Source organism: Cervus elaphus, chromosome 5, assembly GCF_910594005.1.
Source record: "Cervus elaphus chromosome 5, mCerEla1.1, whole genome shotgun sequence".
NCBI lineage: Eukaryota > Metazoa > Chordata > Mammalia > Artiodactyla > Cervidae > Cervus > Cervus elaphus.
Window position 1 is genome coordinate 112499938 of NC_057819.1, and position 278230 is coordinate 112778167.

At 48.9% G+C, this 278230-nt stretch overlaps 10 protein-coding genes, 1 long non-coding RNA gene, 2 other non-coding genes and 1 pseudogene across 28 annotated transcripts in view; 8 read left to right on the forward strand and 6 right to left on the reverse strand.

Annotated features, from left to right (window-relative positions):
- Positions 1-3784: 3784 nt before the first annotated feature.
- On the forward strand, positions 3785-27371 carry THRA (thyroid hormone receptor alpha). The gene is made up of 9 exons (XM_043904459.1): positions 3785-4062; positions 14910-15262; positions 17655-17722; positions 18265-18365; positions 20360-20507; positions 21129-21334; positions 22332-22478; positions 23052-23310; positions 23905-27371. Exons 2-9 carry the CDS (start codon positions 15210-15212, stop codon positions 24153-24155), a joined length of 1233 nt encoding a protein of 410 aa, XP_043760394.1. The 5' UTR covers positions 3785-4062; positions 14910-15209; the 3' UTR covers positions 24156-27371.
- On the reverse strand, positions 17892-20852 carry LOC122694999. The gene is made up of 4 exons (XR_006341294.1): positions 20723-20852; positions 19602-19738; positions 18484-18596; positions 17892-18021 (listed from the first exon to the last, which is right to left on the reverse strand). It is a non-coding gene; the product is annotated as an uncharacterized LOC122694999 (long non-coding RNA).
- Positions 27372-27548: 177 nt separating the features above from the next.
- On the reverse strand, positions 27549-40926 carry NR1D1 (nuclear receptor subfamily 1 group D member 1). 2 transcript variants are annotated; one of them, XM_043904458.1, is made up of 9 exons: positions 40773-40926; positions 34695-34897; positions 31506-31850; positions 31137-31225; positions 30890-31034; positions 29891-30534; positions 29414-29599; positions 28708-28918; positions 27549-28043 (listed from the first exon to the last, which is right to left on the reverse strand). In XM_043904458.1, exons 2-9 carry the CDS (start codon positions 34723-34725, stop codon positions 27844-27846), a joined length of 1851 nt encoding a protein of 616 aa, XP_043760393.1. In that variant the 5' UTR covers positions 34726-34897; positions 40773-40926; the 3' UTR covers positions 27549-27843. The 2 variants fall into 2 exon arrangements, with proteins under 2 accessions (XP_043760393.1, XP_043760392.1); XM_043904457.1 differs by lacking the exon at positions 40773-40926 and having other exon boundaries at positions 34695-35360.
- A 13385-nt stretch (positions 40927-54311) lies between these two features.
- On the forward strand, positions 54312-66836 carry MSL1 (MSL complex subunit 1). 3 transcript variants are annotated; one of them, XM_043904466.1, is made up of 10 exons: positions 55034-55154; positions 55679-55774; positions 58292-58515; positions 59564-59946; positions 61856-61903; positions 62356-62420; positions 63065-63132; positions 63535-63659; positions 63826-63898; positions 64295-66836. In XM_043904466.1, the coding sequence occupies exons 3-10, from the start codon at positions 58313-58315 to the stop codon at positions 64383-64385; spliced, it is 1056 nt and encodes a 351-aa protein (XP_043760401.1). In that variant the 5' UTR covers positions 55034-55154; positions 55679-55774; positions 58292-58312; the 3' UTR covers positions 64386-66836. The 3 variants fall into 3 exon arrangements, with proteins under 3 accessions (XP_043760399.1, XP_043760400.1, XP_043760401.1); XM_043904464.1 differs by having other exon boundaries at positions 54312-55774; XM_043904465.1 differs by lacking the exon at positions 61856-61903 and having other exon boundaries at positions 54312-55774.
- A 1827-nt stretch (positions 66837-68663) lies between these two features.
- CASC3 (CASC3 exon junction complex subunit) lies at positions 68664-90461 on the forward strand. Of its 3 annotated transcripts, none has more exons than XM_043904461.1 (14): positions 68664-69229; positions 69599-69626; positions 70114-70151; positions 82080-82238; positions 82332-82483; positions 83033-83209; positions 83387-84072; positions 85416-85480; positions 86173-86287; positions 86523-86621; positions 86878-87092; positions 87714-87836; positions 88024-88087; positions 88732-90461. In XM_043904461.1, the coding sequence occupies exons 1-13, from the start codon at positions 68693-68695 to the stop codon at positions 88045-88047; spliced, it is 2418 nt and encodes an 805-aa protein (XP_043760396.1). In that variant the 5' UTR covers positions 68664-68692; the 3' UTR covers positions 88048-88087; positions 88732-90461. The 3 variants fall into 3 exon arrangements, with proteins under 3 accessions (XP_043760396.1, XP_043760395.1, XP_043760398.1); XM_043904460.1 differs by having other exon boundaries at positions 88736-90461; XM_043904463.1 differs by having other exon boundaries at positions 68949-69229; positions 70114-70181; positions 88736-90461.
- A 3415-nt stretch (positions 90462-93876) lies between these two features.
- Positions 93877-107802, forward strand: RAPGEFL1 (Rap guanine nucleotide exchange factor like 1). 3 transcript variants are annotated; one of them, XM_043904467.1, is made up of 15 exons: positions 93879-94791; positions 97608-97686; positions 98608-98743; positions 98969-99066; positions 100670-100782; positions 100999-101166; positions 101878-101987; positions 102088-102210; positions 102746-102924; positions 103067-103157; positions 103728-103778; positions 104126-104213; positions 105079-105143; positions 105467-105521; positions 105769-107802. In XM_043904467.1, exons 1-15 carry the CDS (start codon positions 94272-94274, stop codon positions 105891-105893), a joined length of 2001 nt encoding a protein of 666 aa, XP_043760402.1. In that variant the 5' UTR covers positions 93879-94271; the 3' UTR covers positions 105894-107802. The 3 variants fall into 3 exon arrangements, with proteins under 3 accessions (XP_043760404.1, XP_043760402.1, XP_043760403.1); XM_043904468.1 differs by having other exon boundaries at positions 93881-94791; positions 101890-101987; XM_043904469.1 differs by lacking the exon at positions 105467-105521 and having other exon boundaries at positions 93877-94791.
- Positions 107803-113602: 5800 nt separating this feature from the next.
- LOC122695781 lies at positions 113603-113709 on the reverse strand. Its single transcript, XR_006341535.1, has one exon. It is a non-coding gene; the product is annotated as a U6 spliceosomal RNA (small nuclear RNA).
- A 12470-nt stretch (positions 113710-126179) lies between these two features.
- WIPF2 (WAS/WASL interacting protein family member 2) lies at positions 126180-165851 on the forward strand. Of its 3 annotated transcripts, none has more exons than XM_043904473.1 (8): positions 126180-126346; positions 147279-147410; positions 151042-151174; positions 151863-151979; positions 152320-152976; positions 160007-160213; positions 161412-161513; positions 161752-165851. In XM_043904473.1, the coding sequence occupies exons 2-8, from the start codon at positions 147348-147350 to the stop codon at positions 161790-161792; spliced, it is 1320 nt and encodes a 439-aa protein (XP_043760408.1). In that variant the 5' UTR covers positions 126180-126346; positions 147279-147347; the 3' UTR covers positions 161793-165851. The 3 variants fall into 3 exon arrangements, with proteins under 3 accessions (XP_043760408.1, XP_043760409.1, XP_043760407.1); XM_043904474.1 differs by lacking the exon at positions 126180-126346 and adding an exon at positions 126529-126679; XM_043904472.1 differs by lacking the exon at positions 126180-126346 and adding an exon at positions 135267-135390.
- Positions 165852-165855: 4 nt separating this feature from the next.
- Positions 165856-165962, forward strand: LOC122695773. Its single transcript, XR_006341527.1, has one exon. It is a non-coding gene; the product is annotated as a U6 spliceosomal RNA (small nuclear RNA).
- A 4177-nt stretch (positions 165963-170139) lies between these two features.
- On the forward strand, positions 170140-181191 carry CDC6 (cell division cycle 6). 2 transcript variants are annotated; one of them, XM_043904470.1, is made up of 12 exons: positions 170140-170296; positions 171233-171423; positions 172204-172485; positions 172610-172809; positions 173063-173238; positions 173601-173707; positions 174649-174788; positions 175884-175984; positions 177167-177231; positions 179402-179604; positions 180046-180186; positions 180499-181191. In XM_043904470.1, the coding sequence occupies exons 2-12, from the start codon at positions 171246-171248 to the stop codon at positions 180586-180588; spliced, it is 1683 nt and encodes a 560-aa protein (XP_043760405.1). In that variant the 5' UTR covers positions 170140-170296; positions 171233-171245; the 3' UTR covers positions 180589-181191. The 2 variants fall into 2 exon arrangements, with proteins under 2 accessions (XP_043760405.1, XP_043760406.1); XM_043904471.1 differs by having other exon boundaries at positions 180082-180186.
- A 5088-nt stretch (positions 181192-186279) lies between these two features.
- On the forward strand, positions 186280-229971 carry RARA (retinoic acid receptor alpha). Of its 5 annotated transcripts, none has more exons than XM_043904477.1 (9): positions 186280-186421; positions 207039-207566; positions 221387-221535; positions 222840-222981; positions 224871-225031; positions 225325-225501; positions 226703-226907; positions 227671-227829; positions 228405-229971. In XM_043904477.1, the coding sequence occupies exons 2-9, from the start codon at positions 207389-207391 to the stop codon at positions 228620-228622; spliced, it is 1389 nt and encodes a 462-aa protein (XP_043760412.1). In that variant the 5' UTR covers positions 186280-186421; positions 207039-207388; the 3' UTR covers positions 228623-229971. The 5 variants fall into 5 exon arrangements, with proteins under 5 accessions (XP_043760412.1, XP_043760414.1, XP_043760410.1 ...); XM_043904479.1 differs by lacking the exon at positions 186280-186421 and adding an exon at positions 186653-186677; XM_043904475.1 differs by lacking the exon at positions 186280-186421 and adding an exon at positions 195183-195394.
- A 5915-nt stretch (positions 229972-235886) lies between these two features.
- On the reverse strand, positions 235887-238273 carry GJD3 (gap junction protein delta 3). 2 transcript variants are annotated; one of them, XM_043904481.1, is made up of 2 exons: positions 238171-238273; positions 235887-237411 (listed from the first exon to the last, which is right to left on the reverse strand). In XM_043904481.1, exon 2 carries the CDS (start codon positions 237405-237407, stop codon positions 236553-236555), a length of 855 nt encoding a protein of 284 aa, XP_043760416.1. In that variant the 5' UTR covers positions 237408-237411; positions 238171-238273; the 3' UTR covers positions 235887-236552. The 2 variants fall into 2 exon arrangements, with proteins under 2 accessions (XP_043760416.1, XP_043760417.1); XM_043904482.1 differs by having other exon boundaries at positions 238157-238236.
- An 11006-nt stretch (positions 238274-249279) lies between these two features.
- LOC122693237 lies at positions 249280-249873 on the reverse strand (annotated as a pseudogene).
- Positions 249874-252557: 2684 nt separating this feature from the next.
- The window catches only part of TOP2A (DNA topoisomerase II alpha), a 26475-nt gene continuing 802 nt past the window's right edge, over positions 252558-278230 (reverse strand). Inside the window, exons 2-35 of the mRNA XM_043904483.1 lie at positions 277868-278023; positions 277569-277659; positions 277240-277303; positions 276006-276151; positions 275721-275818; positions 274873-275085; positions 274372-274545; positions 274071-274172; positions 273826-273963; positions 272652-272790; positions 271490-271647; positions 271065-271190; positions 270696-270806; positions 270446-270551; positions 270245-270354; positions 269677-269769; positions 269158-269272; positions 268946-269067; positions 266551-266699; positions 264301-264532; positions 263977-264111; positions 263660-263860; positions 263287-263482; positions 261635-261726; positions 261367-261531; positions 261157-261240; positions 259983-260165; positions 259578-259668; positions 255618-255770; positions 255258-255378; positions 255094-255137; positions 254553-254693; positions 253913-254112; positions 252558-253578 (exon numbers count right to left, since the gene is read on the reverse strand). Of these exons, the coding sequence (XP_043760418.1) occupies positions 253450-253578; positions 253913-254112; positions 254553-254693; positions 255094-255137; positions 255258-255378; positions 255618-255770; positions 259578-259668; positions 259983-260165; positions 261157-261240; positions 261367-261531; positions 261635-261726; positions 263287-263482; positions 263660-263860; positions 263977-264111; positions 264301-264532; positions 266551-266699; positions 268946-269067; positions 269158-269272; positions 269677-269769; positions 270245-270354; positions 270446-270551; positions 270696-270806; positions 271065-271190; positions 271490-271647; positions 272652-272790; positions 273826-273963; positions 274071-274172; positions 274372-274545; positions 274873-275085; positions 275721-275818; positions 276006-276151; positions 277240-277303; positions 277569-277659; positions 277868-278023 (4578 nt within the window). The 3' untranslated portion in view covers positions 252558-253449. The remainder of the gene's footprint in view (positions 253579-253912; positions 254113-254552; positions 254694-255093; positions 255138-255257; positions 255379-255617; positions 255771-259577; positions 259669-259982; positions 260166-261156; positions 261241-261366; positions 261532-261634; positions 261727-263286; positions 263483-263659; positions 263861-263976; positions 264112-264300; positions 264533-266550; positions 266700-268945; positions 269068-269157; positions 269273-269676; positions 269770-270244; positions 270355-270445; positions 270552-270695; positions 270807-271064; positions 271191-271489; positions 271648-272651; positions 272791-273825; positions 273964-274070; positions 274173-274371; positions 274546-274872; positions 275086-275720; positions 275819-276005; positions 276152-277239; positions 277304-277568; positions 277660-277867; positions 278024-278230) is intronic.

Here is a 278230-nt window from a genome sequence, read left to right on the forward strand (position 1 = left end):
GTTCCGCCTCTATCTTCCCACTGCCCCCCAGGAGAGGTCCAGAAAGAGGCCAGCCAGGACAGTGAAAGGCAGAATCTGAACCTTTGAATCACTGAACCACTCTCAGAGTGGTTTCCTCTCTAACACCTGAAGGATGCCTTCTCTCTCCACACCCTCCAGCAAGGAGGAGAAGAGAGTGCTGTGATCCTGGACCCTGGATCCTCCCTTCTGGCTCTGAGAGCCACTCTGTCCTCTTGGCCTCCACAGCGGCCTGTGCCATCTCTCCTCTAACTAGAGGGGGAGGGCTGTGGTGTGGCAGGTAAAGGAGACTGCCTCCCCCACCTCTTCTCCTGGCAAAGCAGGATGAAGGGGTTCCAGGTGGGAACCTTCTGAGACCAGAAGCTGGAAACGTTTAGGGGATCCGATACCTGAGATGTATTAAATTGTTCAAAAAGAAGGTGTCAAATGAATGGACAAAAGTAGAAGAAGCTCTGAAAGACAACCTGGAGAAGGTGTCAGCTGCTTCTTTTTCTACTTTTACTCTCAGATACCAAAAGCAAGGCTCAGCCAGGCCTGAGTTCCCTCCCTGATTCTCTTTTTTTGTGACCCATAAGCGGGGCATCTGATGGGACAAAGGTGATTGATAGGGAGCAATAAGTGGTCACTTTACTCTTAGTTGGGCAACTGTTTGCTAATTTCTCAGTCTCTCATCTCTGCCAGCTACTGATTCCCAAATTGCATAAACTGAGCTCCTTTTGTCTCCTCCTTTCCCACTATCTTTTCTTGATTAAAAAATCGGTAAAAGAGAGAAATACCTGGGTTTTATGTTCTCTTAGTTGGTGATACCTCAGTTTCTTCTTTCCAGAGTCTTTCCAGAACTCCCCAGTAAGTGGGGCTGTGTCTGCAGAGCCAGGGGGTGTCTGTTGGACACCCCATCACTTGCTGACATCACCCAGGGCCCAGGAGGTCAAAGGGAGATGGGAAGGGGAATTAGAGATTACTGAGGCCCAGGCCACTGAGGGGCTCGTTCATTCCAGGGCAGGCTAATGGAGGCCTTGTCCCCATTCCCCCAGACTGTTTGTGGATTCTTGGTAGGGGTGGAGAATGTTGGGTGGGGTCTTGGCTTCCAGGATTTGGGAGAAGTTCTTCAGAAAGCTATCTGGATCCCCAGGTTTCTAGGGGTGAGACCCTTGATCAGTCCTGGGGTGCTTCCTAGCAACAGTCTGGGAGGGAGAGAAGGAATAGAAGAAAGAGAGGGAGAGGCCTGGGCATAGCTGTTCCAATGGGAGCCCAGAGAACAGGCTGTTCTTGCTGCCTCCTTGGCAACCAAAGTCTAAGAGGGAGGGGGCTGTCAGACATATCCCTGTAGGGTCTCTATCCATCCTCACTTGAGCCCCACCCTCTGCTCTCCCCTTGGACTCAGCCCTGAAGAGGTGGCAGGGATGGGAGGAGCAGCCTGGATAAGGGTCTTGTGGCAAGGAAGGAACACAAGCTGGGGAGAAAACGACCCTGAGATGAGCTAGAAGCTTTGAGAAATGGGAGTAGGCAGGGTGAGTGGGGTGGGAAGGGGAACGACGCAACCCAGGGCCAGGGGCTGTAAGCCTAGACCAGGGCTGGATCCTGGCATCTGGCAAGATGCCTGCTTTGGAGGCAGTGTGCCCTTCACTTTGCCCTTGTCCAGGTCTGTTACCAGCCCATGTCGGGAGTGAAGGAAAGTGAGAGAGGTAAGGAGAAGGTAGGACGGCTGAACTTTCCTCTTTGAGTTCAAAGTGCCTACTCAGACCCTGGGGAAAAACAGATAGATCAGGAAGCACTTCATTATCTATGGCTCTGGGTCTAAGATTTCATAAAGTCTCCCTTGTCCAATAACTTTAGTGCCTTTCATTAGAGAGATGTGGTGGGGAAGCCAGAATGGAGGGGAGAGAAAAACCATAGTGCTTTCACCTTCCCGCTCTGGACTCCATCACCCTGCCCTAATCCTGACTGTCGTTAGACCTCTCCACCACCTCCTGGTTCTGGCTGATGGAGGCAGAAGATACAGTAGCTCATTTCATAAATGTGCCTTATACACTGAGATTATCTCCCAGCTCCCTGGGCAACCCAGTCCCAAAGGACTGTTTCCACACATGGCACAGCCCTGCCCCCTGCCCCAGGATATCAGCCAAATCCCATCACTGAGGAGGTGGCATCGATTGGCAGACAGCCACCCTCAGTGCTCCTCCCACTGCACGCTGCCTTGACCCTGCACGATCAGCTTCCTGCCCCACACTGCAGCTGTTGTGTGTCCACCAAGAGCCCCGGCAGAACCCACAGGCTCACTGACTGCATGCTGGCTCTGCAGGCTGCAACTCTAACTCCCCGCTGCCATCTCCCTTCCGCCATCTGCAAACCCCTCATCACCAGCACTCCACTCTGCATCCCAAGGGTTTCTCCCTAACTGCCCTTCTTGTCCCTGTGATTCCAGGGAGGTCCCAAGAGAATTATCCTCCCCTCATCCATGCATTGCAAATGGCAGGACCCCCTGTAAAGGAAGTGGTTGCAACAGAGCTAGGAGGCAGGTGGCTGAGACTAAGGAAAGCAAGGCAGTCCAACTCCCATAGGCTGTTGGTCAGAACCCCACATTTGGCAAGTGATTCTGCCTAGTACAAACTGGGCTATTGGTAGAATAGCTCTCCTTCACACACACACACACACACCAGCTCTCCACACACACACACACACACACACACACACACACACCCCTTTCCAAGAGCAGACGGTGGAGACAGGGCCCCGCCCTGGGAGCCGTGGGAAGGCTAGGGCCCCCGCTGGTAAAACTGGGCTAATGACAGTGGGGGAACCGGCGGGGCCAGAGGGGGTGCTGGGGTAATTAGAGTCCTGTCTGCCTCTGGGAGATCTCGAGATGAAAGGGGCTCTGGCGTCACAGGGTTGGTTTTATGTCCACGAATGCAGGTGTGTGTGCGTGCGCGTGCATGAGAGGTGGGGCTGGCAGGATGGAGACCTCTCCTTTGGGGAAGGGGATCTATTTTTTCGCAGCCCACCCTTCTCTCTGGACTGGCCCTGTACATTTGGATGGGGAGGGGCAAACGTGGCAGGAAAACCCACTGTCCTGAAGCTGAGAGTTAAGGGGGGTAGGGCAAGCCTCGCCCCCTCCCCAGCTCAGAAAGAGCACCAGATTGTCGAGGAAATGACTGGTGGCAGTGAATAGAAAAAGCCTACATTGGAGGAGGGTGACATTTGAAAGGGGAGGCAGTGGATCAGGCAGGTAATGATGTTAGAAATGAGCGTGCTAGGGAGGTAACGGGGAAGCATACCCCCTAAAGGATTAAAAACACAGGATGACTTAATTTAAGAGGACCCCAGGGGTCACGGGCTCAATCCTCGAATTGTAAGGTTGAGGAAGCTTGTCACCTAGAGAGGTGGCGATTTGCTCAAGGTCAAACAGTGAGTTACTGGCAGAAAAGGGACCCGAACTCAAAACAAACTCTAAACCGCCTGCGGTTTGGTGTTTAGACTTTCTCCCGAACTTCTAAAGTGCAGGCGGCTCGGCTCGCCGAGGTGCCCTTCTCCATCCCCGTGGTGCCACCACCAACCCCCCAATTCTTGCAGCAAGCGAAGGCTATGTTTTAAATGACATCTCTTCCAAAATATGTCACCAAGCACCACTCCTGCCGAAGTCGCCTGGAGTGGGGCGGGCGAGTGCGGGTCGGGCCGGGGGCAGAGGCGGCCGAGGGGCGGCCGGGCGGCTGGCCGGGGTCCCGGGGCGCGGCGGGGGGCGGGGGCGGGGGGCCGGCGGCGGCGAGGCGGCCTGCAGGGAGCAGCCGCGAGCCGGCTGGGCGCGCCGAGCCCGAGCCCCTGCCAGAGCGGGGCGGGGGAGGGAGGAGCCAAGAGCGGCCGCCGCCTCTGCCGGAGGAGCCGCGGGGCCGCCACACTCGCCCCCCGCCCCCCCGCGCTCACTCGCACTCACACCCGGGCGCAGGAGGCGGGCGGCCCGGGCCCCACCGGCCCCCCATGGACGCCCCCGGCACGGGGCGCTGAGACCCCCGCGTCGCTGCCCAGCCCGGTTCTGCGCGCCACGCCGAGGTAAGGGGGAGGGAGCGAGGGGGCATTAATATGCAAATGCCTCGCGATTGATTATGCAAAGCCGCGGGGCTCTCTGGCCAGCTCCCAGGCGGGCTGGGGGCGTCCGGGGGGTACCCACGGCCAGCCTCAGCCTTCCCGGGCGCCCCGGTGACCCTGTCACTGGCCGGGAGCTTGCAGCTTCAACGCCCTGGGGAAGGGAGGCGTTGCTGGGAGGTCGGTGGGCCCCGGGGTTCGCCGGCGGAGATGGCGTCCGGGCCTCCCCCTCGAGGGCCCGCCCGGCCTCTGTCCGGCCCGTCCGCTGCGCATTCCCGGGCCCGGCCCCGCTGCCGGCCGCCGGAGCTCCCCCGCCCGCCGCGCCGCGGTTTGTTTACGGTGCGCCGGAGGCCTGCCCCCCCAGCTCCCACCCCCAGCCTCCCAGGCCGAGGCCGAGTGGCCTTTGCAAGGCTGCCTCCAGCAGCGGAGGGCGGTAGGAGTGGGGTGGGAGGTGGGCTTGCATGGGCCCCAGGAGAAGGAAGTCTCCCCCCCCCCCATTTCACTCGCCTCCCCAATTGAACATGGCTCTCTGGTTGCAACACAACTAATTACAAAAACGCGGCTGGGTGTGTGTGTGTGTTGGGGGGGCTATCTGAGGGTCCCTGGATAATTAGGGGAGTTGCAAGCTAGGGTGGCTGGGGAAGAGAGGGAGGAATGGGCCCGTGTTGTGTGCCACCCGCTTCCCTCCCCTTGCAACGTGTCTCTGGTGCCCCTTCTCTGCCCGGGCCCCCCCCTTGTCCAGTATGAAGGTAAAGCCTGCGGGGTGGGGGTTACAGGGGCAATGGAGAGAGCCTCCCATTTTCCAGGGGAGGGGGGCTTGGAGGGGGGTGGAGGTCTGGAGATCGCAGAAGGAAAGCCAGTGGGATGGTAGCCCACCCCTCAATGCTGGCTCAGGCCCCAGGAAGGGGAGGGGCATAGGGGGCTGTGGTCCAAGATGAGGGGGAAGCAAATGTGCCATGCAGACACAGAGATATGTGCCACATGCACACCCAGGGACACCCAGGCAGACTCAAGGACAGGAACTGCTGGACACACCCACATGGGGACAAGGGAAGAGGCACGCTGCCATGCACAGGGGAGCTCAGAAGGGTGGGACACACCCACGGGAGACCAACCCATGCACATACCCACGCATAGGGTCATGGGGAGATGCTCTCATACACAACAAGGAGGAGTCGCTGTCACCCACACAGAAAAAGTCACTATCGCCTGCATGCATGAACGCAGAGCAATTGCACACAGCCACACATTACAAAAGACCCTGTCACTCACAGGCACACACGTGCTCGCATGAGCCCAGTCACACAGGCATCATCGCCTTGCCGTGACAGTCACTGTCACTCGGTCAAACGCAGACGCAGTTACACATCAACACACGTATACGCAACTCAGCAACAAGTATTTTCCTGGACTCTTACTGTGGCTTTCTGAGGTGCTGTGTACCACACACAAAAAAATCCTGCTCCCATAATGGTGGAAGGCACGCAGTCACTCTAGCTAACATTCTCTGTCTCTTTCCCTTGTCATCCCACCCCCTAGATGGTGAGCTCCTTGAGACCCAGGAGAATCACTGGAATTGCTCTGGATCCCACCCAGAGCTGAGCATAGGAAGTGCTCCGTAATCCTTTTTAATTGATTGACTCGGGAACTCTGGCCACAGGTGCACGCATCTGCACACAGTCCCCGGGGCTCAGGTGCAGGAGGCACTCAGAAGGTTCAGGACCACACAGTCGCCGGTCTGCAACCCCGGATGCACACACTGTAGCCGTGCGGTCAGGCGCACCCCTGGATGCACACGCAGTCGTAGACTTTTCCCCTCAAGCTTCCTCCTGCCTTCTTTTTCCAGGCTCTTTTTTTTTTTTTTTTTTTTTTGAGGGACAGAAAAATCAGAGCCAGGTGGGGAGGGGGTTCCAGAGGGCCGAGTCACACACGTGAAGCAGTGTTCGGTGATTTCGGGAGCTGGGATGACCCTGGCTGCCAGAGCGGGTGGGGGGGGAAGAAGGGAGTCTTGGGGAGACCTGCCTCCTAGGGAGCAGCCCCCATCCCCACCCCAAAATCAGATAACCTCAGTTTCCCTGCTGAGCTCGTTGGCCTGGGCCGTTACTGGGGATGCTCACCAGCCTCCCCCCCAGCCCCCACCGAGTTCCTGCCTCCCACCGGGAGTCTGGCCCCTTTTTTCAGCTCTGCCCTCCTGTCTAAACTTGGAAGCCTCCCATAGGAGGCCGTAAGCTGGTGAGCGTCTGGGTGAGTGCTGTGTATTTTTGACTTGGAATTCTGCTCCACCGTGGTCTCCGTTGCTCTGTCTCGGGGTTGGGTCTCTTCTCCCTCCCCTTGTTTCTCTGCCAGTCTCACCCTGTCCCCTTCGCCCGCCTCGTTGACCCCTGTTCTGGTGTCCGTTTCTGCCACAGCCTCCATGCTCCGAGCTGGGAACCGGCGGCGGTGTTCTCCATTCTTCTCCAGTTGCTAGTACTCAGACCCCGCCCCTCGGCCTGCCCGCCCTGCCTCAGGGGTCAGCGAGAGGTTGGGGTGGGGGGCGGGGGGCTCAGCTGGCTGCTCCAGGACATCCTGCACTTCCTCAGCGCTGCAGCTGCGGCCAGCAAGTTTGGGGGGCTGCGCATAGTGGGAGAAGAGAAGGGGTCAACCACTGCCCACGCTGACTTCTCGGGCCGGTGGGCTCTGCCTGGGTGGAAGGCCTGGGTGGGCAAGCCACGCCTGGTTAGCCGAGGCTTCCTCCACACTGACCCACTGGAAAAGAATCGCCCCCCCCCCAGGGGCAATGGCGGGAGTTGGCAGGACTCAGCTGAGCAGGACTCACAATGGCCTTTCTCCACATCCCTGGCAGCTGAGACCCACCTCAGAGATGCCCAACAGCTGTGTCCGCTTTGCCCAGCCTCTGAGCCTGGTTCTGAGGGTACAGCTGCCCAGACTTTGTGTGGGGCTGTGTGAGGCCCTCTCCCATGGGCTGGCCCTCCAATTTGGACTAGCAGGGCGGGCAGTTCTTCCAGAGAGGAAATCTGAGCAGGGGGCACTTACCATTTCTGGCCATGCTCCCCTCTAACTGTGGTCTGGACGATGGATGAGGAGGTACTGGCACGGATTCCACCCTAGAGAATCCATGGCTGCTACAGAAAGGGAAACTGAGGCTGGGTCACAGGGAACACATAGGTAGATGAAAGAACAAGATATTGTTCCTCTAGCAGGTGATGTGCTGTAATGGTTAAAAACAGGGATATATACGTGTGTGTATATATATATGTTTATCTATACACACACGTGTGTATATATATAGGAGCTGGAGTGCCTGGGTTTGAATCCCAGCCACTGGCAGTTGCATAATCCTAGGCAAGCAGTTCAACCTCTCCTTTGGCTTGTCTGTAAATTGAGGATGGTAAGACCAACCTCATTCAGTTTTTTGAGGATTACAGCAGTCAGAATATATAAAATGCTTTTAAAAAGTGCCTGGTGCACAACAAGCACTGTATGTGTCAGCTGTTACAGCAAGGAAATCTGTGGGTCTGGGGTCTCCTGGATTTCTTGGAGAAGCTTGGTGGAGAATTGGATCTCCTGGACATCACAGGCATGAGGTGGGGGTGGTAGGGATAGTGGTTCCCTAATCTCCAGCCTCCCTGTCACCTCTCCCACCAGGGGTCTGGGCAGCCTGGAGCCCCTCTGCTGCTTCTGTGCCCTCCTCCAACCCTCACCTTATTTAGCTGCTTCTTAAAGGAGCCCTTGGTATCTCAGCCTGGGACACACCTCCCCAGAAGGGGACAAATGCACGAATGTTTGGGCATCACTGCATCTCTGTTGGGACAAGTCTGAGCACTGGGAGTGTAGGAGAGGAAAAACAAGGAAAGCAGGCTCCTCTCCACAACCCCTCTCACTTCTTATGTGTGGAGTAAGTCACCCTTCCTCTCTCCTGGGGATCCAAAATCTCAGCTACCTACCATGGATCTATCACTCAGGACCCACCCTTGGCTGACAGATTCCCCACCCCTGCATGGAGGGGACATTAGTGTGGAGGGTGGAGGCAGTGAATAAGGAGGGTGTTGCGTGCAGCACCTGCTGGTCCGGGGTCTATCCTGGGTTGCCTCTTATCCTCTATGAGTCTGGTGATAACACTCTTCTCTCCGCCCTCCATCCCTTTAATGCAGCTCCCTCAGGACAGTGGGAGGGATATGCCCTGCGATGGGCCACTGGGGAACCTCTGGATTGGGGGTGCTAATCTCAACCCTAGTTCTCATGGCTGCAAAGGTGGGGGACTTTTTGCCTCGGGGAAGGGAGGCACGCTTGACCGTGGTGGGAAGACCACTGCCTGGGAGTTGGAGGCTGGGTTTTTGCCACTTGCCAGTTGCTGACTTTGGGTTTATGTTTTCAAAACCTGGAGACGGATGCCCACCTCCCACCTCGTGCAGAGTGAGGGCAAATAGCATAACATGAGATGACACCTGTAGTCAGCCCCTTGTTGCTAGCTGTCACGGCCAACAAGGCCTGTGGATTCTCTTCTCTTCCCAGGGTCTGGAACGCTGCAGGGTGGGTGGGGACATGCAGGCCACTTGGAACCAGAGACGGTTCCCAGGCTCTCACAGAGGCGGCTGGGGCTGGTGGAGAGAGGAGACTGTGTGGTTCTCAGGCATGTGGCGTTGCTTGCCTTCCTCCCTGGCAGGCCACGGCCGGGGCACCAAAGGGGGACCAGCCTGTGGCATGCCAGGCTGTGAGGTGGTCCAGAGGGAGGCGTCAGACAGGGGGAGCAAGATGGAACTCACCGGTGCCCAGAAAATGCTATCTTTGCTCCCCTGCTTTGGAGGTGGGCACCCAGTCTGGGCATGGAACTGGGGTTAAAGGTTAGGGCCAAGAGCACGCCTCTGGCAGTGGCCCAGAGCAGCGGGACTGGACCCAGCCCCCACGCCTCTTCTTCCTCCTGGCTTCCTCTTGTAAGGAGGAGATGAGCTCTTGGCTCCCAGAGCCGCCCGTTTCATTTTCTCTTTTACTCAGGCGCACGGGGCGTGGGCGCGGGAAGGGGAGCGCGCGGACCCCAGGCTTTGGTGGCCCTCGGGTGTCTTGGCACACATCAGTGAGTGGGTGTGTTGTGCGCGCACCCATGTGCGCGCATTTTGTGCATGTGTGGGCCGGGGAGGGCTCTGACTGTCTGCTGGAATGGGGTACCGGAGCCCGCAGCTCTGCGCATGCGGGGTGAGTGTGTGTGTCTGCACGTGTCCGTGTGTGTGCGGGCAGACTCGGCTGCATTTACTTGCTCGCTCTCGCCTGCGCTCTCTCTGTCTCCCTCCCCTCTCTCCCTCTCCCCCTCTCTCCCCGTCTCCCCCTCTCTCCCCCCTCCCTCCCTCTCTCGCGCTCTCTGGAGCGCTCTCTCTCTCTCTCTCTCTCTCTCTCTCTCTCTCTCACACACACACACACACAATTTTCAATCTCTCCTCCCTTTCCTCATTCCCTCCCTCCGTCTCCCAGATCCTCTCTCCCCGCTTCCCTCTCAGTACCTCCTCCCTCCCCAACCCTGCCTGTGCCTGTTCGGCTTGGCTGGGGGCTATCTCTGCCTCTCTGGGGGTGCCTGGGAGAACATCCCCGCTTTTCCTTTCGACCATTCCCTTCCCTCCTGGGCGGAGCTCCCCAGGGCTTGCAGACTCCTCTGTGCCACCTCCTCCCTGGAAGAGGGGAGTGGGGAAAGGAGGACCCCAGCCCTATGCCCATGATGCCATCTGCAGTGAGCGCCTTGGCCCCGTGACATTCATGCCTCCAGCCTTCAGCTGCCCCAGCTCCCAGCTCCGATTACCCACTGGCTGCTGGAGGGTGGGGGGGCAGGGAGAATGTGCTCAGCCTGGGGGTGCTTCTAACTCTGCCTTGGCTATTTGGATCTCCCCCTCCATTCCTTGTGGGGAGTAGAGGGGGTATGAAGATCTGTGGGTGGGCAGGGAAGGGGCTGAGCTCTTGAGCAGGGGCGGTGGGCACCACCATCACCGGTAGGCGTGGAGGGGGGTGTGGAGGTGAGCCCCACACCTGGGCGCCAACCTTGCTGCCTGACCAGAGCTGGCCTGGGGTGGGATGAGGGGCAGGAGAGCAGCAGGTGGGTGAGGTTATGGTGGGGGTGGGCGGGAAGCCCAACAGTCTTTGATGTTCCTACTGGGCATCTGGCCCAAGTCAAGGCTACTGTTTATGTCTTTCTGTCTCTGACCTGCAGGGGGGAATTTCCTGTTATATTCTTTGGGGGGAGAGGATCCTTTTGTTTAAGTAACCAATCTCCCCCTTATACCCCCACCCCCATCTCCCATTAGCCTCCAAGGCCCCAGAGTGGCTTGGAGATCAGACGTCAGGGGTCACTGCCCTTGAGCTCCAGAATCCCTTCTTATGGGGGCCCTGTGAGGGCCCACCGAAGGTTGCTGCCTTCCCCCGGCTCCTCCCGCTTGCCAAGCTGGTGCCTGTGTCTGTATACTCCTCTGCCATCACACACCTGCCAAAGAGGACCTCCCTTCCCGCCTTCACCCCTCCTCTCCCTCCTGGCACTGGGATAACAGGGAGTTGGGTGGGGCAGCCCCCACCCAGTCCATACCTGAGAGTAGCAGGGAGTGGGGGGGTGGGGAATCTGGGAAAGGAGGTAAAGGTCGCAGCCCTGAGAGGCACCTAGCCCTCAACCTGGGGGCCTGTGTGGCTGCTGCAACCTCCACCGTCGCCAGAACCCCTGGGGGCTGTGGGTGTCTGTGGCTGCCCATGGGAGCCCACGTTGGCACAGGCGGTCATGTCTGCACACAGATGCCTGTGTTTGCCTGTGCATGCCCGTGCGCGTGTGTGTGGTGTGTGTGTGTTTGTGGGTGGGCTGCAGTGGCCACCTGGGCCTCTTAGCATCACCCTTGTTGGCCCCCATGGTGTGCAGTCAGGGCATCAGTGCCAGATAGTTGGGAGTGGGGGTGAAGTATCTCCCCCCACCCTAGCAGCAGGCAAAGGGGAAGGGGAGAGGGAGGTGCGAACCTCCCCACAGCACTATTAATAGCCCACATGCCAGGCCACCAAGAACCAGCTGTCACCGTGGAAACCATTTCTGCTCTCCCCTCCCCCCAGCCTCCGTGAGGTGGGACTTGGGCGGGGCCCTGCGCACCCCCCACCCATCTTCCTTTGTTACCTTTCTCTCTTTGTGTCTCCTCCCCTCCTCTGTCCCTCTGTCTCCCCCACCCTCCCCTCCCCAGCCCCACCTCCAAGCCGCCTTTCTTCCTCTTCATCTCCTTCATTGTCATCCCTGCCTCTGCCCCAGTCGTGGCCCATCTCTTTGTTCTTGCCCCTCCTCATCTTTCCCCCATCTCCCCCTTCGTTGCGCGTCCTTCCCTCTGCTTGGCAAGGAGGAGGGCTGGGCTTCCCTTAGCGCATTAAGGACAAGGTTCAGGGGCCCTGACCGGTGGGGCCAGAGCCAAGAGTAGACACAGGAGATGGGTGTGGAGACCTGGGGGCTCGATCCGGGGGCAGAGAGTCCCCCCTCTGGCAGCCCTAGGCATCCTTCCAGGGAGTCCCTTGGGTCCATAGGACTGCAGAGAGGGACAGTCCCGGCAGCGGGGACCTGGCCTGGTGCCTGTGGATGCTGCATTGGCCTCTTGTCTCTGTCCCCCCATCCCAGAAGCACTTAAGCTTAATGAAATGCTTCCCCCTCCACGGGCGCCTTGCCCACACTGCCACCAGGCAGCTCTTATCTGACAAAGAGGGAGTGGGTGGCCAGGCCCGCCGACAGGTGGACCTTGCCTTCCGGCTGTCCAGCCCCTTCTCGCAGAGCAGCATGGCTCCAGCCCCTCCACTTCCAGGGGGCTGAGCCTCTTTCTCTGCGGGTCTGTGCCCCCAGCAGGCACTTGGGGAACGGAGAGGATTGCAGGAGGAGGGGCGAGAGACTGCCCTTCAGGGTGGGTGTCCCCGCCCCGCTTCCCCGTGGACTTTTATCTGCCCACGGCCGACACAGGCCTGGCCCACGTGCTCCTGTGGCCCATGTGCCTCCCTGCATGCTGGGCTGTCTGCCCGCTCTGTCGCCTCAGAGGCCCAGGTATGTCCCCAGAGAGAGAAAAAGGAGCCCTCAGGGGTTCCAGCCTCTTGCTAAGTGCCAGGCGAGGGTGCCCTGAGCCGCGAGGGCAGGACCTTGCTCCTGCCTGCTGCCAGGGGCTCCGGGGAGCCTGGGTGGTGCCCACAGGCAGCAGGCACCGGTCTGCTCAACGCCCCTCCCAGCAGGCACGTGCAAGCCCTTGGCAGTGCCCAGACACATTTGGAGTTAAGACTGGACCTGGGAGGGGGAAGGGAAGGTAAACATGGTGGCGGAGGTTGGCGCTGCCCCAGGGGTGGCCTGTCGGGGCAGCGGCAGGAGTGAGCGGGGAGGGGGTTCCTCCAGCTCCACGGCCTGCGAGGGAGCTGCCCACGCCAGGCGCTGCCGCCGGGATTCCCCGCCTGGCCCGGCTCACAGCTGTCGGTACCCATGCCTGCACACCCTGGCGGCCTTCACCTGCCCCAGGGCCTGATCCCCGGGGCTGCCCCTGTCTCCCAGTGCCCACCCCTGTGCCTGCCTCCTCCCCTCCCCGGGGGCGCCCGGCCCTCAGGCTGGCGAGTGGATTTTTCCAGCTTCTGTAAACAAGTGGTGGCAGCATGCCAGGTGAGCAGGAGACAGGCGGGGGCAGCACCGCAGCCAGGGTGTGCCAAGCACCGAGGCACAGTCTTGGGGGGAGGGGGAGACCGGGAGACACCCAGCCCCGGGGAGAGAGAGAGAGGAGAGAGAGACATTCAGATGCAGACAGACAGACCAGAGGAAGCTTCACTGGGCACAGAGAGGAGTGGAAACAGAAAATAGCCCTCTATTGTCAACCCCACCCCCACGGCTGCCCTGGCCCCCCTGCCCCTCGGCGCTCTGGCTGGGAGCGGCAGGCCCCTGTGCCCAGGCCCTGGGCAACCCCACCCACTCCTTTTCTCCCCCACCTCCACCCCTTAGGGCTGGCTACGCCATTATAAATTTATAACAGGAATTTCTCCCCAAGCCAAGAAAAACTTGACCTACTTTCTTGACGGCTCCCTGGGCTAAGGCTCCCCGCTCGCACCCGCCCCCCTCCCCCAGTGTCTCCTGTCCAGCCCCCAGTCCTGGTCTGTGGGGGTATCAGAGGCAGAACGGGCCACCCTTCTGTCCTGTCCTGCTCCCCAGGATGGGGACTTACCCCCGTGCCCTGTCCCGTGGCCCGGCCCTGCCCTGCCCAATGGCCTGACTTATCTCTCCCTTGCCCTCCCACCCTGACTCCTTATCAGTTCCTGGAGGTGGGGCCGAGGGGCGAAGCCTCTGGTGCAACAGCCCCACGATGGAGGGATGAAGGGGTGTGTGCAGGGAGCCGTGCCTTTTGTCCCCTCTCATGTGCCCACACCTGCCTGTGTGGGCAGATACGGAGCCTCAGGTCTGCAGCCTGGGCTCAGCAGTGTGGCGTGGAGGGAATGCTTGGCCCAGGTCGGCACTGCCCTGGACCCCAGGCAGCAGAACCAGGCCAGCGTTGGAGGCATGCTGCTGACTAGCTGCGCCCACTTGAGTGAACGGTCAAGCTTTCTGAGGCTTCCGTTTACTCACCTGCAAAGTTCTGATACCGGGGGGCACGTATTCTCTGTGCCATTAACAGGGGTTATTTTCCATTCCCTGTCCCCTTGCCTTCCTGGTGGGTGGCTGCTCAGCTAAACCAATGGGGAAGGGGAAGCCTGGTCCTCAGACTGGGAAGTGTGATGTGGGACCTTGTATGGGAATCTCCTTGTGGGGCCAGAGTTGGGCCAGCAGCTGGGGGAGGGGGCAGCCCCCTACTATTTTCAGCGTCCCTCTTCACTGAGGCACTCAGGTGGGTGTTCAGGATTCCTGCATGCCACCTCTACAAACCACACTTCCTTCCCCAATACCCGCCCCGCCCCCCACCACCCTGTGCCTGGGCTCAAAGCTGCCCATCTCTGGTGGCCTCTTGCCCTACCATGCTGATGAGTTTTAGGAAAACTTGGCGAGGGGGTTGGAAATAGCAGCTGATGTTTAATAGATCCATATGAAGGGCCAGGAACTTCCCAGGTGGCGCTAGTGGTAAAGAACTCGAGTGCCAATGCAGGAGACACAAGAGAGGTGGGTTCGATCCCTGGGTCAGGAAGTTTCTCCTGGAGAAGGAAATGGCAACCCACTCTGGTATTCTTGCCGGGAGAATCTCATGGAGAGAGTAGCCTGGAGGGCTACAGTCCATGGGGTCGCAAAGGGTCAGACACGGCTGAAGCGACTTAACACACACACAAGGGCCTCATTTGACTGTGAGGATTGAGACAAGGTACATGGTTGACCTCATTCTTTCCCTCCATCCTTTTTCATGTCTGGAGATCAGGCTGTGGATCTCCAGGCTTGCCTGCTGTGTGGTGGTTATCATTATTATTATTTTTTTTGCCTGTTCTCTGTTGATTTGAATGATTATCCTGGTCCTCTCCCTGTGCCCGCCCTCTGTGACTACCACTATCTCATTATTTTCATTTTCAAAGTATTTATTTATTTATTTGGCGTGCTCCAGGTCTTAGTGGTGACACATTGGATCTCAGGTCTTCCTTGCGGCATGTAGGAACTTCAGTTGTGGCTTGCGAACTCTTAGTTGCAGCCTGTGGGGTCCAGCTCCCTGACCAGGTATTGAACCTGGGCCCCCTGAATTGGGGGCATGGAGTCTTAGCCACTGGAGCACCAGGGAAGTCCCCCCACCATCTCATTATGAGCCCCAAAATGTTGGTACCAAAGGAATCCTATTCGCCTAGCCCCACCATGGCACCGCCTTATCCCTGCCTCTCTCCTCTCTCTGCAGGGACCTCTGGACAGGACAAGATTCTGAAGTTACTCTTCCCACCTAGGACCCCTTTACAGACCCGGCTTGCTCCTCCACCCAGCCCTACCACCTGCCATTCCCTGGCCCCTTTCACCGCCCGCCCCCCTTGGGGCTCAGGGCATGGTGTGAAAGGCCAAGTGCTGAGGCGGGCACCATGGGTGCTGTGCCCTAGGGCCTGGGTGGCAGGGGGTGGGTGGCCTGTGGGTGTGCCGGGGGGGCCAGTGTGCCCACCCCAGTCTCTCGGCGTGCTGGAGGGCATCCTGGATGGAATTGAAGTGAATGGAACAGAAGCCAAGCAAGGTGGAGTGTGGGTCAGACCCAGAGGAGAGCAGGTAATGCGTTCGGCAGCTACGTCGTGCCAGCTCCTAGGTAGCAAGCAGGGTCACCTGGCTGGGCCCAAGAGCGCTGAGCTTGGGCCTTTTAAGTACCTCGTGGCGGGGACTGGGGCGGGGGCATGAGGCCAGCCAGCCTGCTGCCTACCTTTGCCCAGGAGATGAGGTCATGTTCCCATGTGGCAGGGAATTAGGCACCTGGATGGAGAGATGCCCATTCTAAAAGGGGGAGGTGATGTAGAGTAATTACAGGCGGCAGGCACGTGGCCCCTCCCTGGATGGTGCTGGGCATCTCAAATCCTGCCCCACCCCCCATGGTGTCCCCTCAGCCACCCACACCTACGTCTGTGGAATCCAAACAGCCTTTCCCTACCAGCTCATTCACTTCTGACTGCCAGTGTGCGGTCCAGAAGCCATGGTGCCTGTTACATGACATTTCAGGGCACATGGTCCAATAGCTGTTGGTCGCAGCTCACACTTATATTTGGAACCCATTGGGAGCCTCACAAGCTCTTCCTTGTTCATGGGCAAGGGCGGGCACTGCCATGGGGCTCCTCCCAGGAAGTGGAAGTGAATACCAGCTATGAAGATTTTGCTCCCACGTGGAGCAGACATCAGCCTTGCACACACAGCTAGGGATGGCTTACCTACCATCTGCAGTGCCTTTCCGGAGCCCAGAGGGTCTCTGCCTCTCCCATCGGCTCCAAGTAGCACAGAGCTCGGTCTCTGTTGGCGTGGTGCCCTGGGAGCTGGGTACAGCCTGTGCCTATGGCCAGGGAGAGGGTGGGGGATGGGTGCTCTGGGGAGCAGTGTGGCCGTTGCCTAGGAGACCAGATCCTGAGCCAGGAGGCTGGAGTCCTGGCCCAGCAAAGCCCTGGGGCCCAAGACTGGGTCCCTGGAAGGGTGGAGGAAGTGGATGGGGCTGGTGGTTGGGTAAGGGCAGTGGGGTATCCCCTTACCCAGTCCCCACCCCAGGGAACTCTGAAAAAGATTTAGCCTGTCATTGCATAGCTTTCACTTACAGCCTCTGTAACTCCCTGCCCAGACTTCTTCTGTGGGTCTGGGAGAGTCTGCTCCTAATGCAGAGAAAGGCGGGAATGCCAGTTCCTGGTCCCCCAGGACTGCAGCCCCTCCCCTGACAGCCTCCCCTCCCCCATGTCCATGCGCCACCTTGTGGCTAGCCCTGGTACTGCACCCAGAGGCTGTAAGTCTGATTAATTGCTGAAGACCGCCAGCTCAGCTGGGGCCTCCGTAGCAAGGCGGTCCCCCACACCCACCCCTCCGGAGACAGGAGGCAGATCTGACCCTCAAACCGTTCTAGAAATTAGACAGGGGTAATCCCCAGGGTGTGTGGAACACAGAGCTATCTGTGACTGTGACCCTGGCCAAGGTCACTGTGTCAGTGTGTTGGTAGTTGCATCGGGCTCTGGAGGGAGGCTCTGCAACATGCCACACACAGGGTGGGTGTGAGAGGTTATACAATCCGTGCATGCATGTAGAAGGCTTATGTAACCTGTGTGTGCCGAGATTATGTAACACGTATGTGGAGAGGCTGGCCACATACGTGTGCAGTGGCTGAGGGCTGCTATAATACCTTATGTGGAGGGGCCCTGGGTCTTTGTTCTGGCTCTGACCCCGGCCCACCGTGTCAGCTGGCACAGGTGGGGCCTCAGTTTGCTCTTCTGTTAAATGGGGGCCGTAGACAGGGTGGCTTTGGGAGTCCCATCCTTTTCTCATGTTCTTGAGTCTAGGATCTGGAGGTCCACTGCGGTTATCTAGCATGTGTGCATGAGCTGAAAATCAAGTGACATGCTCATTGCAGGGAGGGGCATGGTATTATTAGGTGCCTGTCTAGAGGGTTGTGAAACACGTGGGCATATCCTCGAGGTCGTATAACATTTGAGAAAGCCCTGAAAGTCACATCCACATAGATAATAGAGACTGCGGCTTACGTACCATGCTTGGGTTTATACTGAAGGCAGCATAGTTGTTCATATGTTCATATGTGCTGGTTTTATGCTGCCTATATTTGTGTGTATTCTAAAGCTTATATAGTTTTAAGCATGTCCTAAAGATTCATGTCCTAAGATTCTTTCTGCATATGTGTCAAGCACTGAAGGCTTAAATATGTGGGTGTTTTATAGATGATGGATGTTTAAGGTTCTCTAATGTGTGTGTGAGTGTGTGTTGGAACCCTTGAACATGCTTGTGCCCCAGCCAAGCCCCTTATCTCTTGCTCAGATAACTGGACCCTTCTAGGTTTTGTCAGCTGACCTGAAGGTGGGAGGTAGATGGAGGGAGTCAGGCCTGAGGCATGACCTCAGCCTATTGGATACAAAGGGGGGCTGCCCAAGGTCTGCTCTCTGATTCTACCCACGTTGCCCCTCTCCAGTACCAGGTCACCAGATGGAAAGCGAAAAAGAAAGAACGGCCAATGTTCCCTGAAAACCAGCATGTCAGGTGAGCCTGGCTGCGCATGCCCTTCCTGCCCACCCTCAACCCCACCGAACCAGCAAAGGGCTCTTCTGGGGCCTGGGCTTGTACCAGCAGTTCCTGTGTCCCGTGGGAAGAGCCTCCTGGAGAGCTTGGGATGGACTTGTCTGGGTGAGAGGTGTGACGTGGAGCATGCCCTAGCCATTGAGGATGGAGTAGGTCAGGAAGCGCCTCTTCCCTTCTCTTCTCCCATCACGCCCTTGCCTGAGGTCCCCGAGATGAGCTGCTAAGGAGATTTGCTTTTCCTTCTCCTGTGTCCCCTGCCCCTGGGATGCAGCAAGAGAGAAAAGCCCGGAAGGGGCAGTCAGAAGAAATGGATTCTCCATATTCTTAGGGAAGGGGATGAGCAAGATGACCTCGATATGTCTTCAGGACTCTGCCTGGAGACAGAGAACCCTTCAGGGAGGCTGGGCAAGGAAGGAAAAGCGGGGGGATGGAGAGAGTATAGAAGCCTCTCTGCTGGGGCCCCAAGCCATGCCTGCCTGCCTGCCTCCCTTCCTCCCTCCCAGGGTATATCCCTAGTTACCTGGACAAAGACGAGCAGTGTGTCGTGTGTGGGGACAAGGCAACCGGTTATCACTACCGCTGCATCACTTGTGAGGGCTGCAAGGTATGGACCAGCCAGCTCCTGCCCCTCCCCCACCACCTGAGCCCCCATCTCATTCCCTTTAAGTCCCTCAGCACCTGGCCCAACAGACAGCTCTATAAACGTGTAACCTAAAGCTCACCTGTTACATCGTCATTTCCCTTATTCATTCATTCGTTCGTTCGTTCATTCATAATCACTGCTCTGCCATTCACAGGCAAGATGTCTCATCTCTCTGAGCCTCAGTTTTTTCATCTATAAAATGGGTTAGGATAATGATAATACCTACCACATAACATTGTTGGGAGAATTAAATGAGATAATGCACATCGAGTATTTAAAACAGAGCCAAACAGAAAAGAAGCACTCAACCCATGTCTGCTTCCATCCATCCACTCAGTGAATTAAGTGTCAGATGTGTGGTATCTGCCTTGACCTCAAGCTGCTCCCAGCCTACCAGAGAAAGACTGATGGCAGCTGAAAGCAATATCAGTGTTTTTTAAATGTAGTTCCTGGACCGCCTATAGTACTTGTTAAGTGCAGATCCCCAGGCCTCATCCCAGCCCTGCTCAATCAGAACATTTTGTGATGGCTGCCAGGCATCTGCCTTGGAACAGGCTCCCCAGTTGCTTCCACTGCCCCTGAAAGGTCGAGAACCATTGCTCGGGAGGGGCATGGTGGAGCCCAGAGGAGAGGATGGCAGAGTCTCCCTGGGCAGAGGGGCCAAGGTCACAGACTTGGGGAGACTTAATTAGATCTCACTTTGGGCATTTCAGCCTACATGGTTTTTCTAGAGTCATCACTTCCTAAAAATGTGAGAGCTTTCAAGAAGCAGAAAGATTAAGAATACGTCAAGGCTTCAAGATCCTCTTTTCTTGGTGTCAGTCGAGCCAAGACCACCAGGAATGGAGAGTCCCCTGACAGCGTTCCTGGAAGCATCACCAGCAGTGTAGCACAGAACAGGGAGACCCACCCTCAAGGCCCTCTGAGTCCCAGTGGGTCATCCCAAAAGGACAGAGATGTCTCCCCACTCCTAGAGAGTACGATGGTATAGGTTTAGAGTGAGGCCCAGGAATCTGTATTTTTGATCGGTACCCTAGGTGGATTTTAATTGCACCCCAGAATCTGAGAGCTCAGACCTTGCGTCTCATACCTCAGGTCCAGTTCTGGCTGTTTAGCCATATGACTTTGGGCAAATGGCTTAATCTTTCCAAGCTTCAGTTTCTTAGTCGGCAACATGGAGATAGTAACAGTTCCTACCTCATGGGGTTGACACCAGCGTTAAAGGTGATGACACATGAAAGAAAAGGTTTAGAAGCTCCTGGCTTATTGTAAGTATGCAGCAGACATTAGTCCTTCATATTATTACTGCCATCTTGAGTCTTGAGGCTTTTTTCCTTTAAAACAAAGATTAAACTCCATATATAAAATTGAAAATTTTCTTTTCAAGCTATTGCGAGTCCACACCCAATGCCTTTTCTTGATTTTTTTGACATTCTCCCCGCCCCCTACCATTTCAGGAATTCCACCTGCTTAGGCAACAGGCAGCAGGTATGAGAATGGTTTGGGGCCAGTGTTGTTTTTAGAGTCGTTTAGCAAGATGGAAAATCAGGTATTAGCTGGATGTCCAAAGTGGCTGTTCCTTCAGGCCTCGTCATATTTCACACCCTCCCAGGCTCAAATCTCCCCATGGTCACCATCCTGACCTCTGCCACCACCACTGCCCAGGTGCCGTGCAGGCAGTTGGGGGCTGAAGATGTGTGTTTCTAAGTCCTGGCAGAGCCCAGATGATGCTGGGCTTGCTCTGTCCAGAGGATGCCAGGTCCCCTCACTAATTGCCCTAGCCCCCCGCCCCCTGCCAGAGAGCTGCATGGTTGTTTCAGGAAGAGAAGACCGTGATCACACCATCTCTGTCTCCCCGCCCCCCTCGCCCCCTGCCAGAGAGCTGCATGGTTGGTTCAGGAAGAGAAGACCGTGATCACACCATCTCTGTCTCCCTTTCCCCACCCCCACTCCAGGGCTTCTTCCGCCGCACAATCCAGAAGAACCTCCATCCCACCTACTCGTGCAAATATGACAGCTGCTGTGTCATTGACAAGATCACCCGCAACCAGTGCCAGTTGTGCCGTTTCAAGAAGTGCATCGCTGTGGGCATGGCCATGGACTGTAAGGGGACGGGTGGGCGGAGCCCGGCCAGGCAGCTGTGGGCGGGGGTGTGTTCAGATGTGGCAACTCCCTTCCAGGGTACCCACAGGGCGGAGTGACCATCTGGGTCGGGCTGGTGATGGAATGAGTATTCTTGGTCCCTGCTGCCCTCATTTCAGAAGAAAAGGAAACAGAGGATCCCTCTATTGGCCCTGAGCACGGGCCCTGGTGCCTACCTGCCTTTCACCAGCCAAGGGCCTTTTTAGAGAGAGTTGTTCGGTAGAAATAAGTCCTGAGTACCCCACCGTAATGCAATATCTCTGACTACCAGGGAAGGTACTCCACTTCTCTGTGGGGTGAGAGAGGGCATCTTTCATTAGCTAGGGACTGGATGGCTCAGTCTTGCGGTAATCACTGTCCCCTTTAGACCAGCACATGGTATCCTCTGGGTCAGCCCAAATCGGAGTTGTTGTGGTCCCAGTGATTATCATGATCTAGGTTGTGCCACCCGACTACTAGGGAAGTCATTTAGCCTCTCTTGGCCCTTCCCCTCAGTTTCTCCAGCCTGAATACTGGGAAGAGTAGTTTCTGAGCAGGTTACAGAGTATGCCATGCAAAGGGCATTGTGTCTGTTGTTGACAGTGGTTCTAGATGATTCGAAGCGGGTGGCCAAGCGCAAGCTGATTGAGCAGAACCGAGAGCGGCGACGGAAGGAGGAGATGATCCGATCCCTGCAGCAGCGACCAGAGCCCACTCCTGAAGAGTGGGACCTGATCCATGTTGCCACAGAGGCCCATCGCAGCACGAATGCCCAGGGCAGCCATTGGAAGCAGAGGCGGAAATTCCTGGTAAGGAGAGAGGGGGCATGAGTGAAGTGGCAGCCTGGTGGCCAGGAGAGGAGAGCGAATTCAGAGTCTTGCTTCCTCCAGGAAGCCTTCTTAGATTAGTCCACCCCAAAGCTCTAGTCTGCACAACTTGGCATTTCTGATTTGTACACCTGTGTATGTGTCACTGCCTTTTCCATCTGATTGGGAGTTCCATGAGGGCAGGGCCTTGCCTCATCAAATTTCCAGTGAAGGGGGGCGGATCTCTCCTCTTTTTCTTGTCCCCAGTGACTGGGAGGCAGGGGCAAGGACACAGTCATGGAACAGTATTTTAGGGGGCCTCCTGGGTGCCACACGTTGTTTTGGGCCCTGGCAAAACTGAATGCCAAGGAAATGGTCAGTGTGGGAGGAGATGAACAGTTGGTTGTGTGTGGTGGGGGAAGGCAGAGAACTTCTGATGGAGAGTGTCAGCGGGTGAAACAGTACACTGTAAGGAGCACCAGCTCTGAAACCAGGCACGTGTATGTGTGTGTGTGTGTGTGTGTGTGTATGAAACAGGGATCAAACTGCCTGGGTTCAAATCCTATTTCCACCACTTACTAGTCCCTCGACCTTGGGCTTATTACTTAGCTACACTCTGTCTCAGTTTCCTCATCTGTGAAATGGTGATAACATCAACTAATGGTGATAAGTCATGGTGACGATTAAAGGAGATAATACGTGTAAAACACAGGGCCCAATTCCTAGCTACGTATTAGTCAAATATAGCTTCTGTTGTTTTGACATTACCGCTACTGGTGTCATGATCCTTGTTATTATTAGCCAACTTGGAGCTCTGGGCTAGCCTGTTCTCTGTTGCGAGGAGGGAGAAGCCCTAGGCCTGGGATGCAGAGTCCCTAGCTGCGTTGGCCCCCTCCCCGCTTCCCCAAGCTGCCTTGGAGCTCCCCCTGGTGGGCAGGGAGCCTCAGTGAGTGGGTGAAAGGGGTCTGCAGCCCCAACTGACCCCCGTCTCTCCCCCTAGCCGGATGACATCGGCCAGTCACCCATCGTCTCCATGCCAGACGGAGACAAGGTGGACCTTGAGGCCTTCAGCGAGTTTACCAAGATCATCACCCCGGCCATCACCCGCGTGGTGGACTTTGCCAAAAAACTGCCCATGTTCTCCGAGGTGAGTGATGGAGGGGAGGAGAGACCTGGTGTCACACTGGAGGGAAACCTTGGGCTGCTCCCCGGGTCACCCAGTCCCAGCTCGTCCTTATCTGAAGCTCTCTGGACAGGAAGCAATTCCTATAGGTCAACACACCCAACACACACACACATGCACGCACAGGGCGAGCTGATTCCTAAAGAACTGACAGGCTCTATGGGCCCAGCCCTGCAGCCTCAGCCTCTCCCTGCCCATCTCCCCGCAAGTCTATGTGACCATCCTGACTCCGGAGCTTCTTATTTTAAAGAGCACATACTCTGTGGACAGGCTGCCTGCTGGCTTGTGACCTTGGCCATGTGGCCTAACTCCCCATACCTCCCTTTGCTCATCTGCAGTGGGCGTGGAGGTAATGACAGGACCTAACTCGGAGACCTAGCTCTGAGGCTTAGTGAAGCAGGGCCCATCTGCCACCCAGTACAAGGGTAGCTGTCCAAAGCATGCGTTCCCAGTCGGTGGTGGCCTCGAAGTTCCCAGGGGCACCTTCAGGGGACGCCCATGGGGAGGGGCATGCTGAGTGTTCCTGTGGCTCTGCAGCTGCCTTGCGAAGACCAGATCATCCTCCTGAAGGGGTGCTGCATGGAGATCATGTCCCTGCGGGCGGCTGTCCGCTATGACCCCGAGAGCGACACCCTGACGCTGAGCGGGGAGATGGCTGTCAAGCGGGAGCAGCTCAAGAATGGCGGCCTGGGTGTCGTCTCTGACGCCATCTTTGAACTGGGCAAGTCACTCTCTGCCTTTAACCTGGATGACACGGAAGTGGCTCTGCTGCAGGCTGTGCTGCTAATGTCAACAGGTACCTAGCCTGGGCGGGTGGGCTCCGGAGCTTCCCGGGGCCGAGAGCTTGGCTGGGCCCCAGGCTGGTCCTTCTTTAACCCCTCAGTCTCTCTGCTCCCCAAGCCCACCTCTCTGACCCCCACGCTTATCCCTGTCCCCAGGCCCATCCTCTGTCCACTGTCCCCTGCTGTCACCCATCCCCCTCTGTTCTCTCCAGGCCCATCTCTCGCTTCCCACGTCCTCTTCTCCTATCCTGGCTTCATTTTTCACCTCTGCCCCACATCTTCTCTCTGTCTCTTATAGTTCCCTTTGTTCCCCACCCCGACTCTGTTCCCGTCCCCCTTCTCCCCCTCCCTCCTCTCTTCTCAGTCCCCCATCCCTGGTCCCTGCCCCCAACCTCCTCCTACTTCTCTGCCCCCACCACCTCTCCACCCCCAGGTCTGCCTGGTCTCCTCGTCCCCTCTCTTCCCAGGCCCACCTCTGACTCCTCTGTCTGCTTCACCTGCCCCTCCACGCGCTTTGCCCTGCGGTTGCCCCCTACTTGCCCCCTGGCCCCCCAGCCTCTGCGCCCGCCCCTCCCCCCTCTCAGCCCCATGCCCCTACTTCCCTGCAGACCGCTCGGGCCTGCTGTGTGTGGACAAGATTGAGAAGAGTCAGGAGGCGTACCTGCTGGCGTTCGAGCACTACGTCAACCACCGCAAACACAACATTCCGCACTTCTGGCCCAAGCTGCTGATGAAGGTGACTGACCTCCGCATGATCGGGGCCTGCCACGCCAGCCGCTTCCTCCACATGAAAGTCGAGTGCCCCACCGAACTCTTCCCCCCACTCTTCCTCGAGGTCTTTGAGGATCAGGAAGTCTAAAGCCTCAGGCGGCCAGAGGGTGTGCGGAGCTGGTGGGGAGGAGCCTGGAGAGAAGGGGCAGAGCTGGGGGCTGAGGGAGAACCCCCACACCTCTTCTCTCCTCCCTCTCGTCCTTGGATAGATTCAGCTCCCCACACACACCCCCACACTGCCCTGTCCCTCCTCAGAACCTCCAGCCCTGGGACAGGGCAAACAAATGAACTTGCTATGAAAAGGACAGTGTGGGAGGCTGGGGGGTGGGGGACGGTGTCCTGCAGTTCCCAGGACCTTGTCCTCTGAGAAGGTAGGAGAAGGGAGGGAGAATTAAGAGCGGATAAGCCATCTTGACCGTAGGGGATAGAGGAATGTGGGGTGGGGGCAAAGGCCCTCACTCACCCCCTACACACACACAAGAGAGAGCCCCCTCGCCCAGTCTCTTGGCCTAGGTCCCCCCTCCAGGCTGAGGGCCTCTCTGCTTCCCCAGATGCCTGGTGCAAAGAAAGGCTTGGCTTGGCTCCTCCCCTGGAGGTTAAAAATTACAGTCATTCTAACTGCACTTTGGAAACCAGGCAAGGGGAGAAGATAAATGAAGAAATACTAGACAGAGGAAAAAAGAGCGAGCGACTGATAGAGAGATGATATTAAGTTATTAACTGAGGCTGGCCAGAGGGGAGGACCCCCCTCCCACCCCCGAGCACTTTGAGAGCTGCCCCCTCCTCCCCCCAAATCAGAGAGAACTGCCCCCGCCCCACGTCAGGTCCCCAAGGGTAGGGCTGCCATCAGAGCTGTGAGTTAACACAACAGGGTCCTGGCCACGCCCCCTTGCCGTGCCCCTCCCTCCGTGCCCTTTGGCACCCCCCCCCCCCCGCCCCCCGCCCCAGCACTCCCTCTGCTCTCTGCCACTCGTGCCCGCTGAGTTCCATCTACCTCTCACTCTGGATGCCAGCTGGCCCCTCACCAGCCTGCCCTGCTGCCCGCACAGCTCCCCTTTCAAGTGCCCAGCCCCGGGGGCCTCTCCCCGTCACCCCCTCCTCCTCTGCACCTTGGCACCCACACAGGAAAAACTGTGGCTCAAGCTCCCGCCCTCCTCACATCCTGCAGTATTAGCTCCGATCCAGATGCTGCTGCCCCGGGGCGGGGGTTGGGGGGGCGGCGTAGGGGGAGGCGAAGGGGATGTGCGTGAGCTTCTCCCGGAGCCTGCCCCCCCGCGGGCCCCTGTTCCCATCCGTCTGCTGGGCTCTCTCTAACCCCTGCCCTCCTTTCCCACTCCCACTGCACTACCCCAGACTCTGGGCCGGCGGGCCCCGGAATGGGGGTGCTTAGATCAGTGGCACTTAGTCAAGGCCCTGGTGGGGAGGGCGGTTGGTGCTCCGCCTTTTTCCTTTGAAGCTCTTTAGGCCAGCCGCCCCTGTGCCCCTGGGACCCCCTCCCCCTCTTCTTTTCTCTAATTCAGGGACTTTGGCTTGAGCCACCTCCCACCCTCCTGGTGAGGAGTGCTCTGTTGGTCTGCACTTGGGTGAGCTGCCCTCCTCCTCCCTTCTTTGTCAGCGCCCACTCCGCAGGGAAGAGAGGGAGGGAGGAGGTAGCCCTCTGAGGGTGGGGGCGGGGAGGGCGGGAAGGGACAGAGCAGACCGGAGGGCCCTGGGCTCAGGGCTGCATGTCGGCAGGGATGGATGGGTGGACATAGATGCCCCCGGAAGCCATGGGGAATGGGGCGGGGGGCGGGGGGCGGGGTGCCAGGGCTTCCTGCGCTTTGCACTATTGGGGCAAAATGTCTTAAGCAGTGGGGAACCTGCCACCCCACCCTGACCCTCAGCCTGCCACAGCCCCCTATACACATGCACACACACGCGTGGAAACACACACACAGACACACACACACACACACACACACGGGAAGGCAATGCTATGCTGCCCATCAGGGCATGTCCTTTCCCCACTGTTCAGGTGTTCCGACGGGGGTGGAGGGCCTGGAAGAGCAGCCCTGTCACCTGTGCATGTGCCTGCCCCGCCCCCTTGGGCTCTTGGGCTGCCCGTGCTGTCTTTCTGTCTCAATCCCCATCTCTCTCCTGGGGTACTGATTCCTATATTACTCCAGTCCCATGGATAAGCCCTCTCATACCCCCCTCCCACCCCTGGGGGCCCAGTGGAATTCCTGACCTGTCTGCTGTCTCCCCGTCCCTCCATCCCCACCACCACGTCTCCATTCCCATTCTCAGCCATGCACATGGTGGAGAAAAGGCCTCCAAGAGGCTTGGCCTCTTACAGGCACTTGGGAAACCCTCCCTACCCGCCCCCCCCAGTCATATGAGCTGTGATCCCCCACTCCTTCCCATAACCCCTGACCCTTCCCCCCACTCTCAGTGAGGTGGGGTGTGTGTGTGTGTGTGTGTGTGTGTGTGTGTGAATGTGTGAGCAAGTACATATGGTGGGGGAGGAGCTGGGGGACTCAGGAGTGCCACGCACCTGCTCTAGAGGGGCAGCCCGCCGTCCCAGTCCCTGCTTTGGAAGTGGGGGACAGGGCCCTCTCCTGGGGGCCATTGGTGCTAATGAGGGGGATGGCCTTGACGTGGGTGCTTCGCCTGCCTTCCCCAGTATTGGCCCGGGGCACTAGGGCAGGCAGAGTGGGGGCAGCAGGTGCAGTATTGGTGGGAGGAGGGGGCCAGGCCAGGCCAAGGGGGTGCCAGAGCCATGACCACTACCCCGCCCCCACCACCCGCCTCTCCATCTCAGTATTCCCCCTCCCATCACTCATAACACACATACCTCATCCAGCCTCCTCCCTGCTCAGACCTGGGGAGGGTGGGGGTGGAGGAGCCCCTGCCCCTTCCCCTGGTGGCGGGTCTACAGGGCTGGGAGAGGGCGGGGCGTGTGGCAGAGACACCGTCCAGAAGGGGGACAGTAATTCCTGCCCTGGGAGCTCCTGGGTGGGAGGAGGGGACAGTTCCCTGCAGGCGCTACTGAATGTATGAGAAGCTGGTGCTGGGGTGGGGGGAGGGGGGCTGTGGCCAGAAACAGGGAAGGCAGTAGGTCCCTTCCCCGGGGAGGGGTTGGGGCCAGGAGGGGTGACCTGGGGGCTCCTACTCCTGCCCCACGCTGACAATCAGTATGTCTGTTATGTGCGATTTTTCACCCCGTTGTGTTTTGGGTCAGGATTTTAAAGAAAGATATTTTTATGGTAATTGTTGCTCGTCTATTTTACTATATATTTATGTAATAAATATATGATGAAAATAACCCCCTTGGGCACCCCCCCCCCTTAGACTTGCGTGCTGTTTCCCTGTATCCTCCCATCTGCTGGCAGAGTACCCACCCCCAAACTGACCAGATGGAGAGGTGTGCCCCCAGCCCTGGCCATACTCCCACCACCCCCTCCCCCTCCCCCCAGAACGAGCACACACCACAGAAGCCAGCTCAGCTGTGAACTATTGGATTTGAGACAGGAATAGAACAGATCGGGGGGCTAGAGAGAAAGAGCGGGGTGGGGGGGAGAGTGGTTTAAATAGGGGAGGCTGGGGCGGTGCAGTGATGGGGGAGGGAGGCAGGTATTTACAAGAAGGCTCGGGGGGGCCAGAGGCTCATCTTGGAATATTTTATAACAATATAAATAAGATTCTGGTTTGCTTTTCCTTTTCGTCTCGTAAAGGAGAGAGAAGTGCAGAGTTCGATTCTGTACAAGGGGGCAGCGGCGGAAGGCCGGCCGGGCGGGTCACTGGGCGTCCACCCGGAAGGACAGCAGCTTCTCGGAGTGCATGTTGTTCAGGGTCCGCAGGTCCGGCAGCTTGAGCAGCAGCTTGGTGAAGCGGGAAGTCTCCGAGGGCCGGTTCTTCAGCACCAGAGCCCGAAGAGCCCGCAGCAGCGTCTCCTGGAGCTGCTCCACCGAAGCGGAATTCTCCATTCCCGAGCGGTCTGTGGGGAAGACGACAGCAGTGAGGCAGACTCCCTGAGCACCTCCGACTCTGACGAGGAGGAGGAGGACGCGGAGGTCTGCGAGGACGCAGCGGTGGCCACGCAGCCTCTCCCTGAAGCCCCTCAGAGGGCCGACGGGGAAGGAGCGGGAGGGGGAACATAATGCCCTCCCCCAGGCCCTGACCCGAGAGCAGGGGATGCCTGCAAACTGGGAGCCCAGGCTCAGCAGGGCCGGCCCCCTCCCGCCCCACCAGGCCACTCTCCTTCCCTAAACAGGCCCAACAGGGCCCTGGCTCCCCCGCTGCTCCGTGCTCTGTGGTTCCCTCTGCCTGGGACGCCCTTCCCCCTCCTCTGCCTGGCAGTATCTCTACTTGTCCTTTGAGGCCCCACTCGAGTGTCACCTCCTTCCCCAGCTCCCCAGGCAGAAATAGTTGTGTGTGCTCCCAAAGCCCTTGGTTCATGCTTCTACTGTGACACTTATCTCACTGTTTTATAATTAGTCGGGCATGAGTCTGTCTCCTGAGCTAGACTGTGTCTGAATCATGTCTGTATCCCCAGTGCCCGGTGCAGGGCCTGGCCTAGAGTAGGTACTCCATAAAAGGTGTGTTGAATCGAACTGCGTCCGCCTCCTCCCCGGTTAGGCTCAGGCGAGAGCCTGACCTACCTGCAGAGACGAGCACCACCGCGGTGAAGAGGCCCAGCTCCTCCTCGGTAAGCGCCAGGGAGTTGAGCTTCTCGCTGAAATCGAACATGGCGTTGAGCAGGTCCCCCATGCCCATGGCGCCGAGCTCCTGCAGGCTGTAGGTGGTGCGGCTCAGGAACATCACTGTCTGGTCCTTCACGTTGAACAGCGACGCAAAGCGCACCATCAACACCTGAAGCGGGGACAGGCGTCCTGGGTGGGGCGGAGGACTTGCCAAATCGCCCCTGCCGCTTTCTGAAGGGGTTACCGGTGCTGCCTTGGATTTCTTAGCTTAGACTGGGCTAGTTGCTGAGTGGTCAGTGAGGCGGGGCGGGTGGAAGGATGGGGAACATCGCACTGGCTTTGGAATCCAGCGGGCCTGAATCTGAGTCTCAGCCTTGTCACTCCCTGTGACCCTGGGCAAGGCCCTTCGCCAAAGTGAATCTGCTCATGCCTAGCACAGGGGGGCGGGGGATAGCGCTGTACTCTGAAGTGTTATTTTACGGTAACAGGATGTGATTAGACCCCATTTGAGATGACAGAAGTTCCGGCCGTCCACAGGCAGGACTGGGTGGGATTCTGCCCCTTCCTAATCACTCAAGAGTTAGGTGGCCCCTGCCCACCCCAGACCCCCATTCTGCTGGATCCTTCCCAAGGTCGAGAGCAGGGAGCACAAACGGTCACTCACCTCAAAGGTGCCAGCCTTAAGCAGGGTGACCTGGTCGTGCTGAGAAAGATCACGGAAGCCGGGGATGTGCTTGGCAAACTCTACCACCTCCCGCACAGCGGGCGTGAAGCTCATGGAGAAGTCCTCCCAGATCTCCTGCACAGTTCGCCCGCTGCGTCCATGCGGGTACATGTTCATGGGACATGCCTGGAAAAGGGAAGGATTTGAGGAAGGGAGCATGAGCCAGGCCAGCTCAGATGGGCTTCCCTAGCGGGGCTGGGCCCCAGATTCTGCCTGGGTTAGAGTTGTGGCCTTGGAGGATGGGTCTTTCAGGTAAAGCAGCAATCAAGTGCCAGGTGGAGATCAGGGTTTCCCAGGCAGAGCGCCTCCTGCAGGACTGAACATCCTCTCTGCACTTAGCCTCCACGCACACTCAGGGACCCCGTGCTCAATCTGTTCTCCCCAGCCCCCTGCCCACCTCACCCCCAGTGCCCTCACCAGCAGAACGTTCTTGGAGTTGCCCTGCCGTGGACTGTTGACAGGGGCTTCGCCTTCTGGGGCTGGGTACACGTGGGTGGGGCACAGGCGGTGCCCATTGCTGTTGGGCTGGTGGCAGCTGTGGTGGGCAGCGCCGGGGGGCCAGGGGGGAGGGTAGGAGGAGGAAGCCTGGCGTAAACTGTTCAGGGCCTCGTTGTGACGCTGGGCGGCCATGACGTTGTTGTCATTGGGGGCAGGCGGGCAGCCCTGACTTTCCCAGCGATGTGGGGTGGTGGCCGGGCGGTTGCCCGAGGCATGGTTGGCATTGAAGTTGCCAGGTGAGGTGCCCAGCTTGTCATGGGCGTAGGTGAAGATCTCTCGGTGGGCCCGGGCTACCTGGGATATCACATCCTCCACTGTGGGCTCGGGACTTGGGGATCGAGGGGGCGTCAGCTGCTGTGGGAACTGGGAGAAGCCCACCAGGGGTGAGGGGGCAGGGGCTGGGGGCGGTGAGGGGCCCACGGGGCCCGGGGTGGGGTGCTGGGTGGGTGGGTTCTCCAGCGGGCACTGGCCACTCAGCTGGTTGTTGGCCAGGTTCATGGCACTCTGCATCTCGGCCAGCATCCGCTGCTTCTCCCGTTTGGGGATGCGCCCAAAACGCACAGCTGTGAGAGGATGAGAGCAGTGTCAGGAAGTTCTCACGCACACTCACATGTTTCTCTTCCTTCCTCCTGAAAGGGCAAGCCCCCGAGGACTTGGGGTTCCATATCAAAACTAAAACCCGGAAGACCACACCCATGGAGGGGGTTTTCCAAGTAGGGCTTGTGGTAGGAGGGGACCAGAGGGACCAAATGGGAAAGAAGTGTGTGTTTACCCAAGCCCTGATGAAGTGTGGCCACCGCCTCTGCAAACGAGACACACAGTCTTGGGACTTTTTAAGGGAGGGACTAATTCAGAAACCTCGCGTGGAAGAAAGGGGGAGGGTGCGGGGAAGCTGGCGGGGCCCTGGTGCTGCCTCACCATCTCGAGACATGCCCACGGAGAGACACTTCTTGAAGCGGCATTGCTGGCAGCGGTTACGATTGATGCGGATGATGGAGCAGTTCTCATTTTTCAGACACCTTTTGTACTGGATGTTCTGCTGGATGCTCCGACGGAAAAAGCCCTGTGGAGCAGGGCAGCGAGTGAGCATCCCGGTCCAGGCCAGGCCTATGTGTCCTGTGGGAGAGGGTCACCTGCCCCCGCCCTCCCCTCCTCCCTGCCTCACCTTGCAACCCTCGCAGGCGTGCACGCCGTAGTGGAAGCCCGAGGCCACGTCCCCACACACCTTACACAGCAGCACCATGCCATTCAGCTCTGCGGGAAGAGAGGGGAGGCAGGTAGACGAGGGCTTCTTAGTGGCCAGAGAGCTGGAGGTGTTCTGGGCTGGAGACTGGGTGAGGGGGAAGAGCTAAGGAGGAACTTCAGTATCTAGGGGGCACTTGGATGACCAGATGGGGCCAACAGCAGCTGGTGCAACTCTAGGAGAAATCCCTGAGGCCTGAGTAGGCCCTGGAATAACTGTCACATGAAGATCAACTCCCCGCCTAGACCGGGACACCTTCCCTTCCCCCAAATCAGCTGGAAACTGACTCACTGGTGATGTTGCTGGTGCTTTTGCTGGGAGACACTCGGTTACTGTCTTCCAGGGCCACCTGTAGACCCCCTGGGGGGCTCCCATTATAGAAGGAAGAGGACGACGATGACGACGAGGAAGATGAAGAAGAAGAAGGAGAACCATCATCACCCAAGCTAGGCGGAATGCTCCCAAAAGAGCGAGCTGGGTCCTGGGTGAGGGAGCCAGTGGGTGATGGCGGGAAGTAGGTGGGGCAACCTTGGGTCAGGGACTGGAAGCTGCCATTCGAGCTGTCACTGTAGAGGGATTCAGGGCTGGTGCGGTTTGGGGAGGAGCCACTGGAGCCAATGTAGGTGATGACGCCACCTGGCAGAACACAAGGGGAAGGGGTGTCAACTGTTGGGCACTCACAAGTTAACCATGTGGCACCCCAACTCTTGGAGTCCCCAGAAGAGCCACAATAAGCAATTCCCCAGCATAAACCAGACATGGCCATCCAACCCCTGCAACTCTTGGCAGGTACATTCCGCGTCTGCCTTGCGTGTAAGGTACCTCCCTAGAGGCATGACCTCTGTGATGCTCTGTGGCTATCTCACATATGTACTGCTCCCCCCACCCCCGCCCTGGATGACTTCCTTTCCAGTATCAAACGCAGCTAATGACTTAATTGTCAGCAGCTGACCTGGGGATGGGAGAGCAGCTGAAAACCATTCATAATGCACAAGCTTCAAGAAAAACAGCCCAGCTGCCGATTTTAATACCAAGACCATTCCAGGGATGAGACCATGGAGGGGCAGCTAGCCAACAGTGAGGAGAACAGAGGTCTTAAAAGAATAAAACAATTACATTCTGTCAAAACTGAGAGACATCATCTCCAAAGGTACTGTTCCCCTGGCCTCCAAAATCAAGAGTCAGAGTAGACTCTATCTCTGAATCCAGGAAGGGCTTAACCGTGTGAGCTGCAGGGGGTGGAAGTGAAGAACAAACTGTCCAGCCTAAAGCTTTGGAATTCCCCCTTCTAGATCTCTCCGCCTGGTGACAATGACCTTGGCTCTCTAACCATACAGGGACTTTGGCCCTCTAGTTATATTGTCAACCAGATGGCTGAATTCCCATTGCATTAGCAGAATAAAAAAGCGACCTGTCTGCCACACCTTTGCCAAGTACCTCGCTTGGCCTGCCATCGGTGGGGTGGGAAAAGGGAGGATCCCAGGACACGTGTGAGCAGACACAGGCCAGGCCACCCTGTCTACAGAGGCATGTCTTGCTCACCCACTGACACAAACTAAGCTGGGCAGGGCCACCCTAAAATAGCTCAAGGTTGGTCAGGGTGAACCCAGTTCCCCGTGAGACAGTTGCACAACAGACCAGCTCCTACAGTTTCAGGGTTGAGGTGGGGGGATGGGGTATTTATGTGGTGGTAAATGAACCTGACCTAGTTCAGCCATCCCCAAAAGGAAGTAAGACTTTCATCCAAAGAGACTTCCAACCTGGAAGTGAGGGGCGCATTCAAAAGAGTCTGGTTTTAGATCTGGATCTACCACCAACAACTTGATTTGTGATCTAGAGGAAATCAACTCCCTTCTCAGAGCTCCAGTTTTACTTTCAGTGGGGAAGAAAAAAGAAAAGAAAGATGAAAAGAGACTTTATATCCTTTCAGCTATGTTTCTGAGATCTAGTTGTTTTGGTGGTGGTGGTTTATTCCCTAAGTCGCATCCGACTCTTGTGACCCCATGGACTGAAGCCCGCCAGGCTCCTCTCTCCATGGGACTTCCCAAGCAAGAATACTGGAGTAGTTGCCATTTCCTTCTCCAGGGTATCTTCACCACCCAGGGATTGAACCCTGGTCTCCTGCATTGCAGGCAGACTTTTTACCGACTGGGGAAGTCCTTAGGAGGCAAGCTGTTTCTTGTTTGGTGGGGGAAGGCGTAAGAGTGTTGGCAGGACTAAGAAAAGAGATGCTGGGGAACAGAAGGAATTTGTATTGTGGAGAAGCTGACTCTAAAGGCGGGTACGGTGAAGTAGGTGCAAAGACAATAAATTGAAAAGGAGTGAGGAGAAAGCTAGATGTGAGGTCTCTTTGAGGAGTGTAAACATGAGGCCACGAGAGGTCAGGGATGACTCCGTCTTACTCTGCATCGGTTATGGCGAGGGGGAGCCCCCCCCTCCGACAAGCGGACAGGAAAAGGAGGCAGGCGGGGGCGGTGAGTCAGCCGAGCTTCACCCAGATCTCGGCGGGGCGGGGCGGGAGCCGGGCCCTCAGCCGGCCTCACGTCCCAGCTCCACGTGTGACTCTTGCACGTGGCTCCCCAACGAGGAACCCCAGTACCCGAGGCTCCGCCCTCTCCACTTCCGTCAGTCGGGAGCAGTAGCCCCGCCCCCGTCCCGCCCCTCCTCGGAGTCCCGGGTCGGGGTCTTGGGCTGAGCTCCTAACACCAGCTGGGTCGGGACTACAAGGGGAGGAGAAAAGGGATCACGCGTTGCCGGGGCAACCGGGGGGCGGAGCTCATTATGTAACGGGGCCGGGAGGCAACCACCAATGGGGTGGCGGCCACGGCTTCTGCTGAATGAAAACAAACGCAGCACGTGGGCCTGACTCTGCAGCCATGTGAGCGCTCCGGGCTGCCTGGGCGCTCTGGGTGTCCTCCCTGGGGCAGAGCACCACTCTTGGGGCTCCTCAAGTGCCACTCCCTACTGTCACTGAGGGTTCCCCAGTGAGATCCGACCCATTTCCCCAGTCCCTCCTGCCTGGAACCCGGGTCGCCCCTCTGCTTCTCAAGTTCCTGCGGACTCTGGGGGAAGAGGGAGATTGGAAGGAGAGGGTCCTCCTTCCGAAAAGTCCAGGCATGCCACAGCTGCAGCGGGAGGATAGATGGGGGCGTTTCAGGGCACTGCTCCAAAACTCCCAGTTTCTCTAAACTGCTCATCTCACCACACGTACCCACTCTCTCCATTCCCTCCTTCCCCGCGATCTGAGTCCTTCTAGCTAAAGGGAGCTTTGGGAGTCTGAAGGGTGACGGTGGGGCGCCCCTGGGCGCATTCCCAGGCCGAACAACCCGCTGTGGAAATCCCAGCCCCATGTCGATCACACTAGCAAATCCCCTGACCAAGGGAGTCCCCAGTTCCTTTCAAAGTTCCTCTTGTTCTAAGACGTAGAGGAGAGGAGACAGTGACAGAGGAAGAATGATGGTAGCAAAGGAATCTTAGTACCTGTGTTGTTGTTAGAGTCCAGGGTCGTCATGTCTTCACTGGCTGACAGCGGTCATTCAAACTGGACCTTGACACAACTGGAGGTTACAGTTGCAGCTGTCGCCCCCTGGGCACTGGCCGAGGGCGGGGAGTGGACCCCCGCGGCTCACGATCAAGATCCGAGGCACTCTGCAGCAAGGTCTTGGCGGGGCCGGACTGCAGCCCTGCAGAAGGGTAGGACGCTGAGGCACCGAGGTCTGCTTTGCATGGGAAGAGCAGAGAGAGTGTGGGGGAAGGGGGCGGAGGGAATCAGCCTGCAGTACTTCTGGCTAGAAGGTAGCAAGGAGGGTCGGGTCTCTGCAGTGCACGGGGTGCCACTGCCTGACGACTCCGCAGCGCTGCAGGGTATCGAATCTGGAGCTCCTTGTGCAAAAGTCCCACAGGGAGAGAGGCTGCAGTCAGGAAGTAAGTAGGTGATGGGGAGAAACAGGGCACCCAGGCGCAAAGAAGCGAGACGTGTGCCCTGCTACGTTCCCTCGGCAGCAATATTTCACTCTGCCAATCTCAGCCGCCTTTTGCCCCAGCCTTTTTCCCTGGGACAGAGGGCTCTGCGCAGGCGCCAGCAACCCAGGGTTCCCGGGCCGCACGCGGCACTGGAGCAGGTACCATGTGATCCCAGGGAGCGCCTCGTGCCCCAGTGACACACTTTTCCAGCAGCAGGCACGTTGAGCTCGGTGCGCCTGCGTAAAGCCGAGGCTGTCGGGATATGTAGTCCGTTGGCAAAGTGGGCGGACTGCGTTTATTTCCCCATTTCTGCCTTGCACAAGCTCTTGCTGGAAACCGGGGAGGAGCTGCGAGCCTTGTGGGGTGGAGTGCGTTGAAGAGTCAGTGTGGCGTGTTTGGAAAGCTTGTATGGCAGAGGCATGTGAATTCCTGGGGAGGGACTGACAAGCTTGGCGGCTCCCTGGGAGATCAAAGCTAACAGCCCCTTTCTGCAAATCTTGCAAACGTGAGGGCTTCACGTGATTGTGAGACTGACCCTGCCTTGAGGTTAGTGATGACACGAGAGAGATGATAGAGGAGGGAGATAGCCCAACCGTCAGGAGCTTAAGCTCCTGCAGAGCCAAGTCCTGAGAGGGAAAGGAAATGTGACCCCTTTTGCGTTCTACTCCCCTTTGGGAAAGGAGTTGCCATGGGGTTGAGGATGTCCCTGGGGACTCCCTGTTTGCTTATATGACACCACCCCACCCACTCAAGGTGACTTTGGGGTGAGTCATTTCCCTTTGTCTAGGAAATAAAAAGGACAAGGGAAGGAAACTGTGGTGAAAGTGTTTTGAGTTCCTAAAATAAAAGGACCAGAGGTAAGGCAGGGCTTGGGGGCAGAGTGACACCCCCCAGCTCCATCCACCCCCAGTGCTTCAGGGTAGTATGGGTTTCACATGGGAAGACAGACATCATCTTAACCCCCTATCCTTTACTGATGAGAATGAGGCTTAGAAGGAATGACTGGCCCAAGGTCAGACATCCATTGCTAGTTTCATTTACCTACCATCAGGCAGTGAGCTGACATGAAAGTGAAACATTGAACAGGGGTTAAAAACAGCCAGCATCTCCCTTCAGAGGAGCAACTCTACCCCACTGGTGAAAATGGGTCTCCAGTGGAGGTCTATCATGTTTTTTTGGTTTTGGGGTTTTTTTGGCCTTACCATGCAGCTTGTGGGATCCCTGACCAGGGATTGAACCCGGATCCCTGGCAGTGAGAGCTCAGAGTCCTAACCACTGGACTGCCAGGGAATTCCCCAAGTCTATCCTGTTTGAGGACTTAGGTGTGGGGAGAGCTGAGAGCTTCTTCTTGAAGCAGCCCAGTGAACCCGCGCCACCTGCTGCTTCCTGCTAATCCCTCCTCAGTCCCACTGCTCCTAGGGAGGGTTTTGTTTGTTTGTTTTTTGCACACAGGAAGCCCTTCCCCACTTGTTCACAGACCACTCCTGGGACAGCACTGATGGATGCCTGGACACAGCCATCAAAGAGGTAGAGAAAAGGAGGCGTGTGGACCCCGGGGAAGGAGTAAGCTGGGTGGTGAGGAAGTGAGTAAGCAGAGAGGACTGTGATGGTGACTGAAGGGGAGGCAGCTGGGCAGCTGGCCTGACCACTCGCTGACCCTCTGCCTCCCTGGGGAAGACAGATGGACTCCCTACAACAGCCTGGGATTTAGCTGTGTTCCCTTGCCCCCGAGAACAGTGGGAGAGAGAAGGCAGTGGGCTCTTCCCTGGGCTGCCCGAGCCCCTTGGCCCAGAGCTGGGAAGCTCTAGCAGAGCGTGGGAGGGCCTGGGAGGGGCTAGGACAAACAAGGAAAGAGGCTTTTCAGGAAAACTTGGTTCTGAACTTGGCCTCCACCCCCTCTCTCTCCTCCCTCAGGGCTCTGGAAGGAAAGTTGGGGGGTGAGCTGCCTCGTGGGGCACTGCATGCTCTGTGTGCCCTTCCTGAGTTTCCATCAGAGCCAGGACCCAAGCCCAGGGACCTGCCACCGCTGGATTCAAAATCAGGGACCTTGGCATGACCTCTAGCTCCCCACCAGCCTCAGCACTCCCATAGGCACACTCCCTTTAGTTGCCCTGTTTAGCACCTACAGCTGTTTGCTGCTGTGGTGACCCTGCCCACCCCTTGTTCTGCTTGCTGGGGTTTATTCCCATGGGGGGAGGGCCAGGGGTCAAGACTCCCTCCCTGAGTTTACAGCCAGTGAGAGGGAGGAGGAGGCAGAGACAGCATGAGCTGAAATGCAGTCAGCCTAACTCTTGGCAAGAAGCTGGGTTGTTTTGCAGTCTGTGTGAGGTATGAAAGCGGAGGCTGGGAGGGAGGAGGCAAAGAAGGGGGGTTCCTTCTGGGTCCTCCTTCCTCTGAACTTCTTACAGGGCCCCTCCTTTTCTCCCTGACAAGTAACTTTGGGATCTTCCTTCTAAAACTGGAGAGAAGGATACAGAATATTGAAGAGGCAGGATTCTCCCTTTGTTCCAGAAGCTTCTATCTATCCACCCTGCTCCTCTCTCTGTCAACAGCTGCTGGGAGAAGGACAGAGACTATGGGACTCCGAGCCACCAAAGGGAGGGAGAAAAGGCTGGGTTGTCTGGCCTTTGGGGACCTGTAATAGAATCTAGCTTTGGCCTCTCTTTCACTTCAGCCTTGACCTAAGACAACAGGTGTATATCAACATGGCCTCCCACCCCCTCCTGCCAGCTGGACATTCCAGTTCTCTTCTACACACACACAGACACACACATACATGTGTGCACTCATGCACCATATCTCCCATAGCCAAATTCAGCCCAAGAATTTGGACCCTTAATAAATAGTGCTCAGAAAGAATCCAAGACCTGGCACAGCAAAGCACATCTGGCTCCATATTGCCCACACTTCTGCACAGATTCCTCAGACTGAGATTCCAGACTGACCTCACCATTTAGGGACAGGGTGGGATCCCCTGTGTGTGTGTGTCTGTTTCCAACTATGTCTTAAATTCTTTTGGATTTCTTTGATTTGGGGAAGACAGCAGAGATAGGGTATAGGAAAGGAAAAGAGTGAGAGCTCTAAGCTCTGGTCTGAGTGTGTGTGTATGTGATTGTAGAGACTGCATGTCTGAGTGTATAAGCGTGAATGGCAGGAGTTGTGTATGGATGTGTGTGTTTGATCCAAGACCTTTTCTCCTCATCAGTAGGACACTGGGTAACAGGACAACACCCTGTGCAAATCCTGGGTGGCCTAAATCTTGGGCCTGCTTCTTGACTGAATGAATGACTGATTGACTGAGGAGGGTGGGTCCTTGCTGGAAACCAGGTCAGGCTTCAGTGGGTGTCTTCCTCCCCCGCCCCTTTCTCACCGAGAGAACCACTGCCCCTGGGAAATAACCTACCTGCCCAAGACAGAAACCCTGGGAATGCCCCACACCCAGGCAGCAAGCCCTGCACTGGGAGAGACTCATTCCCAGCCCTCCTAGGTCTTTTTTCCTGTTCTCTGAAAGGCCAGCCAGCTTTCCCTAACCCACCCAGAGCTTTGATGTCTTGTGGAGAATTTCAAGAGAATGAAGTAGGAGGGTTAAAGTCTGAGTTAATTTGTTCTTTGAGGGAGATGGAAAAAGGGAGGGTGAGGTATGATCCAGAGCTGGGTTCATGGATGTGTTTTGCCTCAGATTCTATCTTTACCTCAGTACTCCTTTTTCCAAGGAAAGGGAATAATAAATAGGTACTGAGTACTAACTGTAGGCTTCCCCAGTGGCACTAGTAGTAAAGAACCCACCTGCCAATGCAGAAGACATGGGTTCGATCCCTGGGTCGGGAAGATCCCCTGAAGGAGGGCATGGCAACCCACTCCAATATTCTTGCCTGGAGAATCCCATGGACAGAGGAGCCTGGTGGGCTACAGTTCATGGAGTTGCAAAGAGTCAGACACAACTGAAGTGACTTAGCATGCACACCAGCTATATGCCAGGCACTGGGCTAAGTGCATTACACACATTATTTCATTGAATATCCACAACTACCATATGCTGTAGGTCTCATTCTGAGTTTAGAGATGGGGAGTCTGAGACCTAGAGACACTTACTCATTTGCCCGGGATGCTTCAGAGACTAGGCGATTTGCCTTGAAGCTGTATTTGAAGTGTGCAAAACTGAGATGTCACATTAAATAATGGTGGGAAAAAATAATAGTGGAGTTAATGGAGGTTTTGGAGGTGCTAAAACACCCCCAGCTGTCTCTTGGAACTACCAAGACACAATGAAAATGGGGATGTTGGAAATTCAACCCTGAGCCTGTGGATCAAACTCTTTCCGCTAGGAAGACTGCCCTTCCTGGGGAGAAAGATTATATCGAGTGGAATGTCTGAGCTGCAAGCTCATTCTGGTGCTACAAGTGAGCTGTGTCACCACGAAGGGGAAGCCTGAAGCGCCCCTTGCTCCTGACCCCACAAGCACCTTAGCCATCCAACCACTTTTCTTCTTCCCTTAAACTCCCTTCCTCCCTCCTCCAGCCCCCTCTTCTGGTGAGGTAGAAGGGGGCCAGAAGAAGGTGCAAACAAACATACAATAAGATGAACTGACTCCCCTGTGCTACAGCTAAAGATCAACTAAGATATGGTGCAGCCAAATAAATAAGAGTTCCATGTTATCTGCTACAGAAGTGATAACTGAAGCAGGCATTGAGCTTTTTTAGCTGATGATGAGGGGAGAGGGACACTGACATGTAGGTCTGGGCCCCTTAAAGGGCCATGGCACTTCCTTCCAAACTGTTACTCACTCAGTCGTGTCCAACTCTTTGGGACCCCATGGACTGTAGCCTGCCAGCCTCGTCTGTCCATGGGATTCTCCAGGCAAGAATACTGGAGTGGAAAAAAAAAAAAAAGAATACTGGAGTGGGTTGCCATGCCCTTCTCCAGGGGATCTTCCTGACTCAGGGATTGAACCTGGGTCTCCTGCATTGCAGGCAGATTCTTTACCATCTGAGCCACCAAGGAAACCTACTTCCTTCTAAGGGGTATATCAAGAATGGATTGGTTAGGGGGGGAATGGGAATCCCCTGGTGGTCCAGTGGTTAGGACTAGGCGCTTTCACTGCCGGGTCCCTGGTCAGGGAATTAAGATCCGGCCAGCCAGGTAGTATGCGCCCCCTACCCCGCCCCCAAAAAGGATTTTTTTGGTTGCATGACCTCCATCTTGCTGGCAGGCACCCTCAGCAGGGGCTACATGAATGAAGACTGCATGGATGACCCCCTCCCTTAGGAGCCTTGTACACATAGACCCTTTTGTGGTAACCATATCTACATGTAGGAACCATATCTACATGGTTCCTAGCTCTTGGTAGGAACCAATCAATATGGATCTATTGCCAGAAATGACTTGTTACATATTTGGTTACCTTTATAATTCACTGAGTTGATTGACTTTTCCAGTGAAACAATGTTCTCTTTCCTTGCTAACACTTCAAATATAAGCTTCAGTTAAAAAAAAAAAAAAAGAACGGATTGGTTAAAGGAGTATGGGAGGCCACCAAGGACAGACAGAAGTTGTATAAAATGCCATAAGGAAACGACAACTTGCTCCCCCATTTACCTGCTTGAGAGACGAGTACTTCTAAAAACAGTCCTCTGAAAGCCACTCACCATCCTGGGTCAATGCTTCTTCAGCAGATGATTTGGGGAACTCAAAGGAGGATTCCCCTCTCTGAACCCAGGATCCCACCAAAACCACAGGATCAAGGAGGTGACATGGACCGCCTTTGGCAGTAGAGAACTAAGCCCCTGAATGCCCTCCTTCTGGCATGGAGTTCCCCCTGCCAGGCTGAAGGGTGGCGGCATCCAGCACAGGCTATGCCAAGGCCATCCTGTCTGACCTTTGTATGCTCTGCTGGAGCCCAGGGGTGGTGTCATCTTCCAGGTTCCTGCACCTGCCCATTGGCTGTCCTTGAGCCTCTGTAGGACGGACACGCAGGGGAATGTGCAGGGGGAGTGGTGGGGGCGGGGATGCCTGTGCGCCTGCCCCCATTTCCAACGTTTACCCCGAGCTCTGTCTCAAACCTCCGTGTCCAGCATCTTTCCTCATTCCTTGGGTCTCTGCAGATCTCCTCAGAGCTGCCTGGGGGAGGCCAGAGACTCATGACAGTCCTCGTGAGCAGGATGGACCTTGGAGGAGCTGCAGCCTGGGCAGGAATTAGGGGCCGTGTGTAGCTTCTGGGAGGCTTACATAAACACTGGCTGGGATGGGGAGGGAAAGAGGGATGCAATGGGCAGCCCAGGGAAAAAAAGCAACCCCGGACAGCCAGCTCAATCTGAGTGGAAACAAGGAACAAGGCTGGTTTTCCCTCCTCCCATCTCTCTCCCCTGGTTTGCAGCTGTTAGTTGGTCTGGAAAGACTGCATTATCTTGGGGGAGGGGGCAGGCGAAGGAGAGGGGGAGGATGCGACTTCACAAATTTGGGATCCCTCCCCTTTTTCTAAATCGGGGCTGGGGGTGGGAAGAAGCAATTTGCCAAAGAGATTTTTCAATGCCACAGGAAGGAGCTTTGGCTCATTAGAATGCGCAGTTTGCACCCTGAAAAAAAAAAAAAAATCTGTGCTGGTTGCAAAAATGCAGACGTGTGTAGGGGCCCAGCAGAGAATTAAAAAAAAAAAAAAAAAAAGCGCTAGCTCTGCAATGCAGGATCTGCGAAGTTTTGATGCGGTGAGGAAATGTGGGTCGTGCTCAGTTCGTTTGCTTGTTCCTGCTAACCTACTGTCCGCCTGACTCCAGCATCATCTCACATCCCAGCAAGAGGCACTGCAGTTCAGAAACAGGGTCACGGGCGGGGGCCAGAGCCCAGGGCTGGGAGCAGGGGTCTGGGGTTAGAGTGCTGAGACAGGACGCTATGGGGCTGGGAGGACTGGGCAGAAGGGAGGCCGGAGGGATGGAGGGATGGATGGAGGAACTTGTCTCTCGAATCACAAGGAAGAGTTCTCCAGCTGGAGGGGGTTAGTGTTCCTCCAGATCTCACCCCCACCCCGATCCCATCCCTCAGCTCCTCCCGATCCCCAGTTGGCAGAGGGATTTTCCCTTTCCTGTCTGCTCACCCTGCAGATAGATCACTGCTGCAGAAAGAATCCTTGCTTCCAATCCCCAGCCCCACAAATTCCCGACCTCTCCTGGTTCTAATCCTGGACAGGGCACTCACCGTATCTCTGGATGGCATCCTCCTGCCTAGAAATAGGGGACCCTGGAGCTTGACTGGGGGAGCCCAGACTGCAGGGAAACCAAGTCTTGGCTCTGGGAGTCCATTAGCACATCAGTTGGAGGGCTGAAGCTGGCATTCTGTGTTCTTGGCTTGGGGAGGCTTTTTGTTCGTTTGGGGCCTAGGGCTCTAGGTTGTGTAAATGCCAAGGGGCTGCCTTGGGGGAGAACCTGCCCCAGGGGAAACCATATTCCTTTCCTGGTGTTTTCTCCCCTGGTGGCTCGCGAGAGGCAGAAAGAGACGCAAGCAGGGTAAAGAGCCAGGAGACGGGGGACGGGAGCCCTTTCACTTCGTCCCCATCTTTCCTCCTGCTTCTCCGGTCGGTGGAGGACCGGGCCGAGGCTCACGCGGGCTGCCGGGGTCACATGGCCCGGGCATGTGCAGCCTGCTCCATTTCTACCACAACAACTCGCTCATAAACAGCCCGGCTGCCGCGGCGGTGGCGGCGCAGACATGTGCGAGCGAGGGGGTGGGGCACGTGGCCCTGCCCGAGCCAAGGGAAGGCGCTCGCTCAGCACGGCCTCTCCCCTCCCCGCGCTGGCGCTGCCTCGCCACAGGAAATTCCTAGTGCTCTGCTGCCGCTGCAAAACATGTTTTTGGGAAGTGACTTTCAATAAGGATGGAGTCGATGGACTATTTAAATAGAGAGAGAGAACGGATAATCAGTCGGAAGACCCACTTCTGCCCGCCCTTGCCCTCTCTCTGCGGTCCCTGTATGCCCTTGGGGTGGAGGGCTGAGCAGGAGTCACGTGTTCCTAATTCTCACCTGTTCCTTCCTACTAAACCGTATGAAATTAGAACCAACCAGATCCCCGTGGTGAGTGAGCACTGGGATGAGGGGCTGTGTTTGCCTAAGCCAGGGATGCTCAGGATCCACTGGTGGTCCCAGGGTTAGTGGTGGGGTCAGCATAACCTGGGCACCTGTTAGAAGGAATGCAGGTTCTCATGTCCCATCCATCCCAGGCCCACTGAATCAGAAACTCTGGTGGTGGAGCCCAGGAATCTGAGTTTCACCCAGCCCTAGGAGGCGAGTCTGATGCTGGAGAACCATGGCTCTGGGTCTCTGTTCTCTAGCAAACAGTCCTGTAGGAGAGTCTATCCCAGGATCTGGGGAAGGTCTTCCTTCTCCCTTTGTGCTTCTTTATCTTAAAGTTTAGCCAGACAGCGTAACTTGATTCAGTTTGAATCAGTGTGAAAAGCATTTATTGAGTGCCTACTGTGTGCAAGGAATCTGGAAACGAGAGCAAATGAGTAGTAAGAGGATAAGTAGCTGAGACACGATAGGGTAAGGTTTGGGGGGAAGAATGAGGGAAACAGAAGGCCAAGACTGTGACTATCCTTTCTCCATCTTCCCTACATTTCTTCCTGGGGCTCCTATAGAACAATCGATGATTGTGGTTTAAACTGTTTTGAGTCTAGAGGTAGAAACTGGTCCCTTGTCTATTTTTAATGGCCTTGGGGACCCCAGACTTGTTACAGCCATAGGTCCTTTGACTCCCCATGCAAAACCAAGAGTACGAGCACCATCAGTTCAGTTGCTCAGTCGTGTCTGACTCTTTGGGACCCCAGGGAGGCGCCAAGGAGGCACACAAAGACACACATTCCTTGGGGCCGGGTGGGGGTGGGGTGGCAGGGGTAGGGAGAGCCAAGAAAAGGAATGAGGTCCCAAAGGGTTGGAAGTACCCTCAGGCAAAATGAGTTTAACAGATAAAAAGCAGGAAGAGCCTTTCAATGGGGGAGGGTGGAGACAACCATGGCCTACTCTAGCTTCCTGAGACCCAAAAACTGTGACCAGAGGAAGCAGCAGGTCTCTGAGGCAAGTCACAAAGGCTTCTGAGAATGAAACCTGAGCCTTGAAAGCAAGGTGACTGGAGAATGGGGGATGGACACAAGAAGGGTTCCCTTACACAGGCAAGCAGAGAAAGAATGGAGCATGGGAGGGAAAGCCAGGGATGGGGCCTTGCTCAGCCTCTCCTCTCTCCCCTTCCCTCCTCCCTCACATGTGGCCTCTCAGGAGCAGAGCTCCCATCACCTGTCTCAGATGTGACCAGCTGATTTATGGCCTCTTCATGCTTAATTTTTTGAGGAATATGCTTTCCTCTGATTCTCACAGAGCCCTTTCTCTTACTTCTCTGCAAGGTTTCCTCTCTGTGTCTGAAAGGCACTGGGCTCAAGGAGCAGACAGCCCTGCAGGCTCCGCTGCAATGACCTACATCGGCTATCCCCTAGGCCCTGGGTGTGGGGGGTGCTGAGGTTTCAAGACAGGAACTTGGGAATCTAGCACAGATCTGCAGATGATGACTTCAGGGAGACAGGCTGCAAAATCTGCACTGGTAGACTGTGAGGCAGGGTTGAGTTCTCACTTTGTCATTTGTGGACAATATCAGAAGACTCTCCTACCCACCCCCCACCCCCCCACCCCCCAACGCAAAAACATTTCTGAGCAGTGACCCATAGGATAGAAGCCAGAGGTCTCTGACAGGCCTGGTCTCTGTATTCATTAGATCTGGGAGTAGTTTTTGCCCGTTACCCATTTTCACTGAACCCATTCCAGTCAGCTGGAAAGATCTTGGCCCTGAGGTAGACCAACAAGTTCAGATTTCAGCTGATTTATTTCAGGAACATGGAGGCTTGGTAGAATTAGTCAGATATGCAGAAATTCACTCCCAAGCTTTATTATTAAGAGACTACTTCCTTAGACCCAGGACCCTGGCAGCTGAACCTCTGCTTCCAGCTATAGGCCTTCTGGAACAGGCAAGGCAGGTTCTAAAATAGTTTCCCCCCACCCCCACCTCTCACTGTGAACCAGTGTTTAGGATGCCCACCACCTCCAGATTGTGGATGTTTTGCTCTGGCAAGGAAATCCTATTATGGGGATAGGAAATTAGGTGATGGTGACAGAGAATGATAGATGAGCCTTTTGCTTAGCAGAGAGAGAGAGAGAGAGAGAGAGCGCGAGCAGGCTATACAGGATTGGGTGGCTCTCCTGTCCAAAGGGCTTCCCCTTGGCCAAGCCCCACCCCAAAGCCCAGGAAGTCCAGAGCTTGGCACCCACCCAGGGTGAGAGCATTCCTCAGGACTCTGACAGGCTGTGGGGGATGGTGGTAGTGCTCCTACCGCGAGGATGGGGGAGGGGAAGGAAACGCGCAGGGGAGGAAATGACTTCGGAGGGTAAGAGGTGGGGAACTATTATAATTCTTGGTCCCACGAGTCCCTTTTAGAAAGAAAGGCTGAAGTTGAATGTCTTCCCAGCAGCCATGTGAAGGGTCTGCAGCTTCAGAGCAAATGACCCCTAAGTCACCTCTCTGCTCAGGGTCACCACTGACGTCCCAAGCAGTCCTCTGGAGGTTCTGTCTCCCCGTCCCTAACTCTGGGGCTGTGGTTGAGCTCGGGAGACGCCGAGTGGCGAAAATCTGGAACTGCAGCTGGGCTCGGGGAGGAGTCCATCGGATCTCCCTCAGCCTCTCCACCAGGGCCCCTCCCTTTTCCTGCACTAGGCCCAGAACTCTGGAAATAGCACCTGGAAACGCGAGCGCTGACAGATGCTGAGTTATAGGAGAGCAAGTGTGCTTTACGTTCTAGCTCGATTGCCTTGGAGCTGTTTCCCTTGAAAATAAGTGCCTCAGGACTCCTCCCATTCCCTTCCACACATCTCTCATTAGTATGCCCCTGGGCAGTGTACCTCTTGGCTACAATGGAAGTACCCCTGTTTGTGTCCCACGAGCCTTTTAGCCTTTGGGTTATCTACTATTCATGACCTCTATGACTTTGGAGGGACAAATGGCATCCGACTATTCTGATTTTAAATTTACCCTTCCTTTTCTGAGCACTGCTTAATGTACAACCCTTTCTCCTAATCAGCCTTCAGTCACATACCTTCCATCACCCCAATTCCTACCCAAACCCTCAGTCTCACATCTCACCTGGGGAAAAGGAATGGAGAGGAAAATGGACAAAGTCTTGATGAGAATTTTTCCCAAGGAAAACGGTTCCCTCTGTTTAGCTTCACTTGAAAAATTGATGCTTTTGAACTGTGGTATTGGAGAAGACTCTTGAGAGTCTCTCGGACTGCAAGGAGATCAAACCAGTCAATCCTAAAGGAAATCAGTCCTGAATATTCATTGGAGGGACTAATGCTGAAGCTGAAGCTCCAGTACTTTGGCCACCTGATGCGAAGAACTAACTCATTGGAAAAGACCCTGATGCTGGGAAAGACTGAAGGCAGAAGGAGAAGGGAACGACACAGGATAAGATGGTTGGATGGCATCACCGACTTGATGGACATGAGCAAGCTCCGGGAGTTGGTGATGGACAGGGAAGCCTGGCGTGCTGCAGTCCAAGGAGTTGCAAAGAGTCGGACATGCCTGAGCGACTGAACTGACTAGCTTTTCCTGGTTAGTCCCCTTGCTCTGCATCAAATCTTCCCACTGGACTGATTTTTGCTGTCCTGCCCTCCCCTTTCAACACGATCTTCCAGAGCTCTTCCCATCCCGGGCAAATGTTCTCAACGCCGGGAGAGGAGTCTCCATTCTGGAAATAATTTGCAGCTTGAGGAAACAGCCCTTAGAGGAAGAACTGTTTCCAGTGTTGTTGGGGAAAGGGAGGTGATGGAGGAGGCAACAAACAGAACGCTCACTCTTAGGAGAGGTCGCGTTCCCCTTATCCAGCACATAATTAAAGAACTCAGCTGGTATTCGGGGATCTCCAAGAGCTCTGCCAACATCTTGAAGAACTCTAGGGGAAATGAAGTACAGGTAATCAAGTTTGCAGCTAGGGATTAAAACTCTACCCAACTCCTCCTCCAAAACAATTTCCTTTCATGATATCCCTCCTCTTGAATTTGCCTCATCTTTTATTTGTATGATCCTTAAAGCTATCAGCCAGGGAGTTACGTGGGTTTGAAATAATCTTAAGCAGAGGCAGCAACGGCCCCCTTCTGCACTCCAGCCCTCAATCAGCTTTCCTCTTCTCCCCATGCTGCTGCTCCACATTCATCCTGAAGGGGGCACTTTTGTTCAGTCGTTAGTTGGTGCCAGCGAAAAAGAAGCCGAAGAAGGAAATGTAACAATTGGTCACGTGTTGGGGGTGGGGTCCTCGCAGAGGTTTCTGGGAAGGGAAGGGAGGTCCACGTGGAGTGGGCGGGGCTCGCTGAAAGTTTTGGCGGGGCTGGTGGAGAGAGAGAAATACTCGAAATACCCGAATTTGAGTTGTGATTTTATTTGGGAAAAAAAAAAAAAAAGGGCAGCAGAGATGGTGGAGGGTGTGTCCTGCGGAGAGGCCCCCGCGGAGGGGAGAAGGGGAGCGGCACGCAAGCATCCTGCTCGCGGAAGCCTGGAGCGCAGGGCAGGGTTTTTGCCAGAAAGAGCTCTGGGCCGGTGCCGAGCTTCAGAGCCGGAAACTTCTGTGGCTCCATGCTGGTTCCCCATCCCCCAATCCTCCAGAAGGGAAAGGTAGCGTCTCCACCCGTGGTCTTATTTCGGTGCCCTGTGGAGCTGGGCTATTGCCAGCTGCGCAGCCCCAGTCTTTATTTACCTTTCCGAGAGCCTCAGGAAGCTGCAGAGATGAATCCTCTCTTTCTGGGAAGAAGCCAAAGCAAGTCTCTTTTTACTACTTAGTTCTATCCCACTGTTAGTAGGGACATGCAACTTCATGCAGTCTTAAAGGTGATCTATTTCAGTTTTCTTTTTGGTCTGGGGAAACCAGGACCCAGACTGGTAAAAGGGCTTGCTACATGATCTTTCCACACTATAGGCTTTCCATTCAAAGAATGTAGGTCATGGAAATGGGAGTCTGTCATTCCAAAAGTCTTAAGAGGAATGGTAGAAGTGTTGGCTTTATCTCCATCCATACACTTAGCCAGAGGGCAAATGGAAATGGTCACTATCCCATTAGGGATGAAATAGGCAGAGAACTGTTTAGGGACTTGATTTTACGGGTCCTTTTGTTTTCCTAAGGCTCCCTCTCAAGTCAGCAGGTCCACTTTCTCCCACTTGGTCTTTACTCTTTGGTATCTTATGTCCTTATGTGTCCTAGTTTAGGGATTATCACAGTTTAAAAAGCCCTAATGATAGGGCTTCCCAGGTGGTTCAGTGATAAAGAATCCGCATGCCAATGCAGAAGACACAGGATCCATTCCTGATCTGGGAAGATCCCACGTGCCTCAGAACAACTAAGTTGATGGGCCACATTTGTTGAGCCTTGCCACAATCGGAGTCACAACTACTGAAGCCCAGGAGCCTTAGAGCCTGTGCGCAGTAACAAGAGAAGCTTGCATAATGAGAAACCCCTGCACTGCGACTAGAGTAGCCCCCCTTCTCCAACTAAAGACCCAGTACAGCCAAAATAAATAAATACGATTAGTTAAAAACAAAAAACTAATGGTTTCGAAGCAAAAATTCTCTTCCTTTTTAGAGAGTTTCTCTTCCAAAGTTTCAGTTTTCTGGTAGTTTATTCACCTCATCCTATGAATTGAGATCAACTTCAGACATCAAATTCAAAATTCCAGCCTTTGTGGGGAGAAAAACATGTTTACTCAGTCTTAAAGCAGTGAAATCCTAGATTTTGGATTTCAGTGCTGTAAAGTTTTCAGGAAAAAAAAAATGTAGGGAACTGATGTGGGATTGCCAGCTTTTTATTTTGCCAAGTAAGGACATTAAAAAACTACCACTACCAATAGCTGTTTACTATCACCATCATTTTAGAGAGGTACATTTCAACATTTGCAAAATAAGAAATACGTGATCTCTGAGTAAGTGACAGTATTACGCCACCCTGCCTTAAATTTTGGTTTCGCTAGTGGCTCAGACAGTAAAGAATCAGCCTGCAATGTGGGAGACCTGGGTTTGATCCCTGGGTTGGGAAGATCCCCTGGAGGAGGGCATGGCAACCCACTCGAGTGTTCTTTCCTGGAGAATCCTCATGGAGAGAGGAGCCTGGCATTAAATTTACATGGGTGCATTTGTTATTTGTAGACGTATTTATTTATCTTTGCTTGCACTGGGTCTTCATTGCTGTGTACAGGCTTTCTCTAGTTGTGACGAGTGGGGGCTACTCTTTCTTGAGACACTCGGGCTTGTTATTGCAGTGGCTTCTCTTGTGGTGCACACCCTCAGTTGCTTTGAGGCATGTGGAATTTCCCTGGACCAGGGATCGAACCTGAGTCTCCTGCATTGGCAGGTGGTTTCTCATCCACTGTACCACCAGGGAAGTCCTATTTGTAGACTTTTAAATAATGGCCATCCTGACTGGTTTGAGGTGGTACTACATTATAATTTGATTTGCATTTCTCTAATAATTCAGCTAAGTATTTTTGAATATTGAAAATCTAAAGTAGTATTTCACATAACATGAAAATGTATGAAATTCGAACTTCAGTGTCCATAAATAAAATTTTGTAACATGGTAGGAATGTGATCACTGCTTGCAGTATTCACACCAGAGCCTTTGCTTTCAAACAGTGAATCTGTAATCTGTCATTCCCTCTAAATCCCCATACCACTGGTACCTTAACCACTCACCATGAGCCACCACTTGTTCATTTACACTGTCTTTTGTGCTGCAACAGCAGAGTTGAGTAGTGCAAGAAACTCCACAGCTGTCAAAGCCTAAAATATTTACTATCTGGCTCTTGAATAATAGGTCCTGATATAGACGCCAATGTAGTGTTTTTCAGACTTAAGGTGCAACAAAATCATCTGGTGGACTTGTTAAAACACATACTGCTTAATCCCATCCGGAGTTTCTGATTCACTAGGTCTAGAGTGGGATCCAAGATTTTGCATTTTGAACAAGTTCCCAGGTGATGCCAGTCCAGGAGATTTGGTCTTGTTGTTCAGTCACTCAGTTGTGTCACTCTTTGCAACCCCATGGACTGCAGCAGGCCAGGCTTCCCTGTCCTTCCCTGTCTTTCTGTTTGCTCGAACTCACATCCATTGAGTCAATGATGCCATCCAACCATCTCATCCTCTGTCATCCCCTTCTCCTCCTGCCCCCCATCTTTCCCAGCATCAGGGTCATTTCCAATGAGTCAGTTCTTCAAATCAGGTGGCCAGTGTATTGGATCTTCAGCATCAGTCCTTCCAGTGAATAGTCAAGGTTGATTTCCTTTAGGATTGACTGGTTTGATCCTCTTGCTGTCAAAGGAACCCTCAAGAGTCTTCTCCAGCACCACAGTTCAAAAGCATCAATTGTTTGCTGCTCAGCCTTCTTTACGGCCCACCTCTCACATCTGTACATGACTACTGGGAAAAGCATAGCTTTGACTAATAACGGAACTTTGTTGGAGAATCCCATGGACAGAGGAGCCTAGTGAGCTGCAGTCCGTTGGTCACAAAGAGTTGGACGTGACTGAGCGACTAACATTTGGTCTAGTGAGGAAGAAAACAGGGAATTTGTTCACGGAACAAATCCTGGTCTTAGAAATCGGCCACAAAGTCCTCCTCCTCCCTCATGCCCTCCTCATGGTTTCTGTTGATTACAAAGAAAGTGAAAGTTTAGTCACTCAGTCATGTCTGACTCTTTGTGACCCCACGGACTGTAGCCCACCAGGCTCCTCCATCCACGGGATTTTCCAGGCAAGAGTACTGGAGTGGGTTGCCATTTCCTTCTCCAATTGATTACAAAGTTCTGTAAATTAATAATGTGAAAACTAGATTCTCAAGCCTTAGATTAACCATTTATCATCTCTCACTTGAACTAATAGCCTGAACGTTGGTCTCTTGCCTTCAGTACAAACATATATTAGCTTTCAAAAACACAAATCTGATTATTCCACACTTTGCTGGACGTCTTTCAGTGTTTCACCTTGGCTGATAAATCAGTTGTCTCAAGTCCCTCAAAGAGGGATTGGTTCCAAAATCCTGCTTAGAATACCAAAATCCTCAAATGCTCAAGTCTCTTCTTTAAAATGGTGTATATCTGCATATAGCCTATGCATATCCTCTAAGTCATCTCTAATTACTTACAATACCTAACACAATGCAAATGCCATGTAAATCATTGTTGGGCTTGTAGCAAATTCAAGTTTTGCTTCTTGGAACTTTCTGGAATTTTTGTTCCTGAATATTTTCAATTTGCAGTTGGTTGAACCCGCAGATGTGGAACCTGTGCATATGGAGGGTCGACTGTATCCATTTCTTAACTGGGCCTTCAGACCTCAATAATCTGGTCTCAATACACCTCGCCTGTTTTATCCCCTGTACTTCCCACTATCCAAGCTAAAGTCCAGGCGACTTCTCCACTTACTCCAATACATCCTTTTATCCCAGGTATCTGCAAAGTTCTCAACTCTGTCTGAAATGTCCTCCTATGGCCTCAACCTTTAAGACCCACTTCAGTTGTCACTTCCTCAGTTCCCTCCAGATAGTATGTTCTATCTTCTCTGTGCTTCCAGACAACTTTTTTCTTCCCTAGGTTTCACTATTTACACCCTATTAATAAGGCTGTCACTCTCAACCAAGCTAAAGGTCAAGGGTACATGCTTTCTCTTAATATATCTAAACACCTCATTTACTCACTCAGTGAATATTTATTAACTGCCTACTTTAGGCCAGATATAGTTCTATGGGCTAAGGAGACAACAGAGAAAGAAAACATAAAGCTCACATTCTAGTGGTAGAGGGAAATAAACATAATAAACTACATGTTAGATAGTAATAAGTAATATGAAAAAACTAAAGCAGGAAAGGCCTGGGAAGGAATTTAGAAGAGGTTGTGGGCTTACATAAGATAGCTAGAAAAGAAGCCTTGATGAAAAGATATTTAGTAAAGAACTGAAGCAATGAATAGGAAGGTATGTGAATATCTGAAGAAACAGTGACACAGGTGGAGAGAATAGCAAGTGAAAGGGCCTGAGCAGACCCATGCTGGGTGTGTTTGAAGGACAGCAAAGAGGTGAGTGTGGCAGGAGGGGACTGAATAAGGGGGAGAGTAGTAGGAGTCAAAGTCATCTGTACTGGGGGCCAAATTCTAAAAACCAAAAGGACAATTTTGTTTTTACTCCAAGTAAGATGGGAAGTCATGAGAAAGAACAGGTTCTCATATCGGGTTCACTGTGGTTGCTGTGTTGAGAACAGACCTCAGTGGGGGAAGGCAAAGGTTGAAACTGAGGGGCTAATTACAAGGTTACTGCAATAAAAAAAAGGTGAGATACGATTATGGCTCAGATTATGGCTCAAGATGAAAGTTGTGGAAATGTTGCAAAGGTGTATGTTTCTGGATATACATATTGAAGGGCAATGGCATTGAAGACTGACTGGATATGAAGTGAGAGAGAGAGGAAGGCTATAGAAGAAGCAGGATTTAGGTGAGGCAAATTCAGGAGTGTGATTTTAGACCCAAGTTTGAAATGCCTATTAGACGTCCAAATGGATATGTTTCCTAGGCATCTGAATATATGATTTTGGAGTGAGGGAATGAGCCTAGGAAGGAGATCTAAATTTAGGAGTTGCCAGTATAGAGACTCGGGTTTGATCCCTGGGTCGGGAAGATCCCCTGAAGTAGGAAATGGCAACCCACTCCAGTATTCTTGCCTTAAAAATGGACAGAGGGGCCTAGCAGGCTATAGTTCTTGGGGTCGCAGAGTCGGACATGACTGAGCACGTAAGCAGTGTAGAGACGGTATTGAAGGTCTTGACACTGAAAAAGATCACCATATTCTCTATGCCTCCTGCCACACATGGCCCCCACTTCACTAGTATCCCTAACTCCAAATACTCCCTTTGCAGATCTGAGGCCATATAGTCTGGTAGAAGAGGGCAGTGGCTTCCTTGGCTTCTTAGCACATTCCCATCCATTTGTTTCAAGTTTGCAGTGCTTCATCCTCTGAGCTCACAGGGCAGAGACAGTTTCAATTAGAGGTTTTCACATGAGGCCAAATGTTAGTCATCTCCATATAGACTGGAAAAAAAAAAAAATCCCACCTTAACAGAAAAGAAAAATCAATAAAAACTATTTAAAAGTTTTTTCCAGGAGAAATTCTGTGAGGACTTGTTGGCTAAAGCTGCCTGAAAGTTCAGACAGACAGGCACAAAATGAACACAGAGAGGACAAAGTGCTCAGCATAGGTTAATACCCTAAAGTATTTCTATTCTCCGTAAAGGTAAAGATCCCTTCTGAGACTTCCTTTGCCTCAGTCCTTCATGAACACCCCCAGAAGACGCTAGAAGTGACTTAAGAGGTCTGGGGAGATGGCCGTTGGGAAAGAACTGTTGGTAGTTGGCAACACTTCATTCCAGGGAGGTGGTGGCAACAACTCCCTAGGCAGCAGACATCATGGATTTTCCTCCCTCGGGGTACCAGAGGTCCCCTCCGTTTCTGGTCTGGGTCCCTTAGAGACAAAGAACTTCATTCTCTCCCATACCAGTGTGGGGTTGCTGGGGAGCGCAGGGGTGGAGGGGTTAGAATTCTACGCCCAGGAAACACCCACAGGCTCAAACAGGAGCCTGCATCCTAACTCTGGTCCAGGCGGCGCGCGGGGCCGTGGGGCCCCTCCGGTGAGAGCCAGGCCTGTTGCCAACGTGCCCGGGAAAGGGTTCGCCCAGCGCAGGCCGGGTACATGGAGCGCTCGATACACTTCCACGGAGGGTGTATCTGCCTCCCGAAGCCCCCTTCCTTCCTCGCAACTCCATTCTCTCGCGCTTCTCTCTCTCCGGGAGCCTCAGCATTCGCCTGCAGCCCGTCGCCGCCCTCGCCCTTTCTTCCCTCCTCCGGACCCTCCCCCGGCTCGCCCCTCCTCCGGCAGCCCACCTTCACCCCGCCGCTCCGCGGGTTCCTCGGTCCTCGCCCCTTATCCCCGGCCTCCCCTCGCCGGCCCCCCGCGCCGGGGGCCCCCGCGGCCCCCTGCCCGCCCTCCTCCAGGCGACAGCGGCCCCTTTCACAATAGCGCGGCCCGCCTCCCTCCTCTCGGCTCCCGGTTCACTCCCGCCCGCTTCTCTCCCGGCGCATGCGCCCTCCGGTCGGCGGCGGCAGCTGCGGCTGTGGCGGCTCCGAGCGGCTCCGTTTTTTTAAAGGGAAACGCTGAGGCGTCGGGGGTGACTGTGGGGGAGGGGGACCCCGAGTCCGGAGACCCCCGGGTGAGGCGACAGACTCTCTCCCGTAGTAGGAGGGCTTTGGGCGTACCCATCCCTCCCACCCCCTCCTGAGGAGGAGGGGGGGGAAAATGGAGGCTCGGGGCGGCTGAGGCGAGCTCCGGGGCGGGGGGCCGGGGCGGGGAAGGGGGGTGTGGGGTGGGGAGACGAGGCGGGCCCGGCCGGGCCAGGGGGGGCCGAAGCGAGCTCCGGGGATGAGCTCGGGGGCGGCTGGGTGCGAGCTTCTGCCTCTGAGGCGAAGGCGGCGGCGGCGGCAGCAGAGGCGGCGGCGAGGCCCCCATGGGCCGGCGGCGGGCCTCAGCCGCGGCCTCCACTTCTCCGCACGCCGGCGGGATGGCGCCCGGGCCCCGGAGGAGCCGCGCTAGCCGAGGCCTGCTGCCGCGCTGCTGAGGCGAGCCCGCCAAACTCCCCTCCCCCTCCTCCGTCCTCGACCCCCCGCACCTCACCCCTTCCCCACCCCCTCTTTCGTCTCGGTCCCCGACGCTGCTCCGGACCACTATGACCATGAGATCCGCAGTGTTCAAGGCGGCCGCGGCCCCTGCCGGCGGCAACCCTGAGCAGCGACTGGACTACGAGCGGGCTGCGGCGCTGGGCGGGCCCGAGGACGAACCTGGGGCGGCCGAAGCCCACTTCCTCCCCCGGCACCGTAAGCTCAAGGAGCCGGGGCCCCCACTGGCCTCCTCCCAGGGCGGGAGCCCCGCGCCCTCACCCGCCGGCTGCGGCGGCAAGGGCCGGGGCTTGTTACTCCCGGCCGGGGCGGCCCCCGGGCAGCAGGAAGAGAGCTGGGGCGGCTCGGTGCCCTTGCCCTGTCCACCCCCGGCCACCAAACAAGCTGGCATTGGGGGGGAGCCAGCGGCAGCGGGAGCCGGCTGCAGTCCCCGACCCAAGTATCAGGCGGTGCTGCCCATTCAGACGGGCTCTCTCGTGGCGGCGGCCAAAGAGCCTACGCCCTGGGCTGGGGACAAGGGTGGGGCGGCTCCCCCAGCTGCCACCGCCTCGGACCCGGCGGGACCCCCACCACTACCTCTGCCCGGGCCGCCACCCCTCGCGCCCACCGCCGCCGCCGGGACCCTGGCGGCCAGCGAGGGCCGATGGAAGAGTATGAGGAAGAGCCCTCTCGGGGGTGGCGGCGGCTCTGGAGCTTCCAGTCAGGCCGCCTGCCTCAAACAGATCCTTCTGCTGCAATTGGACCTCATCGAACAGCAGCAGCAGCAGCTGCAGGCCAAGGAAAAGGAGATCGAGGAGCTGAAGTCAGAGAGAGACACGGTACGGGAAGGGTTAATCTGCGTTCGGGACGAGGAGCGAGTTATGCGCATGCTCGGGGGAAGGGGGCTGTAGGAGGTTAAGGTATCCCTGAGTTAGGGGTAAGGAGGTCGGCCACCAGCAAAGGAGTCTTCTCAGTTGCTGGGTCCTTGGGAGCCAGGCTCACAGACACGTTGGGTTAGAGGGAAGGGTTAAAGGGCAACCTCCCAGGGGGAGGGGGAGGGGAGGTTTCAGGTGCCAAAGGGTTAATTTAAAATGACAGCCCCAGACTTGTGGGAAAGACGTTGAGTGGGAAAAGACCTGATTTGTGAGGGGTTGGAAAATGAAAAGGTGGGATGCATATGTGGTTGCTTTATGGAAGGGGTTAAATTAAAGAGCTTTGCGTTAGAAATGCATTCTGGAGGAGAGGGCCATAGCAGCTGTTGCTCTAAGCACTGCTGTAGCATCTTTATCTAGATAGAGTAGTAGGCCTTTTCATTGGCAGAAGGGTTGAGGTGACTCACAGTGGAATCCTGTTTTAGCTTTTAAAAATGATATTAGGAGAATCATCACCTTTGATTTCAGACAGTTTTTTTGTTTTAATAGGAATCTGAGTTATAAAACATGACCTACTGACCAGCTCCCTTGTATGATAAGCATAGTGTTTAGAAACTGGAAGGCTTTTAAAGGCATCAGGGGAAATTAAGCTTATTAAATGTATTAAGTAGACCAAAATTTTTTCCCCTATATTAGAATCTTAAGGTGTAGGGAAGTCATTTATTATTTCTTTGTACTTCTGAGGAGCATGACTATATAGGCTTGTTTTATTTTATTTTATTACCCTTGAAGCAGTAGTTAAGGGCACCTGATGTGTTAAAACATACTCCAGATATCAGGAAAGCTGTGGTGGTGGGATATTATAGTGCTAGCATACCTTACAGCTGCCTAAAAATAAACATGGTTTCTACAATTGTTGTGTTCAGGCTGCAGCAGTCTCTGTCTCTCTCTCCTCTCTCTCCCTCCCTCTCTCTCTCTGGCGTTGTGTGCGCCAAGGGCTGAGCAAGGGAGCAGAGGGCTATTCATTTTGTTTGCTTTCCAAATGAATCTCTTCAGGCAGCAACTGTTTTATTAGAGAATGCATTCTGCAAGGTGGAATGGGAGCTGGGGCCGGTCTCATTAAAATATTTCGTGGTGTTGATTTGTGGAAGTTACTCAATATGGAGGTGGCACTGCTCAGCTACTGTACTGCAGTCTAGGGGTGTGATGGTACTGTAATTACAACACATCATGTCCTGACTTGGGGGGGGGGGCGAAGTCGGGAAGAGGACGACCAGTGAAGGAGAAGAAATCAAGGAAGTGTCATCCACAAACAAATGTGTTTAAGTAATGTTAAGGCTCTGAATCAAAACAGAAGGAGATGAAATGAGAGTGTGGCTGACAGGGGGCTCTCTGCTGATTGTGGTTTCTGCTCAGTTCCTGAGGTAATAGCCCTTTTGCAGATTTTCCTAGGCAGGAAAAGTGGGGTGAGTTAAGGATAGAGTGTCAGTCTGAACTTGGCATTCACTGCCTCTCTTGTGTATTGCAGTCTTAGTGTTGCTTAAGCTTGTTTCTCTTATTCCAGTTGTTATTTGGCCTCTCATGAAATCTGTGCAGCTAAGTGGATGTAATGAAGTCAACATTAATATCACTGTCTAACCCAAATAAACTTGTTATAGAGTATAAGTAACACAGTTGGCATCTTTTCTCAGAACATTTTAATGTGAAATTTTCAATGATAATAGACTTCCATTTTGTGTTTGATCATGTGGTCCTCCCTTTAATTATTAGAATCAAAAGACTTTTCAATATTTAAATAAATAGGTACAAGTTTTTCTGTTATCTCAAATGCAAAGCAGTATGCATATTTGATGATTGATGGGACTTATGGGTACTGGTTCTTTTTATAAGTCTTCCAAATTGAGTGTTCACAGTTTAGGTGGCATCTCCCCACCCCACCGTACCCCCTTTCAAATAACATTGCAATTCCTAGTGGCACTGTGATTGTGTGAGCTTTTAATTCTGTCTCAATGTACTGTCTGGACTTTGCCCTCGTGTGTAGCGTTTTTGAGTGGAAGTAGAGATGATGGTGTTTGGAGAACTTCAGGGCCTCCTAAAAGAACATTAAGGTTAATTCTGGAAACTCCCAAACTGACTTGGAGCCACATGTTAGCAGTAGCAGAGACCGTGCCATTTAAAAGGCATGTTGTGGCCTCTCCCAGTGAAGAGGATCTTTTTTTTTTTTTTTTTCCCCAGAAGAATGAACTACAAATTCCCCCATGTCCCTCCCCAGCTACGTTAGCTCCTAAAATTAACCAGTGCACCTTGTCTTCTCTATTGTGATTAAGAAAATCTATTCAGATTATGTCTGCCTGTTAAAAATAAGTTAAATTGCTGTGGTTCATGGAAAGAGACAGAAGACCAGACTGATTCCAGACTGGGGATAAGTACCTGTGTTTAATTTTTCTGTTTTATAAGTCTGCATTTTGCCACTGTCTTTTTTAGCTCCTTGCTCGGATTGAACGTATGGAAAGGCGGATGCAGCTGGTAAAGAAGGATAACGAGAAAGAAAGGCACAAGCTGTTTCAGGGCTATGAAACTGAAGAAAGAGAGGAAACGGAGCTATCGGAGAAAATTAAACTGGAGTGCCAACCGGAGCTTTCTGAGACAACCCAGACTCTGCCTCCCAAGCCTTTCTCCTGTGGGCGGAGTGGAAAGGGACACAAAAGGTGTGCTGATAACTTTGTTACACTGTCTGGACTTGAGGTCACTTGTTTGCAGTGACTGAGAGTAAGGGATGAGGACTCATGAATTAGTTTTAATACAACTGTATCTTGAATCACGAGGTCTTCTGTACTGAGAAACTGAAACATCCTTGTGTGGGCTATAAAAGTCTGTTAGGAACATTTTGGTCACAGTAGTAATTACAGAATGCAGTATACATCATAAAGAGAATGGGCAGCAAATGTGACAGCTGAATTTCTTAAAACTATAGCCCTTCACTTCAAGTTAGGAAGTGTTAAATTCCTTCATTGCCTTAAGGCACTGGTAGATGTTAAAAATGTAAGCTCTAAAAAAAAAAAAGTAAGCTCTAACTGCCCTTGGACTCGAAAAGATTAGTCTAGCTATAAGGATAGCATAAATTTTGAAAACTCAAAATTAAACTGCAATAAAATATGCAGATGGACAACAGTGATACAGACTATTCAGAGATTAATTATTGTGCTTTAAGGATAGTGAAAGTTTAAGGAGGAAATGGATCTTGAAAAAGTATAGAACTTAGGTTGGTAAAAAGGAAAGGAGATGACATTCTAGAAGTGTGCGTTTGTGTGTGTGTAGACTGGTGGGAGAAAGAAAATCAGAAGATAGCAAGAAAAAATGATTGTAATTAACATGGTATAGGAATAGGCGGGTGGGATAAGACTGGCGTCTGGTTGGCAGGAATGAAATAGACCACAGAGTAGAGGCATCTGATGTTAGTGAAAGGATCTTGAATAAAATAGGAACCTTTTTAGATTTAATAATCAGTAGAATAGTAGTAGAGGTTCTTAAGCATGGAAACTCACTTGTTCAACAAACGTTTACTAAGGGCTTATTATACATATTGTTAAGCATGAGGCTGTTCCTGCTCATGACAGCCAAGTGAACCCAGATATTTAGATACTTGAATACTGGTCATTTTGGAGCAAGCTAGTTCTCTTGCCTGAAAATGTAATCAAATCAGATTTTATCCAAGGGTCAATAAAATTCTATAATGTTTTCTTCCCTATCTAATAGGAAATCCCCATTTGGAAGTACAGAAAGAAAGATTCCTGTTAAAAAGCTGGCTCCTGAATTTTCAAAAGTCAAAACAAAAACTCCTAAGCACTCTCCTGTTAAAGAGGAACCCTGTGGTTCCTTATCTGAAACTGTTTGTAAACGTGAATTGAGGAGCCAAGAAACTCCAGAAAAGCCCCGGTCTTCAGTGGACACCCCGCCAAGACTCTCAACTCCCCAGAAGGGACCCAGCACCCATCCCAAGGAGAAAGCCTTCTCAAGTGAGATAGAAGATTTGCCGTACCTTTCCACCACAGAAATGTATTTGTGTCGTTGGCACCAGCCTCCCCCATCACCGTTACCATTACGGGAATCCTCTCCAAAGAAGGAGGAGACTGTAGCAAGTAAGGCATAGAGAACACTTGCTCTTATACCCTAGTGGTGGCGGTCAAGCTAACAAGTGTGAAAATGCCTTTGGCATTTTTAAAAAAGTGCAATCAATAAAGCAGAGTTCTGTCAAGAATGAGTAAGTTAACAGCCAGAGACAGACACTGTGCAGGCATTGCAAATAGATGGAATTACAGCAAAATGTGCTCAATGTATTTGCCTGCTTACAACACTGGGAGATGTGTTTGCCAGTAAGTTGCTCATCACAAGAGCACCAGACTTGGGGGTGTAATCTCCGGCAACTTGCATGCCCTCTGAAAGAAGGGTTTTCTGTGCTGTGAAATGCATAGAACTTATACTTTGCCATGCACGACTGTTCCTGCAATTGATACTGTGTGAAACCTGGGAGGGTGGTCTTTGGGTGTTCTCAGGGGCCAATGGTAATTTTTGGGTTGGGGAGCCAGCTTGGGGTGGGGAATTTCACCTGGGCCTCCGCTCTTTAACTATATAAACATTTATCTGTATCTCTGTGTCCCGGTCTGGGGGGCAGGAGGAATCTGCCAAAGACCAACAGTCTTACTATATCTCACTATACTTCACAAAGGTTCTAAATGTGAAGAGTTTACTTGGATTGCAGTAGCCCATTGGTTGTTCATATATTTAAATAAAATGGTCTACAAACTATTTTTCAAACAATAAGGACTATCTTGGGATATCTGAGCTGCTTGGGATGGGTGTGGGGTATGGGACCTTGATCTTCATTCCCTTTTTGTTCTTCATGGCTTCCGTACAGAGATGCTCCCCTATCTCCTACATCAACCAGTAACTGGAATGTGCCTTCGATCGTGTAATGTTAGTCTATGACAGTCACTGTGGGTGCTCCGGGGTGATGGTGGGGAAGCCTTCTTGGATAGAGTCACGGTCCTGAGTTTCTACTGATGTGTCTTGCCCTCGTAGGGCTGGGTATGGGAATCCATTCCAATAAGACAAGAGCATTCTCCAGGCTTTTGTTTGGCTGTTCTGGTGACAAAATTAAGTGGGGAAGATAGATTACTCTTCTTCATTATCTAAAATTCATTAGGCCTTACATTTGAGTACATAGATAGACCAGGACCCTGATCTAGGTTCGGGTTTTTTGTTGGTTCAGTCAGTTGAACAGGTTCATCCTTAATGGTTAACCTTCTTGCTGCCATGGCAATGCTGTGTAACAAGAGAAACCGTGAAGCAATTTCCCATCCGGGATTGAGAAATGGCTTGGTCCGGAGCTGTTCTGTGTGACTGGCTGTTTTTGAAAACCCTTTCTGCCGTAGTACAGAAAATTCCAAACACCTCTGATATTGTGGGTCTAGCAGTACAGAAAGAGTCTGATTGGGGGGATCCCAGTCCTTTGAGGAGCCTGAGTTGTGAATAAATGTGTGAATCCTTATTCTGGACGCCCCTATTTCAAGAGGAAGTCTCAATGGCTTGTTCTAAGGAAGCCAAAGTCTTTGTGCATGTTGTTCAGGCTGGACCAGCAAGGTAGTTTGTTTGGAGGGAGGAGGGAGCTGTTTAAGAAGACTACATGTGTAAGTTTTGAGAACACTGATCTTTTATTTGAAAAATAGGGTCAACTTTTACTCACCTGCCATGTTCTGAGTTTAAGGTTTGATATCCTTGGCCATCAACTGTTGCAGGGAAACCACCCTAAATAATGAAGAAAAGAAGTCGTCTCAGTGTAAAAAAAAAAAAAGTGGTGGGCTTATTTTCTTTTCTTTTGTCTGTTGTTCCCTCTTCCCCTCCCCCAGAGAGAAATTCTCAAAAGAGCAACTCAAAAAAAAACAAAATGGCTTCCTAGTGAGAACATCAGTGATGATCCTTTCCTCCATTTTGGGTATGGGCTTTTTTTCTTTTTACACTGAGATGATTCTTCTTTCCTGCATTATTTAGGGTGTCTGATGCCATCAAGTGTTGCAGGAGAAACTTCAGTCTTGGCTGGTGAGTAGAATAGGAATTATATTGACTGGGCCTGGGGTGGGGGCTGGTGGGATGGTGGATGGTTGGGAGTTGCATCCCCCATCAGTTGGATGGGGGAGAGTGAGATTCCTTGGTATGTGATTATACTGTAGACTTCAAAATGACTACAAATTTCAGTTGTTTTTCAGGAACTGCAATAGCATCCATTATATGAATTGTCAGGTATTGGTTTAGGGTTTTTTGTGATCCTGTGTTTGGCAGACTACAATGGCATTTTAGGTTCTTTCAATACCATAGCAAGGACACTGAATATGGCTTCAGGTGAGGCCATAGAATGGATTCCTATCACTTGGTAACTTTGTCTTATCTGGGGAGAGGCTTCTTGTCCTAGTGAATAGTAGGTTGTGTGACCTTGGATTTAAGGGTGGTTCCACCCCTCCTCCCTTTCTTTTTCTTTTTTTTTTTCTTTCCAGTTCCTTCTTGGAGGGACCACTCAGTAGAGCCTCTAAGGGACCCAAATCCTTCAGACCTTTTGGAGGTAGGTACCCAAGACCTGTCAGTAGAAGGGAGTGAGAGAGAGATAGAAATGGGGTATAACTTGAATATGTCATAACTGTGTGGATGGGTTAAATAGAATTCTGAAGCCAGAAGGTAACTTGAGAGATTATCAAGTCCAACTCCTTTGTTGTATAGATGAAAAAACTGAGATTTAAAATGGCTAAGTGATTTATTAAAAAATAAGTAGCTAGTGAATATTCAAAACAGAGCTAGGTTTCATGCTAAGTAGAAAAGTTAGGCATGTACCACTCAGAAACAGAATTACATATTCCAAACTCAGTTGCCTTTTGAAAATTTGATACTTTCTTTAAACTCATACCCTTGTAAAAGTATAGTGGTAGGGAGGGTTTGTGGCAGTCTGAAAGGTTGTTTCAATTTTATGTGACTTTCACTTTGGAAAGTTATAGAAATGATTTTGAAATATGGAGATTCTACAAGGGTAGGAGTGGGGATAGGAGTATGTGTTTTGTTGATTTTTGTTACCAGGAGTTTCCCATGATACCCATAGAACTCACAGACTTAGGTGGGACCTGAAGGTGAAAGAATTTTTATTCCTGGAAGCTGGAAATGAGTATACATGTCACACAGTGATAAATAGCTTATCAGCTGCTATTCTTTACACAGAACCTGGATGACAGTGTGTTTTCGAAGAGGCATGCAAAACTGGAGCTGGATGAGAAGAGAAGGAAAAGGTGAGGCTAGAGATGTTCACTGTGGGAACTGTTGAGCCTATAGGACTGTGATGTCTCTCATCCATGCTGAGGGGAGCCCAGTAGCTCTTAATACTTTTAAATTACTGACTTTCCTAGTTGAGTATCACAGTTTTGAAGTGGTTATTGTTATAGTTAAAGATGTTTGGCCTCTTTTTCTTGTGGGGAACACTAACACATGATCCAGACTGCTAGACCTAAACAGCTCTTCCTTAATCAAGCAGACAGTTCTCTTTACCCCCTACTTCCCCGCCCCCCATCCCCTCATCTAGAAGTCTCAGCCAGGATCTCCCTAGCATCTGGATTATATGAGTTGCCTTTATAGAGCAGGTTTGCAGTAATATTGGGTTTGTTTGTTTTCTTTGTCTGGTTTGTTTTTCCCAGATGGGATATTCAGAGGATCAGGGAACAAAGAATTTTACAGCGACTGCAGCTCAGAATGTATAAAAAGAAAGGAATTCAGGAATCTGAGCCCGAGGTTACCTCATTTTTCCCTGAGCCAGATGATGGTAAGTTTTGTTTATCTAAGAGAGTAAGTTTCTCAGAGAAGAAAAAGGGTACAAGGCTCCAGGATACAACTTGCTCTGAATGAATGTGGTATTTTGAAAGAGGTATAGTTGCTAGATATTTTCCATCTATGTCACTAACAAGGTCCCATCTGGCTTTCTTCCATAGTTGAAAGTTTGATGATTACCCCCTTCTTGCCTGTTGTAGCATTCGGACGACCATTACCAAAACTAACTCCACAGTAAGTATAAAGTTTTTTCCCTCTTCTCAGGTGGTGTGCACTTCACTTCCCTTTCAGACTTCATGAAAGCTTCAATATAAGGTGGAATAGTTGGCTTAGGGACGGCCATGGCTCTTTGACAGAAGTGAGGCTACCTGGGCCACTAGCTTTTACAATGACAAGATTCCCAAGCCAGGAATTAGGAGGATTGCTTTTTGATTTAGAAATAGATTTTCAGTCACTTTAATAGCACACCGTTGCTCTGACTTTGAGGCAAGAAAGACACTCCAAACTTGGGACTTGGGAGTCAGGGCTATGAGTAGTGAAGGGTATACTGTCTCTCTTTGACTTAGTCTCATGTCCATACTGAATTTCTTCTAGTCTTGCAGGTTGATTTCCTTGTTCTTTTTTTGCCAGGAATTTTGAGCTGCCCTGGTTGGATGAGCGTAGCCGATGCAGGTTGGAGATCCAGAAGAAGCAAACACCTCATCGGACGTGTAGGAAATAGCTATGCTGGCAAGAACCTTCTGTCTTCAGATAGTTGTAGCATGCCATTCCCAGAGAGTGGCAGAGACCTGTATGTGTGACCTATGTCCTTATGTATGTTACCATTCGCTGAAAATGCCCTTCCATACTCCCCTGATCTTGGTTTTGTTTTCATCACTCTGATTTCACAAAAACTCCTTCATTGGGCTACTTGTGAATTGTGGAGGGTGATTGGGATTTCTTTTCCCTTTTTGGGGAAATGAGTTCTCAACTTAAATCTATAGGATGGCAGACTTGGAAGCTTCAGGGGTCTGCTTCTTTACATTTGCCTATGTAAAAGGGGTAAAAGGGCTCTCTTCATTAGACTTGTGGAAGATGAAGCAACCCCTGCCTTTAGAGTTGTGCCTGCATGGCACTCTTCTCGCCCCGTATACCCTTCCTTATAGTATGAGTATAGTGGTTTTTACCCTAAAACAAAACAAAATTTCACCAGGAGCTTAAGGACCAGATGAGGAATAACAAGTGACGTGATGAAGCAAGTCATCTTCACAGGGTAGAAAAGATAATGGAGAGTTGGTTGATAAATATCTAAAAACACAGTTGTTTTCTTAAAACTGTTCTGTGATACAGCCATGTGGGAAGGGATGTTTGGCTGTGATTATTTTCTTAAGTTAATGGGCAACTGAATTTCTTTCCCCACCCCTCAAGAATATAATCTTCTGAAGAGAGACTGAAGATGGTTAGTTTGGGGCCAGTTATGGCTCTAAACAAAAGCAGTTGGTGTTTGGGAATGGCATGCCAGATCCTGTACAGATGTCTTTGTGTCACATCACCTCTTGAGTATTCCTTAGTTGGGTTTTATCCTTTTAGCTGAGCTCTTGGTGGTGGGTTAGAGATTTAGGGAGGGTGGGGATGTATGTGGAAATATGGGCTTCCTCTGGCTGGCAAATGTCTACATCTTGAAACAAACAGATGTACCTAATGAGCTTCTCCAGTTCATTTTGTAAAAATAGATTTGTATGTGTACCATCTTGGTTCCCCCCTCCCAACCCTCACCTCCCCCATTTTGTTAAAAAATTTCAGGACAGCACTCCAGGCCACTTTGGTCTCAGTGTAAGATCCCTGTAACTATCTGGAAGGAAAATAGAGCCAAGACCTCTGGTCTTAAATATATAGGAATTGCCTTTCTTTAGTCTTCAGGACTATTGTATGAAAACAAGTAGGGGTCTAATCTCCTAGAAGGTAGGGGCTTTTATCCTTGAAGAGAATATGTCCCCAGATTATTAGCACTTTTAGAGGAGAAGCCAAGGTATGTAGGGTGTGTGGCCGGCCCATCAGTGGAGCATGAGAGAATGGGATACCATTGTGGGAAGGGAAGAAAAAAGTTCCTCAGGGGCCTCCCACTGCTAAAGCTTTTCGTGAGATGTTGGTCTGTGCTCCCTGAGTTTGACTTTTAAAGGAATTACTCGGGCAGCACATGTAGTATTCTTGGATGATCTTGCTGCTCTTATTTCTCCTTTGTGTGTGTGTGTGGCTATGGGTTTTCATTTGTAACTCCATCTGCTTAGGAGAGTGGGCTCTCCACAAGGGAACCTGCTGTGAACTTCTTTGCAGCAAGAATGTAGAGAGAAATAGGACTTATTCCACTAGGGGCTCTCATCTCACACCTTAAGGACAGGAAGGAGATTTCTAGAAAAACTAGGCCAGATTTTCTTTGTTCTCCATCATTTTAATATGGCAAACTGTTTGGCTTTCCTACTCTGACCTATGTTATGTTCCTTTAAAATGTGCCCAAGAAGAAAAAAGACCAGTCAGTGTCTCTTTATTTTATTCCTTGATTCCTCTCAGTTTCTTAATTTTCAGCATTTGTTGGGTTCCTTTGGATATGGGTTAGCAGATTTCACCTTTGTTTGTTCCTACCCAAGGGACTTCCCAGATTCTGAACTCAAGTTAGACTAAGAGGAATCCATGAGGTGCTATTTGGCCAGATTTATGTGGATTCTATTTCCTTGGTTTTCCCTCCACCTAGTATCTTTTTATTTTATTGCCCCCTCTTCTAGATTACTTCTCCTTTGATTTGGATATGTTGAAGTTTTGTTGAGAAGGAGGTTGGAGAGTAGATGAGCAAAGTTCCAAGAGCAAAAAGACAGTGTGTCAGAGTGTGGGGGGAAATTAGTCTTATTTTTTCCCTACATGGGATACAACACTGTGAAATTCAATCTTCAAGTGAAGGCCCTGCCGTTCTCCTAAAACATAGTTCTTTGTTTCTTTCTTTAACAAAGTTTAAGCTAGTGTTAATAAATTAAAAAGAGAAATTGCTTGTCTGTCCACTTCAGCTTTGTTTTATGCCCATTTCATATTGTTGTCTGTGTTGTAATTCATACTTTTGATACCATTTCTGATGTGTAAAATTGGTTGTCTTGTAAATATCTTATAAAGAGTTCAATTGTAAATAAACTATTGTGGCTGTTAATTTTTGAACTTCTGCTTCAATTTATTACATTTATTGGGAAGCATTAAACAATTTTGCTTGGATATTTTAAAGGACTAGAAAAAGAAATCCACTTTCACAAAATAGAAAAACACCATTTTCCCTTTTATATGAGATACTAACTTTTTATATGAGATACTAACTTCCATTTGTGTATGAACACAATGTATGTTCCATCTCTATTTGTCCTGGGTTCTTCCTTACAGATAACGGGCAATTAAAAAAAAATAAGAGATGATAGGATGCCTGCTGCCTGGTGTCTAAATTAATAAAACCTCAGTTGGAAGGACCTTATAGGTCATGTAGTCTGACCCAAGTACATGATTTCCCTCTGACAACATTCCAGACAAATGAAATCCAGCTTCTCCGACACTTTTGTTTTCTCCTGTCCAGTTTTTCCTAAATGTTAAGAGAATTCTTCCTCGTTGACAAAATCTAACTTCTTGTAACTTGAGCCCACTGGTTCTTGCTTTGCTTTCCAAGGTGACCAAAAAAAAAAAAAAAAATCAATTCCTCCTTTCCTCATAGTCCCTCAAATACCTTGCTGTGGCAGTCCCAATCTTCTTGGTTCACATTCAGAGCTCTTAACAATTGTTCCTCAAAAGAATCTTGAATGTTTCAGTTCTCTGAATGAGTGAACAATTTGCTCATGGCCATTTAAAAATTGAATGCAGACCAAACAACTGAAACGCAAAGTGGCAGACTATCACTTTACTTATTTAGACACTAAATTTGGCAGTCTTACTATATCAATTTACTTTGTGATTGATAGGATCCTCTAGGTTTTTTTTTTTTTAACACTTTTAAAATCATATATCCTTCATTTTGAGCCCAAGCAGTTGGTTTTTTGGACCTGTATTTACAAGCTGTCACATTTCACCACTTGTTTAACCAGTTGAGCTCTGTTTGGATCCTGACTATCTCTGAAGGCATTCATAATACCGTCTAGTTTCATAATGTCTATAAATTTGATAAGCATCAGTAGCCTTGACCATATTATTTGTAAAAGCATTGCACGGGACAGAGTCCTGTGCTATGATAGTGACGTTCCTCGGGTGTATATTATTGTGTACTCCTTTAGGTGAACAGTTAGCTTACGCTTCTTGTATGTTTTTTTATTATGGTACAGAGAAAATACACCGATTTTTTTCATTGCTGAAAAATGTGTTGCTAAAATCACAGCATTCCGTCATCTACCCATTTGGCAAGGAAATCATTTCGGGATATTAAACCAATGCCTGTTCCTATGATTATCTGTAAGTCGGTTCTAATATTTTGGTAAGATTACCATCTGGCTCAGGCGGTAAAGAATCCGCCTGCAATGTGGGAGACCTAGGTTCGATTCCTGGGTTGGGAAGATCCCCTGGAGGAGGGCATGGCAACCCGTTCGCGTCTTCTTGCTTGGAGAATCCCCATGGACAGAGGAGCCTTGGTGGGCTGCAGTCCATGGGGCCGCATAGAGTAGACACGACTGAGCGACTAAGCACATCGTATTAGCCTGCACTTTGAGGCAGGTGATGGCTGGGGTGGGAAGACACATACAGGGGGAAGAAATGAGAATACAGGGGAAACACTGTAGTGCTGCAACACTAAATCCTCGGGCTTCCCTACAGACAACTGGTTTCTCTTCCGCCCTTTAGCTTAAAATGGACTGATAAAAAATCTGAAGCAGCACAACGGCTTCGGAGGTTTCCCTTGATTCGTGATTTTTACTAAGCAAACGAATGCAGTCAAACGATCTGCTTCAAACGTAGGTAGAAATGAGAGATGGAAAAAGAAAATCATGAAACAACTCTTAATGTCGCAGTGAAGCTGTGACAGGTCAACGCTATCCGCTCATGCCCAAGATGGCCGGGCAAGGACCGGAACAGATTGCCCGCCCAAGAGCAACTCTCCTCGCCCGGGGCCCAACCGCGGGGAAGTCAGGGGCCTCACCACACCCCCTCACGTCACCAATTACGCAATCCCGCGCACCCGCAAACGTGCCGCAGCGCGCCAGCTCCGCCCCCAGCCCCTCCCCCGGAAAAGCCGGGCGACCAGTGCCGCAAGTGAAGCATGCTGGGACCAGCTCTCAAGCTTCCCGGCAGCCCCTGCGACGGGCGTGGTACGTCAGGGTCTGGCCAGCGGCGGCCGTTCTCCGTAAGATGGCGGACCGGCGGCGGCAGCGCGCTTCGCAGGACACCGAGGACGAAGAATCTGGTGCCTCCGGCTCAGACAGTGGCGGTTCCCCGGCGCGGGGCGGCGGGAGCTGCAGCGGTAGCGCTGGAGGCGGCGGCAGCGGCTCTCTGCCTTCCCAGCGCGGAGGCCGAACTGGGGCCCTTCATCTGCGGCGGGTGGAGAGCGGGGGCGCTAAGAGCCCTGAGGAGTCGGAGTGTGTGAGTGCGCGCGGGCGGGGCGGACCGGGGGCGGGGTGTAGGTGGTGATGGGAGGCTGGGAGTTGACGGTAGATGTAGAGGCGTAGTGTGTTGGAAAAGAGGAGAGCGATCCTGGTGCGGTTTGCATCCGGAGCTCCAAGGGAAGAGAAGGGATTGAGGGTTTGTTGGGGGACAGGCAGAGCTGCTGCGGATGGAAAGCGGGTATTTAGTCAGAAATTGGGACTGGAGGTGAATAGACGGGACCTCCCTCAGATCCTGCCTGTTAAAGATACACCTTTCCTTGTCTCCCTTTTCAACCATTTTGTGTTCAGTCTTCGTTTCTTCACCCCCTGGAAATCATAGAACTAACCCATGTCTTCTTTCCTTCAGGAAAGTGAAGATGGCATCGAGGGCGATGGTGAGTAGCATCATGATAGAGATCTTTGCCCCCAAACTCAGGTCACCTGTCTGCAGCAGTTGACATCCTCTCAGACTGTTAAGTGGAGAAGGAAATGGCAACCCACTCCAGTATTCTTGCCTGGAGAATCCCAAGGACGGAGGAGCCTAGTGGGCTGCCGTCTATGGAGTCGCACGGAGTCGGACACGACTGAAGAGGCTTAGCAGCTGCAGACTGTTAAGGGTTTTGGGGAGGGTGCCACAAAGGGGCTGTTTGTAGTATAATGTTTAAGAGTGTAAGTTTTAGCTGTATGATCTTGGGAAAGTCAAAGTCACTCTTTGAACCTGTTTGCTATCTGTATATGGGGACTATAATTTTATCTACCTCATAGGTTGATGTCAGGATTAAATGAGAGTTTTAGCTTGACCCACAACAAGCACTGGAAGATGTAATTATAAAATTTCTGTTGCTTTTTTTTTCCCCTTTATATGTTTCTGTTTTCTTTCAGCTGTTCTCTCGGATTATGAAAGTGCAGAAGACTCAGAAGTGAGTGTGATAGGTTCTTTTTCCTATGATGTAGGTTGAAAAATGTGTTGTAAAAATTGTACCCACCTGTGGTTTGAAAGCACCTGACCTGTTTGTTACTCCTTGTGCATTCTTCATTTATGCTTCTGAAAAACTATTATGAAAAGTATTGTTCAGTTATAGAGAGGGAAACTTTGTATAAACCTCTTCAGGCCACTTGTGTTAGGCTGTGAGTAGCTCACCTTTCACCCTATCTAAAGAAAATAAGATTCTAAATAAGAGAATGAGAACATTCTTTGGCCCTTCACAGGTTGTTTGACACTCCATTTTATGATGCCTAGGTGGTGAAACCAGCCAGTTGGGTATTTTTTGAGTATATCTGAAGACCTCAGACGGGTAGGATTCTGAGTGGTTTGTGTCAGAAACATTTCTCAGTTTATGGATGAGGTTTTCTATCTTCAGCAGAGTTTCCATAAGCCAGATGTTTGTGAACTTAGTTTGCTTTGATTGGATAAACTACTAGAGATGTTATCAGAATGGCTACTTGTTTCCTGGAATTGTTGAATAGAGCTCTGATTTATACAGAAAGAATTGGATTGTGGATCAAAGGTTCATTCTGTAAATTTTGTAGAACTGTTACTACATATTAGATTTACCATTAAGCTCTGGAGATGCAAAAGTGAACATTATAACAAAGTTCCTATCGTTAGGAATCTTACAGCTTGGTAAGGAAGTCAGACAAACATTGAGAAAATCATAGGACTTGGTGACAGCTGCTGGGGGATAGGGTTAAATAGGATGTTAATGACTGGGTACTGATTGCATATTAGGCAGTCAGAGAAGAATAAATTAGAGTTAGCCAGGCAAATCATGCTCTAGGCAGAGGGAACAACAGCTGCAAAAGCTCGGAGATAGGAGGGAAGACTGACTATCTGGAAACTTGTAAGTAGTTTGGTGTGGCTGGAACATTGTTGGAACAGGATGGATACCAGAAATAAAGGCAGATTATAGAGCAGGGGTCAGATCATGCAGGGATTACTTCTTTCTCTTTATTAAATGCCTTCTCAGTGCCAGGAGCTGTGCTAGGCCCTGGAATAAAAGATACGTGGTTCTGCCCTCATGGAATTTACATTCAAGGTCAGAGAGGGAAAGTATAGACAGTTAAGTAATTACAATAACCGTTTGTTAAATGCCATGGTATTGGAAGCACAGGGTGCTTTGGGAGCACATGGCAGGGGCAACTGAGTGTAGGGTGTTTGGAAGTATTTACAGGAGGGACTCTTCAAGTGGAAACTTGAATGAGTAGGAGTTAGCTAGCTAGAATTTTCTTAGCAGAGGAAATAGTCTGAGAAGAACGTCCAGAAGGGATGGGATTGGAGGACAGTGAGTTGGAGGACATGGAAGATTTAGTATAACTGGTGGTAAGGATGACTCTCAGTCCAAATCTTAAAGTACTTTATAAGCCTGATTGAAAAAGTATTTGGATTTTATTCTAAGGACGTAAAGTGTAACAGGATTTTAAACAAGAGTATGATATGGAGTATGGATTAGACTTAAATTTTAAAGCAGTGTTTGTCAGATCCAAGGAACGTCTACATGAAAGAAAATCCTATTGAAACAGACTCTTGCAGAGGGAGGGAAGACTCAGATGTTTATATGTTAACAAAATCCCAGGTTGATTCACAGTAATATTTTAGAATTACTATCTTTAACAATTGTTTTGTGTGCAGTGGGGAGAGTTACCTGAAGGGAGCAAGATTAGAGGCAGAAAAACTAGTTAAGAAAGCTACTGTGGAAGACTAGGAGAGCAGAGAATGTGGCATGGAGTGGAGTGGTGGCAGTGAAAAAAGAAGTGGGCAGCACTGGCAGTTATTTAGGCTATGGAAATGACAGAATGTGGTGATCGGTAGGATGACTTATTCTCTGTGAAGTCAGTGGTAAAGTTATCCACAAAGAATTAAAGGAAGATGAGAGGTTTTGGAGTGAGTAATGTTTGCAGTAGTCATTAAAGAATGGAAACATCTGAAAGACTGCCAGGCAATGTGGAGTATTCAGTGAGGTTTGGTGATTGTGACTTTATAGCAGTTTACCATTATGTGTATAATGAGTTTGGATGTTACTCTAACAGCAAAGAAAGAAAGGCTGTTGGAGGCTTAAATGGAGGAGGATCTGAGGATGAGGCAAGACTGAAGACAGAGCTGTTAAGAGAATAGTCCAAGGAGCGTGATAGTGCCCTAAAGAAGGGACAATGGCAGTGGCATTGCATGACATAGATTTGAGAGATATTTAGGTATTATTATTAATAACAATTTCTTGATTGAATGTGGAGCCTGAATTAAGGAGGAGTCAGAGAGAATTCTGCTGAAACTCAAAAGACAGCTGCTTTGGTTCCTGTAAGCTTTAGATGCCCAGCAGTGTTTGACCTCTCCTGACGGGAAGATGTTGATCCAGGTGAGGGCTGGGACCTGGCCAGATGCCGGCAATAGAGCCAGAAAGTTCACTGACGAGGACAGTGACAGCGTGGTGAGGGAAGGGACTGGGATGGGGGAGCTTGGGGATCTGGGTTTCTCTAGCTTCATTCCAGAGCCCTAGAGTGATGCTGAGTGTTCTGACTCTTGTTCGTGAGTGTCCTCTGTTGTTTTGTCTCAAGACTCACCTCTGCCTCAGATGACCTGTCTGCAGTCCAGCCTTCAGACTTTAATATCCATTCCCTTCAGCTCTGAGCAGAATGCAAGCTCCTGGAGGGCTGAGACTGTCTTTGTCACTGTTCTGTCCTGGGAGCTTAGAAGAATATCTGTAATAGACCCTCAATAAACTTTTCTTGGATTAGTAAATAGAACTGCAAGGACTTTTCTTCTAAATACACTTTATTTTGGAATAATTCCGCATTTACAAAAAAAGTCACAGAGAATACAGATGTCCCATAGACTTTTCATCCAGTTCTTCTAATGTTAGCATCTAGAATGACTTACTTAAATTAATTTTGTTCTTTTGACACACATTCCTGTGTTAACACCACAATTCTACTTTATCCTTTACATTTGCGCAGTTACCATTTGGAGAAACCTTTTTTCATAAGTAAAGTATCATAATACAATTTTGTTATGTGTGAGATACAGCTCCTGTTGTAAAAACTAGTAATTATAAGGGGAAAAAAAGTGTTGTTACCTTAAGAAAAAAGATTGTGCTAATAATGTTGAAGTTCAATACATTTGTAATATGAAAAAAAGAAAAAGGAGTCCAAGTAATGCCCAGGTTGGAGAATGGTGTTGGTCACTGAGAAAGGGACCACAGGAGGAAGAGATTCCGGGAAGGACAGTGTTGGGTTAAGTTTTGGATGTTTTGAGATTGAGGAACATGTGCAGCTTTGATGTGGCAATATCTAGTATGTATTGCCTAAAATTTAAGAGAGGGGTGTAGTTCTGCCGTGTCAAATAGGATAGTCACCAGCCAAATGTGGCTATTTGAGTTAATAAAAAAGTTCAACTCCTCATGTGCATAGGTAAAAACATTTCCCTCATTCCAGCGAGTTTTATTGGATAGCACTGATCTAGATTAAAGAATTTGACTTGATATCTTGCCTTACATAATTATCTGTTACTTGATTGCATTTCTTCTTAGTTACTAACTTCGTATACCTAGATGCTATACTTAGTTTTGCCTGCTATACTTAGTTTTGATCTGTCTCTTAGTCTGACAGGTTAGTTTTTCATCCTTTTTTTTAATAGTGTATCTGTTAAAAAGATTTTGATGGCCACTCACTCATTGTACAACTCACCATGCTGTCTCTGTCCATTGTATTTCTTGCAAATTGTCTTTCCATGGTAACCATGGAAAATGGCAGTATGACCCAAAGCTTTTTTTTTTTTTTTTTCGACCCAAAGCTTTTATCTTGCATAGAACTGGCTGATCACCTAATTTTCTTTCCCTTATAAGTCACTTGCTCTTTTTGTCTGGATAGTCCCAGTATATTTTCCTTTAAGGTCCAGTAGTTATATTAAAATTTGTCTTAGAGTTGGTTATTCTGGATCAATATTCATAGATATGAGATGTGCTGTACAGTATGTCATGGAACTTCCATGCAAATACTCTTTTCCTGTCTTCAGTATTTGACCCTTTCTCGTTAATCCTTTGTAGTGTCTCTATTTTCTTTTGATTACTGTGTTTATTCACTCTTGTTTGTGTTCCTTCTAGTTCTAGACTTTGTGTTTTAAATGATTTTTTAAATTTCTAATATCTTCTTGAGTTCATTTCTGGATTTTTAAAGTTCTGATTGATGTTCTTTCATGCCTTATATAATATTTTTAATGTCTTTTTTTGCTCATTTTAAAATAGAAGTTGCAATTTTGTTATGATATGCATATGTCTTTCTGGCATGCTTTCATTGTAGGAGTGCTGTTCTACATATTTTTTTTCTTTTAGTTTCTGTGGGATTTGATCTCTATATTTTTCTTTATTTGATTTTTATTTAGTCTTCCTGATCTTTTCAAAGGAAGTATGGCTCAAAGTAGTTTTTTCTAACTTCGTAGAACTCTCTCCTCAGTTGTTTTCCCGTAGTGTTAAAACACACACACACATATATATATATGGCTTTCTGAGATTTACTGGTTTTGTTCCCTTCTCTAATTTACTTTGGACCATCTTCCTTCCTTCATTCCTTTTGTCCCTCTTCTGCTGAACTGATTCTCTTCTCAACAATTTTATCTTCAGTGTGGTACTCTATCCTCGAGGGAACCCCTGGCAGCCAGGTTGATTTTAAGATTTCACAAGGCTTGGACTGCTCTAGCCCTTTCAGACCTTCTTACTGCAAGATCCTTAAACTCACATTCTATTAGAGGCAGCAAAACCCCTTCTAGTTGCAGTTGTTGTTTTCAGTTTGACTTTCTGTTGACTAGTTCAGGGTTCTCCTGTTTTCAGGTCCATTTACTGCTCTCTGCTTTTTTCCAGCCCTCATACCAATCTGATGCAGTTCTTGTGGCAGTTGTTGGTTTGCTTATGTGCTTGTATTTTGAGGTGTGGGGGATACCTTGTAACCTCGTTTTGTTGTAAATGTTGTCCAGAGGGTTTTGATTTTGCTGTCAGAAGCCCCAATTTGTGTGGAGATTTGAAGAGATCAAAAACTGTGCTGCTGCCATTTTTTCCAGAATCCTCTGAGGAAATATTTTTAAAGAAATTAGACTGAAGGGGAGGCTAGAGAGATGGTAGCTGGAAAGAAGGCTCTAAGGTCAAGAGAGGGTTTGGTGTTATTTGAGTTGGAGAATCAAGTATGCCTAAAGGTTGAAGAAATGATTAAAAAGGGAAAGAAAAGGGAGAGGATAGGTAATAAGTGTGTGATGTCCTTGATTGAGTATATGAGAAGAAATAGGAACCAGATGAGAAAAACATCTTCCACTGTAATTATAGAGAGGTGGGAAGGAAAGGTGTGTGGGAAGGAAGCTGGTGTTCCTTTGTTTTGTTTTCTTTGTGAAATATAATAGAAGGAAAAACATAAAAGAATGGTTGTTGATGGAGGGACAGTAGGACAGTATAGGAATTTTTGAGATAAAGGAAGTTTGAATAGTTGAGGTTGGAGGTGGCACTGATATGTAAACTTGTATGATTTTTTTTTTTAATTCCCCCTAGTGATGGTCAGTAGTCTAGTTGTAAGCTTAGAAAAAGCAGACAGTTTGGTTGATCCAGTCCTGAGCACATGGGAATAGGGGATTTGAGGGAGTTACCAATAGTGCTGAAATGACTGGGTCACAGAGTCTAGAGAGAGAAGAAAGTGAATGTGGGAAAGGACTGATAGGTAGAGAAAAGGTGGAAATGTCAGTGGAGTGGATGTCTTAAGAAACGAGAGATGGGAGGCTAAAGGAATAACTGGGGATGGGCAGGAGTAACAGGCAGGATTTGGGGGAAAAACAGCTTTATTGAGATATAATTTATGTGCCATTCAACTTACTGGTTTAAAATGTCCAGTTCTGAATAGTTTTTAGTATATACAAGTATGTGCAACCATTACCATAGTCAGTTTCAAAACATTTTCATTAACTTCAAAAAGAAATTTTGTACCCTTTAACTGTCACTCACCCCCCACAGCTCCTCCCGTTCTCATTCCCCCCAGCCCTATGCAACCACATACTTCCTTTCTGTGTCTAGAGATTTCCTTATTCTGGCCTTCTTTATGAACAGAATCATATATGATAACATATGACTGGATTCTTTCACTTAGCATATTATTTCCGAAGTTTTCACCCAAGTTGTAGCATGTATCAGTACTTCATTCCTTTTTATGGCTGAATAATATTCCTTTGTGGGATTTCCGTGGCTCAGACAGTAAAGAATCCACGTGGAGATTCTGGAGAATCCCATGGACAAAGAAACCTGGCGGGCTGCAGTCCATGGGGGTCACAGAGGCAGACATGACTGAGTTACTAAGCACACAATATTCCATTGTATGGGTATACTATATTTTATTTATCCATTCATCCACTGATGGATACTTGGGTTTCTATTTTTTTATGAATAATACTGCTAAAAATATCCATGTTCAGGTTTTTGTGTGGATGTGTGTTTTCATTTCTCTTGGGTATGTACCTAGGAATGGAGTTGCTAAGTCATATGGTAACTGTTTGGTTGTTTGAGGAATTGTCAAGACTGTTTTCCAAAGCAGCTGCACCATTTTACATTCTCAGCAGCAATGTGTGGGGATTACAGTTTCTCCACATACTCAGTGGCACTTGTTATTGTCTTGATTTTTTGATTCTGGTCATCCTAGTAGGTGTAAAATGGTATCTTGATATGTATTCACCTGATGTTGAGCATTTTGTCTTGTGCTTATTGGCCATGTGTGTATCTTCCTAGGAGAAGTGGCTATTCAGATACCTTGTCCATTGTAAAATTTTTTATTTATTTATTTTTGGCTGTGCCAGGTCTTGTTTCAGTCTTTCTCTTGTTGCAGCAAGCAGGGGCTGCTCTTCAGTTGCAGTGGCACAGACTTCTTGTGGTGGTGGTTTCTCATTGCAGAGCATGGGCACTAGGGTGCACAGGCCTCAGTAGTTGTTGCTCATGGGCTCTAGAGCACAGGCTTAGTAGGGCTGAGTGGTTGTGGTACACGGGCTTAGTTACCCTGTGGCACGTGGAATTCCTGGACCAGGGATCGAACCTGTGTCCCCTACATTGACAGGTGGATTCTTAACCACTGGACCACCAGGGAAGTCCCACTTTGTCGGTTTTTTTTTGTTCTGTATATGTTCTAGATTTGTTTCTTATCATCTATATGATTTGCAAGTGTTTTTTCCCATTCTTTGGGTTGTCTTTATACTTCCTTAATAGTGTTAACTTTTCAGTTTTGATGAAGTCCAGTATATTTGTTTTTTCTTTTGTTGCCTGTGTCTGTTGGTGTTGCGCATGCCAAAGAAGCTTTTGCTGAATCTGTGCCAAATCCAAAGGCGTGTTTTAAGAGTTTTATAGCTTTAGCTCTTAGTTTTAGGTCTTTGATCCATTTTGAGTTAATCTTTGTATGAGGAGTGAGGTAAGAATGTAACTTCATTCTTTTTTATGTGGCAGTGCTGATGAAAACCTGGGGTATTTAAATTTAAGATTTTTAAAAGATCAGATTTACTTAAAATGTATAGCAGTTCCAGGTAAGACTGGTCTGACGTGTGTACATGAAAGTGGATGACTGAAGTGGAGATGAAAAGTATGAGCTTATTTCCATAGTTTTCAGATCAGTGACAGGGTAGACCCAGGCAAAAGACAGAGGTGGAGGTTTTCCCGTTGATCTTATAGAGCGTCCCTGTGAAACCTTTCGTAAATTGAAATGACTTAAGGCAAAGAAGCAATTACCTTAGGACGCTTCTTGGCAAGTGATGCGCAAAATAAATTGAGGTAAAGCACCGATGCTCACAGATACAGTCCAAAGCTGTGGCAGCTGGATGCTAAGAGGCTGACTGTAGTTCCCAGGGCAGGAGTTTGGTGGTTTCACTCCTTCGGCTTAGGGTATAGAGCTGCTTGTATGACAACTCACTGCAAAGCAAACACTGAGTGCAGTTTTTACTTTTGCCTTTTTTTAAAAAGATCTTTTTCAAATTTCTTTCAGTTTGTGAAAACAAACACTATTATAGGCCTTTTATCAAAGGAAAAAAAGCAAAATGGTGTAATCTGAACTTTTGAGAAGCAAGATATAGCTAGATGATAAAAGCCTCAGAGAAGTAGGAATTTAAAATGAGGTGGACTTGGGATTAGCAGATGGAAACTGGTATATATAGAATGAATAAGCAACAAAGTCCTACTGTATAGCATAAGGAACTATATTCAATATACTATGATAAACTATAATGGAAAAGAATATGAAAATGTATAGCGACTGCTCTGATCCAGGAAGACTTTGTGCCTGTAATGCAGGCGGTGCAGTTTCGATCCCTGTTTGGGGAACTAAGATCACACATGCCATGTGGCGAGGCCAAAAAAAAGTGTGTGTGTGTGTATATACACACACATACATACAAACACCCCCACACACACATATATATAAAACTATATATAGTTATATTCCATGTATATACCATATATGTGTATATAACTATGCCACTTTGCTATACAGCAATTAACATTATTATAATTCAACTATACTTCAATAAAAGATAAAAGGTGACAGATCTGGAAGAGACATTGGGAATGAGAAAGATAGACTCTCCTTTTACTCTGAAATATGTGGGGAATGGAAAAATGAGCTAAAACATCTGCATGAGAATTCTGCCAGGGAAGCAGTTGCTTAAGTAGAGGGCTAGGCTTTAGAGTTGGGAGGGTGTTCACTGAATGGGAAAGTCAGCAGTAGGGAAAATGGTTTTGATGTCAGCCTGTAGGCAAAGATGGTAAAGAATCTGCCTGCAGTCCAATCCCTCGATCGGGAAGATCCCCTGAAGAAGGGCATGGCAGCCCGCTCCAGTATTCTTGCCTGGAGAATTCCACGGACAGAGGAGCCTGGCAGTCCATTGGGTTGCAAAGAGTTGCAAATGACTGAGTCACTAACACTTCCACTTTTGTAGCCAAAGAAGCTTGACCCTAGGGTAACACCTTGGCTTCAGTTACACCAGATTTTGATGCTAATTTGGAGTCTTCTCAGCACTATACTATTTGTATCTTCTGTCCTGCCTGGAAACAAAATTAGTTTCTCCTTTGGAATAAAAGAGTTGCCTCATTTGACATTCCACCACAGACTAAGAAGGGATAGAGCATGAAACAAAGTTCTCTCATTAATCATGCTGATACTATTTTAAGATGTTTGATTTCAGTCAGTGTGTGTTTGTTGGGGGCCCGGGGAGGGGGGGGCGCAGGGGGGCAGGTTTGGAGTTGAAGGGGGGAGAAGTAGTGAATTAAGGTCACATACACACCAAGCAAGATTCTTGCAGATTCTTGCAACACAACATGCAAGGAATCTAGGACCAAGGAAAGAACCGAATGATTACCACCCACCCATTCCCAACTAAAGAGGAGAGAAAATTTCTTGTGATTGAGGGAAAATGGGAAGAATCTAGGGTACCTGGTTGTTAAAAAGCTGTAAATAAAGGCTTGGTTCTCATAGTGTGGGTGTGGTCTATGAGCTTCATAACGGTATCATCTTTCTGGGAATCCTAACTCAGAACACTCAGGGGCTGAAATACTTACGCTGGACAGGGAATAAAGGGGAAGGGTAATTAATTGGCTTATCTGGGCCAGTCTGGCAGTCTAGGTCCTGTTTGAAAAAAGGTCAGAAACTTAAGAGATTGAGAGCTGCTTATTTCATCAGGAATCTCAGTGAGTATCTTTGATCAGATTCCTAGGCCATCCTGGGCCTGGAATTAGTCAGTTACAGATAGAGTGTCAGGTCCAGTAGAAGAATAAGAGAACAGTGTACATTTCTGCCAGGGGGCAGAGGTGTTTTGGCACCCTGACTTGTTAGCCCAGCAGTGGGGACTAGACCACCTTCCTTTGAACCCATTTCTTCGCATCCTTTTAGGTCTCTAGACCTACCTCCCTTAGCCTTTACCTCTACTTCCCTAGGTCCAAATCTTGGAAGGACCAGAATATGAGAGAGTAACTTTTAGTCTGAAGCCAGCCCCCTTAGCATGAATCTTAGCTGCTTTTTCCCCTAGCTGAAACAAGCCACACCTCTCTTGCTTAACCCTTTCTAGTTGCCCCTGTTTAAAGGATGGCCTCAGGACCCTTTGTATGGATAGATTTTCTAGGTCACAAGCAAGATTATTCAGTTTTTTAAAAAATTGAAGTGTAATTGATTGGATTATTCAGTCTTGCTGTGCCAAGAGAAGGAAAGGGTAGAGAGCACTTGGACATTAATTTTTTTTTCCTTCATTTTTAAGATGCAGTGGTTATACAAGTTCTAAAGTTTTACAAGTCAAAATTTTATAATTATATCATTCTAGACAGTTATTGGCTAAGGAGCTCTCATGTTGCAGAAAATTTAGTATTCATATCATAGACATAAAAAATGTAAGCCACTATTTCCCAACTTGAGAGTAATAGTGCCTTGGGAAAGTATGGAGTTATGATAAGAGATTGCGAATTCACTAACTCTGTTTTCATTATCTGTAGACCAGATCAACATCTCCTGTCTTTATGTACTACTATTTTTAATACATATAAATTAATAAAAATTATTAATGTATTTTAAAGTATTATTGAACATACAGCAGTTGTTCATCATTATGTGTTTTCTCAGTCCATGCGTACTATACTGTGCTGTTTCTCATGGGATTCCATGAAAATTTTAGGTCCTAAAAGGGGATTCACCTAATCTAAAAGGTTGGGAATCTCTGTTGTAAGACATTTTGAGGTGAGAGAATTAACAGCTTGAGTTAGAGTGTAGTTATTAGGCACTGCATGTTTAAGAGACAGTTCATTGAGAGAGAGAAATAATCAAAAAGAAAGTTCCTCTGTATGCTTTAGACACTAAAAGCCTCTGATCCATAGGCCCTGGGCAGCTTCCCCAGAGGCTGCAGCTATTTGTTTTGTTGGTTTTTTTTCCTTTCAGTTTTATTGAGGTAAAATTGTACTGTATAAGTTTAAGGTGTAACAACAGCATAATCGTTTGACTTACATCGTGAAATGATTATCACAATAAGCTTAGTGAAAGAGGCTGCTGCTCCTGACAGTTCCATGCATATCTTACTGGAAAACTTAACAGAGATCTATATAAGCTTGTTTATGTGTGCGTATATATATTGTTTAGTCGCTAAGTTGTTTCCGGCTCTTTTGTTACCCCATGGACTGTAGCCCACCTCCATCCATGGGATTTCCCAGGCAAGAATACTGGAGTGGGTTGCCATTTCCTTCTCTAGGGAATCTTCCTGTCCCAGGGATTAAACCCACATTTCTTGCGTTGGCAGATTCTTTATCACTGAGCCACCTGGGAAGCCGTGTATGTATATAGAAACATATACATGTATGTATGTGTGTTTTGGCTGAGCGTGGCGCTTGTGGCTGGATCTTCGTTCCTCTACCAGGAGTTGAACCTGGGCCCTTGGCAGTGAAGGCGTAGAGTTCTAAGCACTGGACTGCTAGGGAATTCCCTGTATAGGTTTTTTTAATGTGCTTTTACTTTTTTTTTTTTTAACAATGCTTCTATTCAGTAGAAATTTTAATAAAAATATTGAAGTGTTTGCTTTTAACTCTTGCATTATAGTAAAATTTGTTAGAAAATGTTTTCCTAAAGAATGGGAAATTTTTAAATGCACTATTTAGATCTTATTTCCATAGCTAACAAGGAAACTTAAAAGGCAAATTATTTATTTATTTGCACCAAGTCTTAGTTGAGGCATGTGGGATCTCTAGTTGGGCATGCAAACTCTTTAGTTGCCAATACGTGGGATCTGGTTCCCTGACCCAGGGGTTGAACCTGGGATTCCTGCATTGGGAGCACAGAGTCTTATCCATGGGACCAGCAAGGAAGTACCAGGAAACTTTTTTCAGGGTGATGACGGGGAGTACAGTGAAGAGGAAAACTCCAAAGTGGAGCTGAAATCAGAAGCCAATGATGCTGCTAATTCTTCAGCAAAAGATGAGAAGGGAGAAGAGAAGCCTGACACCAAAGGCGCTGTGACTGGAGAGAGGCAGAGCGGGGATGGACAGGTTAGTGCCCCCAAGGCCTCCATTTCCACTCGAGTTCTGGAACAGGGGCTCTTCAGCTTGGAGTGAGTAAAGAGCTCTTTATCTGTCCGACAGGAAAGCACAGAGCCTGTGGAGAACAAAGTCGGTAAAAAGGGCCCTAAGCATTTGGATGATGATGAAGATCGGAAGAACCCAGCATACATACCCCGGAAAGGGCTCTTTTTTGAGCATGATCTTCGAGGGCAGACTCAGGAGGAAGAAGTCAGGTAACAGCCCCTTGCTACTGCTCTGTGGTATGTTAGTATTATATGTATTACATGCTTACTATATGCTAGGCACTTTACTAAGTGTTTTACCTGTATTATCTTATTTACTGTTCACAACATTTTAAGGTAAGTATTATGATTATCCCCTTTGTACAAATGAGGAAAGTAAGACTTAGAATATTTAGTAACTCTTGGTGGAGGAGCTGGGATCCAGACCTGTATGTCCACTGCCTTCCTTAATCTGAGGTTCAACGCCTCTAAATACTTGCATAGGTGGCCTTACAGGAGAGAGATGTTTCCAGAGTGCTGAGTAGTTTGAAGTGAAGGCTTTCCTTATTTTTATTCCTGTTACGTTCACGCCCAGCAGGCCCTGAGGTGCTGTGATGATTCACCCTTGCTTTTGGAAGGCCTGTTTTGTATAACCTGTCTGGGAAGATGGAGAGATTACCTGAGTTCCTAATGTTTCTCTGCCCAGCCCTGTTTATTTCATGAACATCTTTACCTGGCAGAGTCTGCCAACTTAACATACGTTTCCCTGGTTCCAACCAGACCCAAGGGACGTCAGCGAAAGCTGTGGAAGGATGAGGGTCGCTGGGAGCATGACAAGTTTCGGGAAGATGAACAGGCTCCAAAGTCCCGACAGGAGCTCATTGCTCTTTATGGCTATGACATCCGCTCAGCTCACAATCCTGATGATATCAAACCCCGAAGAATCCGGAAACCTAGGTGAGGACATTTTGGAGCCTATATTATTGATATTTGCAAGAAAAAATAAAAAACTCTGCTTTTCAAAATGCCATTCTGGCCTGTAATTGAATGGGTGAGGAATATGGGAAGTCTGCCTGACCCACAGTTTATATCTCTAGTGGCCCCTTTTGTTATTTCTCTGTTTCCTTTGTTCAGGTTTGGGAGTCCTCCCCAAAGAGATCCAAACTGGATTGGTGAGCGGCCAAGTAAGTCTCATCGCCACCAGGGTCTTGGGGGCACCTTACCGCCCAGGACATTTATCAACAGGAATGCTGCAGGTACTGGCCGCATGTCGGCTCCCAGGAATTACTCTCGATCTGGAGGCTTCAGGGAAGGTCGTACTGGTTTTCGGCCCGTGGAAGCTGGTGGACAGCATGCTGGCCGATCTGGTGAGACTGTTAAACATGAGACTAGTTACCGGTCTCGGCACTTGGAGCAGACTCCTGTAAGGGATCCATCTCCAGAAGCAGATGTTCAAGTGCTTGGCAGTCCTGAGAAGGAAGAGGTAGCCCCCGAGATACCAAATCCTGCTCCTGATACTGCACCACCAGCTCCTGACAGGCCTGTTGAAAAGAAATCCTATTCCCGGGCAAGAAGAACCAGAATCAAAGCTGGAGATGCAGGCAAGGTTGCAGAGGAGGTACCCCCTCCACCCGAAGGGCAGACCCCAGCACCTCCAGTCCCAGAAGCTACATCTCCTACGCCTGCTAAGACTGGAAACTGGGAGGCTCCAGTGGATTCTACTACAGGGGGTCTTGAACAAGATGTGGCACAACTAAATATAACAGAACAGAATTGGAGTCCAGGGCAGCCTTCCTTCCTGCAATCACGGGACCTTCGGGGTAGGTACCTAGGGTTAATGACTAGCTTTTATCCCTTTGCATCATTGGACTTAGGGGCATGGAACTAATGTCTCTTAGAGATGTGGTATCTGACAATATCTTCATTTTCATTAATTGCAAGAAACAAATGGATCCATAGGCATATTCATCCAAAGAGCTCAGAGCAGCTTTATCTGTTACATAATACTAGCCTACTGCTTTGCTTACTGTTTACTATTAACTGATCAGTCACCACCATTGAGCTCCTGAGTGCAAAATCCTTTACCACTCTCTAGAAAAAGTGGAAGAAGGCAGTGTTCTTTATTATTTGAGCTAATGGTTAAATGTTTTAAGGCAGAAATTGCCTTTGAATTTGGATGAGCATCTCCTAATCTCTTTGAAAAGAAAGCCTCTCTAGTTTCCTTAGTCTTCTAGAGCCAGGCTGCCTAGTAGAACTTTCTGTAATGATGGTGCTTTTAAATACTTGTAATGTGGCCAGAGTGACTGAAAAACTGAACTTTTCATTTTTAATTAATTGAAATTTAAGTAACCATATGTGGCTAGTGGATATCATGTTGGTACAGCATAGTTCTCATGACTACCTACCACCCCTCTGACCCATCCTTTTTTTCCTTCCTCCAGTCAGATAGATCAGAGGATCTTTTCCATTGTTTCTGAAATCTAATTCAAACTTAGATTGGAAAGCCTCACTTGGACTGGCAGTTTTAGCATCCTTCTCTGGTGTGCGTAACTCTGGAATGCCAAAAACTAGGGTAGCCTAAACGACCTGGAGTTGATCTTTGGATAGAGAAGAACACTCTCTCCTGCCAGTGCCTTATTACTATTGGAAGACAGTCTCTAGAACATTCCTTTTTTGTCCTGAGTCATCTTCAACCAGAGGAGAATCTCTTCCTATACTTTTAGCCTAGACCTCTGTGGCCAGAAATAATCAGAGATAGATTTAGAACATCCTTCTCTGCCTAGTTGTTGCTCAGAAACATTGGGGTTGAGATTTTCCAATATGTTTGATAATGTAATATGCTAATTATGACCTCCCAGGGATTCTGTATGGTAAATATTTGATGCGAAAATTTTGAACTTGCATTTTCTGAGTTGCATTACTGAAGTAATTTTTTTTCATGTTCAAAGGCTTTACTGCTATATTAAGGTGGCAGGCAGTGGGGGCAAATTTCCAAATGCTGGTGTTGACAGGAAGCAGAGATAGTTTAAAAGGAATTTTGTTAATTTAAAAGATGAGAGCCTTTCCCCATGTTGGATTCTTCACCCTGTCATTTCCTTCAGGTATCTTTAGTTCTGTTCACATCTGTCTGCTCTGTAGCAGTGACTTTTTTGGTGTTTTACAGGTATGCCCAACCACATACACATGGGAGCAGGACCTCCACCTCAGTTCAACCGGATGGAAGAAATGGTACAGAGGAGGAAAGGGGCGCATGTAGAGGGTTGCATGTCACAGTTTGGTCACTGTTTAAGCCAAGTCAGTTTTCCCATGTTTCCCTTTAATTCGGGTCTCTGGAAATGTATGGTTTAGGTTTGAGTTTAGAGCTTAATGCTTTTCATCAGTTTTTCAGTTCATTTTGAAAAATGTTTTTTGGCATGTACATACTGCTGTATTTATTTGGTTGTGCTGGTCTTCATTGGTACAACGGGTTTTCTCTAGTTGTGGAGAGTGGGGGCTACTCTCTACTTGCAGTGCACAGTCTTCTCATTGTGGTGGCGTCTCTTGTTTCGGAGCACAGGCTCTAGGCACATGGGCTTCAGTAACTGTAGGATATAGGCTCAGTTGTTGTGACTTCCTGGCTGTATGGCACACAGGCTTCAGTAATTGTAGTTCCCGGGCTCTAGAGCGTGAGGACTTCCATTGGTGGCACATGGGCTTAGTTGCTCCGAGGCATGTGAAATCTTCCCAGACTAGGGAACCCATGTCCCCTGCATTAGCAAGCGGATTCTTATCAACTATGCCACCAGAGAAGTCCTGCAAATACTTCTTTAACACTGCCATGTACCCAGTAAATGTTTTGCAGTATCTATAGGATGTTAGGACTTAATAGGAGAGTCAGGCTTTTGGAGGTCTTCTTGCTCAAACCTCTTTCTTTCTTTCAGGGTGTCCAGGGTGGGCGAGCCAAACGCTATTCATCACAACGGCAAAGACCTGTGCCGGAGCCCCCTGCCCCTCCTGTGCATATCAGTATCATGGAGGGACATTACTATGATCCACGTGAGTTTATTTTTATAGCTGGGATATCTTTCTTGGCAGGATGAAGTGAACTAAAAGACCAGCCTTCTGGACTTCCCTTGTGACCTCTCATGGTGGTTAACAAACTTTCTCTGGTTGCTGTTTTCTTCATATGGAAAATTGAGAACATCTTCTCAGGGGTTTGGGGGACAAGGAAACTTGTCCGTTTGATGGGAAGAGTGAGGATTTATGAGAGCCCCAATGTGATATCTTACAGTGCAGTTCCAGGGACCAATCTATACCCATGGTGACAGCCCTGCCCCACTGCCTCCTCAGGGCATGATTGTACAGCCAGAAATGCACCTTCCCCACCCAGGTAAGCTGTGAACCTCTGCTTGTATGCTTCCAGTACATAAGGATGTGTGTTGGGGGCATCACAAACCCCAACCTTTTCAGCTCTATGCTGCTTGCTTATGAGGCTGGCCACTTTGGCTACATGGGCAACCAACTCCTCTTGGGTCCATCCTGAGGACTTGAAATCTAAGCCTGTTTGTGGTGAGCAGTCCAGCCAGGCCATCCCGTGGAAAAGGTATTACCTTTTGTTTCAATTGTTGTTTTTTCTCCTTGTCCAGGTTTACATCCCCACCAGACACCAGCGCCTCTGCCCAATCCAGGCCTCTATCCCCCACCAGTATCCATGTCTCCAGGGCAGCCACCACCTCAGCAGTTGCTTGCTCCTACTTACTTTTCTGCTCCAGGCGTCATGAACTTTGGTAATCCCAGTTACCCTTATGCTCCAGGGGCATTGCCTCCCCCACCACCTCCTCATCTGTATCCTAACACACAGGTGAGATGGCTAATGAGATTTTCCTAAGTATACATCCTTTAAATCAGACAGGAATATAGGATGAGAATACTCAAGGAATTCTAGAGAGCATTTCAGTGCCACTAATTTGCATGTGGTGGTAGGAGCTGGAAATGCTACTTAGGTGATACCTATCATATGTGTATTCTCTTCCATTTTTTTAATGGTGTTTCATTGAAGTGTTTTAGTATGTCTTAGGTGGGCGTGTCTGCAATTTATCTAACTGCATAATAAAGCCATATTCTACCTACCAGCCCTCCCCTCCCCTGTACTGTTTAACTCCCAACAGGTTAACACCGTCTGGTGTCTGGAGTGTTACCACTGAGCTCAGTGCCTTGCGTTTGTCAGCTGATGGTAGGAATTAGAGAAAGCTGGGCAGTACTTTGAAGAAGTAGGAACTATATTAGGACATACTAAGGCAGAAAAGAATAATTGTTTTAAAGGGGGGCAGCTTAGAAATTCCCCTGTACACTTACAGATTCCCCTTATAAATTATAAAAAATTCTGCTATACTCTTATTTTTGTGCCTGAATAATATTTCCTGTTTACCATAGTTTGGATGAATTAATTCCTTTTTCTTTTCCTTGCTTATTGGGCTCCCAGGCCCCATCGCAGGTATATGGAGGAGTGACCTACTATAACCCCGCCCAGCAGCAGGTGCAGCCAAAGCCCTCCCCACCCCGGAGGACTCCCCAGCCAGTCACCATCAAGCCCCCACCGCCTGAGGTAATGAGAGCGCCTAGGAAAGGAGCTCTAAATAAAGGATGTTAGGGCACATCTGACATCAGTGGACTTTCCTTTTCTTCAGATTTTCCTCCTTTTCTTGTTGTATTTCTATGGAAAATGGTCTTTTTTCTTTTTCCTTTTTTTAAAAATAATGACCTGATAACAAATTCCAACTTTATGATTTCAGGTGGTAAGCAGGGGTTCCAGCTAATACGAATTTCTGAATATTTTAAATCTAACATCAAATAAAAGTAAGTGTAAAACTTACTGTGACTCAGAATGTTCTTAAAATTAATGTTCATGCTTACTTGCTCAACAATTACCTAATTAATGCTCTAAGTTGTAATCATGGGATATCTCAAGGGGAGGCTTAGAGGAGTCCCAAAATTTGCCGGTTTCTTGTTTTATGAATGCATTGAGTAGGGTTGAGTGGAAACCATTGTCAGTATGGCAGCATTTTATTTGAGAAGATGGAAGGAAAAACTGGAAGAGGGCATTCTTTATTAAAGGAAAGGGGAAATCTGAATTTGAGGTGTTACAGCAGAGCCAATTCTAAAGGTTGTGGAGGAGGGACTTCCCTGGTGGTCCAGTGGTTAAGACTTTGAGCTGCCAGTGCAGAGGGTATGGGTCCGGTCCCTGGTCAGGAAACTAAAATCCTATATGCCATGCAGCATGGCCAAAAGAATTTAAAAAACAGTAATAATGAATAAATTTTTAAAACCACTCTTTAAAAAACAAAGGCTGTGGAGGACAGAAACCAGGAGGTTTTGTTGTATTGTTTTAGGGATATTTCTTTAGTGTACATTATTTAGAAATGTGGCTTTTTGAAAATAGCTTGTAAATGCCTAAAAGGTCCAGTAACATTTTGATGGTTCTTCCCTTTTTCTCACTCTTGTCAGGACAGCAGAAGTGAAAACCTAGGAGAGAAGAGAAAACAACTGGCTGTCTGCTACCTGGAGAGCTCTGAAGATCCAAGGTGGCTCCTACCAGCAAGCAGCTGAATGAAGAGGACCCCTGCCTTCCTCTGAGGATAGGCTCTGTTGGATAAAGGGAGAAACAAGTGGACTTCCTCCCATTTTCAGTTTGTGTTTGTGTCAACTGTGCTCAGAGGAGCAGAGATCTAGACAGCCCAGGCTTCTGAGTCTAGGAGCCCACGTCTTTTGCTCTTCTTTGCTTTCTGCTGGGAAATTCGTGTCTTCTCCTCCCAGGGAAGCTTGGAAGCTCCTTCCTGTTTGTTTTGTTTTCTATGATGTTCATTTTTAAAGCCTGGCTTGTTATTCTTAAATTAATATTCTTTGAGTCCATCACCCCACCCCCATCTCCTGCTCCCCTCCCCCCTTTTCACTCTCTCTGCCTTTAAATTAAACAAGTTCATTCTTTGGTTTGCTAGCTCCTCTGGGTTCCCTTTTGGCTTTTCCCTACATCCCAGATAATTGAGAACTTAGCAGCCAGTCTGCCCCAACCAAGTCTACAGAGAGCTGACCTTTCATTTTTTTCTTGGCCTTTTTTATTGTGTACTTGGAGTTTGTTAAGTCTTCTAATACTGTGGAAGCATTGCTGTCTGCACAGAATGTCCCATTGTGGGGAAAATCTCAGTGTGGTAGGAGCCCCTTTTTTTGACTTGGGTTTTTAGAATTTTGAGCCTCCATCAGTCTCTGTACTCTGATAATCTTTAGTTCTCTACTGAAGGCAGAGTGTCAACAGTGGGGAGAGATGGCAAACCAGATGCTTTAGTGAGACAGGGAGGGTAGAGTGAGAACCTTTGCGCCGTAGGGGTGTGTATTCACACAGTCCTCAGGGCTCAGTCTTTGAGGTGAGTGGAATTAGAGGGCTTTGCTCTTTTTTCCATCCTTTCTACCACACCCTTTTCCAGTTGCTATGGACCAATGCGTCTCTAGAGGTAAATATTACCTAGCCAGCGGTCATCCCTGTCCATTGCAGTTGCCCTTCTCCTCGTCTTTCCTGCTATAAGTGTTTGAGGTATTGCTACCTTGTTTTCCCAAGGACAGTTTTACTCCTGTCCTTGCAAACAGAATACCACACCTGGGCCTAAAAGCAGTCACTTTTCAGGACAAGGGCTCCTCCCTCCTTTCCTCCCTATCTATGGCACTGAACCACTCCCCTGCTGCCTCTGCAGAAGAGATTCCTGCTACTATGGCACTTGCATCTGCCAGGGGTCACTTGGCCACTGTCCCTGTCCTACAGAACCTGAGGGAGAAGGTGGCAGCTGTGTCTCTCCCCAAGTAATGTCACTAATTCTGTCCCTTCTCTTCAGCAGTTGGCTTAACCACTTTGAGTCACAGGTGTGGGGTGGGAGGGGAGAGAGGCACTCAAGCTATAACCCCCAAGGAGGAAATAACTAAGAGATTCTTCCAAGGGTAGCGCATGGTTGTGCCTTTTGTAGGCTGTTCCCTTTGCCTTAAACCCGAAGATGTCTCCTCAAGCCAGTGGGCCGCATGCCCAGATTCCCAGACCTTAAGACACTGTGACAGTTGTCTCTGTTCGTCCACTGTTTTGTTGCAAGAATTTCTCCATGTGTATTGTTGTTTGTAACTGTTTTAAAGAGCGCACATATGTGATTGGCATTGTGACTTGAAGATAATAAAATTTAGACATGTAAACCTAGCTCCTTTGCCAGTGTTTTGCGTGAGTCTTGATTTGGGAGGGAGGGAAGAGGACTCCCTGACTCCATAGAGTCACAGTCACAACTCTGGCCAGCTCAGACTTGAGAAATGGAAGCCCAAAGAGGTGAGAAGCCCCAGTGGGGCCACAAGTGACTCCCCATCGATTAACTTTCTTAACCACGTTGCCGCATAGACACCAGGAATATGCAGTCCCTTAGACTGGAAGTGCAGGGGCCAGAAAAACGAATAGATGCTGTGTACCCACATGAACATCTAGTATCCCTCATGCCTGCCTTTGTGTTTGGCAAGCAAGTTTCCCAGGGCGGTGCCCCGCATGTTAATATAACTGTACCAGGTCCTGGATAAGGGGGAGGTGCGGAGAAGTAGCTGTCCTCTTGAAGTGTGCACTGGCACTGAAATATCAAGGACCACAGTCTAAGAGGCTTGTATCAGTCTTAGTGCAATTAAAAAAGAGGGGACACTCCAGTATTCTTGCCTGAGAAATGTCATGGACAGAGGAGTCTGGTGGGCTACAGTCCATGGCATCACAGAGTTGGACACAACTTAGAACAACACAATCCCACAGATTGTGATTTGGGGAAATAGTTCTTGATGGAAATGTGGCATAAGATGAAGAGTGACCTAGCAATATGGAATACACAGTTTTGTAAGAAATTAAAATTCATGTATAGAATAATTAATAGTTGCATATATTCAAAGTCTGGCTAAAGGAAAAAAGGAAGAGGAGAGATCGAAAGACCAGCTCTGGCTTATGCTGCCAGTTAGCTAGGCCACTGGGAAGCTAGCTTTGAGTTGACTTATTTTCTCCTCCAGATCCTGGGTGGTGTGGAAGTTTACTACAAAGGCTGTCCCTGGTGTGGGGCAGCAATTGAATTCAGTGTGGAGCTGGCAGCATCTGTCCTTGAGTCCCACAAGTCTTTGTGGTACATCTTCAAATGACAGTTGGGACTCCCTCCTATGCCCCTTGCTGCTGCTGCCAACAGCCAGAGAACCATTGACTCTTCTGAACCTCACCCCTGATTTCTCTTTGAATCATGTCAGTTAACTTTCCTTCTCCTCCCCTGCAGAGTGATGGGTAACTATGGGCCTGATCTCTTGGGGTCATATAAAGAATGCCAGCCAGCCTTGGGGGTGGGTCGCTAGCAGGAGGAATAAGCATGTTTAGATACTTCCCCCTCACCCCTGCCTCTTGATTCTCCAGTCCTGCAGTTAGATCCCATTGCTCTCTCTGTTGCCCTGGTAACCAGCTCAGCAAGAAGAAACTCAAGCTCAGCAAAGCCCCCAGGTTCTCTGCCCTCCCAGCCTGCCTCTCAGTGGGCAGAAAGAAGACAGCTGTTAGGGGCAGACAGATCAGCCTTAGGTAGCCCTTCTCTATCCCCTTTCAGAAGCCCATGGACTGGGTGCTTAAAGTTTTTGGCCCCCTTCTCACAGGTGTTAATCACACCACCCTCTCTTCCTCTGTTTCTTCCATCATAGAGTGTAGATGCCTTGACAACCATCCTCCCCATGAGGTCAGCATGTGGGCCTTATGGGAGACTCAGGACAGCAAAGGATTTAGAATCCCAAAGTTGTCTCCCAGCATCAGTAGCCCACTTAGGTTGGGTTGTCCCTCTAGGGCAGTGATTCTCAATCCTGGCTACACAAATCACTTGGGGATACTTTAAAAAAAATACCATAAACCTTGGCCCTACCTCAGAGGTCTGATTAATTAATTTGAGGTGTGGCCAGGGAAACAGTATTTTTGAAAAGTTCCTTGGATTACAATGTGCAATTGGGGCAAGAACCACTGCTGTTCTAGGAGCACCATAACTTGATGCTGGTTTTCCTCTCTGATTCAAGGTCTTGAACTTAGTCTATGCCTGATATCCTTGAGTAGTTGGAGGGTGCTGGGGTCCTGTTCCCCAATTCCAATTTCCAGGAGTCTCTTTGACCCTTGTATTTGAAGCCCCCCCACACTCCACACTCCCCAATTCTTCCCCCTTCCTAAATGACAATCCCAAATCCTGCCCAGAGAGGACGTTACCAAGGCAACCAGCTTAATCTGGCAACTGTGGCATGTGCTGGGAGTGGAGCCCTCCTCTCCTTACTCAGTTCATAAAATGCCTGGGGAGCTCCAAGCCACTCCAGCCAGTTTCCCCTCTTGACCCCAGGGATATCAGGGTATCCAATGAAGAGAGTATCAGGAAACTGATATTTGGATCTCTATTCTAGCTTCTTAGCCAAAATTGTTCTCTCTCCTTTTTTACTGTTCCTTTTTGCAAATCCACAAACAGATGGGTGTGCAAAGCTTTAATTCTGTGAACACATGCTCTTGTACACATCAGACCAGATAAGCACACACGGTGACACGTGTAGTACACACCCTGTTCAGTTTTACCACCACTCCCAGGCTTTCACATTCCTGTCTCTGCCTGGCCCATGCACAGTAAACAGAGGTGGGGCATTGTCCAAGGAGCCTCAACCCATATGTTGCCTGGTGCCACGCCCCCACCTTGGTACTTTAACCTTGACGTGCTTACACGGAGCGTGTCTCCATACCCGCCTCTACCTGGGACAGTCTATCCTTAGCGACAGAATGCTTTGGGCATAGGCATCAGAAATAAGGATCATCTGGAGTGCATGTTCCGTACCACTTTCCCCACTCCATGGCTATGCCACCTCTAGAGTGTCTCTCTATGCCTGATGGTGTTGGTTGGCAGTTCTAGAGCTTGTCACCCATCTCCAGGGCTCTGCTTCCTCCTGCTGCCAGTAGGTGAGAGTGCCCTTGTGCTCCTGGTCTCGCTCTCCCTCTGCCTACCATCTCTTCTCCTCACCCTAATTAGACCTGCCACAACCTGCTGCTCTCTGCTTGGCTCCTACCTGCCTGCCAGTACCTGCCTCTCACAGGCCAGGCCCTCACCATCTATTGTGCTCTACCAGAAAGGGCAGATGGGTAGTGCCCCCCTGCCCCCTCCCCCATTCCAATGCCAGTTCACTCGAGGCCTACCCAGCCCTTTTTACAGAAAGAAGATAAAGACCACATACTCCACTGAGTATGGCAACAGAGCGCACAATCGAGATCGAGAGTGATGGACACTCAATCAGCAATATTTGTAGGCCTCACTTGAATGAGGTCCATCAAGGTGTGCAGCCTGATTTTTTGCAGTGATACCAAGAGTCCCCCTAAGCCTCGAGCCAGGAAGCTCCCTCTCCACTGGTAAATGACTCCCTCGCCCTTGCCTTTAATGTCTGCGTTTACTCGGAACCCAATCCCATTCAGCCCCTTACAGTTTCCCTCACGGTCAGCCCCAGCGCCCAAGTTCAAGCCTCGCGCGGTCCAGGTGGGCGGGCCCATGGAGGGTAGGGGCGGGGACTGGGCGGGGACTGGAGGAGGGGGCGCGGTCTCAGTTCTGCCACCTTCCCCCCGGCCAGGAGCGCAGCCGCCGCCGCCGCCGCGTCCTCTCAGCCTTGCGCTCCGCCCGCTGCCTCTGCCGCCGCAGCCCGGCCCAGGAGCGCAGAGCCTTTGGGCACCAGCCCCGCAGGCTGCCCACCCTTCGGGCCGCGTGCGCTGCAGCCGGCATGGGGGGCCACTGAGAGCCGGTACTCCTTCCCTCTGGCACCTCCCCCGGTCACTGGCCACTGGACTCCGGCCAGCGAGCCTCGGGCACCTCTGGCCCCCAGTCCGGAGCCTGGCACGGCCCTCAGCTCTGTCCCTCCGGCTCTGAGCATCGTGTCCCTGCCCCCCCCCCGCCCGTGCCTGGGACACCTGGGTCCCCCGGCGGCCCCGAGGAAAGGGGCGGGGGGGGGGGGTATGAAGCCGCTGGAGAAATTTCTGAAGAAGCAGACGTCGCAGCTGGCGGGGCGAACGGTGGCGGGAGGTCCCGGCGGGGGTCCGGGGAGCTGCGGCGGGCCTGGAGGGGGTGGGGGACCTGGCGGGGGCGGCGGTCCAGCCGGGGGACCGCGGCCGCTGCAGCGGCGTCAGAGCGTGTCTCGCCTGCTGCTCCCAGCTTTCCTCCGGGAGCCCCCCGCCGAGCCGGGGCTGGAGCCGCCCCCAGAGGAGGACGGGGGAGAGCCGGCGGGGGTCGCGGAAGAGCTCGGCAGCGGGGGGCCCTGTTGGCTGCAGCTGGAGGAGGTGCCGGGGCCCGGGCCGCTCGGGGGAGGGGGACCCCTGCGCTCCCCTTCCTCGTACTCCTCAGACGAGCTGTCCCCCGGCGAGCCTCTGACTCCTCCACCCTGGGCCCCTCTGGGCGCCCCCGAGCGGCCGGAGCATCTTCTGAACTGGGTTCTGGAGCGGCTGGCCGGAGGGGCCACGAGGGACAGCGCCGCTTCAGGTAAGGAGTGGGCTGGCTCATCCATCCCGAGTAGGGTTTGCCCCCTCCCCCGCCCGGGTCCTCTTGCTTGCCCTTGGACGGTGAGGGTGGCGCCGTGCGGGAGCCTCGGTGCGGGGTTGAGTGGTCAGCTGAAGTGGAGTAGGGGCCTACGGGAGGGACAGAGCTGTCTGCAGCAGAGAAGTGGCAGTGCCACCTTCCTCCGCGTAGCAGCCTCACCCAGGCCTGGAGAAGAAGCTGAACCCCTTTCCCTCATTAAGCCTCCCTTCCTCTCCCCTGGATATTTCATCCAGACCCTATGGGTCCCCGGTGTTGACTACCTCCTTCTGTGGCTGAGAATTCGAGCTTGACCCACTAAGATGGAAGCTGCCCAGACCGGTCAGTGCAGCCCTCTAGAGGTGGCCAAGCCCCGAAAGACCTTCGAGGAGTCCCCGGTTCTCTTTAGAAGGCCCAGAGCAGAGGGCTGGCCCACTTGGCGGGGCAGGGCCAGACAGGCACATGGCGGCCCAAGCTGCCTTTAGGCTCTGGCAAAGGGATGCATTGTCCCTAGCAGCTTGGGGGGTGGGGGTTGTGTGGAGGGAGGCATTCTAGTTGGGGGTGGATTCAGAAGGTGTCTGGTGGCTGGACAGACCTCAGGCCCTGCAGCATCCAGGGGGGTCTGAACCTCTCTAGCTCCCGCCCTTCCGGTGGCAGGCCTCAGCACAGGGCCTCTTTAAAAATAACCACACCCTGAGAGGCTTATTCCCTAAATGATGAAGCTATTTTGCCACTCCCCACAAGCACCCCTGCTAAGGAGATCTTGAGGAAACTGAGGCCCCAGATTGCTGGTTAGCAGCTCTGAAGTAAAAGATCCAAGGGTCTTCAGGGCTGGTTGTCAGCATTTCACTAACACCCAGTGGGGTCTGAGGATTGGGAGCCCAGGCTGAGGGCCTACGGATGGGGGTTTCACACTTTGCTCCCAGACCTTTGCAGGGAGCCCTAACCCAGGTGTGTGGAATGGGGCTCCACTCCCCTAGATTTTTCTCAAGACCCAGGTACTCTCCTTGGCTCAGGTTACAGTTGCCCTGGGGAGCTGACACCTTTTGGATTTAATTAGAAAAATATCAGACACACACAGCTCTCTTAACCATAACTTTCCGCCTACACCACACACACTGTGTCTCTATGACACATTCCCTGGGGAGGCTGTGCATTGGACCAGAGCCTGCCTAGGAAGAGACAGACACCAAGCTGTAGCCCCTATGGCAGCATCTCCCCCACTCTGCCCCATGGGCCTCTTCCTTTGGTGGCTCTGTTTAGCTTTCCTGTGAGATAAAGAATGGAGGGAAGGTTTGGGGGCATCCCTAGTCCTCGTCCCCATCCCTGGGGCTGAGGATCAGGGCTGGGGGGCTCTCTGACTCACTTTAAAGACTGGGCAGAGAGAAGAAGGGAGAAACTGTCTTTCCGCTTTTGCCAGGGCCTAGTGCCACAGATGCTGCTCATTGTCCCCTGGGAAAGGACTCTTGAACTGACTGTCACTGTATTACCTGGACTGGCACGCTGGATCTCCAGAGTAACTGGTCCGGGGAAACCCCAAAGCAGTCCCAGAATAGATGAAAATCAAGCTTAACCTGCCACTCTGATATTCTCCAATATAACCAATATTAAGCCATCTCAGTTCCCTCCCAGGGCATGTGGGCGGAGGAGACTTACAAAAGCTACCCCAAACAAGCCAAAGCAGCCCCCCGCTGCCCACTGTACTTCACTCTGACACTCTGCTTGCCTCAAGCACAGTGAGAAAAGAACAGAATCTCAGGAGTCAGGGTTCTAACTCCAGCTCCAAGCAAGCTCCTCTCAGCTCTGGGTCTTGGTTTCTCATTTGTGAAATGAAATCATTGAAGTTGAGGATCTCATGTTGATTCACCCGCTTCACTTTCGTGGCTAGAATTGGAGGCCAGGGGATGGTGACCCAAGGGCCATCAGAAGCCTTGGGGCAGTGCCTGGGGCCCTGGCCCTAACCTGTTCTGGTGAGGACACCTGGCTCCCTCCCGGGGCCCTGCCTGCCTGTGTGTGCCAGGCTGCCCTGCCCCACCCCAGGGCTGGCTGCAAGTCAGGGCGACCTTGTACCTGGCTGACTGGCTGAGCCAGGCCCAGATGGAGGTGTGGAGGGGGAAAGGGTGGTGTGAGGAGCCACTCCCCTGCACCCTTGCATCATTAACTCTTCCATCCCTGGGCAGCTGGAGGACACAAGCTTTCTATTTAAAGGCTTTGGGATCAAAGAGATGGCAGTCGTCCCTTTCCCTTTTAATGGGGCTGGTTCTCACCTGCCTAGTTGGAACTCAAAACTCTTAGGTAGGGAGTGGGGAGGAAAGGAGGAACACACACACACACACACACACACACACACACACATGCCGCTGACCCTACCTCTGTGCTTAGAGGTTCTCTTGGCCTAGAGACACTTCTAGGGGCTACCTCTCTTTTTCCCCCGGACAGATCTCAAGCTTGGCGTATTAAGTGACCCGCTACCCACGCACACTGGAGAGAAGTGGGCGTGGCCATCGGAGGGCGCCCCCTCCTTCCCTCCAGCTGCCGAGGCAGCTGCCAACCCCACCCCCGCAGCGGCTGCCCAGAACCTTCACGTTTGTGTGTGTGTGTGTGTGTGTGTGTGTGTGTGTATGTATGTATGGTGGGGCATGTGCAGAGCATGACTGGGCAGGTGGCTGAGGCTCCAGCCCGGCTAAAGAGAATTTGCCCTGGAGGCAAGAGAGGGGGAGTGGTGAGCCTCCAACCAGGTCCTGGAAGTGCCCTCCTGACATCAGCGGTGACTGCTCTTACAGATACCCTGCTGGATGACATCGTCCTCACTCATTCGCTCTTCCTTCCCACGGAGAAATTTCTTCAGGAGCTGCACCAGTAATATCCTTTTGTGGAGCTTGCGAAAGGGGAGGTCAGGAGGGAGCCACTCCCTGCATCCCACATGCCATGGGATGTGAGGGGCTAAGCTCTTCCCAAGAAAACACACCTGAGGTTTCAATCCCAGGTTCTTCACTCACCAACTGTGTGACCCCTGGCAGATCACCTGACCTCCTGGGGCCTCAGTTTCCCCTACTGTAAAATGGGGCTAAACAGTACCTGCTCCTGGGGCTGCTGTGTAGACCATTCTGGGAGCAGAGGTAGGACTGCTTGGAGACTGCAGAGCCCTGTATAGATGTAAGGTGTTATTATTCTATTAAGAGTGCCTCTCTCCCCACTGAATTATTGCTCTAAACATCCGGTTGCCCAGAGAGTTATTACAGGGTCTGATGTAAACATCATGTCACAGCGGTGCTTTCATAGGGTCACTAGAGACAAGTCACTGACTGGGCTATTCATAGGGCCTCTCAAGGAGTTATTCTAGGACCTAATTGTAAATGGCAGGCCAGTGAGTAGAATATCATAGGTTCCCTTTGAAACACCAGGCCTTACACGGAGAGATGGTCAGGTTTGTGGTTAGCACCATCGGCCTTTAGCAGCCTGCTGTGAGCTCAGCACTGTGGGCTGATCAGGGGTTGGGTGGGTCCAGGCAGAGTAGCTTCTAGTGAATTTCTTCAAGTGAAATTCAAACAAGCAAGAGCTGCATGTGGTTGAGTGGGTGCCATCCCTACCTACTCTGGCAAAAACCTGGGCTGGGGCATGGGTCTTGGTTCCAGGGAACTTCAGAGCCCCTTTCTCTCTGGCCCCAAACCTAGGGAATTTTTAGGGGTGGCCTTGCCTCCCATTGCAAAGCCTTGCCTCCCATACCCCTTCCCAGTGTCCTCAAGTCTGCCTGCCAGGGCTTTTTCTTAACTTAGGGGTCAGCTTTGTTTGGGCAGGAGGCATGGAAGGCCCCGAGGGGGTGGGCCGGAAGCAGGCCTGTCTAGCCATGCTCCTTCATTTCTTGGACACCTACCAGGGGCTCCTGCAGGAGGAAGAGGGGGCTGGCCGCATCATCAAGGTGGGCCTGGGATGAGAAGGTGGGTGACAAGGCTGTTTGCTCTGGAAGGGGCCCTTTTGAAGGAGCCATACTTCTCAAGCTGGGTACCTGGAAAAAAGAGGCCAGCAAGTCCTAGCTTATAGGGTTCTTCTGTGCTTGAAGGCATGGAGGCCCTGCCCTGCCCTTGCAGAGAGTGATGCTGGGATGAGACCCCTGCCCTCACCTTCTTTCTCCTTGTCTCTGCAGGACCTGTACCTGCTGATTATGAAGGATGAGTCCCTTTACCAGGACCTCCGAGAGGACACACTGAGGCTGCACCAGCTTGTGGAAACAGTGGAGCTAAAGTGAGGGGAATGGGCTCGGGGAGGGGCCAGGAAAGAAGTCCCCCTTCTTCCTCAATTAGAGGAAGGGTGGGTGCCTCTGGCCTTTGGACTCCAAGATGCCTTGATTTCAGTCTTTTCTCTTACTAGAGAGGAGCACAGAGCATTGTCTCCAGTCATCTTGGGGGTCCATTCTCCCCTCCACTTATTTGTCAGTCCAGGGGTGTACTGATAAATATTGAACAGCCAGCACTTCAGGAAGAAGAGCCCTGACTTGTAGCTTTTGTTGATTCCCATGGTGTAAATTCTCTCACCATGGTTGATTTCAAGCTCCCAACATGATGTCATTGAATGTGAAGTTGGGAAGAGATGTGCAGTAGCAGGTCATTGTGTAGTATCGTCACAACCTAAACAGCACAGAGAAGAATGTAGTGAAACAATTAGGAAGTGACTTTTTTTTTGTATTATAATAATTTGGCTATAAGTTTATAAAACATATATCTATTTATATACAATTATCTATTATAATTAATTTTTTTTTATAATTAATTTTTTAATGGCTGTGTTTAAAACCAGTTGACAAAATTCTCCAATATTTAACAGTCTGCCTTCATGAGCCATTGTGAGCTGACTTCAAGACACCACAGTGTCCATCTGTCCATCTTTCCAGCTCTTTCAGTTTCTCCATCCCACTGTCATAACCTTCATTGAGGTTTCAGTATCTCTCACCTGGATTATGGTTGCAACCTCCGATCCAGGGCTTTAGCTTATGGTTGTGTCTTTCTTATGCTGATGCCACAGAGATTTTTCAAATTTGACAACCTTGTGCTTCTGTTCCCAAAATATCCATGCCCCCCACCCCAGCATCCTAGCCCCTCTCTGTCTGCCTTCTGCTGATCCTTCCCATCTCCCTCATCACTCCCTATATACCCACCAAGTCCACAAACACCTATGTGTCCTCAACTTCCTGCTATCACTTATATGGTCCACCCCAGAGTGCCTTCCTCCCACCCCCTTCCCTTCCTGTTGTCCTTCAAGGTCCAGGCCAAATGCCATCTTCTCAGTGAAAGCATCTTTTGGTGATAGCTGTCCCCCCCTCCCTCCCTGTACCAACAAAACTTCTTGTGCCTTTATTATATCATCTAACACCTCCTGTCTGGTGTGAGAAGTAGCTGTACGCAAGTCTGTCTCCCTCCCAGACTGTGAAGTTTTTGTCGGTAAAATTCAGCAAACAGCTGATGACCTACACCTACCATGTACCAGGCAGCGTGCTAGACCTGGAGGTTGAAAATAAAATTCAGTCAGCTCTCAATCTTGTAGAAGAGATAAGACACGAAGGTAAACATGTATTAGTCCAATGTTCTACAGCCATTGAGACAAAAAGGTGACCTCTGCTGGTGGGTGGGGTGGATAGAGAAGAATTCAGGGAGGAGGTGGCATTAGATTCGGTCATTCGGACAGCTGTCCCATGCTGGCCATGGTCCTGTCTTGTGACCTCCTTCACCACTCTCTGAACCTGATACTGGGAATACCCTTGACCCGGTTCTGACGTCCCTGCTTGATGCTGCCTGCCTGGCATGCAAGATGCCTGGCCAGGCTCTCTGATGCCCAGCGGTGTCGACACCAGGATCCCAGAGGAGAGCCAGCCGCCCAGCAAGCAGGTGAAGCCACTCTTCCGCCACTTCCGTCGGATAGACTCCTGTCTGCAGACCCGTGTGGCTTTCCGGGGTTCCGATGAGAGTGAGTGTTCTGGGGGCTCTGAGGGGTCTCCGGATCACGGGTGCCCTCTATGGGGTTTCCTTCTGTCTCAGAACCAGTCCTTTTCACAGCATCTTTTTCAGAGGCCAACCCATTTCAGATTGCAGTGGGGTGGGGAACAGAGGTGCTCAGCAGGGGGCTGTGCTGATGCTGCCATTCTGCCCACTGGTGAAAAGCCACCTTCTGGTTTCTGTTTAGTCTTCTGCCGGGTCTACATGCCTGATCACTCTTACGTGACCATACGCAGCCGCCTCTCAGCATCTGTGCAGGACATTCTGGGCTCGGTGACGGAGAAGTTGCAGTACTCAGAGGAGCCTGCGGGGCGTGAGGATTCCCTCATCCTGGTTGCTGTGGCCTCCTCAGGAGGTGAGGGTCAGAAAGAGCTGGGCTGGGGTGGGGGAATGGTGGGACAAGAAGAGAAACTCACAGGCCCCATACCCTGGGGCAGAAGTAACAGCTGAATTCTAGGCCCTGGCTGCTACTCTAAGTGTGGTCCTAGGACCAGCCACAGGAGCATCACCTGGGAGCTTGCTAAAAAGTATCTCTGCCCCCACCCCAGACCTGCAGAGTCAGAATGTGCGTTTTAACAAGATCCCCAGGTGATGTCTATGCACATTAAAGTTGGGGACACACTGGTCCAGGACACTTGGATGCTGTTCTGGGTGCTTGCCTCTTACTCACCTAGGGATCTGGTCCTCTAACCTCCTCAAGCATCTAAGGATGCTACATTTTTGAGACCAAAGACACAGATGGGCCTCCAGTCCCAGTAGGAAGGCAAAAATCTCTGCAGTGTAGTTACAGCCTTATTCTCCTCTAAGACAGAAAAAAAAAAAAAATCCTGTTTTCTCAGTGTCACTAGGATGATAGAATAAGAGAAGAGCTAAAAAGAATGTTGGGAGTCAAAAGGAGGTTGTAAATGCAAGACAATCCATTTTTTGAAAACTGTTGTTTAAATACAGCATAGGCCAGTGAGGACAAGTCCGGTTAGCCTACAGTACATCTGTGCAGGGTTGGGAGCGTTGGGATGGGGCAGTGGCTGGGGGATGCAAGGGTGCAGGGGTCGATGCTGAGGCAAAGCTTCTCCTGCAGAGAAGGTCCTTCTCCAGCCGACTGAAGACTGTGTCTTCACCACACTGGGCATCAACAGCCACCTGTTTGCTTGCACCCGAGACAGCTTTGAGGCCCTGGTAAGAACTCCTTCATAAGCCTTGGCTGGTAGCGGAGGCTGAGAGGGGCTGGGCCAGAAATTCACAAGCCCAGCCCCTGAGCCCCTGCCTGCCCCACCAGGTGCCCCTTCCTGAGGAGATCCAGGTCTCCCCTGGAGACACGGAGATCCATCGTGGGGAGCCTGAGGACGTGGCCAACCACCTTACCGCCTTCCACTGGGAACTGTTCCGCTGTGTGCACGAGGTGGGGACTGAGGCTGCAGCTGGGCTGGGGGCCTGCAGAGGGGCAGCGCTCTGGGCTGAAAGTTCTGGTTAGGACGCTCCGCGCCCTTGCAGCATGCCCTGGGGCAATTTGCCGCCAGAACATCTCTAAGCCTTTGTCCCCGTATCTGGGGAATAAGAAAAAGCAAAGAGAGAGGACCATCCCCCGCCCCCCATCAGGGTGGTTCAGGATCCAAGTGGCGCTTATACAGAACCTGACCCACAGTTAGCATTTGTAAAATATTCACTATTAAAGAAAAGGCAGCGACAGTAATGTCGATCAGATGCTTCAAGCGCCTGGCAGCGTGTAAGCTTTCGGTAGATGGTAGAGTATTATTAATGTTGGTTGTCCCTCCCCCCTCCCCGCCGTTGCATCCTGTCCTGTCCCCGCTTTTTCTATTTTCCACCCCTCTCGCCCCCGCCCTCCTGCCTGTCCTGGCTCCCCGCCTCCCACTGTCATCTCCCGCCCCCCGCCTCCATCCCACGCCCTGGCGGCCCTTCTGCCGCCGCGGCTGCAGCTGGAGTTCGTGGACTACGTGTTCCACGGGGAGCGCGGCCGCCGGGAGACGGCCAACCTCGAGCTGCTGCTGCAGCGCTGCAGCGAGGTCACCCACTGGGTGGCCACCGAGGTGCTGCTCTGCGAGGCCCCGGGCAAGCGCGCGCAGCTGCTCAAGAAGTTCATCAAGATCGCGGCCATGTGAGTGCGGCCGGCCGCGGAGGGGGAGGCCCTGGCCCGCCTCCAGCCCCTCAATGACCCCGCCCGCCCCTCACTGACCCCGCCCCCCGGCCCTCACTGACCCCGCCCCCCCGCCCGCTGACCCCGCCTCCCGCCCCCGCAGCTGCAAGCAGAACCAGGATCTGCTGTCCTTCTACGCCGTGGTCATGGGGCTGGACAACGCCGCCGTCAGTCGCCTGAGGCTCACCTGGGAGGTGAGGTGACCGCCTCCTCGCCTCCCACCTGGGCCGGCCCGCCTCGGGGATCTTGGCCTTAACGCACAGTCTTGACATCCCTGGGCTCACCCCAGAGATCTCTCCTGGGGTGGCTGCTCGCCTCTGGGGAGCTCTTGTGAGGATTGGAAGGAGGCGCCCCCTTCTGGCGAATACAGCTCCGGGGCACCGGGCAGGGCTGAAGGGCCGGGTACCTGTGCAAAACAGTGAAGGTGGATTCGCGCCTGACCGCGGAGTGGTGGGTGGGGGGCAGGCAGCCCGGCCCAGGAAGCACAATGGGCTCTGGGATTTCAGCCCGCACCCGGGGCGGCTTTGTGCGTGGCTCAGGCATCAGCAGTGGCCTCCATTTCGCCAGAAGAGATCATTCCTCTGGTCCGCTGCCAGCGCCCCAGACCTAGCCCAAGGCTGGGTCTCCTTTCCCACCCTCTAAGCTTCCCAGCCCCCTGCCCGGCCCTCCGGCCCTTTCCCCCTCTAACACCTGGGGATTAGTCAGGAGGGCCCATGAAACCCAAGGAGCTCCAGAATCTGACATCTCCTTCCTTCAACCTGCAGAAGCTGCCAGGGAAATTCAAGAACTTGTTCCGCAAATTTGAGAACCTGACAGTGAGTGGGTTTGGCTCTTTTATCTGCCACTGGACTGGCACCCCAGAGACTTTCAGTGCCCACAAACCTTTCACCTCAAGCTTCCCTTTCAAGGTTTTTAGTGTCTGGGAGTCCCCCTGCCGACCCTCCTCCTCCAGCCCACCAAGCTGGGAGGGAAGCTGGGAGGATTGTGGCTTTGTTTTCCCCAGGGAAGAGGATACAGCAGTGAAGTCCCCACTTAGACACCCAAGCACACCCCTGTCTGTTTGGAGATATTTGTAGGGAAGGGGCTAGGGGAGGGGGAGGGGGACAACTTTGGGGTACACTGGGCCTTTTTGTCACTTTCTCTCTCTGCTGTGGAACCCTAGGACCCCTGCAGGAACCACAAAAGCTACCGGGAAGTGATCTCCAAGATGAAACCTCCTGTGATTCCTTTCGTGCCTCTGATCCTCAAAGGTGAGAGTCGCTTCCAAGCTATGTTCCTCTCCACACTCCCCATGCCCCGTTCAGACCCTCAATCCCCTCTCAATTCAGCTCTGTGTGTGGCTACAAAGAGAGAAGCCCCTAGGTTGAATGTGGTTTGGGGGAGGGGAAGGGCCCTTTGGACCTCCTCTCCCTTTTTTGTAACTTTTATTTGCATTTGTGTGTGTGTGTGTGTGTGTGGCATCTATTCTCCAGCCATAAGTGTTTATTTCTTCACTTTCTTCTGGGATATCTTTTTCTTCTGTGCAGCCTCCTCTCTGGTTCAGGAACAGTCTGTTCTTTTTCAGTAAGGATGATCTCCATGTGGCAGGGAGGACTCACGTATAGGTTGATCTGACCATGAGCTCTGTAAGACCCGCCAGCATCTTGGGGGCTTTGTTCACTGGGATGTGCTCAGTGACCAGGGAATCTACCTCTCCGCCCTTAAGTTCAGCATTATTCTCTGCATATTTGAGCATGTGCAGTAAAAATTCAGCACTCTTTGGACCACCAGCCCTGAGTCCAGCCCCACTGTTTGGTTGCCAGCTCCACCACTGTAACGACGGGATGGCACGCATTGCTTCTGTAAAGTGACATCCTTCAGATACTTGGTGACTGTTTGGATATGCAGTCCCCATAATGGCCTGGGCAGTTTCACGAGTGTTCTTTTTTTTAATTTTTTTATTTTATTTTTTTTTCACGAGTGTTCTTAAAGTGAACACAAAGATTTGAACCTCTTGATTTGCATGATTTTCTGGGGTCAAGTGAACAGCGAACCATTTTTACAGGTCTCCTCGGGTCGCTTCCAGGAAAAGTGGATCTCCCCCTCTTACCTCTTTGCTTCTCTCCCCATCCCTAGACCTGACTTTCCTGCATGAGGGAAGTAAGACCCTGGTAGATGGCTTGGTGAACATTGAGAAGCTGGTGAGTGACACTGCCAACCCCAGTCCCATGAGTGGGGTGGCTGGTACCCTTCCCCGCTCTTGGCACACACACCCCTGAAGACAGCACCTTTCCTCATGGTGCCCAGCTTGCCTGGCAGACTCCTGACTGTCTCTGTGGTGTCACTGTGGCAACCTGCCCACAGATGGCAAAATTGACAGGCAGCTTGGGGTGGGGGCAACTCTGCCTCTCCCTAACCTGGCCCCCTGTCACACCCCTTCTTTGGTCCAGTGAAGAAGGGGGAGCCTTGGGAGGGGAGCACCTTTCTGGGCCCTTTTCGGGACTCAGTTCTTGTCATCTCCCAGCATTCAGTGGCTGAGAAAGTAAGGACAGTCCGCAAATACCGGAGCCGGCCCCTTTGTGAGTACTCGGGGTTTTGAGGGCATTACAGGTGGAGGTTTGACAGAGCAGGAGGGTTTCTGGGAGACTCCCGCACTCCAGTGTTTATTTCCTTAAACATCTCATTTCTCCATTCTCTCCTCGGCCTTCCCGGGGGCCCTCCTGCCCACCAACCATCCCAGTCCACACCCTTCCTTCCCTCTGGCTGGTGGTGTGCAGGGGAAGAAGGGCACCCTGACCGCCTCCCTCCCTGTCCTTGCATCCCCAGGCCTTGATATGGAGGCCTCCCCACATCACCTGCAGACCAAGGCCTACGTGCGCCAGTTCCAGGTCATTGACAACCAGAACCTCCTCTTCGAGCTCTCCTACAAGCTGGAGGCCAACAGTCAATAAGAACTGAGGTTCTGGTCGGCCCCTCACCAGGGTCCTTGGGCACCTGGCACTCAAGCACTTTGAATGACTCCCTGCCCACATCTGACAGCTTTCTTCTGGAGCCGCTTCCTGCCCCACGGGAAGGAGTTGGGTGGACTGAGCCCTGGACTCATAAGCCTGTTCTTCCTGCTGAAGTCCTCTCCCCCGTGCTCCTTCAAGCCCAAGCCACCCTCTGCTGGTTCCTGCCCTCCCAGGGGAAGCAGTGGGCAGAGAACTCCTTCCCTGGCCCCTCCCATCCAGATCTGTTCCGGAGATGGAGTTTCCCATCTCCTCTACCCAAGTAGGCAGGAAGGCTTTGCCCACCCCTCGCCCCGTCTCGTCTCACAGAGCAGAGCTGTGGGAGGGATTGGCAGCCTTCCTCTCCACCACCTGCCTGGATTCTGCCTGACTTCTTCCTGGTGAGGGCTGGGACCCCTAGATGCACCCCCAGATATTATATTGCCCTTGTGTCTGTCTGCGTGCGTGCGTGTGTGTGTGTGTGTGTGTGTGTGTTTGCGCGCGCGCGTGTGGCCCCTTTGAAGGAGCAGCACTGCATCTGGCATTTGAGGGAAGGTGCTGTGTGTACTGGGGAGGGGGTCCTTCTGTTTGGTGCTACCCTTGTCTGCTCTGCTGCTGGGACGGTGCACCCCCCCACTCCCTGCCCAGCTCCTCCGCTGCCCTGCACACCCAGGCCTGTGGGTGAAGCTGCTCTGGAGGGCAGGGAGCAGCAGCAGACAGGAGGGTTACTATCAGCCCTTACAGGTCCCCGACTCAGGCCTCCTAAAGTTCCCTGGGTGGGCTCTGATGAGAGGGTAAAAGATGCTCAGGGAAACACAGGTCTAAGCTGCCTACAGGACCCTCCCTCCACATTGCAGTGGGGTGAGATGTGGTGGCAGGAGTCAGGGTTGATTTCTGCCCATCCTCCTGGTTTTTGGGTGTCTCACTGCTAAGAAGGGAGTTATCGTCTCCCTTTGGCTCTTCCGCAGGGATGCCAGTACATGGTCTCATCTTCCTCCCTGTCCAGACTCCCGCCTTGGTCCTTCCCATCAGAGCTGGGTGGGGTGGACTCCTGTACCTGGGGCAGGCAGCCGCCCCCGCCCCTGACATGGGGCAGGGAACGGCAGAGACTGGAAAAGTGAAACTGGGCCCTGGTGATGCCTCTGTTACCTCTCAGTCTCCCCTCCCTTTCCCATCAGGGGCCTCCAGGGCTGAGGGTGCAAGACTCCCGGCAGCTACGGGGTGAGGTTTCCTGGCTCAGCCTCACCCTCCTTTCTGGCACCACCTCTTTCCCTTCCGAAGAGGCAGCAGCAGCCCCAGCCCAAGCAGCTGCTGCTCCTGCTCTGAGAGTGTATATATTTTTTACCAAAAGCTCGGGAATTGTAAATTTATTTTTTAAAACTCAAGGAGGGAAAGAGCCTTGTATCATATGTAAACAGTGTATCATAGATGATGTTGTACAGTCCCTTTTATACTGCGGTCTGTCTTGTTCCTGCCGCAAAAATATGTCTATAGACTCCCCACCCCCACCACGTCCGCCGGCATTGTGTCCCACCCCCTCCATCCCTAGAGACAGTGACCTCTGTCTGTCCACTCTTCCCTGCTACTGCTGATGTGCCCTTCTCTCCCTGCAGACATCCTTCCTCCCGACCCCTCTCAGCACCCTTGTCACTCCAGTGCTCACAGTCCTCCCCAAACCCTGGGGCCCCCCTGGTCCAGTCTCGGCTGCTGCCCACCTCTGGCCTTGGCCCCTGCCCTGCTGCCTCCCACAGGCCTCCCAGACCCCTTCCCACGCCCCACAGCTCTACCAGAGTGAACCGTGTGTGCTCCACAGGCTCGATTGTCATCGCAGAAACCTGCTGGAGTCAAAGCCGATAAAAGTCTATGAATCGACCCTCCTGCTGTTCTCCATTCTGTTTCTTTGAGGCTGGGGAAGGGCCAAAGGGGGAGAGAGGGAATCCATCTCTCAGGACTCTGGGCTGGGCTGTTCTGGAGTGACTTTGAAAAACGTGGGTGAGAGGAAAAGATGCTGGCCTCGGGAGCCGCGCCACCTAGTGCCTGGGACTTGCAAGAATGAATGTTTTAGTTCTGCCATGTTCCAGGCGTGCCATGGATATGCATGCGATCTTGGTTAATTCTAACACTGTGCGGTGGAGGATGGAAGCTGGACAGTCCCAGCAAAGTGTCCAAGTTACAGGGTGAGTGAGGTAGCAGAACAAGGCCCGTAACTGAAATCTGTCCATTGCAGACAGCGTGCACATTCTCTGCTGCTACCCAGATGCATGCACTCTGCACGCAACCAGTATCTACCAGTTATACTAAGAAGTGGGGCAACTAGCGCTTAGTGCTCGGCTCTGATGGGAGCCTGACCTCCGGGAAACATTGCACACTCAGTCACTCGTGAGCCCTTGGCCTCCCCTCGTCCTGCTTCAGTTATTCCCTCAGTCTCCTGCATCTCAGAAAACAGTCTTCTCATCCACCCAAGTTTTCGAGGCAAGACTCTACAGCTCCACTCTTGATGATGCCCCTTTCCCTCATCCTTCACTCATCTCACCTGCCTCGTCCGGCAGCTTCAACTGCATAACACATCCTGGGACTTCCCTCGTGGTCCAGTGGTTAAGACTCTGCCCTTCCAATGCAGGGGACGTGGGTTCAGTCTCTGGTCAGGCAACTGAGATCGCACATGCCTTGCCGAAAACAAAAAACAAAGCGAAACAACCAAAACCAAATCCTGATCGGTCCACTTCTCCATTACCTCCAGTCCAAACCACTTTCATGTCTTCCCTGGATCCTTGCGCTAGCTTCCTACCTGGGCTCTCAGCTTCTCTCCAACCCGCTCCTAACCCCACCAGTTCGTTCCCCATACTGCAACCAGGGTGCTTTTTTACAACCCCAAATCAGATAATATATGGCTAAACTTAAAGAAGGGCTTGCCAGGTTGCACAGTGGTAAAGAACCTGCCTGCGAATGCAGGAGACAAATGAGATGTGGGTCCGATCCCTGGGTCAGGAAGATGCCCTGGACGAGGGCATGGCAACCCACTCCAGTACTCTTGGCTGGAGAATTCCGTGAACAGAGGAGCCTGGCGGGCTACAGTCCATAGGGTCATCACTAAGAGTCCGCAACTGAAGCAACTTAGCACACACACATGGAAGCTTAAAGAAAGTGGCGATACCAAGTACCAGTGAGGATACAGAGAAACTAGGACTTTTATAAGTTGTTGGTGGGAGTGTGAATTGGTACACCCAGTTTGGAAAATTGTTTGGTCATATCTACTAAGACTAAATGTACCCTGTACCTGTGACCTAGCATTTCCACTCCTAGGTGTATGTATACCCAAGAGAATTTAGTGCCTGTGTCTACCAAAGAATATGCACAGCAATGATTATATCAGTTTTGTTCATGATAAATTGGAAAAAATCCAAGTGTCCTTCAACAGATAAATGAACAAATTGATTGTATATTCTTATAATGGAATATTACATGGCAAAAGAAAGGAACAAATGACTACCACCCTCATGGGCTTCCTTCGTGGCTCAGTCGATAAAGAATCCGCCCACAATGCAGGAGACCTAGGTTCGATCCCTGGGTTGGGAAGATCCCCTGGAGAAGGGAACAGCTACCTACTCCAGTGTTCTGGCCTGGGGAACTCCATGGACCGTATAGTTCATAGGGTTGCAAAGAGTCGGACACGACTGAGCGACTTTCACTCACCTGCATAAATGAATCTCACAGATATAACATTGAGTGAACAAAGCCAGACGTATAGACTACACACTGTACAATTCTGTTTTGAGAATTTTAAAAACAGGCAAAATTATGGAGAAAGAAGTGAAAATAGTGGTTGTTCGTGGGATGGGAGAGAGTATTGAAGTGGTGTGAAGAAACCCTCTGTGGTGATAATAATGTTCTACATCTTTTTTTTAAATTGAAGTACAGTTCATTTACAAGGTGTTTCAGGTACAAAACAATGATTCAGTCTTATATATATAAATGTATATAACACACATATACACATACATATTTTCTTTTTCAGATTATCTTCCTTTATAGGTTATTAAAGATATTGAATATAGGGGCCTTCCCTGGTGGTCCAGTGGTTAGGACTCCACCCTTCCATTGCAGGAGGCATAAGTTCCATCCTGGACAGGAAACCAAGATCTCCCATGTGGCACGACGCAGCCAAAAAATTGAAATTAAAAAAATAGAAAAAAAAATAGATATTGAATATAGTTCCTTGTGCTATACATTATACACTTGTTTACCTATTTTATATATAGCAGTGTGTGTCTGTTAATCCCAAACTCTTAATTTTTTCTTCCCCCACTTCCCCATTGGTAGCCATAAGAATGTTTTCTACATCTGTGAGCCCATTTCTGTTCCGTAAATAAGTTCATTTGTATCATTTGTTTTAGATTCCACATATAAGTGATATCATGTGATGTTTGTCTTTCTCTGTCTGGCTTACTTTACTGTGAAAATCTCAGGTCTATCCATGTTGCTACAAATAGCGTTTTTTTCCATTCTTTTCTATGACTAATATTCCATTGTGTATATTGTATGTACACCTCTTCTTTATCCACTCATCTGTTGGACCTTTAGGTTGCTTCCATGTCTTGGCTTTTGTAAACAGTGCTGCCATAAACACAGTATTCTATATCTTGACCTGAATGTGGTTGCAGTGTGAATGTATGTTCATTGAGATTGATATTAATACATTTTACTGTAATGTTATATTTCAATGAAAACAATTCTGATTTTAACACTCCTCTGTTTTTGACAACACAGATTAAAAACAAAAATCCCCCCTCTCTGACCTCACCTTCTCTCTCTTCTCTCCCACACCCTCTCCAGCCACACCGACTGCCTTGCTCTTCCTAAAACACATTCTTTTTTTTTTCTCCTAAAACATTCTTGTCTCAGGGATTTTGCCTTTGCTCTTTCCCGCGTCTTTCCTGAGTGCTCTCACCGCCCCACTTTGTCTATCTCCTCAAATTCTCCTGTATATTCTTCAAGGCTTTCATTGCTACCTGACATCATCGATACTTCTTCGTGTATTTGATTTTCCTGCCCCCAGAATGTTAGCTCCAGGAGTCTGTCATGTTCACTCTTCTGTACCGAGAGCAGTACTTGGCACCGAGAAGACACTCGATACATATTTGCTGAATAAATAAATTAAGTTATTTGAAATAGGAGTCAAAAGAGGAGGACAAGACACAAGATGATAAGTGCTCTAGGAAATAAGTCAAACAGATTCACTTATGGTCCACGGATTAAGGGTGGGTGACAATAAAACTTCTTAAAAGAGATGATCCAGGACTTGAAGCAGGCACAGAGTTGGATGGCCTAGGTGTGGATGTGGGAAGTCGGGGATGAGGCACTGGGGCTCTGTGGGCTGTGTGGGAAAGGGTGAACTTACTTAGTAATGCTGCACCTCCAGAGGTTGGCTTAGCAATGAACAAAAAAGTGGAAATAAGTTGAAGCAGTCAGACCAATGTATTAAGATGCTCTCTGGATCTGCGGTTTGGAGTGAAGAATTTAAGCAGTGCCTTTTGAATCCACTAGGTGTCGCCACCAAGATTACGCCTCACTATGGAAGAGGCCTGGGACCGGTAGAGTTGAATCTATCACAGGGTCTATTCCCAGGCATGAGAAATTTGACTAGAATATCCCAAATCTTTCATTCTCTGCCTTTCTATTGGGTCTTTCCCATTACACATTTAAACTTTCTCAATTCTTGTCAAACCGCCCCCCCTGCCTTTTTTAAATTTGGCTGCGCCATGTGGCATGTGAGATCTTAGTTCCCCTACCAGGCACTTATTTCACATGCTAGCAGAGTAATGCTCAAAATTCTCCAAGCCAGGCTTCAGCAGTATGTGAACCAAGAACTTCCAGATGTTCATGCTGGATTTAGAAAAGGCAGAGGAACCAGAGATCAAATTGCCAACATTCACTGGATCATCGAAAAAGCAAGAGAATTCCAGAAAAACATCTACTTCTGCTTCACTGACTACACTAAAGCCTTGACTGTGTAGATCATAACAAACTGTGAAAAATTCTTAAAGAGATGGGAATACCAGACCACCTTACCTGCCTCCTGAGAAATCTGTATGCAGGTCCAGAAGCAACAGTTAGAACCCGACATGGAACAATGAACTGGTTCAAAACTGGGAAAGGAGTACGTCAAGGAGGTATATTGTCACCCTGCTTGTTTAACTTATATACAGAGTACATCATGTGAAATTCCAGGCTGGATGAAGCACAAGCTGGAATCAAGATTGCCAGGAGAAATATCAATATCCTCAGATATGCAGATGACACCACACTTATGGAAGAAAGTGAAGAAGAACTAAAGAGCCTCTTGATGAAAGTGAAAGGGGAGAGTGAAAAAGCTAACTTAAAACTCAACATTCAGAAAACTAAGATCATGGCATCCAGTTCCATCACTTCATGGCAAATAGAAGGGGAAACAATGGAAACAGTGACAGACTTTTATTTTCTTGGGTGCCAAAATCACTGCAGATGGTGACTGCAGCCATGAAATTGAAACACCCTGGCTCCTTGGAAGAAAAGTTATGACAAACCTAGACAGCATATTAAAATGCAGAAATGTCACTTTTCCAGCAAAGGTCCACATAGTCAAAACTATGGTTTTTCCAGTAGTCATGTTATGGATGTGAGAGGTGGACCATAAAGAAGGCTGAGTGCCGAAGAATTGATGCTTTTGAACTGTGGTGTTGGAAAGTCTCTTGAGAATCTTGTACTGCGAGGAGAACAACCAGTCAATCCTAAAGAAAATCAGTCCTGAATATTCACTGGAAGGACTGATGCTGAAGCTGAAGCTCCAATACTTTGGCCACCTGATGCAAAGAGCTGACTCATTAGAAAAGACCCTGATGCTGGGAAAGATTGAACGCAAGAGAAGGAGGCAACAGAGGACATGGCATTGCCGATTCAATGGACTTGAGTTTGAGCAAGCTCCAGGAGATGGTGGAGGACAGGGAAGCCTGGCGTGCTGCAGTCCATGGGGTCTCAAAGAGTCAGACACAACTGAGTGACTGAACAACAACAATAACCAGGGACTGAACCCCTGCCGCTTACATTGGAAGAGTGGAGTCTTAACTGCTGGACCACCAGGGAGGTCCCTCAACTGTCCATTTTTTTTTTAATCTTTATTATTATTATTATTTTTTCTTTTATTTTTATTAGTTGGAGGCTAATTACTTTACAATATTGTAGTGGTTTTTGCCATACATTGACATGAATCAGCCATGGATTTACATGTATTCCCCATCCCGATCCCCCTTCCCACCTCCCTCTCTACCCGATCCCTCTGGGTCTTCCCAGTGCACCAGGCCCGAGCACTTGTCTCATGCATCCAACCTGGGCTGGTGATCTGTTTCACCATAAATAATATACATGTTTTGATGCTGTTCTCTCGAAACATCCCACCCTCACCTTCTCCCACAGAGTCCAAAAGTCTGTTCTCTACATCTGTGTCTCTTTTTCTATTTTGCATATAGGGTTATCATTACCATCTTTCTAAATTCCATACATATGTGTTAGTATACTGTAATGGTCTTTATCTTTCTGGCTTACTTCACTCTGTATAATGGGCTCCAGTTTCATCCATCTCATTAGAACTGATTCAAATGAATTCTTTTTAATGGCTGAGTAATATTCCATGGTGTATAAAAAATATGGAACACTTCACGAATTTGCGCGTCATCCTTGCTCGGGGGCCATGCTAATCTTCTCTGTATCGTTCCAATTTTAGTATATGTGCTGCCAAAGCAAGCACTCAACTCTCCATTTTTATAAACACTTTCCCTGAGCTGACATGTCCATTCTAGCTACTTCCCCGCTTCACTTCTTGTTTCTTGTTCTAGACCAAACTTCCTGAAGAGATTGTCTCTACCTCCTCGTGTCCCATTCATTCCTTTTCTTTCTTTTTTTTAAAGAAAAACTTATTTACTTATTTAATTTATTGGGCTACATTGGGTCTTTTTGTGGTACTTGAGATCTTCGTTGCATCATGGGGGATCTTTGATTGCGACAGGAAGTCTCTCTAGTTGTGGAGCATGGGTTCAGTTGTGGCATGCAACCTTAGTTGCCTCGAAGCATGTGGGATCTTAGTTCCCCGACAAGAGATAGAACCTGAGTCCCCTGCACTGCAAGAAGGATTCTTTTTTTTTTTTTTTTTTGGATTATTTTTTTAAATAATTTTTATTTTATTTATCTTTATTTTTGGCCGTGATAGGTCTTCATTACTGTGCAGGCTTTTTCTCTAGTTGCAGTGTGAGGGCTTCCCATTTCAGTGGCTTCTCTTGTTGTGGAGCATGGGCTTCAGTAGTTGTGGCATATGGGTTCAGTAGTTGCAGTTCCCAGGCTCTAGAGCCTAGGGTCAACAGTTGTGGTGCATGGGCTTAGTTGCTCTGAGGCATGTGGGATCTTCCCAGACCAGGGATCGAACCTGTGTCTCCTGCATTGGCAGGTGGATTCTTTACCACTGAACCACCAGGGAAGCCTGCAAGGAGGATTCTTAACCAATGAACCATCAGGGAAGTCCCCCCATTCATTCCTATTTTATTTTGTCTTGTTTCTCCAACTTTTCATCAAGAAAGATTTCAGACACAGAAAAGTTGAAAGATTAGTACAATGAATACTTAGAACTTTCTAGACTCCATAATTAACATTTTATTAAATTTGCTTTTGTTCTCTCTCTATGCACATGCACACACACACACACACTTTTTCTTTTGCCAAGCTACTTGAAAGTAAGTTGCAAATGTTAACATCACTTCATTCCTAATAGCCATAGTAAGAATCTTCTAAGAATAAGGACATTGCCTTACATGTCCACCACACCATTATCTCAACTGAGAAAATCAACAGTAGTTCCATGATGTCAGCTAATATTCAGTCTATATTTATTTTTCCCAGGCTGTTTCAAAAATATCTTTAAGGGACTTCCCTGGTGGTCCAGTGGTTGAGTCCACCCGCCAATTCAGGGGACACAGGTTTGATCCCCGGTCTAGGAAGATTCCACTTGCTGCAAGGCAACTAAGCCTGCAAGCTTCAACTACTGAGTCTTTGTGCTGAAATTGCTGAGCCTGTGTGTCTAGAGTCTGTGCTCTCCAACACGAGAAGCTACTGCAATGAGAAGCCCGTGCACGGCAATGAAGAGTAGCCCCGCTCGCCACAACTAGTGAAAGCCCTCAGGCAGCAATGAAGGCCCAGCACAGCCAAAAACATATAAATAAACAAATAAAAATTTATAAAAAGAAATATTTAATAAAATTTAGGGAAAAAAGTCCTCATGTTATCAAGGTCCATGCACTGCATTTGGCTGTTAGATCTCATTAGCCTCTTAATCTCGAATAGCTTAATCTCGAATAGCTTCTTTTCTAGATGACATTGACTTTTCAGTCTAGACAGATATCTTGTAAATACATGAATTATCTGACTGTTTCCCCCACGCTCTTGTTTACTTGTACCTTCATCCCCTCTATAGAGTCTAAGCTACTGGTTCTGTCTAGAGAGGAGTGTCCAATACAAATATAATGTGAGCCATGTTGGTAATTAAAATTTTTCTAGTACTCACATTAAAGAAATAAGAAACAGATAAGTTAATTGTAATATTTTATGTAACTCACTGTACCCAAAATAATGTCATTTCAACTTGTAATCAATATAAACATATTAATGAGACATTTTTCTTTTTTTTTGGTATTAAGTCTTTGAAACTTGGTGTGCAGTTTTACTTGCAGCATATGTGGATTCAGACTAATCACTTTAAAATTTATTTTTTAATTGAAGTATAGTTGATTTACAGTGTTGTGTCAATCTCTGCTGTACAGAAAGTGATTCAATTATACATATATATACATTTAAAAATTTTTCTTTTCCATTATGGTGTATCCCAGAGCAGTGAATATAGTTCCCTGTGCTATATAATAGGACTTTATTGCTTATCCATTCTCAATACAATAGTCTACTAACCCCAAGCTCCCAGTCCATCCCTCCCTGACCCTAACCTCCCCTGGCAACCACAAGCCTGTTCTCTACATCTGTGCAGACCAATCACATTTTAATTGATCAACAGCTACCAGTGACTATCGGCTCCTAAATTGGACCGTATAGTTCTAGTGGTTTTCTGGAGGTTAAATATTCTAGGGAAGAATATTTTATAGGTGATGTTGTTGTTAACAGCATTACACCAGGAAGCAAATAGTGTCCAATTGGCCCCTGTTAGTGGTGGCTGAGGTTGACTCTGTGGTTAAAGAGGCACTGCCAAATTTCTCCATTAAAAAGATACCCTTCCCCCCCCCGCCCCCGCTTTGCAGTTAGTATGCAGTGATTTTTGCATCTGGCAAATATCCTGTGTATCCCAACCACTCACTCTTGTTCAAAATATTTTTAAATGTGTTGTATAACATTTCAATCATATAAAAAGTTTAAAAAAAAGTTTAAAGACAAATATAATGAACACCGGTCTCTACCACTCAGTTTAAGAAATGAAATCTTACTCTACACCTGAGATCCCTGGTACCCTATCCCAGTCACATCCTTTTCCTTTCTCCCCAGAGGCCGCTACTTTCCTGAGCATGGTATCATTTTCATGCATTTCTGTAAACTTTCATTACATGTGTATACATCTCAAAACAGCAGAGTGTTTTTCATTTAGGGGGAAGTAGCAGTTTTATTGAGATGTAATTCACAGCCACTATTTAAAGTATGTAGTTGTTCAACCATCACCACAATCAATTTTAGAACATTTTATAATTTTTTAAAGTTTTATTTTATATGCGAATATAGTTAAAACATTTTCATCACCCTCAAAAGAAACTCTTTATATAAGAATGTTCATAGAAGCATTATTAGCAATAGTCAAAAAGTAGAAACAACTCAATTCCATCAGCTGATGAATGAGTAAACTAAAATGTGGTATATTCATAAAATGAAATATTACTTGGTCATAAAAATGGAATGGCATGCTAACACATGCTGCAACATGGGTACACCTTGAAAACATGCTAAGTGAAAGAAGCCAGACTCAAAAGGTCACATACTGTGTGGTTCCACTGATATGAAATTTCCAGCATAGGCAGTTTCATAGAGACAGAGAATGGGTTAGTGATTGCCAGGGGCTGGGAAGAGGGTGGAAGTGGGAGAGACTACTAATGCGTAGAGTTCCTTTTGGGGTGATGAAAATGTTCTGAAATTAGATGCTAGTGATGGTTGTACAACATTGTGATTACACTAAACCCCACTCAAATGTACACTTTCAAGAGGTAACAATGGCTTCGTGTTATGGCAACCTTATTTGCTTGATTTGTAGACACATCACCCCAATCTCTGTTTCCATCTTCATGGGGTATTCTCCCTGTGGGTGTCTCTGAACACTTTTCTTATAAGGACACTAGTCATTAGTTTTAGGGTCCACCCTAATCCAGGATGACTTCAATTAAAAAACATTTTAAAAAATTATTTATTTTCACTTCATCTTAGTTGTGGCACATGGGCTTAGTTGTAGTATGTCAGGTCTTAGTTCCCTGACCAGGAATTGAACCTGGGCTCCTTGCACTGGGAGCTCAGAGTCTTATCCACTGGACCACTAGGAATGTCCCTGGGATGACTTCATCTTAATCTAGGCTGGCCTCAACTAATTCCATCTGCAAAGACTTTATTTCCAAAAAAGGTCAAATTCTGGGTAATCGTGGATTGTGGGGAAATGCTATTCACCAACCTACTACCAGATCCTTTGCTAATTTTTTTAAAGATATTTTTTTTTTGATGTGGACAATTTTTAAAGTCTTTACTGAATTTGTTACAATATTGCTTCTGCTTTACATTTTGAGTTTTTGGCTGCCAATCATGTGGGATCTTAGCTTCCTGACCAGGGATAGAACTTGCACCCCCTGCATTGGAAGGTGAAGTCTTAACCACTGGGTCGCCAGGGAAGTCTCTCCTTTGCACATTTAAAAGTTGGGTTATTTGTCTTTTTATTAGTGAGTTTAAGAATTTTTATATTCACATATTTTTAAACTTGATTTAAATACTGTCCTACCAGATATAATGTTCAGCAACTTTCTCTCCTCAGTGTTAAGTTTGGGAGATTCTTCCAGGTCAATATGTGTGTAAATTCTAGTTTATTTGGTTTTGTTGCTCTATGTGTTCTGGGTTTCCCAGGTGGCACAGTGGTAAAGAATCTGCCTGCCAGTGCAGGAAATGCAAGAGATGCGGGTTTGATCCCTGGGTGGGGAAGATCCCCTGAAGTAGGGGATGGCAACCCACTCCAGTATTCTTACCTGGAGAATTCCATGGGCAGAGGAACCTGGTGGACTATATAGTCCATGGGGTTAGATACGACTCAGTGACTAAACAACAATGTCTTTTTCTTTTTCAAAATGTGTCATTCTTCTACCCAGTGCATCTGACTTCTGCCCTCATTACTTACTGAAACTCTTCTTGTCAAGGTCACTGACTCCCATCTTACCAAATCCAAGAGATGCCTTTCTTACCATCCTCTCCTGGCGTTGGGTGTGTCTGATGGTTCTTCTTCCTGAACGCTTATTGCTACTCCTGGCCACTCCATTCTCAGGACTTCCCTCTGTCCTCTCCTTCTCAGCCTCCCCTGTTGGCTTTCTCCCTCAGCTTGGTCCTTGCGTGAGGAGTTACTTGCTTCTGTCCTAAGCCCTCTTCTCTTCCTTCCATACATCTGGGCTTAGACTTCATCAGTCTATTTCTGTTTGAGCATCTACTGCTGCATAACACACTATTCCAAACGTAGTGGCTTATGAGACTTCCCTGGTGGTCCAGCGGCTAAGATTCCGAGCTCCCAGGGCAGGAGGTTCAGTTCAATCCCTGGCTGAGGAACTAGATCCCGCGTGCTGCAACTAAAGATTTCACATGCCGGGGCTGCCCTGGTGGCTCACTAGTAAAGAATTCGATTGCCAGTGCAGGGGACATGGGTTCGGTCCCTGGTCTGGGAAGATCGCTTAAGCTGCAGAGCAACTAAGCCCATGAACCACAACTACTGAGCCTGTGCTCTAGGGCCCGGGAGCCACAACCACTGAAGCCCGTGTGCCCTAGAGCTCGTGTTCTGCAACTAGAGAAGCCACCGCAATGAGAGGTAAGAGCACCACAGCTAGAGACAGCCTCTGCTCACTGCAACTAGAGAAAACTCCAAGCAGCAGCGAAGACCCAGCACAGCCAAAAACAAACAAATAAATAAAGTTTATTTTAAAAAGAGCTCCCTCATGCCACAGTGACGATCAAAGATCCTAAGTGCCATGACTAAAACCTGGCACAGGCAAATAAATAAGTTTTTTAAAAAACAAAACCTTAGTGACTTAAAGCTATTTTAAACTTATGACCCTCCAGTTAACGGAGACCCAGCTGGGTAGTTCTGCTGTCCCCCTTGGGGTGTCTCAGTTGGCTGTGGTCAGAAAGTGACTGGAGCTGGAATGTCCAAGACGGCTGGCTTACTCATCTCATATGCAGTGGGAACAGCTGGAATGCTGGGATGGCTAGTCCTCTCTCTCCATGTCCAGGCTTCCCCCTCCGGGTGGTCTCTACGACAGAATAACTGATTTCTCACATGGGAATTTAGGGTGGACACACAAGATTGGAGGCTGCCAGGTCTTCCTAAGCTTAATTATGGGCCTGGTACAGCATTCCTTCCTCTGTGTTAAAAGGAGTCACAGGCCAGCCCTGATTCAGTGAACATGTGGAGTCCTGGGTCATTAGGGGCTGTCTTGGACACTAGCTAATCCAGTTTGTGAGTTCCAAATTGCTAGGATTGCACTTCTAAATTCCAGACACAAACATCCCGTGGCCTACAGAACCTCTTTTCTCTCCCTCACCCACCTAGTCTCCCCAATCTTTTTTCCTTGCCCCAATCCCTCTTCTTCCTCCTTGACTCTCTGGCTAAGTATTGGCGTCACTTGCACAAAAGCGTTCAAGCCAGAAACTTGGGAATCATCTTTGACTTCTCCCCTTCTTCAACCATCACATTCCACTTCATAAATATCTCTAGAATGATATCTCACTATCTCTACCACTGATACCCTCATAGTGATCAAGGCTACAATTAGTGAGTGCTTTCCAAGTGGTTCAGGAGCATTCCATTTAGTCTCACTCTCTCTTTCTTTCCCCCCTGGTCTTTGTTGCAGCACACAGGAACTTCTTTTGTTGTGGAACGTGGGCTCTAGAGCCCGAGGATTCAGTACTTTCAGCACGTAGGCTCTCTAGTTGTGGTGAATCGGCTTACTTGACCCACGGCATGTTCCCTAACCAGGGATCTCACCTGCGTCCTCTGCATTGGAAGGCGGATTCTTAACCACTGAACCACCAGGCAAGTCCCTTCATTTAGTCTTATCTCACTTTGTAGATGGGAAGCCTGAGGCTGCTAGAAGTTGAGTAACTTACCCAAAGCCTCACCCTATTCAGTAGTGGGGAGAACTAAGATTCGAGGCCTTGGGCTCTGCAGACAAGCAGCCCTGTCTTCAAGGTCTTTGTGCCCAATTATGTCCAGCTGCCACTCAATGCAGGCACCCATCATCTCATCGTCTACAGCATTCTTGCTTTTAGCCCAGCCCCCTCTAATCCATTCTCTATGCTGCAGTTCTCCAGGGCTTCCCTGGTGGCTCAGACGGTAAAGAATCTGCCTGCAATGTGGAAGACCTGGGTTTGATCCTTGGGTCGGGAAGATCCCCTGGAGGAGGGCATGGCAACCCACTCCAGTATTCTTGCCTGGAGAATCCCATGGACAGAGGAGCCTGGAGGGCTGCAGTCCATGGGGTCGTAAAGAGTCAGACACGACTGAGCGACTAAGCACAGCATATGCTGCAGTTAGTCAGAGGGCTCTTTCTAGAAGGCAAAGTGGGTCATGGCACTTCTCAACTCAAACCTTGTAATGGTTTTCCTCTTGCCCTCTCGATAAAATCTAACTTTTCATGACAGATAATAAAGTCCTTCACAAACTGATCCCTGGCAACTTGACAGTTTAGCATGGAGCAGTGGTTCTCTGTAGGGGCATTTTGGAAATCTTAGGTGGCTATTTCTTTTTTTTTTTGCTGCACCACACAAATTGTGGGATCTTAGTTCCCTGACTGGGGATAGAACCACAGCCCTCATCAGTGAGAACACAGAGTCCTGACCACTGAATCTCCAGGGAATTCCCTGTGATGACTTTTTTTTTTTTATCACAATAAGTTTGTGCTATGGTGTTTGGTGAACAGGGTTAGGGATGCTAGACTTTGGCAATACAAGGAACCATTCTGCACAACCAAGAATTATCCATGTGATTTTCAATGTCCTACTGAACCTTCTATGTGAAAAATCTATTAATTATCATCTGAGCCTGGAATCTATCTTCATTAATCCTACACCCAAGGGAGGAAGTGTGTGCTAAGTGGCTTCAGTTGTGTCCGACTCTTTGCAACCCCATAGACCGTAGCCCACCAGGCTTCTCTGTCCATTCAATTTTCCAAGCAACAATAGTGAAGTGGAATACTGAAGAATACTTGCCTTACCCTCCTCCAGGGGCTCTTCCCCACCCAGGGATCAAACCCGGGTCTCCTGCATTTCAGGCAGATTCTTTACCGTCTGAGCCTCCAGGAAGCCCCTCAAGGGAGGAAGGGACAGGTTTATTTCTGGTTCACCTTAACCATGAGGAGGTAGTCCTTTGGCCTCCCATCTATACGAAGGAGTGAAAGTGAAAGTGGCTCAGTCATGTCTGACTCTGCGACACCATGGACGATACAGCCTATGGAATTCTCTAGACAAGGATACTGGAGTGGGTAGCCTATCCCTTCTCCAGTGGATCTTCCTGACCCAGGAATTGAACCGGGGTCTCCCGCCTTGCAGGTGGATTCTTTACCAACTGAGCTATCATGGAGAATCTCCTGTTAAAATCCCTGCTGAAGACAAATGGATAAGAAAGCTGTGGTACATATACACAATGGAATATTACTCAGCCATTAGAAAGAATTCATTGGAATCAGTTCTAATGAGATGGATGAAACTGGAGCCCATTATATAGAGTGAAGTAAGCCAGAAAGAAAAACACCAATACAGTATACTGTATTGCATATATATGTATATGCAACACCAATACAGTATACTGTAATGCATATATATATGGAATTTAGAAAGATGGTAACGATAACCCTATATGCAAGACAGATAAAGAGATACAGATGTATAGAACAGACTTTTGGACTCTGTGGGAGAAGGCAAGGGTGGGATGATCTGAGAGAACAGCATTGAAACATGTATATTATCAGGTGTGAAACAGATCACCAGTCCAGGTTGGATGCATGAGACAAGTGCTCGGGGCTGGTGCACTGGGATGACCCAGAGGGATGGGATGGGGAGGGAGGTGGGAGGGGGGTTCAGGATGGGGAACACATGTAAATCCATGGCTGATTCATGTCAATGTATGGCAAAAACCACTACAATATTGTAAAGTAATTAGCCTCCAACTAATAAAAATAATTGGGGAAAAAAAAAATCCCTGCTGAAGAGTTCCTGGGATGCTCTTTCCCCACAAGACACTGACAAAAGCTCAAACTCATGTAGTTAGGCAAGTGTCCTCTGAGCAAGAACCTGTTCCTCTTACCTCTGTTTATGTCTGCTGCTTTCACTTAGTTTGCTCCCCACATTCCTCATTTTTTCATCAAGGCATTTAAGAGTTAAAAGACATTTTATCTAGGATTGTTAGTTGTTTTTAGGGAGAAGGTCTCCAAGGTACTCAGTCTGTCCTATTGTCAGAACAGGACTTCCCAGGTGGCTCAGTGGTAAAGAGTCGGCCTGCCAATGCACCAATGCAGAAGCTGAAGGAGACTTGAGTTCAATTCCTGGGTGGGGAAGCTCCCCCAGAGGAGGAAATGGCAACCCACTTAAGTATTCTTGCCTGGGAAATCCCACAGACAGTGGAGCCTGGCGGGCTACAGTCCATGGGGTCTCAAAGAGTCGGACAGGACTGAAGTGACTGAGCACGTGTGCATTGTCAGCACAGGAATATACACATTTAAAATATTCCTGTACATATTTAATATAATCTGCCTTTTCTAAGAATACAACTACTCTGGGGACTTCCCTGGTGATCCAGCGGCTAAGACTTGGTGCTCCCAATGCAGGGGACCCGGGTTTGATCCCTGGTCAGGGAACTAGATTCCACATGCCGCAACTAAGAAATCTTACATGCTGCAATGAAAATCAAAGATACCACGTGCCACATCTGAGACCTGTCGAAGCTTAAATAAGTAAACATAAAAGAATATAACTACTCTGTTTTTCTGTGTTGTTCAGACCTTTAACAAGAGTTGTTCACTATTTGGGAAAATCACATCGTAAATGACAGCGCTGCCCAACACAACACCCTTAGGTCAATCCACATTTGTTGCTGTCACATTCTCAGTGATCCTAGATATGAGTGCAAGCGTCTAACTACTTCACTATGCATCTTCCAGTGTCGTGATACCTGAGTGTTGACATACTGAAATGTCTTCCTCTTATTTCTTTTTTATAGTCAGGGCTTTAGATTGATTTTTAAAAAAGATTTATTTATTTTTGGTCTGTGCTGGGTCTTCATTGCAGTACTTGGGCTTTTCATTGCAGTGACTTTTCTTGTGAGCATAGGCTCTAGGCATGCGAGCTTCCGTAGTTGCGGCTCGTGGATTCAGTAATTGCTGCTCTCAGGCTCTAGAATGTGGGTGCAGTAGTTGTGGTGCACAGGGTCAGTTGCCCAATGGCATGTAGACCCATGTGCCCTGCACTGGCAGGCAGATTCTTAATCACTGGACCACCTGGGAAGCCCTGATTTATTTTTTGAAATCATGTTTTGTTTTTTTAAAATCAGATAGGTTAAATTGTCTGTTAATTTCACTTGGGGATAGTAAAGTTGAATTATATTTGTTATAATAAAGGGACACTGGGATCTGGGAGTGTGCGGGGTCATTGGGTAGGCAGAGACTCTGGAGATACTTCTACTACTTTATAGGTATGTGTCTTCAGGCAAGATGGTTAACTTTCCTGTGTCTCAGTTTCTTTATCTGTGAAATGGAGATAATAATACCTACCTCAGAAAGTAATCCTGAGGATAAATGAGTTACGACATGTGATGTTATAATTGACAGTGCCTGGCACATAGCAAGTATTGATGAATTCAGATGTTATGACTACTTGTTGGATCAAATTCCTTGCCTCTCCTATAAGTTCTAGCTCTAACTACCTGGAAATGCTTTCAGTTTTTGGAATGGGCTGTGCTTCTTGTTTTGTATATATTTTTCCTGTGCGCTGAATGCTGTTCCCTTCTGTCTGAGCCTGGCCAATTCCTACTTACCCATCAGGCGTTACTTAGGTAAAGATTACTTTCTTTATGCAGCCTACACCTATTTCTTCAAGCCTAGTTGAGATGTTCCTGCATTGCACCCCAGTGGCTGCTGTTATCATGGAGTGATGTAATAGAGAATGGGGGGCTTACATTAGCTGTGGTATTTGGGCAAAGCCTGAAAACGCAGAAAAGACAGAGCACAGATGAACACAGAGGCCTTGGGGAAGCACTTGGTGCATTTCACTAGAAAGCCGGTCTGCACAGTGTATAGTGAGCGAGGAGGGGACAGAGTAGAGATGAGGTTGAAGAGCTGGGAGTTTCAGTCTACCGCGTGTCTTGCCCCATCACCCCACCTTCAGGCATACAGGATTACCAACCTTATGTAATCTTTATCTTTGGACCCACTGATCCCTCTGCCTGGAATGTGTTCCCTGTCTTCTCTGATTAGTAATAAAACTCCGCTCCTCCTTCAAGGCTGAATTCAAAACTGTTTATGAAACCTGCTCCCATTCTCGAGCAGGGAGTAATCACTCCCTTGTCTGAGGTCCCTCTGCCCATTTGTCCCCATGGCACTAATCATATGCCCACTTGTATCTCAGCCAGCTGTTTACATGCCAGTCTGTGTACCATCCAGTGAGTCCCCTGAGGGCAGAGGCTCTGTCTTAGTCACCTCTGTAGCCATCTTCTGATGCCTAGCCCAGTGCCTGGCCCACATCAGGTACTCAATGAATGTTGTGACATTTACTTGACTAGTGGGTGGTGCCCAGCACTACTCATGGCACAACAGAAGGAAAACAAAAATAATAACAACCTATGGTTTATCACATGCTTTCCCATTCATCCCATTTGAGATTTCCAACAACCCTAGGAAACAGTTGTTTGTGGTTTAGTTGCTAAGTTGTGTCCAATTCTTGCAACCCATGGACAGCAGCCTGCCGGGCTCCTGTGTCCATGGGATTCTCCAGGCAAGAATACTGGAATGCGTTGCCATTTGCTTCTCTAGGGGCTTCCACAGGCACTATTAGACCCATTTTACAGATAGCATAGTTGAGGCCAAGGGCACACGGTAAGAAATGAGAATTAGGTCCCAATTCTTACTTCACATTCAGCGTAAATAAAGGTGATGGAGAGACCCAAAGAACACTTTGAGGCAATGAGTTTGACTGCAGTGGAAAAGCATTTTTGTGGGTGGACTAGGGAGGAATCCTTAGTTAGCTGGGACAGAGCTAACAGCAGGCCCGCCAGGGAGGGCACAGGATTCCTTGCCCCCCCACCCCACCCCCTCCACCGACCCCAACAGCAGGAAGTCTGCAGCACCAACCCCCAGCCATGGAAACTGGGAAGCCCAGGTCCGGGAAAGTGAAGACGAATGTTCACAGGTGTTCGGGTTAGGCAGCTAAGATGACGTTCACGGGTGACTAGTTAGCAGGGCCTGCCTCGCCGTTGCCATGACAACCGGAGCTTGATTACTGAGCCCTTGCAAGGTTGACTGGGGCGGGTTCTTCGTTAACTCGAAATTAGGAAAGGACATTTATGGTGTGTGTGTGCGCGTGAGCACGCGGAAAAAAGATGAAAAAGATATTATTCGAAACTCTCTTCAGCTCAGTGAGTCTTCACTTAGCAACATGTTAGAATCACTGCGCAGTTTTAAAAGTTCCGATGCCTAGCTACACACAAGATCAATTAAATCAAGATCTCTGGGTGTGGAATTCAGGTATCACTATTTAGTCAATTCTTCCCAGGTGATTCTAATTGCAACCAAAGTTGCAAACCCTGCTTTTCAGCGGCTAAGCAACATTCTTGCGACCTTCCCAAGATGGCGGCCACCGAGCGCTTCCGCCTTTACGTGAGCCGGCAAGGGGCGGGCTTTCCAGATGCGCATGCGTGTAGTGTCTGTTCGCCCTCTGCTCCCTCCTCCTTTTTCCCCCTCCTCCATTTTGTTCGCGGACGCTGGGGACGGTGGGAGCAGATCCATTTCCGGGTTGGCAAAAGGGGCGGCGGCGGCGAGAAGGGGAGCTTGCCGCGGGGCAAGCAGGACGGGACAGAGCCAGAGCCGAGGTGGCGGAGGAGTCGCTCCCAGAGCCGTTGCGGCCAGGTCGGGAAGAGTGGGTGCAGGGAGGGTGGGTCCGTCGTTGAAATGACCTGCGGATCTGAATGGGCGGGCGAGCCGGGGGAGGGGGGACTGGGGCGGGGCTGTAGGGGAGAGGGGACTTTGGAGGAGGGGCCTGTGGGAGAGAGGGGTCCTGGGGGCGGGACCTAAGGGGAGGGGGATTGGAGGCTGAGTCTAAAGAACCTGGAGAAGAGGGGGCGTGGGGAATCTAAGTAGGGAGGAGTGGTCGGGAATCGGTGTGGGGCAAGCGCTAACTGTGAGATGCGAAGAAAGGCTGTTGAGAGACAGGAAATAAGGGATCCTGAAGGGTTGGGCGAGGTGAGTAAGACGGCGACTGGGGTGAGGAACGAGGTAACCGTGCGCAAAAAGGGAGATGGGGAGGGAGGACCTGTTGGGAACAGGTAATTAACAGGATGCTCCGGATGAGGAGGCCGCTGTGATATTTGGGGATTGATGAGTGAAAACCAATGGTTATGGGGTAACTGAGGAAATTGCTTATATTAGAGGGAATCTGAGAACGTTAGTTGGGAAGGAATCAATCGAGTTTAAGGTTGAATTGCTACATGTTGAGGTTCGCAAGGGAGCGCGATCTGCAGTTGAGGGTTCAGGTTGGAATGATGTGAAGTCTTAATTCTGGCATCCCCCACCTCCCTAGGATCCTTCCTTTTCACGCTGTTATCTTTGCCCTGTGTTTGTTTCTAAATGACTTACTGCATGTTTTAGGTGACTTTTTTTCCTTCTACAAATCAGAAGAGAACCTCAGGGAATAAGGACGGTTCTAGCTCTCCTGTGGATTTACTAAGTAACTTGGAGGCAGATCATTTTTTGTCTCTTTTTTTTACCCCCATTGGAGATGTTGGTTTGATCCCTCTCTGCCTCTAAAAGATTGTCTTAAGCAAATGGGATCTTTAAAGTGGTTGCAAAGAAGTAATTCCTGAAAATGACTGAGATACTGATATTTAGAAGATAAATATCGTTCCCAGTTCCTTCCCAGTTTCTTCTTCTCAATCTTGTCCATTTTTTTGTGCCTTGTGCCTGGGAAGAGTTGGTTTGGATTTGATACATGTCCAATTTTTAAACTTTTCTTAAGGTCAACTTTTAGTAGCCAGAAATTTCATATTGTGTTACACTGTTGTATTGGCTGTGGTCAAGACGAAGATGGGGAAGTTAGAATTGGAAATGAAAGAGGTTGGTTGATGGAGAGAACTGATGGAGAATGTGGGAGAATGCAGTATTTTATTTTCTAGCTACCAGAGTATTTTACTTTTGACAAACACTTGCTTCATGAACTCTTTGAGAATTCACTAAAAAATAGTTTTAGGTAATTGAGCCTTTTGCTTTGGTTCAGTCACTTCAGTCCTTTTAGCCAGCTGTTGGGGACCAGTGTGCTCATGGACAATTTTGGCTTCTTTATTCTTCATCCTTTAACGTCTTGACTTGTTCTAGGTTTTCCTTTGGGTGTAATACTCTATAAACACTTAGTGCATAGGCGAACTTGTTTAGCTTAGACGTGTTCCTGAAAGTCTTGGCATTTCTGAAGTCTGACGTGAATTTGCTTAAGAGGGGGCAGTTTCTAACTCTGCTTCACACTTGGTATCAGAGTAGTGTTTATCTTAGTTGGTACTGATTAGCTAGGTGATGTCAGCACAGAGATGAAATGCAGGGGAAAGTGGAAGGTGTTGAGAACTGTGGGGTTTTCAGGTTTTACTGATGGCTTTTAAGAAGGGAAGAGATGAGTTCTATTCCTTTTGGTGGATGTTCTTTCTTCTTAGGCTCTTTGATAGAAACTTTTTATTAAAAAATTATGTATTTGTTATTTTATTTTTGGCTGCACATGGGCTTTCTGTAGGTGCTGCGAGCAGAGGCTGCTTTCTAGTTGCAGAGCGAGGGCTTCTCATTCTGGAGGCTCCTCTTTTGGTGGCCTCTAGGTCATGTGGGCTCCAATAGTTTCAGCTCTTCGGCTTAGTTTGGCGCAGGGTCTTAGTTGCCCCGTGGCATGTGAAATCTTCCCGGACCAGGGATTGAACCCGTGTTTCCTGCATTGCACGGTGGATTGGAGAGTAATCTGGTGAACTTGAATCTGTGTTCCTTTTGCTCTGAATTAATTCTGAAAATCACAGGCTGCTGGTTCAGGTTGTTTCAGCAACCCGACCCCAGGAAGAACTGCAGGTATGAAGTACATATGGATGGTCCCCGACTAACCATGGTTTGACTTAGAGTTTTCAACTTCACAGTGGTGTGTAAGCGATATGCATTCAGTAGAAGCTGTACTTTGAATGTTTAATTTTGATCTTTTCCTGAGCTATCGATACTTGGCTCTCTTATGATGCTGGGCAGAGACAGACAGCCGCAGCTCGCAGTCAGCCGGTATACACTTACAACCATCCTGTGCCCATACGACTGTTCTGTTTTTCATTTTTAGTACAGTATTCAGTAAATGACATGAGCTATTCAGTCAGTTCAGTTCAGTTGGTCAGTAGTGTCCAGCTCTTTGCGACCCCATGGACTGCAGCACACCAGGCTTCCCTGTCCATCACCAACTCCGGGAGCTTGCTCACACTCATGTCCATCCAGTCAGTGATGCCTTCTAACCATCTCTGTTGTCCCCTTCTCCTCCTGCCCTCAATCTCAGCATCAGGGGCTTTTCTAATGAGTCAGTTCTTCCCATCAGGCAGCCAGAGTATTGGAGCTTCATCATCACTCCTTCCAATGAATATTCAGAATTGATTTCCTTTAAGATTGACTGGTTTGATCTCCTTGCAGTCCAAGGGACTCTCAAGAATCTTCTCCAGCACCACAATTCAAAAGCATCAGTTCTTCGGTGCTCAGCTTTCTTTATAGTCCTCAACTCACACATCCATACGTGACTACTGGGAAAACCAGGGCTATTGGCGGTACTTTTATTTTAAAATAAGCTTTGCGTTAGATGATTTTGCCCAACTGTAGGCTAATGTAAGTGTTCTAAGCATGTTTAAAGTAGGCTAGGCTAAGCTATGATGTCCTATAGGTTAGGTGTATTAAATGTATTTTTGACTTAATGGTACTTTCAGTTTGTGATGGGCTTATCAGGATGTAACCTATCTGTACACTTATTTGAGGGTAAAAACTTGCTTATATTTTGCTGTCATTTCAACTTACAGTGTGTCTTTTTGCTTTGTTTTTAAGAAGGTTTGGAAATAAGTTGTGGAGGCTCTGGGCAGACTTAGTGTAGCCTGCTTCTTTCACGTAATGGTTTTCCATTTTTCCTATTCTGCCATGTGTTTCTGTTGCTCTGCTGGAGCCAGTCCCAAGTGGAAAACAGCAAATTGCACATTTTCCCCCTCCTTTTTAGTCTCTGGCGGACGTCTTGTCTGTGTCACAGTTTGATACCACCAAATTGAAAGAATTCTTGACTGCTTCAGATGGGGAGGGTGACAGAAGCTGAGCTGGGTTTCCTGGGTCAGAGAATGGACTCTGTCAAAGCAGAGAATAGTTGCAGAAACACAAACCGGGACCTTGAAGCTGTGGCTAACATTTTGGCAACATGTTTCCCGGTGCCAAATAACTTCTTTTCTTCCTGAGTGTGATTGTTGATCTCCTTCTCAAAGTAGGCTCTTGTTGCTACTGTTCTGCACACAGCTCCCGCGCAGAAGTTGGCAGAGTTCCGGTTGACTGTCTCTTGGGGGATGTGGCCTGGATTAGAGTAGATGGGGTGTTCCATGTCAAAGTGAGGTTCATTGGCAGATCCTGAGAGCCTCTCTGCAAGGAAATGGAGGCGGTACTCTTTACTGAATGTTCTTACACTCCTTTATGTTCCTTCTAAATTCAAATCTGTTTCTTATTCATCTGGTGATTAAATGCAGAATCATTGCCTTTGCCTAGCTTTCAAAGTCCAAGGCGTTGAGGGGAAGAGAGTGTTTCCGACTTTTTTTTCACCTCACTCTCATTCCCAAGCCTTTGAGCCTAGGGAGCCACAGATTAAACTCAGGAGCACTTTTTGGTGGTATTATCAAAGGGTATTTAAAGATACTGGATAGAGCTTTATGGAGAAAAGCAATGTTGGTAGGGAAAGAAGGCATTTGCTAATATCTGTGTCAGTCTTAGCTGTCTTAAGATTTTGGCTGATGCCTGTGGAGGCAAATAGGTCCTCAGATAGGGAAGCCAGGAATTGGCTTCTCACTTGCCATTTAAGCTTGGCAAAGTTGTAATAATTTAGTATGACCATCCTAAATACTTAATTCTACTTAGTAAACGCTTTTTTCAGTGTGTTCTGCCTAGTGGGTACACTTTTGTTTTCCAGGAGATGATTATTTGAAGATAACTGTGTCTCCATTAGGTCTTGGGATGGATTATGAAGATCATTTCTCGCAGTATATGACAGTGGCCCTGTAACATTGGAGAGAACCTCAAAACAAATCTTGGCGGCGCTGGATTCACCTTTCTTCTCCTTCATTAGCCCAGAGGATTCTGTTCCTGATATGCAGGTTCAGATCCAGAGGTTTTGACCCTGGTCCAGGGCTTTGATTGTGGTAACAAATATGATTATTGGAGTTGTATTTAATCTAGTCTCAGGTCTTTCTTTCCTGAAGAGTGTCTTGAAGTGTGGCAAATCTGTATAAACAGGGAACACAGGTAGATTTCCTTCCCATTAAAAAAAGTTGGGGGGGGGGGGGTCTGTGCCGGGTGTTTGTTGCTGCGCGCGGGCGTTCTCCACTTGCCGCAAGCGGGGGCTGCTCTTTGTGGCGGTGCACGGGCCTTTCATTGCAGTGGCTTCTCTTGTGGAGCACAGGCTCTAGAGCGTGGGCCCAGTAGTTGCGGCTCCTCGGGGGTTCTGGAGCAGGCTCTTTAGTTGTGGTGCGAGGGCTTGTTCTGCAGCATGTGGAGTCTTCCCAGACCACGGAGTTAATCCTTGTCCCCTGAATTGGTAGGCAGATTCCTGTCCACTGTACCACCAGGGATGTCCTCCTCCCCATTTAATAATTGGTTTTCAAAAATGTTTTAGCTTCTTAAACTTCATGGATTTATATTAAGCTCCATTTAGACTGAGGCCCCTGAGTGAAAGCAATTTGTTTTTAGTTGGTATTTATAATAATATTTCTATACAAATTCATCAGCCTGCTCTCTGTGCTCATAGAAAACCTGAATCAAGTAGTCTCTTTCTTTTCCCCTCCCAATAAACCCTCTGACTGTGAAACAGTCTCCATATGTCCATATTGGAACATTTGGTTTTTTTTTAAAAAGGAGTTTTCTAAAGGGGTACAGTGTATTATGGGACATGCTGTCTGAGACGTGTGGAGAGTGAGTTTTCTTTCTTTCCACTTCTACCTTCCCAGTGCTCAGATGTAGGCAGGGTGTTTGTCATTAAAGATCCAGGTATGAGATTAATTTTTTTTTCCTTTTTGAGATTAATTTAAACTCTTGCTTTCACTATCTTACAAGGACAGGACTTTTAAGAAAATAACAGTACAAATATTATTTTCTTAAATAGATAATATATTCACGTGGCCCAGAATTTGAAAGGGTAAAAAAAATGGTATGCATTGAGCAGTCTACCCTCTGCCCTTGTCTACTCTTCGTTCTGGTTTGTCTTCCCAGAGTCAGCTAATATTATCAATTTCTTGAGATCCTTTTTTTCTTTTTTTAATCTTACTTATTTATTTTTGGCCGTGCTGGGTCTTTGTTGCTGTGTGTGGGCTTTTTCTTAGTTGCCGTGCTTGGAATTCATGTTACAGTGGTTTCTTTTATTGGGGAGAATGGCCTCTAGGATGCTGAGGCTTGAGTAGTTGTGGTGCATGAACTTAGTTGTCCAGAGGCATGTGGGATCTTCCCAGACCAGGGATGGAACCCATATTCCTTGCATTCGCAGGCAGATTCTTAACCCACTGGACTACAGGTAAGTCCTCTTGACATCCTTTCCAGAGATAATGTGTACAAAGTAAATATATATGTGTCTTGCATTTTTTTTTTTTTTTGTCTTGCATTTTTTAAAATGAGTGCCACACACTAATTCTATCTACAGTTTTTAAAAAACTTATTTTGGCAATCAGTCATTCTATATGAGCAGTAAAGAGAGTAGCTCCTGCCCTAAACTGGTAGACATGTAATGTTTCCAGTCTTTTGCTGTTACAAACTATGCTCCAGAGAAAAACTATATATGTTTGGCCTTTTGCATGTGTGACCATTATCTGTAGGGTAAATTAGAATTGCTGAGGCTGCTTTTTTGGGGGCCCTGTTGTTCATTTCCTTGACAACTGTTGAGTTCCTACTGTGTGCCAAGCACTATGGTAGGTACTGGTGATGCAACAGTGAAAACAAAACTGATTCAGCCTTTGCACTCATGCGGTTATGGTCTAGTGGGGAAAACACCCATTAAACGGGTAATTAATTACTGTTTGCCAGCAGTACAGTGGAGATTGCAAATGGGAAATCTGACCCTAGTTCATTGAGAAGGCGGGTGGTCAGGGAAGGTCCCTGAGGAATTGACTTCTAAGGCTGAAACCTGAAGGATGAGGGGAGGAAATGGCAAAGCTGAAGGTCCTGAGGAGGGAAAGAACGTGGCCATGTGGAAGCTGAAGGGAGTCCCGGTGTGTCTGGACCTTAGGGAGTGAGAAGCAGAGATGAGGCAAGACTTCAGAGAGTGTGAGTTTTTAAAAAATACAGGTAAATGGTATAGCTCATTTTGAACTCAGCCTTTCCAGTAGAGACTTTTTTCTGTCACTTCTTTCCCCTGGGAGTAGTTTACCGTTGTTGATGCTGAAACCATCAATATCATAAAGATATTGGTACAGCGGAACATGTTTTCCAAAAAATTTCCTGGATAAAGCCTGTTCTTTTTAGTCTTGATTTCTTTTAGATCCTGCTCATTAAACTCTTGTGGCTGGATTAGAACTTGAAATGTGGGGCTCTTGAGAACTGGTTTGGAGATTGTTGGGGAGCTGTTCTTAGATCATGGGGGATGATGGGCTTGTTAGTTTGCCAGACCTGCTTATTTAAGAAACAAAAAACCTCTTCACCTCTGGGGATTATTGACTGTTTTTTCGGTAAGCCTCATGCGCTGGAGAGAGAACACAGATGTTCTTCTTGTGAACTACTGAAAATAATTTGTCATCTAGGCCGTATGTCTTAACATGGTGCATACATCTTACTGGACATGCAAAATGGATCAGTAGCTCAGGGCCATTATAACTCTGAATATATGAAACCATTTTTTATCTGCGGTATCTGCAGTATATTTTATATTGACTTTTGTTCAGGAATCACAGTACTCTTCGTCAAAGCCCAGGTGGTCCTGTTTTGATTTAGTACTTACTTGTGTAATTGGATCAGCTTGCCCTGTTTTCATAGCTCAAAGTAGACTCCTGATTTCGCAGACCATCACTAGTGATCTCAGAATGAAAATGTGCAGATTTTTCTAGCATTTCAGCAAGGAGCATCTGTGTATCTGATGGCTTAAGGGTATTAGTGTGAGAGAAGAAACTCTTCTGCAGTGAAAGTCACAGCTTCTGTGGTGAGTTGGGACTTAATATATTATCTTTGAAATGAGGCATGACACTTCTCTCCATGTGAAGTCTGGATCAACGTTTTATGGAGCAGCTGCTTAAATTTTCTTTCAGGCCTTTTCTTAATGGAGACTGTCATCACTGATTTTCTTCCTCTGACTGTTCTCTGTATATGTTTTCTACTTTAATATTTCTGCTGTGCAAATGATGGAACGCACATAGAAGCCAAGTGCTAGTCCTATGAGATGGCCAGCCTCGAGTGAGAAGAGCTGGTTTTTGTCATCAGTGACTAGATTTCAGCCCACCTGATAAATCTTTTAATTTCATTAACAATTTCTTAGAACTTGTAAAGATATTTTGACAGCAGATGTTGGTTATTTTTGTTTTTCAGTTAGTTGCATTAAATTGAGAACAAGACCTGAAAAGGGGACTAAGTAATTGGTTTTAAGATTTATCCCTCTATTTTTGTGCTTACTTTTGCAATTAAATTTTGCTTATGAGTTCTCATAGTGGCCTGAAAGTTCCTCACGTATTTGACTTGTGATGGTGTGAGCGCTGGGTGGTGAACCTTGTTTGGTTACGCCCAGGCTGTGGCAGAGATTCAGGTCACATTAGGCAGCCTGCTTCATTGCAGTTGAGCCTGAGACATGAGTTATTTTGGTTTGTTTGGGATTTTCTACTTTCTTTAACTGCATTGGTAGCAGATCCAATGTTGACCTTTCTTGGGAAATTTTGATATTCTGAAGCTTGGTTTTGTTGTACCGTGTTAGATTTTTTGGTTTTAGTAGTTAAATTTAAAATTAAAATAGTCAGAATATGTAAAGAGTCAAATAGTACTGTAAGTCTTACAGTACTTAAAGAGCTGCTCCATTTCTCCTCACTTCTCCTCTGAATGCTTTTAATATTTTTAATAATTTAATAATACTTTTAGTATTTTTTCCGATGTATATTCATGTTTCTACATAGTATTCTTACACTGTTACATCTTGATTTTTCCACTCTTAGATATTATCTATTGAGTTTTTGCTGTGGACACTTGAGTTTTGCATTCTTATGCTGCTATTCATGCACAACCCTTCCTGCTCTCTGCCTTATATATATATATATATATCACGATCTTGATTAAATCAATATTCTATATGTTTTGGTATCATATATCAGGATTCAAGTAGAAAAACCAACCATTCTTGGTATTTCACAGATTATCAAATCATTGAAAGGCCAGGGGAGCATAGGTCAGGGGAAGCCACTTGCAGGGCTTGAAAGAAACTGCAGTCATTAATAATCCTGACTGCCTTAAACACCAAAGCAGCCAATTTACAGAATATTGAAAACTGCTGCAAACCACATGTCTGTCATCTGTCTGAGCACCTGCTCATTGTTCCTGGAGGATCAATAATGGCATCCACCTTCCTTCTATCTTCTAGATCTTGAGTGAATGCTATGTGTTGGTAGAATTTAAACCACAACCCAGTGACAGGGGATTCTAGGAAAAGTAGTTCCCAGACCTCCAGCCTCCCTTCTCTCCTGTGAGTCCAGAAGGGAGTAGAGGTGAGTGTTATCAAAAGAAGAGAAAAAAGTAGCATCCAATATAATGACTGTGTACTATGATTATATTTCCTTCTTTATATATATATTTTTCCTTAAGTATTATGTTTGTCTTTTTTTCCTGTCTTATTTCCTTCTTCTTGCTTGATTTACAAAGTATCAGTCGTTAATTCATCCCTAACCTCGGATGGAAGTATCTCTTCTCAGCACATTTAAACATGTTAGTGGAGTCGAAGAGACTTTATGAAAAAGATCTATAGGATGGGTGCATTTTTTGAGGGCTTGCCTGTCTGAATCATCTCTTTTCTACCTTCATGCTGGTTGATAGTTTGACTATAAAATACTTTGTTGGGGGTCATATTTCTTTGGAAATTTTAAAATTTTAAACCTTGCTTTGTGATTTTCTAACTTGCGATAATAATAGTATGAAGTTTGATGCTATTCAATTCTAGATTCTTTGTATAGGATATGTTTTTTCCTCTGAAAGGTTTTAGGGTCTTGTCTTTACCTGCCTCCTGCATTGGAGGGTGGATTCTTAACCACTGGACCACCAGGCTAGTCCTATTTAGGGTCTTGTCCTTATCCTTGGTATTCTGAAATGCAGTGATGTGCCTTGGGGTGGATATTAGAATTCATCATGCTTGGGAGTTCCCTGGTGGTCCAGTGGTTAGGATTCCATGTTTCTGCTAGTGGGGGCCCAGCTTTGATCCCTGCTTGGGGAACTAAGATCCCACAAGCTGTACAGTGTGGCCAGGGGAAAAAAAATTCATCATGCTTGAGATTCAGTGGGCCATTTCAGTCTGCAGCTTATTTCCATCTACTTCCCTGGTGGCTCAGATGGTAAAGAATCTGCCTGCAGTGTGGGAAGTCTGGGTTCGATCCCTGAGTCGGGAAGATCCTCTGGAGAAGGGAATGGCAACCCACTCCAGCATTCTTGCCTGGAGAATTCCATGGACAGAGGAGCCTGGCAGGCTATAGTCTATAGGTTCGCAAAGAGTCAGACCTGACTGAGCGACTTAACACTTTTACCCTTTCCATCTGTCAAGTTTTCTTATATTATCATCTCTTATAATGTATTCTCTCTCTGATAATTATTTCTCTCCTCCCTACTTCTCGGAACCCCTGTTATCCAGATGGTGAAACTCCTAGACTAGCCCTCAATTTTTTTCCCTTGTGAATTTTTTCCCCCTCATTCAATTTTCAGACAGCCTTAGTTTTTTCTTCCAGCTCTTGTATTTTAAATATTTACTATCAATTTTTTTTAGTTTCCAAGAAATTTTCTCCAAATTTTAAAAAATTTAATTGGAGGATAATTGCTTTACAGTATTGTGTTGCTCTCTGCCAAACATCAGCATGAGTCAGCCATAGGTATACATGTCTCAGAATTTTATGTATAAATATTTTTGCATGTTGTCAGGAATTGTTTTGCTTATTTACTTTGCTTCCTGTCTTTCACATGAGAGGCTTTCTTGAAACGTCTAATAATTCTTGGCTATCTGTTCATTTTTAGGGATGAGGCACTAAAAAGCTGAGTGCGGATCCCTGGCTCATCAAGCGGCAGGCACCATTTTAGGGTGAATTGGCACTGGTCACTTTCCTCAGAGAGAACTGCTACGGTTTTCTGCCTGGAGAGTGTCAGCCCAGCAGCAGGTGTTTTTGGAGCCGAGTGGGAGAAGAGAGCTGGGGATGGGGAGAGGTCTCATTATTGAGTACACTTAGACTCGCTTCATCCCCATTTGTTCTCAGTTCAGTACAGCTGCCCTTAGCTATCACTGGTCCCTTGGTTCAGAGGCCCTCTGGCTCAGCTTCTCTCATCTTTTTTTTTTTTTTACAGAGCTAGCTTCTCTCATCTTTTACCAGGCAGTGTTGGGGCGGGGACACAGGGGATAGAAGAATCTTACTTCTTACACAAACTTTTTGTCCTTGTTTTGTTTTTCTTTTTATTTTAATTGGAGGACAGTTGCTCTACAATATTTTGTTGGCCTCTGCCACACATCAGCATGAATTAGCCACAGGTACGTTATACAGACTTTCAACCAATTCTCTCTTAGCCCCTCCTACACCCCTTTCTGCAGAGGTACTGGATGCCTCCAGTTTCTGAGCCTTTTCTGAGATTCTGTGGTAGAAATCTGCTTGCTTCTAGGCACTTGGTTTTTTCCTTTCTGTGAAGTTATTTATCACTAGTGCATCTGCTGTCCAGCTTCCAAAATTTTGTTGATACCTCTCTTTATGTTGTTGTCTTGTTTCCCATTTTCTTTCTTTTTTTCTTAATTTATGCCTTAAACTTTTTTTTCCTGATTTTAGTAGGTCTGGATTAGGGCCCAGAAATCTGTGTGTGTGTGTGTGTGTGTGTTTATTAAACATGCCCTAGGATGTGTTTTTTCTTCAGGCAAGTTTGGAAGCTCTGTTTTAGAAGGACCTTCTAAACCATTTATTGCTATCCTGAGTTGCTTTTGTATTCTGACTGTGTTTTAGTCTGTCTAGCTTTGGTCTGGATTTCTAAATTAGAATGTGTCCTTCATCTGATTAACTCCTCTCTTCTGTAGTTAAATGCTGGCAAATGGTAATAACTTTGGCCTTGTGTGACTCCATTTTTTTTTAGCCAACATTTCTAAACCCACTGGTTCCTGGGATGTGTGGGTGGGGAGGAAATATTAGTTATGAACATTGAGCTACTCTGCATCATTTCACTGTCCAAATCCAGGAATCTGTTTTTTGTTAGGTTTTTTTTTTTTTTGAAATGGAAAATTGACTCAGGCTTTAAAAACAGATTTACTAGTTATCTGTCTTAGATTTATGCAGCATCATTTTTGGAGATGTTAAAGTACTGTGATTTGAAGTTTGTTCTTAATTTTGACAGTATGAGAGGGCACATTCTCTTCTTTTTGTGTTATAGATCCTTAGGCCTTACAAGGAAAAACTTGCATCTTTTACTATCAGTATGTAAAGCATCTGGAAATGATGGGTTTGCAGCTGCTTTTTGGTTGCGGTTATTCACTTGGAGATCAGGGGCCAAATGAGTACCTATCTTAATGAGGTTGTAGATAGAGGCCTAGTACCGTAGTTCCCAGATACGGGAAGTCTGTGGCTCTTAGTAGCTAAATGCAGCCTGAGGAAGCCATGTCAGCTCTGACATAGATTTACGTTCTAAGATGAACAGCTCTATTGAAACAGCTCTAATAGATTTTTACAAATTTCATTGAAACAGTTTTGGTGAACAAAGTCACAAAAACAGTATGAAATCTAAAGTATTACTGTCTTGGAAATTCCCCGGTGGCCTAGTGGTTAGGATTCTGGGCTTTCACTGCCATGGCCTAGGTTCAGCCCCTGGTCAGGAAACTGAGATCTCACAAGTCACATGGCCAAAAATATATATATATATATAATAAAAATAAAGCTTTGTCTCATTGATTATTGATCATTGGCTGTGGGTTTGTTTATTTTTAAAGTATTTACTTATTTATTAGGCTGTTTCAGGTGTTGGTTGCGGCGCTCCGGCTTTCTCTGGGTGTGGCACATGGGCCTGAGAGTGTGGACTCAGTGGTTGCTGTGTGCGGGCTTAGTTGCTCTGAGGCATGTGGGATCTTAGTTCTCTAACCAGGGATCAAACCTGAATCCCCTGTATTGGAGGGCAGATTCTTAACCACTGGACCACGAGGGAAGTCCCACTGGCTGTGTTTTAAAGCACTACAGCACCCTGAACTATAACTGATTTACTGCAATTGACTGTTTTCTATGTATGTTCCCCCACCCTCCCAATGGGTTTCCCAGGTGGCTCTGTGGTAAACAATCTGCCCGACAGTGCAGGAGATGCAAGAGATGAGGGTTTGATCCCTTGATCGGGAAGATCCCCTGCAGAAGGGAGTGGCTACCCATTCCCGTCTTCTTGCCTGGAGAATTCCATGGACAGAGGAGCCTGGTGGGCTACAATCCATGGGGTTTCAAAAGAATCTGACATGACTTAGCGACCAAAACTACAACAACCCTCCCAGTGCTTCATTGCTTTCAGAATAGTAGGATTTTCTCTTAGCTTTGAGGGGTGTGGTGGGGGCTGGGGATGTTTGGTAAGGTCGTTTCTTACCATCTCTGTTTATGATGATTTCCAGGCATTGTAGTTATAGTTGCTCTTATATTAGTTGTCTCTAGCCATCTTTTTAATGAAGCCATTCTTCACAACTGGTTATTTAATTGAACAAAAGAGTAGACTTCTCATTGATTTGTGGTCCTTTTAGATGAGAGGACTTGGTTGCTGGGTTTCCCTGTATCTGGGAATCATATATAACCTGTGGAACCTGATATTTACAACATTCAAGTAGTCTATGCATATGTAGGCTTCTGAGTTTATGTTTTTCAGGCTTTTGAAAAATAACTTGGGACAAGAGGAAAGAGTCTTATTAGCGGAAAAAGCTACATTTTGGGATGTATAATTATATTCTTATTAGAAAAATTCTATTTGAAAGATTTTCATCATAAGTTGTGTATTTTTCTTCTGCCTTCCTGGTGGCTCAGTGGGTGAAGAATCTGTCCGAAATGCAGGAGACACAGGAGACACAGGTTTGATCCCTGAGTTGGAAAGATCCCCTGGAGGAGGAAATGGCAACCCATCCAGTATTCTTGCCTGAGAAATCCCGTGGACAGAGGAGCCTGGCAGGCTATAGCCCATGCAGTCACAAAGAGCTGGACATGACTAGGCGACTAAACACACACACATGTGTGCGCACTTCTGCCTCCATCCTTTTTTCTTCCAGGATTGTGTGCTGCTTGTGTAACAGTGAAAAATAATTGAAGTAAAGAGGTTTTTTTTAAACTACTTGTTGGATCAGTCAGGTTTGCTGCATAGTTAAATTTCCTTGATGGAAAATGCCTGCCATTGGAAAGATGATGTTTTTTTCCTTCATGGAGTAACTTTGGAATTTTAATTACTTCCATGGCCATACATGATAAAAATCTGTTTCACCAGAGGTTTGACTGAATTGAATTTCAAGGGAGAGGGAGCACCTTTTCTATTTAGAGAAGAGGGCTATAGATTACTTTCAGATTATATAAAGCTTTTGGAGGAGGGGAGGGTGGTGAAAGATGTAGAACAAGAAAGTTACTCTAGTCTGTTTCCTTGTGTTTTAGAGAAACCAAAATTGCTTTAGTGGAAACTCTATGGTCTTCTGTCGTAGAACACATGGAGGCGTGTTCATAGTTCTCTGTTGATGTCAGTTCTTGCGAAATTAGAGGAACCTGTTTGACTCCTGCTGTTAGTCTTCGGCAGTGGCATGCGGATCCTCTCAGGGAGCTCCTGGCTCTTCTCCATGTGGGGTTCTGTGGCTTGGGAACTGGATGTCTGTGTGCCACTGTGGTGAAGAGCTCATGCCTCCCCAGACTGCTGCTTTTCAGGTGCAAGGCTGAAGGGTAGGTGGGTGGGTAAGCAACTTCCCAGCAGGGAACTTTTAACCCTGGAAGGCTTCTGGTTAGTACCTAGGTCCCTAGCTGTGCTCAAGTCAAAGAGAGGTGAGGTACAGTCTGTGGGGTTAATGCATGAGATAACTGGTGGAGCTTGTTTACTTTGGATGTGAAGCTATTGGTTTGTTTAGACTTCTTTGGTATAATAGGCATATTGGATGGAGGAGGATACTACTTTTTAAAATTTTTATTTATTTGTTTTGGTTGAGCTAGGTCTTCATTGCTTTCTCTGGTTGCGGCAAGCAGGAGTTACTCTCTAGTTGTGGTGTGTGAGCTTTTCCTTGCGGTGGCTTCTCTTGTCGTGGCGCACAGGCTCGAGGTGTGTGGGCTCAGTAGTTGTGGCTCGTGGGCTTAGTTGCCCCGTGGCGTGTGGGGTCTTCCCGGATCAGGGATTGAACTTGTGTCCCCCGCATTGGCAGGTGGAGTCCCATCCACTGTACACCAGGGAAGTCCAGAGAAGGATACTACTATTGGATTTGGAGGATGGCTTCTTATTTATTTATTTTTAATTGGAGGATATGGAGCATGGCTTATAAAGGCCTCAGATTTTATCTCCTACCATTCTTCTCACCCTGTTCTAGTTACCTTGGCATTTAGTTCTCTGACACATCAAATTCATTTCCGTCTCCTTGATGTTTGTTAATTCTTTTTGGAAGATACTTTCCCCAGATGTTCCTGGGGCTTGGCTGCTCATGGAGAGCCAGGCTCTGAGAGCCAAGCCCCCAGCCCTGCCCCTCCCCATCTAACAGAACACTGTACCCTGCTGCTACACTCCCCTTTTGGTTCTCTTTTTTCCTTTCTTTCTATCGCTGATGTATTTGTTTCCTTGTTTCGTTCCTCTAGAATGTAAGGTCCATGATTGTAAAAAATTGTCTTGTTAAGCCACTGGAACAGAGTTTATCAATCTCAGCATTATTCACGTTTCTGGACTGGATAATTCTTTGTGGGAGGCTTAGTTGCCCCATGGCACATGGGATCTTCCTGGACCAGAGATCGAACCTGTGTCCTCTGCACTGGCAGGAAGATTCAGAGCCACCAGGGGAGCCTTAATAGGATATTAAAGAATCAAACACGTATTTAAGAAGGGTGAGGTAGGGACTTCCCTGGTGGTCCAGTGGTTAAGACTTTATACTTCCAATGAAGAGGGCACAGTTTCAATCCCTGGTCAGGGAATGAAGATTCTACATGCTATGCTGTGTGGCCAAAAATTAAATAAATAAATTATTTTCTTGTTAACATCTTTTTTTTTTTTTCTTGTTAACATCTTAAATTCCTACCCATATGACTGAGTCTTGTAAGGTAGAACTAAGGCCCTTGAGGCTTTCCTGAGGGAGATAGCCTACTTAAAAAATGTTCAGGGTCATTTTTTTCCCCCCTGTGAGATTTTGTCGGGTACTTTGGTACAAAAACTGTAATTTACTGTGTAATCAAAGTTGAGATCAAAGGAAAGTACTGTTACTTGAGGTCTCTCAGCATGAAAGTGGATGGCATTAAGATTTAGATTTTTAAAAATTATTTTTTCTTTTTAAAATAACTTGTAATTGAAACCTGTTTTATAACAGTAGAATACCTTTTGAATAAAGGCCTCAAATTATAGTGGAAACTACAATATCTCTTAGATCATTTTAAATATATGAAAAAAGCAACTAAATTGGATTCTTCATTTATTAAATGTAAAAGGCAGCAGTCATTGTCTTTGTCCTCAGGAGGTTTCCTGCTCCTAAAATGTATGAATATTTGAAAATTGAATAGAAAAACAAATTTTGTCTTTTGAGGAATAGAAGAAAGCACTTTTTAAAAAGTGCATTGCTTGAGTTTTATAGAGACTTATCTCTGAATTCTGAGATAAAGTTGACATTAAGAAGACTTAAAATAGTGCTCTCTGGTCTTTATTTCAAAGAAACTGACTCCTGAGGATGTATAAAGCTTATTTTATCATGGTTTTTAAGATGGAAGGGATTAAGAAAGGAATGAGAATTTTTCTGAAAATCAGGGACTCTGGAAAACAGATGGTGAGGTTTATAATTTGAATTTAATAGACAGAAAGGAAAGACTTAATTCTGTGATGAACTTTTTTCTTTTTTGTTTAACTTCACGAGTGTTAAATTCTTAAAAATGTGATAGACAGTGATTCCAGAAGACCTAAATTTGTCCTCATTAAACAACGTTAGTCACTGAAGTTTGTCTTTTTGTAAAGCTTTATGATTGTTTTTGTTTCATTTGTTCTTAACTGAAAGCACTTCTCAAAGCAGACCTTCTGCACTGGGTTAGTGCTTGTAGTATCCATCTTGAATTGGTTTGGATAACACTTCTTTGGGGAATCTTCAGGGAAAGGAAAGTTGTGTTAATTTAAATTTGTATAAATTGGTCTGCTCTGGGAAATGCAGAGATCTAGTTATATTCTATCACTAAGATGGGAATTTGGAGTGAGTTAAGTTTTTATTTAGGAAAAGTAATGGAAGATTGCTAAACCCAACCAGCTTGCAGTCGAGATTTGTTTCATAGTGATGAGTGAGGTAGAAAGGGATGTGGAGACCTGAGTTTGAGAGTTTCCTCCTGAGTGATCATGGGGGTTGCCCTTAGCTCAGTCGGTCTGCCTCTTACCCTAGTGTGTACACAGACCCCTGCTCCTCGAACTTCAGAGTTCTCACCTGTAAAATGGGAGTGATAATACTCTACTACAGGGCATCATTGTATATTCCGTGTCCCTGACAGGAGGGTGACATGCCTGCAGTCTCTGTGGAGGCAGCAGAGAGGCTGAGAGCCACTGCTGGTAGTCAGCACTAAAGACAGTCACTTGATAAAAGTGTGTGTGTGTGTATGCGCGCACTCCATGGCTTGCATGATCTCAGTTTCCTGACCAGAAATTGAATCCGGGTCATGGCAGTGAAAGCCCAGAATCCTAACCACTAGGCCATCAGGGAACTCCCAAAAGTGATTTTTTTGAGGGACCTATTTTGAAATTGGAGTTTGAATTGAGCCTATTTTAAAAAGGCATCTTTAACTGTGTAATGTATTGGTCTCTTGCAGTGGGTGACTTTAAAAAAAGGTTTGCCTTGTTAGAGAATTACTGTTTTGCCTAATAAATGACACTCACTATCAGATTTAAGGTTCCCTTCAGGTCATTTCTTACTTTGTAGCACGTAGGTTGGATCAGCTTGTGGGTCTGGGAAGAATTAGGGACTTGTCTGAATCTCTTTTCCAGGTCATTCTAGAAGACAGTTTCAACCGTGGCAATGGCCAAAGTAGGTAAAACGGGAAGCCCAGAAAAGGCAGAAACTGAGGTGACTGGAATTAGTTGACAATGTTTGTTTCTGAATGGACTATAATTTTCCCTATTGCTAGGCTGCTGGCTATAAGCCGGCTATGGGGACCTGAGTGGAATGGTCATAGTGAACCCAGAGAATTCAATAGAAGAAAGTTTACTTTTTCTTCTCCATATGTTTCTTTCATTTTAACAACCCCCACACTCTGTGATAGATGTTCTGCTTATGAGCATTTACTATTTTGACCAAGTTTTCAAGCCTAGTATGTTAGATTCCTGGGAAAGGAAAACTAGACTTAGCTTTGAAACCAGAAACGAGAAGGTAGTTCCCTTAGAGGAGAGTCAGCTGGCTTGTTCTTTGAAGTGAATTCCGACACTACTCCCAGTGGGATCCACCGAGCCAGAGTAGTGTCCAGGTTTTTGTGGTTGGAGCAAAAAGTTCTGTTGGGCAGACAACCTTTAGTGGCATTACACTGGGAGGAGTTGGGATTTTGAAGACATTCACAGTCATGTTTTTAATCAAATTTTACTTACCTACAAAGGTTCTTGGTTTTATAGAACCTCTGGAATATTTGCCTTTTTATCATTCTCAGGGCATTGGGAAAAGTGTTTTTAAGTGTTCTTTATTCACAGAAAGATTTTGTTCACTCCTGTAAAGAGTTTAGAATGAAACCTCTGCAATTCCTTGGCTTTGACTTTTAGGGGTTCAAGAAGTGAGATTTCCTTGGGGTGACTTTTTGGAGGTATTGTTCTTGAGTTTTGTTTTTATCTTTGCCCCCTACTTCAGTGTCTTAGGGAAAGAGTCCCCTGGCTTTAGTTTCATTTGTGAAATGAGGAACACTTAAACAGGGAGACAGCCGTATAGTTTCTGAGTTTTAAGTGTTCAGCCACTGATAATGGGTTAAATTTGCACATAGTATTTATGCTCATATCAGATTCCAGTGATATGACTATATCAGGGGTCAGTAAACTTTGGCCCATGAGTCAGATCTGGTCCATGATCTGTTTTATATGGCACAATGACTTAAGAACATTTTTTTACATTTTCAAAATGTAAAGATCAAGAGAATGAGAAGACAAGCCACAGAATAAGAGAAAATATTTGCAAAAGGTACAGCTGATAAAAGACCATTAGCTAAAATATATAAAGAACTCTTAAAACTCAACAATAAGAAAACAATCCAATTAAAAAGTGGGCAAAAGACCTGAACAGGCATTTCACCAAAGAAGATATATAGATGGCGAGTCAGCATTTGAAAAGATTCCAACTTCACATGTCATTTGGGAATTGCAAATTAAAACAACAGGACTACACACCTATTAGGATGACCAAAATTAAAATTAAAAGGTGTCACAAGGATATGGAACAATAGGAACTCTTACCCGTTGCTTGTGAGAATTGCAAATTGATACAGCCACTGAGGAAGATATTTTGGCAGTTTATTACAAAACATACCCTTACCATATGATCCATCAGTCATACTCCTTGATATTTACCAAAATGAGTCAAAAACTTATGTCCTCACAAAAGCCTGCAAAAGGATGTTTATATCAGCATTATTCATAATTGCTAAGACTTGGAAGCAACCCAGATGTTCTTTAGGAGGTGAATGGATAAAACAAACTGTGGTACATCCAGATAGTGGAATGTTACCCAGCGCTAAAAAGAAATGAGTTATTAAGCCGTGACAAGACATGGAGGAAAGTGAAATGCATATTATCAACTGAAAGAAGCCAATCTGAGAAAGGTACATGCTGTATGATTCCAACAACGTGACATTTCTGGAAAAGGCAAAACTATGGAGACATTAAAAAGCTCAGGTGTTGCCAGGGGTTCAAAGGACAGAGGCAGGGAGGGATGAATAGGCAAAGCATAAAACAATTTTTAGCACAGTGAGATGATTCTGTATGGTATTACATTGGTGCGTACGTGCATGCTGTGTAACTCAGTCATGTCCAACTCTACGACCCCGTGGGCTGTAGCCTGCTAGGCTCCCATGTCCGTGGAATTCCCCAGGCAAGAATACTGGAGTGGGTTGCCATGCCCTCCTCCAGAGGATCGTCCCGACTCAGGGATCGAACCTGTGTCTCTTACGTTTCCTGCATTGGCAGGTGGGTTCTTTACCACTAGCACCACCTGGAGAGTCCACTACATTGGTGGACAGTTGTCATTATTTGTTGTTCAGTCACTAAGCTTTGCTCAACTCAGTGACCCCATGAGCTGCAGAGTGCCAGGCTTCCCTGTCCTGCATGATATCCTGGAGCTTGCTCAAACTCGTGTCCATTGAATTGGTGATGCCATCCAGCCATCTCATCCTCTGTCACCCTCGTCTCCTCCTGCCCCCAATCTTTCCCAGCATCAGGGTCTTTTCCATTATCTATTTGTCCAAACCCATGAAACGTACAACCGCACGAGTGAACCCTGGGGCTTCCCTGGCAGTCCGGTGGCTAAGAGTCCTCCTTGCAGTGCAGGAGACGTGGGCTCACTCCCTGGTCCAGGAAGACCGCACACGCCTCTGGAGCAGCTGAGCCCAGGTGCCACAGCCGCTGAGCCTGTGCCCCAGGGCTGCAAGCCGCAGCTGCTGGAACCTGTGTGTCCGAGAACATTGCTTCTCGGCAATGTGAGAAGCCTGAGCACTGCAACTAGAGAAAGCCCACCCGAAACAGCGAAGACCCAGAGCAAAGCCAAAAATAACTCAGTAATTAAATTTAAAAAAGAGAATGAACCCTCATGTAAACTGTGGACTTTGGGCAATAATGAGGTCAGTGTAGGTTCATCAGTTATAACAGATATACCACAGCAGGATGGGGATAGTGGGGTACTGTATGTTTGGCTGGGGGGACAGGGGTTTTAGGGGAACTCAGTACTTTGCTCAATTTTGCTGTGAACCTAAAACAGCTGTTAAAAATGAAGTTTAGTAATGCAAAAGGCTGTCAAAGCAAAACAAAAGGATAATGTGCGACAAAGACCGTACACAGTTTACAGAGCCTAAAGTATTGTTTTTATCTGGCCTTTCATGGGAAAGCTTTACCGAGCCCAGGACTGTATCACGGTGCGTCTCGGAGACGAGTGCCTCGGTTCTCTGGTGTCATGCCCGGTCCTCTGGTCCTTCTGGTACTCATTGTCTCTCAGGGCGAAGTTGTTCTCTTGAATGTATTTCTGCTTCACTTGCAGGTATATGAGTGACCCAAAGCTGCAGATTAAAACGGAGAGAGAGCAGTGCCAGCTGCACGCAGGGCAAGGATGCCAATTCCTCCTCCTCCTCCACCACCCCCCGGTCCTCCTCCACCTCCCACTTTTCATCAGGTAGGTCGTCCTTCCACTCGGCTCTCTCAAAACCTGAACGCATATTTAGGGCTTCCTGGTGTAAGACATAATGTGGTGTGGGAAGATGAAGACTGCATAAGTAAAGTCCGTCTTCCTCAATTAGTTCTGATTCCTGAGACCTGAGATTCTTAGGACCATAATGGCTTGTCTTGGCTTTCCTATCCTGGTTCAGTCTAAGTGGAGATTTGAGCAGGTGGCATCAGTGTTTCTTCCCTGTTAAACTATTTGTGATATAAAGGTCGGGGTGTCCTCTCTCTGTGCCCCAAAAGAAGAAAGTGACTTAGCTAGCTAGTTTGTTTCAGTACTAGGACTAGAACTCAGGCCTGCCAACTTCTGTTTTTTTTTTCTTGTAAGTTTTGGGTTTTAGACATTTTGTTTGAGACTATGTGTGAATCCCCTTTTAAAACCTTGTTTATTTTTGGCTGTGCTGGCTCTTCATTGCTGCGTGGGCTTTTCTCTAGTTGCGGTGCTCAGGCTTCTCATTGAGGTGGCTTCTCCTGTGGAGCATGGGCTCTAGGCATGAGGGCTCAGTAGTTGTGGCACGTGAGCTCCGTGGTAGTGATTCTTGGGCTCTAGAGCACTGGCACGATAGTTATGGCGCATGGGCTTCATTGCTTAGAGGCATGTGGGATCTTCCTGGATCAGGATTGAACCCATGTTTCCTGCCTTGGCAGGCAGATTCTTTGCTAATGAGCCACCAGGGAAGCCCTGGATCCCCTTTTCGGATGAAATTTTATGTGGAAGACCAGTAAGTAAAGTAGGTAAAAGCAGAACTGCTCTTGATAGAGTAGAGTTCAAAGATCCACAGTTCTGCTTGGATCCCTGTAGCCTTTAGATTACTGCCCTGCATTGTTCTGTCTTAGTCATTCCCTCACAGCCTTTTCACTGGGGGCTTACTATGTGTCAGAGACTTGGCTGACTACAATTTAGAAAAGCCATGTAATTTTACTCTGTACTTTAATTTTCTCTATACTTTTAGTTTTCATTTTTAAAAAACATTTTTTTATTGTTTTTGGCTGTACCACTCAACTTGTGGGATCTTAGTTCCTTGCCCAGGGATTGACCTGTGCCCTCAGCAGTGAAGGTCCAAGAGTCCTAACCACAGTACTGCCAGGGAGTTCCCATATAAAAGCTTATATATTGCTTGACTCTCCACACGAATTTATTTAAAAATTAAAAGGGGAAATATGCAGATAAGCAAAAAGAAGCAGATAAAAATCATCTGTAATCCTGTTAACCTGAAATGAAACAGTTTCTGCTTTTAAGGGTCCCCAGTATAATGAGTGAGACAGAAAAGTCAACAGACAAAATCCATGCTATGCAGAGATAAATGGGGCCATAAGAAGAGCACCTCACCAGTGGTCGAAGGAGAGGAGGCTGCCACAAGAGAAGCTTCTGGGGGGAGATGATACTGAGCTGAATCTTGAAAGATGAGTAGAGTTTAGCCAGAAAAGGGGGGAAGGTAGGCACTTGAAGTTGCTTAACTGGCATCCTCCTCGTTGTTCTTTTCAGCTGAACTTTTAGATTACTTTCAGCTTTATGCTATTATAAACTGTTTTTTCCTGTTATTATCTTTGTGCACCGCTCCAATTATTTTCTTCAAGTTAATTTCTGGAAGTAGAACTCTTGTGCTAGACTTTTATTTTTTGGCTGCGCCTCATGGCATATGGGCTTCCTAGGTGGCTCAGTAGGTAAAGAATCCACCTGCAGTGCAGGGGACGCAGGAGGTTTGATCCCTGGGTCGGGAAGATCCCCTGGAGGAGGGTGTGGCAGCCCACTCCAGGGCTCTTGCCAGGAAAATCCCATCGACAGAGGAGCCAGGAGGACTACAGTCCATGGGGTCCCAAAGAGTTGGACATGACTGAAGCGACTGAGCACGCACACGTGGCATGCAGGATCTTAGTTCCATGGCCAGGGACCAGGCCTGTGCTCCCTGAAGTGGAAGCACAGAGTCCTAACCACTGGACCACCAGAGAAGTCCTGTGCTGGGCTTTAAAAGGTGTTTTAATGCACAGATTACTTCCTAGAAAAATCATACCAATCCATCTAACCACGTGTAGTAGAGAGAAAGCGTGCCTGTGTTCCTGAGCCTTGTGGCCACCACAGGGTAGGTGTTTGTTCTGTGCATCGAGCATCTTCAGTGTGCCCGGCACCAGACAGGCGGTGCCTTCACAAAGCTAACAGACTCTTTCTGTGATTTTAACCTTAGCCAGTATCATAGGTAGATAATAATGCTGCTTTACACTACCTTTTTTTAATTATTATAGTTGAAGCCTTTTTTTTTTTTCCTTTTCATATTTGCTGGCTTTTTTGACTTTCTTTACCCAGTATTGTTCATGTGTATGTGCTAAGTTGCTTCAGTCATGTCTGACTCTCTGCGATCCTGTCTATGGACTGTAGCCTGCCAGGCTCCTCTGTCCATGGGATTCTCCAGGCAAGCATACTGGAGTGGGTTGCCATTTCCTTCTCCAGGGGATCTTCCCGACCCAGAGATCAAACTCAAGTCTCCTGCATCTCCTGATTTGCGGGCAGATTCTTTATCTGCTGAGCCACCCGGGAAACCTCAGTACTGTTCATAATCTTTCTTGCTTATTATCCTATTGATTTCTGAGTCATCTTGTTTGTTAATGTTGTAGATTTAGAACACTACCTTTGTTTCTATCATATGTTACATTTGTCACTGATAATTTTTCCTTCCAGTATGTTATCTGCATATTATATTCCTAAGTGAATAATCTGTAATAAAGAAATCTGTTGATCTTTTCTTGTATTTTGGTTGTTTTGATAAGAAGTCCTTCCCTTTACCTATTTTTTTCCATATAGTACTTCTGTGGGTTTATTTTTTTTACACTTAAAATTTTTAATTCAGCCAGAGTAAAGCCCTAAGGTAGGTATTTAACTTATTATTTCTTTCTGAAAATTAGCCACTTGTTGGACTTCTCTGGCATTCCAGTGGTTAGGACTCTGAGCTTTCACTCCGGGGGGCTCAGGTTTGAGCCCTAGCCAGGGAATTAAGATCCTACATGCCCCATGGTGCATCCCCCCAGAAAATTAACCACTTGTTTTTAACACCTTGATTTACTAGTCTATCCTTTATGCACTGAACTATACTTTTATTATTTCTTATATAGATCTGGGCCTGCTTATGGAGTGTCTGTTTTGTTCCATTAATCTAGGTGTCTGTCCTTATGTTCTTACTATAGTTGGTCATAGGAATATTTCAAGATTTGAATGAGATAATGAAAGTAATGTGCTTATTATTATTAGCACAGTGCTTCTGGTATAGTAGGCACTCCATAAATGTTTGCATTGATGATGATGATATAGTACAGATAAAGCATCTGACACAAGCCTAGCACATAGGTCCTCTGTTAGTATTGGTGCAGGCCTCCTATCAGAAGCCTCTAAATAGGAGGGAGAGCTATACTGTTCACTGAAGGGACAGCATGAGAAAAGGGTGAGAGAAGGATGGTAATGGACTATTGTTTGGCACATGTACCTTATCAGGCTAGACAGGCATGGCATGGAGTCCAGTTTGCCGAAGACATTTATCCTGAACTTGTAATGAAGAGGATATTGAGGGTGAACTTTTGTTTCCCTCTTCCTTCAGGCAAACACCGAGCCGCCCAAGCTGAGTAGAGATGAGCAGCGGGGTCGAGGTGCCCTCTTACAGGACATCTGCAAGGGCACTAAGCTGAAGAAGGTGACCAACATTAATGATCGGAGCGCTCCCATCCTTGAGAGTGAGTCTAAGCTTCGTCGCCTTGTGAACCGTTGGGATCCCAGGGTTGACTTGGAGAGTCGGCCTGGCTGTCATTTTTTATTGCTGGGTCTTGGGTGGGAGTTTTGTGTTAGGGTGTTCTGTGACTGTCTTCTCATCTGTACCTTTGAACGCCTTAGAAATTTCTTTTTGATCTTTGAGAAAGATTTTCGGGGTCTTAAGCCTCCCGTCTCTTACTATGTCTCATGCTTGTTAGGGCACATCCTTGGCTTTTCTCTGAGGAAAACCACCACAGTCCTGAAAACTGATACGCTAAAGCCAGTAATGCTTTTATAATTGCTGCAAGTGTTCTTGCTGAAGGGCCTCTGGGGAGCTGGCTCACACCTGGGTCCCAGAGCCATCAGCCCCTGATCATCTGCGACTTGGAGAGGAGAGCTTAGAAAACCCTCTTCATCCTGGTTACCCCTCTGCCCTAAATAAAGGAAGATTGGCTTCTTGTTCCTTCTTTCATCACAGCCCAAAGTTTCATCCCCATGCCTACTTGAAGCTGTGGAGCAGAGAGGCCCACATTCTATTTCAGTGGAAGGACAAAAGCAGTGGCGGGTTTGCAAATTAAAGCCCAGGGGGAAGGACAGGTTTCTCCTTAGGATTGACTTGGTCACCAGCTCAGAGCACACATGAAATGACAATCCTAATGGTGTGCTTTCCAGAACCCAAAGGAGGCAGTGGTGGTTACGGTTCTGGAGCAGTTGCCCTCCAGGCCAAGGGAGGTCTCTTCCAAGGAGGAGTGCCAAAGCTGCGCCCTGTGGGAGCCAAGGACAGTTCAGGTATGTGGCAAGGACTTCCTTAGGGTATTTCCCAAGTGCGTTCATTTTTGACTGATCCCAAGCGGGACCTCTGGAAATCAGGAGTATGGTAGAGGTGTGACAAAGGGGAGTGGGAGCAGGGGGGGGAGTGACAGAGTAGAATAAAGCAGAAGCTGAGGGATAAGTGCGGTCGACTTGCAGCAGTAGTATTTGTTAATGGACCCTGAGCCTGAAACCAGGTTAAAACCCAGAACCGTTCCTGCTGCCATGCAGGTTGCACCGAGGAGGCGGGGTGACGTGGAGATAACTCACCACCGTGCGCCGGGCTCTGTTGACCTGGTGCTTTCTGCTGTAATTGTAGAGAACCTGGCTGGTAAACCGGCCCTCCAAGTCCCCAGTTCCCGAGCTGCTGCCCCGAGGCCTCCAGGGACCACAGCCAGCGGGCGTCCTCAAGATGACACAGACAGCAGCCGGGCCTCACTCCCGGAGCTGCCCCGGACGCAGAGACCCTCGTTACCGGACCTCTCTCGGCCCAATCCCACCAGCAGTACGGGGATGAAGCACAGCTCCTCCGCCCCTCCTCCGCCTCCCCCGGGGCGGCGTGCCAACGCCCCCCCCACACCCCTGCCTATACACGGCAGCAAGGCCGCGGCCTACAACAGAGAGAAACCCCTGCCGCCCACGCCCGGACAGAGGCTTCACCCGGCTCGAGAGGGACCTTCCGCTCCACCCCCAGTCAAGCCGCCTCCTTCCCCTGTGAATGTCAGATCGGGACCAAGTGGCCAGTCTCTGGCGCCGCCTCCGCCGCCTTACCGCCAGCCTCCTGGGGTCCCCAACGGACCCTCCAGTCCCACGAATGAGTCAGCCCCCGAGCTGCCACAGAGACACAATTCTTTGCATAGGAAGACTCCAGGGCCTGCCAGAGGCCTGGCGCCTCCTCCACCCACCTCAGCCTCCCCCTCTTCACAGAGTAATAGGCCACCTCCCCCAACCCGTGACCCTCCCAGCCGGGGAGCAGGTAAGTGCCTGGAAGCTCCTTGTGTTTCCTCTCATACCGTCACCCTTCTCCCCAAAGCTCTTCTTCAGGGACTGAAGTGAATACTCATTTGACAGGTTTATTGAGTGCCTTTTTACACGTCAGATTCTGTTGTTAGGGAAACAGCAGTAAGTAAAAAAAAGACAAAAAATCCTGTTCTGAACACTGAGGAAAAAAGTTAATAGAGAAAAAAAAAATTATATATATATATATATATGTATGTATGTATGTATAAAGAAAACAAGCAAAAAATATATAAACACATAGTATATAGATGCTTTAGAGAAATACGAAGCAGAGAAAGGGGATGGGATATACTGGAGTGGGGATGAGGAAATACTTAAATTGCAAGGATGAGGGTAAAAGTAGGGTCAGGGAAGGCCTTACTGGTAAAGTGACAGTTTGGCAAAGACCTGAAGAAACCGAGGGAATGCACTAAGCAGGCATTGAGAGCAGCAGATGCAAAGGCCCTGAGACTGGGGGCAGCAGGGAGACTGTTGTGGCAAGACCAGGATAGGTGAGGGGACAAGCGGCAGGATGTGGAGGTCAGAAAGCTAGACTCCATGAAAGAGTAGCCGAGGACTTTGTGAAGACTTCAGGTTTTACTCCGTGTGAGATGGGCAGCCACTGGGTTGGGGGGAGGATTGGAACATGGAAGTGGCATTGATCTACCTTTTGAAAAGGTCACTGGATCCTGTGTTGAGAAAGACCACAGGAGGACAGAGGGGCCAAAGGAAAGCACTTCGGAGGCTAGGGCAGTGAACTGGGTGTATGGGTGAATGACAGCAGGTTTGGGGAAAGATCAGTGTTCCTTTTTTTTGTTTGTTTTGCTTTTAAATATTTATTTATTCGGCTGCCTCCGGCCTTAGTTGCAGTGCGTGGGCTTCTCTCTAGCTGTAGCTGGAGGGCTTCCTTGGCCCGCACCATGTGGGATCTTAGTTCCCTGAACAGGGATTGAGTCCCCTACATTGGAAGGTGGATTCTTAACCACTGAACCACCAGGGAAGTCCTAGGTGTTCAGTTTTGAATGTCAAGTTTGAGGCCTGAGAGGAAATCATGGATTGGCGATTGTCTCTGAGACTGTGCAGTTCAGGGGAATGGTCTGGGCTAGAGAGGGGAATTTGAAGAATTTTGAGAACTACGCGCTGGGGTGAGACCACCTGGGGAGTGAGTTCATTGAAGGAGAGGAGAGGTCTGGGGCGTGAGTCCTTCCTATAGGAGAGGCCAGAGCAATGAGAGTACTAAGGCAGAGGAAGCTGAGGAAGGGCCTCGAGTGAGGAAGGAATGCTGAGAGAGTAATGGGAAAAGTCCGAGATAGTCAGTGAGCGCCCGGGGCCTGTGCTGCAGGTGGGTCAGGTAAGTTGAAGGCTGAGAGCGACACTGGTCACAGCAACGCGAAGAGCCATTTTGAGGATCCACAAACTACCCTTCTGAGTAGTTTTGGTGGAGTGCTGAGGAGAGGGTGCAGTGAAAGTCTGGTTGGATTGGGTTCAGGCGTGCGGGAATAGGAGAGGAGTTGATGAAGACAGCAGTAGATATGTAGGGAGTTTGCTGTGAAGGGGAGAGGGTTGCAGCTGTGTGGACTGGTTGCTGGAGGAGGACATGAGATTGAGGGTTGATCCCCCTGCCCCATGCTCCAAGATGGGAGAGATTTCAACATCTGTTTGTACGCTGATGGAATGATCCTGTAGAGAGGGGGAGATTGCCTGGGTAATCCTCAGGGAGGCAGAAAGGAATGAAATCTGATCCACAGGTCAAGGATTGTCTTTAGTTAAGAATTCAGCTAGTTCTTCTGGGTAGCAAGAGGGATGGCTGAGCATATAGGCAAAGAAGCAAGTGGGTAGGTGGGTGTAGTGGTGGGAGCATGTGGAAAGTTTCTTCTGGTTTTTTTTTGTTCTTCTTCTATTTTCTTGGTGAGTTTGAAAGCAAGGACATCTGCTGTGAATGTGGGTAAGGAGTTAGAGGGAGATTTGAGGAGAGAAAAGAGGGCAGGAAATGGCCATCTGGGCGCACGGGTGAATGAGTGAAAGCGGAAAGTGTGCTGCAATGACCAGTGACACAGAAGGCTCGCTCCAGCTTAGGGGCCACATGTTTCAAGTGAGATTCATCAGCTTGAAGTGTGTTCAGCTGCGTCTCTGCCAGTCCTGAGTCAGGGCTGAGTTGTGATTAACCAGGTTAGCATTTTGTAGGCATGTGTGACCATGAGGGAGAGTGGGGCAAGGGAGGAGGTAAGGGGATGTGTAAGGGAGTGATTGTCACAAGGGACCATGCTGCTAAACTGTGTGAGGAGAAGATTCAGGAACCTTTGAAAAGGTGGAAGAGAGGGGGGGTTCCATGATGTGACGGTGAGCTCTCTGGACTCTGAATCAAGCAAGAAGTTGTGTCATTTTTCAAAATAGCCCAACTGAAAGTAAGAGAGTGAATGAGACTCTGACAGCTCTCTGGAGCCTTCCTAGGTTCTATAGTGTTAGTCGCTCAGTCATGTCCAACTCTTTGCAATCCCATGGACCGTAGCCTGCCAGAATCCTCTGTCCATGGAATTCTCCAGGCAGGAATACTAGCGTGGGTTGCTGTTCCCTTCTCCAGGGGATCTTCCCAACCCAGGGATCGAACCTGGGTCTCCTGCACTGAAGGCAGATTCTTTACCATCTGAGCCACCAGGGAAGCCCTTCTTAGGCCCAGGAATTTTGGCTCCCATATTCTGTTGTATCAGCTCCCCTGGTGGCTCAGTGGTAAGAAATCTGTATGTCAATGCAGGAGACATCCAGGTCCTGATCCCAGGGTTGGGAAGATCCCCTGGAGAAGGAAATGGCAACCCACCCTAGTATTCTTGCCTGGGAAATCCAATGGACAGAGGTGCCTGGCAGACTACAGTCCACGGAGTCACAGGAGAGTCAGACACTACTTCGAGACTAAATAGTAACAATTCTTTTGTATCACTGGGCTTTGAGCTGCACCCTCCACAAATGGCTTTTGAACTTTGGCTTTAGACACCCCACAGGTATAGGTGAAATCATCGATTAGGGAGTTTGTCACCAGGAAGCATATATTAAAGGCCCATTAACCTGTCTGCTGCTTGACTAAGTACAGAGACGTCTATTCTGGGAGCTGGCCATGGCATCAGGTGGTCACGCAGGAGCCTAGTACATGGCCGATCCTGTATCTCCCTGGCTTTAGCCATAAGGATATACTCCCAACATGACCTTTGATTTTACAAAGTTTTGGTTAAAAAGTTTTTTTTTAACTAAAGAATTTTTTTAAATGACCCTTTTCTGAGCCAGAGCCCATATCTTTCTAAACCCAACCAGGAATAGAAGCAGGGGAAAACGTAATTTCCGTAGGTTGAATTGAGTCGTTTTAAATGTCTGTAGACTTATTGCTTCCCACTTCTCAGTTCTTTCTTTGTGATTTCTTTAGAATATTGTGAAGTTATAAGTCTTGTTCTTCTATTAGCCATCACCAACTTTGAAGCCTGCCATAGGCCTCGGCCTACTTTCTGCAGGCCTACTTTCTGCATCAGTAACCAGAGCAACAGTTCTTAAAAATGATACTCTTAAAAAAAGAAAAAAATTGAGATATTTTAGTCAGAGATCTTTTGAGTATTGGCTCCATTGTTTGTGAGATTGGGCCTATCACTCTGATTTCTGAGTTTGTTTCCTGATCTGTAAAATGATATTCATAGTACTTTCAGAGATGGTTGTAAATAAAAGAATGCATAGAAGTGCTTATAAACTGTAGTGTGCTGGTGAGTTTAGTGGTTTTTATGCAAAGGGCTTCTGGGTAGTTTTCATGGACTTATCTCTATTAATTAATCATACTATGATAACATGTTATAAATGTACTTTGATTTCTTTATGAATGATTTACATTTGAAAGAATATGTAAAAAGGCAAAAGAATATGTAGAAAAGGCAAAAAGAGTCTTTTGCCTTGCCCAGGGTGCTCAGAGACCAAAAATATCCCTTCCTGTTGGTCCATAGAGTTTCTTTTTGAATTTTTCCTCTGTAGAGTAAAATACTATTTTGAAGGGCACTTTTTCTTTTGAAAAGAGTCAAGGATAGAGTGGGTGGTTAGGTTTAGCAGATGTAAGTGCAACATTGTAAATCAGCTATGTCTGTGTGCTCAGTCCTGTCCAACTCTTTGCCACCCCATGGACTATAGTTTGCCAGGCTCTTACTCCATGGAATTGTCCAGGCAAGAATATTGGAGCAGGTTGCCATTCCCTACACCAGGGGGTCTTCCCAACTCAAGGTTCGAACCTGGGTCTCTCACAGTGCAGGCAGATTCTTTACCATCTGAGCCACCAGGGAAGCCCTGCTTCAGTTTAAAACAAAAGAATCAGTAACATCATACTTTACTCAAAATTGGGTTTATCTTGGATTACAAAAGTTGATCTTTCCACCTGAGGTTTCTTTTGCGCACTGCTGGTCTCTTGGGGTCATTGGGTTCCAGCTCTGTCACTTGAAATAGTCTTAAAACGAATGTGACAAACAGCAGAACCTGGTCAGGATTACCGTCCCTGAGCTAAGGAAACCAAGCAGGTGGTTCTTCGTCCCGTTCCATTTTGCCTGTCCAGGTTGCCTCTCGTCACTGCCGCCTGCTCACAGCCTCACTGGTGTCCTTTTGAGCCTGGCTGATGCTGTCTACTTTACTTGCCCTGTCCCCACCAGGGAGTCTTGGTAGACACAGATTTCCAGGACCCTAAGAAATCTGAGCATGAGGGAAATATTTTGAGGATGACCCAAAAGAGGTTTTGTTTGAGCAGATTTGGTACGAAAACAGGATTCAGAGATCTGCTGGGAGGTGTTAAGGAGGTTTCTCTGATTATTACCTCTAATGGACACTGTCCGTGCTTACACAGACCTTGGAGATTGAGGGAGAGTTTACGTTCTGAGTGTGTCTTGTGGGAAGCTAAAACTGACCTTTGCTGGGCCTACAGTGCCAGACTCCTTGTCTACAAGCATCAGCCCCTTACTGTTTCATGCTTGCCTATGGTTACTCTATAGAAATTCTGACAGTAATTCAGGAGGAATAATACATACTCTTATTATTAAGACAGTGTTGTTTGTTAAGCAAAGTAGTCTCTCCATGTACTGTGTAGGTAACAACTTCTTACTGGGCATAGCCTAGGTACTAAAAAACACACCTCCATCTCACTGGGTTATACATTTGTTGGGGAGTTAATTAATACTTGTGGTAATTATGAAAAGCAGTATGTAGCAGTTTTCTTACTATGAAAGAGTAGGCGTGTTCTGGGTCTGTTAGATCTGTGACCTTAGATAAATAGCCAGAGTCCCACTTTCCTCATTTATGCAATGCAATGGGGGTAATGCCACATACTTGTACAGGGCTGGCTACAAGAAGTTTTAAAGATTGAGTACACTGGCTCAGTAGTTGTGGTGTGTGGGCTTAGTTGCCCTGCAGCATGTGGGATCTTCCTGGGCCAGGGATCGAACCTGTGTTCCTTGCATTGGCAGATAATTCTTAACCACTGGACCACCAGGGAAGTCCGATGTCCAGCGTACTTTTGATATTATCTAATGCTTGATGGCAGATTTTTGTCTTTTACGGGTGAATTTGATATTTGGAAATGACCAGAAGTCAGAGTCAGACATAGTTAAGAATATTTTTGTTGGTGCTGCAACCTCAGAAAATGGGAAATGACCATCATATAATAATATTTATGGATCTATCTGACAAACTGGGTTTGGAGACAATTCTAAAGAGGCTTTCCCGATTTTTTTTTTGAGCAGTGAGCCTGTCACTGGAAATATGTAACTTCTGTCAATGAAACTATTATACATAATGTGAAAGGCACACATTTTAGTCTGTACTGCTGAGTACTAGAATAAGTGACATAGTCTATAAGTGCTGTCAGGGAACAAAGGAGGGAATCAGAATAGAGTGGATTGCTTTGAGAGAGTCTTGAGAAGATGGGAATTGAGTTAAACCTTCAAGGATAGGTAGGATTTGATAGTAAGGACTGGTCACAAGAGGAAAGCATAGGTAATTCAGGTTATTTAGCAAATATTGATCAAATACCTACCATTTGCTATACATCTGGCTGAGCTTGGGAGCTCAGATGAATGGACACTGCTCTGACTTTATTTTATTTTATTTTATTTTTTGCTCTGACTTTAAGGAATGTACAGTATACTGGGAAAGAAGCACATGTAATGAATAATCATAATGTAGCATAGTAGAGTAGTCGAGAGAGAGGTAACAGTGGGAGTGTGGAAGAGTGGTGCCAGTCCAACCTAGGAGGCAAGGAAGGAAGGAAGGAAGGCGAGCTCAGGTTACCTACGTGGTAGCTTACTGTGTAAGAGAGGAGGACGGGGTGATACTTGTGGAAGCTAAGGGTTTGAAACTTTATGAGGTAGGACATGCAAAGCCCTTGGAAAAGTTTGAGCTAGTATTTCAGGGAGATTAGTGAGTTGTTGGTATGCAGAATGGATGGGAAGGCTAAGAGATCAGAAGCAAGGAAAACAGCGGAGAGGCTTTTTGCAGTAGAACCGGCTAAAAATGAGAAAGCCCTGACTTTGAATTGTGGAGGCAGGCGTGGAACAGCCAAGAAGAAATCATCACGAATAAGTAGAGTTCTTGCCTGACTTGTCATGGGAAGTGAAAAAGGGTCATCTATTCATTCTGAACTTTGTCTCTGGAAGAGTGTGACGTTGCTAAAGAAACAGGAGGACTTCCTGGCAATCCGAGTGGTTGGGGCTCTATGCTTCCAGTGCAGGGCCACGGGTTCGACCCCTGGTCAGGGAAACTTAAGATCTCACATACTGCACAGCGCAGCCAACTAAATAAAGTAAAATAAAGAAAATAAAAATTTAAAAAAAGAAACAGGGATGAGAGGAGGGGGATGTGACATTCAACATGCTGCCCAGAGGCTCACAGAGTCTGGTTCTTTGGGAAGGCACCAAGATGCTTTTTTGGCCCATGTCTCTCACATCCCTCTGCCCATCACCGTTTCTGCATCCAGACCTAACTGCTTTTGATTCTAATTGCAGCTCCTCCACCCCCGCCACCAGTGATCCGAAATGGTGCCAGGGATGCCCCCCCTCCCCCACCACCATACCGAATGCATGGGTCAGAACCCCTGAGCCGAGGAAAGCCCCCACCTCCGCCCTCAAGAACGCCAGCTGGGCCGCCTCCGCCACCACCGCCACTGAGGAATGGCCACAGAGATTCCATCACCACTGTCCGATCTTTCTTGGGTAAGTAGCTAGCTGTATTAGTCTCATAGCTCCTGAAGGACTTCACTGACTCCAGTGGCCACTGCACAAGGGGCATGGCCAGTTAGTACCCTCTTCACTGCAGTTTCTCTCCTGACTTTCCTTCAGACTTCTGTTCCCATCCATGTACATTGCTTTCCTTAGGTTAATTCTCCGCTCGACTGCTTTGGAAGAGACTAAAAGTAAAATCAGCAAGTGTTTTGCTAACTCTGAAGCCACTCACTTGCTCCTCAAGGCTCATTATTTGTGGTTAGCTTTTAGGTTCGAGACTGTATCCTCTTCAGGATTATTGAGACAGGAATTTCGTATTCTCTGAGGAAGACTTCAGGCTCCTTTCTGGACCTTTGAAAACAGAACATTGTATGCACAGTATTTATCTGATAATCCAAAGCCACTGACTAGCTCTGTTACTTTGAAGAGGTCACTTCATTTTTGTGGACCTCACTTCCCTTATCTGTGAAACAAGGAGATTGACTAAATTGACTAGAGTTATCAGGTCCACTTTTCCAAGGTTATAAATGAATCTTGGGCTCCACCTGAGAGAGTCTGATTCATTAGGTCTGTGATGAAAGTTTGTCCAGCAGGTATTATTAGACTCTCTGTTGAGGGACAGGGAGGCCTGGTGTGCTGCAGTCCATGGGGTCGCAAAGTGTTGGCCATGACTGGGCAACTGAACAATAACTGTTAAGGAAGTCTGGAAAGATCTGCATGGTTCATTTTAGCTGGTGCACTGTAGACTCTTCAATGACTACCTCTTCTCTGCCCCTGCTCTGGTCTGTTCCTATTAAGTGGACTAGGGTGTTTGCTTAGAAGATATGCCTTCTGGAATGTGATCAAGTCACACCCATAGAAAACTTGGGCTTTCTTGTAGAGGAGCCATGGGAGGTAGGAGCAGAGGGCATGACATGGCTATCCCAACTGTGTTACAAAACTCACTGAGGGGAGCCTGGACTGAAAAGGAATTACCTGGTCAAAATCTCTCACTAGCTGGTGACAGATCTTCCCAGGTTAGCTTAATTTCTACCAGTTTGTGGATTCAGTTCAGTTGGTTTCCCATGGTGATAGTCTTTAAGATGACTGTGTTACTGAAACAGAATTATATTTCCTTCCCCTCCCAGGCAAACAGCTGGGCTCCTTTAATTAGGCGGTGATAGGAATTAATGCTCTATTCCCTTTGCAGATGATTTTGAGTCAAAGTATTCTTTCCATCCAGTTGAAGATTTTCCTGCTCCAGAAGAGTATAAACACTTTCAGAGGATATATCCCAGCAAAACAAACCGAGGTAAGAAGAGAATCGAGGAAGTTCTGCCATAATTATGTAGGCTATAGAATTGATGTGTGCTTTTCTTAGGTTAACATTTGCTTCTTCTTGTCTGCATTTTCTTAAAAAGACAAAACCTCATCCCAGGTTTTAAAGGGTAGCTCAGAGAGCCTGTCTGTCTCTCGTTTTAGGAATGTTTGGGTGATTCTGGGTCTGGTGAGTGACTTTATGTATGTGGTTTTTATTTGTTTTTTTTCAGCTGCCCGTGGAGCCCCACCTCTGCCCCCCATTCTCAGGTGAAGCCTGGCTTGGTCCTGTTCCTCAGGAAAAGGATGGACCCTCTCCTCTTCTCAGATGGTCCCTTCCATTCCCCTGAAACCTGCATGACAGCTCCTGACGTGTTTCTCCAGTGCAACCAACCTCTAGACTCCAAGTGTCCTCCCAACTCACCTCCATCTATGCATCTCATCTTTGGACTTGGTGACCGGACTCTCTGTATTGACAGTAGGGCCTCAAACCCTGCATCCATCCCTCTAGCAAGCCCTGCTGGCCAGATGAGGAAGAAGCTTCCATGTCTCCTGCTTTCCTCTGGGGAAAGGTGCCTTGTTGTGATGAATGAACTCATTGTCGGGGTGGGGTGGGCTGGAGAATGGTCCTCCCACCTTCTCCTACCCACTGTAGGGAAGTGGGGGGAGAGGAACTTGGTGGCTACATTATATTTCTTCATTTTAGGAAGCTGGTATGGCCAGGACTTCCAGGAGTGGGCATTTTTAGTGAAACAGGAAAGGAGTTTGCAGAGAAATGATCTGTTTTAAAGGTCAGGTTTGGAGCATAGGCAAGGAAATGGATCTGCTCTATTTTTGGGGGTATTTTGGTTTTGCTGTAACCCCACCCCACGCCCATACCCAGAATTAGGCTGGATATAAACACTAAATACTAACCAGTTGAACTAAACATCAATGAAAAGAGAGGGTGAAATAAACTGGGCATCCTTTCAGAGCTAGTCAGTTTCTCTGCAGCACAGGGACCAGGGGCCATGGTGGGAGCACTCTGGGACTCCCTGCTCCACTTGTGCAGGTGCTGAGGCTGAGGGATGTTGTTGTTCTCTCACCACCTTATCCCCTCAAGAGAAAAGTCCCTTTTATTCATTCATTATGGATTCTCAAATCCCTAAAACCTCTAGTGAGAGAGAGGAAAATAGGACCTTGGCCTTGGCCTTAACCTTGACCTTGAGGCTGCCTCAGTCTTTTACTGCCTGGCCCCAGAGGCCCCTGGCCCTTCCAGTGCTGTTCAGAAACTGCAGCCCCCAGGATGACGAAGGAGGGAAGGGTGAAGCCCCTTGTGGAAAGGTCCAGCTCTGTGGGCTGTGGAGACTTTTAACTAAGGCCCACCGGTTCTGAAATTCACAGCTCAGCTGACTGAGCAGGCTCTTCCCAGTCCCTTCACCGTTCAGCCGCAAGCCTGCATAGGTTAACATTTCTGAGTAGAGACAGGTGAGGAAGCTTCTGGGGGAGTCAAGGATTCCTCTGTGCCAAGAAGCACAATGACTTTGGTGAGATGTGCTTTGATCCAGTTGATCTTCCGTGGCAGGCAGCAACATGTTTCGTCTTCCAAGTCCTAGTTGAAGAGCCCAGAGGAAATGGAGGTTCCCAATCTAGGTAGGACGTGAGCTTGGCTCGTGGTACGGGGACTTGCCCTTCTCCGACAGCACAGTGGAGCTCCACGTCCAGCTGGTGTGGGTTGCTCAAGCCCTTGCGTGCAGAGGCTGCTCAGAGCTTGGAGTGAGAGCAGAGGAACCATGCTATCCTTTGGAACGAATGGGGAAAAGTCCACGAAGACTTTTCACCAGATACGTCACAGGCTTAAACTGTCCTAGGGACCTTTCCAATCTATTGGATCACAAACTAAGGGTCTTTTCATGGTGCCCAGTGAAACCCAAGTCTTCCCACTGCTAGTTGAGAGAGCTCTCAACTTGGGTTATATGTCTGGGGTCTGCTGTCCTTTGCCATCCCCTGGACCATGCTGACTGTTGAGGCAAACCACGATTAGGTCTGTCACCACACTTTTTCTAATCGTTCTTTTATTTATGATTCTTACTTTCACATCTGTTAGCAGTTACCTCTCAGCAGTATCCCTGGCATCCTGAAGCCAGAGGAGCTGAGAGAGGAGATGCTAGTGGAGGGCAAAGGAGGAAGTGCAAGACTTGACATGCAGCAGAGTTCCAGGGTAGACACTGACGGTTACTGAACTCAGACTGTGAAGTCTTCCCATTTATTTTTGAAATGGGAGTTGATGCCTTTTGTACAATGTTATCAAAGTGTTACCTTCCCCCCCACCCCCGGCCACTCAAACACAGAGCATTGAAATAAGCGTTACACGTAAAAGCCAAACCCCAGGTTTTCACTGGGGCTACTTCATCCTCCCCTGTGACCTGCTGCCCCCCATATTCCCCAGAATTTGGACTGTGTCATGTGGGTATGTATTGTACTTTGAGTTTCTTGGCCTCATGGGAAAAGGCCTGGGACTAGATCTAGTCAGCTGGATTTTCTTCTGCAGAGCATGTTGATGACACAGTACCTATTTAAATGTCTTTGCCTTATACCTTATTTGGTCCCTCTGTTAATAACAGATTTATTATCATGTATATTTACTATTGAAGAATGGGAATGTGAGCCTCATAGTTACTGATCTATTTTGTACGCTGTAAAAAGCTTGTAATATAGGTTTGAGGTGGGCTGGCTATAAGAGCACTAAAACTTCTCACCTTTTAAACTGCTCTTTTTATCTGCTTGTGGGAATGTCGTCTCTTCAGTGGAAGATTGGGTGGTCTCATGTTGAGGCTGTTGCCCAGTCCCATTAACCCCCTTACTCCTTCCCAGAAGGAAGAGACGTTGCCCGGCCAAGCGTCAGGGAGCTGTGCTAAAAAAGCCCTTGTGTGGGTTTGGTTTTATGCTGTTTTTCTCGAGTGGGAAAAACTTAATGGTTTCTTCTTACCGCCCTTTCTGGGAAACAGGCCAGTGGCCTCCAGGTCTTTCAGTGAGCTCGATGTCCCCATGTCCCTCGTCTCTGGCCCCCAAACCTGGATCACAGCACTTTAATATTCCAGGTTTTCTCTCTGAGGGGAGGTTTCCTCCAGCCACAGCGCCCCCAGTAGCTTTACCGCCTGGTCCCGCTGAGCGAGGAGAGCACTTCAGGTTATCCCACCCAATAGATGGGAGGCTCCAGCCTCCAGAAAGTATACCAGCTCTCCCAGCTGGCAGAGGCGAGGAGACTGGCCACTGCACTGGGGGCATCCCCTCACCCCACAGCTTCCCAGCTTGAAACCCAGACTCACCTCCAGGGAGAGGTGAGAGAAAATTGTAAATAGACTTGCTGCAGAGCAACTCAGGGTTGGGGTGTGTTTTAATTCTCCTGATCACTTGAAATAATCTGTAGGCTGCGTGCTTATGGGAGTGGGGGAGAAGTGTGACTCCAGAGTCCTTCCCTTCTGCAAAGCTCTGGGGGTGGAGGAAAGGGCGGCTGCGGCCCTTTGATGGCACTACACTGAGCTGTCTGTTCTTCTGGAAACCCAACCTACAATGAACTACAGATCGGATTCCTCACATTCCAGTTGTAGGCTCTCTTTCCCTATTGAATCTCAGTCCCCAGCTCCACGTGGTTATGGTGGTTCTCTGGGAGCCACCCTAACTTAGGGAATGGGAGGCATTACAACTCTGCCTTCAGGACTCATCTCTTAAAAGCAGAATGAAGCAAAACTACAACCACCTTCAAAACACTTACAAAAACAAAATAAAGGATAACTAACCGAAGGAAGGGTTTGGTTCCATTCAACTCCACATTCATTGTGCCTTTACTTGTGTTAGATTTCTGTGCTTTCTTCCTCTGTCCCTCTTTGAGGCAATTAAATCTTCCTTGATAACTGCTGTTTCCTTCTTTCTACTCTTGTTTCTGACAAGTGAGTGGGTTCCCTCTCTTAACTGTCTTGACCCTCATTCCACTGGTGGCAGAGGGGCTGAGCCTTCTCTTCTCATGTCTAACTGTTGTCTTTTCCCATGGTGACCAGCACGGGAGCCCTCATCAACACTGAATACAAGACTAGAGTGACGTGTGTGAAGAGCGTGTGTATGTACGTGCGCGTCCATCTTTGCATGTCGATCAGTTTCTCTTTTTAAAAAATAATTTATTGTATGATTTATTTTGGCATTGTTTCTGATTACAGTACTCCCTCCCCCACTTAGCATTGATTCCCCCCGCCACCCCAATGTGTAATCTGGTCTCAGGTTGGATTCTTTGGTACATTTCTTTCTTCTGGATGCCGTGCAGTTTAATTAAACCTTGCTTAAAAACAAACACAAAAAACCTAGTGCTTGCTTCGGCGGCACATATACTAGAATTGGAACGATACAGAGAAGATTAGCATGGCCCCTGCGCAAGGATGACACGCAGGTTCGTGAAGCGTTCCATATTTTTAAAAAAAAAAAAAAAAAAAAAAAAAAAACCTAAAAACTGTGTACTCTTGTCTGGGATACTGCTGCAAGTGGTGGCAGAGAGTGGGAAGAAGTCTGCTGTCTCGGGGGTGTCGTGGTTTGACTCCAGGTCCCCTTGAGACAGTAGAAACAATTACTTGGACATAAGCATCTGCAACTTCCTGAGAACTTTCTCTCCTCCCCTCCTGCTGTGTTTGGAAACTCACAGTTCCACTTCGCCAAGCTGACTGGGGGATTCTGAGAGTTGGTCATTATTTGTATTTGCCACCTAACTCCCCTTGCCCATGATTTCAGGGAGCCCAGGGAGATCCCCCCAGGCCTTGTCTTTATATCCCCAATGGTTCTCTCCATCTGTGTGCTTGGTAGATTCACATACTGAGGTGTGAAGAAAAGGTGAGGACGGAACACAGACTGTGTGTGTCTTTTTTTATGTGGATGTTGGCTTTTCTCTCTCACTCCTTTTTAAGTTGGAATCTTAGCTGACTTCTTGAACTTTGACTTTAGGTGTCGAAATTGAATGAGACAGTCTCGGCTTACTGTGGTCAGCTGACATAATCACCATAGATTTGATGAGCTTAACCTGTACTTTCATCACTAGCAGAGGTCTTGGAATTATTTCCTGGACTGATTCATAACAGGTGTGTGGATGAGTCACTCACATAGTTTTGATATAAAAACCTATGGGGGGAGGGAGTGAGGGGGGAAAAGGGCCTCCTTTCATTTTCATCCATGTTTGCCAGATAGGCCGAATTCTTGATTCTTTGATTCATCATTGTTATTAATATGATTAATAAACTACCTATTTATTGATGTAATTGTTCCTCCTGTGCCTTTGAATAGCCCTCAAATGGAGCTTGCCTAAATGACCCTTAACTTCCTAGCTTCCTATAAGCTTTCTCTGTCCTTTTGGGATGGTATTGCTAGTCGCACCCGCCAGTGCACACAAAAACATGCGCACAGACTCACAAAAGGATGCCAGACAGGTCCTTCCTGTGTAATTTCATTCCTTCCCCCATGATACTGTGTGTGGTTTAGCAGGTGATAAGGACACTAATCTGTCCCACTTTAATTATTACCGAGGCATAGCTGCTTACGGTGAAAGTGTCGCTTCAGTGTTTCCTGACCCAGCCCAGTCACAAACTGCAAGTTACCGTAAGGAAGCTGCCTGTCTCTGACTTACTATTACTCTGCAGACAGAGTTAAAAGGACTAAAATGTCAACCTCAGGATCCTCATCACCCTGGAAGATAACGATGGAGAGATGCTTTGTCTCTGACATCACCAGAGCTCAGTCTGGATCATTTTACACATAATTCATTCTCCACTCCTAGGTTTAGGGGGTGTGAGATTTAAAGGACTGTATGCTGTCTGACCACAAAAAATGCTCACGCAAAAGATGGATAGCCGCTTGGCAGGAATGTCTTTTTCCATTCATTCAGCAAGCATTGGTTGCATATTTTAGCTCTGTGCCAGACACCGACAGTATGAAGATGAATAGGACATGGTCTTTGCCTCCAAGGAGCTCACAGTCTAGCAGGAGAGCAGGACAGCCACCAGGAGAAACCTATGAGGGATACTAAAAGTCTTTATGGTAATTAGCCAGGGAAGGATGGTGAGCAGCATTCCAGACATAGGAAACAGCACAGAAGAGGCACAGAAGCAAGAAACATTATGGTATCTCATCATAACTACTGGAGTACTGGAAATAGAAAGCTTCAAGTAGGTATCCTTTCAGAGACCTTTCAATCTGGACATTCTGCAGTTCTCTGCCTGCTTCTCCAGTAGTCCCTGACTCTTGTAGACTTTCCTTGGACCAGTGCTGTATTTCCTGGTGGATGCTTCCACAGGCTCTGGTATGCACATTAAGTACTCATGGATTCCTCTGCTCCCTCTGTAACTAAGATAGGTAGGTTGTTCACCACCATCCCTTAAAAGCTCGCTGGGCACTTGTTACCATTGGTTATGAAGGACAATTTTTAGATGTACAGGTTATAGAAATAAATATGAACAGTGGAAGTTGCTTCCTAGGTTCTATTGCCCTATTAAGAGATCAGAAATACCAGCTGGTAAAAAAAGCCTCAATTCTATGGTAACACTTTCTCCATTTGTGGCAGCCTACGCCCTTCATTCTTGCAGTGTTCATCTCCTAGAAAGCCTTCCTCAAATGTGTGCCCTTGCCCTCTCTCTGCTACAGAACCTGCATCTGTCTGTTGGGCTTCCCTGGTGGCTCAGCTGGGAAAGAATCCGCCCGCAATGTGGGAGACCTGAGTTCGATTCCTTGGTGGGGAAGATTCCCTGGAGAAGAGAACGTCTACCCACTCCAGTATTCTGGACTGGAGAATTCCATGGACTGTATAGTCCATGAGGTCTCAAAGAGTTGGCCATGACTGAGCAACTTTGACTTGCTGTCTATTACTCCTTGGATGTTTTAAGTGGTTAGGAGTTTGATCTCCTTTCAGACTTCCTGGGTTTGAATTCCAGTTCTTCCACTCACTAGTTGTGTGATCTTGGGCACATCTCCTCAACCTCTCTATTTCCGTCTCCTTATTTGTGAAATGGAAATAATTCCAACTTCATGGGGTTCCTGTGAGAATTAACAGGGTGATATAGGTAAAATACCAGAGCTCAAAGCCTGGCATACACATAAGCTCTCAGTATTGGTTTTTATACCCTATATGAATCAACTACAACTAACTTGATTGTAATATTGTTGTTTTCCTATTTCTTGGTTTTATTGCTCTATTTCATTTGATATAGAAGGATGAGAGATAAATGCTTACCATCACCTAGAATTGGGTTCTGGCTTTTAATGGTGCCTGAGGCTTAACTGGGTTATTAGCTTTGGAAGATGGCCTGTAAATTACTGCTCTAATTTATATTTTTTCATTAAAAGCTCAGCTTGCCTCTTCTGTAGAGGTCTTCTCTGGTCCTGAAACCCTTGTGTTTAGCCATTAAAAAATATTTTTAAATTAAGGGGCCATAATTCTCTCCACTCCCCACATTGTGTGGATCAATGGGACTAGTACACAAAGATATAGGAAGGTACACAGAATATCATATTCTTATCTGTAACAAAATAAAAGCTAAGGCCTGGCCCTATTTCTCATATTTGAAACACAAATAAGGGGGCTAATGTGATGAAGTGCAGTGTTATTTATGTAGAACTTTACAAAGAAACTGACTTTGGTGTCAGATAATGATCCTAGGCCCTTCAAGGCCACCAAGAATTTTGTGACCTCTAACCCACAGCGGATTTGCTTTGTGCCTTGCAGTGTTGAGCATTAGTAAAGCACTTGGCATCAAACCTGGCACCCAGAATTGCCCAAATAATGCTAGGTATTGAGACATTACTTTGCCGAAAAAGGTCCATCTAGTCAAAGCTATGGTTTTTCCAGTAGTCATGTATGGATGTGAGAGTTGGCCCATAAAGAAAGCTGAGTGCTGAAGAATTGATGCTTTTGAACTGTGGTGTTGAAGAAGACTCTTGAGAGTCCCTTTGGACTGCAGTTAGATCAAACCTGTCAATCTTAAATCAATCCTGAATATTCACTGTAAGGACTGAAGCTGAAGCTCCAATATTTTGGCCACCTGATGCGAACAGATTCATTGGAAAAGACCCTGATGCTGGGAAAGATTGAAGGCAGGAGGAGAAGGGGATGACAGAGGATCAGATGGTTGGATGGCATCACCGACTCAATGGACATGAGTTTGAGCAAACTCCAGGAGTTGGTGATGGACAGGGAAGCCTGGAGTGCAGCAGTCCACGGGGTGGCAAAGAGTCGGACACGACTGAGCGACTGAACTGATTAACTGATTATGTAGTAGCTCTCTGAAAATCTAGCCCATTAGGATAATAAAAATGGGTACGTGCAACACTGAGAAAGGGCAACGAGAACGAAAAAGGGGCGTGGGAATACAGTAGCGAGCTTCAAAGACTACATCTCCCGCCGGGCTTTGCGGCGGGGCCAGCGGGTCTCACTTGGTCCCGGCGCCACCGCGCGTCTTTCCGCGGAGGCCCCGGATGTAGACGGACCTGTGGGCGTGGCCTCACAGTGGCGCTAAGACCTGGGGCTCTCTTATTGGTCGTGTGCCTTCCGGCTTGATTGGCTGTGAAGGAGGGGCCTGCCTCCGGCGTTCTGGCGACACCCAATCAGAAGCGTGGCCGGGCTTTGGCGGGAGGCGGGAAACCTGCGGCAGTGCAGATTTGGCGCGAGCGTGGCTGGGCTTTGCTGCTGTCGGTGTGGGGTTTATCCAGCAGCTTGTCGTGGACAGTCCCTAAAGTTGTCTGCCGGAGACGTGAGGAGGAGCCGGCACTGAGGTGACTCATCCCTGTATAGTGGAAAGGAGAAGAGACCAGGGTCCTTGGGGGCAGCGGAGTTTGTGAGAGCCTGGGGCAAGGACCGCGGGTTCTGTTAGGAGGAGAGCTCAGATCGCTGGAAGCTGATGAGGTCGGGGTCGGGTAGTGAGAGGAATGCACCCTCGGAATGGTCTGACAGTTGTGCTGAGTGTGACAGGAGGGCGGTGTTCCCCGAACATGGGGGATTCTGTGGGGCCGAGGTTGGGCGGAGTAGGGACTGAGGGCTTGGGGAAGCCTGTAAGTATGGGAGGCTGCTGCGCTAAGATGGTGATAATGATCTACCCCGGGCCTGGAGCTAGAGAATTAGAAGTGTTATAGGCGCCAATTAAGATCAACTTCTTATTGCATGGTTTGAGTGGTTAAAAATTTGGGCTCTGGAGCCAGAATACTGGTCTTGTATCTTACCTTGCTATGATGTTGGGTCTTACTGCCTCTCAGTTTTCTTATCAGTAAGAAAAGGATAATAGTACCTACCTCTAAAATGGTTGTAAAACTTAAATGAAAGTGCAAGTAACTCAGTCGTGTCCGACTTTTTGCGACCCCATCTCCAGACCAGAATACTGGAGTGTGTAGCCTTTCCCCTCTCCAGAGGATCTTCCCAACCCAGGGATCAAATGCAGGTCTCCTGCATTGCAGATGGATTCTTTATCAGCTGAGCCACAAGGGAAGCTGAGTAAACACCTAAAATACTTATGACAGCCTGTTATGTGTAGTAGGTAGACAAGGTATTTGTTGTTGCATAGATTTGGATATGAAGCAGAAGTAAATGCTAAAATATTGTCACAACATAATCTGATTATGAAATGAGTGTTGGTCATTGGTTTAACTTACATGTTAATTATTTTTCCTTCACTTTTACATATTGACTGGATGTCCTGTTCCCTTTTTTGTACCCAGCTGTGCTGCCATCATGCCTCAAACCCGCTCCCAGTCACAGGCTACAATCAGCTTTCCAAAAAAGAAACCATCTCATAGGGTGGACAAAGCTAAAAGCTCCAGTGACACCAAACTACAATTGACAAATGCTCAGGCTATCCTGCGTTCTCCCTGTGCAAAAATTCTGCCTCTTAGCCCCAGAAAACGTCTGGGTAAGATATCCATTGTTTGAGTACTTTTTAACCAGTAGCTCTCAACCTCTTTCTTAATAATAACATGCCTTTGAAACAGCTTTTTGAGTACAGTTAAGACGATTCTATTCCCTTTGGTTATTTTCAGAATGGTTGCTAACTGATTATGGAACTTCAGAGTTAAGCTACTTTTGAAATCACTTTCTGAACTACTTGATAGGGCTGGTCTTCAATTCCTTAATACTGAACTTGGTTGTCAATGTCGCTGTTCGTTACATAGTATTTTGAAACTTGTCTCAGTGGTTGTGAAATTATGAGAAACAGGTGACAATTCTTGTGGTTGATAATCCTTTCTTGTTTTTTTGTTTTAAGTTTTGTTTTCTTTTTTCCTTTTGTTTTAGCGCATCTATTTTTAATGAGGGGTGATTTAGTAGTATCTGGAGACATTTTTAGTTGTCATAACTGAGGGGATGCTACTGACAGTGGATGCTGCTCACTATGATACAGTGCAAGGACAGTCCCCCACAATGAAAAATTATTTGGTCCAAGATGCCAAGGTTGGAAAGCCCTGTTTTAGAGCAATCCTAGAATTTCCTCCCATTAAAATCTCTACCAACTAGTAAGACTCAGTGGTGCCATCTGGTGGCCGATGTTTGCTTCTGGCTGAGAGGCATTTTATTTTGGTGATTCTGACCCTGGTAGAAATTCATCCCCCTTTTGAGGGGCAGATGCAGAGATCTTTCCAAGTCCTTTTAGAGTCCACTGCTATGAGTGACCCATTCTGATTTTAATATGTTTCAGGTGACGACAACCTGTGCAACACTCCCCGTTTATCTCCCTGTTCTCCACCAAAGCAAGGCAAGAAAGAGAATGGTCCCCCTCGCTCACAGACATCAAAGGGACGCAGATTGGTATTTGACGATCAGCTGACAACTAAGTCTCCTAGCAAAAGAGAACACACCAGAGTTCACCAAAACAAAACACATTCCTCAGTTCCGAAAGGTCAGGACATCACAACCAATTCTGAGCAGAGATGTCCGCCGGAGAAAGAACCTGCATGTCTGAGACTGTTCAAGCAAGAAGGTTGGTTCTTACATGGCAGCTGCTGGCACAGCCTCGTAACCAAGGCTGGTGATTCCAAGTGAAAGCCGGTGGGTCTTCTCCATCCCCTCTCTTGTGTCTAATTGTCCTTTCATGTCTGGCACAGGCACTTGCTACCAGCAAGCGAAACAGGTCCTGACTACAGCTGTCCCGGATCAGCTGCCTGCCAGGGAAAAGGAGATGGATGTCATCAGGAATTTCCTAAGAGAGCACATCTGTGGGAAAAAAGCTGGAAGTCTTTATCTTTCTGGTGCTCCTGGAACTGGAAAAACTGCCTGCTTAAGCCGAATTCTGCAAGACCTCAAGGTACATTGAGAGTCTGAATTATGATGCTCTTGCTAAAATGACATCTGGTTATTAAGGGTTAAGAAGCAGTGGAAGTACTTCAAGGATTGCAGTTTTCCCCCAAATAAGACATTTTAAATTTCACTGTCAAAATCTTTCCAAATGAAAGTGGAGCTTATTCTCTTATATGCTGTTAACCCCTCAAAGACACTTCACGTTCCATCAGAAGTTTATCTGAGGCCAAACTAACTTGCCTGTTTGCATTTTTTTCTAGAAGGAACTAAAAGGCTTTAAAACTATCGTGCTGAATTGCATGTCCTTGAGGAGTGCCCAGGCTGTATTCCCAGCCATTGCTCAGGAGATTTGTCAGGAAGAAGTATCCAGGCCAGCTGGGAAGGACATGATGAGGAAACTGGAAAACCATATGACTGCAGAGAAGGGCCCCATGATGTAAGCGTTGCTCTGCCGCATGTTGCTTTATGAAAGTCTGAAAGATCTGTTGCCCACAAACTCACAGTCTCTTCTCTTGAATTTATTAGTTTACTCATAAAAAGAACATTTCCTCTATTTTCTCTCTGAGATGTAGTTACATAAGCTTAAAGGGGAAAAAGAAAAGAAAAAAGAAAAACCTTCTGGTTTCAAATTGGGGGAAAATGTTTTTAAGCTCATCGCTGTATATTACCAAATGGGGTAGATGACTATCTTCAAACTGGTTTGAGGTGTAGGAATGTGACTTAGAGTCAGCCCACATCAAACAGATTGGAGTGTTAAGAGGGTGAACATGGATCCTCATGGTTTCTCTTTCTTTGTAGTGTGTTGGTGTTGGACGAGATGGATCAGCTGGACAGCAGAGGGCAGGATGTCTTGTACACACTCTTTGAATGGCCGTGGCTGAGCAATTCTCGGTTGCTGCTGATTGGTTAGTGCTCTGTTGTTTTTGTTACATGGTGATTCTAAAGACATCTTTTTTAGATCTCTTCAGCTTATCAGTTTTGTTTTTTTTTCACTGTGCCACATAGCTTGTGGGATCTTAGTTCCCCAACCAGGGATTGAACCTTGGCTATGAAAGTGAGTAGTCTTAACCACTGGACTGCCAGGGAATTCCATTATCACCTATTACTTTATCTTACACCAGCTTTCTGCTTTCTTACCATAATAAGAAAGTTACTATAGGGACTTCCCTGGTGGTCCAGTGGTTAAGACTCCGCACTTCCATGGCAGAGGGCATGAGTTGGTCAGGGAACTGAGATCCCACATACTGTGCAGCTCAGTCAAAAAAAAATAAAAGAATTTAAAAAAGGACAGTTATTATAAAATAATAGGGAACTTAATCAAATCAGGGCTTCCCTTGTGGCTCAGCCTGTAAAGAATCCGCCTACAGTGCAGGAGATCAAGGTTCAATCCCTGGGTTGGGAAGATCCCCTGGAAAAGGGAACGGCTACCCACTCCAGTGTTCTGGCCTGGAGAATTCCATGGACTGAGCGACTTTCACTTTCACTAATCAAATCAATTTTGTTAACTGAATAGAAATGACATAATATTGCATTTCAGCAACAGTCAATTTTGGGAGTGTCTGGTCCTGCTTATTAGTCAAAATTTTAAACCTAATTTGAAAAGAGCATTCTTCCCACATGCCGCGACGAAGGCCCAGCACAGCCAAGAAATAAAGAACACTTTAAAAAAAGCATTCTTCAATGATTGTGTACATCCTACTTAATGAGTATTGAGAGTGGGGGACAAGTGGGAAGCAACAGTTGGAATGCTGGATTATGACTAGAAATTGTATTCAGCTTTCAGAGGTTTATTTTTCCTTTTAGGATGATTTGACCACTGATAAGTGTCACATTATCTCCTCCTCAGGTATTGCTAATACCCTGGATCTCACAGACAGAATTCTGCCGAGGCTTCAAGCTAGAGAAAAATGTAAGCCACAGCTGTTGAACTTCCCACCTTATACCAAAAATCAGATAGCCACCATCTTGCAGGATCGACTGAATCAGGTGAGTGCCAAGCACAGTACCAAGGTGTCTGTTCCTTGTATAACCTGTGAAAGGGAAACCTAACAATGGCTCTAAAATATTTTGCTTTGATTGCATTGCTAAACAAGGCGTTTCTGTGGGCCATAGTGAGAACATTTTATGTGAATTTCCACCCATGGCTCCATTTATTGGGTGCTTCAGTGTTGGAATAAACATAAGAGAGGAGTCACTCAAATGCTTCTCTAATAGTCTTATGGAGCAGGAAATGGCAACCTACTGCAGTGTTCTTGCCTGGAGAATTTCATGGATAGAGGAGCCTGGCGGGCTACAGTCTCGGGGGTTGCAAACAGTCGGACATGACTGAGCAACTAACACAATAGTCTTAAAATAGGACCTGAGGGAGCTTCCCTGGTGGCTCAGTGGTAAAGAATCTGCCTGCCAGTGCAGGAGACACGGGTTCCATCCCTGATCTGGGAGGATCCCATGAGCCTTGGAGCAACTGAACCTGGCAACCGCAACTACTCGAGTCTATGCTTCACAACAGGAGAGGCCACCTCAATGAGAAGCCCGTTCACCACAACTAGAGAGTAGCTCCTGCTTGCCACAACCACTGAAAAGCCCATGCAGCAATGAAGACCCAGCACAGCCAAAAAGAAATAGAATTTTTTTTTTAATTAAAAGAAAAAATAGGGCCTGGGACTTCCCTGGCGGTCCAGTGGCTAAGACTTTGCACTTCCAAAGCAGAGGGACACAGCTTCTATCCCTGGTCGGGGAACTAAGATCCCACATGTCTCATGGTCTGGCCAAAAAATTTTTTTAAAAAATAGGACCAAGTAAACACTTTCTCTTGTAAATGACCAAGTAGATTTTAGTTTAGTGTAGTTTTGGTAATTTAAATTTCAGTTGCTTTTTCCCCCTTTGTGAACCTCTACCACATTCCTACAAAATGCTTCAGTGTATAAAATTCCCATTTCTAAGCAGAAAAGGCATCTCCTAGACCCTAAAGATTGGTCAATCAAGTTTAGAATTAAGTGTGAAAGCAGTCATGTCTGAGACCTAAATTGCAGAGGAGGAGCCGTAGAGTTTCAACTGTAAACTTCTATGTCTTGTCCAAAGGCATCTAATGACCAGGTCCTAGACAATGCTGCCATTCAGTTCTGTGCCCGCAAAGTCTCTGCTGTTTCGGGAGATGTTCGCAAAGCGCTTGATATTTGCAGGTGAGTTATGGCACTGTTGGCTGCTTTTATTAAAAAAGAAGAAATGCTATTAATTGTCTCGTGTAACTCAAATGAATGTGGCTTAAGAGGCTCCATTCTGCCACTTTTTACGTTCAGAAAGGAGGACTTGTTTCTCAGCGGGGAGCTCTGCATTTCCACCGTGTTAATGTCTGAAACATTATCAGTCCATTACCTACAGAGGGGGAAACAAATGAGATGTTGCTGGCACTCCCTGTGGTGATTATAGATTGGTTAATTACATTTGTATTAAAAAAGACTCCAGTTTACTTTTCCATTAGCTGGTCTCAAGCAGGTTTATTTATGGACCTGAACCATCCTTGCCTTGAGACTTTTTTTGCCCCCTTCCTTTGCTTTTGTGAGCACCCCTTCCTCCAGCTGGTGGTCCCCCACAGTTGTGTTCCAGACCTCTCTCTCTCTCTCCCTTCCCATCCCCCGGCCTCTCCTGCTGGGGAAAGCCTCTGTGCTGACTGATGAAATTTCTTCTTTCCCAGTAGGAACACTGGGTCCATTAAAATGACACTTGCTGTGTTGGCCCGCTGGTCCAACCTCCCCCTACTGCCATGCAGAAGATCCAGGTCTGGCTCATGGCTTCCTGTGGGCAAAGTACTTTGGAGAGAGCAGTGGGAGAGTAAGCTCTTCCTCTTGCTAGATGGTGTGATCCTGGATTTGAAAGTTCTTCCTAGTCAGCAAACTGCTTGGATAAAGACTGCAGCTATGAGCAAGAGTCATGTAGGCCGGTGTGGTTTTAGCCTACACATAGCCTATGTATAGTTAACTGCGGGCTCTTCTCAGGTCTGGTGTGTGTGGGTGGTACTGTCTCTCTTTAGTCAGTCACCCACACTGGATGTCCTCTCTTCTATCCATGACATGTTTTCCTTGTCCAAAATATTATCATTGGCTCAATGTAGGATGACTTACTTGGCCCCTATAAGAGAAAATTGAATAGTGTTGAAGTTTCTCAGATTCCCTGGTCCATGATTTATTTCGAGGCAATTAAGTCCACTGGAGTTGAGGCATAATCCAATTTTCTTGGGTTTTAAAATTATAAAACATGTTGCTTTGTGTTAATGTGCCTGTTTTGGGGCTTGGTGGTTTGGTGTGGTGTTTGGTTTGGCTCAGCCTAAATTAACTCTAGAAATGCTTTTTTTTTTTTTCTTACAGGAGGGCTATTGAAATTGTAGAGTCAGATGTCAAAACTCAGACTATCCTCAAACCACTCTCTGAATGTGAGTAGTTTATCTCTGTTCCCTCTTCTTTTATAATTAGAAGCTTTACTTTTCTGAAAGAGAGAGAAAGATGAGATGAGCATAGTTAAATCCTGTTATCCATTTGTGTATGGGTGTCTGTGTTTTTCATCAATTTCATCTACTTTATTTCAGTCTTGCCTGCCGGTGCTGTAATCCACACATTACTGGAAATGAGTTCTCCAGGGTGTTACATGAATAGTTGGGACAGAGTCGGTTTTATTTCCAAGTCCTAGGAATGAAAACTAGACAGTAAGATTGGATCAGCTTCTCTCTGGGTACTTATATTGAGTGCACTTTAGGTCTTGATATAGGTGAAAGCAAAGCCCATGAAATAGGAGTCAGACAGGGAAAGAATTAGTTCAACTTGGGATATCGCTAGACTTTCAACAAGCCTCAGAGGGTGATGATACAAAGATAGCATTGCTACAGTAAACTGCAAGCTTTCACAAAAACGACAAAATTAGTTTTCCTTTCCTTCAGCCTTGTCCTCTTAGCTATAGAGGATGTAAAATGGCCATGAACTACATATCTTGTGGTTAATATCCAGTGTTAATCTTTAGAAACAGGACAGTCTGATTTGATTGTTTCTTCCTTATCATCAACTTGTTGAAAGAAGATTAATAAAAATATTTCAGAAGTAGCCAAACAGTGCTTTGACTGATAATAGGTAATACTTGCCAATGCACAGACTAGATACTGGTTTCTCTTCAACTTTTCACATCATTCCCTTTTTCCCCTACCAGTAACATTTAGGCTTGTCAGTGGACCCTGTGAGCACCACTCACACACACAGAACTAAAAGAAGTTGTGACTTCTTTCATAAATTATTAAACTAATTTAATTCCTGTCTTTTAACCTCTGGTAGATGTGGTTAGCTTTAATGGCTTTAGAAAGCTACAGGGAGACTGACTTTAACTAAATATAAGAAGACACTTTCCTAGACTTCCCTGGTGGGTCCAGGGAAGTGGTTAAGACTTCGCACTTCCAGTGCAGGGGGTGTGGGTTTGATCCTTCGTTGGGGAACTAAAACCCCACATGCCTCGTGGTGCAGCCAAAAAGAAAAAAAGAAGGCACTTTCCATTAAAGAGCACTAGCTGGTCTTCTTTTGACACAGAGGGGGTGTCCCAGTATTGAAGAGACTCAGACACAAGCTGGGTAGGTGACCCCTTCTTGGTGTTATGAAAAGACTCAGCCATTGGATAGGGAGTAAGACTAGACCTGAATTCTTCTCAACTTTGTGAGATTCTGCTTCTTGATCACTGAACTCCAGTTCCTCCAGTATGCATAGTCCTCGGTAGCATCCTGTCTGTGATCATGAAATTGAAACAGTGAAGGACAGGAAAGGCTGGTGTGCTTCAGTCCACGGGGTTGCAGAGTCGTACACGACTTAGTGGCTGAACAACAACAATCGAAGCAAACTCTTGTGGGACAACTGACTTGGTCTCAGGAAGTAACATGAGGCAAAGTTTGTCACAGAGCAAATCCTCCTCTGTCTTGCCATTCCTCCATCCGAACAATGAGGCCGCAGTCCTCTGTGGCTCCTTGGCAGTTTCCCAACCTCCGGCCTCTGAGATGGTGCTATCTGCTGAAATAGCCGATGACATTTTCTCAAGTGTTGCTCTCCTGGAGATCGGCTTGGGCAAATGAACCAAACCTCAAAGGTCATTTGGGGAGGCTATCTAGAGGCCTTAGGACTGTCCACGTTTAGCCATTCATTTGATTTGAAATATTAGGTAATTTTTCCAGCCTTTAACAATAACCAGGCCCAGCCATCTTTGTTTCAAGGTTCTGTCCTTCTTTGTCTCTGAGATATTAGGAACCTTACATCAGTTCTCTGTCTGGTCCTTATTCTTTCATGAGGAAGATTTCATCTCTTTGACATTAAATTGCATCATACCAGATAAAACAGCTCACCGTTCTGCCTAGAAAGGATAACCCTACTTCCCAAGTCATGTCACATTTTGCCATCTTCCTGAGGATCACACTGTGTCTCATCCTTTGACTTCGTGTTACAGACCTGGAGCCTCTCTGTTTTGCTCTTGAATTTCCTTCCACTAAAACATAGTATCTCATCTGTTTTGATTCATATTTAGTTGTAAAAATACAATATTTAAAAAATCAAATTAATCCTGATTTATCTACTTGCTAGGTAAGTCACCCTCTGAGTCACTGGTTCCCAGGCGGGTTGGTGTTATTCACGTATCACAAGTCATCTCGGAAGTTGATGGAAACAGAATGCCTCTGAGCCAGGAAGGAGCACGAGATTCCTTCCCCCTCCAGCAGAAGATCTTGGTCTGCTCTTTGCTGCTCTTGACCAGGCGGTTGAAAATCAAAGAGGTCACCCTGGGGAAGGTTAGTCAGGAATCTCAGCAGATGGAGCTGGGGTGGAGAGGAGAATCTGCTTTGCAGAGCAGATATTTTCCTAAAGGCCTGTGATGCTGCAGCTGATGTGAATTAAAAATGGATTTTAACGGTGAGAATAAGTACTGGTATCATGTAAAAGGCAGCTGACTTTTATTTCCCTTGGGCTGTGGTTGAGACTTTACCATTAATCTTCTCCACTTTATTTCTGCCTCTCCCCATGAAACACAATAAAGCCCCCTCCTTGCATTGCAGTATTGGTTTTCGGCGGTACCTCCAGAATGCCTTTGCAAGAATTTTATTGAAAAGGGAGAGCATTAGGGTATTCAGATAACTCTTTTGCAAACCCAGATTTACATTATTTTAAAAGATTACAAAGTTAGAAGAGATAGGGCTTTTAAGCCACATTTGTTTTCCCTTGTTTCCGTCCAGTTATACGAAGCCTACAGTAACGTCTGTCGCAAACAGCAGGTGGCAGCTGTGGACCAGTCCGAGTGCTTGTCACTTTCAGGTCTCTTGGAGGCCAGAGGCATTTTCGGATTAAAGAAAAACAAGGAAACCCGCTTCACAAAGGTACAACGAACTGCTTCTTTGTGACATTGCTTTTAATTGTCCTGCTTTGAAGAGCTTATCTTTTGCTAACGTAAAGATTTAAAAATGATCCCAATTAGATGAACACTTTTTTTTTGTTGTTAGGTAGGATTTAAGGCGTGTAAAGATATGGCTATAGTATGAAGCAGATTTTTTTCCCCCATGTTATTGGAAAAGCAGTGTTTAACTTGCTTGACTCTTGTGAGAAAAGTTGAACATAGTAAAGGTTTCTGTAATAAAAACTTGGCTTTTGTGAGTTCTCCACCACAAAAAGTCCTTTTCTCTTCCCTGCAGGTGTGTCTGAAGATTGAAGAGCAGGAAATAGAGCATGCGCTGAAAGACAAAGCTTTAGTTGGAAATATCTTAGCTACTGGATTGCCTTAAATTCTTTTCTACAAATACCCCACCCGGAAGTATCCAGCTGGCATTTAGAGACCGATGGAGTCTTCATTTTAGTACTTTATACACTCAGGTCTGAAAGCAGATGAACTTTTTTTACTTAAAACTGATAAAATCTAATCTACAGATTCGTGACTATTAGCACAGAATTACACCTTTGAGTTTTATTATATTTATGCATTACAAACTACCAAGTAGACCCTTTGTAATTACATTCACTACCTCTACCCTGAGTGTGCCCCTAACCAACATGCTCACAAGTATACAGATGGATGCTGCAGAAAGTTCATATATTTATTTCTTAGTCTCCTAAAACATTGGTATATTTTTAAGAACTTTTGGATGAGAGGAAGCAGAACGAAAAAGGAGACTCCAGACAAATAAGCAAGTTGATGTGGAGATTTGGAGGACACTTTGATCAAAGGATATCTTTTTTTTTTGGAGTGTACTGTGTTCATGTTATGTTGCAGATACTTCCACACTGTGACATTTTAAAGACTCGTTGAATTTCCTGGGCACTCCCAAGGTTGTGGGGGTGGTCAGGAGAATGTGACTACAGATTGTGAATATATTTATTTTCAAGTTGCAGTCTTTGTCTTCTTCAGCAATCACATTTCAAGAGAGCTCAAACTTTTCAGAAGGCAACGTGAAAATTCCTCCCCAAACTGTCCCACGGTCCTAGCTGCCCTCAGCTGAAGCCACTTGTTTCAAGACGCCCTTGTTTGGGTTTGGATTGTCATTGAAACCTCATTTTCCCAGTCTTCTTAGATAAATTAATCCACATGGTTACTCAAGTCCCCACTTTTCTGGGTTTGGCTTCCGGTGACATTAAATGGCAGTTTGTGATGGGGACACCAGAGGGCACCATGATAACACTGACTATCTTAGGAGTGCAGGTGTGGGACTGGGGTAGTTTTGAGGGAAGGGAGAAAAAAACCTGATGTTTGATTCCTCTGGGAGACTGCTGTACTTTTATAACTCAAGCATATGCTTGGAATGCAAACCATGTGTGATAGGAATGGTCTGACACCCAGTGACCAAGTCTGTGCTGCTCCCTGGCTTCTGCCTCCTGCCTTCCTGACACGGCCTGGGTTTGAGAACTTGATATGTGTACAAATGATCAGTTGGCCACTGTTTCATTCATGCTGCCCACTGTATCCCTGCAATGTGATCTGGGCTGCGGCAGGTGGCACAGGATAGAAGGGGGACACATAGGGCCCTCTGAAATGAACACTACCTGCTAGTGTGTGTAGCAGAGCGTAGTCTGTAGACAGAAGTCTGAATGTCTCACACTCCTTCACTAGAGCATTTGTTCCCTCTGAGGTCAATTTGCGAGGGGAGAACACTGGTCTCTACCTAGCAGCTTGGAAAGTGTCCGGGGCTATAAGGGTTAACGAGCATAATTGCAGAGATTGTCCGAAGGCTGATGGAAAGCAGAGACTGAATGGGATTGAGAACAGATGCGAGGCTTGATTTAAATTACATTTTATTGGATGCTGCAGCCTTAAGAGACGTGACTGCTTTACAGTTTGTTTCCACACTGTGGGCAGCTGCTGTCTGTTCTGTGTCCACAGTAGGATCCTGCCCAAAGAGGAGCAACCTCCCCACCTCGTTGTGTTTGAGGCTTGGCGCCTTCCTCTTAACTGTAGGGCTGGAGTCAGGAACATGGCTTGACTCGCACTGGGGCCGCTGTGGATCCTCTATGGCGCTGAGCCAAGATCGCATTTGCAGATTCAAAGAGGCCAAATTTCTTCCCCCCTCTACCTCCTCCCTCTCCCTTTCCCCTGGTATTAGGAAATCGGGTTTTCTGTGTACTGGTTTGTTCGTTTTCCTTCCCTTCGGTTCTCCCCCCACTGTCAATTTCTAGGTCATTGCTGCTCTTAAGACTTCAGCAATTGGAACAGGGTTGGTTCCGTCAACGATGCGTGAAGCTGACTTCGAGTCCCTGCTTGGCTTCCGCTGCCCTTGTGGGAGCACAGGCTGATGTATGTTTTGTCAGCGGAGTCTTAAATGTAATTCAGACAGCCGGGGAGCAGACTGAGAGCAGGAAGAAAGTCCTTTCCTCGCCGAAGCTGAGAGCCCTGGGAAGCCAGTGGGATTTTAAGGGGGCTGGGCTGGGCTTGTGGTTACTGGTTTCTGCCAGGAGCATAGGCCGTTTCACATGGAGTAGTGGCAGAGATGCTGACCTACATTCTTCCTCTCGAAGGTGGTGGGGTGTGTGTGTCTGTCTCCTGGTTTATTTATTTCTTCACAGAAGCAGAGGAAGCTTCTATAGAGTGTTGGGTGGGTATTGCCGTGGAACGCACACAGACACAATAAAACGTGTGAGTTTCAACCCCGGAGCTGCAACTGACAATTCTGGCTCAGTGAAGACCTGCCTGTGGCTGGATGACTGGCAAGAGGGTGTGAGGTCCAAGCTGCCCAGAGATCCAAAGTTGGCAGAGCTCTTTCCTTCTTCCCCCTCATTGCGCCCTTTTAAGATACACCAATAAAAACTGAGGAGTAGGAAGGAGATACGACTTGGGGCTTTTTAAAAATATCTGTGGAGAGGTTACCTTGACTACTGAGAGAGAGACCAAAACAGAGCCGAGGTGGAGAGCTTTTTTAACACTTGTATCTGTCCCCAACACTTAGTACAGGGCCCGAGACCTGGCGGGGGGGCGGGGGGGGGGTCGGTGTTCCATGAACAGTTGTTGAGTGAACAGATCCGTGACAGGAGTAAGACGCTGCCTCCCTCTCCATCTTGAGGACAGTTCTGATCTGGAGGCAGCCGGGGCTGGTGCTTCTGCAGGGAGGTGGGGCAGGAGAGGGGGCGCTCCATCCCGTGGCACGTGTCAGCGCGGTGCTTCTCAGCCTCAGATGCGTTCCAATGGCTCCCTCTGATGTGATACTTTGCTTGAGGCAACTTCCATGTTGCTCCCAGGAGGCCCTGGCTTTGGGGGAGAGAGTCCCACCTACTGGCTGGGAGGAGGGGGTGTCTGTCTGGATGTTACCTAGTGTCCCCAGAGGTGGGCCAGAAGCTGCGCAGCCTCTAGTTGGCAAGGGGCTGGGGAGCAGCCCACCTTTGGGGTCGTGAGCTCTTTTAACTTTTGAGGAAAAGGTGTGAGCTGAGGTTCCTCCTGAAAAGATCAGGTGCCCTCGGAGACCTTGTAAGTTACACGGACAGCAGCAGGTCTCCGCCTTCTCAGAAGGGGTGGGTCTGCAGGGGGAGAAGCTGTGCCCTCTGGCCTCCCCTTGATTTTCAACCCCGGCCCCAGGGTGCTGGCAGTAGAAGCTAATTGGGTGCGAGGGGCCTGGGTAAAGGCTGTCTGAAGCCTGGCAAAAGGAGGGAGCCAGCTCCTTTTTTAAAAAGCTCTAATTGAGTTCTGAATCAGCCTCGCTGCCTTTGATCCCGCCTCTGTTTCCCACACTGCCTGAAAGAGCTTCATCAGCACTTTACAACAAGGGTGCGCCTGCTCCCCACACCCGCCCCCCTCTCCTGACGCTCTGCCGCCGCCATCCACTGCTTGTCTCCTTCAGTTAAGATAATGAAGATGCTGAGAGATAAAATGTGTATTTAATAAGGGTGGGGGTAGGGAGGCGGAAAGGGGCAGCCAGGGCCTTCCCTAGTTTGGGGCCCAGCCAAGACTAGGCTGAAAGCAAAGCTAGAGTAAGACTTGGCCCCAGGGTGTGGGGGTTTCTGGGCCTAGATCCAGTTGACTTCACTGCCTGCTGTTTGCCCTAAATTCCCCCACCTCCACCCTCTCACCCCCACACTCCTTTCTTTCCTCTCTGCGTGCTCCCAGTGGGAAAAGCGAGTCTTGCTTTGACCTTATTTTCAGCTGGTAGCTTGGCCTACGGTGTGGTGCCCCCCACCCCAGAGTCAGCAGCAAGGTCGGGCTAGGGCAGCCCCTCCAGCCTGGGCCTGTAGAAGCTGTGGGTTCACAGTGGGGGGTGAAAAAGAGCTGGAGTTAATGAAGACCAGCTGTAGTCTGGGTTCTGCCCACACTTAGCTGCGGGCCAGCCTTTGGTGGTGGTGAGAAGGATGAGGGTACGTGACCTCCATCCCCGGGCACAAGGATATCCTGTGGCAGCTGAGGCTGGTTCTGCTCTCTGAGCGTGGCTTTATCCTTAGGTTGTAAGAGAGTCGTCTGTTTCCCTCTTCCCCTGCTCCTCCCCTCCCCAAAGACACTCAGCCCTTATTGAGCTTTATAACTGTAGTGGTGGCCCAGCTGAGATCTGAAGATCTCCAAGCTCTTCTGTAAACACTCATTAACTGCCTGGGAAGAACCCAGAGCCCTGGTTAACAGCTGGGAGAGAACTGAGGCACATTAGGGTGAAAGGCTTGACCTGAGCTCACCCCACCGGCTCCACCCTGGGGCCCTCCAAACCTGCCATCCAGCTCCTCTCCCCACTTCCTGCCAGACTGAGGCAATGCTGCCACCCTCTCCCCCTTCTAGGAAGAGGCCGTGCCCTCTCCCTTCCATGACTGTGTCCCTGACTTCCCCTGGCCCTTCACCCCATGACGTTTCCCCTGCTTTGCTGCTGGAGGTGTGTGCAACTCCCCTTGCAAAATGTTTACCAGGCCCTCTGCAGCCTTCCCTCCATATTCCTTGGCCCACCTTGCCCCCCAACCCTGAGTTCTCCCTTTGAGAAAGTGGGCTATCCTTAACTGGGTCTGTAACCTTGAAGTTGCGGGCTTCCCTGATGGCTCAGCGGTAAAGAATCCACCTGCCAAAATGCAGGATTTGATCCCTGGGTCAGGAAGATTCCCTGGAGAAGGAAACGGCAACCCTCTCCAGTGTTCTTGCCTAGAGAAGCCCAGGGGCAGAGGAGACTGGTAGGCTACAGTCCATAGGGTCACAAAGAGTCGGACATGACTGAGCGACTAAACAACAAACTTGAAGTTGATCTAATTATGCTGAGGCCCTCTTGCCCCCTATTTATCCTAAACAGTACCTGGGAAAATACTCTCCTTTAACATATTCATTCTGATAAAGCTTCAGGATCTTATTGAGGGCCGCGTAGGGAGCCCGAGTCGACCCCTAGGTTCTGCATCCCCTTCCTTCACTGACAGTTGCCATTTCTGCCAAAGGATGTAACCCAAAGACTCCCAGCCCCACCGGCTTATCCTTCACCTGGCTACCTATATCTACACAGCCCAACACACTCCCAGACACACAGGCCTCAGTCTAAGGATATAAAAATGCCAATTTCCAATTGCTACCTAAGTCATACTGCTCTTTCCATTTGCTAGAAATCAGTGTCTTCTTTCCCCTTGGCATGACCTTCTCCTCCTAGGCATTTAGGAATAATTTAGGGGAGACTGTGCTTTGTCTAGGAGGAGGAGGGTAGAAGTGAGTTCCTGTCCAAAGTAAACACCCCCCTTCCCCAGTCCCAGGCTAGTTGAGAGTGGTGAGAAAAGCCATCTTAACCCCACCTTCAGTCCCAAAGCTCAAATCCATCCGTTCAGGCCAGGCAGAAGCAATGTTTTCTTTAATTCTGTCCCATAATATCCTCAACTAAAATCTCTCATGTGCTGTGTATTTGACACCGGGGACTGTGGCTGTCCCCAGCCCATGACTCAGACCTCGTCTTTCACTAGTGAGTTCTTTCTGCCCCATCGGTTCAGCTCTGCACCCGCTGACCCAGTCACGGCTGGTGGAAGAGGGCGGGGAGAGCCTACTGTTTGGAGAGTGGGCTTTAGGACCCAGCGGGAACCTGTGCCTCTTGCAGCAGCCTAACCCAGAAGCAGGGGGGAATCCTGAATCGAGCTGAGAGGGCTTCCCCGGTTCTCCTGGGAACCCCATCGCCCCCCGCCGGCACGCACCTGAGTCAGGTAGGACCTCGAACACCCCTTCCCAATTCTGCCTCGGCCGCCTTCCGCCCGGCCTCTCTGCTTCTCATCTGGCCGTTTCCCTCTCGGCAGTTCAGGCTTTCCCCATCTCTCCTCCCCCACGGCTCGCTGTAGTCCAGGGAGGTGGGGGCCTGGGAACACAGGGGTGCCTGGGAGCTCCGAGCCCCTGCGCCCTCCGGTGCCCTTGCTGCACGCCCCTCAGGCGTTCCCGTTCTCCAGCTAGGAATGGAAAGTGGGGGTAAGGTCTGCCCGGGCGCCAGACCCCGCACCCTCCTTTGCGGTGTTTCCTAATCCCCCTTCCCCCACCTCACCTCGAGGGGAGAGCTGGCACGCTAAGGTGACTGGGAGCCGGACCGGGAGGCCGCTGGGGAAGCCAAGACTCCCTGGGGATTTCTCTCTTGCTTCCTCCCTGCCCTCCCTCCCCGCCCCCCCCCCCCAGCCCTAAGAGCCCAGGACTTTGCCCCCCACTCCCCGCTCGCCTTGTAGAACCAGTGCCCGCGTCCAGGCTCATGGCACGCTGGAGTGGCCAAAGGCTGTGCGGAGGGTAGTGGAGATTGTGAGCTTTTTTGGGGGGGTGGGGGTGACCTTTCCCTGGGGCGGCAGGAAGTTCTTTCAGGTTAGAGCCCTTCCTATCCTTGCCAACACCTCAACACCTATGGAAAAGTGTCCCCCCCCCCCACGTGTGTGTGTGTGTGTGTGTGTGTGTAGACCATATGGTTGTAAGATCTATAAGCTCAGGAGAGAGGTGGCTATATGCATGGAAGGGGAGAGATCCCAGAGTGTGGCCCAGGCCAGAATAGGCTCAGCCCAGATGGCTGGGGAAGGGGGTGTGGACCAAATCAGGGAGGCCACCCAGCCATGCCAGCTCCCTGGGATCCTTGGCTTTCAGAGCTCGAGCTCCTGGTGTTACCCTGAAGCTTCTGCCCTCCTGCAGGCTCTCTGGGAGAGAGGGGTGGCTGATACCTAGTGTTTACGGGGACTTGTTTGTCCCTCTCCTGGGGGGCTGACAGGCCTTGTTCTCTGAAGATCTAGGGCATCTCATTCTGGTTTGGTGCGTTGGCAGGAGGGGTGTATGACTTGTCTGAGTAACCGTGTGTGTACGTGTGTGTATTGCCTCTGGGTGTAGCAGACTGGGCTGGGGAGCCATGGAAGAGACAGGTCACACTTTGAGGGAACCCCCTCTAGCCCTGTGTGGCGGGTGGGTGGCGCACCTCTATCTGGTCACTCTATCTAGGTGTAGGGTATGTTCTGTATTCCTCCATGATCCCCCAGATCCCCTAAGGGGTGGTTTTGGAGGAAAATAGGGATAATGGAGTGACTTCAGATTCAGTTCTGCTCTTGACCCAGGAAGGAAAGTAAATTCTGCTTGTGAGCAGTGGACTGAGAATCAGGCCTGAATTTGAGACTCAGCTTGCTCATTTGACTACGTGCATTTATACAGGTCTCTAAGCCTCTAGTTTCTTAATTTATAAAAATGGCTATTAGTAACAAGCCCGGCTTGCCTGATAGGGATGCAGCCATAGAGACCTCATAAGACGATGTATCCTACAGCCCAGTGCAAATGGTAGTGGGTGGGGGGTGTGGTGGGGTGGGGGGGGGGGCGGGGATAGTGTTCTAGGATGGGATTCTTTTTCTAATCTAGGTCATCTCTCTGCCTTCAGTTTCCTTCCCCCATCTTTGCCCATCTCTGGGATGGAGGAACCAGGTTGTTGCCCTAGGGGCTGCAGAATTCCCCTAATGCAGATCATAGCTGGCTCCCAGCTCTCTGGTCCTCTGGGGCTCCACACCTTCTCCCCTGAGCCCCATCTCCACCTTCCTCCTGCCATTCCTGCTCCGCGTCCTTGTCCCTGTCTCTCCCCTGCCCAGTGGCCTCCTTGTCCGGCTCACTGGGCAAGAGCCCTAATCGGATTCGACAGCTGAGATATGTGTGGCGGCCGAGAGCAGGCGGGAGGGAAGCCAGTGGGAGGATGGTATGAGGGCTGCCCCTGGCACTGCCCAGGCCTCCCAGGCACCACCTTGGGCCTGCTGACTCCTGACTTGGCTGGGCCCCAGGGGAGGGGTGCCAGGGGAAGCTCAGGAATGAACAGGCTGGGGTCTGGAGATAAGGGGAGGGGGGAACACACTTAGGCCCCTAGGACCTCCCTGATATTTAGTGCCCTTAATAAGCACTTCCGACTCTGAGAGGCTCTGATGGGAGGAGAGGAGAGCAGGTGAGAGCTTGGCTGGCCTGCCCTGCTTCCTGCATCCCTAGGGCTCTGCCTTCTTCTCCCTTCTTGTTCAGAAATGTGTTCACTTTCCCCCTGCAGCCTCTCTGGCCAGTTCTTCCTGGAGGGTCACCTCTGGGAGCTGCTGGGGGCACTTGTGTCTGCCTCTCTCCAGGCTGTTTCCTCCCCTCCGAGGTATTTCTCTCACTCCCTCCCTGGGCCAGGAGCCAAGGCTCCTGGGTTTCCCGCCTGCCTCCTGGTGCAGAGCTGCCCTGCAGGCCTCCAGAGAGTCGCTAAGCTGGTTTCCTTCCTCCTGCGCGGGGAGGGCCTTCTCCCAGGGTTGGAGGTGTCAGGAGTCCCAGGTGGGATAGGGGTGGAGGCTCTGTAGCCCCTGGCACCCAGAGCCCGGCTCCTCCCTCCCAGCCTCTGACTCAGCTTGGGGGCAGCATATGCCCAGCCTGGCAGGGATGGCCTGTTCTTGCCTCCAGGCTTCCATCTTTATGTGTGGGAGCCAAGACCTCTCCTCTAAAGCTTTTTTTTCCCATGGTATCTGGGGGTGGCTACCGAAACCCCTCTGTCTGCACCCACACATTTAGGGGAATGGGGGATTAGCATAATTGAGGCTGGGGCACTATTTTGTCTTCCTTCCAGCTGGGCCAGGATGAAGAGAACCAGCACAGACTTCCCCACACCAATTCCCTCTGCCCTCAAAAGACCAGTCCGTGGAGCCAGGCCCTGCCCTCTCAGTGCCCACAGTGTGGTTGGCACTGATTTGTCAGAAATTGGGAAGGTTTCCCTCCAGACCGCTGGCCTCCTCTCCCCCTCCTGTGGGGTGAGGACAGCTCTCAGATTGTAGGCACTTATGGGCAGGCCTCCCCCTAGGGAAGGGGTGTGGGGTGCCCCTGAGATGGCCAAGTTGGCACTCGTCCCAGGCTGGAGGGCTGGACCTGATTTGGGGCTGGGAGTTTGTGGGGGAGAGCGGGACATGGGCCTCCCTGCCCCCCTCATTTCCTGCTCTTTGGGCAGCTGTGGGCGAGAAAGGCTGCGGGGACTATTTTTAGTTGGTCTGTCCCCTGGCAGGAGGGACGTGCAGAAGAGCACGGGGCAGGCAGAGGGGCTGGCCAAGGTGAGGGTAAGCCGGCGGGCGGAGGAGTGAGGAAGGGCCGGGGGACAGTAGACAGCAAGGAGGAGGCGTGGTGGGCAGGGGTCGGGCCTTGAGAAGAGGGTCCTGATCAGAGGATGGGCTGGACTGGCCGGGGGAGTCCTGGGGACCCCCAGGGCCCTCTCTATCCAAAAAGAACCAGGAGGGGCTTTGGAGGCACCTGGCCCATCCCTTTGCCCTACAGAGGGGGAAAGAGGGGATGTGATTTGCCCTTGGACATTCACCCCATCATTGGCTGCTTTGGAACTCCAATCCAGGCCCCTTGCGCCCTTTGTTTTTCTTGTCACAGCCCCTCCCCCCACTGGGCTGTGCTCCCTCCGTCTGTCTGTCCATCCGGCAGCAAGTAGGGCCTGGCCAGGCTCCTGGTCTCTTTCCCTCTCTGCTTGTTTATGCAGGGTCTTTGGTAAACCCCAGCTTGGTTTGTTTATAAGTCTCCGCCGTGTGTGGAGAGAGTCTGTGTCCAGGCTGGAAGGAGGTCAGGGTTGGGGTTTGTTTAGGTGGCCTGTGGCCACTGGTGTGAATCGAGGTGCTGGGCCGGTTCCAACTGTCTCACAGGCTGGCTGGCCGGGAGCTTGGAGACACCTTCGAAAAGGGGCATCCAGCCTAACCCCATTTTAGGGACCCAGCGAGGGTGGGGATCGTGCCCACAGTCCCAGGAGGAGTTAGGGACCGACCAAGGACTAGGATACAGGCTTCCAGACTCTCCAGAGCCCTGTGTGAGCCCCCGTCCTGCCACGCCAAGGTCACAGTGGTTGTCTGCCAACCCACCCAACAAAGGAAGGGGGTGCGAGCAGGGAGATTGCCACTGGCTTCTGATCACAGTCAGAAGTGAGCCCTCTGAGGCCCAGGGGTGGGGGAGAAAGTTCAGTGGAGAAACTGGTCCCTCAGAGTTGAGCCTCATCCCAGGGGCCAGCATGTTGCATAGCTGCAGGGGGCGCCATTCCATAGACCAGTGGGTGAAGGGCACCCTCTGGGGTTGTTCAGAGCCCTGCTTGGGGAGCTAAAGATGGTGCTTCTGTCCACCACCTTCTTTCTTCCAATCAGCTTCAGATCCAGCTGGAAGGAGGTGTCCCAGACAGGCTTTAATCCAAAACCCACTCCCCACCCTGCCTCCTGCCACTCGGCCGCCCAGCCCGCCTCCTCCCCACCAAGCAGGTCTCAGTGGGCCACCAACTGTGGTGCAGGGGCCCCTCCCCCTCTCTCCACTCAGTTTCTCTGTCTCTGGGGGGCTGATTTATCATCCCCCCTCATCAGGCCGGCTGCAGTGTATGAGAAATCAATAGTGCAAATGGATTGAGGTTGTTCAGCCTGTCGGCTCCCCTTGGGCCCCATCAACTCTCCCAAGACTTGGGGAGTTAGTTACTCAGTCCCTTTCTGGCTCAACATACACAGAAATCCACACACCTAGTGCCTGTGGCGGGCACAGGAATGATTCTGTCTGTCTGTCTCTGTCTCCTCTCTTGTTCTCTCTCTCATATCCTGGGCTGGTCTTCGCATGACAAATACCCTTGAACATTTATTTTCTAGCTTGGGTGGAGTGGGGGTGGAGGGGCTTAAAGGGCAGTAGGCTGCCAGCCAGAGGTGGGAGGGGAGCACGTGGGTGAGGGAGGCTGTATCCAGGGGGAAGGATGAGCTGGGGAAGGGATTGGGTGACAGCCCACCCCATCAGCCTCTGGTAACTCAATCCCTGCACCCCGATTCCCCTCCCGCTGAACAACTTCAGCAGCTGCTGGCAGAAGCAGGGCTGGCAGAAGTGTGTATGAGTGCATGTGTGTATGGCGGGGGGAAGAGGGGCTGTGGGGGCAGGAGGTGCTGCCAAGACACGTTAAAGGAGACTCACAGCCTGGGTACAACTTGGGTGGCAGGAGGAGGTGGGGCCGGGGGAGAGTGGGTGGTGAGTGATGGGCAAGGGGCAGGCTTCATTCAGGGGAGGGGCAGGGCAGCCCAGGGGTCTCAGAAAACTTGTCTGCACGGAAGCAGGGCCTGTCATGGTGGGTGTGGGCAGTGGTAAGGGTTCAGGGGCAGGTAGTGCCATGGCTTGCCCCAGGATGCCTGGTCTTCATTGGGGATGCAGATTACCATGGAGGACACGGCCTGCCCCTGTCCCCAATCCCTGGGCTGTGCCTGCTGGGTATCACAGTCTCGGTGACTAAGTCACTTCTGTCCTGGGGCTGGCAAGGTGCCAGGCTCAGCTCTTCTCGGTAGGTGAGTCACTGCCCTGGCATCTCCCCCGGATGCAGCTGAGTCACTGGCCGTGCCTGCTGGGCAGGTGGGCACCAGGCTTGGGGGTGAGGTTGGGGGGCTATGTATGTAGCCCCCAGCATTTTCTGTGATCTCTCTCTGGCATGTCCTGGCCCCACCCACAAATCTGCAGAGCCAGGCAAGGCTGGTGTTTTTGCCCTGTGCTCTCTGTTGGGGGATGAAGGAAGAGGGAGCAGGGTGCTGCATGGAAATATATTCAGGATAAATGGGGGGTTGCGGAGGGGTTGTGAATTTGAGTCTCAGCTCTTAGCTCTGCCACTGACAATCTGTATGACTTTGGGTAGGGCCATTCCCTTTCTGAGCCTCAGTTTCCTCATCTGTACAATGGAAGTAGTAGCCTTGCCCTGGATGACTCCCCAGGACTGTGAAAGTGAGATGGGTGGGCCCATGAGGGGGTTTGGGGGGATAAGCTGAGCAGCTAGGGAGGGGGAGAGGAGTCTGGTGGGGTCAGTTCAGGTTCCAGCAGACATCTCCACCCCACCTGCATCCAGGTGGTCTTGCGGGGGCAGTATTTCCCATCCTCTGTTCAGATTACCAGTGATGCTATTCTTTTAAGAGTTCCCCACTGGCAGAGAAAGGGAGGCCTTGTTTTGCTGGAAGTGTAGGCTCTCCCAGGGTGTTTCACAGCTATTTTGTATCTCCTTTGTCTGACCTGAGGCTGTCACTGGCCCCACACCTATCTGGGTTTTCTCAGATTTCCTCTAGTTGGGAGAGAGATGCCTGTCTTGGGAAATCAGCTGCTCAGGCTCCTCCCCCAGCCCATCTCCTCTGCCTGCCAGAGGGGAAGGCTAGACCCCAAGAAGGGGTGTCTTTTTTAAAGAGTGAGGGGTCCCTGGGACTGTGGCTTATCTCCCTCCTTTGCCCTCCTGAGCACTTCTCCCTCTTGCATGAGAGTCCCTGGAGGGTGGGGGTGGGGACCCTGGAGTGGGTCCTGCAGAGCTGGAGTTCAACTCAGCAGTGAGGTAGTGCCCTAAAGTGTGCGGCTGTGTGCTTGTACACATGGATGTCAATGTTCTGTGCGTGTCTGCCCTCTGTGGGGAGCAGGTTTGTGGGTGCAGGAATTTCTACCCTCATCTGTATGTGGGTCTCCTGCTCTGTCTGTTCAGGAGTATGCCTCCCCTCTGCTTCATGACCTTGTGGATACACAGATGCCTGTCTTGTATGTGCTAGTTCTGTGTGTATACATATGTGTGCATACATGTGTGCGCTAATGTGCACATGCGTGTGCATAAATGGATGTCCTGAGTGTACATTTGCACACATGCATCCCCATGTGCGTGAATGTACTTGACCCCATGTGCTGGCAGGTGTAGGTGAAGGCCCCCCTTCGTGGGAGGCAGTATCCCTGTGCACAAAGTGCATGATGCATTTTAGTGTCCGTGATCTTTCCCCTCTGGCCTCCGCGGGAAGGAAGCCTGGCAGAATCTAGACTGGTGGAATCTAGGAGGAGACTGTGCGAGCTGGGAGGTGGCTGGCACTGAGCCCCCTCCCAGGCTGGTACCTCCCTCTGAGCGGCGCCCCCTGCTGCTGGCTGGACTCTAGCTAGAAGGCCTTTTTTTTTGTGGGGGGGGGGGGGTTGGGGGAGAAGGGGTTAAGCGTCGGCGTGCACATCTGGGACTCATTGGCGCATTCCTGCCCGCTGAGCGCATGTTTGCGGATGGATCTGGCCGGGACAGGGCGGGAGGGGCTGGTTCGCACCGGCGGACGGAAATCCAGACGGGAGCGGGAGACAGCCCAGCCCAGCGGGCGGGAAAGGGCCTGGGGAAGCGTCACCCGGACGCTCTTGCCCCGCGCCGCTGGACTTCAGGGCACAGCGTTCTGCCGACCCTGCTTGTCCTACCTCAAACAGGCTGAGGGCCCAAAGCTGGAGAGAGACAATGAGATCCCTCAGTCCTAGGCCCGGCTGTGCTACCCGTGCTGGGCGTTCGGGGATTAAACCCAGTGTCCACTCGCAGAATGGGGTTCCTCGTCTAAAAAGCGGGGACCGTCGGGCCGGTGGGTTTGAGAGCTCTGCCAGCCGGGTCATGCTGTCTCCTCACAGGAGGCCTGGGAGTGGGCACTTCCCCTTACAGTGGGAAGTCCTGTGGGGGCACTTGTGGCCACTTCTCTGACCGAGGACCTGGAGGGAGGTGTTCACTTACTGATTCCTCTTTCTGTCCGCCCCCCCGCACCCGCCCCGTAGACGGCTAGAGGTGGGCAGATGGTCCTCTCAAACGGAGCAGCAGGCTAGGAGGGGGCTTGTGGCTGTGTCGGGGATTGGGGTCTCTGCAGAGGGAGAGTGACTCAGATTCTGCCCCAAGAATGCGACCTTTCCTGTCTCCTCCAGCCTGGACCAGGAGAGAGAAGCTTGAGTCTGATCATGTAGGGGTGCTCCTGGGCGCCCCCAGCTCAGCTCTTGGAATACCCCTGAGAACTGCAGTTCTTTTAGGGGAAGGGTTCTGGGGGTTGCTGAAAGGTTGGGTTGGGCCAGAGTTCCTCCGACCCACTCAGGTTGGAAAGGTGTTTAGGGGAAGAGGAGGGGGCCGTGCTTGGGGGTGGTCTACATGCCTTTGCACTTCTTTTTTGCCAGTGAGAAAATTGAAATTTAGAGAAAGGAAGCGACTCGCTCAAGGTCACACAGCTCTCATTTTCAGGGGGCTCCAGGAGGAAGATTATAATGAAGGGGATCAGAGGCTTGACCGCTAGGGCCGGAATCTCTGTGTGTATTTCCAAATTACGTCGCCACCTGTCTAAACCCAGGTTTAGTTGTGAAGGGTGTGTCCTCGTGATCCTCGCCCCTGTGAGTGTGGATGTGTGTGGTTGGGGGGAAGGGAGTGTGATACCGCACACGGCAGTCCTTTCTCCACTGAATCCTCATTCCATTCTTTGCACAGAACTCCCCTTCTCGCTCTCAATCTCTTCTTTTGGGGCAGAGGGAGGGATTCTCCCAGATTCCCACGGTCGAGCTTTCTGCTAGGCGCGGCTCCTTTAAGACTCGCCCTTTCCCTGGGTCTATTAAGGAGGTGGGGGGGGGGGGGGTGAGCCTGTGGGCCCGCCCCTGGCTAGTGATTGGTCGGTGGGTGGACGGGGGCGGGCCGGAGGGTGAGGGCCTCCCCGCTGCTCTGTACCCTCCGCCCCCCCAGTCTGGGGCTCCGGGTAAAGTTTCAGCCTCCGCACGTGACTCGCCATGGCCGCTGCTTTAGCCCCGCGCCCCTGAGCCACGGCCCCCCAAACCGCTCCTCTTCCTAGACCCCGCAACTCCTGACGCCGAGCGGCTCTAAGGCTCAGGGTCAGAGCATACGCTGTGACCGCGGGTGACCTGGACGGATTGCTTCCCCCTACAGCGAGGTAACCTCTCCCCGGGGGATTTTGGAGAGCCTCCGACTCGCGCAGGCATCGGGGCCCCTTGGCCTGTTCCTGATAGAACCCGCGGGTGGGGACCCGGTGCTGGGCGGGTTCCGACGGGAACCTGGGGTTTCCTGGGCTTCCCAACCCGCCGCCGTGCTCAGGGTGGGGGAGCCCCGTCTGTGCGTCTGTCTGCTCCGGTGTCTTCGCGCGCAGCCGGGAGGTGTCTGGGGCTGTCTGCCGCGCGTGTCTCCGGCCGCCGAGCTGTGGCAGACCGACGCTGGGAACTCCTGCCCTCTCTTGCTGTTCTTTTCGCAAACAAGTAAAACAAAAAGACTTTGAAACCTGTTTGGGGAGAGATCGGATGCCCAACGGACTAGCCCCCTCCTTCTTTTTCTCCTGTTATCTGAGCCGCCCTGTGGTTTGGGGAGAATCAGCCCTGGGGCCCACCCCCACCAGAGGCAGCCGGTTGGGGGGCGGGGCTCATTCAGCTGGTGTCCCCCTTGGAGTGCGGGGAGCCCTCAGAATTGGGGACGGGAGCCAGTGCAGTCAAGGGAGGGATGTCTCTGAATCTGGTGGCACTGTGGGGTTGTGGAAGTATTTGGAGGCGTGGGGAGGAAGGCACAGATTGGTCGTCTTTGCTCTGCTGAGGGTGTCTGGGACCTGGTGCCACCCAGAAAGCGAGGAAGCTGCGAGCCAGATGTGTATGTGGGAGGGGGGCGCTGGAAAGTCTGCTTGGCAGTGCCCCTTCTCCTCTCTGGGCATTGCCTTATTGTCAGGCTGCTCCCTGAGAAGGGGGCCAGGCCTCCATTGTGCCAGGCTGGGGATGGGGACTAACTCATGTGAAAATCAGATAAGAAAAGCCCCCCAGTCTTGGAGTCACATCTCTACCATTCATCCTACCTTGGATAGGTTGCCCATGTGCTGGCATGGAGGGGGGTACCCTTGGCCCCCACCTAATGCCATCTCCCTCTTCTGTAACCAGATTGCCTTCTATCTGTGAGATGTGTGCACATGTATGTGTGTGTATGTTCTCAAATGGAGACTCCCCCACCCCTCCACCCACTGCAGGCTTACCCCCAACCCTCACTTCTGCTCCTGACTGCCATCCCTCCTCCAGTTTCCCAGTTAGGAGATTCAGAGATGTCTCTCATTCCCTTCCCTGGCTGCAGTGGTCACAGGGCAGGGTTGTTCTGGGGAAGTGGTTCAGTAAGGTCGCCAGGTCTTGCTAGGAAATGGGTTCAAGCCCCAAACTCTCCTCCCGGGCCTTGTGCTTGATGGGGAGGCTGGGCCGGGGAAGCCCCAGGTTGCAATGGGGGTGGCTTGGAGCCTTGGGGCTTCCCCTGTGAGGGGTGGAGATGAGTCTGGGGGAGGGGATAAAAGAGTCTTTGGAGCTGAAGGTGGCAGGAGGGGTGGTTGTGGAGTCAGGGAGTTTGTGACTATGAAAGATGTTGGTGCACTGGGAGGGGCTTGGATGTCAGTTCTGCCTGGGACTCTGGGCCATGTGGGTCCTGAGACAGAGCGGTCACTGGTGTTAGACTTGAGTAGGTCCGTGGGAGTGGAGGATCTTGGATTTGCAGTGTGTGAATGAGTGTACATGAGGTGGGCACCTTAGGACTTTCTTGCCAGACTGGTAAGGGCAGTGCAGATGCAGGGGAAGTTCTGAGATGACCCTGGGCTTGGAGCGACTTGATCCTGGCTGCCTCCTCTTGTAGCCCCCAAATCCCTGCCCTTCAGGTTGACCCTAAATGCCCCTACTACCACTCTGGGAAACCTCCCTGGTCCCCCTCCTACTCCTAACCATGTGGCTGCCTGGCAGGAAGCTAGCTGTGGGCAGCCCCATCCTGATCACCCCTATGCCTCCCCCGCTGGGCACAGTCACCCACATGTGCCATGACGTGGTTCCTGCCACCCTGTCTATTATGGGGGGAAAGGGCATTGTCTGAGTGGCCCTTGGGGTCTATTTTGGGGGTATTGACCCAGACCCCAGTTAATTAGCTCCCCTTCCTCTAAATCATTTGGTCCTGAAACCTGTCTCTGTCTGCCCTCAGGGAGCCCCCCCAACCCCCTCCCCACTCCTTGATCAGACTTGAGAGTCTTAGGTGGGTGGTCCTCAGAATTATGTGACAGGGTGGGGCCTGCCCCCAGATAAAACCTTAGTGCCCCGTTCCCTGTTCTCTGGGTGGCATGGACAGGGCAGGACCCTGACTGGGCTGTATGGGTGGGTGAGTTTGGGACTCTCTGGGGTCCATTTAGGAGCACTGTCTGGGTTAAGGGGTGATGGGCGTCTGGGGAAGGTAATCCTATTCCCGCCCCCCACCAGTGCAATGAGTAAATCTCCTCTCGCCCAGCACCCCACACCCTTCCTGGTGGTGGTGGTTTGGGGAGTGTGGGAAGCTGGCAGGGCCCCTGGCAAGATGGCCAGGGTTGTCTTGACTTAATGGGTTTTGGGAAAGGAGTGTGGCAACTGATACCCCAGTTCCCAGGGTTTTGGCTCCACGTCCTCTCTGACGCTTGCTGTCTTTCCTCCTTCTGTTCCCCTCTCCGCCCTCTGGCTGCTGTGTGGAGCCCACAGGGTTTGTGGGGGGATGTGGGGTGGGGGCGAAGTCCTGGATCACTGTGTGTGTCCAGGGAGTGTTCTGGAGATTGGCAGGACTGGCTGAGGGAGTCTGGGTATCCCTGCACGGTGGGCGGCACACGAGGAGTAGGCCCAGAGTGTGAGAATGTGTCAGTGTCGGTGTGTCTGTCCCGTCTGGCTTGGGTGTGGGTGTCTCTTGCTTCGTCTGGATCTTGCCTCCCGCTCCAGTCCCCGCCCCTCCTCCCTCTCAGCTGGGACCGCCTGCTTGCTCTCTCTCTCCGCAACTGGAGCCTCCCTTGCCTGTTCCTGGAATTTGGAGAGGAGGAGGAGGAAGAGGCAGGCAGACAGACCTCCCACACTCTAGCCCGCCCGCCTGGCATCGTGGGGAAATGAAATAGGTGCTGTGGAACTAAGGTTTCCTTGCCTTCCCCAGACCTTCCAGCACACAGAGTCCAGAGGACCAGGTCTTACAGAAGGGGTCTGGGTTTACCCCCTGCCCCCAGGCAGCAGTGCCTCCTTCTTCTACCCAGCATCCTGCCGGCCAGGGCCCCTGCCTGGACCTCCAGGCACCACTGTCAGCCTGGGGAGCGGGTGGGGATTAGTCTGCTGCCAGCCTGGCCAGCACCTGTTGCCAACCCCCAGCCCTGTAACTGGAGCTGGCCTGGGAGGGGGGCTGCAAAATGACAGGTGGAATTTCTGCAGCCAGGCAACCCCCCACCCACTGGGTATGCCTTTCCCTTCCGGCCCCGGAACCAGGAAAGCCTCCCCTCCCCTCCCAAGTGTCAACCTGATCTCCTGGATGATGTGCCTCTCCTGCCTGTGGGGGTAGGGCCTGGGAGATGGGCAAGGGGATGAATTTATTGCTCTTTGCCCAATGACCCCCACCCCATCCTTGGCTGCAGAGCTGGGCTGCCCATGTTCAAGTTTTCTGAGCTCTGCTGCTGTGGCTGGACTGGGGGGGAAGGTGGTGGTGGGGTGTGTGGATGGGGGTGGTTCTCTGTTAATGTTTTAATTGCATAAAAACTGGGAGCTCAGCTCCAGGCCAGTGGGGAGTCTGGGTCTGGCTGGCCGCCCGGTTTGGGCTAAATATAGTCTGGGACATCTGCAGAGAAGGGGAGGGGGGTGGCGGGAGGTTCCATTCCCCCCACCTCCGGCCAAGGTGCCCTCGTCTGGGCGGGCACCTTGGAGCTGGGAGGGGGATTCCTCAGCACAAAAGGCAGGGGAGAGGTGGTGTGGGCTGGGCACTGTTGGGACCTCGCCTGCCTGGAAGCCAGTGGACGCCTGAGATGAACCTGGAGGCTCAGGACCAGGGTGGAGTGGGGCGCGCCAGATCCAGTGGCTCTGCCCCCCTCCACCCAGAGCTGCCTGAGGTCAGGCAGTCTGTGTGTCACTGCGCCCGGTGGTATGTCACCGTGACCCACTCTTGGTGTGGCTGTGTATACACACCTCCCTTGGAGTAGCTCCCTCCCAGCCCCTCCCCTGGAGCTTCTGTCCCCCGGGTCCTACCGCAGGTCCCTAGCCCTCCTTCCTTGTGTCCCTCGCCCCACAATGAAACCTTCAGCCCAGGAATCGAGACTTGAGAAGGGGAAGCTGCGGTGGGGAGTTCTCTGATCTCCAGTCACGGCAGGAAGTGGAAGGGAGGGGGACCCAGCGGGGAGAACCATGAGTGGCAGGTGGGGAGGGAGGGCCCATCAGCCCTGCGACCAACTGCGTACACTGCAGTGGGGGTGTGCACCTTCCCAGCTGCCCCGCTTCCCTCCATCCAGTTCCAAGTGGGGGAAACTTAGGGGACTGCTGATTACCCCGGGGTGGGGAGGGGGGCTGCTAACAAGCTTCCTCACCCCCCCCCCCACTGAAAAAAAAAAAACCTGTCTTCCCGTCACATGACTGTCACTTCCTGTCCCACTGTGGTTCCCGGGATGTTTGTTGTTGGTTGCCATGGAGATGGCCGCCTTGGGCACTATCCTGGCTCTTGTGGGGAGCGAACTGCCCCTCCCTCTAGGCCCACAGTTGGGGTGGGTTGGGGGGGCCTGCCCAGGGGGCTGTTTCAGGCTGAGTGTGTGTGGTCTCCCATGCCCCAGATCCCCCAGGGCCCCCCAGACTTCTGTCTGTGGGAAGGAGTCACAGCCACCCAGTCAGACTGAATGTCGAGGAGACTGTGACCACGTCTGGCTGTGCTTGGCTGTGGCTGACTGTGAGTCTGACTAGTTGTGCAGACCTCCACCTGGGGGTCCCGCTGGCCTAGAAAGACTCCCGATCTAGGAACCTCTGCTCCTGTCCCCTTTCCCTTCAGAACCTTCTCCCATCCTGTGTTCTCATGGAAACTACTCTCCCCAGGGAGTTTCTGCGGCTTCTTGGGGTCCGGGCTGGAGTAGGGAGGGGCCCTGGGCAGGATCCCCGGTTTTGTGTGATTTGGGGGTGGGGAGGTGGTGCTCTGCAGCGCCGCCTCTCCCCTCCACACACAGCCTGCACCCTCTTCTCCCTGACCCCACCGGTCCTCCGCGGGGCAGGTCGTGGGACTTAGTGACCATCCGCCCCACCCCCGGTAGGGTTAAAGTGGGGGAAGAGATTCCCCCTAGTTCCAACCCCAACTGAGTAGGCGAGTATGGAGTAGGAAGTTTCTGGGGGGTTGCTGGATAGAGGGGTATGGGGCGGGGCACAGTCTGACTCAGGCCTGGTCTGGGGTCAGAGCCAAAAGGATATCCTGAGGCAGGAGGGGGGGGCGTTCCCGGCTTCCCTGCAGCGCGGTCCCTAGGGAGGGACGCCGAGAGGGGGGCTCGGAGCCCTGTGTCCTGCTGACAATCTGTCTGCCCTCAGATTTGGCATTGGCACTCCCAGGGCTGGGGCAGGGCTGAGGAGTTAGCAGGGTAGATTGCTGTAGCCTTCCACCTACACAACACCTACACACACACACCCACCCCTCTGCTCTCTGTGCTCGCCCCCACCTCCCCCGGCCCCCTGCATTGTGATAGTCTTACTTCCTGCACTGCGGAGAGGGGAGACAGCGGTGAGGGGGCAGCTGCCAAGGTGGGGGTGGGGAAAGCCCCGTGCCAGTCTGGTTGTGGAGACAAGACGGTGGTTTCCAAGCTGGGGGGGGGTCCCCTTTTGTCTGTGCCCCTTTGGTCCTCCCCCCGGACAGAGCTGCCTTTGTGTGGTCCACACACTCCTGTGGTCTGGCTGTGGCCTCAGCAGCCTCATCTCTTCCTCTTCCTGTTTTCTTCCTTCCCCGTGGGCCGGTCCCTCTCCTTGAGGCCTGGGCTGCCCCCTGCCCTTTCACCTGCTCTCTGCTCCGAGAGAAGACCGGGTGGGAGGCTTCAGCTCTGATTCGGAGTGGGTCCCCCGGTCACCCTGGGCTTTGGAGGCCCGGGGCACATCTCCCAGGGGCCTCTGGGGTGTGGTCCCTGGGGGTGCAGGAGTTGGGACACTGCTCTGATCAGCAGAGACCCCCCCCCCCACAACTTCCTCCTTGCAGACCTGTCCTGTCTTGGGCTTGGGTTATCCAATTGCCCTTTCTGCCTGGGATTCAGTCACATGGGGAGCATGGCCTGTGGACATCAGGCAGCCCAGTGGGGCTGGGGCAGAAGCTTGGGCCGAGGGGGTACAAGTTGGGGAGACATGAGACCCACTTTTTGGGAGTAAGTGCTGCATCTTGAGACAGGAGTGGGGTGGGGCAGTGGTAGCATCCTGAGGCCAGCCGCTGGACTTCAGGTCTCCCCTGACTGTCTCCAGTGATGTGCCCTGCAAGCACTTGGGGCAGGTTTTCAAACAGTTCCTAGCTCCAGCGAGGCAGGCCTGGGCTTCTGGGGACTGGTTGGGGAAGAGATGCCCTCCGCCTGTCCCAGCCTCACCCAGCCGATCCTACTCTGCCCTGCCTGGGGTGGTCTCTTTCAAAATGGGGCTGGCCTTGCCAGCTTTCTGCAGCCCGGAGCTGGGTGAGCAAAAGGTAAACAGAGGACGAGCCTGGCCGGGAGGAGAGAGGGGCCCCTGGAAAAGGGCGAAAAGGGAGTAATGTTCATTAGTCTGCTGATCTGAGAAGTCTGAGGGAGGGGGAGAGGTTGTGGCTTTGTGTGTGTGTGTGTGTGTATGTGTTTTCCTGGAAAGTTTATAAATAGTTCCAGCCCACTGTTCTGGTTTGAAATCTGCCCTGTCCCTCCCTGCCCTGCTCTGCCAGCTCCTGGCAGGGGAAGGGGGTCCAGAGAGGCTGGGTCTTTGCTTTTGCCAGGGCTGGACTCCCTGCCCCCCACCCCCAAGTTGAGCTTGAGCTTTGGGTGGCATTTGCATATGATTCATTGACTGTCTAGAATGCTTAGGAAAGCCCCTGTTGCCCCTTCTTTTAAGCTCCTCAATCCTTATCCCCTTTTCTCTCAGCCTATCCAGAACTGCCTGGCCTCTATTCCTTAGGAGCCTTAGTTGTGGGGGAACTTGGGAACAGAGAGGAGGAAGTGGATGAAGAGGAGGGCAAGGCCAGCTGGGTTTGGGGACCCCTGGCTCCCCTCCCCTGAGGGCAGGGGAATAAATCGACTATTTCTCTTCCCCTCCTCCGCTCCCCAAATCCAAAGGTTTCCCTTTTTTGGTTTGTGAAATGAAAGAAGGGAATTTGGGAAAGGGTTGTGGTCAGGCCTCCACCCACACCCCGAGTATTCCTCTCCCTACATTCCGCTCCTTGGTCTGGGGGGAAGACAGACCCTGGAAAATGGGTAATTTTCCTGCCCAGCCCCGTCAGCAGATACTAGCACTGGCTGGGGAGAAGGAGGGGAGTGCTGACACATGGGCCAGGGAGGCTCTGAGGTGGTGCTGGCAGACGTGGGGGAAGCGGGGGACCCCGTTGCCCAGCACCTCCTGTGTGCCAGGCACTGTGCTGGGTGCTTTCCAGGACTTTTATCTCCGAAATCACACAGCCAGTTGTTGAGGTGTGCAGTTCACAGCCGAGTAAACAGATGCTTAGAGAGGTTAAGTGACTTGTCTAAGGTCACCCAGAGTGGCAGAGCTGAGATTTGACCCTTCAAAACCTTTGCTTCTTTCTGCTGTCTTCACAGCTCGGCCAACTTTTGCCTCTCTCTCTAGATGTGTGACTCTGGGGACCTAAGGATCCGGTGGCTGGGACTCTTGATGCTGGGGAAGGGATCCTGGCACCTTTGAGGGTGGGGGGGTCCCCAGCGGGCAGGGGTGCCTGGCTGGTGGTCAGCGCTTCGGCCCTCCCCCCACCCGCTTCGTGCTGCGCTGAGGCTGAGCCCGGTGTATGGGAGGTGAGGGCCTGTGGTTTTTCTCTCCCTCGAGGGAGGGTGCCCGTGGGCCGTGGAGGTGGCAGGCACAGGGTGGAGGTTGGATGTGGGTAATTTGTTTTCCCTTTCTTTGGTGCTGGTTTCGATTCTCTGACAGTGTCTTCTCCACCCTGGGTGCTGGGGGCCAGGGCCCAGGCATCTCCCCGAGGGTGGTCATGGTTCCAGAGAAACCTTCTGAGGCTGGGCCTGTGCTCTTTGGCCCCACCCGCCTCATCCCTGCCCTTGCCCACCCCTGTTCCCTGGCCAGCCTGGCCCTTGGCCCATTTCTGTGACCTTTACCCCCTCCCTTGACTCAAGGCCTTCCCCAGGGAGTTGAGTAACTTTGCATTGAAGTTTGCAGGCTGAGCTCCTTTGGTGAAGCTCTCATGGGGGTGGGGGCCGCCTTCCAGCCTCTCCCTGGGGTGTGTATCTGTGAGTGAGGTTTGAAGTATGGTCCAGTTTCAAACTTCTCAGGGGCAGAGTTGAGGCATATTAAGGTGGCTGTTGTTAGTCTCTCCTTTGGGGTCAAGGGTGAGCTCCAGAGGGTCCAGACTGAATCCGCCCCCACCCTCCAAAAGCTGGGTTAGGAGGCCTGGAGTCTGGAGTGAATGGCTTCCTGGGCCTCACTTCAGGAGGTGGGCCCCCCTATGGAGGGGAATCCACTGGAGTGTTTCTCTGTGTTGGTGGGCCCTGCTGCTGTTGGGGGGCTGGCCCACAGGGAGGCAGGTGCAGAGGCCAGCCTGGCTGGGTGAGGACCAGGGGAAGTACAGTTTGGGAAACCGTGAGGCTGTGGTTGTGTGTCTGTGAGGACCTGTGTCCTGGGCTGTGCATGCAGACCTGGAGCTGGCTTCATTGTGTGTGGAGCCTAGGTGTGGAGCGATCGTGTATCTGGGTTCCCTCTCCTCATGTGCCACGTGCGTGTCTGCACGCACGCAGGCTGGGTGCGCAAACATGCCCTTGCTCACCAGACGCTTTCCCTAGAACTCTGCGTCTAAGTTCCTGCAAATGTGTGTGTGTGACGTTTTCCCTAGAACTCTGCGTGTAAGTTCCTGCAAGTGTGTGTGTCTGTGTGTGTGTGTGAGGGTCTGACTGTCAACACTACTGAGGCTCAGCCAGCCCCTCCTTCTCGTGCTGGCTCGAGTTCCCCTTGTGTGGGGCCCCTCAGGGGTGTGTAGGGGGGCCAGGGCGGCAGCTGGCCCAATGGGTGGGGCCCCTGTTCCTCTGACGTCAGCCTCTCTGCCTGGGAGGGAATCGGCGGGGGCCTGGGAAGGAAGGGGGCACCTCATTCAGGAGTAAGAGAGGCCCTAAGGAGGTCATAATTAGTAACAGTAAAAATCATGGTCATTAACAAGGTCCAGATTTCACTCCTGGGGAGCTGCCCCCTCCCTTGCAAGTACCTGTCCCCACCTCCCCCCTCAGCCCCGCACAGTCACAGGCTGGCTGGCTCGCCCAGCTGGGCTCAGAAGTCCTGGCCTCGTCCACAGTGGCCTTGGCAGAACTCCTCCATCTCAGGCATGGTTCTTGGCCAAATGCTGGCCATGTGCATGTCCCCTGGACTTTAGGTCTGAGCCTGGAGCCTGGAGCTTGGAACATGGTATGGCCTGAGCTTGGAGAGGAAGGGGTTGGAGGCCATCATTATTTTGAGTCTCTGTGGCCCTGTTTTCTTTTCTTCTCTTTTCTCTTCCCTTCCTCCCCTTTCTTCCCATCCTCCCCTTAACAGCTTTATGGAGATATAATTCATATACCATAAAATTCACCTATTAAAGTGTACAATTCAGTGGTTTTACTATAGTCACAGAGTTGTGCAACTATCACCACGTTCACTTTTAGAAATTTTTCATCACTCCAAAAAGAGCCCCTATACCATTCAGCAGTCACTTCCCATTTCCCTCAAACCCACACCCACACCATCCCCCCCACCCCGTAACTAACCACAATCTACTTTCTGCCTTTTTAGATTTGCCTATTTTGGACATTTCATATAAGGGAATCATACAACAGGTGGTCTTTTACAACTAGCAGAATGTTTTCAAGGTTTATCCATGATGTAGTATATATCAGTACTTTGTCCCTTTCTAAAAAATATTCATTCATTTATTTATCTGGCTGCTCCAGGTCTCGGTTGCAGCACTCAAGATCCTTAATCTTTGTTGCCACCTGTGGGATCTTTAGCTGCGGCATGGGAACTCTTAGTTGCAGCATGTGGGTCTTAGTTGCAGCATGTGGGATCTAGTTCCCTGACTAAGGATCAAACCCAGGCTGCCTGCTTTGGGAGCACTGAGTCTTAGCCACTGGACCACAAGGGAAATCCCACTGCTTTTGTTCCTTTTATGGCAGAACACTCTTCCATTGTATGGATGTACAGCATTTTATTTATCCATTCATCTGTTGATGTTCATTCGGGTTGATTCTACTTTTTTGGCTCTTAGGAGTGTTGGTGTAAAGGTTTGTATCCATATACAGGTTTTTGTGTGGACTTCATGTTTTATCTTCTCTTGGGTAGATACCTAGAAGTGGAATTGCTGGGTCATATTACTCTGTGTTTAACCTCCTGAAGAACTGCCAGCCTGTTTTCCAAAGCAGCTGTACCATTTTACATTCCTGCCAACCATGTGTGAAGGTTGAATTTCTCCACACCCTCACCTACTTGTTGTTGTCAGCCTTTTTGATTATAGCCATCTTGGTGGATGCAAAATGGTATCTCATTGTGGCTTTGATTAGCCGTGTTTCTCTTTTCTTTTTCATATATGTCACATGTGTGTGTATGTGTGTGTACACACACACACTCATATAAATACATGCATGTTTATTGATAGTTTATATATTTCCTCCTAGCCCTCTTGTGGATGCTTCTCTTTCTGTCTCTTTCTTTGCTCTTGTTGCCGCCTGTCTGTCTCACTGTGTCGTGGAATTTCTGTTCACCTCTGTCTCTTGCTACCTGCGGTGTTATCTGTGTGTATCCTCAGGCCCCAGCTGTTCAAACAGGGTGTGGATCTGTGTATACGCTGATGGTGGTGGGGGCATCTGGGCTGTCATCTTCTGCCCACCTCCCACTGCCTCCAGGGAGGTTGCTTCTGCAGGCAGAGGATGTGGGTGAAGTCTGAGCTCCGTCTCCCTTGCTCCTTCATTGTGGGTGAGGGGAGTAGGGGGCTTCCATGCTGGGTAGTCCCCTGGCATACTCTCCACCCCCGGCCCATCATGCTGTTAGGCAATGGAGGTGATACTCAGGAGTCCTCAGCTCCCATTTCCCTATTTGTAGGTATGTAAACGGGCCTCCTCCCTGGGCCTGTGGGACAAAACCATCTGGGGTGCTTGGGCTTGGATTTGGGGGGGGGAAGTGGTGTAAGCAAGGCCCCCTGGCTTAGGAGTCATTTTTCTGAGAAGTGCCAATGCTTTAGGGAAGCGGCTTTTCCTCCCCCTCCCTCCTCCTCTCAAGCACACGTTCTCTGTATCTTGACCTCAGGTAACCTGCTTTGGGGGAAGGAGGGCCAGCTGCCTTTCTCTGCTGCAGGAATCCTCCGGGGTGGCATGGAAGTGTGGACGCTTTGCTCTCAGGACTGTGGGTGAGAGGCCCTGCTCGCTCTGGGCTCTGTCCCCGTCTCCCCAGCCTGGCTGTGCTGTCCTGCCACCCCCAGCAGTGTCTGGGCCCTACTCCCAGGCTGTCTCTGCCAGCCAGGCATGGTGCCAGCTGTCTGCTCAGCCGGGTGCCACGGGAAAATCTCCGGCCGCCCAGGTTGGGGAGCTCCACGGGGAATGCCTGTGAGCCGGCTCCTCGGTGCCCACTCACCTGTCTTTTCTTTCTCTGCAGCATCACGGGACATGGCCCCCGCAGCCGCCTAGCCGGGGCCCACCCAGGAGAGGCTTCCTTTTTGGCATCCTGAAGGCCCGCTCTGGACCTTCCCGGGAAAGTGCCAGCTCGAAGAACCGCTTGACCAAAGGACTGGCTCTCGGGACGTCCCCCAGCCCACCGGCCCCCCCTAGAGTGGGGGTGCCAGGAGCCTGAGATTAGCCTGCTGGCCTTGGACTGCAGCTCCGGGACGGAAGGGGGGGTGGGCTGACCACCCGAGTCCCCTCTGGGCCCAGGCCCCATGCCCCGAGGAGAGGCGGCCTGAAGCCCGCCAGACTGTCTGCCTGCGCTTCTGACTGTGGCCGCCTGGCATGGCCAGCAACAGCAGCTCCTGCCCAACACCTGGGGGAGGGCACCTCAATGGGTACACAGTGCCCCCCTACGCCTTCTTCTTCCCCCCCATGCTGGGTGGACTGTCCCCGCCAGGCGCTCTGACCACTCTCCAGCACCAGCTTCCAGTGAGCGGCTATAGCACGCCATCCCCAGCCAGTAAGTGGGGTGGGGGAGCGCCGTGGGAGGGGGCCGTGGGGGGCGGCAGGCCTGAGGCTGGGCCTCTGGGCACATCTCTTCCTCAGCGGCCAGGTCTCCTCCAGACAAGGGGGACCGCCTGGACAAGGGGGCTTGAGGATGCATCGCCGTGGCTGTGTTTGGTGTTGGGGGTGGCACGGAGTGTGGAGGGCTGAGACAATGCTGTCCTCTGGCCCCTCACGCCCCCTCCTGTGCTCCGCCGTTGAGGGCCTTATAAATAGCTCCAAGCACTGGACAAGGAGGCTGGAGGCGGGTAAACAAACCTCTCGACATTTGGTGGGGATGGCTGGTCTACTGAGAACAGCACCCCACCTCCCCCCCACCCCATCCAGTGCCTCTGAGAGAAGGCACCCCCTCCCTCACTGCTGGCCAGGCTGGATGGTGCTTCCCTTTGTGGGGAGGGGGCCAGGGCAGGGGAGGGCCCCACAGGCAGCCTGGTGATGGGGAGAGTGTCTGGGGAGGGGACACTAGGCCTGGACTCTGGCTGTGGGCGCAGGCCTGCTCTTGGCAGGGCCTGTGTTTTCTCTCCGCCTCCGCCTTCTGCCATGGGGGTCGCCTGTTGGCTGGGTGGGGGTCTCGGTACCCTTCCCTGGCCAGGTAGTGGGAGGTGGCGGCAGCTGTGGCCAGCTGGCAGAGTCCAGGCCTCGGTCCTGCCAGGCCGCTTACAGTAACTCTGGCCCCCAGGGCCCAGCTGGGCGCCAGGCCAGGGTTTGGGGGAGGAGGGAGCCGGGGCCTGGCCTGGGGCGGGAGGGGGTGGAAGCAGTAGAAGGGGGCTGTGGATGGCGGGCTGGCCTGGCCGGTCAGCTGTTGACCTGGGAACCGTGTCCCACCTCTCCTGGCGGGCAGGGACTGAACACCCCGCCCCGGGCACCCACCGCCTCTCCCACGGCCACTGGCAAGCTGCCTGGCACCGCTGCCCTGTGCGCCTGGCCGGGCTGGGTCAGTGCCCCCTTCCCAGCGTGGGGGCAGCGCACTCTCCCCGGAGCCAGGGAGTCTCTTTGTCCCTGGGGCAGGCCCTGGCCGGGCGCCTCGCTGCCCGCACTGGCCGGCTGCCCACCGCCACCACGGCTTCCTGGCTCGCGTCCTCTGGCTTGCACGGTGGCCCCCTCCCTCTCCAGCCCCACCAGCCCACTGAGAGCAGGGGCTCTTAAGTCTGTGCTCCTTTAGGTCCCTAACCCTCTGTGCCCCGGGGCAGGGGGGCAGGCGGATGCTGCCTCCTCAAACCTCCACCTTCTGTTTCCTCCCTTGGAGGGGGCAGCGGGCAGCATTGTGACCTGGGCGTCAGAACGATTCTGGCCTGGTCTTCAGTCTGTGCTCGGTGATGGGAGAGGCCAGTCTCTGAGTTGGATGATGCTGGGCCAGTCTCTGAGTTAGGGGATGCTGGAGAAGGGGCGGGTGGGTCTGTGGTGCCTGGGATCTGTGTGGGAACTGGAGTTCACATCCCAGTTCCAGGAACTGGAGCGTCTGCTTCCCGCCAGGGTGGGGTTCTTAGGGAGGGAGAAACCGAGGGCGCTCAGCCTGGTGCTGGTGGACAGCTTGCTCTTCCTCAGGTGATTGGGGACAGGGCCCTGGCTCACGGAGGGCTGGCCTGACCCCTGTCTTGTGCCGGACAAGCGGGTGTTTTGCTCTCCTTTTTGAATGTTGCAAGCTTCTTCCTCTTTCTTCGAGGTGGGTGGGGAGGGTTTCCGGGTACCCCACCTCCCACCCTGGTAACCTTCTTCCCCCAGGGTGGGGTGCCCACATTTCTGGTTAAGCAATGCCCCTTCCTGCCCCCCTCCCCGTGTGAGCCAGTGGGTTTCCCTGCCTCTTCCTAGTAAACAACAACACCTCTGCTTACCCAGACCACCAGCTTCTGAGCTTCTCCCCGACCTTCCTTCCCCTTAGGTCAGGAACCTCCCCATCCACCCCGAGGGAGCCAGGCATCTCCCTCTTTCTCGTGGAAGTCTGTGGGACCTGGTGACCCTGGCTTTCAGCTCTGGGTAGTGCAGCATGACAAATCAAAGTTCCGACCTGGAAGCACCTCGCCTTCTCTGCTCCCCCCACCTGAGGGCTGGTGCTGGGGGCCAGGCATTTCCCAGGAGGGTGGACAGCTGTGGCCCCCATCCCCACCAGGAGCAATTATATGCTCTGGTCCCCTGCCACCCTTTCTGCAGGCAGCCTGGCGCACGAGGCCCCCTCCTCCCACTTGCCGCCAACAAAGGTGTTTGGGTAGTGCCCCCTCCATCCTTCCAGCCCTCTCGCCAAGTTGGGGCGGGGGGAGGCTGGACCCTGGGTGTGCTTCAGAGACTCGGTGGCCTGTGGAAGGATAGAACTGTTCTCTAGGTCAGTGGCGAGGGGTGGGTATTTGTCCTGCTGTCCTCTCCCGGAAGCCAGAGTGGGAAGTTCTAGGGATGATACAAGATCCCCGCCTCCAAACCAGCCCTGGGGGCTTGGTCTCTTGAGGACTGGTATTTACTGTGGAGGTTTGGGATTCTGTGTGCCTTGTAGGGAGGGTCAGGGTTGTGTGTGTTTTGGGAGGGAGGTCAGGGTTGGGTGTGTATTAGGGGTGGCGAGGTCAAGGTTGGGTGTGTGCTGGGGAGGGGGTCAATGGCTTAAAAGTATTGGGTGAGAGGGTCAGAGTGTGTTTGAGGAGAATCAGATCCAGAGCCGGAGGGGTGTCAATGTGTTTGTGTGCTGGAGGGGGGGTGACTTAGGGCAGAGGGTAAGGGGGAGGGGTCTATGATGGTGTTGTGTGTGTGGAGGGGGAAGGGTCTCTATTTCTTATCGCTAGTCTAGGCTGAAGAGGAAACGCACCTGCCTTTCTTTATTGCTTGCCCTGGGAATTCCAGGGGGTGGGAGGGGTTGCTGTGGAGTAGGCTGTGTAGTTTGAGTTCTGGCTTTGCCATTTACAAAGTGTGACAGCCTCTCCGAGCATGTTTCCTCGTCTGTAAAACAGGGATCTAAGCAGAACCTCCCTCAGACGGCTGAGATTAGGCAAGATCGCCGACGTAATGCACTCTGCTCGTCGCCTTGCATGCGCTCATCGCTGTCTGGTGGCCGTGGTACCCGGGTGTTATGATAGGGGAAAGGGATCGTGACCCTTTTCTGGGTGGGAGCTGGAGAGAATGGGATGCTAACATCGGTGGAGCACCTACTGTGTGCCTGGGACCTTATCTCTGTTTTACAAATCTTAATCCCGACAATCCGGGAGAGGGGCATTATCTCCATTTACACATGAGGAAACAGCGCTGGTGGTTGCGTGGCTGAGCTGAGTGACCCTACAGCTGGGCTGTTGTCTGCCCTCCAGATAGGCAGCCCCGGGAGGGTATGGTGGGGAGCCCTGGGTATGAGGAGTCTGGGGGGCGGATCAGGGCCATGGTGAAACCCCCTCTTCCCTGGCTGAAGGTAGGAGGAAGCCCCGCTTCTGCTTCAGGACCTCCCGCCTTCACCCAGCAGGGGGCGTAGGGAAGGCCTCCCCTAGCCACGCCCCCTCTTCTGTTTTTGATCCTGAAGGCTGGAGGGAAAGAGCGATAAGAGGCCGGGGCCAGATCTCCATCCTGTCCTGGAAGCTGCGGATACAATCTGTTCACACCCATCCCCGCCCCCGAATCAGCCCACTGCAGCCCCCGGAGTTTGCAGAGCTCAGCGGGCACCCTCCCCCCATCTCCAGACAGACACTGGAGGAACAGAGTGTAAAAGCCACTTTCTTATTCTTATTTTGTTTCCATTTGTGGAGTGGGGGTAGGGAAGTTGGAAGCCTTGGGGAGAGGAGCTGGGGATGGGAGCCCGGAAAGACTGGGTCCAGACTTTTCGTTTCCATCCACACATTTGCTCTGTATGCCTAGAAACGGGTGAGCAGCTCTAGGGTCTGGGGGAGCCTGGGGAGACTTCCTCTCTGCCACTCCCTCTCCTCCCACTCTTTCCCTGGACAATAGGAGAGTCAGCCCAGGGGGAGGGGGAGCTGCTAGCAGTGCCCTTCCCGGGGCCCAAAATGCAGAGTCAGCTGAAAGACTGTTGGATGGGGTTTTGAATGAAAATGGGGCCCCCCTCACCTTTTATCTTGAAGCACTGGTAGTGCACAGACCCCCTCAGGGCCGGATCCCAGCATGGGCTGGGGGAGGGGACTCCGGGAAGGAAGCCTGTCCTCTAGGCTGGCCCAGACCTGAGACATAGTGTGTGCCCATGCCAAGGGCCCTGTGCCCATGGGGATGTGCCAGTGCGGGCCTGACCACCCTTTGAGGGGTAGTGTCTTGTGGAAAGAGGAAATGTTTCCCTTCTCCAAATCACTTTGGGGTGGTGCCCACAACGCCTTCCTCCTCTCCTTTTTCAAAGGTGGGGCACAGCCCATGGAGCCGGACCTTCCAGGGTAGACCAGAGGCCCTCAGCCCTGGCTAGATCAGAAATAGAGGTCCTCCCCTCCCCATTCTTACTTCTGAGTTGCAGAGAACCTCAGCCCACGGACCAAGGCCCCTTTGGCAGAAGTCTTAAAGGACAACTCTTCCTGTGCGGCCGGGGGCAGGTCACTCAACCTCTCTTGAGTCTGTTTCCTCTTTAAATCAAGACTCCTAATCTGTTCCTTGCTGGGCAGGCTGCTAGGAGGCCACAGTGACCTGCTTGCTGGTGAGGGCCTGGGCGGGCTTCAAGTACCCTGCAAGATCAGTGGTGACGAAGGGAGGCGGGTGGTGGAGCTGGTGTTGTCTTGGGGGACGGCACCCTGTACTGGGACCTGATGTGTGTTCAGCCCCCCGGGCCTCATTATTTCCTGTTTGTTATCTCCTCTAGATGGGGTCGGGGACCCGAGGGAGCCCTGCCTGGGGGGATGGGGGGGGGCAGTTCAGCCCACACCTGCTGAGGGTCTGCAAAGCACACAGTGCTGGAGGAATTATGGGGGATGTGGCAGAGGACAGGGGCCCCATGCTTGCCACTAGGTCCTCCCCACCTCCCCTGCTACCCCCAGTGGCCAGCCAGAACCTGTCGGAACCTTCCTTTTCCCCTCTTCTCCCATTGCCCCAGGACACTGTGTTCTCCTCTGACCTGCCCGGTGACCTTGCTATTGTCCAGAACAGACATCTCACCCTGACTTCTCCCCTTCTCCAGCTCCGGAAATCCTATCCATCCTTCAAGGAACATCTTGAATACCGCCTCTTCCCAGAAACCTTCACAGATGTTCCCTCTTCCTCACTCACTCTCCACCCCATCCTCCACCTCCTTTGAATGCCTGCAGGTTCTTATTTTTTCCTTCTATAAAACTCCTCTCTCTCCCACGAAGGGACTCCTCTCCACCTGGTACCCACCGTGAGCTGTAATCATTTGGGAGATGTCTTCCCAATCACCAGGTCTTTGCTGGCAGGGACAGTCTCCGATCCCCGAGCACCTCAAAGCTGCGAACACAAGGCCTAGCACGTAACTGGTGCCCTGGATCTGTGTCATTGGGAGGAAAGATACCAAGGGCCTTGGAAGCAATCTGCCCTCTTCCCCAGCAGTCTCATCCCCAGCCAAGACTTGCATCTGTGCTCTAGGTCCCAGCATTGCCTCTGTAGCCCAGACACCTCACTTAGGTGAGACCTTGCTTTGGAGCTCCACATCCACCTGTCCCCCAGCCCAGTAGACTTTGCTACTTTCCTGGAACTTTGCTGTAGCCCGAGCCACACACTGATTACTTTCCTTTACCACCACTGGCGGGAGACCTGGGTTTGATCCCTGGGTTGGGAAGATACCCTGGAGACGGGAAAGGCTACTCACTCCAGTATTCTGGCCTGGACTGTATATAGTCCATGGGGTTGCACAGAGTTGGACACGACTGGGCAACTTTCACTCACTTATCACCACTGGCAGTTTCCTGGGCTGTGCTAACCATTGTGTGCTGCCTGGACTGTTCTAACTGGTCTCTCCTGCCCTCCTACCATCCATTCTCCACACAGCTTCACAAGGTTAAAGCTGATTTGTAACACTGTAAATCAGATCTTGCCTCTTCTCTTCTTGGAACCTTTCAGTAGTTTCTCCCTGCGTTTGAGAGAAAATTCAGCAAGCCCACCTGGTCTGGCCTCAGCCCACCCCTGCAGCCTGGTCTTGTGCTCCTTTTCCTCTTGAGTTGTATATGCCATCCACCCTAGTCCTCTGATAGTTCCTTGAGTAAACGCTCCAATTTTTATAACCCCAGGACCCTTGCATAGGCTCTTACTGGAACTCCACTCCTTCCTGCTCTTTGCCTAACTAATTTTTAAACTTCTACTTTTTCTTTACGTCTCTGCTTTGACGCTCCAACCTAAATTAGGTGCCTACATTAATTCTCCCTCAAGCTTACTTGTTCTTTATGTGCTTACTTGTGTCATAATACCAATTATCTCAGCTTGCAATTATATATATTTATATATATATATATATGCAATAATAAACATATATGTGTGATTATTTGCTAAATGGCTGTTTCACCATAAGGTCTAAAAAGGCAGGCTCCCCATGGTATCCACCTAGGAGGTGATCAGAAAATAGTTTTCCTTGCATTGGCTTGGCAAGGTGGGAATATGGGCTTTGATGGCAGAAAGTTCAAATACTCTATATTAGCAGTGTGATCTTGGACAACCCATCTGACCTTGCTGAGACCTTAGTTTCTTTATTTGTAAAACAGGAATAATAGTGTTTATCTTTTGGAGTGGCTGTGAGGATTACCTGACCACATAATTTAGAAACCTGGCTTTAGAATATCCTTGGGAAGCACGTAAATTCCTATCCCTTTTTAGAATGAGGAACTCAGCTGCAGGGCCAGAGGGGGCAATAGGATGTCCTCTTCTCCCAGGGCATCCCCCCACTTCTCTGGACCTATCCAACCTAGGCCTTTCTTCCAGTGAAATAGGCCTCCCGAGGGCTTCCGGGAGGAAGTGGTCAGCTGGAAGGCCTCAGCCCCTCCTTTTCTCAACAGGGCTGGGCGGTGCGGTGGGGGGCCCAGGGTGGTTCCGCCTCTGGGAGACACCCTGGGCGGGGCTTTGCTCGACGGAAGCACGCAGAGCGTGGAGGGAGAGCCCCCCTCGGCACAAGCGTTTCTGCACAAGCGTTTCTGCCCAAGCGCCGGAGCTGCCGCTGCGGGTTCGGTCGGGCGGGTGGCCGGAGTCACACATGATGTCACAGACAATGACACAAGCCGGGTGTCTCATTCTCACACTGCCCGAACTGCACAATGTCACACCCGGGACACCCTGCAAGGCGCTCACACTTGGCCACAAGAACCCTGGCCCTTCGTCTCCGGCCGCCACTCCCGGCGTCTCCCGGTTGGGCAGGGGGCTGGCGGGCGAGCCCCGCGGGCAGGCTGGCGAGCGGGTGATGTCACGGGCAGCGGTGGGTGGGTCACCCGGAGGTGAGGCGCCGCCAGGCGAGTTCAGAGAGAGTTCAGCCGCATTGCATTAGGCAAATGAGGCCCGGGCTGGGTGGGGGGTGTGTTGGGGGTGGACACCGGGACCACCCCCCTCCTCCCGCCCACCACCTCCTTCTTCGCCGTAGCTTCGCGGGGCCGGGGACTGACCCAACCATGGGGGAGGCTGGGAGCCGGAACTGGGATGGGGGAGACGGCCGTCCCTCTTCCGTCCTGTTGGAGCCCCCTCCTCTCCCGGTACACAGCCTCCGTCCAAACTCCGCGCACTCCGGCTCTTGAGCCTTTTCCCCCTTCCGTCCTCTCTTCTCTCCTCCCCCTGCCCGGGCTCCCCGCAATCTCCTTCCACATCCCGCCTCTCCCTCTCAGTTCCCGGCTTGGCGTCCGTTGCGGCCGGATCCGCCGGGAAAGGGTTAAGGCAGGGGCGGTGCCTGGACGGGACGGGGCGGAGGAAAGGGGGTGGGACCGCAGGGGACGGGGCGCGCAGGCCGGGGTGGGGGGACCTCGGCGCGCACCGCCGGAGACCGAGTGCCGGGCGCCCGCCCCGGGCCTGGTGGAGGCGGAGCCGCGCGGTCCCCACCTCACCCGATCCTCGCCCGGGAGAAGCCCGGGAGCCCCGGGGGGTAGGAGGAAGTGCTCGGTCACCCCCCGCCCCGCGCCGATCCCGCCCCCGGCCGGCGCACTCGGGGAGCCGCGGGACGCTGCCTCGGACACCATGAGTCTCGCGACTGGAGCCCCCTCGAGGTGAAGCTGCGGAGTTCCCGGGCCTCGGCCGGGCGTTCCCGAGGGCAGTCGGCGGACTCCCCCCCTCCCGCAGTGCACACAACTTGCCCGCTTTCACCTGGGACTCGCAGGGCGGCCGGCCGATTTGGACGCGGGACTTCGGGCACAAGGTGGCCCCCGGCCCGGGTCACCAGTCGGGGCGAGGGGGACGTGCCCCTCGCCCCCAGCAGCTCTTGGATGGCGCCGCCGACTGAGTGAGGGAGGCGGCGCGCAGGACTTCCCCGCCCGGACCTCTTGTATTCGCGGGGAAGATGTACGAGAGTGTGGACGTGGGGGGGCTCACCCCCACCCCCAATCCCTTCCTGGTGGTGGATTTTTATAACCAGAACCGGGCCTGTTTGCTTCCGGAGAAGGGGCTCCCTGCTCCCGGCCCCTACTCCACTCCGCTCCGGACTCCGCTTTGGAATGGCTCAAACCACTGTAGGTATCGGCCTCCCCCTCCTATTGTGGGAGCTGGGGGTGGGGGCGGACTGTGGGGCTTCCGCTGCTACTAGGGGGTGCGGACTGGGGACGTGGTGAGGTGGTCTTGTCTCTGACCCTTCACTTTCCCTTGACTCTCTTGCTCAAAGTCGGGTGCCCTTGTTGGACAATTGGACTCCCCGTGCGTAACCCTGGGCACTTATTTCTGTTGTGTTCCAACAGAGGAACTTTGGGGGCTCCTCCTTTCAGGAAACGTTTGTTCATCTCTCGTTCCACTTCTTGCAGGGGAAGTGAAGTCCCTTGTCCCCAGTTTCTATCTCCTTGCTTGGAATCCAATAGCTTCACAGCTAAGTGGTCCTTTCTGCCACCCAGGAGGGTGGGGTGAAGGTGGTAGAGTGGGCTTGTCTGCTTCTTGGAGGAGGGGCCTCCGTCTCTGATCCCACCCCTGCCAAAGCCTGGGGGACAGCCCCTCCTGGGCAGCAGCTGTTGCCCCCAGCTCTTGCCCTTGTGCCGTCTGGGTGGGTGTCAGGGGGAGCACTCCAGGTCTTTGGTGTTGGCAGTGGGTGCTGCAAGAAGGGGCAACTCCATCAGATGCCCGTTGGCCACTGTGCCCGACCCTTACACCTTACACCTTGTCCATCTGAGGGTAGCCGTGGTCCTGGATACTTGGCTGTGCCAGGAATGGAGAGGGGAAGTTAATCTGGTGGGAAGGGTTCCCCCTCCCTATAATCCTAAAACGGTTTGTCCTCTGGAGGCTGAGCTTGATTTTTTGTGGGTCTGGAGCTGCTCTGGAAGTGAGGAATGTGCCCCCTCCCAACCCAGCGTGTCCTTTTGTTTCCCTGTTTTCACCTGGGGACGGGGGCAGGCGCTGGGCTGTCCCTGCAAGGGCCGCCCAAGAGAACCCTGGAGTCCTGGCACCACCTCTGCTGGCTGTCCCCTGTCTGGGTTCAGGCTTCTCTGGAAGGGAGGGGCTCTGTGCTTTGGCGGGAGCCTTGAGTGCCCGGGGTGCACACCTGGGCGTGTTTATACCCAGCTGTGAGGCAGTGTACCTGAGGGGGAGAGCGGCGCTCAGGGGGTTATTGTTACTTGGCTCCGGTTTCGTCCTCTCCGGCTGCTCTGGGCTCAGCTCTTCCCTGGGGCTTCTCCCCCACTCCCGGACTGGCTGCCTCCCTACTGCCTGCCAGGGAGGATGGGTGGAGTGGGTCTCTGGGGGCCTGGCGGGCTGCCGGAGGTTAAAGGGCAGCCCCCAACGCCTGAGACCTGAGAGAAAAAGAGAGAAGAGAGAGACCTGAGGTGGGGCGCCGCCCATCTCAGAGCCACCTCACCCCCAGCCTCTACCGTCCTGCCCCCTGACCTTTGCCTCTGGGGCAGATTGCCTGGTTGGCTGCAGAGGGTGGGAGGGAGGGAGGGGTGCTCATGGGTGGACTTTAGGGAGAAGGGGACCGGCAAGAAGTGTGACATACACCAGGACCCTTCTTCCCAGACCTCCCAGAACTGGAGGAAGGTGTCCCCCCTCCAGAGTGGGGTCCCTGGGGGTATGGCTGCCACAGTCGCTCCCTCCGCAGTCTCGGCCGCCTTTGCCAGAGGTCTGGGGAGGAGCGCGGATCTGAGACCTTGGGCTCCAGCCCTTGGGGGCAGCTCAGCTCTTCCTGGCCCCAAACTGGCCAGACGAGGTCCGGGGGAGCCTGGAGTCCAGCGGGCGACGGGGAAGTGCAGGACACGGGGTGGTGTGGAGCCAGAGGCCTGGGCTGCCCTGTCTGGGTGGTGGGAGTGTGGGTGTGTGGCAGTGGGCTCAGCCCCCAAGGCGGTGTAGGCTGGTAGGGGGGCTCTAGGGGTGGTCGTGGGGCACAGGAAGGACCTGGAGACTGGGGGTGGTGACCTGAGCGAGTCTAGAGCACATGGGGTCATTACCCAACCCTCCAGTGTGTCCTTGGATGAAAGGAACCCTCGGAGGTCCCCTCCACCAAGTTCTCCATTCCCTCCTGCCACCTCCACCAAAGGTGGGAGGAGACAGCAGGTGGGCTGTGGGAGACCTCCCCACCCTTCAGGACCCTGGGGACCTTGCCTCCCTCGCTAGAGCCCCCGATTTGGGGCGCCAGAGATAAGGGGTACACAGGAAGTGGCTTTCCATCTGTCCCCTACCAATCTCGCCGCTCACGCCTCCGCCCGCTCCCAGACGTCCAAGAATGTGAAGCACGTGGATGCCCCTAGTGGGGGGAGGGGGAGAGATGGTTATCGGCGGCCGCTGGGTAGGGGCCTTCTTCCGCCCCGGCCGCGGCGCTGCACCCAGAGCCACCCCCACCCTCCTCCGGGGTGGAGGCAGGGCGGGACCCAGCGCCCGGCACCCCCTCCTTGGCCCTCCCCGGGGGCTACGAGGGGAGCTGCAGAGGACCGGGCGCCAGCTGGATTGGGAGGGGGGCCGCTGGCCGGGGGCCCGGCTGATTTCCTGCTGATCTCCTCCAGGAAACCGGCCCCTTGTGCGCCTGCGAGCGGCTCTGGGGCGCGGGGGACTCCGGAGCGCTCTGTGCCTCCTGCCCGCCCGCAGCCCGTCGGGGCCGGGGGCGGGGCAGCCCGGCAGCGCGGGCGGGAGGGGACGCCTGGCTTCCTGGGCCGGTGCCAGCCAGGCGCTGGAACTTTGAGCCCAAGAAGGTGTGGTGCTTCTCCCGTCCAGTCCTTCTGCGGGAAGAGGAGAGATTTGTGGACTGGGGCCTCTGGGGAGGGGCCAGGTCGCGGCAGTCCTCACTCCCCCAGGTGTGCAGAGTTAAGGCTAATTCTTGCAGAGGCTGGGAGGGTCCCAGTGCACCCTGCTCCTCTGAGGCTGCTGGCTGCACTCCCGGGAGGTGGGGACTGGGTTGGAGCTCTGGGTTCAAAGGGCACAATGGGAAACCTCAGAGCTGTTACCTGGGTGACAGGTGGGGATGGGCTGGGGGTGGGGGGTGCAGAGCAGAGTTCCGGCCCCAGAGGCAGCCTGCTGCTGTGGGGTGGGCCGAAAGGAGGCCTCACTGAAACCGAACTGTACCCCCAGCTTGGGTCATCTTGCCCCCACCCCCCATCCTGCCAAAAAGCAGAGTTTAAAAAAGCACATTCTTCCAGTTTCATAAACAGCCTCTGGACTTTGCCGTAGCTCCAAATTTCTACAAGCCTTTGGCCCTCCGGTCAGTCCCTGGCCTCAGAGCTGTCTGTCCTTCACCCGGGCACCCCCTGCGCCTCCCCGTGCCCCTCCCCTCTCTCGAGCCCACTCTGAACCCAGAGCTCCCTTTCTCCCCCTGCCTTCTGGTCCATTGGAGAGGTTTGAGACTTGGGGGAGGTGGGCCCAGGGCAAAGACTGGATAGGAGCGGACCGGAGGGGTTGTAGGTCAGTGCCTCCGGCCCCTGCTTATTGGGTCCCCTGCTTGTTGGAGCGCTGACTGGGATTCTAGGCCATGGTCCCCCCCACATCCCCTTGTCCTTGACACCCCCCCACTAGTCTGGATTGTCTATTGTTACTCCTTTTACGTCTTGGAAAAAGTTAGCACAACAAAGGGCTCCTTTGTGGCTCACCCCTCTGCCTCCTGGCCTCACCCAGGCCCCCCAACCCCGCTCCCCCCACAGCAGCTGTTCTCAGGCCTCTCGCCTGTCTGATTTGCTTGTCTGGCCTCCGGGAGAGTGAGGTGGGGGAAAACCAGGCCAGGACAGTTCGATTTGGGGTGAGGAGCAGAGTAGGGGGGGAGGGTCAGCAGAGTCTGGATCTCTGGGGATGTGGTGTGAGCATCCCCTGATCTTTTGCTGCAGGCTGTTCTCTGGGCAGGGACAGGGACGCGGGGCCACAGCAGTGCTGGTCAGCCGGGCTGACCAGGGAAGTGGTGCCCGGGCCCAGCTAAGAGCCAGGAAAGCCTTGCCAAGGTTGTTGGCCTGGTTCCCTGTCATCAACCGCCTGGCAGTCTCTAGTTGTGTCTGCAGGTAAGGGGGAGGGTGGTAGCCTGCAGCTAGCCAGCCCCCCATCTGAGTGCTGCTTTTCTCTGTGCTTGGGTTTTGGGGCCATATGAGCTGCTGTGAGATGCTGTGAGGTGCTTGGGCAGGAACTCCGGGCCCCTCTAAATTCCAGAACCTCGTGTGCTGGGTCTTGGGGTGAGGCTAGATAGGAGTCTGGGGTGTGGGAGGAGGCAGGGATCTATCTACTCAGGGAGGCATCCTTGGCCCTGGAGCAGTGGACTTGGCGAAGGCCTCAGGAGGCTGCCGGGTGGCCCCTTGGGAATCTGGGGGTGACCGGGTCACAGTTCTCATGCAGTACCGTGCACCCAGCAGCTGCCCTTGCTTTGGGTACAGACAGCCCCCACCTAGCCCGGTCCTGTTCTGCCTGGGGTGATGGGCATGGGGCCAGGCACTGGGGAGGATTTCGCTAGTGGGGGCTGCCCCTGCTGGCGGGGTCATCCTCCTGGCTGCCCTCTTGGAGCTGAATAACAGGAGGGGAGGGGGGCAGTAACCCGGACATACTATGGACTGTATGGCCAGACAGACAGAGCATTGATGGGAACAGACCCCCTTTGTCATGCTTTTCCCCCCAGCCAGGGTGCGCTCAGAGCCATGGGCTTCCGGGGCCCACAGGGACTCTTCCCCCTGTCTCCACGGGGTCCCCCTGCTTCTCTGAGGGAGTCCCTGCCTGTTGCGCCCCAGCATTGGTGACTCTGCACCCTGCCTTGGATCCCTGGCCAGGGGATTGCTTGGGCGGAGGAGGGGCTGTCACTGCTGGTGGTGGGGGTGGTGGTGGGGGGGAGAGGAAGCAGAGGGGGGGGGTGGGGGAGTGGCCAACTTTGAATATCCTGTTGACCCCAGTTTCCTCTGCCCCCAGCTTGTGTCCTTGTCCCTCCCTCCTTCAGGCCTTAACCCCTTCCTCACTTGGGGGAGGTGGGACCAGGCGCCCGGGGTCCAGGGCTGTGGACCCAGGCTGACACCTAACACCTGGCACCCACCCAGTATAGGCACATCCACATACGAATCTGGTTTATTATGTGATGTTTCTGGTTTTGAAGGTGGGGTCCTGGGGAAGGAGGCAGGACTGATGGGGTGCTGGAGGCGTCACTGGCAGTCTGGCTGGGGAGGGCCAGCTCTCCCAAGACTGCCCCTGCCCCAGGGTTTGACATCTGGCAGCCCTGGGGCAGCTGGGAGAGGCTCCTGGGCGAGACCTGGAGGCCAGGTGGGCGCGTGCTGTGCTGAGGGTGGTGGCCTGGGTCTCTAACCGCCCTTCTCCTCTCTCTAGCCATCGAGACCCAGAGCAGCAGTTCCGAAGAGATCGTGCCCAGCCCCCCCTCGCCGCCTCCCCTCCCCCGCATCTACAAGCCTTGCTTTGTCTGTCAAGACAAATCCTCAGGCTACCACTATGGGGTCAGCGCCTGTGAGGGCTGCAAGGTGAGTTCAGGGGGTTGTGGGGAAGGACAGTCCTGATTAGATAAGTGGGATGTTCCCACCGCCGGGTCTGGGGACTGTACCGGTGGGGGTGTGGGGGTGTCCCTCAAGCTGCTGCTCTAGCTTCTGTGCGGAAGGTGGCAGCAGCCATGGAGGAGAGGAAGCCTTCAGCAGAACGTCTTCACCATAGATGAGCAGGGGTCCCCCAAACCGGAGGTCCTCCTCCAGCCCTGACTCTCCCCCAGCATCTCCATCCTCCAGCTGGCAGCGCTCACACCCGCTCTGCTCCTGCTGCCTGCGTTGCCATGGTGAACTGGCTGCCGACTGGCTCTTGGCTGGGGACCCAGGAGGCCTGCCCCCGGTGGCCTGCCCGCACCTCGCCATGGCAGCCTGGCAGGCGGCCGTCGGGAGCAGGCGCCTTGCCTTGGCCTCTCCTTCAGGTGCCCGGGCTAGGACTCCCCAGCGTCTGGCCGGATTTCCACGTGCCCACGTTAGGCTCCAGGGTGCAGAAGGGACTGCCACCTTTCCGGAAGCTGTGGGCCTGGCCTTCCCGCTTCCTCTCCCCAGGGCTTGAGTATACCTGTTTCTTCCCCAGGGATTGGGGATCAGAAGCTGCACAGCTTTGGGGCTTGGGCCCTGGGCTCCCCTCAGTGTGGGGTGGCCACCAGGTGTGGGGCAGAGGTCAAGGGCAAAAAGCCCAAGGAAGGCCTTGGACTCTCTGTGTCTGCCTGTCCTGTCCAGACTAGTCCGTGGTCTGCCCGTCTCTGTTAGCCCACCTGGGCAGCCTCTGACCAGCCTCGTCGCCCCGTGGTCTGTGCTCATCTGCCTGGTTGGTGGATGTGTGTCTTGCTGCCTTGCCCGTAAGCACTCATGTCTCCACCTGTCAGGCCAGGCCAGCCTGTGTGTATCTCTGGCCCCTCCTGCTTGTCTTCTTTTCTTGCACTCCCAGCCCAGTGATGTGGGTTCTAGAGCTCTGTCTCTCTCGCATATAGCCCCATCTGCCCCTTTTCTTGACCCATGAGCAGCCTGAGGTCCCCTTCCCCTGGAGCGGGGAAGCCAGGTCTATGTGTGCAGGGTGGGGGAAGCCCCTCCCCACCCCAGTGTGGAGGCAGCAGATACTCAGATTCTTCTTGGACCGTCCTTGTAGGCGGACCCTTCTCTCTGTCTTATCCGGCCTTCTCAGGTAGGGCATGGCCAAAGGCTTGGGGGCAGCAGTCGCCTGACCCTCGGCCCTCAGACTGAGGCTATGGGCCAGCACTGCTCGACTGTGGGTGTGGCTGACCTGCCTCCCTGCTCTCTGTACCCAGGGCTTCTTCCGCCGCAGCATCCAGAAGAACATGGTGTACACGTGTCACCGGGACAAGAACTGCATCATCAACAAGGTGACCCGGAACCGTTGCCAGTACTGCCGGCTGCAGAAGTGCTTCGAAGTGGGCATGTCCAAGGAGTGTGAGTGCCACCGACGGGGCCGCGCCGTGCACCGGGCAGGGCGTGAGCTCCTGGCCCCTAAAGCCAGAGGAGCAGGGGCATGTGGGTGAATGTGTGGGTGTGAACGGGCCTTGCCATGATGCGGTGCCCTGGCTTGTGGCTGAGGACAGTTCCTGTATAGCTGCACGGACCTGTCTGTCTCACCATCTGTGTGTCCGTGTGCGGACAGCCCTTCCTGTTCGTGTGAGGCGGGCTGCGTGTGCTCGCTCACGTGGATGCACGTGTCTGCTCCTGCCAGCTTGCTTCCAGGCTCTGACTGGCTTTGGGGCGGGCCTCAGAAGCATCCCTGAGTCCCGCCCCGCCGATCGTGCGTCTGAGGACGGGTGCTGCTGGGTGTTTGTGTGCGTGTGTTGGGGGTTGCTGCAGGCACAGGGATCTAAGAGCCTTTGTCTGGTGGAGCCTGGGACCTGGAGTTGGAAGAGCGAATTGGGACTTCTCCAGTCCCAGAGGAATGGGGGTTTCCAGTTTGGGCTCAGCTGAGGCCCGATGGAGGGAGAAAAGGAGGGCTGGACAGGGAGACCCTCTTGTGTTGAATCATGGGTGTTGCCGTGGTGACCGGTGATTGATGATGTCAGAGATAAATGACGCTGACAGACGCCTCCTTGTCTGCGTGGCCGTTGCCATGGAGCCTGAGCCTTGGGGGCTGGGGTGGGGGAGGGGGCTGCAGGACCCTCTAGCCCTTTGTGGGCAGGGCAGTGGAAGAAGGAAGTGGGGAGGGGACATGGTGGGGGAACAGGAGTGGAGGGACCCTGAAGTACCCGGCCACCTCCTGGCTCAGGAGGAAAGGGCTGTGTTGTTCTGTAGCGTAGGAAGTGGCGGCTCCACGCTGCAGAGTGGGTGACAACTTGGGACCTACAGGCCTGGGACCCTTCCCTGCAGGGCCCAGCACCTCCTCCTCCTTTGCTTCTGCCACCTTCTGATCCCAGAGCTTTTCATGGCAGGGGGACCAGGGTGGGGCCCCCTCTCCCTCCCACCGCCAACTCCCCCTTCCCCTCCCTCCTTCTCCTCTCTGGCTGCTCCGTGCCCCGGAGCTGAGCAGCTGCCATTTCAATAGAATTAAAGCTTCCGAATGATAAACGTCTTGTCACAGCTGCAATTTTCTCTTCCCAAATTATCCCCCCTCTCTCCCTCTCCCGCTCCCTTCTCTCCCTTGCACTTTATTGAATTTGCAGAATCGACATGAGTGATCTCCAAATTATGCCAGCTCCCCCCCACCCTGCTACCCCCTCCCTGGGTCCCCCACCCCCCACCCTCTCTTCCTTCAGCGTCAGCAGCCGCCACCACTGGCCCTGTGAGTGATTGTGTGTCTGGGATAATCGGCTGGTAACGACCCCATCGCTTCTTTAAAGCCGAGTGGTGTGTGCGGCTCAGCGCCCCTGGTGATTTGTCAGCTCCCCCGGCTAATGGGCCAAGAGATTCTCCCACCCGGCCCCCCACTCTCAGGCTGGGGAGCCCTACTCCGTGTCTGCTCGCCCAGGGAGCTGCTCTGAGCCCATCCCGACCACTGCCGGGTGGCTTTCACCCTGGAGAGTGAGCTGGAGTAGACGTCGGTCGGGAGAGCGAGCTGGTCTGGGGCATGCATGCTGTGGTCACAGGCCCTGGGGCAGGCCTTGGCGTGTGGGCCTGGTGGGCACTGCAGGGGGTGCCAAGGGACCGACTGTGTGTGGATGTCCCGCCTGTCTGCACTCACGTGTGTGTGCACTCTGGTGTGCGTGCCTGACTGCACCCGGTGGCCTCCGCGGGGACAGCTCTCAGGCTGGTGGGAGGAGCTTGGGCTGGGGATGGACGGCTGGGGGGATGGACCGCTGACCCCACCTGCCCTCTCACTGAGCGGCCTGGGCCCTCCACAGCTGTGAGAAATGACCGGAACAAGAAGAAGAAGGAGGTGCCCAAGCCCGAGTGCTCCGAGAGCTACACGTTGACGCCAGAGGTGGGGGAGCTCATCGAGAAGGTGCGCAAAGCGCACCAGGAGACCTTCCCTGCCCTCTGCCAACTGGGCAAATACACTACGGTATGGCCCGCTCCCCGCCCCAACCTCATACCCCTTCTGCTGGCAGGCCTGCCCCTCCCCCCAGCTGGGCTAATACACTTGGGTACAGCCCCCCAGGGGCACCCCTGCTTCTTCCAGGCCTGCCCCTCCGTACCCCTGCTTGGGCTGCCTTGTCCTCCCCTTCGCCGCCTCTCAGGAAGTGAAGGCTGGTAGAGGGCAGGCCTGTGGGGGGGCAGGTAGAGCCAGGCCCAGAAGGGTGCCCCCTGGGGAAGGCCCTCACTCTCCTCCCACTCCCCCCACCCCCATCCTCCCAGAACAACAGCTCAGAACAGCGTGTCTCTCTGGACATTGACCTCTGGGACAAGTTCAGTGAACTCTCCACCAAGTGCATCATTAAGACTGTGGAGTTCGCCAAGCAGCTGCCCGGCTTCACCACCCTCACCATTGCGGACCAGATCACCCTCCTCAAGGCTGCCTGCCTGGACATCCTGGTGAGGGTCTGCACCTTGCCCACCTGGGCACTGCCCCCTGTGTTCTTGGAGGATGTCCTGCCACTGAAATAACCACCTTCCTAAAAATCCATCTGGAGTCGACCTGTCCAAAGGCCCACCCACCCAAACAGCCACCCTTCCTTCCCCTGCGTGTCTGCCTGTCTGCTCAGCCACACTCAGCACCTGGGTGTGCACCCATTCACCTCTAGTCACGTCCATCCACCCTCAGCCCATCTTTCATTTGATGCGTCCGTCCAACCACCCATCTTCCCATCTGTTCAGTCTAGTAAAGGTTCACCTGGGACCCTGTGTGACCAGGCCTTGAACTGGTGTCAGAACAGAGGTGAACACACCGCTGTCCCCTCTAGAGAATCTTTCATTGGTGGAGGCAACAGATAGGTAAACAGAGGTTGCAAAACTGTGATAAGTGCTGGCTGCACATGGGGGAGGGCTGTCCCCTCCTTGCAGGACACAGAGCCACACTGCTGGGCCCTAGGGACGAACCCCAGAGGAGGTAGCCTCTAGAAGTGTGTGCGGTATGTGAGAGGCCTGCTGGTTTGGGACCAGTGGGATTCAGGGGCCTGCAGGGCATTTGGTGGGGCCAGAGGGTGGGCTGGACTTGAGGCAGGATGGGGGTGGATGAGACTGTCAAATCCAAGGCTGGAGGGAGGATCGTCCTCCCTGTCTTCCTCAGCCCTCCTGTTCCCTCTCGGCCATCTCCAAGGTCGGGAACCTGGGTTGTGACCAGGCTGTTCTTCCTGGTGGAGGGGAGATGCAAGAGGCAGGGTCAGGGTTTGAGAGAGCTGAAGATGATGTACATTTACTGAGCTCTTGTTCTGTACCCAGTCCTGGGAACCACAGACCAGAATCCACTTTGGTCTTGGCCTTCCTGGAAATGTTTTGTTTCCCTTCTAATTCTCTGTGTGGAGGCAGGATGCTGTAGATCTGCACTGTCTAATACAGTAGCCGCTGGCCATGTATGGCTGTTTTAAATTGAAATTAATTAAATTCAGTTTCTCAGTTGCACTCGGCATGTTTCAAGTGCCCAGCGGTCACAGTGTGACTGGTGGCTACTGTGTTGCACAGAAGGTTCTGTAGGACAGCAGTGGTCTGGCTGCCAGCCAGGTGGTCCTGGGGGGATGCTGGTGCCGGAAGTGCTGGCGGATGTGAGTTCCTGAACTCGAGAACCCTCTGCACCCAGATCCTGCGGATCTGCACGCGGTACACGCCCGAGCAGGATACAATGACCTTCTCGGACGGGCTGACCCTGAACCGGACCCAGATGCACAACGCTGGCTTTGGCCCGCTCACGGACCTGGTCTTCGCCTTCGCCAACCAGCTGCTGCCCCTGGAGATGGATGATGCTGAGACTGGGCTGCTCAGTGCCATCTGCCTCATCTGTGGAGGTGGGCAGGGGCCCTGGGTCTGGGGGCCAGGCCCAGGGGTGGTGGTGCGGCTCGCAGAGCCTCTCCCAGGGAGAAGCTAGGGGATCATTTGATCAGAAAGGTACTTGTCAGACGGGAAACAGTCCCAGCAGAGCAGCGTCTGGTCTGTGGCCACAGGGCAATGGAACAGTGATGGAGACCTGAGCTCTGGTTCCCTATTTCTAGGCAGCGCTCCTTCCAGGGGGCTTAAGAAAGAGGACTTGGAGGTCAGACCACCTAGGTTCAAATCCTGGCCAACACGTGACCTTCAGCAGGTTGCTGGACTTCTCTGAGCCTCCATTTCTGTAAAATGGGGGCAGTAATGGTCTCCACCTCATAAAGTTGATGGGAGGATTAGGAGGTAATAAATAAGGCACAGTGTGCCCAGAGTAAGACCCAGTAAATGTTGACTGCTGTTATTATTTTATTGTTATGAGTTCTGCCATATTGGGCTGGTGTCCAGAATAACCGGCAGGAGTGGGAGACCTGCCTCTACTTAAGACGGCACTGCCTGTGTTCAGGGTGTGACCTCCATGGACGGGGCTCTCAGGGCGAGCTTTGGGACACCTTTGTCCCCAGTCACTCTTTGCTTGCATTTGAGAGCCTTTTAGGACCTGTCTGTGTGGGGAGGCCTGGGGAGCAAAGATGCTCTGCCCATGGCCTGGACACGTGCGCCCCCTGGTGGTCGCGGTGGGGCCCGCGGCTGTGTTCCTCCCAGACTGAGCCGGCTTCTCTGCTTCCTCAGACCGGCAGGACCTGGAGCAGCCAGAGAGGGTGGACATGCTGCAGGAGCCCCTGCTTGAGGCCCTGAAGGTCTATGTGCGGAAACGGAGGCCCAGCCGCCCACACATGTTCCCCAAGATGCTGATGAAGATCACAGACCTGCGAAGCATCAGCGCTAAGGGTGAGGCTCTCTCCCTGTGTGTCTGCCATCCATGTCCAGAGTCAGGCCTCCCGCATCTGAGCCGGTAGCCCGCATCTTTGTGCCCATGTGATGCCCCGCTCACCTGGACCCCACCGTGCCCAGGTGACCTCCCTGCCCGTCAGCCCCCAGGTGGCGGTGTCACCTTGGCATGCTAGTTCAGGGCATGGCTCTGGAACCGGACCGCTGTGTGTCCTTGAGCCGGTCACACAACGGCTCTGAGCCTCAGTTACCCATCTGCAGAGCAGGCATAACATTTCCAGAGTTGTCTTGAGATGTCAGTAGGAGAGGCAGCAGCACGTAGGAAGGGCCTGGCATCAAGTCCAGTGACCCCAGAGCTGAGTTGGGAGCCAGTTTTCCCTGCTGCCCTTCAGCTGTGGGGTCTTAGGAGAGCTGGCTTATGTCAGAAAACAACGCTGGGTCTGGTGTGTGGTGGGAGCTGATATTGGTAGTGTGGATTCTCCTATCCCTGACATGCCCCCTCCTGGGGCCACCCTTGCGTGCAGGGCCAGAGGAGCAGGGTGGGTACACTGACGTCTGTCCCTCCTTTCCTGCAGGGGCTGAGCGGGTGATCACGCTGAAGATGGAGATCCCGGGCTCCATGCCACCTCTCATCCAGGAAATGCTGGAGAACTCAGAGGGCCTGGACACTCTGAGCGGACAAGCGGGGGGTGGGGGGCGGGACGGGGGCGGCCTGGCCCCCCCGCCCGGCAGCTGTAGCCCCAGCCTCAGCCCCAGCTCAAACAGAAGCAGCCCGGCCACCCACTCCCCGTGACTGCCCTTGCCCCGTGGACACAGCCCTCATCCCGTGCCCTGGCTTTTCTCTGCCTTTCTACCAACCATGCGACCCCCGCCAGCCCTGCGCCCCACCTGTCCTCCCTTCCCCGGGGGACTGGAGGGAGGAGGTGGCGGCGACTCTTCGGACAGAGGCCCGGGCCTGCGATGGACTGCCCGCTCCTGGAGCCTGGGCTGACGGCAGGGGTGTGGCCGTGGACTGAGTGAGGACCCCTGGCCCCGGGCCTCGGGATGGGGCCTGAGGGCTTCGTGTTCATCAAGACACCCTTCTGCCCACCTCGCCACATCTTCATCACCAGCAAATGCCAGGACCTGGCTCCCCCATCCTCAGAACTCACAAGCCATTGCCCCCCGGTTGGGGAACCCCCCCTGCCTTGGTTGGTGACAGAGGGGGTGGGCCAGGGGTGGGGGAATCCCCTGTACATACTTTGCCATACCAACCCCCAGGTATTAATTCTCGCTGGTTTTGTTTTTATTTTAATTTTTTTTTCTGGTTTTGATTTTTTTAAATAAGAATTTTCATTTTAAGCACATTTATACTGAAGTGTGCTGTGTATTGGGGGGAGCTGGATTCAGAGCTGGAGGGGAGGGGGTGGGCCCTGGGGGAGGGGAGCGGCTCGAAAGGGGCTTCCCCTCTCTCTCTCCAAGTCCCTGTGCCCCCCAAGGCCCCCTCCCCAGCCATTTCCTCCTCAGTTTTCTCTTTAAAACTGTGAAGTAGTAACTTTCCAAGGCCTGCCGTCTCCTCCCTCTCTGCCTAACCACTGGGCAAGGACCGTTTCCCGGCAGCCCCTGGTAGGAGCGGCTCACCCCCAAGATGGGGCTGGGGGCAGAGCGCTGGGGCCTCGGGACATCCAGGCGTGCGTCTCTCCGCCCTGTGTCCTCGGCGTAGCCGCTTCCCATCAGAGCCCACGTCATCGAAGCCCTCCAGCGCGCCCCTCCCCGTGAAGGGGCTGCCCGGGGGGGTCCGAGCTCCCCTGCCCTCCAGCCTCACGGCCACCAGCACCGCCCACAGGGCCCCCAGACACACACACACACACACACACAAACACAGTGGACAGACAGGCCGACAGACACATGGCCTGAGTTCCTCCATTTCCCTGGCCTGCCCCCCACCCCACACCCTTGCCCCCTCCTTGCCCCGCAGGACGGGCCTACAGGGGGTCCCCTCACGTCACCCCTGCTCCCCCAGGCCGGGGGAGCTGGCTCTGCCCTGCCCTCCTTGCCCCGGGGTTGGGGGTCTCATCCCCCCCAGAGCCCGCTGGTGCACCTGTTACTGTTGGACTTGCCACTGAGATCTACTGGATAAAGAATAAAGTTATATTTATTCTACACGTGCCTCAGAGCCTCGCTGCCTCGCCGCCTTCTCTGGGTGTCCGGGCAGGGACTGGGGCCCGAGCTGCCTTTGGGGCCTGCCTTGCTGTGCTCAGAGTTTTGGAGACACTCGAAGGAGACAGGCCTGCCCTTAGCAAGCCCTTGGTCTAGGGGCCTTACAGCCTGTCAGGGGCCCATGTGGAGAGGGGAGAGGGAGAGACCGCCTCAGCCTTCAGGGAGTCCCCAGCCCAAGAGAGAAAGCCACTTCAGCTCTCTGAGAGTCCCTAACCCTGGGGAAGCTAGAGCTTGAGTCAGAGTCATTTAGTGGCAGAATTCTATCTTTAGTGACCACTGATGACCTTCACAGCAAGAGTGGCAGTTGGCCCGGGGTACTTGGGTCAGGGGCTTGCTCATTGCAATCTAAGAAGAACTCAGGATTGGGATGGAACCTGGGAGGCCGGCCCACCTGTTCTTCCACCTCCAGGAAGAACTGTCCCTGTCCCACCCCTAGCGTCACCTCTGTGGGCAGGAGGCACAGGGGACAGGCAGGTGACAGGGGCGCTTGGATGCTCCTGATTGAGAGAATGGAGTGTGACAGGCCTTGAGGGCCCGTAGAAGCGAGTTTTAACCCCCCCACCCTGCACATCAAGGTCTAGAGGGGGCAGTGCCCTTGCCCAGGGTCACCCAACAAGTAAGTGGCAGATCAGGGAACAGTAGTAAGAGCTCCTATCACTTCATGGCAAATAGATGGGGAAAAAAATGGAAACTGAGATTTGATTTTATTGGGCTCCAAAATCACTCCGGACAGTGACTGCAGCCATGAAATTAAAAGACACTTGTTCCTTGGAAGAAAAGTATGACAAACCTAGACTGTATTGAAAAGCAGAGACATCATTTTGTGGACAAAGGTCTGTGTAGTCAAAGCTTTGGTTTTTCCAGGAGTCACGCACAGACGTGAGACTTGGGCCGTAAAGAAGGCTGAACACCGAAGAACTGATGCTTTCAAACTGTGGTGCTGGAGAAGATTCTTGAGAGTCCTTTGGACTGGGAGATCAAACCAATCAATCCTAAAGGAAATCAATCTTGAATATTCATTGGAAGGACTGATGCTGAAGTGGAAGCTCCACTACTTTGGCCACCTGATGCAAAGAGCCAACTTGGTGGAAAAAACTCTGATGCTGGGAAAGATTGAAGACAGGAGGAGAAGGAGGCAACAGAGGATGAGATGGTTGGATGGCATTGCTGACTCAATGGACATGAATTTGAGCAAACTCGGAGATAGTGAAGGACAGGGAAGCCTGGCATGCTGCAGCTCATGGGGTCACAGAGTCGGACAGGACTTAACAAGTGAACAACAGTATGGGCTCCCACCTCAGCCAGAGCTCTTCCCTGGCCCTCTGAAGCCCTTGAAGAAGTGCCAAGCACCGAGGCCTGGGGGAGGTCTTGGGAGCTGGCAGTAGAAGCTGTGTTTGGGGATGATTAGAAGGCGCCCCTGCAGGATGAAATGCCTGTGTGGGAAGAGTCTCTTCTGTGCGGATCCACCTGCCATTTCCACTTCAGCCATCAGGTGGCGCCAGCTTCTCACTTATGTCACAGTCTGGCCTCGGTGGGCGTTCTTTTCCTTTAGCAGATATTTTCTAACACTTCCCATCAGGTTTCTTTATGAACTAGACAGAAATTTAATGTAACATACCTAACATGTGCTTTAAAAAATCACCATACTGTCTCACTGTCCTGTAAAGGAAAGCTCCTGGAGTTGGTGATGGATAGGGAAGTCTGGTGTGCCGCAGTCCATGGGGTCGCAGAGTTGGACCTGACTGAGCAACTGAACTGAACTGACCTGAATGGTGAATTTCAATATGTTAATGCACAGGCACAATCACCAGACAATAGGACACAGTCCTACGTTTGCTTCTATTTTTAACAAATATTTGGATCTAAAAGAAGAAGGTCAGAAGTTATTCTGTACAGGAAGCCCAGGAAAGTGAGAGTATGGGTGTATGTTGAAATAAAAACAGATAACGAATAATATCACCATGTGAAAAAAAAAAAAATCCCAAACTAAACCCTCAATATTTTGTATGTAAAACAGAGTCAGGTTTCGGGCTCAGGTTATTATAAAGAGGTTTTTCACTATGTAAATGTCAGTGGGACATTCTAAACGTGTGTGTGGACAATTCTTTATTGTGGGGGGACTCTGGCATTCCTAGCCCCTGCTCACCAAATTCCAGTAGGATCCTCCTCCTTGTGATGACTAAGTCAGTGACCCCCACACATACAGAACGCCCACCTTGGGAGAGTAACTTTGCTGCTGGGACCCTCTGGGGCCTGAGGACACTCTGGATGGCTCACAGTGCGTCACCGTACATCAGTTTTCATCCACAGCACGCGTGACATTTTACACTGGGAATTATTTGTCGTGAGGTGACATCAATGTCTTCAGACATTGCCGAATGTCCCCTAGGAGGCAAAGTCGCCCCCAGTTGAGAACCACTGCTGTGGAGTTTGGTCATCAATGGCTGAGATGTGCTTTGCCTTTGGGAATGCAAGACTCAGACATTTAACCAGGCCTGGAGCAGGGCTTAGACAGCTTCCTGAAAGAGGTTGCCCCCCCCTGCCCCACCGAAATCTCTAAGGGGACGAGTTAGCTAGGTGGGATGCAGAGGTAATAAAAAGCTTCTGGGCTCAGACATTATCCCCAGCTCTGTGTTTTAACCATTTTGGGCTTTGGTTGAAGTGGTAAAAGAGGTGAGGCTGATAAAAAGGAACGCATTTGAATCAGTTGTAATGAGGTGGATGAGACTACAGCCTATTATATACAGTGAAGAGAAAAACAAATATCATATATTAATGCATATCTATGGAATCTATGAGGATGCTACCAATGAAATTATTTACAGGGCAGCAACTGACACAACTGGGGGGAAGAGGAAGGAGAGGGTGGGATATACGGAGAGAGTAACATGGAAACTTAACTACCATGTGTAAAACAGAGAGGGAATGGGAGTTTGCTTTATGACTCAGGGAACTCAAACTGGGCTCTGGGCTCTGTAACAGTCCAGAGGGGTGGGATGGGGAGGAAGGTGGGACGGAGGGTCAAGAGGGTGAGGACACATATATACCTGTGGCTGATTCATGCTGGTGTTTGGCAGGAGCCAATGCCATTCTGTAAAGCGATTATCCTGCCATTAAAAAAATAAATTTAAAATAAAGAGGTGAGGGTGTAGAGGCTGGGACAGAATCAGGACAAGGCTAGTTCAGGAGTGGGACTGGATCCTGAGGGCGCCGGCAGTGAAGGGTTTGAAGCCGGTGAGTGGTGTTCAGATTAGAATCACAGGGGCCGGAGCAGAGGCTGAGGGAGGGCATACACCAGGCCATCGGTGACAGCTGATCTTGGGTAGCTTCTAAACAGGTGACGAGGGGAGGAAATGCACAGGTGGAAAAACGAGAGGATCAGATGCTTGACGGGACGTGAAAGGCAGACAGAGGACAGGCTATGGCAACAGCTGGTGGAGGTGGCCGGGGTGGCTGGGGGCCCAACAACGGAGGCGAGAGCTAAGGAGGCTGAGATGCCATCTGAGTTACTGGTGACCCCCTCTGCCCGCCTCAGACCACTCCTGCCACACCAGTCTCTTCTCGGGCCTCCAACACTTTCAGCTTCCTCCTGCCTCAGGACCTTTGCTCTTGCCATTTCCTCCAACGGGAATGCTCTTCCTGGAGAGACTTCCGGCTAGACCGCTGCTAGTTCCTCTCCCCAACACTCCTCGGGGGTGTCGAGCGCTCTCTCTTGACTCTTACACTGGCTGGTAGTACAGTCTGTGTTTATTGTCTGCCTTCTCCACCAGAGTGTAAGCTTTGATGGCAAGTTTTGCATGTGGATCTGCGAATACAGTAGCCACTTGTCACAGAGGACAGCCGAATCTGAGATATGTGGGTGGTCCAAATTGAGAAGGGCTTCAAGCGCAGCACACACACCAGACTTAGCACAAAATGAAACATGTAAAGCATCTCCGTGATAATTTTTTTTATATACTGATGATGTGTTTGAAATAATATTTTAGATTATTGGGTTAAACAAAATATATTACGAAAATGAATTTCACCTGTTTCCTTTCATTTTGTAATGTGACTAATGGAAAACTTGGAATGACATAGATGGCTCGCGTCCTCTTTCTGTAGAACAGTGCCTAGCATATAGTATGTGCTCAAAAATATATGTTGAATGAATATACGTGGGAAACAGTTGGACATTCATGTCTGAGTCTGTGCGGAAGGGTCTGGGAGGCGGACACAGAACTCACCCTGGGCAGAGAGATGGCGGCACATTCTGTGAGTGTGGATAAGTGCTTGGGCCTGGAGAACACCTCCAACACAAGTTTGTGTGCGTGCGTGCTAAGTCACGTCAGTCGTGTCTGACTCTGTGCAACCCTATGGACTGTAGCCCACCAGGCTCCCCTTTCCATGGGATTCTCCAGGCAAGAATACTGAAGTAGGTTGCCATGCCTTCCTCCAGGGGATCTTCTCGATCCAGGGATCGATCCCACGTCTCTTATGTCTCCTGCATTGGCAGGCCGGTTCTCTACCATTAGCGCCACCTGGGAAGCCCCCCAGCACAAGTTTACCAAGCACCTACTATGGGCCTGAGAGGAGGAGAGAGCTATGCGTCCAACAGAAGGGCTGCCTTGGGGCCTTAGCTCTGGTTTTGTGGGGTTGGTCTATCTGTCCAGGAAGACATCCATTTTCTTCCCAAGTGAGACCAAAAGGCAGGCAGGAGTTAGCTAGAGGAAGGGGTGGGGCGGCAGAGAGGGAGGCTGCTCCAGGCAAAGGAAGAGCAAGTTGAAACATTTAGAAGCCAATCTGGGTACCGTACTTGGTAGGAACAGAAATTTTAGACCGGTTTGGAGCATGGAAGCTTTGGAGGAGCTGAGGTGAAGGAGCTGGAGAAGACCTGATGAAACAGGGCTAGACATGGGGGATTCAGAAGCCTCGTTCAGGTGCTTGACTTACCCTGAGGACACGGGAGCCCCAAAGAGTAAGCAGGGGGACCTGTTTAGAAAGACTCTCCCCTCTGCTTATCTGCAGTCCAGGCAGGAAAGCTGAGGCAGAGGCATGAAGGAATGGAGGACAGGGAGGGAATGCCCAGGGATGTAGAAGAAAATTGTGCAGAGTAGGGCCCTGGCAGCCTGCTCAGCAGAGTCTGGTGAATTCCCAGAGGTGTGGTTAGAAGGTGACCCCTGGATTTTTCACTTAGGGGTGTGTGTGTGTGTGTGTGTATGTGTATATGTGTATTAGCTGCTCAGTAGTGTCTGATTCTTTGCAACCCCAGGAACTGCAGCCCGCCAGACTCCTCTGTCCATGGGATTCTCCAGGCAAGAATACTGGAGTGGGTTGCCATTCTCTTCTCCAGGGGATCTTCCTGATCGGGGATCGAACCCAGGTCTCCTGCATTCCAGGCAAACTCTTTACCCTCTGAGCCACCAGAGAAGCCCTTCACTTAGGTGCTGGCTGCTTATGGAGAGCATCCCCAAGAGGGGGGTGATGGAGGAAGCTGATGGGGGCAGAGAGACAGGAATGAACAGGAGGCAACCCTGTAGACAGTTCCTTGTATTTCCAGAGGGTGGGAGTGAGGGAAGAAATGAAGGAAGAAAATTCAGGGCCAGGAGGATGCTTATGGACTGGGGTAACAGCAGCAGGGTGAGGAGGAGGAAGCAAGAAAAAAGTCCTGCCCTCTGACCCCAGCCCCAGCCCCACTCTGTCTTCGTGAAAGAAGGGCCCGGTCACCTTGCCCAGGTCACAAGGCTGAGAGTGCAGATGGTGCCTGGACTGAGGCCTGCCCAGGGTGAAGGACTGCCTCCCCTCCAGCGCCCCTCCTGCATGGGCTCGATCAGGAGGGGAGATCTTCCTGAGGAAGGGAAGAGCCTCCATGGCTGCTGCTTGCCCTGGATCCTGGCCACCCACACAGGGCATGTCACAGATCACACACACAACTCACACAGGGCACACTGTTGCACGCACAGATGCAGAACGCACACAGGGGTAGGCACGCGTGCGTGCGGAGAGCCTACACAAGATGGACATGTGCATATGCACACGTGTGCACATCCAGAGCTCACACAGGATATATATGTATGGATGCACACACACAAAGTGCTTACACAGGTTTTACAAATGAGAGGGCACCTATGCTCACACCGAATGTGTGTATACGTGAGTGTGCATGTACACAAAGAGCCTCAGCAGAGGCCACACCTCAGTCAGAACAAGGAGAGGCCCCCGGGGATGCTGGTATCACAGCTGTTTTCCTTTCCAGTACAACACTCAGGACTCCTCCAGAACCTCCACTCTCCACTGACTCTGCCCTCCTCTGGTCCACCCTCTCTCAGCCTCCCTGGCCTCCTTCCTTTCCGCCTGGATCAGGGCACCAAGGACAGGCCTTAGTTGATTCGATGTCCCTAGCTCCGCTGGGAAGTATGGGTGCTGCCATGCGCCCTGCGTGTCATCTGCTGGCAGGGGATCCTGCCAACAGCGGGTGAGGAGACACTTCTCGCTCCGGGGAGGTGGGGTCCGGCCTCTGGCCTCACCTCCCGCCCCAGGCAGTTCTAGATGGCCAGGTCCTGGCGGATGGTGGCCAGCGACGCCTTGCTGCGGCCACTGCCGCCCTCGCTGTCACCGGCCGGCGCCCCGTGCGCATAAGCGGGCGGGGCGTAGGGGTCGGTGCCCGAGCGCCGCGTGGGCAAGGCGGGCGGCGGCTGGAGCAGCTGCTGCGCCTCTTCCTGCGCGCGGTTGCAGCGGTTGTCGCGCTCGGCGGCCTGGCGACAGCGGCCTGCGCGCGGGCGGCCCTTCCAGAGTAGGTGGCCCAGCTCGGCCACGCTGAGCAGCGCCGAGAGCAGCCCGACCGCGAAGTAGAAGACCACGAAGACGGTCTTCTCGGTGGGCCGGCTCACGAAGCAGTCCACGGTGTGCGGGCACGGGGGACCTGCGCACACGAAGTGCGGGGCCACGCGGAAGCCGTAGAGCAGCGTCTGGCCCGCCAGGAAGGCCAGCTCGGCCAGCAGGCGCAGCGCCACGCTCAGCAGGTAGCAGCGGCGCGCGCGGCGGTCCCCCGGGCGCCCCGGGGCCCCCGCCCCGCCGTCCGCGCCGCCCGGCTCCTTGCTGGCGCGGTGCACCGAGTAGATGACGAAGAGCACCGGGGGGGCCGACAGCAGCAGGATGTGGAACAGCCAGAAGCGGTAGTGGGAGACGGGGAAGGCGCGGTCGTAGCAGGTCTGGCGACAGCCTGGCTGCAGCGTGTTGCACACAAACTCCTCCTGCTCGTCCTCGAACACGGCGCCGCCCACCGTGGCCAGCACCAGGATGCGGAAGATCAGCATGACCACCAGCCACAGGCGGCCCACGAGCGGCGACTGCAGCTGCACGGCGTCCAGCAGCGAGCCGAGGAACGCCCACTCCCCCATGGCGCTGGAGATGGACGCGGGGCAGGCAGTCAGAGGCCGAGGGACCAGGGTCCCAGACCTCCGCGCCCATCGGGGTGGGGTCAGCTGGACCGCCTCTAACTTCGAGGTGAGCCAGGGGGTCAGCCAGACCCGGCTTTAGCCGGGGCTTTCAGGGAACAAAGGGCTTAGCTTAGGGGGCTCAGGTGAGTCTCAACTTTGGGCGCTGGGGAGGAGCTCCACCTCGGTGCTCTGGTCAGACACCAATGGGGCTGCTGGGTTGGATCCTGCGCTCCTCCGAGTCCAGGTTGGAGGGAAAGGACCTCGGAGATGAGCCCTGCCAGCCTCTGACTACCTGTGTGGAAGCAGAAACCCAGCAGCGCCCTCGTGTGCCCCGGGATACTTTCTGTGGGCAAGAATGGTGCCCTGAATGCAATGCTCCAACCCAATTTGGTACTTCTGGGTGAAGTGGAGCCAGCAGACCCAGAAGGATTCACCTTCTTCTTTCCCCGCTCACCATTTCTCTTGCCTCCCTCCTTTTCTTTTAAACTGCAGTGAACTCCTCTCAGAATTGGGGAGTGGACATAAAGGGAAGGAACCCCACTTCCATCAGGATCCATTGTCCTAAGTGTCCCCTACCATCTGTGCGGTGGGAATGCTGGCCCACCTCCTCGCATCTCCTCCCTGGTGTCCCTCTGATTCCAGCTTCTCGTATCTCCCGAGAGACTCCCCGACAACCCCGTCCCAGGTCCCACAGGCCCCCAGACCCTCACCTGTAACCACTCACCCTGCAGCTGGTGCTGGGATGTTAAAGCCGAGTGAAGAACCTTGGGAGATGGTTGGGACCTGTTCCTCCTGGTCCCTCTTTCATTTTCCGTTTTGGATTTGGCCAGGATGGATGATAAGACAGGATGGCTGAGAGGGGCTAGTGCTCCCCCTTCTCTTAAAGGGACAGGGTGACCCTGTTGACTGACTCCACCCCTGGGAACAGACCCAGGGCCACGCCCCTTGCTGGACTCTGCCAGCCCTCCCTTCCCATCCCCTCATCCCCCCACCCCCACCCCCATCCCAGGGCTGAGTCCCCAACTGGAAATGAGGAAAGGGGTTACCCAGAGCTACATCCCTGTTGAAGGAAGCCCATCTCCAACAGACTCTCCTAACTGGAAGGCCTAGGCCTTCCACTATCAAGTGACTGTCCCTGCTGAAGGCGGTCTTCAGGGCTGGCGCGGGGTTTGATGCTGGTGTTGGTAGCACTGGTATTTTAAGCAGCAGCAGACACCTGCTAACTCTCCTTCAAGCTCTGACATTACAAGTCACTTAGCTCTTCTGGGCCAGAGTCTCCTGGCTTGTCAGCTAAGAAGCCTGGGCCAGCTGGTCCCTAAGTTCCCTTCCAGCTCTGCAGCTTAATGCTGAGGTCCCAACCATGTCACAGAAAACAAAAAAACCCCAAGCCCAGAAAAATTTCCCTTTTGGAAAAACATTAGGGTATCAAGGGTGTCTGGCCTTGGGACTTGAATAAAAGCTTTTGCTTCCTTCCTGCTTTTCTGTAACTTCCAGATTTACTGTAATGAGCATGTCATTTTATAATATGAAAAGTAAATAGAAAGGTTTCTTTTTCCCTCACAAGGCTCTGAACTGAGTCATCTTCTACTGCTCTAGGTAGCTGGAGAAGCTGTCCTATAGAGAAGGGCAGTTAGGATGACCAAGGGTGACCTGAGCGGCCAGGGAGGGGACACTCCCAGGTTAAGTGCTCATTTGTCCTCTCTGCCTTCCCAGGAGTCTGGACCCACACCGTTCTCCTCCTTCGTCTGTGCAGTTGCTCTGGGTTGGGCCCCAGGCCCCACTCATCATAAGAATTAGCTCATGTCATCCTCCTGACAAGGATGGGAAGCTGAGACTCAGAGGATCTAAGGCACAGTCACGCAGCAAGAAAGAGAGGGTCCTGGCGTCACACCCAGCCTCACTGGTTTGGAGCCCACATTCTGAAGCTCATGGTGGAACTGTCCCGGTTCCAGCCTGCCTGGACTTCCCAGGGCCTGACAGCCCCCAGGGCTTTGTGTGGGGCTGGTGGCAGCCATGCCAGGACTCACCTCTTTGGTGACACTTTCTCTCCTCTCCGGCCATGGGGGCCTGTCTGGTTTTCCACGTGCTGATGGGGACCCCTGGCCCGATTTCAAGAAGGGGTGGGAAATGTGTCCTTCACCCACACTGGCTCCGGCCCAGCCCTGCCTGGAAAAACCCTAGGTTAATACTCGGGAGTGCTGGGGTTCCCTAGGGACTGGGCCTGGGTGGGGAGACACTAGCCTGGATCAAGTCCAAAGGAAAGCACATGCTGGGGCCCATTCCAAAAACAGGATATGGGCCGGGGGCACCGGCGACCTCCCCAATCCCTACCTCCACCTGCTCCTGGAAAAACTGCTCCCTGACCCCAGCCATGGGGGCCCAGGGACACGCCTCATCGCCCCTGGAATAGTCCCTGCCCTGACTTCATGGCCACTGCCCGGTCAGCCCACCAGCCCAGCCTGGAAAAATCCTCATCAGAGCAGGCTCATCTGCCTGTGGAGAGCGGAAAGTGGCAGAGGTGGCAGGTGGGCAAGGGGGGAGACGTGGAACCGTGGAGCCGTGGTTCCCCTGCATTGTCCCCAGCCCTTGATACCGTAGGGCCAGACACAGGAGACTCAGCAATCTCTGGGGCCCATCCTCCTTCTCAGATAGTGCCAGCCTGGGAGGAGGTGTCACTGATGCTGCCCAGAGCTGGCGGCACTTGGCCCCATTCTTGGCCCAACTCGCCGTCTGGGGCTGGGCTCAGACTGGTTCACACTCCGTCTCCATCCCAGACACCTCACCCTGGTCCATTGGACTGTGGAACCACTTCCCAAGTCCATCACACATGAACACGCATAGGCAGGCACACACATGTTGGTAAATTAATAGCCATGACTTCAGCAACCCACAACTATATTTTCTCTCCACTGTGTCCCTCTAACATTTAAAATAATCTTTACATAAATGCTGCCTTTTAGTAAGGCCTTTCCTAGCTGCCCAAACTGGAATTTAACCCCTGACTTCCTATCTCCTTTCTGAGCTTTATTTCCTTTTCACTGACCACTGGATAACATACTTCATATTTTTCTTATTTATTCTGTGTAGCATGTCTCCTTTATTAGCATGGAAGCTCCAGGAGGGCAGAAATTTTTGGTGCTTTATATACTGTCCTGCCCTCAATGCCTAGACAGTTCCTGGCACTTTAGTAGATCTGTGTGGTGGCTGAATGAGTGAATTGGGGTGGAAGGGTTTTAGAGGGTGCAGATCTTCTCTGCCTCAAGAGGATGACGCTGCTGGGCTCCACGCCTCGGTTGTTCCCTCTGATCTCCTCCAGGGCTTGTGATCACTTAAGCGAATATTCAGTCTGAGATCGGCAATCAGAATGCCCACTCTTGGGTAGAAAAGAAAACTCCAAAATCGGTTAATGGTGAAAATCTGCCCCAGCTCAAACAGAACAGGAGGGAAGAGTGGGTGAGAGGCAGGGGGCACGGCCGCTTCTCCTTGATTACTCCTCAAGTCCGCTGCAGCCCCGCCCCCGCAGAGCTGCGCAGTTTCTAAGCCGGTCCCCAGGCTGGTCTGAAAAGCCTCCAGACCGTATGATCTGGTCACTGGTCGCCCCAGCTCTCTGCCTCCTCCCCTCTGTCCTCAGCCTTTGGTTCCCCATAGACCCCTCAGGCTCTGCAATTTATCACCAGCTGGGACCTGCTTCCCTGTCCAGCATTACTTCCTCCCTTAGCTCTATGGTTATTTAAGATGAGGTTCGGCTGTCAGAGCAAAAATACTAAACAGTGGCTCAAAACAGAGGGAAGCTTGTTTCTCACATAAAAGGAGGGCGGGGGCTGTTCAGCACGGGCAGAGCAGCTCTGCGCCCCAAAGTCCTAAACAGGGGGCAGTCGGCTCCTTCCAGACCCCTCCTGGGGTGTAGCCCCCTCCTGCAGGATTCACAGAATCTATCAGTTATATTCCAGGCAGCGGAGGGAGAAAGCGATGAAGTGGTAGAAGCGGCCGCAAGAACATCTCTCCAAAAAGTCCCCAGAGGCTGCCACGTGACCCACCTGCTCACATATCATTGGTCTTCCCTCTGCAAGGAAGCCTGGGAGATGGCGTCTTTATTCTCAGTGGCCTTGCGTAGAAGAAGCGAGAATGTAGCCCTGACTGTCAGAAGACCACTTCTAGTATTCACCTTCCGCACTGAGATGGGGAGTCAGGCAGAGTCGGTTTCCCCCAGGTCTGCCCCCACTAGCTGCTCCCTGAGGAAGGAGGAGGCCGCCTCAGTCTACCTTGTCCTCAGGTCCTGCCAAACCAGTGCGCCTTCATTCACATGCCTCTGCCAAGCCTTTGCTCTCGTCCTTGGGCAGAAGAGTCACTATTGCCAACTGGAGGCCCCACCTGTCTCTTTCCCCAGGTCACACTTTTCTAGGTTGTACGTGTGGCAGCTTTGTTCAGTAAGGACGATAACTGGGCCTGAGGGTGGTTGGGCCCTGCAGGCCGCCTCATCTGAGAGACAAAGAGACTTGGGAGTTCCTCTTCCTTTCCTCGAAAGCCTAGAGTGAAAGACGGAGGAGAGAAACTGCTTTGCGACTGAGGTGGGGAAGGGGACAGGTTTGTTATCAAGAGGCGTCTTTCCAAGTCCCATTTCCCTCCCCAGAGCTCTGAATAGCTGATATTTATAACTGCCGAGATCCGTAAGCTGCTACAATCGCTGCTGCTGGACTGGTGACCCGCTCTCCATCACCCTGGGGCAGAAGTGGGATCAGGTTGACTCCAGATCAGTTGGTGGGCAGACCAAAGTAACTCCCTCCCTGAAAGCGATACTCCTGGGTGGAAAGGAGTGCTGCCCACCAGGTCCTGGAAAATTACAGAAAGACTAGAAGACAAAGTCACTTATGGATTCGGCTTCCTTTCCTCCAGTTAAAATATCTTTTGCATTCACCGGGATGTATTGGGGCCACCTTGAGGCCACTGAAGATACTGCCTTACTCAAAAGAAACAAATCTGACTCCAGAAATTACTGAGGAAAAATGTAAGGGGGGGTGGTGTAAAATGATACAGCTGCTTTGAAAAGTTCCGCAGGTTCTTAGAAAGGCAAAGATTTATTAAATAACCAACAATTCCACTTCTAGGTATCTACCCAAGAGATATGAAAAAATATGCCTATAAACAAGGTTTGTATTCTCACGTTCATGACAGTTTTACTTATAATGGGCCCAAACTGGAAACAACTCAACTGTCCGTCAACAGGTGAATGGATAAACAAATCCATACAATGGAATGCGCGCGCGTGTGTGCGTGTGTGTTAGTCGCTCAGTTGTTTCTGACTTTTTGTGACCCCATGGACTATAGCCCACCAGGCTCCTCTGTCCATGGAATTCTCCAGGCAAGAATACTGGAGTGGGTTGCCATTCCCTTCTCCAGGGGATTGTCAGGATCCAGGGATAGAACCTGGGTCACCTTCATTGCAGTCAGATTCCTTACTGTTTGAGTCACCAGAGAAGTCCTACAACGGAATAATGTTCAGCAATTAAAAAAAAGAATGACTACTTGATACCTAAATATGGTTAAATTTCAAAAACATGATGTCAAATGAAAGGTTGGACACAAAAGCATAAATACATATACATATATATGTATATGAAGTTAAAAGCATATATATATAAAGTTCTAGAATAGGTAGAATTAACCTATAATGGTAGAAATCAGATCAATGTTGGGGGTCAGGATTGAAGAGACACTTAAGAATTTTGGGGAGTGATGGAAAAGTTTTATATCTTGTTAGTGATGGTGGGTATGCATTTGTCAAAAGTCATCAATATGTATACTTATAGTGAGTGCATTTTATGTATGTAAATTATACCTCAATAAAGTTGATTTAAAAAGAAAAAAGTAATGTTGGTTTGTGTTGAAATTCTTTTGCAGGAGTGATGAGGGTGATTAAGACTTTTTAAAAGTCATTTTTACACCTCTCTCTCCAACTCTTTTGGCAACTCTCTTTCCTCTTCCTCTCCCTTCACCCTCTTGTCCCTCCACAATCCAGTCTGGTCATCCTTCCCCCCTTAACAACTGCCTCTTTCCCATTCTTTATGAAATAGAGCAAAGTGGCTTGTTCCTACCAATCTGAGTTTGATGTCTGAAGGACGCTTTTGCACACAAAATCAGTATCTTTGGGTTTGAATTTGGGTTTCAGTTTATTAAAACAGAAAAATTCTAACTTTTTCCTTTTTAAGTCTTCAACTTATACACTTTGCTATTTTATACAGGTAATATAATTTGAGTGTAAAAATAAGAATAATCATTTTCACTTGCTCTTTCACATCAATTATAATTTTTAAGTTAAATCTACATAAGGGACACTAATTACAAACCTGATTAATTAAATTTCCAAACACTTCCAGTGCCTGATAGGACTGAAAACTCTAGCAAATGATTATCTTCTGATGCATTAAAATAACTTCTGTAAACCTGACAAACCAAATGTACAAATTCAAGTTCTTTTCAACTTTATGGTAGTGTTTACAAATTTAATCAAATCTGTTAAACTTTTGACAATTCCCTGGCAGTCCAGTGGTTAGGACTCTGCACTTTCACGGCCAAGGGTGCAGGTTCAATCCCTGGTGGGGGAATTAAGATCCTGCAAGTTGTGTGGCACACCTCCCCCAAAGTTAAAATATCATCTAAAAATATGCTACATATTTAAATTGAAATTACACTGAAAGAGCAAAAAAATAAATAAATAAATTGAAATTACAGGGTTTATCTACCAGATTTCTTTACTTAAATTCTTGTAAACATTAGGAACATTAAAAATATGTAATACAGGGACTTCCCTGGTGGTTCAGTGGTTGGAACTCTGTGCTTCCAGTCTGGGAAGGGCACGTTTGATCCCAGGTTGGGGAACTAAGGTCCCACATGCCGCATGTGGTGCAGCCTAAAAATAAATGAATGAATAAATAAGTCTTTTAAAAAATACGTAACACAAACACATTCTGAATGATTACGAAATGTTCCTAAATTTAACACAAAATCATTAAGACTGTGAGTTTGATTGCTTGATCATTTCTATCGTTCTATCTTTACCTTCAAGTTTGTATGTAGAGTCATTTACCCAACTCAAAACGGTTTAATCATGTAAGGTGGACTGAAATTTTTTTAAAAAGTTGAAGTATAGTTCTTTTTTATAATGTTGTGTTAATTTCTGCTGTACTGCAAAGTGATTCAGTTATACATACATAGGCATTTTTTAAATATTCTTTTCCATTTATCACAAGATATTGAATGTAGCTGCCCATGCTCCATTCATGGACATGCCTGTCCACAGCAGGACCTTGTTGTTTATCTGATCTATATATAATAGCTTACACTTGCCGACCCCAACCTCCTCCTCCATCTCTTCTCCAGCCCCTTCCCCCTTGGCAACCATACGTCTATTCTCTGTGTCCGTGAGTCTATTTCTGTTTCTATTTTGTGGATAGGTTGGTTTTTAGATTCCACATATAAGTGATATCATATGTTATTTGTCTTTCTGACTTACTTCACTGACTTACTGATAATCTTCAGTTGCATCCATGTTGCTGCAAATGGCATTATTTTGTTCTTTTAATGACTGAGTAGTGTTCCATTGTATATATGTACCACATCTTCTGTATCCATTCATCTGTTAGTGGACATTTAGTTTTTTTCCATGTCTTGGTTATTGTGAATACTGCTGCTATGAATATAGGGGTGCATGTATCTTTTTGAATTAGAGTTTTGTCTAGACATATGCCCAGGAGTGGGATTGCTGGATCATAGAGTAGCTCTATTTTTAGTTTTCTGAGTAATCTCCATACTGTTCTCCATAGTGGCTGCACCAACTTACCTCCCACCAACAGTGTAGGCCTCTGCCAGAACTCTTCTCCACCATGTAGCTCTCCAAACTTTTTTCTTTGGAATTTATTAAAGGTATGTGTTTATGTTCTCATTTTTAGCCTTTTCATGTTTATTGCTTCATGCTTTTTGTTTAGCAAAGACCATTACAAAGCACATAATTTGAATATGTGCCCCGGAATTCTATAACCATACAGGTGGTAATGTAATTATTTCTCCATCCAATTCAAACTTCTCTGTGCCATCCAGCAAGAGAAGATACAATTGTGGTTTCCATGGATATTCTTGAAGGTGGGATTGTTAGTTTCCCCATCATGCTAATGCTTAGTCTCTCAGTTGTGTCTGATTCTTTGCAATCCCATGAACTGTAGCCCTCCAGGCTCTTCTGTCCCTTGGGTTTCCCAGGCAAGAATACTGGAGTGGATTGCCATTACCCCATGGTGCATTGCAAATCTCTCCCCAGTAACTGCAATGTTTGTTCTGGAATGGGCTTCCCTGAAAGCTCAGTTGGTAAAGAATCCATCTGCAATGCAGGAGACTCTGGTTCTATTCCTGGGTTGGGAAGACCTGCTGGAGTAACAGGCAAGTTTGACCTTGGAGTACAGAATGAAGCAAGGCAAAGGCTAACAGAGTTATGCAAAGAGAACGCACTGGTCATAGCAAACACCCTCTTCCAACAACACAAGAGAAGATTCTACACATGGACATCACCAGATGGTCAATACTGAAATCAGATTGATTATATTCTTTGCAGCCAAAGATGGAGAAGCTCTATACAGTCAGTAAAAACAAGTCCGGGAGCTGACTGGTTCAGATCATGAACTCCTTATTGCCAAATTCAGACTTAAACTGAAGAAGGTAGGGAAAACCACTAGGCCATTCAGGTATGACCTAAATCAAATCCCTTACAATTATACAGTGGAAGTGACAAATAGATTCAAGGAATTCGATCTGATACAGACTGCCTGAAGAACTATGGATGGAGGTTCGTGACATTGTGCAGGAGGCAGTGACCAAGACCATCCCCAAGAAAAACAAATGCAAAAAGGCAAAATGGTTGTCTGAGGAGGTCTTACAAATAGCTGAGAAAAGGAGAGAGGCTAAAGGCAAAGGATAAAAGGAAAGATATATCCATCTGAATGCAGAGTTCCAAAGAATAGCAAGGAGAGATAAGAAAGCCTTCCTCAGTGATCAATACAAAGAAATAGAGGAAAATAATAGAATGGGAAAGACTAGAGATCTCTTCAAGAAAATTAGAGATACCAAGGGAACATTTCATGCAAAGATGGGCACAACAAAGGAGAGAAACATTAGCAGAAGATAATAAGAAGAGGTGGCAAAAATACACAGAAGAACTATACAAAAAAGATCTTCATGACCCAGTTAATCATGATGGTGTGATCACTCACGTAGAGCCAGACGTCCTGGAAGGTGAAGTCAAGTGGGGCTTAAGAAGCATCACCATGAACAAAGCTAGTGGAAGTGATGGAATTCCAGTTGAGCTATTTCAAATCCTAAAAGGTGATGCTGTGAAAGTGCTGCAATCAACATGCCAGCAAATTTGGAAAACTTAGCAGTGGCCACGGGACTGGAAAAGGTCGGTTTTCATTCCAGTCCCAAAGAAAGGCAATGCCAAAGAATGCTCAAACTACCACATAATTGCACTTATCTCACACGCTAGCAAAATAATACTCAAAATTCTCCAAGCCAGGCTTCAACAGTATGTGAACCCAGAACTTCCAGATGTTCAAGCTGGATTTAGAAAAGGCAGAGGAACCAGAGATAAAATGGCCAACATTCATTGGATCATCGAGAAGGCAAGAGAGTTCCAGAAAAACATCTATTTCTGCTTTATTGACTACACTAAAGACTTTGACTGTGTGGATCACAACAAATTGTGGAAAATTTTTAAAGAGATGGGAATGCCAGACCACCTTACCTGCCTCCTGAGAAATCTGTATGTGCAGGTCAAGAAGCAACAGTTAGAACCAGCCATGAAACAACAGATTGGTTCCAAATTGGGAAAGGAGTACGTCAAGGAGGTATATTGTCACTCTGCTTATTTAACTTATATGCAGAGTACATCAAGTGAAATGCTGGGCTGGATGAAGCACAAGCTGGAATCAGATTGCTGGGAGAAATATCAGTAACCTCAGATATGCAGATGACACCACCCTTATGGCAGAAAGTGTAGTAGAACTAAAGAGCCTCTTAAAAGTGAAAGAGGAGAGTGAAAAAGTTGGCTGAAAACTCAACATTCAAAAAGCTAAGATCATGGCATCTGGTCCCATCACTTCATGGCAAATAGATGAGGAAACAATGGAAACAGTGACAGACTTTATTTTCTTGGGTGCCAAAATCACTGCAGATGGTGACTGCAGCCAAGAAATTAAAAGACGCTTCTTGGAAGAAAAACTACGACCAATCTAGACAGCATATTAAAAAGCAGAGACATTACTTTGCCAACAAAGCATCTAGTCAAGCTATGGTTTTTTCAGTAGTCATGTATGGATGTGAGAGTTGGACCATAAAGATAAAGAAAGCTGAGCACCGAAGAATTGGTGCTTTTGAACTGTGGTCTTGGAGAAGACTCTTGAGAGTCCCTTGGACTTCAAGGAGATCAAACCACTCAATCCTGAAGGAAATCAATCATGAACATTCATTGGAGGGATTGATGCTGAAGCTGAAGTTTCAATACTTTGGCCACCTGATGCAAAGAACTGACTCCTTGGAAAATACCCTGATGCTGGGGGAGGTTGAAGGCAGGAGGAGAAGGGGACGACAGAGGATGAGATAGTTGGATGGCATCATTGACTTGATGGACATGTGTTTGAGTAAGCTCCGGGAGTTGGTGATGGACAGGGAAGCCTGGCATGCTGCAGTCCATGGGGTCACAAAGAGTTGGACACAACTGAGATACTGAACTGAACTTTCATGCTTCCACAGAGCATGTATTGAAAGCAAGGAATTCCTCCCATTCACTTGTTAAATTAACACTGTGATTTTGCACAATTATGAAAGACCTGTCTACTCTGTCAGAAGGGAGTTTTGTGCACTATACGAAATGTTATTACCAAAAGCTGCAGCCCGGGGAAAAGATGTGCTAGTCTGTCTTGTGGCCCCTGTTTCAGACCTTGGGAAGCTACTGTCGAGGTTCAGTATCATCACATGATTACAGTGTGGAGCATGGCTGCTGAGGACAAGACAGTGGGCTCACCCGTATCTGCTCATCCTCCTGTGTCATACCTCTCAGCAGGTCTCTAAGTTCTCTGTCCATACGCTCTCCTGCAGTTTATAGTTGTAGCCATCAAAGCAAAACAAAGATGGATACATGTGGACAAAGAGCTTCAGGATCTTTGGAAATCTTGCTGTGTGTTGCATCAGGAAAAGTAATTCCAGTTTCCCACCACTTTGGTAACTATAGGTTTGTTTTCTACATCCATGACTCTACTTATGTTTTGCAAATAAGTTCATTTGCCCCCCCCCCTTTTTTTTCAAGATTCCATACATAAGTGATAGCATATAGTATTTGTCTTTCTCTTTTGACTTACTTCACTTACTATGATAATCTTTAGGTCCATCCATATTGCTGCAAATGGCATTATTTTGCTCTTTTCTTACTACTGAGTAATATTCCAATGTATGTATGTACATCTTCTTAATCCATCCCTCTGTTGATGGACGTTTAGGTTGCTCCCATGTCCTGGCTATTGTAAATAGTGCTGCATGTATCTTTTTGAATTATGATTTTCTCCAGGTACATGCCCAGGTGTGGGATAGCTGGGTCATATGGTAGCTCTATTTTTAGTTTTTTAAGAAACTTTTATTCTGTTCTCTTTAGTGGCTGCACCAATTTACAGTTCCACTAACAGTGTAGGGCAGTTTCCCTTTTCTCCATACTCTCTCCAGAGTTTATTATTTGTAGACCTTTTTTTTTAATTTGTTTAAAGCAGTTGTTAACATTTAATGCATCTCCTACCATGTGGCTTCAAGCTACTAGGACACATGCCCTACTCACGTCCTTAACCTTCCCAGCTCTTCTACTGAAGAATTTAACCTTCTCCATGACAGGCTGCTTTAGGATCTTTCCCTTGCTCAGAACTTTGTATTTAGTAGCCCAACTGCGCCGCATTGACGACAGGAGCAGCTCCTCTTGTCCTTGGCAGTGTTTATACCCATGTCTGTTCACTGACCAAAGTCCACAATTTATCAAGGTTGACATCTGGGCAGAAGTTCTGGTTCCTCTTTTTTTTGTTTGGCTGCACAGTATGTGGGGTCTCAGTTCCCCAACCAGGGATCCAACCCATACTCCCTACACTGGATGCTCAGAGTCCCAACCACACTGGATCACCCTCAACTTCAGGGAAGTTCTGCTCTAGTTCCTCTTTAAGTGGTAATGCCTCATACCAGCTTGCCCAAAGTATCCTGGGTGATATTTGTTGAAGTTGAGCCTGTGGTGATGAATGCCACCAGCACTGTCCCAGCCTCCTGGGTACTTCTGGTGTTTGCTGATGTAGCCGAGGCTATGGCTCATGTGGCCCCTACGTTTCCAGGCCTTCTTAGTCTGATGGCTGTAGATTTTTAAAAAACATATTTATTCGATTGCACTTGGTCTTAGTTGTGGCATGTGGGATCTAGATCCCCAACCAAGGATCAAATTCGGGACCCCTGCAATGGGAGCATGCCTGTCGCGTCTTAGCCACTGGACCGCCAGGGAAATCCTGGCTGTAGATTTTTTGATGATGACTCTTCTGACTAGTGTGATACCTCATTGTAGCTTCTGTTTTAATTTGGCTGTGCCGGGTCTTCACTGTGGTATGCAGGATCTTTAGTCTTGGCATAATGGGCTCTTAGTTAGGGCATGCAGACTCTAATTCCCTGACCAAGGATGGATACCAGGTCCTTGCATTGGGATCGTGGAGTTTTAACCACTGGCCCACCAGGGAAGTCCTCTGCATTGTAGATTTTTTTTTAAAAAATTTGCCATTTTTTAAAAAAAGAAATTTTAAATTAGTTTATTTTTGGCTATGCTGGGTCTTGGTTGCTGTCAAGGACTGAATTCACTTGAAGTCTTTTTAGTTAGCAAGTACATTAATGATCAGGAGAGAACTTTTGGTTTCTGAAGGGAAACATTTCTGATGTTTTTTCTTCCCAAAGGTTTATATGCCTTTCTCCCACTTTCCCACGATTCATTTTATAAGCAAATGTATACACACCAGACAGGGATTTCACCTTTAATTTGCAACTTGCTTTCTTCACTTAGCAATGCCCTAAATATCTTTTCAAGTCAAATAATCTGCATGACTTTTTTTTTTTTTAATCTTTTGGTTGTATGCCATGTGGGATCTCAGTTCCTTGACCAGGGATTGAACCTACACCCCCTGCACTGGAATGAGTTTTTTTTTTTTTTTTCAATTTGCCATGGTCTTTGCTGCTGTGCCGGCTTTCTCTAATTGCAGTGAGTGGGGTTATTCTTCATTGTGGTTCGTGGGCTTCTCATTCCAGTGGCTTCTGCTATTGCAGAGCGTGAACTCTAGGTACTCAGGCTTCAGTAGTTGCAGCACATGGACTCAGTAGTTGCAGCTCGAGGGCTCTAGAGCTCAGGCTCAGTAGTTCTGGCGCACGGGCTTTGTTGCCCCACGGCATGTGGAATCTTCCCAGACCAGGGATGGAACCTGAATCCCCTGCCTTGGCAGGCGGATTCTTAATCCATTACGCCACCAGGTAAGTGCTCGGAGTCTTAACCACTGGACTTCCAGGGAAGTCCCTGCATGATCGTTTGGTGAGCACTTGGTATTCCTCATTGTACCATAATTTGTTTTACTAGATGTCTCTTGTTGGACATTTAGGTTACTTTCAGTTTTATTATTATAGAAACTTTAATAGGGCACCTTTGTATGTAACATTTTTTGTGTGATATTAGAGATTTACATGTAGCTGTGAAAAATAAAGATTGATTGTACACTTTGCCTCCATGTGTGTATGTGCTCAGTGGTGTCTGCCTCTTTGCTATCCCATGGACTGTAGCCTGTCAGCCTCCTCTGTCCACGGAATTTTCTAGACAAGATATGGTGTGGGTTGCCATTTCCTACTCCAGGGGATCTTCCCGACCTAGAGATTAAACACTTTGCCTACTTTCCCCCATGGAAGCATTTTGTAAAATTATGTTGTAACCAAGACATTGATATTTCTTGCGTTACTTAAACTCTCCTTTGTATTTACATCGATTTTCACACGTCCCCTTCTCCTAAATTTCTTAAGGTGATAACTGCTGGGACAAAGAGCTTGACCTTTTTGTCCAGGTTCCGATAAAAGGGCTCATTTTCCATTCTTTGTCAATGCCACCCTTGGGGATGTGTTTAGGATGGTTATCCCTCTGTAACTTTCCTTCTAGTACTTCTTCAATTAAAAAAAAAAAAATTATGGCTGTACTGGGTCTTCATTGCTACTTTTGGGTTTTCTCTAGTTGAGGCAAGCAGGAGCTACTCATTGCAGTGGCTTCTCTTGTTGTGGAGAACAAGCTCTAGGTGGGTGGGCTTCAGAGTTGTGGTGCAGGGGCTTAGTTGCTCCGTGGCATGTGGGATCTTCCTGGACCAGGGATCGAACTCAGGTCCCCTGCACTGGCAGGTAGATTTTCTAACCACTGGACCACCAGGTAAGTCCCTTCAGTTTTGTTTTTGATAGTTAAGAGTCTATGTGAAGAATTTCCCTGGTGGTCCAGTGAGTGACCCTCAGCTCCCAATGCAGGAAGCAGAGGTTTGATCCCTGGTTAGGGAACTAGGATCCTGCATAATGTGTGCAATGTGGGTGGGGGAGGGGGGAAAAAAGGTCTATTTTTTAACTTTCCTGTAAGATGAGAAGGGGTTGGGCTTTTCTAGCATTTTTTCCCCCTCTAAATGATTAGCCAATTGTCCCAATATAATTTACTGATATCATCAAGCAGTTGATGGGATTATCAAAATATTGTTAAAGTAGGGAATCGGAATTTATATTTAAAGCTATTTATTGATGGAAGGTCAACACCTTTTGAGTGTGGAAAAGATGAATTTAGCACCCATGTTTAAAAGCTTAGGGAAAAATCTGCTTGGCCCGGTTAGTCATGGTGCCTTTCTCTTGGAACTATCACTGTGGCCAGGAGTTATGAGGGACATCAGAAAATGATGAAAACAGTTCTCAAAGCTATTTTATAGTGAATAGTGAAGAGGATATATTTCAGACTAAGGAAAAGAGTGTAGTGCAGGGTGAGAAAAGGGCAACAATCAAGGGTTGCAATGTTTACAACATTTTATTAAAGTACAAAATAGTTGGAATTAAGCTAAATAGAAAAACAGTAAATATTTACAAAAACATCGATACCATCACTCAAGTCACACACATGTAACGAATGCAGGAAGGTCTTAAAAAGTTTATAAATTGAAAATTATGGAGATTTCCCAAAATGGATATAAAAGCTCACTGCTGAGTATGGCATCAATATTCTTTGAGAATATTTTGTTCCTCCTTTGCAATCTGAGGGGACAAGTCAAGTGTTGAGATAATCACAACTTAGGGTCTAATTTTCTTCATTTTATTGACTGTTATAAAGACACAGCCACGGAGTTTTTCTTCAGCTTCTGCTGATATTCAAAAGGATATGAAGAATATGAACAATTTTTCACTGCTTAAAAATTCAGCATATAAAAGGCTGAGTGAGGAGTATTTGGAACTGGAACTACATAGAGTTCTATCTGATGGAAAATTACTTAAAACTAAGATAAAACAGAGAACTAATCATACTCTACTTCATATTTACTGAAAGTAGGCAGAGTAGAAACTTTTATGTCAAAAGGCTCCAATTTTAGCTTACTGAACTGTCAAACTGCATTATGCTGAAGTTATCACACAATTACCTCAAGCGGCCAGAAGAGCCTAAAACCACTTTAACAGAACAAAGAACACAGACTCAACACATATATAAGCAGAGAAGAAAACAAAACGCTGTCCAGGAGATGGTCACGGTACTACACAGTATTATAGAGACAAAGGACACTTGGGCTCTACATACTTCACTTTAATGGTCCTGAACTAAAACTACCTTCCCCAAACTAAATTCAGAGGGGAGGAAATTGAGACATTTACCTAACTTTAAGATCATTACTTAAAATAATCACCTCACATTTTAAAAGAAATCATCTTCATCTGATTCTTCAAGGTACTTTATAGGTTTCTTTGTTCTTCCAGATTTTGCCCGAGAACCAACAGCTGAGTCCAAGTCCAGATGGAAATCATCGCTTTCCTCCTTGGGTTTCTAAAAAAGAAGAGCGCAAGTAATTTCCAGTATCAACCCGGACAGTAGAATTTCAATGCAAAAAATATACCAACAGACTACAACTCAAGGAATTTCTCACCTTCTAACAAGTAGTAAGAAATAGACCAAAGGCAAATCTTTCATTGACTAATTAGTGAAATTTAGCTGTTTTACAACTAAACTCCATAGAGTAAAAGGAATGGATTTAAATTTATTTTCTTAAAAATGTGCCAAATTATTAGCAGCAAAGCTTGGTTATGTGTTTAAAAATAACTTTTTTTCAGTGAAAAAAAAAAAAAAAACCTATAGTGAAAGGACTGACTAGAATAAATACCTTGTTTGTGACTGCTTTAGAGATCATTTTCTCAAAATTAGAGTCGGAATCATCAGAAGAGGATGGCTTCCTTTTGCGGCGAGTCTTGGTTTTGGGGGCATTAGGCTTTTTAGAGACCTCAGAATCCAAGTCCGGATCCGTTTTGGTTCTCTTTGGCGCAGCCCTTTTCCTGGCGCCTGTGGTCGAGGCGGAAGGCTGACCTGTGACACAGGCACTCATCAGTCACTCTGAGCTGAACTGCTTCTACAGTGAACTTTCTCGAGCAACTTGTTTTCCGCTTATATTTAATATAGGAAAAGACAACATAATCGAGACTAAAATGCATTAGAGAATCAAGGTATTCTTAAGTATCCGATTTTTTTGTAGTTATATGCTTCATGTTAAACGTTTGTAACTGTTTCTAAGTCCCATCCCTGTCATAGATATGAGTTAGGATAACACCTGGCATTTTGAGAAACACTCTTTTTAAAAATCTTTTGACTAGCAATTTTGATTATAAAGATCTAAGGATTTGTTTGCATTTAGACAAGGTCTTTATTTTAATATCTATAGTAAATTTGGAGAATAAAAATTTGAAGTTGACTTGTAGAAGCCAGTTAGTTAATCCCAATATTAACCCAATTCAAAGACTGAGGCTCACTTTTTGCTGCTGTCTTCTTTGCTGTCACATTCTTTTTAGGAACAGGGTTTATGGTTTCAGTTACAGCTGGGAAATCAGCAGCAGGAGAGCTTGGAGGAGGTGGTACATTATCTTCAGCATCATCAGCATCAAGCTCTGTTACTTCAAATGGGAAGGAAAGTAGTACATATAAGCAATATATAAAAATCTGTGCTTTGTCCCTGCTCTGAATTCCTATTCAAACACCATGTCTGTGACTTTTCTGGAATATTTCAAACACACTTTTATAACTTTGCTCTAATTTCTGGGTCCTTCATCAGCAAAGTTAGTTTTTGTATCTCTAGCACAGTACCTGGCAAGCACATGGTTACTTTTCTTATATTAAATGGAGAACTTATTCATGTGCAAAACTGAATCTAATGACCAATATCAATGTAATACTAACAAGAATCCACATTTATTTTCAAAGACAGGACTTGGATAATGTAGTCTGGGTTAGAAGACAGGTGGACCTGAGTGTCCAGTAAAGCAGACATCTCACTATTTTCACTTAAATACCTACCTGATGAGGCACTCTTCAGTGGCTTCAGTTCTTTGTTAGTATGTCTAGAATAAAACAAAACAAAACATCCTGGTGACCAGTTCTAAATGTGTCGAACAACAAGGAATATATCATCAACTATTAAAAACAATCATGATAAAATCCCTGTTAGAGAAGATACTTACTTTGGGGAAGTTTGGGTCTTAGGTGGACTAGCATTTGATGGGACAAAATCATCTTGAGTGTCTTCATCAAAATCTGAAAAATCTTCATCTGAATCCAAATCCATTGTGAATTTGGTTTTTGCTGTTAAAAATATACATATGCAAAGAATCAAAGAGGACAACAGGAGAAATATTTAATCCACAGATTAATATAATATGTCCTGAAGATATAAGCGTCAGTTTAATCTTTGAAAAGATGTCTTAATTTCTCAAAAATTTAATTACTGCTCTAAGATAACAATTTCTGGGATTATGTGCCTTGAAATACACAGATCATTTGAATCTTTAAGAATATGCAGCATGTTCTTCACTCTTCCTTACCTGCTGCTCTCCGTGACTCTCTTTCTCGTGGAGGGACATCAAAATTACTTTCGTTACTGCTCATATCTGATTCTGAATCAGACCAGGGGTTTCTTTTCTTTGCTTTCTTGATTGGTTTAAATGGCAATGTAGTTTGTTTCTTTGTCTTGGTAACTGGAAAGGAGATAGGAATTAACCATCTTTACATATTCTCTGACTCACTTTTTTCCATCTATCATCCATCTATCCTTCAAATATTAGGTTGGCCAAAAAGTTCATTTGGCTTAAAGTGTAAAAATAAAAGATATATTTTTCATATTTACCAAGGACTTTACTGAACAAAGCAGTCACTAACTGAATGAACTTTTCGGCCAACCCAATACTTAACTCTGTGCTAGTACTGGGAATACAATGGTGAATAGAAACAGACATAGTCCCCCTTGCTAAGGAGCTTATAGCTTGGTCATCTAATCCCATAGTAGTAGTAATCCCACAGTAAATGTGTTTACACAGGGCATGCATCAATAGTATGCATGTGCTAAGTCACTTGCTAAGTCACTTCAGTCGTGTACGACTCTGTGCGACCCCATCCCTGGGATTCTCCAGGCAAGAACACTGGAGTGGGTTGCCATTTCCTTCTCCAATGCAGAAAAGTGAAAAGTGAAAGTGAAGTCGCTCAGTCATGTCTGATTCTTCGAGACCCCATGGACTGCAGCCTACCAGGCTCCTCCGTCCATGGGACATTCCAGGCAAGAGTACTGGAGTGGGGTGCCATTGCCTTCTCTTGAGTATGCGTGTATATGTATATAAATATGAGGCTTTTGCAAGAAAGAGATGTTTGAGCTGAGATCTGAAGGTTAAACAAGAGTTAACTAGTTGAAGGGAAATGGATGACAAACGTTCTAGTTCAGGATATAACATGTACAAAAGTTCTGTGAGAAAATACAGTGCATTTAGGAAGCTGAAAGAAATCCATTATGGCTGGAAAACAGAAGTCAGGGGGAGAGTGGCTGGTCTTGTCAAGAATTTTGTTTTTAAACAGGGAACTTATATGACCAGATTTGCATTTTTAAAGAGTTCTTGTAGGCTACAGTGTGGAGATGGGAAAGGCCCAAGAATAGCTGCAAGATCAACAGGTTATACTGCTGAAGTTAAGACAAGGGAGACAATTCAAAATGAAAGAATGGCTTGGCCCAAACCTTAAGGGGCATCTAATGGCTGAGTTGAGGAGGTTTAAAGTCACTAAGTCTTGTTAATTCTAAACCCAACTGTCTCTCATACCCACCCTTTGCTACTTATTTCCCTCATCTAGGCCCAAAGATAAGAAGGACAGTCTCCTCACTGGTCTACTTAGTTCTTGCTTCATATACCTAGTTGAATCCAACATATCCACCCTCCCCAACAACCTGGTTTCCTAACTCTCCACAATCTGATATAACTATTTGCTACTATTTTTCAAAATAAACCCTCCCACTCTGCGAAGGGGGCCTTCTCATTGTCCCATGCATATAATTTTTCTTCTCTTAGTCTAGAATATCTAAATCGTACTCAATCTTTAAGACTCTAACCCAAGTGTTATCTCTTTCACAAAGCCTGCATGTACCCACACTGATCCCACTTTCCTCTAAATCACTACAGTGGCTAGTATGCACTGCTTTACTTCTCTTTCCTGATAAACCACTTGAGGGTAAACACCATGCTTCCCCATTTCTTGTGTCCTCACAATATTTGAGATGGTGATGGGAAATGTAAATGCTCAAAATACTTATTTGATTCATTGGTTTTATATGCTAATTGACTGCTTTGTGTTGTTCAGTTGCTAATTTGTGACCCACTCCTTGTGACCTCATGAACTGCAGCCAGGCTTCCCCATCCTTCACTATCTCCTGGAGTTTGCTCAAATTCATGTTCATTGAGTTGGTGATGCTATCTATCTCATCCTCTGCCACCCTCTTCTCCTTTTGCCTTCAATCTTTCCCAGCATCACGGTCTTTTCTAATGAGTTGGCCATTAGCATCAAGTGGCTAAAGTATTGATGCTAGTAGGTTAAACAGCATAGTACATACAACATACTTTTATTACTTTTTTGGAGGATAACTGTTGTACAACGTTGTGTTGGTTTCTGCCATACAACAATGTTAATCAGCCATAACTATACATATATTCCTTCCCTCTTGAGCCTCCCTCCCATCTTCTTACTACTTCTTTTTCAACACTAAGATGTTTAGGGGACAACAGACATGGTTGGATGGCATCTGGACATGAGTTTGAGCAAACCCTGGGAGACAGTGAAGGACAGGGAAGCCTGGAGTGCTGTAGTCCAGGGAGTCTCAAAGACTCGGACATGACTGGTCAACTGAACAACAACAAAAGATGCTTCTATTTGTTTTATTCATCTTTGTACTCCCCACAGAACTGAGCACACATTACCTATCAAAAGTAGGTACTCAAGGATAGATATATACATTAATCAATGGAATAGAGTTGAGAATCCATAAATAAACTTTAGATTTTTGGCAAAAGTGAAAACAATTCAATGGGGAAAGTTTTTTCAATATATGGTTCTGGGTCACCTGGATATCCACATGCAAAAGAATGAAGCTGGACCCCTTCCTTATACCTATACAACTTACTTTAAAATTACCTAAATGTAAAAGCTAAAACTAAAAACTCTTAGAGGAAAATAAGGGGTAAATCTTTTCTTCACTTTTTTTGGCTATACCACTGGGCTTGCAGGATCTTAGTTCCCCAACTAGGGATCAAACCTGGGCCCTCAGCAGTGAAAGCATGCAGTCCTAATCACTGGACTGCCAGGGAATTCCCTAGGTGTAAATCTTTATGACCTTGGATTTGGCAAAAGATTAGATATGACACCAAAAATATGAGCAACATCAGAAAAAGATAAATTAGACTTCATCAAAATTAAAAACTGTGCTTCAAAGGACACCATTAAGAAAATGAAGATATTTCACAGGCTGGCAGAAAATATTTGAGAATCATATATCTGATAAAGATCTGGCATCTAGAATATAAAGAACTCTTGCAACTAACTCAACAAAAAAAAGACAAATAACCCAATGTAAAAAATGGGCAAAGGATCTGAACAGACACTTCTCCAAAGAAATATAAAAGCCCCTAAGTGGAAACAATCCAAATATCTATCAGCTGATGACCAAATAAATATAATGTGGTATATTCACACAATGAAAAACTATTTGGCAACAAAACAGAATGAAGTACTGATACATGTTACTATATGGTTGACCCCTGAAAACATGTTAAGTGAAGAAGTCAGCCACAAAGGAAAATATTACATGATTCCATTCACATAAAATGTCCAGAATAGACAAATCTAGACACAGAAAGTAGATTGGTGGTTGCCTGGGGGGAGGGGAAGTTGGGAGAAAATGGGGAGTGACCATTAATGGGTACAGTGTTCTTTGTAGGGCAAGATACTGTTCTAAAACTGAGTATACTAAAATCACTGAATGGTACACTTTAAATGAGTGAATCTGGCATATAAGTATGTTAAAACATCTCAATGAAGATGTTAAAAATAAGTAGATATTCAGTAAAGGCATAAACAAATGGTAAGAGTTGTTACTTCTATTTAATTTACGGAGTGAGTGTTAAGTATATCCCAGGTATAGTGCTGAACACTAGGGATAAAACAACATAACTAAGATGTGGTGACTGTCTTCAAGAAACTTTATATATGAATATATTATACAAATTAAAACCTCGTAACTAGCTAGAAAGTGAAACTTAACAAACTGAGCATTTTCTTTAGATCCCAACAAAGTATTTCATTACAAAATGATCTCTTCTAAAATAAATCAAATACCAAGGAAAAAGACAGGGAAGTTCAGATATAGTCCTTCATGTACCTCAAGAACTTCTGAACATCTATATGGGATATACTAAGTAACAAACATAATTTACTCTCAACTCCACATCATTTTTCTTAAGATGTTTCAATACCTGGCTCTCTTTTCTGCTTCTTTTCCAATCTCTGTTTTAGGCTTTCTATTTCCATTCCATCCTCTCGAGGGCTTCCTTCAGTATTTTCACTCTAAAAGACAGCACGACAAAAATGGTCAAATTCTGCCAACTTATTATTCAGAATAATATAGGGTCAAATATACAAATATATATTTGATCAGAGAGATTTTTTTTTTTTCTGTTTTGGCTAAGAGCTCTGAATATCGGTATGGGTAAGACTTTTTCAAGATACTTAAACACTGAAAATAAATCAGGCTCATAAGAATGGGAAGTTATGATGAGTTGATAAATTCCAAACTACGGGATTAGAAGTTTTATGATTAGATCAGTTCTAAGTGGAAAAATGCTTAAAGTGTTTTATGTATAACCTTTCAAGAGTATTACCTTAATTTTCTTTTTAATTTTCTTTTCTGCCTCTGCTTTCATCTCTACGGTCACGAGGGGGATGACTCTCTTTCCACTTGGAGAAGGCAAAATTTCTGCCATTTGTGTTTTTTTCCCCTTTGCTTTCCCACCTTTCCCAGGAAGTCCTATTTGTTCATCTTGTTTCTCCTTTGCTTCAACAACCTAGAAAAGGTTGATATTGGGGAGGAAGATGGGAGGGAAGTTCAAAAGGGGATATATGTACACCTATGGCCGATTCATGTTGAGGTTTGACAGAAAACAACAAAATTCTGTAAAGCAATTATCCTTCAATTAAAAAAAAATGTAAATGGGGTCACACCAAAAAAAAAAAAAAAGCAAGTCTATAAGCTAAAAAGGACATTACAGCATTGATGTCACTTTATCCCTAGGGACAGAATAAAAGGCAATGATTAACTGATTTCAGTTTGTTACATCTTAAGGTAAATTTGTGACAAGCTATTCAAACATTAAGGCACACTTTGAAAAGTGGAGACAGAAGACTGAGTTTTACATTTGATTCTACAACTTAACCATTGAGGATAAAATGGGGAATCAGAATTAAGAATAAAATACACATACATACACATAAATGTATACATTTATAAACTCAAATAAGCAGAAAGGACGTGATTCCAGTCATGTATCCAATCACTGATTACAAGCTAGACATCCAAACTGAAGTGCAATAATATAAATCTTCAAGTTAAAGATTTTAGCTTAATTTATGAAATTAAGATACTTTTTCTTATGTTAATGTTGGAAAACACTGTTACTGATTTGGTAAGAAAGGATCTCCTTAAACTACTGATTAGCCAGCCCTGCAGGAACCGTCTCTGTCCTTTCAGGTTTACCTGGGGGGCTGGGCTGGTGTTCGTCTACATTTAAATTCCCGCTCCCAGTAGGTCAAAAATCAACTTTTGTCCTTTCCCCTCTTTGTGTGAAAACTTCTAGGTAGTGTGTTTCCTGGTACCATTTACTTTATTCTAACTTGTTTCTAACAATCTGTCACTTTATGTGTTATCTTAAAATGTTTCTTCATGCCTCCTATATTCTTTCTGTTGTCAACTGTGAAATTTCCTGACAAACAGGTATATTCCTAGAATACCTTACTTCATTAATACACATTCTAACATAGGCATTATAAACTACGCACCTCCAGCTCTTCAACAAAAGCAGCCAAGTCTTCTTTCCACAAATCTGATGGACTCTTTCTCTTTAAAGTTTCTAGCTCTTGCTCCTTCATTAGACAGTCAGAAAATTAAGAGTTAATTTATGTGCACAAACAGCATTTCCCCAAAGCCCACAATTTTCTTTCACCATTAGAATACAACCAAGAAACATGTACTATCCATCAACAACTCACTTTTTCCTTTCTCAGTTTGCACAGTTCATCTTTCTTTTCCTTGGTTAGATACCAAAGAGGCATATCGAGAAGGTAGTTGAAGCTAGGTCCAGAATCTGTTATAGAGTCACTCTTTTCAGTTTCCTTTTCATTGTCACTGTCTTCATTTTCTTCTTCATCTGGAACCTAAACAAGAAATTAAAATGTATCTTTAATAGGAAATGTGAAACAGAGACATTAGACCGTACACAATCTCTAATAACATAGAAAATGCTAACCAAGAAATTACCTTTTGCTGGGCTTCTTTCCAAGCCTTCACAGGATCCGAATCATATCCTCTCTGAATCAGAACTTTAATTAACTCTTTCTTAGGCTTATTTTCTATTTAAACAAATGTGAAAACAGACAGTAGTTTTGAGCAATATTTTAGGAAAGAATAAAGTTTTTACCATATTAAGTCAAAAGATTAAAACCGGACATTATCAGGTCTTCTTGCATAAATTTGTACATAGTGGTGGACAACAAGTCTTCTCCCTAAACCACTGATAAATATAAACTACCACAAGGGGGCAGTAAAATCATATATGAGGTGATCTAATCATAACAGAGGGAGAAGGCAATGGCACCCTACTCCAGTACTCTTGCCTGGAAAATCCCATGGACTGAGGAGCTTGGTAGGCTGCAGTCCATGGGTCTCGAAGAGTCAGACATGACTGAGCTACTTCACTTTCACTTTTCACTTTTATGCATTGGAGAAGGAAATGGCAACCCACTCCAATGTCCTAGCCTGGAGAATCCCAGGGATGGCGTTGCACAGAGTTGGACACAACTGAAGTGACTTAGTAGTAATCATAACAGAAGACAATCAAAACCTTTATTTCTGATAAATATCAACCTCAATTATACTCTCTGTTCTTTTAATTTCAACACTTAAGCGGGTAAGTTCTTAGTGCCACCATCCAAACATTGATTTCTCTTGATTATGGTCTCTTATAATGCATTTGTTTCCTTTTTTCTATAGTACCCCTCTCTCAATGTCTACCACAGTCAATTTATTAGACTTTGAGGGATACTGAATGTTACTAGCTGTGATATAATGAGGTTCTAAGTGCCAATTAACTTGACATAAGTCACACCTTTAGGCCTTCTATATTAACTCTTCAAGAATTGCAGAGTCTCTAGTATTTCCTAAATTCTAGTCAACTAAATATAATCTTTACTTTTTATTTGAGTCATACCCAATATTATTTATTTTAGCTTTGTCTTAAGTAGTAGTATCTGTGAAATTAGGGGATGGAGATGCCACTGTTATAGTATTTTAAAAGACCCATGAATATGTAACTACTAAGCTAAACATTTTTGTGCACCATTAGAAAATTATTCTATGATCACTACGTAACTTGTGTTGTCATGTTTTGGGACTTGCTACTACAACCCACAGTTACCTGGCTTTTCTAGTTAACTCCGGCCAGAGCTGAGGCTTCTAACTTTAGTCAAAACTGTTTTCTTTCCTGGTAATACTTAAACTTTGATTTTGTTGCTTCTGGAATGTCTTAAAATTCCCTTAGACATGACTTTCAGTCTTGAGTATACAATTTATTTATAATATAATCCATTTAAAATCCTCCTTCCTTTTTGATTTTTCTATCAGACTTATCTCTGCTGTTTATCAATCAGTTTACACAGGGACCTCTACTAGCTCTCCATTCTCTTCCTGTCTAAATGTTAACTAATTCCTGATTTCTCAAGATGCTCAGTCTAGGAAAAGCTATCTCTTTTAAATCATAAATGCTTATTTATATATATGAAAGACACACATGGAACCTACAGAAATAAATGAATTTTGCCCTCCCTCCCTATCATTCCTCTCACCAAAAATGTTTAAAGAAATGAGGCAAGATTGTAATTTTAGTATAGGCAGTTATCGGTCCAGAAACATACCAATGATTATTTTGCCATCTATTTTCTCTAAGATAAAGCGAGCCTGATTATTCAGTTTAGCAGATTCAGCACCAAGCATTCCTAGAAGCCATTCTTTTCTTAATCCATAATATTTAAGCCTGAGTTCAAAGAAGTCTCTTAGAATATCCAAAACTGTGTCGTATTTCTTTAAACAGCCTACATGGTCAAAGAGGACCTAGAAAAGAAAAAACAAGATTAGAGTCAACAGTAGATAAATTGGCTAAACTTTAATGGTTTTAGAGGAATGACCTCATTCTGTGAAAATGTAAAAGTAGCCTAAGATATCCTTTAAAAATTGATATTAACCTTTAATATACATGGAAACATGTGTTTATCATAAAACAGGACATACCATAGAGTTGCATGTGAGACTAGTTTGGAGTTTGAAGACTTTGTGTAGTCCAACTCTCTCTGCCTCTGCCAGTTTTTCTTCTGTCATCTTCACAACAAACTTAACAGTGGTGTCTGTGTGGTATTCCCTGTAATCTGTTATGAGAGGGGGTGTCTTCTCAGTGCCATTCAACATGGGCTCAAGAACCTGTTCTTTATACGTCTAAAAGAAAGAATCCTTTTGTAAGTTTCTAAAACTTAGGGTCCTGTATATTCAACATACGTTAGTATAAAAAATGTTTCCCCATCACAGAAATGAAAAAAGAAATTCTCACTTACCTGGGTCCACATTCTGATGGGAAGCTCTGAGATTTCAATGGTTGTAGAATTAAGAATAGCCACTTCACCACTAATCACATATTGATTTGGAGCCAGCTCCTCAACAGTACCCTTGAAGTTCTTGTAACTTGGAAGCTAAATTGGTATTTAAAAAAAGAATGTTTTCGAAATGTGATACTAAAACAAATCCCAACAGCATTAAACAGTAAATCTAACTAACATTAAGCAATAAATAAACTTTTATGCTTGTGTCCTCTTTAACTACACCATCTGCTGAATTGAAACCAGAGGAAAACTAAGGTTCTTAGTCCACAGACTAGTTACCATTGGCAAAGGTTCTTCTCCATCCATCAAACGTCTGATGTTATTCACAACTTCACGAACATCAAAGTTGGGGATTTTGCAGGACCACCCAGTACCAATTCCTTCAGCGCCATTTATCAACACCATGGGTATAATAGGAATGTACCATTCAGGCTCAACACGCTGGTTGTCATCATATAAAAACTTTAATGTGTGGTCATCTTTTGCTGGAAATAACAACCGAGCCAAAGGGCTAAAGAAAACAAAGAATGTTGTTTTAGAAAAATATTGGCTTTGACACAACTTTCATGGAAAGAACATGTGTTATCTCAGATATATACATAAAAATTACCTTGGCTTTACCTGTTAATATTCATTTACCAATATTATTTATTGAGTATTTTCTACATACATGTCAAGCACTGCAGATATTAAGTCTCAGTCTTTAAGGAGCTCAGTACAGGTAGATACTCTAGTAGTACAGCCAATGAATGTACATTTTGTCAGGTGGTATGGTAAATGTTAAATAGATAAAGTAGCTAAAATCGGTTGAGGGGCTGCTAAGGAATGGTAAGCCCTTTCTGATAGGATAATATCTGAACACAGAAGAAACTGAGAGAAAGAGTACAGCAAACAGAGGCCCCAGGAAGTCGGAGGCGCTGAGGGAGTGTGCTTGGCCTGTTCGATTATAGGCAAAGAGGTGTGTCTGAAGGAGAGATAGTATGAGATGGAATCAAGACATGGGGAGGGGGAGCACAGATCATATAGGGTCTGGCTTGCTAAAATAAAGCTCTAGTTTTTCTCTGAATGAAGAAGTTGTTCCAGTGGTTAAGAATCCACCTTCCAATGCAGGGGGCAGGGCTTGATCCCTGGTCGGGGAACTAAGATCCCATAGGCCATGAGGCAGCTAGTGAGCCTGTACGCTCTAGAGTCCATGCACCACAACTAAAGAGAAGCTCATGTGCTGCAAGGAAGATCCTGCCTGTGACAACTATGACCTGACACAGCCAAATAAATAAACAAATATTTTTTTAAAAGTTGGAAATTTTTGAACTCGAGTAACCTATTTAAAAAAATTAATCGACTGCCAACAGAAAAAAGGGTGGTAGACTATAATAGTCTATATAATGAATGGGGTGACTAAGTATTTTTCCAGGTCAGAGTCCCCGGGACTTGCTGATGAACTGGATGCAAGTGTAGAGAAAACAAGTCAAAGGTCACTCCAAATTTTTAGCCTGAGAATTAGGAGGATGGTATTTCATTTACTGAGACAGGGACTAAGGGTGTGGTTTTGAACTTATGTTTGTTTTCAGATATTTATTAGATATCCAAGTAGTAAAAGCTGAGAAGCACATGAAACTTAAGAGGTCAGGGCTGGAGCTGAGACTGGATGCATGAGATATCATCCCTGGATGGAAAGGCAGTGTACTTAGTGGAAAGAGATCAGATGAAGAAGCCCCAGGGCAGGCCATAATTTGGAGGTTGGGAAGATGAGAAGGACCTAGTGAAGAAGACTAATAAGGAGGAGAAACAACAGCCTGGTGTCCTGGAGGACAAATAGAGAAAAAAAGATTTTCAGGGATGGAATTATTAATTATGCCCTATGCTGTTGAAAGATTGAATAAGATGACAGTTGAAAATTGACCAATCATAGTGTACTTTCCACAGACTTGTAAAGGAAGTAGAATTTCCACTTGTGGTATTTAAGAAGAATTAAGTTCTAATCTTGACTCTGGCTCAAACTCTATATCAGAGTTTCTTAATCTTGGCACTACTGGGTCAGATAGTTCTGTGCTGTGCGAGTGCTGTCCTGTGCATTATAGAGCGATTAGCAATACCCCTGGCCTCTGCTCACTAGATGCCAGGAGCATGGCTCCCCTAGTCACGACAATCAAGAATGTCTCCAGACATTGCCATATGTCCCCTCAAGGGTGAAATCTATCCTGGTTGATAACCACAGCTCTAGATGGAGAAAAGAGAAGAAAATAAAAAGAAACAAGAGTAAAACATTTATAGTTTGGCAAGGAAACAACATTTTAAGGGATATAAAGGCTAAGCTATCAAACTGAAATAGAATTTTGATTTTCTATTCATTGCAAAGATTAGACTAATTAAACTTTAATGAGCTAGTTTAAAACAATTAAGAATGCAAACATTTGCAGCAAAAATCCATTTTCTGATTAACTGAATTTTTCTGTTTTTGGTCAATTAACTCTTACAATACTTCAAAATTGGAAATGGCAATTTACTAAAAATTGGAATCATACCCACCTGAGCATTGTGAAGATGTATCGAGGACTAGCAGAGTCCTTGCCACCATGCAACCTGGTACCAAACTGACCAATGGGCTGCAAAAGGTTCAGATTATTGCTGCCCACAAAGTTCTGAGCCAAATTGATAATGGTCATCATTAGTGACATCTGGGGGAAAAAAAGATTCATTAGTCTCATCCATAGCCTCTCAATAATAATGTGTCTATTGTTATGACTATATTTCACTATAATCCTGTAAGGTTTTATGAAGTGTAGATGTTTATTGGCTTTTCCAAGATAAATATCATGGCAGACGTAGTACCTAAACCAAAGACTTCTGGCTCCTAGTTCAGGGTGCTTGCCTTCCAGCAATTTCTATCAAGTCTTAACCCTGAAGGCTCTATTCACCCTCTGCAGAATGAAGTATTTCCTCCTTTGTGTTAAACACTTTACTCCTTTCTATTCTAGCATGTTTCACTCTATTCTATAGTTGTGTGAGTGCATATGCACATGTGTGGTAGCCCTCTGGCTTAACTGTGATTATATGTTAAAGGTAGAGAATATATATAATTTAACTTTGTATACCACCCTTATGGCAGAAAGTGAAGAAGAACTAAAGAGCCTCTTGATGCAAGTGAAAGAGGAGAGTGAAAAAGTTGGCTTGAAGCTCAACATTCAGAAAACTAAGATCATGGCATCTGGTCCCATCACTTCATGGCAAATAGATGGGGAAACAGTGGAAACAGTGGCTGATTTTATTTTTCTGGGCTCCAAAATCACTGCAGATGGTGACTGCAGCCATGAAATTGAAAGGTACTTACTCCTTGGAAGGAAAGTTACAACCAACCTAGACAGCATATTAAAAAGCAGAGACATTACTTTGCCAACAAAGGTCCATCTAGTCAAGGCTATGGTTTTTCCAGTGGTCATATATGGATGTGAGAGTTGGACTATAAAGAAAACTGAGCGCAGAAGAATTGATGCTTTTGAACTGTGGTATTGGAGAAGACTCTTGAGAGTCCCTTGGACTGCAAGGAGATCCAAACAGTCCATCCTAAAGGAGATCAGTCCTGGGTGTTCATTGGAAGGACTGATGCTGAAGCTGAAACTCCAATACTTTGGCCACCTGATGTGAAGAGCTGACTCATTTGAAAAGACCCTGGTGCTGGGAAAGATTGAGGACAGGAGAAGGGGATGACAGAGGATGAGATGGTTGGATGGTATCATAGACTCGATGGACATGGGTTTGGGTGGACACTGGGAGTTGGTGATGGACAGGGAGGCCTGGTGTGCTGCAGTTCACGGGGTTGCAAAGAGTCGGACACAACTGAGTGACTGAACTGAACTGAACTGAACTCTGTACATGATAGCATTAAACAAATATTTACTAGGTGAACACCTACAAAGTGCCTGCTATACTTTGATTTGAAGCAATAAGCAAGACAATCATCTCTTGAAAAATCTAGAAACTTATAGGCAATCTTATTCTTTAAAACTGTTTTATATAATAAATGCAAAAAACCAATTTCAATTACAAAATAAAAAACAAATAGATGTATGTTTGTATAAAGGCAATCAATTCAGACATATATTAAAAATTGGAAAACTGCCCTTTCCCATTCCCAGGGATAACCAAAGATAACAGTTTAGAGTATATTATTATTCTGCTCTTCTTTTCCCTCATTTGATAATAGATCATGGATGTTCTTCAGTGTTAGTACCTATAGATATGTTGTTGTTGCTAAGTCATGTCTGCCTCTTTTGTGATCCCATGGACTCTAGCCTGCCAGGCTCCTCCTCTGTCCATGGGATTTCCCAGGCAAGAATACTGGAGTGGGTTGCCATTTCCTTCTCCAGGGGATATTCCTGACCCAAGGATAGAACCTGGGTTTCTGGCATTGGCAGGCAGATTCTTTACCTCTGAGCCACCAGAGAAGCCCCCACCTATCAGTTATATCACTGATTCCACGTACAGATGTCATAATTTATAATAATTTTCCAATTGATGGACACTTTCCATGTCTAAATTTTGGCATAACAAAGTTATAGCAAACATCACTAAATATTAACATCTTTGAATGTAGATCCTTGCCTATCTTTTTGATTATAGTAGCCTTGTGTTAGACATTCCTTTCTCCAAGGGATCCTCCCAACCCAGGGATCGAATGTGGGTCTCTTGCATTGCAGACATATTCCTCACCCTCTGAGCCACCAGGGAAGCCCATTATAGGAACATTATTTTCATAAACAGATTGTTAGTGACAAAATAGGCAATTTTATAGTTTGATATATTTCACCAAATTGTTCTCTACTATGGATGTACCAGCTTATACTTTCACCAACTGTTTGGAGAATGACTTTGCAGGTATTTCTCCTATAATGCTTTCTGGAAACATTATAGATTACGTATTTACCTCACCATGATGATAAGAGGACATCTCAGCTACTGACCCAGCTAACTGGGCAACCTTCACTTCTCGCTTGTCATTCCGTTTGAAACATGTAAACAAAACCTTTCTCTGACCTGGTTTCAAACCTTCAAAACGAAAGAAGTGCAAATATTAATATCCTTAATTTAATCATTTCTAGGCATTGATTTTCATCTTATGGTAAAAATAGAACTCACCATCTACCATAGATGGGATAGATCTTTCATTATCAGAATTTGAGAACAGGATAAGTTCCTTGTTTATGAAGTCATTGTATGTCAGATATGTGGTAGCTTGCCCATACAAATAATCCTGAGGAACCAAAGAGAGTATTACATGATCTAGTTTAAGATAAAAAACATCACTGGTCTTAACAATGCTTAATGCAAAATTAAAACAAAGTATTATCATTTCTATGATAATTCTTAAAGTCCTTCAAAAACAAAGAATTATAAAGTATTTTATGTTTTTAAAGACAAAGCAAATTTACTTGCTGCACAATTAGGAAAAAAGTTTATTGACTGTAGTTTCTTTCAGGTCCAATACATTTATGCTACAATCATTAAATAAAAATAAGGATATTTATAAGTAGTTATCTATTAACTTTTTTTTTTACTGAAACATTTATTTAGTAACCTTAATTTGCTATACTATCAATTCTAAAAGGTCAGTATTTAAATAGTACATTTTGTGGGATATATTTAAAATTTTCTTACCTCAGGAAGGCCAAGTAACTTTCGTTGCCTTCTATCTTCCATGAAATGAGTTAACCATTCCTTCCGATCATCTACCTGCTTTTTGCTAAAGGCCTACAAATTAGAAGATAAAAAAGATGTTACTGGCACTAACAGATATCAAAATATTTCTCCTAGGAAAAACTAACAAACCACAAAAACTCAGTTTCTAAAATATCTGATTCCTTTCTTTGGAATATGTGTACTGAAAATCATCTATTTTATAAAACATTTTATTATATGAAAATTTAAATGTTTCAGTTGACTAGTTAAACACTGATTTCTAAAACCAGTGTGTGTATGTGCTCAGTTGTGTCTGACTCTGCAACCCAAGGGACTGTAGTTCACCAAGCTCCTTTGTCCATGGGATTTTCCAGTCAACTATACTGGAGTGGGCTGCTATTTCTTTCTCTAGGGGATATTCTCAACCCAGGAATGGAACCCATGTCTCTTGCATCTCCTGCATTGGCAGGCAATTTTTTTTACCACTGTGCCACCTGGGAAGCCCCTCTAAAACCAGAATGTATTTGTGAAATACACTCAAACTAACCAGGCTGATTGCAGCATCATCTTCGGGACCGGAATATTTGAATTGGATACGATGTCTTTTCATATCTGCAAAGTACTCTTTAGCTTCCTTTGACGTGCTGGTACCCAAACCTACAAAAGCAAGAACACCAAGTTACTCCATATAATTCTGTACAACGGTATATAACAAAATGAGAAGTTCTATGCGAGTTTCAGTACAAACCTTTGTAATACTTGACTTTCCATTTTTTATGATTTGGTGTAGAACTCTTCCATTCTTCAAACTCAGGAAGGCTATAGAATGCCATTTCTTGCTTGTTTTTAGACACCTGAGGTAAAAAACACATTGCTTTGGCTTTCCACACTGCTGGGATCCCTGCATACCATCACACATCACTGAGGTTATATGTGTGTCCAGGGTTGAGGAGTAGAGCCTTCAAATATCCATTATGGTATCTTAGAAATTAGTATACCTTTACAATGGGAGTGATAAATTCCTCCAAAAAACGATGTCGCAGAAGAGAGGGCCAATTATGATGGATAAAATTAATCAGCAAGCCTTTGATATGGGAACCATCTTGGTCCTAGAAATATTTGGAAAGCCAAACACAAAGATTTGCTTAGAAACTAAAAAAAATTGTGACTGACATACTGGCAATTTCTCAAAAGTTTTTCTGTGGGGATTAAAAAAAAAAAAAAAAAAGCTATTCAAATTTAGACTCACTTAACTTGTATTATATAATATACATAAAATAGAAACATATCTTATTAGATGTGGACTAAAGATAATTTCCTTTCATGGCAGGAAAGCAATGCAACAATAAGACATGTTTAATACTGACCTGATCTGTCATAATCATTATCTTTCCATAACGTAGAGTCTTCAGTGAATCTTCATCTTCATAGTTTTTCTTGTACTGAAGACCCACAATCTTGATTATATTGTTAATTTCAGCATTTTCCATTATCTGAAATGGACATATAGCCAAAAAAGTAAGATTTTGTTTACAAACTTTAAAGGAACAAAGAATTATAACAGTATATGTTGCTTGGGTTTTTTCAAACTCCAGTATTTTTGAGTTATTAGCAGCAGCCTATACTTTACTAAGTCAGAAAGATCTGTTAAGATATGCTACATTATACCCAATTTTCTAAAATAACGACAAACTAAGATATGTTTAAAAATATCTTATATATATCTTATATCCTCCCAATAAGGGGATGAAATATAGGCTTAGATTCTGAAGATAGTTTTTATATACTCTACCTGTTTATGAGAAGCTTCTCGAACATTGAGTATTTTTCCTCTAAGAGGGAAAACCCCATACTTGTCTCTCCCAACCACACCAAGGCCTGAAACAGCTAAAGTTTTAGCTGAGTCTCCCTCTGTCAGGATAAGTGTACACTCAGCAGAGTTTCGACCTCCTAAAGTAAATGAATATTAGCATATTTAGTTCAACCTCAAATATACTAACTCAGACATGTAATAAAACACAAATAACTTACAATTCATAACAAGTTGGCTTGAGAGTCAAATAGGGCTAAGTAATTGGACATATAGTTTAACTAAAGTTTAAAAGTTAATAAAGTCTTAGTTTCTTAGACTAATTTTTCATGATTATACTGTTGCTAAACATTTGCTTGATCATATTACATTTAACATGTTTTGTGGGTAATGAAGTTTAGCACATGCCTCCAAAATATGGCACCTTGGCACACTGATTATCTTAAGCTCAGGGAGTTTTGAGAAAAGAAAACTTTGGTAGAAGCAAGAAGATCTCTCTGATCTCTCCCCTAGACTTCTCCCCTGAAGCAGGTCATAAGATCCTCACACAGGAGTTGCTCGCCTTAAACCCAGAAGAAAGGAACATTTTAATCTAAGATTAAAGGTCACCAAGAAGAATCTGAATGAAAAGGCCATGCTAAATTTCCCCAGGTTTACTATTATCAGCTAATAATCACTGTCCTATCATATCTTTCCAGAACTTTGCATTCTTCATCAAAGCTAGCATAAAACCACTTAGGTTTAGCCATTTTTTGGGGTTTTCACTACCTTACAAATTTTCTGGTCACATGAAACTATATTAAATAAATACACTTGCTTTTTTCCTGTTAATGTCTGTCATTTTATTTTTCAGAGATAGCCAGGGACTTAAGAAGGTTGAGACTTTTTCCTCCTCTACATTAGGTAATAGATTACTGTATAAACATTCTTGTTTTATACACCAAAATAATCATTTCAAAACTATTTGTAACAGTTAAAAACTGAAATGACCCAAGTGTTCAGTAACAGAGAACTGGTTGATTTTTAACAAAGTACAAATATTCTGTTGAATATTAAGTGTCAAGGGAAAAATATCCACAGTATGCTGTCAATGAATCAAATCAAATAAGTATAGATTTAAACTTTGGAAACATTAAATGTGTACCTGCATCATTGGCATCATCAAGTTTGGGAATTCCTTTGATTCTGTTATGTTTTACAGCAGAACACTTCTTGTTTAACTGGATTTGAGCCTTAAATTTCACCCAATTTAGTATACTTTCTACAATACCACAGCCAATTGCCTGAAAATGAGAAGATTCATGTTAGAGAAGAAGAGTTCTGTCAGAAATACAGAATACAGATGAACTCCCACAAAAATGGGCAGAATGTGGCACATCTTCCTGTCTCAGGTTATCACTACTGAGGGAGCTGGTTCCTTTGGGTTTTCATCCAATATTTACTGACTACATACTTATATGGTGCCAGGCACTGAGCTCCAAGTGGAGATCTAGTGGTTAAAACAAATTAGCCGTGGTCCTTGTCCTAAAAGAGTTTGGTATACAACAAGGAAGACAGAAATAAAATGAGTGATTACAGTGTGAAGAGATAAGTGGAAAGCATATCATGTATAATAATATATGGCCAGTGTCTTATGGGAACAAATTTTTAGGGAAATGAATAGAAAGTAAAGGTTTTCCTAAAGAAACGACAGTTAAGACCTAAAGTAGTCAGCCAAGTGAAAAGCATTTCAGGCAGGGTAATCCCTCTGTCTGAAATGTGAAAAACTAAGGAGGGAAACAGTACTCTGTTTTTGAGTAATTTAAAGCCAGTAGGAGTGAGGCTTAGGTAATGTGGGAAAAGTGGTACTGAGGTAAGGCTGGAAATGGTAGCCTACATTCTTGTAGGCTGAATTAAGGAATTTAGGTTTATGCAACCTAGTAGTTGGTTGGGGCCTTTGACTAAAACAGGACATAGTTTTGTTTTTTGGGGGTGAGGAAGTTCCATGAATGGCCATAGTGAGTATGGAGAGAACTGATTCAGTTTTGGATGTGTCCGCTGAGAGCAACTTAAGGCATTCAATGCTTGGTAAGTAGTTAGATGAGATAAATTCAGAAGTGATCTGAACTGGTGACATGTAATGGGCAAATAAATAGAGACGGCATATAGAAGATAATTAAGGGCTTGGTGAGACCTGGTAAGAGGTAAGGGTTGTTTTTTTAATTTCCTTTTCAGAGAGAAAAGACATGTGGGAGGAATTTTGGTTTCTGCAGAGCTGAGAAGGGCAATGGAAAATAAAAGAAGATGCTTCTATCTTTTATTTCCTTCTAAGTACTCACAGCTTTTATGAATTTTTCACTCAGCTGGCATGTCGATCCAAAGCTCTTGACTTGTAAAGTCATGTTCTCTTTTGTCTGGGAGTCGAAGGTTGGGTTTTCAATTAAGGCATTCACAAAAATCCACATGTGATTTTTTACCTGCAGTAAAAATTGACAGTAAATTACTAAAAATTTACTCTTGCTTTATTTATAGACTTTTGCTTCTTCCTTGACTTTCAAGAAAGAACAGTGTTAAAGTATCATACCTGATGGGCTTTTACTGCAACACCACCTTTGTTCTTTTTCTTCACAACATCAACAAGTTTAGTCACAATCTGATCAGCTACATAATCAACATGTCTGCCACCCTAATAAGGAAAAATACCAAACTGTAAATCCATTATCCTCAAAATTGTAATAATAATCAAACATTTAAAAAAAGCTAATTTAGCTCCCTTGATGCCAAGGTAGCCAAATATTCAAGTTCATTTTATATATTTAAAACAAGAATACTTATATGAAATGTGTAAAGATAAATCATGATTGATAACTCAAAAATAAAATTACCTTGGAAGTAGCAATGCTGTTGACAAAGCTAATTTGCTGAAAGCCTTTTTCACTCATTGTTAAACATACTTCCCACCTGTGGTTTACTTGTTCATGGATAATTTTCAATGGATTGCCAGTTTCATCTACCTTATCCTTCAGATACAGATCTACATAGCTACGGAATCCTTTCACCTAAAAAATAATAGTATTAATTTTTTTTAAGTAAACGAAAAAGTAGGTTATAAAGATTTTTCAAAACTAAAGAAATGGTGTTTACTCATATGTATAAGAGGATGGTCATTAAAGGACACAAAAGGATTTATTTAGAAGATTCTTTGAGAAAGACTTCAGTGAACTTAAAATGAGTTAACTGATTTTTAAAAGTGGCATAATGCTTTCTTTCCGGGAACATATCTGAGAAGTGGTAAGAAAAACAAATGGGAGGAAAAAAAAAAATCAACTTTGTTTTTGACAATGGTCACAAAGTAACTCACTGCCCACATCCAGTAAAATACTTACTGGAAGCCTATTTCCATTGAGATAGACCTTGACATCTTTAGTGGATCCAGCAATATCATATGCTCTTCTAACCATCAGCGCAACAATATCTTTGTCTAGGCTTTGCATTTTAAACTTAGACAAATCAGGGTGGAAGGTAATACATGTATAATCTTCTCCACTAAAGGGTTTGAGTTCCATCTCACCAGCTTTCCCCATGTTATCCATCCATGTCTATGGAAATAAAGAATAGAGGAGAAAAAAAAAAAAAAAGAATAGAGGAGAGAAAAAAATTCAAGTTATCTCACAAACTAGAATTAAATAACACAAATTTACAAGTCCTTAAAAAGAAAAAGAAAACAACAAACCAACCCCCACCCCTCAACTCCCCTAATATACATTTATGAGTAACTTTCTTTGAGCTTCCCTAGTGGCTCAGATGGAGAAGGCAATGGCACCCCACTCCAGTACTCTTGCCTGGAAAAACCCAGGGACGGGGGAGCCTGGTGGGCTGCCGTCTATGGGGTTGCACAGTTGGACACGACTGAAGAGACTTAACTGCAGCAGCAGCAGTGGCTCAAGAGGGTAAAGTGTCTGCCTGCAATGCAGGAGGCCCGGGTTTGATCCCTGGGTGGGGAAGATCCCCTGGAGAAGGAAATGGCAACCCACTCCAGTACGCTTGCCTGGAAAATCCCGTGGATGGAGAAGCCTGGTAGACTACAGCCCGTGGTGTTGCAAAGAGTCGGACAAGGCTGAGTGACTTCACTTTCCCTTTCCCATGATTTAATAGATTATGTTAAACCATTAATGCCACTATAAATTGCTACAGCACAATTTATAATCAAGGCACAAGATACTCATTTACTTACCTGTTTGAACATTTTCTTGTATTCTCTACTTGCTGTTTCCACAGTAAATTTGGTACTGAATATGTTACACAGTTTGGCTCCATAGCCATTTCGACCACCTGGGCAAATAATTGTAAAATACTATTTAATTGTTCTTATCTCATTTATAGCTTTATTTCTTAATCATTGGCAATGCTATTTAATTATAGAGATTTATTCCCATATTTTTAACCTTTAGGCTACAATCTTTTAAAAGATGTATTTTTTCAGCAACAAATGTGTTTTTTATTTTCCTCAATACTCTACCTGTTACTTTCTTTTCTTCATCATCATAGTTGCTAGAAGTTAGGAGCTGTCCAAAGATGAGAGCTGGGACATACATCTTCTCAACTTTGTGTTCGACAACAGGAATACCTTTTCCATTATTCCATATACTAATTAAATTGTTTTCCCTAAGAAAAGATTGAATTTTTTTTGTAAAACAGATGTTAAGCTAGTGTTTAATTCTTTTCATATTTAAATACCATTGTCTCTAAAACACACACGTCTCAATTTCTTTATGACTCTTTTTCATATATACCTCTGAAATTCAGCATACTTAGTTCCTAACACTCATGAAATAGGAGCCAAGAGGGGAAAAAAAAAAAAAAATCAATCCTTTTCCAACACCTGAGCAGACACTGATAATACTGAAAAAATATGAAGCTTTAAAATGTTAGGATAAACAAAGGGAAATGACTTATGCCCAACGGAAAGAAAAGGACAAAATTTGGAAACAATATTATTATAGTGCTTTTAAGAGGATCATTTGCACTGTCCCAGCTCCCTTAGCTCTCCCACCTGACAAAGCACACTGGCAAAACAAATATGAAAGGGCATTATCAATTGTAAACGTCCCTGCTCACCAATAAAATGTTCAAAATTTATTTGGACTTTTATTTTAGTTCTAACGACACATACTATGGTTCTTATTACACATAGCTTAAAACTAGCTTAATATTTTTTAAAAGACTATGGTATCAAGTCCTTAGGAGCACTGAAGCACATCATTAACACATTTCCCAAAAAGAATCTAAAGTATAGTTTATGTTATAACTGATTAGGATAACAAAGGGAAGCAACACCCTGACTACCCACAAAAGGATGTTTATAAAAGCAGAAATGTTAAATCAAATTATTCTTTATCACCACCTGCTGGTTTACTGTTTGAATAGCATAATGAGAAAAAGTTATAGCTATAGACTCTGGAATACTTAGAGAACTTATTAGAGATGTTTATTGAAATATTTGGAGATAAAATGTTATAATGTCTATAATTTATTTTGAAATGATTAAAAAATATAGATGGTACCAATATGGCAAAGTGTTGATAACTGTTGGATCTAGATGGTAGGTATCTAGATTGTTCATTTTAGCAATCTACCTTTCTGCACTTTTGCAAAATTCCATTAAAAAAAGCTCAACTTTACTATAAATCAAATAAATGCAATTAACAGCAACAGGGTGCTATAAAAAACAAAAGACTAAGCAGGAGACTTACGGGTCAATTGTGATTCTAATACAAGACATTTTTGGGTCCCTTTGTTTGTTGTCTGCAGCATTGACTGAAAGAAAATACACATTTGTAAAAACTTAAAGTATTTTAGAAAACACTCTTTACTTCTAAGATATAAAAACAAAAAAAATCTCAAGCAGTGCAGGAGTAACATTAATGAGGCATTCATTTAGCAATTTTTATTCATAGAACTGTTTCTAAGAACTCAACTTCCTAGATTCCTGCAGACTGCCTAACCTTTGCCAACTGTTTTTTGCTAGGAATAATACTTCTCACATCTGACCAGTAGATCTTTGTATTAAGAATATACTTACCTAGAATCTCATCAAAGATTTTGTACAAACCAGGAACATAAGTGACTTCCCTATAGTTAATGCCAGTATCTTCATCATAAACCCACATTTGCTGAAAATAAGACAAAGAAACATGGTTACTTTGTATATTTTCTTTGTTTTATTATCACGTTAGTGTAAAGTCTTCTGAATTAGTATGACAATGTAGATGATAGCTTAGGTCAGTTCCAGAAGACAAAGTACATGAAATATAGAAAATTAACCTGGAAAAGTATTCATCTTAACTGCTTAGTAACTACATTTAATTAGCCTGATTTTACCTGGGTCACTGATTCCACAGAGCCAATGTAGGTGTCTGGGCGGAGCAGGATATGTTCCAGTTGTGTTTTCTTTTGATAGATTCTTTCAATAGACAATCTTTTCTTAGCATCTTCATTTTTCTTTGTTTTGCTGACTTGCATATTTTCATTTACAGGCTAGCAATTTTTTTAAAAATTGAAGAAAAGGGATTTTGAATCATAGGTTTATCAGAAACCAGAAACAAAATACCTATCATAGTGATCTGCTTACACACACCAAAACAAATCACAGCCTTTTGGTAGGTACCAGTGGAGCTGACATAGTTTTGTACAAACATGGCAATATAAGTTAACTGCAGCAGGTTCCCCCCGAGTGTCAGTTTA

Bases quoted from the DNA above. Each gene is read 5' to 3' on its own strand.
- THRA (XM_043904459.1), top strand. From the start codon at position 15,210: ATGGAACAGAAGCCAAGCAAGGTGGAGTGTGGGTCAGACCCAGAGGAG. The intron at 21,335-22,331 runs GTAAGGAGAGAG...CTCTCCCCCTAG, and splicing joins AGCAGAGGCGGAAATTCCTG to CCGGATGACATCGGCCAGTC. The intron at 23,311-23,904 runs GTACCTAGCCTG...ACTTCCCTGCAG, and splicing joins TGTGCTGCTAATGTCAACAG to ACCGCTCGGGCCTGCTGTGT.
- NR1D1 (XM_043904458.1), bottom strand. From the start codon at position 34,725: ATGACGACCCTGGACTCTAACAACAACACAG. The intron at 31,226-31,505 runs GTGAGTCAGTTT...CTCTTCCCGCAG, and splicing joins AAGCACCAGCAACATCACCA to AGCTGAATGGCATGGTGCTG. The intron at 28,044-28,707 runs GTAGGTCAGGCT...TCTTCCCCACAG, and splicing joins GGTGGTGCTCGTCTCTGCAG to ACCGCTCGGGAATGGAGAAT.
- MSL1 (XM_043904464.1), top strand. From the start codon at position 55,007: ATGACCATGAGATCCGCAGTGTTCAAGGCGGCCGCGGCCCCTGCCGGC. The intron at 62,421-63,064 runs GTAGGTACCCAA...TTCTTTACACAG, and splicing joins ATCCTTCAGACCTTTTGGAG to AACCTGGATGACAGTGTGTT. The intron at 63,133-63,534 runs GTGAGGCTAGAG...TGTTTTTCCCAG, and splicing joins GATGAGAAGAGAAGGAAAAG to ATGGGATATTCAGAGGATCA.
- CASC3 (XM_043904461.1), top strand. From the start codon at position 68,693: ATGCCCAAGATGGCCGGGCAAGGACCGGAACAGATTGCCCGCCCAAGA. The intron at 86,288-86,522 runs GTGAGTTTATTT...GATATCTTACAG, and splicing joins GGGACATTACTATGATCCAC to TGCAGTTCCAGGGACCAATC. The intron at 87,837-88,023 runs GTAATGAGAGCG...TTATGATTTCAG, and splicing joins TCAAGCCCCCACCGCCTGAG to GTGGTAAGCAGGGGTTCCAG.
- RAPGEFL1 (XM_043904467.1), top strand. From the start codon at position 94,272: ATGAAGCCGCTGGAGAAATTTCTGAAGAAGCAGACGTCGCAGCTGGCG. The intron at 94,792-97,607 runs GTAAGGAGTGGG...CTGCTCTTACAG, and splicing joins GAGGGACAGCGCCGCTTCAG to ATACCCTGCTGGATGACATC. The intron at 105,522-105,768 runs GTGAGTACTCGG...TTGCATCCCCAG, and splicing joins ATACCGGAGCCGGCCCCTTT to GCCTTGATATGGAGGCCTCC.
- WIPF2 (XM_043904473.1), top strand. From the start codon at position 147,348: ATGCCAATTCCTCCTCCTCCTCCACCACCCCCCGGTCCTCCTCCACCT. The intron at 151,175-151,862 runs GTGAGTCTAAGC...TGTGCTTTCCAG, and splicing joins GAGCGCTCCCATCCTTGAGA to AACCCAAAGGAGGCAGTGGT. The intron at 161,514-161,751 runs GTAAGAAGAGAA...GTTTTTTTTCAG, and splicing joins TCCCAGCAAAACAAACCGAG to CTGCCCGTGGAGCCCCACCT.
- CDC6 (XM_043904470.1), top strand. From the start codon at position 171,246: ATGCCTCAAACCCGCTCCCAGTCACAGGCTACAATCAGCTTTCCAAAA. The intron at 173,239-173,600 runs GTAAGCGTTGCT...CTTTCTTTGTAG, and splicing joins GCAGAGAAGGGCCCCATGAT to TGTGTTGGTGTTGGACGAGA. The intron at 177,232-179,401 runs GTGAGTAGTTTA...TCTACTTGCTAG, and splicing joins CCTCAAACCACTCTCTGAAT to GTAAGTCACCCTCTGAGTCA.
- RARA (XM_043904477.1), top strand. From the start codon at position 207,389: ATGGCCAGCAACAGCAGCTCCTGCCCAACACCTGGGGGAGGGCACCTC. The intron at 226,908-227,670 runs GTGGGCAGGGGC...CTGCTTCCTCAG, and splicing joins CATCTGCCTCATCTGTGGAG to ACCGGCAGGACCTGGAGCAG. The intron at 227,830-228,404 runs GTGAGGCTCTCT...CCTTTCCTGCAG, and splicing joins GCGAAGCATCAGCGCTAAGG to GGGCTGAGCGGGTGATCACG.
- GJD3 (XM_043904481.1), bottom strand. From the start codon at position 237,407: ATGGGGGAGTGGGCGTTCCTCGGCTCGCTGCTGGACGCCGTGCAGCTG.